General features: G+C 41.8%; 10 protein-coding genes across 21 annotated transcripts; 2 read left to right on the forward strand and 8 right to left on the reverse strand.

The window, feature by feature from the left end:
- Nucleotides 1–4,755: 4,755 nt before the first annotated feature.
- SSX2IP (SSX family member 2 interacting protein) lies at nt 4,756–24,551 on the reverse strand. 2 transcript variants are annotated; one of them, XM_053950987.1, is made up of 15 exons: nt 24,467–24,551; nt 24,080–24,203; nt 17,512–17,645; nt 16,628–16,794; nt 16,178–16,378; nt 14,417–14,527; nt 13,042–13,177; nt 11,391–11,466; nt 11,142–11,313; nt 10,221–10,371; nt 8,885–9,021; nt 8,303–8,470; nt 6,150–6,258; nt 5,158–5,278; nt 4,756–4,976 (listed from the first exon to the last, which is right to left on the reverse strand). In XM_053950987.1, the coding sequence occupies exons 3-15, from the start codon at nt 17,552–17,554 to the stop codon at nt 4,826–4,828; spliced, it is 1,743 nt and encodes a 580-aa protein (XP_053806962.1). In that variant the 5' UTR covers nt 17,555–17,645; nt 24,080–24,203; nt 24,467–24,551; the 3' UTR covers nt 4,756–4,825. The 2 variants fall into 2 exon arrangements, with proteins under 2 accessions (XP_053806962.1, XP_053806961.1); XM_053950986.1 differs by lacking the exon at nt 24,467–24,551 and adding an exon at nt 24,363–24,406.
- A 29,621-nt stretch (nt 24,552–54,172) lies between these two features.
- Nucleotides 54,173–70,702, reverse strand: LPAR3 (lysophosphatidic acid receptor 3). 3 transcript variants are annotated; one of them, XM_053950917.1, is made up of 4 exons: nt 70,640–70,702; nt 64,583–65,098; nt 61,323–62,080; nt 54,173–54,786 (listed from the first exon to the last, which is right to left on the reverse strand). In XM_053950917.1, the coding sequence occupies exons 3-4, from the start codon at nt 62,056–62,058 to the stop codon at nt 54,437–54,439; spliced, it is 1,086 nt and encodes a 361-aa protein (XP_053806892.1). In that variant the 5' UTR covers nt 62,059–62,080; nt 64,583–65,098; nt 70,640–70,702; the 3' UTR covers nt 54,173–54,436. The 3 variants fall into 3 exon arrangements, with proteins under 3 accessions (XP_053806892.1, XP_053806890.1, XP_053806893.1); XM_053950915.1 differs by lacking the exon at nt 70,640–70,702 and adding an exon at nt 70,278–70,565; XM_053950918.1 differs by lacking the exon at nt 64,583–65,098 and having other exon boundaries at nt 70,640–70,658.
- A 3,475-nt stretch (nt 70,703–74,177) lies between these two features.
- MCOLN2 (mucolipin TRP cation channel 2) lies at nt 74,178–94,870 on the reverse strand. 2 transcript variants are annotated; one of them, XM_053950320.1, is made up of 14 exons: nt 94,764–94,870; nt 91,277–91,436; nt 89,448–89,621; nt 85,819–85,963; nt 85,201–85,288; nt 84,974–85,070; nt 84,431–84,530; nt 82,800–82,915; nt 81,522–81,671; nt 80,130–80,231; nt 79,876–79,998; nt 77,177–77,383; nt 75,925–76,040; nt 74,178–74,666 (listed from the first exon to the last, which is right to left on the reverse strand). In XM_053950320.1, exons 1-14 carry the CDS (start codon nt 94,811–94,813, stop codon nt 74,630–74,632), a joined length of 1,665 nt encoding a protein of 554 aa, XP_053806295.1. In that variant the 5' UTR covers nt 94,814–94,870; the 3' UTR covers nt 74,178–74,629. The 2 variants fall into 2 exon arrangements, with proteins under 2 accessions (XP_053806295.1, XP_053806296.1); XM_053950321.1 differs by lacking the exon at nt 94,764–94,870 and adding an exon at nt 94,515–94,551.
- Nucleotides 94,871–98,109: 3,239 nt separating this feature from the next.
- Nucleotides 98,110–113,616, reverse strand: MCOLN3 (mucolipin TRP cation channel 3). 4 transcript variants are annotated; one of them, XM_053950444.1, is made up of 14 exons: nt 113,342–113,616; nt 110,304–110,533; nt 108,385–108,552; nt 107,699–107,852; nt 107,142–107,226; nt 106,965–107,061; nt 106,249–106,348; nt 104,299–104,411; nt 104,072–104,221; nt 102,008–102,109; nt 101,774–101,896; nt 101,050–101,256; nt 100,566–100,695; nt 98,110–99,383 (listed from the first exon to the last, which is right to left on the reverse strand). In XM_053950444.1, exons 2-14 carry the CDS (start codon nt 110,529–110,531, stop codon nt 99,364–99,366), a joined length of 1,677 nt encoding a protein of 558 aa, XP_053806419.1. In that variant the 5' UTR covers nt 110,532–110,533; nt 113,342–113,616; the 3' UTR covers nt 98,110–99,363. The 4 variants fall into 4 exon arrangements, with proteins under 4 accessions (XP_053806419.1, XP_053806420.1, XP_053806421.1 ...); XM_053950445.1 differs by lacking the exon at nt 113,342–113,616 and adding an exon at nt 112,393–112,490; XM_053950446.1 differs by lacking the exons at nt 104,299–104,411; nt 106,249–106,348.
- Nucleotides 113,617–113,825: 209 nt separating this feature from the next.
- DNAI3 (dynein axonemal intermediate chain 3) lies at nt 113,826–141,739 on the forward strand. Of its 5 annotated transcripts, none has more exons than XM_053950494.1 (23): nt 113,826–113,882; nt 119,490–119,571; nt 119,827–119,865; nt 123,252–123,433; nt 123,969–124,073; nt 124,902–125,039; nt 126,521–126,720; nt 126,975–127,091; nt 127,736–127,920; nt 128,829–128,953; nt 129,055–129,144; nt 129,590–129,706; nt 130,988–131,116; nt 133,050–133,123; nt 134,472–134,613; nt 135,372–135,459; nt 136,138–136,268; nt 137,636–137,699; nt 138,045–138,175; nt 138,834–139,038; nt 139,453–139,544; nt 140,795–140,928; nt 141,513–141,739. In XM_053950494.1, the coding sequence occupies exons 1-23, from the start codon at nt 113,826–113,828 to the stop codon at nt 141,517–141,519; spliced, it is 2,634 nt and encodes an 877-aa protein (XP_053806469.1). In that variant the 3' UTR covers nt 141,520–141,739. The 5 variants fall into 5 exon arrangements, with proteins under 5 accessions (XP_053806469.1, XP_053806471.1, XP_053806472.1 ...); XM_053950496.1 differs by having other exon boundaries at nt 139,456–139,544; XM_053950497.1 differs by having other exon boundaries at nt 138,852–139,038.
- Nucleotides 141,740–145,412: 3,673 nt separating this feature from the next.
- On the reverse strand, nt 145,413–173,395 carry SYDE2 (synapse defective Rho GTPase homolog 2). The gene is made up of 7 exons (XM_053950492.1): nt 173,287–173,395; nt 169,206–169,919; nt 159,498–160,594; nt 156,513–156,639; nt 151,110–151,291; nt 150,019–150,250; nt 145,413–147,878 (listed from the first exon to the last, which is right to left on the reverse strand). Exons 1-7 carry the CDS (start codon nt 173,393–173,395, stop codon nt 147,376–147,378), a joined length of 2,964 nt encoding a protein of 987 aa, XP_053806467.1. The 3' UTR covers nt 145,413–147,375.
- Nucleotides 173,396–191,832: 18,437 nt separating this feature from the next.
- Nucleotides 191,833–194,148, reverse strand: C9H1orf52 (chromosome 9 C1orf52 homolog). The gene is made up of 3 exons (XM_053951114.1): nt 193,864–194,148; nt 193,567–193,774; nt 191,833–192,395 (listed from the first exon to the last, which is right to left on the reverse strand). Exons 1-3 carry the CDS (start codon nt 194,119–194,121, stop codon nt 192,307–192,309), a joined length of 555 nt encoding a protein of 184 aa, XP_053807089.1. The 5' UTR covers nt 194,122–194,148; the 3' UTR covers nt 191,833–192,306.
- Nucleotides 194,149–195,451: 1,303 nt separating this feature from the next.
- Nucleotides 195,452–201,242, reverse strand: BCL10 (BCL10 immune signaling adaptor). The gene is made up of 3 exons (XM_053951061.1): nt 201,130–201,242; nt 198,791–199,079; nt 195,452–197,747 (listed from the first exon to the last, which is right to left on the reverse strand). Exons 1-3 carry the CDS (start codon nt 201,211–201,213, stop codon nt 197,380–197,382), a joined length of 741 nt encoding a protein of 246 aa, XP_053807036.1. The 5' UTR covers nt 201,214–201,242; the 3' UTR covers nt 195,452–197,379.
- A 3,808-nt stretch (nt 201,243–205,050) lies between these two features.
- DDAH1 (dimethylarginine dimethylaminohydrolase 1) lies at nt 205,051–262,503 on the reverse strand. Its single transcript, XM_053950873.1, has 6 exons — nt 262,164–262,503; nt 222,186–222,285; nt 221,046–221,119; nt 220,338–220,457; nt 209,828–209,971; nt 205,051–209,597 (listed from the first exon to the last, which is right to left on the reverse strand). The coding sequence occupies exons 1-6, from the start codon at nt 262,467–262,469 to the stop codon at nt 209,481–209,483; spliced, it is 861 nt and encodes a 286-aa protein (XP_053806848.1). The 5' UTR covers nt 262,470–262,503; the 3' UTR covers nt 205,051–209,480.
- A 266-nt stretch (nt 262,504–262,769) lies between these two features.
- LOC128792283 (uncharacterized) lies at nt 262,770–288,283 on the forward strand. Its single transcript, XM_053950554.1, has 4 exons — nt 262,770–263,009; nt 263,290–263,466; nt 285,047–285,141; nt 286,030–288,283. The coding sequence occupies exons 1-4, from the start codon at nt 262,909–262,911 to the stop codon at nt 286,266–286,268; spliced, it is 612 nt and encodes a 203-aa protein (XP_053806529.1). The 5' UTR covers nt 262,770–262,908; the 3' UTR covers nt 286,269–288,283.
- The last annotated feature ends 75 nt before the right edge of the window (nt 288,284–288,358 follow it).

Consider the following 288,358-nt stretch of genomic DNA (forward strand, 5'->3'; position numbering starts at 1 on the left):
TTACCCTAATAAGTTTTTACTAGATCACTTACAATAATTTTACAATAAACACATTACTTAATTTCCTAGGTTGTGTCACAGCTGGCTGCTGATATTTGGTCCTGCCATAGATTAGGCTGATTTTGCCCAGGTTATGTTGACCTGGCACCTGACCCAAGCTGTTATCTAGCTGATAGCGGCCCAATTAACAGAGTCAGTATCACACACTGACAGTGCTCTTCCTCTTCCCTTGGCACTGGTTCCAGCTGCCCCTGCAGACAGCAGACATGGACAGATATCCCCTTGCTATTATATTCCTATGTGCACCAAAGCACATTTAACAATCTAATGAAAACCTAATGAAATATATATGGTATATATATATATTTATTCAAATAAATCAGAGGATCAGCGTGTCCTTTCAGCTCTGGTCACAATGACCAGGAATATTTTTTGAATGAACAAAGATTTCATAAGCCATCAGTAAATATTTTATCTTTCAAGGTAAATGACAGCCAAATCTGAACAATTAAAAGCCACAGAGACTCCTCCCAGCAAAGCAGGGGGAATGGGAGTGCAGGTCAGCTAGAACTTTTGCATTTCCTAAGGGGTCAATCACAAAATGCAGCCAAATTACCCAAACAGATGCAGGCTTGCAGGCAGCTTCACCATGGGTTTCCAGAGAGAGTGAATTCACATTCACACAGGTTCTCTTCTAGAAACCTCAGGGCCCTGGAGGCAGGTGGAGCTGCACAAAACACACTTGGCCTGTTTGAGTATGGTGAGGGACTGGGGGATTGACCAGACTCATTCCTCCCACAAGTGACTCAGTCTTCCAAAGCCAGCTGGGTGGCATCTGAATCAACAATAAAAGACAAGAAAAATGCACAGGGGCTTCTGAGTTGGAGGATGTTTCTGAAGGAGCAGCTTTAAACCTACAGTTTATTGTGTTGCCTGAAGTCACACAAAAGCTATGAATCCCATTCAAATTCAACATCTATGACACACTGGCTAATCAGACACTTTTCCTACTCCCACAACTCCTATAGTTACAGGATTAACCACAGGAGTGTGCTTTGTGGCAAATGCTATTTTAACACGCACAAATGAACATTTGTTTTCTACTTCAGCAGTTTCTACAGTCTTCCATTAGCAAGTGTTCTTCCTAGGTTGTCAGTCCCATAGGTCTCGACTTTTTCAACCAGATTCCACAAGGACTGTAAATCCACCTCAGGCTGTGCAAACTATTTTGGGAACTGCCACCCAGCTCACTGCAGAAGACATTTGAGGGATGAAGGGTGGACACTTGCAAGAAATGTCTCATTTTTCATGATTATCTATCATCTATAGTGTTCAAGGGGACAAGCATGTTTTGTGCCTCAAGGGACAAGCTCTTTTGTACAGTTGTAATTAACTTTTTATTCATAAATATTTATTTAAAACAAACTTACCTGTTATGCATTCCAAATAGTTGTACATCTTGTACAACTCAAAACATGAATAAAGAAACAAAAACTGTCAGCATGAAAACTACAACAAAATATATACCATGGGAGCTTAGGTTTTCATTACAGTGCAGCTTTGTAGGGCATAGTGAACATTAGATATCAGATGTATTTTCTGAAAGCAATAAATAAATCATTGGATAATCTGAACACTTCTTCTGAGGTCAGCTTTTTTGATACAACTATGTCAACATTTCATATCTTCTCATCAACTTCTCTTGCAAATCAGAAAAAATCTAAAACCAAGATGTCTTATAAGACTTCACAGACAAAAGCTTAGAGATAACTGCAAACTTAAAAAAAAAAAAGCTGCACATGCACAATAGCTAAGCTAATTCAACATGCACAGTATTGCCATTATCCTGCATATCCTTCCATTTTCCTTTCAATACCTGATTGTATTGGTATTATCTAGATATATCAGTTACCTTGACCTGGCTGAAATGTATCTGGACACAAAACAAGTCCTAGAAAATAAGTTAGAATGTAGTCGGTTTTTTTTTTTTGTCCTGCTACAAGTGAAGTAGAGCATGCCTGCAGAATCTGGTGGAAGCAGTTCCTCAAAGTAGGAAGACAGCTGTTTTGTATGGAGAAAGTTCTCTTAAGAAAAATTTAGGCTTTTCTGCTATACAGTTTGTATTGCAGGAGCTATATATTATAAAGGCCTCAGCCACTGGGGGTGAAAGGGGGAAAAAATTAACAGCTTCAACATAATCCTGGAAAGTAAGTACTCATACCTAATCAGACTGATATTTATGGTAAAAGCACACTCATCACAGACTGAAAAAGCAGCAATGAATATTGCATTTAAAGATTTTTGTGAAACACCACAGTTTAATAGAACCACTCATCTTTTCAATACCATGCATGAGTAGCTAACAGTAGCTGTACTGTCATCACTTGCTGAGAGTCTCTACTTCTTGTTCCTTGAGAGGAGCACTCACTGTATTGTTTCAAATATACACCTATGTGAAGTGACACACCTGGATCACATTCCTGCAGGAAGTCTCCCCCTGTGCTCTTCAAGTCTCTGAGTAAGAAATATCCTGCAGCTGTTTCCAACAGCTCTAAGTACCACAGTATCACCCTCTGCAGAATTCATTAGCAGTAGTTTCAGATTTAAAATCTTCCTAGGCACTTTATATAGAGAAATCCAAAAACTCTAGCTATGTTTTACTTCTTTACACAGATGGGACTGAATCTGTACTCCAGACTTTCAGACCAAGTCTGAGGCCAGCTAGGGCTCAACTGCATACACCCCTCTAGTACAGTTAGTTCTTCCATGGAGACATTCACAGATATTTCTACTTCTGTAAGATGGGTTACAGAACTCTAAAGCAAAAAATTAGTACAAAATGTTTATTAATTGCTAATCACTCAATAGACAGAAACAAGAATTTAAATAGGTTAGTTATTTTGTTCAAGGCATTATTAGCCTAAAAGTTACTTTCATAAAGAAAACCAGGCTGAAGAAGGAGGGCCCAAGTAAAGCAAACACAATTAACAGTCCCAGTGGGGCATCCATGAGCACACAGTGGAACAGCAGCAGCCCCTGGTGGCATCTGGATCCTGCCTCAGCCATGGAGATCTGCAGTCACTACTGGCTTGAAAATAATCCTGCTTGCAGAGTTCTGTTCTCCCTTAATATAAGAACTCTTAATATATTAAACTTTCACTTAAGTTTTTTGAATGGGTATTTATTCTTCCACAAGTAAAATTCAGGCAAGAGCTGCCCAACAGCTGGGAAATCTGAAACCAACAGGAACTGTACCCTGCTAAACAGTAGGAGTGAACGACATGACTCTGAACACCCATTTATTGGGCAAGAACAGGAGAAAGAGAAATATGATGTTGTCTTTCCAACCTGATTACCCATGCAGCAAGAAGCCCACCAAGACATTAGTATTGGTATTATCATTATATCCACTTCTGCTCCCTTAGAGGTGCTACATGAAAACAACACAAGTATCACCCTCTGCAGTTTACATTGGCTACTACTGCATCTTCAGCTGGAACTCAATGGACTGAATTCACCAGCAGAAACTGCAGCTTTTTACCTCAGTTTCCTTGAGAACTGCAGTTTCTTCTCCTCTCTGTATCATCCTACTGCTATTTTTCCAGGTAATCCAATCTCTACGCTCCATCCAACTCTGAAGTAAATGGGCAGAGCAGCAATGCATTTTCAGTGAAGGATTCTAAACCGGATTCATTTCCCACCTCTGACCCCAAGAAAGGCAGTTTAAGCTCAGACATACAAAAGGCTCATTACTCAAGGATCAGAGCTAAACAAGTGACCACACATGCAGAGCTGCATATGATCACATATGCACAAAAACCCAACACGAGAAGATAGATTTGTACTGGGCAAGGAAAATCACATGCACTGAGTAAGGTGAAGGAGACCTTGAAACATCTTACCTCTAACTTGGCTATTTTTATTACACTGTAAACAAAAGAGACTTCCCCAAGGCTACACAAAAAATAAAAATCTGGAGTCAATTAAAACAAAAAAACTGAACAAAATACAAAATCAGCACCAGATTTGTATACATTGTATATAGCCCTATAACCATAGTAGCTTACAAGTTTACAGCACACAAATCATAGAACCAGGGTTTTTTAGAATAGAATTACACGTTTATTGTTCACATTTGAAATACTTTGGTTCCTGACTGAACCATTTAAAGTCCTAATGGATCTGTAAACTGAGTATCACTAGAAAACAATTTAAAATGCCATGTAAAATAATATTTATGTATGCATGTGTTTCATGTCATGGTTTCTCAGCATAACCACTTGTTCTATTTACAAATATATAAAGATTTTGCACTTTAAATCATTGAGATATCAAAGAGGTATTTTCAAATCACACAATAAATATAGAACCTGTTTTGTTAAAAATCTACAGTATACTGTACATTCAAGTCGAGGCAAAAAAGGATTTAATGCCAGTTACAATTGAGACATAAATGAATGTTTCCAATAATTAAACAATTTCTAAAAGTGCTATCTCTGCCTGTGATGAAAGGTAACATTAGGAACCAGTATTTCATTACAGTCAAAGTTTCAGACCATTGCTTTATTCGCAGAATTAGAGTTTCTGTTACTAGAAAAATATCAAAGCTTTTATATATTCTTAAATTTTCTTCAAGAGTTGCAAGAAAGAGGCAAAAAATGGTCTAAAAAATAAAAGCCATGTGCACACACATAGAAACACACCACAATTCAGATCACCACATAATCCTCCAGAAGAATGATCAAACTCACAGCATTCTGTTTCATTTAGAATGATGTTTATGAACAAGTCCCTAACCAAAATTCCAGCAGGCAGCCCTAGAAGTCTAAGGCAGCTGTTCCATGTGCAAGTTTCTACATAGAGTGCCAAGTCCAGAGTCTTCCCATGACTTTGTGCATTCTTCAGTTTCTTCCTTGTCATCACTTTCCACCCACAGATTTGGCATGTTATCTGCAGCAGGTTTTTCTGATGCAACACTGGAAGAGGAAACAGAAGTTACAATGCAAATAAATAACGCTTTGAATGGAAACAGAGTATTGTTTTTATGATAAAATGTTTAATATCCTTGGTTATATACCAACCATAAGCTTTAGATTATGCTGTGCTCTACATACAGTTCAGCACTTTACAAACCATCTACAACATAGTTTCACAAACCTGTTTTGTGCAATATACTGAGATATCTGGCAAGGTTCTGGTGAAACAGTAGGACTCAGCACAGAGGGAGGTCTTCTTTGCCGAGATACAGACCTCACTAAACGAATGTCTGGGTCAGAACCTAAGAGAGACACACATCAGTTAAACCACAGTCCACTGGAAAGAAACAAGCCTTTCAAGTGTTTGCATCCTCTGCTTTAAAAAAAAAAACCAAAAACAAACCAAACCAAACAAACCATAAAGACATTAAAGCAGAGCTGTAACAAAACTGTTATTGGTATATATGCGGGATAAATTTTTTAAAATATTTGTAATGCTATTGAATGAAGTTATGTTAAAATTAGGACTATACATTTGAAAATGCAGCATTTTCAAACACAGCTACCACTGCACGTAGTCATATGAAGTCACTCAGGTGTAGTTTCTCACTTTACAATTGATAAAGCTTTTTTACTCCTGAAGTAAAGACTTCTCCAGCATGTACAGACTAACACCAACATGAAAACCTGTAAATTTCTCAGAATACAGAAAACAAAACCAAAACGAAGTTAGATGTCTTACTGTTTAACCTAACCATCACTCAAGTCAATGGAAAGACATGGCAAACTTAGCAGGGCCAGGTTAATCCCTTCTCACATTTAGATTTCAAAGCTTTTATATGAAGTGGAAAACCAGAACGATTACATATGCTACAGTATTTATGAAAGCACCTGAAAGTTACCTGCCGTGCTGTCAGGTATTTGATATTCACCAGATTGTTTCAGAAATACAAATTCACTACATAAGTAATTATCAGGAAGGGAGTTACAATTCACGTTTTCAAAGGAAATTTTGAACCATCATTTGCCCTGATACGTAGAGGCATACAGATAGATGGTAAAATTTTTCTTGAGACCTTTTTGTTTTTTAATTGTTTTGTTCATACTTGTGACTTCTAGTTGAAAGGAGGAAAAAGAAACTCTGCAAGAACATAATTTGAACCAAATACTTGCTTCTTAAGAAGGCACTTGGAGTTGTCAGATTTTCAGACTTGCAATCAGCAGTCATACTTAAGAACTGGTGCTTCAGCCATGCTCCTCTATCTTCTTCAAATGCCTTTCTCTAAGAAAAGAAATGACAGTTTACATTTATGACCACAGGAAAAAGCCTAGCCCACAATAAACTGATGCTATTCTATTTCAGAAAGACAAAGTTGTAACAGGTCCATGTCACCAAGGAGAGCCAGCAGCTTAACAAAGCAAATACTGCCTGTGAGCAAGCTTTTGAGCCCAACAAGGATTGGCTGAGGAGGCACCTACAGCCAAGTCCCACAGTTTGTTCCACAGAGGTCTGAGCAATCCTTTCACTTTACTGCTCTACACTCCAGTGACACCATCTCCTGTGCTCCCCATTCTGAGCAGCACTACCTCTTGGATCAATTACTTCTTAAACCTTCTAAACAGGGAAAAATTACACTGAAAATAGCCCTGACTGCTTCTATCTAAAACTGGGGCAAGAGAAAAACCAGGTTGTTTCACTTTCCAGCCCCTCAGAGCACAGAAAAAGAAAATAATGCCCAACAGACAACCTCCAAGAGATCCAATGGCTCTGGAATCAAGCAACAAGCTATTTCATCTCCAAAAGCCATCAGAAACAGGATGCTCCTATTCTGTGTCAGTAGAAAAACAGAGGAAGCTGAACTCCAACGCAAACTTTCACAAACACCCACAAAGCTCACAGCATTGCTTCTCATTTCATACCTCAGCATTCTGACAAGCTGAAGCATGAGCAGTTATACTTATGCTGCAATGTAGTCCTAAACATTTCCAGACAAACAATTATTATGTATCCCACTCACGGCTTTTAAAGCTGAATTCCAAGGGCAACATGAAAGTAACTAACTCACTAAAATGCAAATAAAATTAAATTCATCATAGTTTGTATTTGTTACCATGTGAACTATTGCTATCCCAGTAGTTTAAGTAAAATCTAGAGTATTTTATATTCTAGGTCAGACAAGTTGGCCAGTTAGCTCCATATTCTGTCCCCAACAGTGGCCACAAGAGAGGCTATTTATGAGCATGGTCTCTTTCTGCAGTGCATTCCCTCACAGGTTCCCATTCCCAAAAGCTATTTTATTATAGATACTGAAAGCACTCCCTTGTGCCCCATTTTTATTATCTGTGAGTGTGTTGCCCATAAGCTCAGGCAATTGCTTTTTGAACTTCATAGTACACATTGCCTTTACTATCTTCTTCAAGAAAATCTAGAAGTCAACTACCTAACTATAAAAAAAAAAGCTACCTTCTTCAGTATGTTTTTGATTTAATTCCAAATTAAGAGTTCCCTCTAGTCCAAGTCTTGAGGGATTTGGTGAACAACAGTAGGGCTTTCATCTGCTCAAACTGAATCCACAGCATTATAAATTTTAATCACATCCCACTCCAACTTTCTGCTCTGCACATCAAAGCAAGCTGTTCTTCAAGCAATAAAGTCCATTTCTTTTTTCCTGTCATATCTGTACCATCCTAGTTTCACAGTCACATCATCATGATTTTTCCCTGCCAAACTTTTAAGCTCCTTCACATTTTTGACCCTAACTATGGGTTAGGCCAAAGGACATGTGCTAGAGCTCATTCACAGACACATCTACTCTGCCTGCCAGTATCTGTGCTTATTGGCCAGCTTACCTACAAAACCAGAACAGATAATGACCCTACTAAGGAAAGCACAGTAATTACTTGGTGTTTTTGCAAAAGTTAGTGGTTTTCAAAGTTTGGAAATCAGCTACCTCTGAGATTCAACTCTGAGGCCAAATTTGACTGAAATTTGCATAGGCCTTACTTTTGTAGGAAACCAAACTTTACAAGTATCCAAGGGATTTAGTTAATAAATTTTGGAAGTACTTAAGATATTTCAAAAGCTGAAACAAAAATGGTTTGGTTCCAGTTGCAGAAACTGTATTTTCCAATATACACAAAAACTTTGGCTTTTTCAATTGCCAAGAGAATGATCTTCCAGAACAACCAAAGATATGATTTATACAGTATGGTAATGATCTTTCTCTATAGACATCAGAAACAGATATTGCTGGATGGCTGCACTGCAGCATGTATAAAAGAAAGACTTGCTATTCATCTTCCCTAAGAGCTCCCTTTCCTAATACCTCAAGTCCTAATCTAATAGCCGCTTCTGTAAAACTTTTCCGTTCCTTCTCAAAGTTCTTTTTTTGTTCTCGAAATAGTCTCCATTCTTCCTGAAGACGCTCTCTTTCTTCCAACAAATAGCAGTCTTGTAGTAACAGAGTGGTGTCATCATCACATGTAAGCTGTTGCTATAGATATAAAGCAACAAAAGACAAAATGTTAATTTGGGAGTGACTTAAGAGGTAAGTTATTTCCACAGTTTCAGTTTTGTTAGAAAAATGGTTGAAGTTAAATATGGAAACAATGCAGTATTTATCACGTTGGTGGATAGCGGAGGCAGATTTCAGATAGCAATCAAAATGTCCCTGTTCAGACAGCCTCACCTTGTTTGGCCTCCAAAATTATTCCTACCAGGAGTAAAAAGTCCTTAAATTATTAACCAAGCCACTGGCACAGTTATCCTCAGACCACCCACTGAGTTGTTTTATTTTAAAAGCATGATCAAGGAATGGAGAAAAGCTCAGAGGCAAGAACAGTGGAACATTAAATAAAATACACTTGGATTCAGTTGAGAAAAAACAGGAAAAAATAAAGCCTACTACCTGTAAGAGCTGTTGCTGAGTTCTGATCATTTCTTTACATTGCTGAATTTCTAACTCTAGCTTTTCAGTTTCTAGCTCATGGTCTTCTCTTGAAATTACATCTTTTTCATTCAAAGTTCCTGAATGTCCACGTGACACTAAGAGAGGAAAAAAGCATCTTTAAAACAAGTTAAAAAAAAAACACCTCGTATCAGAGACTCCTTGGAAGAGCAAAAGGTTTTAGACTATTTCTTTCAGCCTGAAAGACAGACACACCGTGTACTCAAAAGCAGTTCTATCAGAGACAAGAGTTCCAAAACTGGTGCTACACTAATAATTGTCCATCAAATCTGGTTAAAAAAAAAGAAAAAGCAATGAAAACACAGCTGTTTCACATTCCCCAAGGTAATCCAACCATCTACATTGCAATAAGTGTTACAGAAAAATCTTGCTTATTTCAGCAGTCATTTAAAAGAAAACTCAAGACAACTAAAGATTTTTTTCTTTCACTGACATGCTGTTAGCCCATTCTTCTGAGCCCATTTCTGAAAGGCTTATGTGTTCATAAAAATATGGCAGTAACTATATTTATCACAGATATAAAAAGAAAGCCTTTTCCTTCAAGTCCTGTGAAGGAGAACTGGAGCTAACAAACATTGGATGCACGTTTTCATTCCAGTAAGGTAATGAATGACAGAAATTGTTGTCTTTTGTACAATTATACACTGGCTTATTTAACTCCATTAATAGCTAAATCACAATGATTGTAATAAGCCAAGTTTTGATCCCCTAAAGCCAGTATTTGAACATTAACAGAATCCTAAAGGGCTATACTATGGTCATTCCTATAAACTAAAAAACAACCTAGAAGATGACTCCAAAAAAAAAAAAGAGCAAAAAATTGTAACATTTTTCCTGATGCTTATTTTTCAGTTAGTTACACAAAATAAAGTATTACAAGCAGTCTCAAAATCCTTTCTAGGGTGTAAACATACTGTCAAAGGCCATCTGCTCTTTTATTTGCAACTGCATGCATGACCTTCTCAATCTCACTCGACAGCAAACATCCCTGTGGTAGTGGCTGCATTTACTTGCATGGGAAAATAATACTAGGAAAGAATTTTATATATTTTTAGCTGTCTTAATGCTGTTTAACAGCTGGAAATGAGGAGAGTCCAGCACCATACCATCAGCTGGTTTGTTTTAGAATGCCACAAGAAGTCTCAGAGGATGTGGCAAGACTAGGCTCTTTAGAGGAAATTATTTATTTTGCATCCAATTATTTCAAAGTGCCACATCTGCATTACTTTTTCTAAAATGTATTTTATAGGTACATATAATGCAGTTAGACACCAACCTTGGTTATCCAGCTTTTCAACGTGATTTTTCAACATTCGCCACTGTTTTCTAATGCTATTGGTAAGCTGCTCTCGCACAGTTTCACAAGATAATTCCCACATATTCTCTTTATTTAATTCCCCAATATCTTCCTCCTGGTCTGACAGCACCTGTAAAAGCAGAAATAAGAAGCTGCAAACCATTTCACCCATTTGTTTACATAAATATGTGCACAGATACAATTTACTGAAGAGAAGGAAAACCCTTACATAAAGATTTTTCCAACCAGGGAAATTTGACTCTCAGAGAGTTCAGCTCCCTGACAGCCTAATGCTGAGGAGGCAAGTGACCAGGCAGACCCCAGAACCCCTCCACAGAGACTTTGGGTCAGCTAGCAAGACTCAGTCACTCACATCTTCAACCTAGACAGGTTCAGACTGCCAAGTTCTGCTGTCTGACTTAGGCAGTAGCTGCCCCAGTATGGGGACAAGTCATCCAGTCAAAAAGAGTACTCACACCTTATAAAGGAGGTGACAGAGACCCTACATGGCTGTTCTACACAGCCATGGCAGTAAACTGTTCAATAAAAACATCCTGTGTAAAGAAATACTTGAAATCTGGAAACAAACAAAACCCCCCAGAGCATCCAAAATCCAGTATTTTGCATTGCAATATAGAACTACATACCAGTACCTACTGCATTTACATTCATTCAAAGAATATTTTTCAGCTCTTAATTTACTTACCGGAAAGAATACACTGTGTATTGCTCACAGAGAGCAGAATATTTATATTTATATTGGATGAATTTCACACAAAGCACATGATGTGCAATCCATTGCAACTCTCAGAAGAAGTTTATTTTCTTTTTAATAACTATCAAATTACTCCAGTACTATACCAAATCACTTTGGAAATTCAGTTTTAACTGAATACTTACCAGCCCATCTTCAGGTCTTTCTTTTGGTTTTTGTTTCTGTGGTGGAAGAAGTGAAATAATATCTTTCTTCATTTGCTGAAGAACCTTCTTTAGCTCAGTATTTTCCAGTAAAAGCTGTTTTTGGCGTTGTTCATAATCACTTAACAGAACTTTGTACATTTCTTCTTCATTTCTGGAAGAAATAATCTTATAGTAACAACATAACAGCCCTCATACATGCTTCAATTAATGTTGTTCTAAGACAACTACCTGGCTTCTGTCTTATCAGTCCTCCATGCACCTCTCTTCCCATCAGCTCTACCAACATAATTTAGAACTTCCATAGCTACAAATGAAAAGGATATTTCAAAGTGTGAAACAATATGCAAATAGATAAAGATTTAGATGACATTGCATTTACATGTAGTTATTATAAAAAGACCATATTACTCAAATATCCCCCTCAATCTTCAGACTCATATGAAACCACATGGCCCTACTTAAAGCAAAAATAAAATAGTCAAAGAAAAAAGGCTAAGTTTTTGTGTTTGGAAACTCAAAGACATATTCTTATCCTGTCTTATCTTTTTTATTATTTTCTTAATGACACCTTCATTTCTATTTCAACCTTTATATCAATGTATCAATTCTATGCTCATTCTGGCAATACTGCCAGTTTTATCTCCTGTTTAAGGTAAGGAATGTTTCATAAGGTATGCCTCAAAACTTCTCTGTCCACATTTGAATAAAAATAAAAATCAAAAAACCCCAACCACACCACCAACAAAAGCCCAAACCCAATATAAGACCACAGATTGGTGGTCCAAGCTAGTTAGCTATCAAGCAAACAGTAACTAGTTTTAAACACTTGCTATTTTCACTTCACTGATACTTGAACTAGTCATCAGAAGTCAAGAATGTTTAAGTTTTGCTGACCTCAGGGTGAAGTTTCTAGAGCTTACTGAAATGATATCTAAAGACTTTCTGCAGCCAAAATAGGTGATCCTCCTACTGTGTCCAACCTAGTTTGGCTTAAGCACAAGGACTTACAGAAAACTAAGTAAGCAGAGACCATCTTAAGAACAACAGGAATAGTTTTCTTCTGGTTTAGTGAACTAAATGAGCTTACTAAAATATACACTACAGCTGGCAAATAGTGGAGTTTGGGGGTGGCAGGTGGACAAGAGCAGGACTTCCTTTCCACTGGAGATATATAAATACTTTAAGGCCAGATAGATGAACCAAAAGGTACTTTTTTTTTTTAATACTAACAACAATACCCATTTTCAGCCATTTCTCACAGAAAACTATATTTACAGTAAATAGCACTGATGAATGTCTTGAACACAATTTTTGGGCAGTACAACATACAAGTACTCATGATAAAGACCTGGTTTCTCCTCATTTCACTTAGTACAGGATGGTACATCTGCCTTGTGTTACCTCCTCTCAAACCTCTCCTTACTTGTGATAACCACAAGCAGAGTGTAGGATCTCCAGATTAAAAGCTCATGCAGTGTGCCTTCCTGATGGCACCTGCTTGGAAGAATACAGTCTTTATGACTATTATCCAAAATCTTGTGATAGCAACAGTAGCAAGAAAATAAAGGAGAGATGGCTCTAGCATAGGCATTGATTCCTATGAAATCCCAGGAATAAGTTTTCCTTAGTAAGGAGAAAAAAAACAACCCCACCTCATTAGGTAAAGATCAGCATTTGGTTTATGCTTGGAACACAATGTAGAAAAGTCTTACACAGTCAGTTAACATGAAATATTGCATCTTTTCTTTAAGGTTCTAACATCCAAATAAAATCTGCAAATGGCTGCATTGCCTTTAATGATAAAATTGCTTAAAATTGGCTCTGGTTAACATACAGAATATGCTAATTGTGCTGTGGTAAAATTCAAAGAGTTACTTACCTAACTTTTTGTCTTTTTTATTCATTACTAACTGATGTAACCGCTCCTTTAATTTGTTATATTCTCTCTCTTTCCTCTTCATATCATGATTGTATTGTGTAGCTCTACTTGAAATTACGTTCTGTAACTTCTGAACCTAAAAGCAATGCCACAAAAGGCTGTTTCTCCAACTAAAGTATAAACATAAATTTCTTCAGAAAAATCAAAACACATGAGGCAAAACAAAACTTCTATTAAACTGTTCTGGTGAAAGGAAGTGACAAAAGGAATCAGAAGAGCTGTCCCACCCCATGGATGCTGATCTCAGGCTTATCTCAGGAGAGGTAGTTTCTTTTCAGCAGAAACCCATATCATAAACAGCAGGTTATAATACTGTAATTCCTCTGAAGTACAACTGAATTAATGTTCTGTTAAGTCACATAACCTTTAATGCCTTTATTGAACAGAGCAGAGAAAAATGTATCTTTACTTTCAGCAATTCATGTTCAGGATCTGGGTTTATGCCCATCCTAAAGCATGCTTGTTAGGCTTACACTAAAAATAAACTCCTCTTCCTTGGGGCATCAGGACATTGAAAGACAGACTATTCCATTTGGTCTAAAAACATTAAAACATCATAAAGCAAATTTTTGACATGCACTATCAACTCCTAGGGTTGTATTGTTTGGGTTTTTTTTTTAATTTTATGATTTAACCTTACAAACATACAGCACATTCAATATTTTAAGCTGGAACTCTAGGAAGTACACTATGAACAGTTAGTACTGTTATTCCCAACTGTATGAATATGTTTATGAACACAGAACAGTCACAGAAACTCAGAGGAGCCACATTCACAAAAACATAGGAGCCATGTGAAATACAATGCTAGGGAAGAAGCATAAAGGAAATAAACGCCAAACTGAGAAGTGTCATGGATGTCAAAGTGTTTTATGGTCTTAATTGTTTCAAGATATTTAAGTTTAATGAGATGGTAGTTTTGAGCTGGGTTCCTCCCCATCTCCCTTACTGGTCTCTAAAATATAATAAGAAAGCTCCAAAAGCCTCTATACAAAAATGTTTTAGTAAGTGACTGAATCCTGTTGCCCCTCCTACTTTTTTGATATATCTGAACATTCTAAGATAAAGGTGTACAGAAAAATCCCAGAAAACTGCACATCTGCATTTATGCAGTACTCTCCATTATTGTTGTAACTTGGACCTATTCCTTATAGAACCTATTTCTCCATATGCAACATGCCAGTCAACTTGAAAGACAACATTTACCAAACAAAAAACCACATTCAAAATGAGCAATTACAAGACTTTGTGCATAAAAAAAAAATATTCTTCAACATCTATATAATGACTTGTGTTAATGTACAAAACAACTCACTTCATCCTTTTCATTTTTAAGTAACTGGTGCAAATTTCTGTTCTTGCTTTGCAGTTGTCTGTCTCTTTCCTGAAGCCCAACTATTTCCCTTTTAGATAATTCCAACTGTTCCTAGAAAAAGTGTTGATAGTTCAGTATCAATAAGAATTAAAAACATATGATTTTAAAAAAACCCAACCAACCAAAACAAACAAGCCATGGTAACCAAACTGCCAAACCACCTCACATGAGATGTGGCTTGGTATTTAACAGATATTATCTTTTACAGTTAGGACTTTTTCATTAAGTCAGGATTCTGTAAGCATATCTGTACTGTGACAGTAAGGTGGATATTAAGCAACCTCTATGAATTTGGAACTACAGTTTTACTAGAGCATTTCTGTTGAATAATCAAGGGTACAATTAACACAGATATACAGACTGTGACCATAACAATGCAAATGGAACATTTCACATATAGAGAGAAAGTAAGACAGATGATCTCATTATAAGAGACAGTGCAAAAGTAGCATTTTAAAAAGTTTTGTCCATGAATGACTCTCAGACCCGAAACTGGCAGCTTAAATGACAAGCCAAATACAAACTTTTCCTTCATATGCGTACTGATATATGTAGATATATTTAAGCAACAAGAACTTCTAAGCACACCACAGTGAAATACAGGTGACACAATAGTGGAAGTCAAGAGGATTGCTGTATGGTAGCTGAAAGAATCTACACAAGGAACCTCACAAGCTGACAGCCAATTAGATGCCCTGGGATTCATGTAGTACTAAGAAGATTTCCCTCTCTCCCCTTACAGCTATTAATCTAGGGAAAGCAACTGGAATGTTCTAGAACCTAACATTTTCCAGTGTTTGTATAGAAATCAGTGCAGTTACAGATTACTTTTAATGTCATCAAAATCCTTCTACATGAAGGATCAATCTCAGCAAAAGGGCTACTATGATTTTGAAAATCTACTATAGTATTTTTCAAGGAGACAGTGCCAACCAGCCCAAGTGAAAAGCAAACCTAAAAAAGCACTGAATCATGCACTGAAATATTGTCTCTTTTTATATTTAATTTTCTTGACAAAACTAAGAGAAAGTCAAGTCTTTTCTAATATGACTGCACATACAAGAGCACCCAGGAACTTCCAATATATCAGCTACTGCACAGGGACTGGCCTTGAGCATGTGTTTATCCTGTGATAAAATGAAGCTTAGTAACTCGTGGTTTGACAACACTTTCTGAGCAATTCTTACAAAGAGACTTTGTAGTTGGATGTTCAAGGAATCCAACAACAAAAAAGCCCCATGGAAAAAGCTAATGATATGGAAAAAGACTAATAAAAGGCCCACACTAGAGAAGTTATCTGTGCTTGTACTTGTTACATTGGGAATTTTTCTTTTAGAGCTGGGCATACCCTTTTAAGCAATACTAAATGATACTAAACTGAATTACTAAATTTAAGCAATACTAAACTGAAGGGTTTAATATTTTCACCCAAAGTGTACATTAACACTCCCAATTCAAACCATCTTCCCCCTTCCTTGATTAAGGAGGCTAAAATTCTAAGTAATTAGAAGTTCTCTTATTAACTCTTATTTCATTAACTTTAAGGCATTTTCATTTGGGGAAAAAAAGACTTCCAAAATCCCCAAAATGCACATGAAAATACAACTGCAAATTAGTACTGCATAGAAAAAAAAAAAAAAGGAGTTGCTGTTAAGAATATAGAGAGCTGCATAATTCTAGTGGAATGATCTTGTTTTCTACCTTTAACTTAGCATAGCAGTTCTGCAAATGATCCATATCACTTCCCAGTTTCAGATGCTGTATTTCTATTTCTTCCTGAGCTCGAAGATTCTTGTGCTGCAGTACAAGCAATTCATTCATGCAATTTACCATAGATACTAAATTTAATTCTTTTCCTTTGGACTCCGCATAAATAGAGGGAAACCCCAATGTTGTTAATTCCTGGTAAAAGACAAGGGGAGAGGGGGGGAAATGAGATCAATAACTGGATCAATCTCCCACCATTCTCCAAAAGACAAAAACAGTATCAGGTGAAATCCTGCATGAAGAGGGAAAATGTGACTCTTACTTCCCCAACAACTTCAGCTTCTGGGCATTGAAGAAGAAGCCTTCTTAATCCAGTCAATCTTTTTTACAACAATTGATTGTGCGCAGGTGACAATCTCCAATAAATAGAAAGATCTGGCTTACCCTATCAATATAGGATATACTCTGTTCAATATTCTCTTCTGTGCAGAAGGCACTGAAAAAGCTGTGCATGCTTTTGGATGAAGGCAGTGACAAGTGTAGCACTTGTGAGCTCATGCTTGTAGGAGATCTTTTTCTTTCTGAGGTATATGGAGGTATATTTTTGCTATCTAGAAGTTAAACATTAAAAAGAAATCAGTTATTTTAACACATCACAAAATCAAACCCTTATGTACTCAACTTATTTAGAGAAATTTAGATTCTAGAACTCAGAATTTGATCTAGAAGGACATTAAACAATGCATAATATATATAAAACAGAAACTTCCACTGAAGATTTAGACTCAATAACACTTTAAAGTGTTGTACCTCTCAAATTTTACTCTTTCACCAAGAAAAAACTGACCACACTTCCTTTTTATTGACTTACTACAACACAGGTGCAAGAGATGTGCATTCAGTAAAGTTCTTATAGAATGTATAGTATTATTATACTTATTAAGTGTATGCTGTAATTTACTCTTCCACTAGGCAGAAACGGGCAAGAAAATATTTACTCCTTTAACAAATTTGTAACAAATTTATGAAGCAAAAGAATATAGAACAAGTAGAGAAATCATTGAAAACAAAAGATACATCAATAGGCATGATTGTAAAAATTAAAATGTGACTGCAAGTTCTTAACCTTTCCGTACATGTGCAAGTACAGTATTTTACATTAACATTTCTGTAAGGACTCAATCCAAGACAAAGCACTGTCTGTATTATTTACCAAGCTGTTTAACTACTCAAATATGTCACACACAAAACTCCAGTCTCTCTTCAGCTGCTATAACATCACTGGTAAAATCAGCAAATCAACTAAACTCAAAACATTCCCAGTTTACCTGATGACAGCACTGGCACAGTAATAGTCTTCCAATCTCCCATAGCAACAGAGACAGGCTGGGTACCTGAGCAACTGGTTCAGCAGCAAAGTGTTCAGTACAATTGCTGGCAACGTGTGTTACGTAGGCATCTCCTAAAATAGCAAGAGCATTTTAGATTAACAAAAGCAGCTAATACAGCTAGAAGGTTAAAGAAGGCACAGGAGAGTGACTACTGAACTTGAACCATGTGAAATTTGTCTACTTCTTTACACTAAATTTGGAACACAGTAAGCACAGTAAATAGTATACTGTAAAAACTATGCATCTATCTATATTTAGCCTTAACTGTCTTGTAAACCATAAACTAAAGCAAAAATGCCACGCACACATGAAAATTAAGACTCATAGATAACTAGTTGTTTTTGTTGATGTACATCAGGGAAAACAGAGCAAGCTAACTATTTTTTTTCTGCCATATATAACCAGGAAACAATTTTATTACTGTAAACTTATATGAAGTTTTAACATATGTCCATCCAAATGGGATTGTTACTTAAAGAGATGTATTACAAAGGCTCCAGAGAGGATATATTGGCAGAAGGTAAAGGAACTTTGAATAAATATTGAACCATTTAAATTAACTTACACACTTAGTAATATTGCCTTTCCCTAGCAAGTTACTTGCTTCCTTGCAGAAACTCCAAAACTGTTGAAGGAAACAAATAGGAGAAGCCTTACCCTGTTGGCACAGGCACTCAGTACAGCACTATCCCTCTGGAAACCAAAGGGAAGCCACCCACTCGAAAGAAAGAGCAAACTGATTGTCCCCTCACCCCACCTCCACCCCACAGTAAGAAGGCACATAATAGCATTAGTTATCTCTCACTGCTGGAAACTTTAAATCCAGCTCAGATGTTAAAGATTTGGACAGCACAATCCATCAGCTGTTAGGGGAACAATCATACTTCAGGGAAACAAACACTCCACCTGACAGAAAAGAAGGCCCCTTTGTTTCAACCAACACTTGGAACAAAGTCTAAAGCCTGTTTTAGATGGATTCAGTAGATTTTAGAGCACAGGGATGTTCTTCCCTAGCCCCTTGCTAATGTTCCAATAAACACACTTTGGCTAAGCAACTTCTAATTTTCTACCACCAAAACCTTGCATTTTTATCACAGTGGAAAAATATCATTTGGGTGAAGAAAGAAGGGAAGGGACAGAGGAGAATGTTTTGTTATCCCTAAGGTCTCTTGAGAACACAGAGACAGTAAAAATCCTTATCAAATGACAAAGCACAAAATACAGTATCCAAAGAAACACCAAGTTTTTGAGATCATACTGGTACACAGTCATGTTACAGAATGCTCAGCACTAAAAAAAAAAACCTCTAAATAATTATCCAGCTGAATGAACATTGTTTTCCCAGGTTCGTAAACATACATGGGAAAAAAGGTAAACAGTTATTTCTCACATGTGTTGTAATTTAGTAGCTCCTGAAAACTTTCAGATGAGAAAGTACACATAAGACAGCAAGAAAATAGTCAATGTAATGATCTAGTTGCTGTTCTTGTTAAAGAAATAGTTTGTTCTGCTTTCTCTCTACACTTGATTTATGCGTATTTTTCAAACTTTTTCCCCTGTAAAAGCAAGATGTTCACAAATTAACTAGATAATGGTGCCTTTAAAATGGAATTGAAAGTCAGCAAGTATTAAGAGGACACACTTCTTACATGCTACTTTATTTCTGCTGGATCCATCAGACATAAATGCACAAATAGAAGAGAAAAAGGCAGCAAATTAAGGTATAGGCATGTTTTCATTACTGACATCACAACTCTGCAATCTTATAACATTTTTCAAAAGATCATTAAGAACCTTAAGATACAAATTCCATCAAGGACTGTTGGAAAGTCCACAAAAATACTTATCTCATTTTAGATATGCTGCTACTTCCAAACAAACTGGCTTTTATTCTTTAAGAGACTTCACCCACACTCCCTGAACATAGAGTATTATCAACCCCCAGGTCTCTCTGCACTGACAGTACTATTCTGACACAGCATCTGTCACCCTAAACAGTGCCTGACTGGAAGCAGCTTTAATCCAGGTGTAGGAATGCAATGATTCTCTAAATGTGCACCCTGCAAGTCACACGCAGATTCATTCAGAGCAGATGCTTGAGCAAGACTATCCTGTACACAGGGATTTGTTACAGTTAATTCCCTACCAGGTTCAATGATTTGCTCAAAAACCTGTAAGCACCCACTGCTTTCTAGAGGTAATTGCCCCAAGTGGCAGTGTAACTTCCTCTCCCAAGCAAGAAATTCCTGGAGGCTAAGACATGGATGGCTTGTGCAAAAATGAGCCTCTGGGACCCAACTTCAAAAGTGGGAATACAAGAGCAGAGCCATCTCAGTGAAAAAAAGAGATCTTGTATCAAACAAAAAGACCCAAACATACACCCTACTAAAATCACAGAGAGTTTGATTATACCAAGGAAGTAGTAATCAAACCAAGGCATTTAAGTGCTAGTTGGAGCAAGGGAAGTACAAAACCCCCAAGGAACTTTAAAAAAAGCCCTGTCATGGTAGTAACATACCAGAACTTCTTAGAAAGCCACCTTGGGAGTTTTTCGACAAAAAAAAACCACAGAAATATTTCCAGAAACTTCTAGATGATTCACTAATATCTTTCTTTTCAAGAACATGACTAAAGTTCTAAAGTAGTATATTTCACAAGGTCAAAGAGCTGAAAGAAGCTGTTCATAAAATTACTGGCTTGTGTTTTGGGGGACAGGAGAGGAACTGGCAATAAATGTGCCAAGATTTAAGACAGAAATCTGATTAAGCAAGCCTGAGTTCAGGCCATATGAAAACTTGAAAATCATAAGCAACAAGAAATAGAATTATAAATTTAACACAAAACAGCACACTTAAAATCTCTAAATATCATGTTGAAAAGGAGCAGCTGTAACTGGGTTTGTAAAACACACTCAAACAACCAGCAGAGAATTGCCACAGTGCTGTGATCATATTGCACCATCTGGCCATCCCTAACCCAGACAGGGTGTGACACAAGTGGGAAATGCAGTATCTGCTAACCCAGAAAACTTCTAGCCCTGCCAAGGTAAGGAGGATATGGAAAGGCACCTCTGGAGAGGTGCAATGCCTCAGAAGAAAGTTTGAAGTGCCAGCATCAACCAGAAATTGTCTACCATTCCTTCTCTGTATATTTCAAATACTACAGCTTGTGACATGCATGTGTTTCAACTTGTAAAAATGCGGGGGTACTTAGCATTTACTTGAAGACCAATGTGATTCTTTTCTACTAAAATAATACCCAAAGGGAGCTATGGAGCTGCTTAAAGCTTTTACACTTATCTAGTAATCCACAGATGTCACACAGATGGCTTTGATCCGGATAGACAAAGAGACACAGAACTCTAGGTAAATTTAGGGTACACTCTAGACGTGACATCAAAGTTTTACAAATACATCCCTGATAATGTCATGACATATACTTCCTTTAATTCATATAACTGCCATAAAAGTCCCTGCATTTCCTCCCTAGAGTTTTGATATTTATTGTCTCTCTACACAATTCCTAATAACAGTTTACCATTAGCACTAATATTCTATCCAGAAATAATGGTACAGTAAAAAGAATACCTTCCTCTAAAAATTTATTACAGTTATAGTGATCTTTATTTAATATTGTAATTTTAATGATGGCTCTTGCAATTAAATCTGAGCCCAGATTTTCCCCCACACTTACAGAATTATGGCAATTTAATCATTAATCTATTAGCTTCAAAATGAGGGTGAAGAAATCCCTCAACTTACCCACATTCCATGGAAACTAAGTAATATCAAATTTCCAGGTGAATTTCCCAGTATTGTCAAAAGTAGCATGAACAACCAAATCAAACCACCCAGCCTTTGGGTATGAAGTCTCCATTCATTCTGAATGCATCATACTCAAAAATCCCAACTATACTTCTCCCCTCCATTTTACTTGGAAAAGCAAACAGGAAAACAAATTAAAATTACCAAGGGATTTAGGAAAAGAAATATTCAATCTTCTCAACACATATAATTACACAAGAATATACTCTTACATGTGATAAAATTCAGTGTTCAATGACTGTTCTGTCATGGTCTTTGCCTCAAACACTCAGGTTACAAGGAATATAATCTGATGTACTACCTCAAGATCAATTCTACATGCTATATACACAGATGACTGAAATGCTGTTACTTCAATCACTGAAAAAATTGAAACACAGGGAAACATTTAATCTGGCTCCCAAACTCCTACCCCATTTTGAACTAACACAATGGATTTCACGTTAGCATTTTCCTATCACTAAACAATAACTCTGTTGTTAATCTTCAAAACTGCATTTCTCCCTTTGCATTCACAAACCACTTACTATATGTAGCCAGAGCAGAACATTCTGTTACCAGATCTCCCTACATCACAGACAAGAGAACCTCAGAAACCATCTTCTGCGTGTCCTCCTCTTCTTCCTGAGGTCAGCTTTAGCCAAACTTTACAGCTGTGTCTGCAAGCAGACAGCTTTTTAAAAGAAAAGCAAACCACTATCTTATTAGTTCCTGAAGTTGGTGAGATATTTACTGGGCAGAGCCAGAACTAGTATTCCAGATACCAGAAATTAGGAAATTTACACGTTTCAGCAGCATGTAACCTGAAAGTTAAATCAGGCATAGAATGCAAGAAGATCACTACATTATTCCTCTAGAGATTACCAGGGAATTCAAGGAATAATTCTCTTGTAAATTCCAGGTTTCTGTTAATCAAAACATGTCACAAAAAAGACCTGACAACTCCAAACAAATAGGACTGGTGAAATATCAGCATACCTTCTGTGGAAGGAAGGAACACTAAGTTCTGCCACAGTGCTCTGGAAGAAGGAATCATCCAACACACTTGGGCAAGACAGCATAACTGGATTTTCAAAAAACTTTTGACAATGTTCCCTCCAAAAGCTCTTAAATTAAGATGCTAAGGAATTTATTAGTGACCAATTATAAAAGGAAAAGGGCAAAGTGTAGGAATAAGTTATAGATGGGTGAGCAAAGTGTATGAAAGTCACAGAGAAAAATTAGAGTCCCAAAGGGGTCTGTGCAGGCATCTCTCTATAACACATAATATACTCATGTACTATACCAAGAAGGTTGTCCTCATACCAAACAAATGGATAATAAAAATCAGCAGCTGAAATTCCTTGTCCATAAACACAAACTAACACAATGAAAAAGACAACTCTGCTGTGCACTTAAACCAACAGACTCTAGTTAGGCATTATCATGCAGGCAGAGACTCCAGTCCCTGTGATTAGTCCTCTGGAAATAACAGCTCCCAGGCAGTCAACAGAACCCCGGGGCAGAGGGCAGAAGAGACCACCATAATGCCTCCTGATGAACACTAAGCTTCTGCACCTTAAATATCTCACAGAGATACAACCTTCCCTGGAAAAAAAGACAGAATATACCTAAATATGGTGCAAGAAAGGTCAAGCAATGCTTTCATACAAGAAACTAATAAGCTGCGACTTATCAACTAGAAGAGGAAACAGCTGGCGAAACAAGACCAACATACAGAAAACAAATATTCTTTGCATGTTTTAACACAGCAGTTATAAAGAACGCAATGAAACATTCAGTGCAAAAGCTGGGAAATAAGGGCATTTTTTCTACATAAAACACAAACTGTGGACTTGCATCACCATCAGTTGCTGTGAATACTCAATACATAAACTGCCTCCAATTTTTTGAAAAACATCCATCAGCATCTATTATATTTTAAAAGACAGATGCAGCCTCTGCTCAGAAATCCTTCAACTCCAGACTGCAGCATCTTGGGAGGATACACAGATAAAAGCATTGCTTTTCAACCAAACTATACTTAACATCTTTTCCTTAGCATCTGCTGCCAGCTTCAGAACTGAGATATTGAGCCCCGTGAGCTTGGTGTTACCCTCTCCTGTGATCTTTCTGGTCCAAATTATAACTGATATTTGTATCACAGCTTTCCCCGCCCCACCCCCCTCCAAAAAAAAACAAAAAAAAAAAAAAAAAAAAAAAAAAAAAAAAAAAATCACAAAATCTAGAAGCAACATCTTTCCCCATAAACACCTATAATCTGAAATCCCCATTCATTGTATCAAATAATTTCTTTGGGTCTCCTTCCTAAGTTCGCTATTAAAATTTACCTAATACTTTCACATTATACTTCGAATACTTCTTATTTTAAGTCATTGCCCTGAAATTCCTATCATACCTTGGCAGCCTATGGAGCTCTGCTTAACTACTTCACTCACCACCGCAAGCAGCAGCGCATTCTACAAAATCTGGGGATGCAGGAACACTACAACTAGTCTCGCATTACGATTTGATCTTCAAATTTAAAGTAGCTTTGCTACAAATAAATAAAATTTTAAATAACGTTTTTAAAAAAAGCCCAAGTCACTTACGAAACCTGTACTCTTAGACCACGTGAGCCGCCAGCTCAGCCCGAGCAGTCACAAATTCCCTGACTCAGTAGAAAGCTTTACGGCTCTCACCTCCGAGCATCTGCCGCTTGGAGCCTCACAGAGATAGCAAACGCTGGGCCTCACAGCGCCGGGGGAGCGCCGGCAAAGCCAGCCCCGCGGCGGCTCGCCCTCGTCCCCGCCGATCAGCCGGAGCCTGAGAGAAGGGAACACATGTCAGGACCCACAGCCCGCCCGGGCCAGCGGCTCCTGTGCCCCCGCACGGGGCCCTCCCCCGGCCCGGGGCGAGGCCAGACCACGGGAGCGCCGCAACCCCCGGGCTCGGCAGCGGAGCCCAGCCGAGCAGCGCCGGTACCTCCGCCCCCGGCCGCCTCCCCTGCGCCCCGCCGGCGGCCGCCGTTACCCGCCGCGCCCAACGCCCCGCCCGTGACGAGGCGGAGGAGCCCGCGCACCCCCCACCTGCTGCGGCCGCAGGGAGAGGGAGAAGGAGAAGGAGGAGGGAAGCGATTCCCGAGCGAGCCCCACGGCCGGCACGGCCCCGGCCGGGCCCCGCGGGGTTAAACCCGCGCCGCGCCCCGCCCCGCCCCGCCGCCATTGGCCGCGCGGTTGCCGGGAGACCTTTAACGGCACCTGCCGGCCGGGCCGCGCCGCCGCCACCTGCCCGCGGCCCCGCTCCCCTGGCAGGTTGAAGCCGGCCCCCTTGTGCCATCGCTCTCTGCCTGTGTAAAAAGGCATTCTCTCCCTTTCAAAAGCTCTCTTCAGGGACGGGAAGGTGTGATGAGTGTGAAAAATGCATATTTTATGATTGGCTTTATGCAATAGTTACAATGGATATTATATGTGTAATGTTGGAGAGTTATGCTGTGTTAATTCTCTCAAGTAGTGTGTTGAATGTATTTTTAGGTTATAACACAATGTTAAAATAGAAACTATACTATGTAAGATACTTTTTAACTATCTCAAGAAAGAGATGAGATAATCAAGGAATTCTTCGCACAAGGATAACAATTACAGAAACCCCTAAATTTTCCAGAGGCGAGGAATTTATGGCTTTCCTTATCAACAGAAACGAACTTCTTCAAGCCTGACTGAGACTCAAAGGCACCTGGGAATTAACAGAAACTTTTTGACAAGTACCAGATGAAGTTCTTGTTTTAAATAAAATATATGCATAATCATGAAGTGTTTTGTATATGCAACAGGCTATTGCTTTTAAGATTATTCCTTTGTTCACAAGGCATGCTTGTCGTGGCTTAAGTGCCTGAGAGCCTCTGGACGTCCGTAACTCTTTGCTTTTTATTGTCTTGTAATTGTCCTAACTCTAAATTTTTATTACTCTAATTGTATTACTATTTTTATAACCATTTTATTATCATTAAACTTTAAAAATTTTAAAAACCAAGTGATTGGCGTTTTTCACAATGAGGTTTGCCCTGAGCCGTCTCCAGGCTCAACAATCCCAACTCAGCTGACGTGCAGAGCTGCTCCAGCTCTGAGCACCTTCGTGCTCTCCCAGGACAGCACCGTTCTTGTGCTGAGGACACCGGAGCTGGGTGCAGTGCTCCGGGCGGGCTCTCACGGGAGCGGAGAGGAAAAATCCCCTCTCTTGACCGGGTGCCCATGACTCTTTGGATACAGCCCAGGACAGGGCTGGCTTTCTAGAAAAGCTCATGTCCAGCATTTCGTCCACAAGAACCCCCAAGTCCTTCTCCACAGCTGTTCTCAATGGGTTCTTCTCCCAGCTCCATGTCACAAAAATGCCACCGTGTGAAAGACCTGACAGCCTTCTCTGTGGCTGGGAGTGATGCTGAAAGAACACCAAGATACCAGCCTGGCACATACTTTATTCCCCAGAGAACATCAATTAAACTTTCCAATGTCTCACCATTAAATATGTGACATCATGCCTTTCAAAACTTGAAGTTTTCATCCTAATGTATTTCCAGGTTAATAAAACATTTTTCAATATTATCAATCTTAACCTGTTGTGGTATTTTTTTAATTAGGATGAGGTCACCAGAATAGGCCCAATATTCTCTTTACATTTAGCTTTAAGGAAAGTGCTTTGTTGGAGGATTCAGAGCAAGTAATCACAAGCATTAAACAAAGTGATCTCAAGGAAAGGAGATTCATCAGAATATCCAGGACCATGAAAGGGAAATTTTGAGGCATGGGGTGTTCACAAACAATCACCAAAGACACTCAAAAGACCTCATATTCAAATAAGTAAGTGGAAATAATTAGCATCTATATATGTGTTCAGGAAATGTAATGAATATGTAGTAGGAATGTGATGAATATGCATTAGTTCCATGGATATAACCTGGCCTGTTAGGTTGCTCATCATGAATGCTGTGAGGAGAAATCTCCATGCATCAAGCACTGCTAATAAACTAATGCCAGCTTTCTAACCTAGTAAATTTTGTGACTAGAAAGATACCACCACAGAGAAATAGCAGTGATTGGGATATAAAATATTTATTTTTAATAGATTGTAATTATATACCCTGTCTTAAATTCAGTTGTCCACCCAAGTTGGCAAATTTCACTTATTTTCTGAGTATTTTCAGTATAAGAAGGTGGTAACATAGGACACAAGTAGTACATTAGCATTTTCACTGTTAGGGTCACCAAGTAGACAGAACAATGCTCTGTGTTCCATCCAAGGGATGGAACTGCAAAAGAAAATGGGCCTTGTAGGTTTTCCTGCCACAAACACAGCGGTGATAAACCTCCCTACATCTCTCACACACTGCTTCCCCTGCTTCCAGATTCTCTTTCATTCGGCATTTCTGGTTTTCAAAGGTTGGCTTAAGAATGTAAAAATGCTGAGTAAGGTCAAAATCAGCCTTTCAAAAGTCAAGAAAATTTAACTTCCAGGGGCAAAGTATACTCCTGCCATACATATTGGAAATAAAGCCATTTCTCTCAGTTATGAGCAGACCATAACAACCTCTCCAGGCAGGTGAAAAAGAATATGGAGCAAGTAAGCTGACTACTTCTTGCTGTGTCAGAAGGATGTTCCATCAGCTTGCAGAAATACTGATTATTGTTTTGGCTTTTGGTACCTTTGCAAAAGCACTTACATTTTTTTTTTAGTAACTGTTTTTTTAAAAATGTTATTTGGGTTGTAGGAAATCATTCCTTGCGGTGCAGAAGAAAACTTCCATTTTATCACTCAGGTTAATGCAAAGACTTTGGATCTTTATACTTGAGCTTTGCCACAGGTGCACTCCGAAGAGGAAGCAGACTTACACAGAATATGTTAGTGGTAATGGCAAGTGGGACAACAGACCTTGCTCACAGGAAGGATTAAGCTCCTGGAGCTTTAAAACATAATATAGGCATGGGTGGTGCTGAATTCCCTTTGTCCATTTGATCTTAGCAGCTGTTCCTGAAGTTGATGCTATTCAAAGGAGAACTCCCCAAGCACTCTGCTGTGCATCATGGATCAGGTTTGGTTTATGTTTTTTTAAAAGACTGCCCAGGAAAGGAAAAGTCTTTGTGGGATGCATTCAGGCAAAAGAATCAGAAAATTTTACCTTATGAAAAACTGTAATCCAACACAATCCTTCACTGATAATCATCAGTTTGGTATAACCTAGTCTTCGTAAACTGGAGTGAGAAGTAAAACCCAGCTTTCTAAAGTGATTCTTAACAGGGTGACATAAGGAGGATTTTGGTACAGAGAAAGGGTGGTATCTTTGGGAGCTTGGGGTCCTCAGGGATACAGTAAAGGATAACATCAGCTATTTCCTGTATTCTCTTGAGTAATTTCATAAATATCCTGTAGTGGATGTCAGGTCTTTGACAATAACCCAAATTGTAAGAGTAACTCCTTAAACAGTTTTTCCCTTCTTTATTTGGGCTTGCTTGAGTCTAATCAACTGAATTATCTGGAGTCTCCTTTTATTTTGTTTTATAGTTCAGTTTAAAAAAAACAAAATTGTGTTATTTCATAGCTGTTCCACTCTGTCATACAGACTGTTAGCCTAAAAATTGATTGTAGTTCAATTTCTTTTACAAACATACTTTATAGAATAAATTATCAAAGAAATCTTGAAGATGTATTTATAATTTCTTCTTTGTAATTATTTGCTAAAAATTGGGATTAAGAATTATAATGGGAAAAAAAATTAAAGAACCAGAGGAAACTGCTTTATGAAGTGAAATATACAAAATACCTCTCAAAATTTAAATTCAAGCTGGATTAAACCGTAACATGAACAGTAAGACAACAGGCTCCTACAATTCAGAAGGCGAGGGGCTGATCCACAGGTTGTTTGCATTTGAATTCAAACTCATCTTCTTAAGTACATTCAGAAACGCTGTTTGCTGGAGTGGTTTCTATAGCAGTGTCCTGCTTGATTACAAATCAGCAGGGCTGACGAAGCCTGGGCGAGCAGAAGCTCATTAAAATGTCTGATCTGGTTATGCAATAGGCTGGTGGCAGCCTGTGACTCCTTTATTGTCCCTTGGTGTAAGAACTGCCTCTCAACAAAGCCCAGCTCACAGGGCTTTCATGTCTCTTTGTGGAGATGTGTAAAAATAACCTCATAAGCCAGTCTGTGGGTTGTGCTATGCACTAGTAAGAGCTTTAAGGTCTGCTCTCAGTTCCAGCTCACACATTAGAAGCTCCAGTCGTGCAGTGATCTTAATGGATGTCTCTGGAGCCCATCGGTGGCTCCAAAGACGCTGAGACCTTACAGGACTTTCCATTCTTAAGCCCACCTGTGTGATCCATTCCCTCCTCTCCCCCAGTGTCCCACTGCATGAGATTCACTTGGCTCAGTATTTAAAAGACATTCAACTTCTGGCCAAAAGTTTCTTCTGCTCCTGCACTTGAACAGTGAAATTTCAGACTAATCCCTGTTAGGTTAAATAAAGCAGAGAGAAAGATGTCTATCTCTCCCTGGGAGTTTGACCAAGTACACCAACAGTCACAAAATATCCACAGATGACATGGTGTTCTTACCTGTCAGAGTAACAAGTCTTTGTGCCAAGCCAAAGCCATGGAAAGCAAACTAAGCTTCAGGAATCCAAGAGGGTGCAAAACAAAAAGGATGCTGACTCCACAGAAAAGAACCCACAGCCAAAACCGTTGAACAAGTCTGCCTCAGGGTGAGTGACAAGATGCCAACTAAAACACGGACTGCCACTATTTCACTGCTCCTCCCCAAAATTGTCTACATAGTTAATGCTTTTGCACAGGCCCTGGTTTTTATTGCATCCTCATCTGAGTCAGTGCAGCTCATTAATTCTATTTATTTTAATTTTTTGGTTGGGCGAGAGTTCCAGCAGCTTAGCAGGTGAATTGGCTCACAGGGTGTTCCAAATATGCTAGAGCAAGTACAAAACAATCTAGGATAGAAGAAAGAGAAAAGAAAGAACAGGGAGAGGAACAGGACTCCACAGTTTTACTGTCAATGAGGCATTAGATACTAATCCCTTTCAGGGACCCACAGCCACACGTTTCTTTTTGCAACCTTATTTCTGATTAAAGATGGGAGCAGATATTTCCCTCATTTAACTATCTCCACACATAATAAGGGTACCATAGGCACTCAGTTTTTTCTTCCATTTTGGGAGGCAGGTACCAGGTACCCAAAGACCTTTGGAGGAAGATAAAACATCAACTGGCTACAATGCCTGCAGCAGCTCAGGTTTCCTTCTGAAATTGTTCAGACAGTAGTTCAAGGGACCTCTTTCATGAAGGAAGGAGCAGGACAGACAATGCCATTTAGTTGAACTGTTTTGAAGAGTTTCAGTGATGCAGATATTTCATGACAAATTTTGATGTTAGTAGCTATAGCAACTCGTGCCATGAAACAGCTGTTCTCCTTCCCACCTTATCCCGTACTACACATACATCATCTTTGGAGAATATGTGCAATATTTTGCATGTCTGCTTCAATCTCCTTCTGAAAAAGCTTCACAAAAATTTGTTCAGCATCTCACACTTGTGAAATATCACTATGGGCAGGGCCAAATGTCACTGAATCTTGTGCATCTAACTGCTCTCCATCATTAGACCAGCTGCTGAAATAGTTGTGCAAATGCCATTACCAAGCACTAAGGCACTCAAAAGTGTTTGAAATTGTTTTAGTGTATTTGTAAAGGAGGAAGGGCCAAAGGTAGCACCAGGGAAATGAAGAGAATCTCCCACAGTTTGTGAAAAGCAGCAAAATAGCATTTCGGGGGAAAGCAATAAATGAAGTGTGTTAGTTTGGTGCCTGCAGAAACAGTGTGTGGTTCATCTGATCTCACACCAGACTCACACCAGGAGTGGTGTTAATTTTAAACATGTGGGAAATTAAGCACCAAAGTATTAAGTGTATTTTAGGGAAACCCACTCCATAACCAGAGGCTGCAATTTATTTTCTTAGTTCCAATTTCAGACCATTAGAACATTAAATTTCAATAAAAATATGCCCCTGACACACTCAGCTCAGTTTACCATTTGTTTTTCAGTCCTATGAAGCAGCACAGGCCTCAGAACTACCAGGACACTGCACGTAAATACAAATCTCTTTCCTTGAGAAAATTTACTGTAGCATAATTTACTGACTGTAAAAGAAGAATTTAAAGCTTTCACCCAGTGCTACTATCAACCATACAGTGAATTATTTAAGAAAATAACATTTCTTGAATAATATTTTGCTTTTCTCTCAGTCTGATGCCCACAAAGCAACACAAAGTGTTAGAAAAGCAGCATAAAGTAATCATTTCATTCATCTCTCTTTAGCTGATCTCTGATTAGCTTGCAGAGCCATTAAACTGCAGTTGTCCACACAGAACACAGCTGATACTCCAGTTTTTAAGCATTCTCAGCTGCAACTAGTTTTGAACAATGCCTCTCCCAAGAGAGGTGCTTCATATCACTCCACTGAAGTGTCTGAGCAAGGGTGAGTTAAAGACACTTAAATCAAAATCCTTTATTTTTCTTTCAGGATGAGCTCAGCAGAAATGTAGGAAACAACTGTGTATTTGATTCTCTATCACTCTTCCATCTGGCGAGAGCTGATGCTCAGGAGCCTATGTACAACTTAAACTTCACCTGCACTAGGGAAATAAAAGGAAATTTCAAGACAGATTACCAGCTGAAAAATTCTTTAACTATTTAGCAAAAGTGCAATATTCAAGTTAATGTCTTTAAGTATAATCAAACGCTTATGGTTTAAAATAAATTTGAGGCACAAGAGTATGGAAGTGAGCAGTGTCTCTCAGATGTCTTTGCCCAGACGTGCTGGCTCTGCTGAGAGCTGGCCTGCCTCTTGCACACTGTGCCTGCAGCAGAAACGCAAAGGCCAAACCAAAACTGAAGAACGTATTTTTAAATCTAAATGTTTAAAGATTATAAGAAAGTCCTGGTAATGTGAGTTGTTTTCTTCTTAGTTCTTGATCTGAAGCCTGCACAAAGAATCTTCTGATTCACCAGCACATACAGTCTAAACACGATAAATACAGCTGGTACACGAACTCTGTCTAGAACTGGAAAGACAATGATGAGTAACTTGTTCTTGCCAGTCTCTAAGGTAATATTTTAAGAAAAGTTTTCTGTTATTTGAAGGAATAAAGTGAACTGCTTAAAAAACCCAGATTGAGGCCAACAAATGGATGTTTAAAAATGTCCTTGAGTGAAATAATTTTTGCAAAATTGTTATCAGGAATTGCATTCCACTCCATAAGCTTAGGTTATTTCTTTGAATATCTGCAGAAACAACATCTAATCTTGTATGCTGTGGGAAAAGTAACAAGTCTCTTATGCACTTCTGCAGTCATTGTCCAGGCTGTGATGTGCTCTAGAACACTTAGATGATGATGATGATGATGATTATTATTATTATATCAGGTTCCTTTTGACTGAAATTTGGTGTTCTACATTATACAATTGGATTTATAAAAATTTAAGCAGAGTCCTTTTGAAATGAAACCAAATAAATCCTTTTAAACATCTGCATTGGAGCATAAAAGGAATCCACAATGAATAAAAAAGGCATTTTTTCAAATAAAACTGATCACAAAGCATGGTGGGGAAGGTTTGTTGACATATTGAAATCACTTGAACTGCTGAAAACTGCAAAAGAAAAAAATCATGGTGATTTGTTTTAGGTTCAATCATAAATTATGCTGTTATTTCTGGCTCCATATCCATATAGCTGGCAGTTATCTTTCCCTGGTGGCTCAAGTACACTTGCTGGATTTTGAAAGGCAGTTGAAAAAAGAGGTTAGGGATTCCTCAGTTAGAATAAAACTATTTTGATTTTAATTTCAAACATTCAGTATTTTGTGTATGGGTGTATGTGAAATTACCAATAGAAGGAATGTGTATGGGTTTCATGAGGAAAAAAAACCCTGTATTTCCTTCTTATATTATCTGTAGGAAGGGGAGGAAAGGGAAAAAAACTTCTTTTTAGTTGTACAGTGAGGTGCCAGCATATAACATAATTCCCTGATTTAGTGCAAAGTTTTAGAGCAGAGGATTTAAGACATTACTACCTGCAGCTGTTTTCTTCACCTCTTGCTGGAGGTGACTGCCTCTGGAATATCAAGTAGAGCAGTTAAGAGGAGAATGTCTATTCCTTCTTGACAGAGTTATCTCCTGGAAATGAGAAAAACCTACACATGGCTCCATGGCACAGCCAGTGAGGGATTAATGGTTGATGTGTGGAGAACTTGCATGGGAAAATGACTGAGGAAAACTGGCAGCTCACACTTTTAGTAGAGCAGGGCTCAGTGCCAGCTCCAAGTGGGAATTTAATCATGGCAAACACCAGCATGAGACAGTTCATGGATCCAGTGTTGTGGGATGCAAGTGTGGGGCAGTGCTACGCCCTGTGTTTAGCCCAAGGGTGAAAGGAAAGCCCTTGCAGGGGGGAAGGCTGCAGAGCATTCATGGCAGCACCTCAGCACTGCTCCTTGTCCTGAGAGCCACAGGGCTTCCCTGTGGCCTTCCAGAGGTCACAGATCTTGACAAGCTGCACACAGACCTAAGGATGATGAGAAATACAGCAATCCATGTCCCGTGATTCTGCAGACAGGCAGAACAGGTCTGGCTTCAAATACATATATATACAGTTTAAAATGTTAAAAAAAGCAAAGAGGTCTTAAAAGCAAGATAACCCAGACCCACTCATGTAGAGAAATTTTCACAATGTTGTAACGTTGTTGTCTTCTAACCTTAATGTCTCTGTGACATCCAACGCTGAGTTTATCACAGACAGGGGCTCTGAGCATCCCTGCAGCCTCTGCCAGCTGGGGACCACAGTACCATGGCCATCTCCCCCATTCAGGTCTCTGAATTTTTAGAGGCTAATGTTAGGTCATTCATTTCTACCTCTTCTCCTGAATAATGCCTAAATATTCTGCATGATAAGAGTGTGGATTTGGAATTGCTTCTCTTTAGTCAAAACATGGAGGTAGTCTGCCAGAGCCTTCAAAAGGGAGAGACTGGTGCTGTGATTCCTGCAGGGAAGGGGCTCTGAGCCCGGAGAAAAATCAAATTTCTAAACACATTAAAAGGCATTAATAATTTCAAATCTGATGGGTTCTTTTCTACAGAAAATTGCACGTACCAGTGCTATTTGAACTCTCCTCTTTGGGATAGTAAGCCAGTCAGAATATGACAACACTACACTTCATTTCAGTGGAACAATAGTGGCATCCAGTGGTCAATCAGCAAATCAAAAGCCCTGCTTCTCCAGGGTTTCACTGGGATGCTGTGATCTGTTCATACACCTCATAGTCTGAGTCTGTCCTTGCTTTCTTTTTTTTTTTTTTTTTTGAATGGTGGTAGATAGTACTTTTGCTTGAAAATGGAGCATATTTGCATTGCTGTAGAAAGAGTAGAATACATTTTCTAAAGTCCAATAGTGAAAATGTTAATTGTCCAAGGCTCTATTGCAGTTGGCAAGTAACTGTAGGGAGGGCAGAGTTGGCCTTGATGTGAACACATCTGCTCTAAAGGCCCTGTTCTTGTGACGAATGAGGTCAAACAAGCAGTAGTACATCATTGCAGCTGTCTTCTGTGTTTGGGTCCTGTGGCTGTCTGGAGGAAGATCTGTGTGCAGTTTTATAAATCACCAGAAGTAATACTTAGGTTGCTATAAATCCTTGGGAACTTATTTTGCCATGTCACTGAAGTCAGTTGCATCATATCTCCTTACTAGCCATTTCACTATTAGGAAAATGTGTTGTGTGGCTTTTTACCATGTCTTCCTAGACTGAAATAATGTTTTAGGATAATATGATTTGCCCTATTTGGTTTTAGAATCTCACCTTTAAACTATGGATGGAGAGCTTCCATTCACATCAGGCTGATCATCTTAATGCCCATTGCCTCTGTTCCTGCACCAAAAGAAAGGGGGTGTTCTCTCCACCAGAACTCCAAGTAGCCCATTTACATCCATCTTCTGTTTACTCCATTTAGATTTCAGCCAAAGCAATGAACCTAGCCCTGACTCAGTAATGACAAAATATTTGGCTGCAGTCTCAGTCCGGCAGGAAACAAAATGCTGTAAATAAGATCCTGTGATACCTAGGGGGAAAATGTAATAAAATTACTCTAACATCTTGCAACAAGCATAATATTTTTTCCTATCTGATATAATCCTGACAAAAGTTTAAAGATTCTAACAGGGAACTTGGTTTTGAATTATGTAACTTAATTGTCATAATATACTTGCACATCAGCCAAGGGGAAAACAAAATACTTAACAACCTGGATTCAGATCTCTGCAGTGTAGATATTGATATACCATCCATGATTACCACAAGTAATTGTGAGTGTTCTGAATGTATCTTTCCAAATTCCACCTTAAAAACTAAATACAGCTTTTACTTTCCTTGATAATAATAACATAAAATATGTTGAAGCTTTCCATCTGCCTGTGTTGAGAGCACTCATGTCTATCCTAAATATGTGAAATATAAGTTCTATAGTGTTTACCCATTTCAGGTTTATACTTTTTTTAAACGTCATTTGTGCTACTTGACAAATACAGAAATACAATTAATCATAATTAGGTGGTGTGACATCTGACAGAAAAACTGAGTTATCTTCTTTGAGAAGTTCAGAAAAGTTTACTATCCTATAATTTAATCATATGGCTCTCATGTGATAGGAGGGGCATTGTATGGAGGGGAGAGGGGGAGTCTTCAGTTGTGGTTAGTAGATGCTTGCTGCCCAACAAAAGCATGTCTTCTATCGCAAATGTTTTGTGCATTTTATTTAGGCTTATGAAATTCCCAGTTCTGATTTTGTTCAGGTTTTCCTATCCCCTTCTTTTTCCCCTCCCTGCTGTAAGGTCCCAGCTCAGTCCCCACTGAAGTGATTGTAGACTCCCACCGACTGCAGTGGGAATTGGATTAAATCTCTAAAACAACAATTACATGCCTAATTGCTTTTTACTGCTCACTTAAAAATGCATTCTTTGAAACACTACCAATATTTGTAAGGGCTGAAGGCTTAATGTGCCAAACTATTTAGGTTATTTGGAGACCTATTTTCTACCAGTGCCTGGGGATTTAAATAAATGCTATAAAAGAGTGTTATTTGCATTATGCATTTATAATAGAAGTGTTTATATTGCATCATTATTCTTCATATTGGTTTTCCTCTAAATGCCAAGACTTTGCTGCTTTGAAGTCAGTGGGAGATCTGCCCCTGACTTCATCCAAACTGAAACTGAGAGCTAATGTGAGGAAAAGAGGATGCAGTTTTCAGATCATGCTGAAAGACAGACAAATTTTGTGAACACACTTCCTAGAACTCTGTGCTGACTGTCTCTTCTGGCACCACAGGACACCCTTGCCCTGTGCATTCCTCAGTGGACAGGCATTTCGTGTCTCCTGAGCATCAAGAGGCCACATGTTAGTTTGGCAGTGGCTGTAAACAGTAATTGAAGTGACTGTGCTGATTGGAGAGTGGCTCAGAGAACTTCCTCTTCTGCAAGTGGCAGCCTGCACCAGCTCAGCTCTCCCTGTCACAATCCTAATTCTAAAATATGAACCCCATACAATAATGGGTGTGAGAAAGTTACGCAGAAATTAATTAACCACCAAAGATCTTATACTTGACATCTGAGCCTCTGAAAAAAATTAGTCACTGAAGGAAAACAGAGCAATCCTCTTTCTATAAAATCTACTTGAAAGAAACAATATAATTAAAACAACCCTGAATCTCACAAGCATGGCCTAGAGGAAGATTATAAAATCTGAATTTGGCTGCATGCCTAATGACTTTTACTGCAGAAGTGTTAGCTTCCTTCATCACCAGCCTCCCCTCTGAATGTGCAAACCCCATCTCAGCCACAGAGCTCTTCTGACTATAATTGACCAAATTCAGGCATCTTTCTAAACAAATAGAGCAGGAACTGCACAGGCCTGGAAATAATGCTGAGGAGCTCTGTGAGGCACCATAAGGAGGCAAGTCAGATTTGGGAAATGGATTGAAATGGTTACAAAATTTTCTCTTTAATTTGACAGAAGATTGGCAAAGGACATGTTGAAAGCAAATAGCCCGAAATGCCATGAATCTACCCACAAATCAGCTGATCAGTAAATAAAAATGAGCATGCCACAAATTAAGGTGGCAAGTACAAACATACTCTTAATTTCAGCAGTATTTCAATGTATGGTGATTGCAGACCAAGGGAGCGAGATTTTTCAAGGAATTAAAAGCGTATACCTCAATTTGCTACAATATATTGATATGCTCAAGACTCAGATTTAAAATAATTTCAACATCATATCTTGATATGCTACTGTAATAAAAAAATTATGCTAGTTTCTGGTGGACAATGCTGTTTCTCTAGAGCTAATATAAAAGTAAAAAATTACTCTTCTGCTAATTCAATAAAGTTAAATTACTTGAAAGCAACCTATTAAAATATCTCAAGATTAAGACAGGCATATAAGAATTTTGTTTTTGCAGGACTCTTGTTTTTTCTTTTTCTTGGTAAATTATTTTTTAGAAGGTTTTTCCACATCCATAGAGTGAGAAAATAGCTTCCAACTCTTACTTTCTTTGTTTGCAGCTCTGCATTTCACCCTGTGACTACAGGAACAATTTTTCCCTAAACACGTTAAATGTTTTTACAGTTTAAATTCTCATGGTCAAGTTTATCTGCATAGCACAATTTTCCTTGACAGTATTATTTGATTAGTAAGATGTTACTATGATGCTAGAGGCAAACATTTCCAGTACAATTAAGAACACTGTGAAACTAGGGCAAAGCTGAAGATTGCTGAACACAGCAAAGTGAAAGGACATTAATGTGGGACGTAACAATATTGAACTTTATCATATATTGGAATGGCAGTGGATCAAGCAAACACTTCTGGACTAATGGAAAATGGTTGTGCAACAGGACAGACATGATAAAAGAAAAGGTCAGTTGTGTCCATATGCCTGGTTAGTTAAAGCAAACAATCCTTCTCAATTCCATTTTCTTAGTGATGCTCTCCCTGTTGCTGGATCTGAAGAGCATCTGACTGTTGCAGCACTGGTCAGTCAGTGCAATGCAAAGGGAAAGGTTATACTTGACCAGATCATTTAAATATAAACATGAACGTAACACTTCTACAAAATAGAACCAACAAAGACCCATGTTCCACGAGCTGGGACATTACTAGCATTACTACTACTACCTAAGGTCCCCCCAGCAATTTTTCAATATAAGGAATGATGATTTTAGAGCACCTTACCCAGCTTTCAGTGAGCTCAGGTCCATTTCCATGGCAACATGAGATGCAGCTGTCAGAAAAGTTGTTTTACAGAAGGCTGTAATGTTTGGCTCCTGTGCAGCGCATGGCTGGTGACAATCCACACAGCTGTAGGAATTAGTCTCCACTGCAGGCTTTTAAGAAATAGAAAAAGAAATATCCTATTAATTGACTGGAGGTGTGTGTTATTGTACAATTTAGCTTTTTAAAGACTTAATAAAAGAAGTCTTTGTAGGAGTATTTATTGTCTAGAAAGTTCCAATACCTGCGCTTTAGTTATAGCCCAACCCTTTGCAGGAGAAACTTGATCTGATTCTCCTTTCTTTCCTTGGTTTGTCTCTTTGTTTGCTTAAAGTAAGCACTTTTTCTGTTTCTCTTCAGCTCTGACTTGTTCACAGCCTTTGGCAGGGGATGACAGCCCATGCAATACCATGCATACTGAGTGCAAGGGGTAGTTGTTTAGCGCGGTTTATAAGCTGGAATGTGGTGACTGACTGTAGATTGAATAGACTGTGAATGTGATGGGACAAATGGTCTCACGAAGAATTTGTGCAACTTAATAAAGTTTCTATGAGAAAAATATTCAAACCTCTGGAAGATTCCCAAGTGTTCAACTAATGGAAAAGCCAGTACAGCCTTTTGAAATGTACATGCTCTGCACACACTGTTTGCAGGGTGAACAGCAGCTGGATGTAGCTGTGGCCCTTGGAGCCATTCCAGATGCAGGGGAATGTCCTGCCCTTCCTGGAAGCCAAACAGCTGCCCTAGCTGACTGCCCTGCATATTAACACAAGAGGAAACCTGCCAAGCTCTAGCTTAACACACCAAGCTGTAAAATGTGGTGGCTCGGTGGAGCTGAGCATTCCCTTCAGCCACATCTCCCACCAAAACATTAATCCATGGCAGGGGCCAGGTGGTCACCCAGAGGCTGTGGCTGCAGCACTCTGAATGGTGGCCATGAGCCCTGCTGGCATTGCTCTTTGCCAAAACAGCACCCTCACACCTTCCCCAGCTGCTGTGGCAGAGCAGTGATTGATGGTGCCGAGCGTGCAACAAGCAATCCATGGATTAGGCAGCTTTATTCTCCTAACAGGATTTACTGCTTGCACAAGTTCCTGAAACACAGCACAGCCTGCTTCTACTCTGAGCATATTGAATTGTGAGGGACTAACTAGACACATATATGGGAGTGTGGCATGATACTGTGCAACATATGGCTGTTCTGGTCTGCAGTGCCCAAATTCTGTCTAGCATAAATAGGCTCATTTCCCACTGACATCAAGAGTTGCTGTCTTAGATTATTCCGTACTGAAAACTAAAAGTGGATCTTGATCATCTCCCACATTATCAAACAGAAACTAGTTGTCCAAAGCAAGGCAAAATTCTCATAACAGCTTTAGCATATGCCACCACTCTTTCTCTGACAAGTGATTTTCCTCTCATTGCACTGACTGTCCTCTGATTCGGCAGATTACTAGCAGGACAATGTGGAGAATGGGCCTCTTCCAAATGCACACAGCAAGAAATAACTCCGTTTTGGCTTGCAGCTTGGTTGAAATGGTGCCAGAGCTGCTCCACACCCTGACCAGCTCCATTCCAGGTGTGAGAGAAGAAAAGTGATGCATAAGGGAGGCTGAAACTTGACTCCTGATTCACTCCCAGGCCCCCTGCTCTCCAAGAGCAGCCACGGCAGGATGCAGCTCATGATAGACATCCACCATCTCCAGCAGACAGCTGCGTGTGTTGCCACTGACCCACAAGCACATTTTAGGGAATACAAGGCCATGATGACTCCCTTTATGTGATGAGCAGCAGATTTGTGTTCTGCTTCCAGATAAGAGACTGTCCTAGCTCGTCCTGCATGGGTGGTCTCCCCAGGATGTGAGAGCTGGGAGACACAACAGTGGTTGGGCCCCAGGATGCTCTGCCACTTGCCCAGCTGTAGCACAGTGCCTTGTAAGCTCTGCTTTGCCATCAGACTGCAGCACCACATGGAAACCCTTGCTTTCTCATGGCAAAAGGAAGTTTCTCCAGGAAGGGACGTACTCAGACATTCTTATTGTTTTTCCTGCAGCTTTTCTGGTGGAGTAAGAGAGAAGCCACATCAGCTGTCAGTGAGATGACCTTTGGACTGATATTTTTCAAGTGGTCTGCTGTGTTGAATCCCTAAGTGTACTAATGGACCTAATGAATGAAACCTCTTGGAGGAAGCAGAGAACATCACAGTGAGAGTGGCATTTAAAATTAAATCTAATCAAGTGTTTGGGAATATACTGCCAGGAAGAGTTCTGCCTCAGAGTTGGTGCTGGTTCTACTCACCCTCTACCTGTTTTAATCTCCAAGAGCAGTTGCATTTGCCTTGGTTGGCAAAACCAGACCCACCTCCCCCATGATTGTGGAGAGCAGCAAGAAGACAGCTCTACACCACCTGAGCCACAGGCTCATTCTTCTGCTGGGCAGGAGGGGTTTCCTGCCCTAATACCCTCTCCTTCCAGGATGTTCTGTGTAGATTCATTGCATTGCACCCCATCTCACCCACCTACAAGGTGCTGGCAAGGGAGGAGGATGCTCCAGGGTTCACCACTGCCAGTCCTGGTTCTGAGAATATAATCCTTAACAACTCTGTCTTTGCTTTTTCCACAGGATTTGCTACTGGCAGACATGAACCTCTGCTGATCTCCCATCTCAGCCTTCCACCAGCAGCCCTGAAGAGGAGAGGCTCATTAACTGTGTTATTTCTTTATGCCCAAAAAAATGCAAATAAACAGGCAAACCTCTTATTTCCTAATGTACCCTGATGTGCCTAATGTACCCTATGGTTATCAACCGGATGTCTGCAGCACGTTCAGCCCTGGAGAGGAGAGGGTCATGAAGTATGTTACTTCTTTATGCCAAAAAAAATGCAAGTAAACAGGCAAGCCTCTAATGTACCCTAATGTGCCTAATGTACCCTATGGTTATTAACCGGATGTCTGCTGCTTTTAGTATCTGTTTTAAGCTGTTTTCTACAATTGTTTGGTCTGAAATGGGAGTGTGTAGGGCACAGCTTGGTTCATGGTTCTAAGATGATTTTTAATTACTGAGTGGCCTAGCACTTGGATGCTCAGATCTATCTTTACTAATAAAACAGATTATTTCTGTATCTCTCCTGCTGTAACTACCTGGTATATAAAATCTTTTATTTTATTTTTATTTTCTTAAACTGGGCTAAGAAAGAAGCAGGACCAAGCTCCTGCAGATTTGTGCTTTGGCTAAAACACCAGCAGCTATCGAGATTCCGTGACCAACCTGCATTCTGGTGCTGGTCAAAGTAACTGAGTGGAAGGCCATGTGGGGTTTGTTATGCTGTGGTTGCCATAGAATTATTTAAAAGTTATTTCATTGCAGGACAGCAAACTTCAAAAAACAACAGTAACAACATGAGTCTTTCACATTTTTCTTCAGTTACCCTTGCTCCTGTTTGTAAGTGCAAATATTTATATATGAGCCAGGATAGTTTATCCCTCCTGCCGCCTTAACAGCAACATAACATTACTTAGCAGATCTTGAGTTCCACTCACATAGAGACCTCAGCCCATTTCAGGAAAGAGTTTAGCTGTTAACCCCTTCAGGAAGTCCAGGGACTGTAAGATTATTACCTGCAGATAATGCTGCTCAGGAGCAGCAGTAGAACCAGTAATGGGGACTGGGAGCTGTGGTTGTGAGGTCTTGTGCTGTGGCTGCCAGCCTGCCTTACTCCCACTCCATCCTGCAAAACTAGAAGGGTAAAAATTTTAAAACCCCAATTCAGCATCTGCAATAGCACAGGAAGATCCCAGAACACAGTATTGGATGAAACCTAAGGTTCTGTTTAAGATGCACCTAATCACACCTGAGGCTTCAACATGCACACTCATCTCTTTTTGAAGCACTCATTAGTGGTGCTTATCCTCTCTAATGAGAAAGGTCTAGTGTCCAGCTCGATTATTTCAGACTTTCCTCAGTGGCCATATTTTCTACAACTGCCAGGTTTGTTGCTGTCTGCTGGACACCTCTCAGTGTGTCCAGAACATTCAGCCCAGTGTCCTGGATGTGACCTGCCACTGTCAAGCTCCCATGCTGCTGGTGCAATCATCCCACCAACAGATCTCAGAATAAATCTTGGCTTTTTTCCCTACTTGTAACATCGCAGCACTAATGGCTTATATCCAGTTTGTGACCCAGTATGTTTTAATGATTTATTTTTGGGATAGCCCTTTCTATTTTTGCATCTGATTCTTTCTCTGGGTTTTTGTTTGTTTGTTCATTCATTTGGGTGTTTTCTTTCCTTTTTGCTTTATTTTCTTGGTAAACTGAAATGCAACTGCAGTCAACCTTCCCCAGGGAAAGCCAAGTGCAACAGCCAGCAGTACTTGGAAGCTGTGGCCATAATCTCATACAGGAGGTTCCTCTCTTGAGGAGCACTCAAGAGAAACTCATAGCTAGTTCAAGGCTTGTGTGCATCATAGAGCGCTTTAAATAAGGTTTATTATGAGTTTTGTGCCATGTCAAATGCAGTTTAATAGCCTGTTGCTTGATGCTTCCCCCACTTCTCCCACGTGTAGACAAAGCATGTGGCAGATAAACACCAACCTTCTCCAAGTCTGCTGCAACACACTCCTTTCACCCTTGACTTGAAGCTGCTGCTCCATTAGGCATCCTTTTCTCCCCCATGCTTAGCAATCTCAAGCCTTCTTCACCATCCCAGACTTCACCTCTTCCCCACGACTGACAGTGCTGTGCACCATCCCTTGTTACTGTGCAGAATTAGCTGGGGGAGCAGCTCTGCAGCCTTTGCAGCAAAGGCAAATTAAAATCAGATGCACAGACACTAAGGGAGTTCTTAAAGGATTGCTCAGTGAAATGGGGAAAAATAACTGGAAGACAAAAGAAAATAATTCATTTTTCTGGGTCAGCAATGCTGTGACTCTGAAAGGAGATGGTAGACATTTAGACTCCAATAAGGAAGGGACTAAAAGACCATCAGCAATCAGAGGAAAGGACCATTTAGCAAACATTGGTGGATTCATTTTCTCATGTTTTAGCTTAAGCCTCCTGCTCACTGCATTCAGGCTTTGAAGTGCCACATTAACTGTACCAAAGAATTGTACCTGCAGATTGATGGCAAAACTCACACAGACTCTTAGCTCAAAACATCCAGCAGCAGCTCCAAACGTTTTTACACTAGCAGTATCCTCGGGATTTCTCTGCAAGCCCTCTGCAGGAACCATCAGTAGCTACTGTTTCTTTTCCAAGGACGCATTCACTTGTAGGCATACACGGTACCTCTCAAGCACTGAGAGAATGTAAAATTAGGTAAGACAATCCTGATAAGATATAGTTTTATATAGGTTACAGTTTTCTAATTAGAAACCATCCCTTTTATTTTTACTTTCCCTTCAACAATATTATAAAAACCTCCCCTGCCCCCAGTCATTAGCTACTATGCTTTAACTAAATATATCCAGTGATTTTAAATACAGAACTAAGCTCAGTTTAGCCCATGAATCCCTCTGAAGCTCTGTCTCCGTGGCCTGGGCCATGACTCAAGGCAGCAGCAGAGCACGGGGCTGGATGCGCCTGTTTGGAGCCGGTGTTTGTCCTTCCTGCCCCTTTCATTTCCACCTCCTTGAGACAGGCGCGTGCGGTGGCTTACAGCCACCGTGTCACAGCTTGCATCGCTCTGCTGGCTGGGGGCAGAGCTGAGGGCAGCAGAAGAACCCTTGGCATTCACGCCGTGCCCAAGCCCGTCCTTAGCCCGCGGCAGGAGGGGCGCAGCCAGGCCCTGCAGCGGCCCCGCTCTGGGCGCAGGGCACAGCTGGAGGAGGAGAGGTGCCCGCTCGCCAGCCGGACGTCAGCGCCACGGTAGCCATGGCTGGGGGGACAGAGGCAGCCCGAACCTGCAGCTGCCTGTCCTCACCAAGAGCTTAATCATTTTTAAATTCGGAGAATGAATGCCATGACCTGCAATTATTCATCTTTTGTGTTGTTAGCTACAGCTCCGTGCGCTGTGCCAAATCACACGGTTCCAGACCGGTTTGGTGGTTGGAGCCTTATCAACAACCCCATCTTTACCCTCCTCTGCTGCCCTCTCCCCAAACCGCCCGTCACCCCCTGCCCAGTCCCTGCTGAGGGGCTTCCAAGTCTGGGCAGGATCGGCGCTCTGTGCAAAGTCCCCAGGGTGGGGAGGGAGCCCTTGGGGTGGCACATGGCCAGCAGGCACCACACAGCTGTGCCACCGAGGTGCTGGACTGTCCTGGCAGGCTCCAGGCAAAGGGGAGGAGGGGACCAGGAGTGCCATGTACCTCGCAGGGAACGTGCCGTGCCACCTCCCAGAGTGGCTCCTGCCGGCTGCCCCATGGCAGCACCAAGGGTGCACTGTCAGGGAAAAAAAACAGCCACACCAAAAGCACACCTTACCTGACACATTGCAGACTGCAGTTGTTATCACCAGGAAGAGCCTGGGCCCCAGCACAACTGCTCCCCATTTCTGGTTTTAGCCCTAAAACATGCATTTCTCCAATGTGCTTTTTAGACATCCACAGTTGTGAGCAGGGAGACGCCCAAGAAATGCTGGGAAAGCTGCCAGTGCTGCTGCTGTGTCTTTCAGCTCTCTGGGAATGTGCAGCTGCCATAGGGCACCACTCACCTCTGTGACTACTTCTTGGGGCAGACCAAACCCCAAGAGCAGCTGGTGGCCATTACATCATCACCCCTGTCCCTCCTGGGCTGTGACTGGAAGAGTTGTGCTCTCCTGCAATTTTCCAGGTTGGCTGAAGGACCAGCAGGTGCTGAGCCCATGGGGACAGGGATGCAAGAGCAGCCAGGACCAGGGACAGGGTGCCCAGGCCTCCTGCAGACATGCAGCTTGTCTCTGTGCAGCATCATGAAGCTGCAGTGTTGCAGAATTTTTTGGTTGCTTCCATGTGCCTGGTCAAGACTGTGAGGCTTCTGAAGGAAACTGCAGTCCATTAGGCAATGCTTATTAATGGGATACCTGTCCTCAAGGAGTCTTCAGATCCATTCAATTAGCATAAACAAGGTTAATTTGTTGCTCCAATTATCATTCATATTTAAATACACTATTCACTACAGAATTGTAATTTTACATTTCTAAGTGACACACAGGACTTGGTTCAGGGCATCTCCTGCTTCATGAGATATGCTTATAATTAGACTTTTGATTTGTCATGAAGTCATGAGGCTTACCCAGAAGATGAAACTTGGGTTTGGCCCAAGTGATCCTTTTTTATCCTATGTGAACTCCCAGAGTTGGGAAGCAACCAAACAGAACGCTATAGGCAGATATAACAGAGGGTTATATATTTGTACATGGGTTATAAACAATAACACAACATTGTTAAACATTGTTTAAACCAGGAATAAGCAAATAATTGTACCTAAAATAATAGATTAGTACAACATCCCTCCTATCAAAAGTAAAATTCCAGAGGTGCTCTAAGTAGTAACATTTCTAAAATCAGACCCAAAGAAAACTTTATTGTAATAAAACTTGGCTTATCTTCAGTGGTATCAGGTTTTACTACTTTTTGAAGATGCCTAAATAGACCTTTGACAGCTGCTACTGTTACGGTATTTGTGCTGCTGGGGCCATGGCATCTAACAGATGGAAAAGCAGATAAAGCAATAACAACATTCATGAGTAATGTTTCAGAAGTAGGAGTCATGGTCTTTAAATAAAACTGGGCAAAGCAGAGCTGAGTCAACTTCACTCCTAGATCAAAGAAAGCTGCAGTTGCTTCAACTTTGACAATGTCAAAAGTGTTCCTTAAAAACTAAAGGGCAAAAATTTAAACCTCATACCTGGAAAGATGCCTGAGTGCCCGTGGGCTCTCCAAGGACAGCAGTCACGAGGAACCTGCAAAGAGCTCACATGCAGGTGGGAGCCAGCTACTGCACATTGTCTGACCAGGACCACCAGGGCTCCTTCAGCAAGGCCACCCACAGGCTCGCCTCGATCCTTCCAAAATGGGGCAGGAACTGTAAGGAGCTCCCAGCTGCATTTGGTGGGCAAGCAGTCCCAGTCACTGTGGCAACTCCAGAAGCCCTAGGTCCTTATTCTCACAGTGACATCTCCCACCAGAACCCATGCAGAAGGGAGGTGCACAGAAATCAAGTGAGCAGAACACAGCAGTGCCACCCTCTCACTGAGAATGTTTCCAGTGTACTGTTCATGGAAACAACACATCAAAAGAGCGTTGCTTGTCTCCCAGACAAACATGGAGACCAAATAAAACACTAGCAAAACCCACTTTGCTGGGCTGGGTGAGGCACTGGTTGTGTCATCTCTGGCGTGTTGATACAAATACACGCTGGATCCAGCTTGCCTTTCGAAATAATAGCTCACTCAATCTTCATTGTGGGATTAAATGAATCAACAGCCCTTCAGGACAGCTCCTGATGGAGCCTGTTACTACCATTTGTACCGAATTAGTGGTTATCAGCCCACAGGAAATTATTGTAGCAAGTCAAAATATTCAGTCTGACTGCCTCAGGGGAGGATGAACTGCTCATACCAAATCCGAGTGTTATCTCATCCCTGGCACCTCTTCTAATCAACGCTTGGCTTGACTAGCCAAAAGGTTTTGTACTTCAACTCTGCAACTTGTACTGCTGTTGCAAAGGGTGAGAAGGGACAGAAGGCAAGACTAGAGGGGAGACAGAGAGAAGTGAATTGTCATCCACTAGGGATTCCTTTCTAGAAACCCTCACTGAGTCATTTGGGCTTAAATCCCTTGAGATACTGAGGTGTCACCTCCTAATACTCCTTTCATCTTCCTACCCTTGTGTCAGGGCACTGAACACCAGCACCTGGTCCTGCTGCCCCTGAGCATGACAGCTGAGCCTCTAAACTTCCACAGCTCCAGGAAGGCCCAATCCCATTCAGACAAAAACAGCCACAATCACAACTTACAACCACAGCTGGTACATGAACAGTGCAATGAAGAATCAGTAGCATCAGATTTCATTAATAAGAAGAGTTTCCATCTGCACTGGGAATCTCCTGTGACCATCTGCATCCCCTAAGGCCACCTCATGTCAATCCCTCCGTGATTTCTGGCTCATTTGAACCACTTCCACCAAAAGGTCCTCCTGCCTGGATCACCTCATGCTGGGAAGGAGCTGAATGCACATGACAGTTTCTATCCAGTTCAGAGAAACCAAACAGAAAACAGATTTCTTTGCTTCTGTTGCCCAGAAAACTCACAAGTTAAAAGTTTGTAACTTCCAACTCACATTTTAACTGCAAAAATCAGCCATAAGCTCAGGGTCTCCTTTTCTTTTGACAAAGTGTTTTTCTCAAAGTCTTTAACTAATGCATGCAAGCATAACTATTTTTGTTATTTTTGGTATTCTGACCTTGCAAAAACTCAAGACTAAAATCTCTGCTCAGCCATCTTTATTTCTTTTTGTGGCTCTCTGGTCTGTGAAATTGAAGGGTTGCTATAGGACCCAATACTGCTGGAATTTATCTGTTTAGAGAGAAGTGTGGTTTAATCTGTGCTTTGAAGAACAAAGCAGAACACACAAAAAATTACATGGACCATGCAAAGAGATTATAAAGGAGAAAACAGGACAAAACAATGTAGGTCAAATCTAGGACAAAATCCAATATTGTAAATTTGTGGGTATGGGCACAAATGTCCCCTCTTTAAAATCAGTAATTGTGTGTGAAAGGGGCTGGTGTGTTTGCCAGCCAGCCTCCTGCTATAGGGACAGTTTCCCATACAGCAGGGACTTTCCATCTAAACCACACCATTAAATGTCTTCACCTCACAGCTGCTGACACTCACAGGGCTCCTTTCACAGAAAAGGGACCACTGGCAGCAGTGGCACTGAGTTAAAGCACGGGGGTGACCACCTGCAAGTTCACCGCTCACCGGCTTTGATCCCTACAGGCACAAACCCTTACGTCTCTAATTAAATTAACTCTTTTATACCTGTGGGAAAATCCCAGCCCAGCATCACAGAGTGCACTGCACAAGCCAATACACTAACATTCATAACAACTGATGTGTTAACTGGGATTTGAATAGAGTCATTTAAGCATTAATAACATTTCCATCTCTGGAGATCAAGCCTTTTCACTTCTGTGCATTTTGACATCTTTTAGCAACTGAGCATATTGCTAACAGAAATCTAAGTAAAGCAAACACACCAAGCACTTCTTTGCATAAATACAAATGGAACCTGGGGACAAAATTACTGCTACAGAACTGTGAGTCTTTAGCATAAGCAAAAGAATCTTAACATTTAGGGACAACATAGTAGAGAAATATTCTTAACTATTTCACATATGAAATGCAAAAATGGATGAGACACAATGCTCCCAGGCCAGTATCCCACCACCTTCCACAGAAGCTTTAGGAGGAAAGCTAAAGAACCTGTCTGGATAAGAAGCACATCCTCAGGAGATCACATACCAAACCCCTAAGCAATTACTTGTGCTCAGAAACAAGAATTCCTTATTTTCATATATCTCAAAGCAAGTCAGGGAAACTAAAGGTCAGAGATGGTAAGAGTGCTGACTTACTCGTGGCCTACAGATATGCATAATGTTGGCTTTGGTGTGGTTTTTTTGCTTGCCATAGTCTTTTTAATGGGAGTTTTTGTTTATTTCTTTTGGGTTTTTTTAGAGAAGTTAGGCCATGTCTATGATTTTAATGAATTTAACATTTATTGTTAAGATATTGTTGAGAACACATTAATAAGTGATTTGTATTTTTCTCAGTCTGCATGTTGACATTCTTACAGGGCCATGTATCAGAATTTGAAGTGCACAAATGGGATTTTAGTAAAGGCTAATTCAGAAAAGAAAGCTGTCCCTAACATAGTTGTCTGTGGTAAGTACAGCAGAGGGTAGTTTAAATGTTGATTCACTTCAGCTCACACACGAGGAGAGGCATGGATGCACGTACAAGACAATTCACAGTAGTGTATCTGTGAGCTGAGCAGTAGCACTTCTAAGTGGGTTGGAAGAAAACAGATGCTTTTGCCTGCTGCAATGAAAAAACACTCTCAATACTATAAAAACGTGTACAAAAGAAGCCAGGGACCAAATGGCACTTGAAAGATAAGCAGGATGTTTTGAATAAAGGCTGAAAGCATATGAGTCTAAATTCCTTGTCTTCCAAAAGACCTTGTGGGTGGGGAGGAACTATCACGACCTAATTCCTCATTTCCAGATGGATTTTTTTTTCCCTGATAGAAGCATGCCTAGTCACTGCAAAGTATAGCATTTAAGGGGGACTGTGTTTTACAAAGATTTCTAGAAAAAAAAAAAAAATCTGTGTCACTCCACACATCAAGCAAAGGAAATAATGCAGCTGCTGGCTCATGACAAATAAAAAATCTTCTGTAGTTACTAGCAAAATGTGACATCCAGGGTTATTTTTCAGACCTACTACAGTTGACAATATGATCTCACAAAAATGGCAGCACCAGCATAATTAGGAGTGGGTGCAAGAGGGAAAGTGGGATCACTTTCAAGTGATTTAATTAGAATTATAGGCTGGGATAAATAACAGACTGTCCCTGTCTGCTTCTTTTTAACATTTCCATATATTTTCCTTTTTTTGGCTTTATTCTTGCAAGCAGCCATTTCTTTGGGCAGGACCAAAGGCTGATCCTGCCCTGCATCTGTTTGGATAGAGGCCGGTGGCCAGAACCATAGGAAAAATTCATAAGAAATATGACAAGCTCAGAAGGACCCTTCCTCTATCATCTTCCATTGACCAGTAGTTTAGAATCTTCATGCAGAGCTCACTAAAACTGTGAAAGAATCATATCAGAAGTATTCTTCCTATATTTCACTGCTACTTGGAAGAGAGTTTTAAGGGAAAAATAGATATAAATATGTATAAATAAAGATCTGATCAGAGAAAGGCACCATCATACAGCTGCAGTAATTATTGCAGTTCAAATATATGCACAAACTGTCATATGCACAAATACAGTCTGCAGGAATTACTGAAAAAAACCAAAAAAAAAGCTCACAAAAAACCTATACAGAGGGAAAAATAGTGCTTTAGAGCAGCCCCAAAGTAGTGGAAGGGTCGTACTCTAGAGGCACTCAAGCTTTAGCAGTCTGGCTGCTGTCCCAGAGGGACTCATCACCCACATCACCTAGGTCAAACTGACAGCACAGATATCAGGGAAACTTCTCTCCCACGCACACAGCTGTTAAACAATGATCAGTGTAGCTGCTTATCCAGAAAGATCCAAAAGCTCTATCTTGTAAAATAAAACCTCATTGTTCCCAGCTTTTAATAATAGTTCTCTGAAAAGCATCTCTAATGATCGTGACCACACAGGCTTTATGGGAGAGCAAATCACAGAGGACAGACCATACATCTTTGCCCTGGGAAAAGCCATGGAGCGTTTCTTCCTGGACCCTATGATCAACTGGAAAAACAACTTTGGTTTGGGAGCAGCTGGAGAGAGAAGAGGAGAATATCACAAAGGTTTAGCAACCATAATTGCTATGAAAATGTTTTCTTAGAAGTATCTGCTTGCTACTTGCTGCAATACAGCAGCTCTCAAAATGCAGAAAGACCTCCAGCACCACCAGGAACATGCAGAATCTCATACCTATCTGACTTAATGGTAGCTCTTCCCTTTCCTTCCTCTGCCTCCTATGAACTAATGTGCTGGGGTTTCTGTGAGTGTTCACCCTAAAGCCTTCCCCAGCAGAATGTACTTATAGAAATAGGAGCAGGCACATGCAAAGTCAACCAATACAGATATTTTGGGATATTAGTGAAAAGGGGAACAAGGGAACCCCGCAGAACTTGCCTTCACCAACTGCCCTTCATTCTTTTAATTATTTTTTTTTTCCTACTCAAGTATAAATAGTGCTTTAATGGTTTCCTTGAGACAAACTATTCTGACCAACGTTTATGGAGTTAATAAGGAATTCCCTGCTCCGTGAGTAGGGAGATGTTTAGTCAGTTTGATACTGGAAACATTACACAGCCTGTGCTGTAGCAGTTCCTAGGAAAGTTTGATGCAACATCAGTTTCCTTTTCCAGTCATGTCACATTGCAATTTATAGCAGTAGACCATGAGGTAGCAGCTCCAAGGAAAGCATTCTGCAGCAACAAAGGGCATGTCACTGCAAATAGTACCATTCTCCAAGCACCAGTTTGCAGGCTTTTGGTTTTTTGGTTTGTTTGTTTGTTTGTTTGTTTGTGGGTTTTTTGGTGGTTTTTTTTTTTTTTTTTTGGTTGGTTGGTGGTTTTTTTTTTTTTTGGGGTTTTTTTTTTTTTTTTTTTTTTTGGTTTTTTTTTTTTTTTAATTAGACAATAGAAAGGATAAGAGACCTCAAACCCTCCCACTTACTTGTAGGAGAATGATTGGTAACACCTCTCAGACCTTAACTCAGACCAGGAGTCCACTGGATGAGGTGCTGTAAAAATAAACTAAGTCCTTTACCTTCACAGAAGTCACCTTTTCCTGCTTACCAGGAAATACCATCCACAGGTAGTTATTTTGCATCCTAAATCCCAAGCTCTGCAGGAGAGACCTAATGTTTTTTTCCCTGCTGCAGATGCTCAAGATCTTCATCCAAGCTCTCTTCAGGGCCTGATTCAACCAAGCAATACATTGGCTAGTTTTGCTAGTAAATAGGAAAATTTTATTAAAACCCCCACCCTTGCCCTGGACCCACAGTAACATGAAAAAAAACATTTCCCCATCGTTGTTCAATCACCATTCAAACAGGAGGCAAAGCAAGACTTTCACTGTGAAGAACCATTTTATTTTCTATTAGGTTTGTATACAGAGCTTCAGCTTAGTTCAGACAAACTGTGCACTGCAGTAGCTGTAGGGACAGGGGTGCCTGCATGCCAGGCCTTTGCAAGGCCACCTGGGGTGGGTTTGCAGGGCAAGGTTTTTGTAGCAGCGTGGGGTGGGGGAAACAGGGGTGGCTCTTGTGAGAAGACACCAGAAACTTCCCTATGTCTGACAGAGCCAAAGCCAGCTGGCTCCAAGGCAGACCCACCCCTGTCCAAAATGGAGTCCAGCAGCAGCAGTGGCAGCAGATCTGGGATAACGTATTTAAGATGGATGAAAAAAACCTGTGCAGCTGCAGCTGAAGAGGAAAGTGAGAACTTGTGAGAGAAACAACTGTGCCAACACCGAGGTGGGCAGGAGGTGCCCCAGGTGCCAGAGCTGAGCTTCCCCTGCAGTCAGGGAGGCCCATGGTGGAGCAAAGATCTACCTGCAGCCTGTGGAGGATCCCATGCAGGAGAAGGGGAATGCCCAAAGGAGGCTGTGAGCACATGGAAAGCCCATGCTGGAGCAGGTTTGCTGGCTAGTAACTCCATGGGGGACCATGCTGTTGGAGAAATTTGAGGAGAACTCTCTCCTGTGAGAGGGACCCCATAAAGGAGAGGGGAAGAGTTTGAGGAAACCTCACCATAAGGAGGAAGGAGTGGCAATGACTGATGAACCAACCACATTCCCTGTCCCCCTGCACCACTGTGGAATGGAGATAGAGAAAATCAGGAGTAAAGCTAAGCCCAAGAAAAACAGAGGATGGGAGGAAAGCATTAAGATCTGGGTTTATTTCCCATTATCCTAACCTGATGTGATTGGTAATAACTTAATTTTTCTCCAAGTCAAGTCTGTAATTGGTGATCAATCTCTCCCTGTCCTTATCTTGACCCATGAGCCTTTTGTTTTATTTTCTCTCCCCTGTCCAGCTGAGGAGAGGAGTGATGGAGCAGCTTTGGTAGGCACCTGGTCTCCAGCCAGGCTCAACCCACCACACCACCACCTCTACAAAGCACCACTTTACACGCTTTTCAGAACACCAAAGCAGTGAAGTAGTATTTGCACAAAAAAATTGCATTATAATAGCAAAAAATGTGTAAACATTTTTAGCCTTGCTCAAATACAGCATCTACCTTGAATACTGGGCCACATCCCTACAAGATGGGATGGGATGAGCACGTTATGGGAGAGCTCTCTGAACAGGGCCTTCCTGTGTTTGCAAGGTACACTAAGGGCTGCTGTGAAGTCCCCCAGTGCATTCTGCAAATCCCCTGCTCAGCCTTTGAGCCAAGGGCTGGTTCTGTTTTGACCAACACAGTCCAGATATCCATATGCAAGAGGCACCAAAGGAAGAATTTGTGCAAACCACAGCTGAACTTTATCTTTCAGCTTCATAAAATATGTCCTTGGTGTTGGCTCTTCATGTTGTTCTCTGATAATTCCAAGTGGCCAAAACTTCCAAAACTTTTCCAAGTGACCTCTGGTTGTGGTAACCTGCCTCAATACTAGGGATCAGACTTTCTCTAGGAGACAACACAGGAAACTCCTCTTGAAGTTAAAATGGCAACAGGGAGTTCACTGCTGTTGAAACCAGACAGCATGAACCAGCTTTTTAGAGTACTGAGAAATCTACAATCCAGTTTTTAATTTGAAAGTTTAAACAGAAGAAGTTTACCATAGAGCTTTGTGTTGCTGGACCCTCTGTTAGAGTGTGGTCCATAAGTCAGAACTCCAGCTGTTTGGGTTGTGGCTGCCTCAGCACTAGATCTGATCAGTCACGATGCTGAAAGCCCTCCATGGCTCACTGCTTCGTGGCCCCTTCCTCAAGTACCTGTTCCAGTAAGATCTGTTTGCAAATCAGAGGTTAAATGTGGTCTAGACAAGACCTGACAATCAATGTATACAGTACTATGGCAGGGGCTTAAATTGATTTCAGGCTTTTTTTGCCTGTAAATTAATTTCTATTTTAAATAGCTTGATTGAGCATGGACATATGGGTATTTAAACTTTCCTTAAAAGTTCCCTTGTAAACCAGAGTTTTGGATCTCATTTCTCTCAGTGGCTCAGCAGGTAAAGAGCGAACACACCCATTTGATGTTATCTAGGGAAGTAAAAAATGAGCATAATGAACACAGCCTCGATGCTTTTCTGTTAATCCACCCTCAATGCCTGCCTACACAACAGCAGCAGAAAGTGCAGTCTTTGCCTGCAGTATTCACCCCACTATGGAAGAAATAATGGGTTTTGTGCTTTCTGTACTCTCAGATCCTGACAGTCCATGGTCAGACATACTCACACACACTGATGCCTGGTCTGGGTCTCCCATCACAGCCAGGTTTCTGGCATAGCTTTAATAAACTATCAAACTACCTATTTTGAAAGCAAGATGAGGAGAAGGAAGAGAAGAGGTAAGCATGAACTATTTCATGAAATTCACAAACCAAGAAAACAGGTCACAGTTCTGTCCAACCAAGCTTGCAATCCTCCTCAAGATGCACAGAAACTACTCAAAGTATAAATACTCAATGAATGCCAAACCTGCGCAGTCAGGCAGGTTTCTTCTCTCTGTAGGAGCTTAAGGAGGATCTCTTTACATTGCTTATATTTTGTTTCCATGCACAAGAATTCTCTGAGAGGTATTTATTCCATTCACATGAAAAAACAATTTCATGTACTTGAAAGACAAAAAGGATGGCAGTACAGAAAGTTTTCTTCAATACAAAGTGTTTTTCCATCAGGCAATTATTTATAAGAACTTTTGTTAACACTGGAGTTGAGGCTCTGGAACAAAGTGGATATATTGTTTACTAGCTTTGCCAGTCGATCTCCTCTTACAAAACCTCTCCCTTCCCCCTCTCCTTTTCCAGCCAAGTCAGTCCCTTGCATAGCTCAGGAGTTTCCTTTGTCACCAAGATCTCCTTTTCCACAAATTGTCCCTTGAATAATGCCATCTTCAATGTAGTGGCCCGAGATGTCCGTGCTCCTGCAGAGAACTGTTGAGGGGATCCGAGATGAGCGTCTCTCCTGGCTCTTATCCTCAGAGGAGCAGCAAATCATCCTTTTCATGGTAGCCCACATCTCATCATCTTTGTATGAATAAATTATTGGATTCATGACAGAGTTCAACAGGGCCAGGAGAAGAAACCACCTTTTAACATGCTGAATCCCACAGTCAGTACAGTTCAGTCCATCAAGCAATAAGACAACCAGGCCAGGGGTCCAGCAGACAACAAAGGCACCTAGAAATGTAGGAGACAATAAAAAGAAAACCAAATCTGACTTCAAACTTCTAGAGCTTTGGAGTGTTTAATGTCTTACAAGATTACTGAGTTTGTCAAAATTCTACACAAAAATGAGAAAAGCAGGAGAGGACGACATTCTAATGACAGTAGCAAGATTATATCTGCTACAGCTCCTCTGCCAAGCCCTGAGCAGGAGGCAGGGCAGCTCTCAGAAGACTGCAGGGAGCAAGAATCTGAGCTGCTGACAGCATCAACTCAAACACACATAGGAAAAGGTCATCACAACAGTGATTTATCCATGCTGATAAATAAACAAGAGTTCTGGAGCATTTAAAAGCAGAGAAGTGGCACTGGAACACATTTCCTCTGTTCATCTCTCTCAGGTACTGGAGGAGAAGATATCAGGTGGTTCACTTCCACCACTGCCATAGCATGATCTAAAGAGAGAAGCCACCCCACAGCTGACTCTGCAGTGCCAATTAATAAGGCAGGTGTCACATAATTTACACATGTCCTGGGGGGAAAACCCACAGCTAGTGTAGGATGTGCCACTCCCTACAACACACAAGCACTGTGGGCTCCCCAGTCACAGCTGAGCCCACCTCCTTCCACTGCTCCCTCCCAGGCTCTGCATGCTGAGACACAGTAATTCGGCTGCTGGAAAATAATTTAGTTACACAGGAAAAGAGAGGAGGAAACAAACAGATGAATTGGTGAAGGTGAAGTGAAGGATGTAGCAGTCAGGGCAAAGAAATGAAGGGGTGGGAAAAAAAAAAACAAAAGCAAAACAGAGAAGGTATGAGGAAGTAAGTGCATAGTGCTGGGGGAGGAGAGAACTCTGTGAGAGAGGCAAAAAAAAAACTAGAGGGAGAATGAGGTAGAAGAGATCTTAGACTGAACACAGCACAAAGAAAGCATTAAAACAGCTTGAAGGCAGTTCAATATTAGAGAAGGTTCATTTGCACCTTCCCTTGTTCCTGCACACCCACACTGTAAGTGAGGATGAGCAGGGGTAACACTGCTACCAAATGCAGCCCCAGCCACAAGCTGAGGGGGGCCTGGCCTGCCCCATCTTCCCCTTGATTCCCTGCTGCACTGCACCCCGTGATCCCTCGCCCAGAGCCCAGGGAAGGAGTAGCCATATGCATGATAATACTAACTTAGCACAAGCCACAATTGCTGTCTGACATACAGAAATAGAAAATTACAACTCTGCCCAGCAGTCACAGTTTGAACAATGTACCGAGGAAATTCCAACCACTTAGCTCAGCAGAGTTTCCCCATTTTGGAGCTTAGAAAAAAAACTAATTCAACAAATAATAGTATCTGCATGCCTAAAAGCTCTCTGGGGATGTGGCTATCTGTTCAACAATTTTGGCAGAACAAGCAAGTCCACCTCATCTTTTGAAAGCTGCTGATACTGCCATGTGCAAGCTGTGGAAGCCAGCAGTGGGAGGGAGGCTGGCTGCAGCAGGGGCCAGGCAGTGCCAGAGGCAGTGCCCAGCAGCACCCAGGCACCCACCAGCCAAGCTGCACACACGGGCTGGGGCCAGCAGCACTGACACTTCTCCCCATCGAGGACTGGACTGGACATTGCCCACATGACAGGCAGGCCATAATGGTATGTTAAGAAGATTTGTGTGATTTAGCAAGCACTAGGATTGCTGAAAAAGGTATCCAGGACAAGGTATTGTGGATCTTGCTGCAACCTTGTGCTCCTGGACTAGAGACAAAATTCAGCTGATTTACTCTGTTCTAGACAACAGAAAGGCAAGAGACCACTTTCTGCAGAAACTGAATTTTCTACTCTGCTGTACCAAGATTTTTGTGATACTAAGTACTAATTTCATGGTGTTAGTTTTGAGATACTGGTTAACATCAGTAACATTCCTCCATTGCCCACTGGCACTGGGAGCTGTGTGCTGCTACCACAGCACTTGTTTTCCCTGGTCAGTCTCTGTACTAGGCACTGGTTTGGCTCCTGCATGCTGAGCAAGCAGTTGTGAGCAGGGCACCAGCTCTCTCTTATCATCTACAATGGAGACAACACAGCACAGAATTGCTGTCCTGGGCTTCACCAGCAAATCCCAAATGTTTTAACAAGTGCTGTAACTCAACCACCCAGATAATGCTGTGCCTAGTTAAGTGTCTCAGCAAGTGTTTGGACACAGAGCTTTCACTTCCAAGGGTCACTGGCAAAGCTGCCAATCCACCAGCTCCATACAGAAACTGAGATGTGACAAACCTTCCCTAGAACAGACGCTGAAAGCATTTTGATCACTTCTACCATAAAGAGTGCAAGGTGCAACCATGCTTTTATGGAAGTCAGCAGGAGAGGAAAAAGACCCCAAAAGGCACAATTAACAAAAGACACAGAAATCTCTCCTTCAAACAGAACCCAAGACTGCAGGCAGGAGGAGTAAGTCCACGAACTCATAGGATGTATCCCTGTCTATCTACAGGAGCAAAACCCTAAAAGGTCACAGCTTCAAAAGTAAGGAAAGATAAAAGACACCTGCAGACATGTCTCCACACATTTCCCACAAACAAGAACGGGGCAATGCAGTGACAGTGTCCAAGTTACTGGATAATGCTTTCTTGGGGCTGCTTTGACTCCATCAAAAACACTTTTTGCTCTTAGTACCACAGAGATGAAAGTGAGGCACGTCTCAGACTCACAGCCTTGCTCAGATTTTGTTATTTTTACCACCAAGCTTTCAGAGGGAACCATGGTTAAGCATAAAAATATACCTTAGTCTCAGCCCTTCGGCAATTTTCTTGTTTGCAGAATATTTATCCCATAGGAGTTCCCCTCCCTGACGAAGTGCCACACTCCAAAAATATTTTAACTTCTGGGACTCATTAAAATGCACAAAAGTGACATGAAATACAGCCTGACTGCCACATAGATTAGAGCAACTCAGAGTCTCTTCATCAGATTATGGGAGCTCACATGTCACAATGCCTCAAGTTTAGTTTGAGGATTTTCCATTAGATTTAACCATGGTATTTCTTGTAGATTACATCATCTCTGTTTAAAAATTAATTCCTGTGGATCTGGAGGCACTACTGATGCTTCAACAGCATCATTTCATAAACTCCTGCACATCAGTGCTGCCCCTGAGCATGCCAACACTGAGAGGAAAAAAAAGCGCAGTAGGTTCCAGATGCCAATGCCACATGTGTGACCAAGTTAAAACAGCAAGTTACCAATTAAACTATAAATTCACTGAAACTGAAAATCATTCCCTCCAGAGCTGCTATTTCAGCAGGAATCTCACTGCCAGGTTCAGAGGAGCTACCACATACACAACCATCTGAAAAACATATACCCTCACACCTGCAGCCACTCTTCTTCAAAGCTACAGTCACAGGCTGAGCTGGGATTATGCCACAAGGTCAGCCCAAGAGGATTTTAGCCCCTTTTTCTTGGTTTCACATCTTCCAGTTTCAACTAGATGACACCCTGTGGTTCAGCATGCCAAAGGGAAAGCCTTACTCCAATACCATGATGGACTATTTTAGGGGTTATGGCAGGAATGTGCAGGTGACAGAGACTTGACTCCCAGCCTCTGGAAGGGACCCTCCAAGCCTAAGTGATGGTGCAAAAAGCCACCTGAAGCTGTGATCACCAGGAATCCATGAAATGACACTAAAATCTCAATTCCCTCAGCTGTGGGGCCATGGGAGGAGAACCCCCAGAGAGGACAGGGATGTTTTGTTGGAAGGGCAGCCAGCCACAGCCCAGCTTTCCCAAGGAGGGAGCAGGAGGAAGCTGGGAGGAGCAGCATGCCAGCAGTACCCAGCTACACATAGCCTACTTCCACACAGCAGCAGAGAAGGATTTTTCCTGAATCTCCCATGAAACCAATAGAGCACATGAACAAGAATGTTGGGAATTATTACACATTATCCAGCACAACATCTTGGAATGGGCTTTTAGTTAAGACAATTATCAGGTGTGTACTCCAAAGCATTTTTGGATGTTTCAGAAAAAAAACATTAAAAATAACTGCTTTGGGCAAAACCCACATGCTACATATAGCTCTAGGCTCTTGCATCAGTGGTTATAAGCAGAATTTTGGAAGAATCACTTCAGTCCCATGGTGACTCCTGGTAATTGAAAAGTCCAGAAAACAAGCTATTTGGATTTTAATGCATTTTGCGCACAGTGCTTGAATGACTTGGCCAGGGAAGTACATTTCAAACTATTTTAAAAAATAAGTTCTCATTCTTGGAAATAAATTGTTATAAAAAGCCCCTCAGAGTCAAAATTTGGAGAACTTATATGAAGGAACATGCCAAGATGCATTTCCTCTGACCTATGAGCTTGAAGTAGACTGTACACCTAGCAACACCAGCACAATTTAACTTCTTTGGAAGCAGGCTCTGTTTCAGTTTTGTTTCTGACTGACAAAGTAAATATACAAAATTACAATCTCTAAAGCAGCACTCAGACTAAGTTAAATTTGCCTGGCTAAGCACACAATAACATTAAATGTTCTGCCTGAATTATAGTTCAATTTCATGGCTGAAAAGAGGAAGCTAATGCTGAACTTCAAATCAACCCACAGTCCTAAGGCCCCACTCCCTAGGAAAAGAAATACCAAGTTCGAAATGAGATTTTAAGTGGAGTTTCTTTCCACACAGCAGCATGGTCACAGAGAGCACTGAAGGCTTGCCACAGGCTAAAGGACCATGAGGGATGAGCGAATGGCAGCCACCATCCCTGTGCCTCCAACTCCCACGCTGGCTTCAGGGGGCAGTCCTGCCTTCAACAGAAATGCTCAGAGAGCTGCTTTTTAAAAGTGCTCTGTTTTCTGTCTGTTTCCAGTGCAACAGTTAACCACAGTCTATGCATCCCTATGCATTAGGGCAGGATCAGAGTTGGAGCAATTCAGAGTTTTTGGAGCAATTCAGAGTTTTTCTGCAGGGATTTTCTCCTTCCAGGTGGATGGTTTAGGTTTCACTACACGGGAGCTTAGGTGGGGCAAAAGATCACATCTTGCTCCTGCAAGTCAAGGGCAGAGGGACAGGAACCACCAAATTTACTCTCAAAAAAGAACAGTTGCAGGATGATTTAGAAGGAAAGGCTCTGGCAGCAGGCAAGCCAATACCAGAAGACACAGAAGTATAAGTGAGAACCTTGTACATGCTTGAACTACCAGTCCGCTTTCCTTTACAGAGTCAGGCACTGTGAAGTTTAATGGATTTCAGCTTCTGAAGCTTCTTTAAGACATCATTTGGTAGACAAAGGTGTTATAGCACTATAATTTCAGAAAAAAAAACCCAATAAAATCAGACACCAGACTGTGCAAACAGCATCCAAAAACTGCAAGGGGAAGAAAGTGTCCTCAGCTTGAGCTTCCTACCCTGGCAAGTCCTATCTCCATGAAAAATTCACTTTTCTCCCGGAGCTCTCTAATACTGCCATGCTGCAGTATGACACAACTGTGTCCCAGGTACACATGGCCACCAGCTTTCCCAAAAGCTCCAGTTCTGCTACATTGGCTCATCCAACCTCAGAGCAGCTGTTAGAGCAGTAAAGCCATATTTGTGGGTTAGAGTCCACTACCACCTGAGCCCAGCTTCACAAATGTCTCCGTGTACATCCAGCTCCACCTGGAGCCCTGCTGACATGATATTTGGTTTCCAGGATACATCAGATTCAAGTAATTCTGGAGCAAATTGACTGCTACAGCTGGTATTTGTTCCAAGAATCAGTCACCTGGTCTGTTCATCTCCAATTTAATGTGCACTACATCACAATTCCCTGATAAAGTGATCTGAGCTGCTCAGGTATCAACAGTGTCTTTAGGGTAGAACCCAGGGCAAATCTCATGTTATGGTTTAGAGATATAAGGCTAGACTCTACCATGATTATCTAAAGTATTTTGCACCATGCAATATCCACAGAATGAAGGTGAATCCTTCCCCTGAAAAGCAAACCTCTATCAAAGTCGCAGACCCACCAGTCATTCTCTCCTTTCCCCAGGGAAGGTGCATTTCCAGGGGGAAGAAGTTTCTATGCCCAGGAAACAGCCAAGATGAAGATGTGCAAAGAAAATTATTGACATCCAACATTAGTGCTCATGGCCTTGTGCAAATATTAAAAAACATTATTTTGAAAATGTTCTACTAGGTAATTATAAACCTTCACAAGCCTTTCTCCAAAGTGATTTTGTATCTTCCTGCTAAAAAAAAAAAAAAACCTAGAAAAAAAAATAGCCAAAAACTTTTACCTTCACAATTTGTGTTTTGTAACAAGGTGCCTACACTTTTCTTCTATGTGTTGACCAGTCCTCTGTTTCATGTTTCTGCATAGTGCAACAGCTCTTTCAGTGTCTAAAGCACACAGAAGTCTAGATGCCTCCAGCACTTAAGGGTTCAGTGAGGTTTCTTTGTGTTAGGAGGGCTGAGCAATTTTTGTGTAGTTTGTTGTTGGTTTGTTTCAAATAAAAACTAAACCAAACCAACACAAACCAATTCACTGGCACTGCCAGCCTTGCCCACCATGGTTTGAAGCCTCTTACCTAAGACAGTCATGACAGTCTTCATAAGCTTCACAGGGGTTCTCCTCCGGCTGATGGACCCGCTAGTGTGTGAGGACAAGACATTGGTTTTCCTCTGGACGTACATGTAGATTCTTATGTAAACCACCACCATAATGAAGAAGACAACCAGGTTTAAGACACTCCAGAACACCAGGTAACTTCTGCTGTAAATGGGTGCCAGGGATGAGCAGACAGTAATGTCACAGAGGCAGTTCCAACCCAGGGTCGGAACAGCACCCATGAAAATAGCAATGGCCCAAATGGATATAATTAAGAAGGTGACTCTCTTCTTGGTGAGATTGCTGTGGATCTTCATGCGCATGATGGACATGTGGCGCTCCACAGCGATGACAAGGAGGTTCACCAGGGACGCCGTCAGGCTGGTATCCAGGAGACCCTGGCGCAGAAACCAGCGGTTAACTGTCAACGTCTTAGACACCGGGCCCGTGTTGAACATCAAGAAGACATAGGCGATTCCAGCAAAAAAGTCTGCAGCTGCTAAGTTGGCCAGAAGATAGTAAAAGGGAAAATGAAACCTCTTGTTCTTCACCACAGCTGCTATGACCAATGAATTTGAAATAAAAATGAAGAGGCAGAAAAAGGTGCCAAAGCATAGAACACCAATGAGCTGTGGTCCTGTCCACTCATCCGCCGTGTCCGTCTTTGTCCTGTTGTAGAAAAAGTCCATGCGCTTGTCATAGTAGCATTCGTTCATCCTGGATTAAAGCCCCTGCATCCTAGGCAGGGTGGAAGGGAAAAAGAAGGAAGATTAACAATCAGTTAATAGTCCTTGCTCCAATCACTATTCCTTCCTTTTTGGGGGACAAGGGGTTGTGACAGGGACACGGGAGGGTGTATACTTGGAGGCCTTAAGTAAAAATACAAACTGTACAGGGTTGACATAGAAGATATGCTGGAGGACCACAGTGCATGATGCTTGGCTGAATCAGGAATTTAAAAAGATTTTCCTACTTTAAAAATTCCAGCAAAGTTCTTTTGCATAAGTAGTCATATTGTACAAGCAACAAAGTGGAAGTTAAAAAATTACTTTCTGGAGGTCATGGAGAAAATCTGAACAACAGCCAAGCCATTCTTGCTGTGAAATCCCATGTCTGAGCCACAGCCCCATCATTATTTCCATTTCTCAGTGTAGCCAGTTGGGAAGCATAAATCATAACTCTTCCACTTTACTGACTAAGCAATAAAAGGCCCATTACAGAAAAAAAATTTTTTTGGTTTTTCAATTATATATTAATAAATGTAAAAAATGTGTGTATATAAGATACTACAGGCATATATATTCTGAGTGCATATCTGTTATTTACTAATAGAGGACTTAAGTAGATGTGCTGAAAAGGGAAAAGTATTTTCTAGATGTTTGACTATTCTAAGGCCAGGAATTATTTTACTGGGTTCTCAAGCACCACACAGCCCAGTTATCTTTAAAACCAAAATCCAGTTCCCTACCCAACCACAGGTTAAAGCAAGCCCCAGGAACAGCAATGCTGGGGTTTATTTCTCATACCCACTCAGCACTATTTTGGACACAGGGCTATTAAACCAGATGATGGAGAGGGAGTCCAAGTTCCAGATTACATCACACTTCTGCTACTCTGGGCGAGGTCAATGTCAGCTGCTTTGGCAATTTTACTGCCATTTTAATGAACCAAACTGAACCTGCACTAATTTACACAGGAGATCTGACAGCAATTACTCATGGCTGCTGGACCCCATGCAGGGTCTCACAGTACAGAAGGGAGAGTTTGTGTCTGATCATCACCAGCCCTCACACCCACTGTCAGTATCTGCAGAAAGGTTTTAACAGTTCATTAAGAGATATTGTATAGTTTTAGCAAAAACCAGGAACGTAGCCATGGCACAAAATCGAAATCACATTAGATATTATACAGCATGGCAAACAACAAAAAACCTAGAAGAAGTTGTAACAGACAGAAAGATTTTAAAAAGCATAGGCTTTCCATCTCTGCAGCTAAAATTGTTGACAGATAAACATCAGATTCACTTAGTCTACTATTACCCTGTGGTTATTTTACAGTTAAATCTCATCTCCCCAGGGACTGGGAAGCAAATTAAACAATCCCCAGCAGGCTGGTTAATGCACCACTGTTATATTAAAGGTTCATTCCAAGCTTTGAACTAAAAAGGTCCATCATTTGTCATTTATGTTATGCTACCTGTGTTATTTCATGCAATATTTACAGTAATTTTAAATCAAATTACACTATTCCATAATTATTATTTTCAAGAAATTTATCTTTTTTAATATTTCATTTTTCTGAACTAGCTCCTTAGCCTTTTTTCCTTGATTTTTTCTTAATTCTCACCTAGTAGTCAACATGAAAGCAGGGCACTTGACATTGTTGTCCATTTTATTACCCTCAAGAATCTAGCCAGCCACTTTTTTTACAAAAGTCTGTTTTACTTAAAGCATCAAATTTAAACACATAGTCAGAACTAAGAACAGCTACTTAAGGACAAGAAGTGGAAGGAAACAAGTAATCATCCCTTGCGCTGAAATATTACAGAGCATCCCTCCATCTAAAAATAAAAGAGCCTCAGCAATGCAGATCCACTGCAATGAGTCAACTGGAATTCAACGCCCACTGCTCCCTGACCACGGGAACAAGGGGGAGTTGGGCAGTCAGGACATTCCCCATTCTCACCTGGGAACTACTCAAAAATCAAATTCAGGCTGTAAGTGACCAGAAGTCCCTGAGGAGTGGCAGACAACAGCTACTCGAGTAGCCAAGTGCTGGGAGCCCTGCCAGCAGAGGAGCCTCTGCTCTAACACTTCAAGGCAGCAAAGGACTTACTGAGCTTGGCATTAAGCTTTTACAGAACAGCCCAAATGCCTGCAAATAGAAGCAGCATTTTGGGCAAGAATGGCAGGGAAAAAAAAAAAACAAAAGAAAACACCCAAAAATAAACCCCAAAACTGTGAAAATTACAGGGAAGGTTTTTTGAACATGTTGTATCTTACTGTGTAATCATCTCAACAGATGAAGCTCTTGCTTGCTGTGACAGGAAAGAAATCTACAGATGCTTTTTGCATCTCATCTGTTTAAAAGCTTAAAGAAATTCAAAACATCAACGATGAATTTATTCTAAATACTTCAGTTTAATGAGGTCCCATTCTTATTTGAAGTAGTAACCAAAGAAAAAAAACCATTCACACATCCATAATTCTCCACTGAAATAATTACACTACAAACACTTACTGTCGCACAGCAGAGCTCAAATGACAAATGATTTTGAAAGAGGTGTCTTGAGGTATTGAGGTAAGATGAGAAGGAGTAGAAAAGCATCCAGCTGAGGTTTAGAGTCACAGGGCAGACTCTGGAGATTTCCAAATGGAAGCTGCACCAAAGCAGAAGCTGAGCTGGAGCAAGTTTACATCCCAGTCCTTCGAAGTGGAGATGCAGCACTTGGCTGTCTGCACCAGCCTGTGTGCAAAAAGCACTTACAATACCAGGGGCCTTGCAAGGTTTTCTTCACACCTTTATCTGAAGTCCTCCCAGCAGAATGAGCCTGGTGTCAGGGGAGCTGTGCAGCTGTGACAAAGCTATGCAGCTGAATCCTCAGAGCTCCTGCCCCAGTCCGCAGCAGGCCCCAGATGCAGGATAGGATATCCCATAGTTCCTGGCATGTGACATGTCCTGGCAGGACTTTCTTCTCCAGGTCTTCTCTTCTGCAGCCAAATCAGAGAAGCTTATCTTGACCAGGGCAGGTTGAAACTTAAGAAGAAAAAAATAACCCTTAAATATAACCCTTTATTAAAAATAATCCTTAAATATTACATATTTCAGATCTGTTTATTAAGAATCTGAGTATTCAGACAAAATACTGTTCAAAGTTAGAAGAAAAACAGCTAAATTTGTCAGTCCAGACTTAAAAAGGCAAGTCATCCAGAGTCTGCAGCAGAGAGCTCCCCCATTGTGCTACTCACTTTAAGAAGAATTGCCTTATTTTGCTTTGAAATTGTCTCTCCCAAGCTTGACAGTTCTTGGGTTTTTTTATGAGAAAGGGCAGCAATCTCTCTTCACCTGTTCTACACCACTTGGTGTTCCTGTGCCATCGTGCAGCTCTCCAGCAGTTATCACATATTGCATATTCTACATGGGAGTTGAACTAACAGTTTGATCTTTTACTTGCAGGCAAATATATCAAAACTTGTCAAGTGCCAAAAACATACCCTTGTCTAAAAGGTTCTTTCCCTCATTTCAACTCATTTAATTACCTCATTTCAACCAATAGTAGCCACAAAGATCACAAACTGATGGACTATGAACTGCATTTCCCCTACCACTCTTGAGTAAACATTCAAGCTTTTTCTCTTTTTTTGAGTGGGAAAAATCCTCTGTTCCAAAAAATCTCAAAGAATTTGGGATTTTAGCTAAATTGTTTTCAAATGCAAAAGCATTTGAAAGCACTTCAAGAATTCTTCCCAATGCATCTTGAACTTTGTCTTAATGACAGACGTATATATTTTAATTGCTTATAAATTCCTCTATGACAGTGTAACTCCTACCAAGTCGGAATATGTTCTTCACTGTTCTTTAAATAAAAGTCAAGAATTTGCATAAGTATGTAGGAATATATTACACTAGCTAACTGAATAAAGAGTTAGTGAAATAAAACAACACCTAGATAATATTTTTGACAAAAGGTTTGGCTAGTTGTAAGCTAGCATGCTTTAATGGTTGTTATTCAATTGGAATCTTGTTTGCTTCAATAAATTCACTGAAAATCTGTGTATTTATAATGAAGCTTATTATCAGTTATTTAAGTCAAGGATTTTGCTGATTGAAACTGTGATTAAAATTAGCTTTAAATAATTTTGATTAAAAATTAAATCTCGCCTGTGAATCAGCTCTGAGTTACTCATTATTAATGCAAACATTTCAGAAGGAAAACACAGATAGTATTTTAATGATAAAGTCATTATAAAATTTACCCTGCAAGCCATAATGTGATTCAAGGCACACCCCCATGGTTTTCTGCCTCTTCCCTGTCCATTAAAAACCAAGTTGTTTCAGTACATTGGCTACAACTTTATTGAAGGGCTGGCGTCAGTTTGGAGGACTTTGATGTCTTCTGCCCTGTTTCTGTACAAATGCAAGAGGGAGGGAGCAGACAGGCCTGGGATGGCACAGAAAACTACAGTGAGAGGATTCAAGCCAGCTTTAGAGATGGACCAAAAGGCCCTGAGAGCAAAACTGAGCCTACAAGGAGGACAAGAGTGGTGAAGCCCTTTAGCAGGGCAGCAAGCCATCTTAGGGGAGAGGGAGGGGTGTGTGCCCAGGCAGAACACCAGCCTGGTTTACTGAGCTGGCACAGGAATTTCTGTGCAGAATTTCAAGGTAGTTCAACACCCAAAATGATCCACAGTGAACAGGAGAGATCACAGAGCCAGTACAGTCCGGGCAGGTCTGTGAGATGGCGCAGAGGAGCAAGCTGTGCCCAGGCTCAGCCTGCAAAGCAGGCAGGTTGCCAGCCCTGCCTGAACACTTTGCCTCCTGGCTCCCCTTCTCCATTAGCAAAAACCAGGTATTAAATACAGATCTCTAAGAGATTTTGAAACTTATTACAGAAGTTGCTCTGCAGAAAGCTGAGTTTATCACAATGACTGATCACAGGCACAGGGGGCATACTGTGAAATACTCTCTTCACATTCAGACTGTCACTGCAGAGAAATACCAGTAGCAATTGCCTAGTTGCACATATTTCCTTTGGCTTTTTAAATCTACCCTGCAAGCAGCAGACAGCTCTTGTAGAGCACCACAAAAGGAGTGTCTGGAGGTTTGCAGCCTGTGCAGCCCCTGCCAGGGCTCCCCACAGCACGACATTTGCCTGACTGCACCCTGTGCCACAGGCAGACACAGACACCCTCTGTCCCGTCCTCTTCTTCAGGATAAACCACCACTGCTGTTTTTGTTTTTCTCATTATTGAAAAGCTCTCTCTGACCTTATTTCCCAGAGGAAGGCACAGGCAGAAGGAAGCCAGGGTGCTGGGCAGCTAGAGTATACACAGCAGCAGTACCAGTTCAGAATGGGAATTGGTTCCTTGTTCCCCTCCACACCCTGCTACATGTATGACCACGGAGGAAAACACAACCAAATGATTGCACAGTAACCCAAGAAACCCATCCAGGTTACCTCAGTTTAGAAAGAAATACCAGTGCAGAAAAGGGTGTGTAACACAGCAGAAGCCAAAAATGTTAATATATAACTGTAAGGAAGAGTTTTGTGAGGTAAGTGCTCTGGTTCACTTTCAATTGTCTTTAATAGTTTATTGATATTATAACCAAAATCAATTTAGATAAACAAACTGAAAGGAAGCACACAAAGAACACAAAATTATGCATACAAGTATATCTAAACTAAAGCTTTTTTTTTTAATCTGGTACTACTAGAGGATATAATTGAAGCCAACATTCATTTAACAGGTTTTACAGAGACAAATTATCTCAGAAATGCAACTTTTTACATTTTGTTTATTACAGAAATTGTGCAGGCACTGCCTGTACTTGAAACAGCATGGTACATGGTACACTTCAAGGACCTGAGAATGTAATTTTTCAAAAACATTTTTAAATACAGCTTTACAAATTGAAAAAACAAAATATGACTAAAAATCATGAGGCCAAATGAATAAGTTTTTCAACAAGAGAACTTGCTTATTAGTAAGGGAATCTACTTGTGGTTTTGTTTGGCTCTATTTTTTTTCTCTTTAACTGTAGTATCTACAATTTCAGGTAACTTGTTGAACTCAAATCAATCACTCCCAAGCAGCATTATCCCACTACCTTGGTCTTCAATACCTTTTAGACTAAGGAGAGAAAAGTGCCACACCCATTTTCTCTCCAAGCCTGTTTCACCTACAGAATGTTAACTTCAAGAAAGTACAGTAGCACTCATACTTCCACCATGGTTCTGGATATTTCCAGTAATAGTCTATTTCTGTGGTGTCATCTTTTGGACTGGGAAGGGAGTGGAGCAAAAGGAATGAAGATGATTCTTTGGCAACTCTTAAGTATGTGTGTTGGAAACATTTAAGGTTTTTATTTATCATACATCCTGCATAAAAAACCAATGCCATATGGTACAAATAGAAAGCCTCAAGAAAAGTATTAAGCCTACCAAAAATGTAGAACCTCAAGACTAAATATTTAAAGTTGCAGAGAGAGGAAGTAGTACCACCAGACACGAACAACAGTGCTCTGTACACACAGTCTGATAAGAGGCTTAAAAATCACAGTCAGGGCACACAAGTGTCACCCTGTGCATGTAAGTGACAGTGCTGCTCCTCTGCAAACTGCTGCAGGCTGACACTGACAGTTGAACTGTGAAACAGAGATACAGGGGCACCTCTACCAAGGTATTACAAAGCTCAGGCTCCAGCTCCTGAAATCCCTTTTGTACAAAGCTGCTCTAGTGCACTAAATTGTCTGAAAGCTCTGATACATTGCAGAAATTTGTTAGGGACAGATAGCAAGTAACTCACTAGTTACCACAAGTTTAGACTTCAGACTTTGGTAATTTAAGACTTTCTGAAATTATAGTTTACTAGATCTATATATGGAGTTCAAACTAAAATCTTTGCTGCAAAGCCTTCATTTAGTCTCCTTTAAGTGTGGTTCTGGAAGGAGCTGGCAGGTCATCCTATAATGCGGAAACAGACACAGCATTTAAAGTATTTAAAAGTCATTCAAACAGCCTATACATTGTGAAACATGCCTACAAGAAAATACCTGTCCTGCTTCTAAAGTAAGTTTCCTATTTCTGCAGAACTTCCAGTTCTTCTCACTAATCACTACCAGCTCCATTTTAGCCAGCTTTCTTTTACAAACCTATAGAATGCAGATACAGACTATTTTAGCACAGTCCCAAACAAGTCAACTTCTACTGTTTATTTTCAGGACATACTAATGATGACCTAAATCACAGCACTTCTGATTAAAACAAGTCACCTGACTGCAACTGATCTGTTTAGCGATTCAGAGCCTGGGTTCACAGGCAAATGTGTCAGTGGAACTGTTAGAAATAGCACACTCCAAGACATATTTGCTCAAGACATAGAAGTTGGCCTAATGGCATAATAGTAGAACTCAGATATGTCAGTCTTTAATACCCAGGATAAATATATTCCCTACAGTGTCAAGTCATATATTTCAGAGATTTTATTTCATTATCTGATAGCATAAAGCCTATGCTGGAAGACATTCCTAAAAGGTCAGTGGAGCACAGGAGGATAAGGACACAACCAGTCTAACTTATCTGAAACTTTCACCCAGCATTCTGAAAAAAGCTAAATACATCTCTCAGCTTTGCATGGTGGTAAGAACTGCTGCTTCTTTACTGATTATGCAGATTTGGTTTCTGGGGTTGTTTGATTTGTTTGCTTTTAGTTTAATTTTCAGTACAGAGATAAGCCTAGTAAAATCAGATTTTTCATCATATAACTGGATTTGAGTTTTGCTTTCTACTGCACCTTTTAGAAGACCATAAGAACATGCAAGAAATCATACACAGCATAGCTTAAAGAACAAAGCTACCGCAATACAGCTTACCAGCCTGCAACAAGAAATGTCTTTTTCTAGACTCATACCACAGATAAGAGAGCAGACCTAAGTACATGGTCTCTGGAAACACAAGGGTACAAAACTGCTTCGTCTCCCTCTCCCCCCTGCCCCGACTTCGTTTCCTTAAGGGAAAGAACGTATCACGCAAAATAATGCAGCGTATTTTTCCGGTGCATTGCACAGATTAATATAACACCGTATTAAAAACCCACTTAACACAAGACCCTTTGCCGGCGCCCGCAGTCCGTACCAGCCGGCCGTGCCTCAGCAGGGCATGGTCCCCGCGCAGCCAGGGGTGTGCAAACGGAGTCTCAAAGGCATGGAAACTCACGTGTGTGTTCCTGAACGCGCGCGTCCGCGTCCGCACACACCGCGACGTCTCTCCGGGACAGAGCGGCAGCACCGGCGCTGCCCCGCCGGGCTCTGCCCGCGCTCCGAGCGCTGCCCCGCCGGGCTCTGCCCGCGCTCCGGGCGCTGCCCGCTCCGCTCACCGGCACGGCCCGGAGCGCGTCCGGGGCTCCGCTGCCACCGCAGAGTTTTACAGAACTCAAGTTTTGCCAGCCCGACTCCCGGAGCTCGTCCAGCCCGCAGTTCCTTCCCACCGCTGCCCCCTTCACCGAGCCGCCGCCCCGGGACGCTCCCGCCCCGCCGTCGGTGGCACGGGCTGAGCCTGCCCGCCCCGGCCCCACTCACCGGCAGCCCCGGCGCGGAGCGGAGCGGAGCAGCGCCAGCGCCGCCGCCAGAGCGGGCTCGCCCGCCCCGCTCCGCTCCGCGCCCCGTCACGCCCCGCCGGCCTTAACCCGTCCGGCCCCGCCCGCCCCGCACCTGCCCCCGGCCCGCGCCCAGCGAACGGGAGAGCTCGCCCAGGCCTTTGTTTCCTCCCCGGGGCCAAGGTTTGGCTCTCCTCCGGCACGGGCGGCTGTGGAGAACGCTAGCGAGACCCCCGAGCCGCACATGTCTAAAGGGCTGTGCGGCCCGAAAAGCCCGTCAGAAGGTCCATCATCACACATTAGGAAACAAATGCAAAACCCAGATAAAACTGCAATAACTTTTTGCGAATAGATCCGGACAGTACGGACAGGTAGAGCACTACACGTAGCTGTTCTTTGAAACACAGTGTAAGAAGCAAACAGGAACCATTTCACACCTAACAGTGTGATAGAGAAACTTGGCGGCTCATGCCACCTCCAAGGGGCAGGACTGAGCACACGCAGCTTTGCAATAAGACAAGTCAAATTCAAAAGTAGATGGTAGTACAAAACCAAATTTATCTGAAGCTTGTGATCAAAGGGATCTGACCCATTGCTACCTACCTCAATCACTTGCTGAGGCCAGGCATACGTCCACATAGTGCAGACCTAAGCACAGGTCTGCTCAGAGCTGAAGAACTGACTAAATCAAATCTCAGCAGAAGATCTCTGTCCCACTTCTCAGAAATCCTGGTAACAATTACAGCATGAAAGTGTTAAAGCCTAGGTACTGCCTTGCACGTGAAAATTATATATGAAATGTCAAACAAATGCCATTCAATTTTTTTTTCTGTTAAAAAAACCCAAAAAAAAACCAAAAAAAAAAAAAAAACCAAAAAAACCAAACAAACAAACAAAAAAAAAAAAAAAAAAAAAAAAGCTCTGAAGAGGCCAAAAATCTTATTGACCCTGTTCCCCTCACCTGAATGCTCACCTTGAAGATGGCTCAGGAAATTTTCTTCTCTTCCTTCCTGTCCATGTCTAATACAAGCTTCTCATTATCTCATCCATTTCTATCCTCCTTTTGTTAAGTCCTACAAGCAATTAGCAAAAGCTTCCTATTCCCAGAGAACGAGAAAGCAACACTGCTTTTTCAGAGCACTTTTCAGAAGTTTATGTTCCAGTTCTGCTTCCATTAGTGCGCATCACCTCCTTAGCAGCTGGAGTGGGACCTCCACTCAGCCAGCAACTGTGTTCAAATCTGTATTAATGTGCAGAATTCAGAGTCAACATATGCCAGATTTCCTGTTAAGTTCCACCTCTGTGGAACAGAGAGCCAGTAACAGCCTCCAGCAAGTGTGTCTTATCTTCTTTTTCAAGAGGAAAAAAACCCCAGAACACCAGATGGTGAAGATAAAAAGTGGTTTCTACAGCACATTAGTGACATGCTCTAATATGGTAGGGCTGAAGCAGCAGTCTACCTAGCAAGCATTTCATATGATTCAAACCATTAAAAAAAAAAAAAAAATCAATACTGGACAAGAAAGCCTTATAATTCCATTACAGAAATTAAGTCTTGAAATCAGTTAAGAATTATTAAGTATTCTCTGCATTTCTTTTGTTGTTAATGCTTTCCATCATTCCCCAAGAGGTTCTCTCACAAACAAGTATTTATCTGAGCAATGGTTTGGGCAGGTCACATTAAGAAAGAGTTGGAGCTTGAGTGAGGAGCCACGGCTCCTGCACCATGGCTCCATGTCAGGGGTATGGGAGACACCTCACCTGCTTTAGGGGAGAGAGGCACCAGGCCTCTGGAGGTGATGAGCCCGTTACATTGCCCACACATTACACCACTAATTACCCACACACATGCTTTACTAACTGCTTTTGCTAGGTTCCAATCTCTAACCCAAGATTTCTCTAAGTACTGGCAGAGGGCAGAGCAGTAAGGAAACCTGAGTTCATTTTCAGATTTGACAGAACTGTTTGATTCAGAAAGAGGCACTCCTGAAAGCTAACCAATAAAATAGCAGCAAATTCAGAAAACATCAGCATCTTGTACACAACCAAGTTGATTGCACATTTTAAGGGACGGGGGCCCTTGGCAATCAGTTAATGCTGAACCTTCTGCAGTCTGCAGAAGAGTTTTTTGGGTTATCCAGGGCCCCAGAGCACACACAGAAAGACTAACATTGCCCCAAACAAGTTCTGCAAATAAACACCAGGAGAAAAGTGGACTCTTCTGTCAGCAGTAGAAGACAGTAATGTTCTGTTCTAGATCACACAGTTACAGAAAAGACAATTGCAGAAAATCTTTGCTAAGAGCACAGTGTCTTGGTTAATGGTAGCAATTTCAGTTACAGACACAAGCTAGAGATTAGGCCACAGCAACACATTGCACAGACTGGGATGGGAAGAAAATTCACTGTCCCAAATACATTTCATCAATAGAAGCATTAAAATGTGCAGAACCTGGATGCATCAAAATCCTGACACCAAAAAAAAAATCTGTTCTAGACACTTAGCTGCAGCCAAAGCAAGGCAAAATGGCATTCACTGTCAACACCAACAACAAAAGTTTAATTGTTATGAAGGTAAATACTAGGCAGGAGAGTAAAATAAACAAAAAAAAAAAAAAAGGAAAAAACAGAAAACTGACACTTATCTCACTCATATCAGGGCAGCATTTTGAATTGCCTTTGCTATTTGAAACACTAACAAGCCAGAACCTGCAGAGAACACTATTAGTAGTTAAGAACACACAGCAGACAGAGTCCTAGCCAGCACACTGACATCATCTACTAAAGAGTGGCTTTTTAAGAGAGCAAATAGTGCAGAGACAAAAGTGGAACATCTAATATAATAGTACACTCACTCCAGGAACTGTCAGCACTCCTGGAAGTTTCTAGAAATACCTGATTAACATTTATGCACTACTATCCTGGAAGTGCTTTTAAGTTCCCCAAAGTCCTCTGTTCTCATTGAATAACGTTTATAAAGAGGCAAGAGGAAAGTACAATCTTTCTATTTGACCATCCCAAAGACAGAAAGTCACCTGAAAAAACCAACTGCAAGGCTCAGTTGCTACATATTTTCTTCCAATTAACATGTGCTTGAAATAAAAGTAAAATTCCATGGCACTGTTTTTGCCTGAATTTGTCCTCTGGATTATGACAATACAACAATACAATACTATACCCCCCAAAAAATAATCTTTCCAGGAACCTTCAGATAACACTTACCATGAAAGTTTTCAACCCCGTAAAGAAGTATTTAACTATAGCAAAAGGAGTAAGTTTAATCGGGACACAGTATAAAACAATTATGTGGGTAAAATCGAAAAGACAGCCAAAAAAGAAAAAAGGATAACAAAGTGCTTTTTAGTAAAGCTGTTAAAGAAAAGACTGTGCCCTATAAGTGTTTTGTGTTAAAATGATATACAAGAGGGAAAACAACAATTACTTTTCTGCAGCTTTTTAGTTTTACATAAATTTAATTCAAATAAATGTGCCAAGTAGAAATCACAGGCTGAATGCATCAAGTTACATGACAAACTCCTCCCTTCTTGACTTCTTTTTATTTAATACTTTTAAACACAGGAATATTTCTTAAAAATTATTTTCATGTAATTCTTTTTCTTATTAACAACAACAGTTGATTCAAGGCCATTTTCATTCCTCCTCAATGTCATTAGCAAACAGAGTTTCTACAGACAATGCACAAGGATCAGTCTTCTCTAACATAACAGAACTTGAGGCAAGAATACAGAATTCTTCACAGCTCTTCTCCAGACACAGCTTCTGGGTCTCCTGTTGGTCAGCCAGCTGCTGTCACATGAATAGCTTTTTTCCCCCCAAAACCTTAATTAGCTAAGACAAGTCTGTTTATGAGGCAGATCCAGATGGCAGGTTTCACTGCAATTTGGAGAATTATCCTTCTCCATACCACTATGTTTTCTTTGCATATATCAGTAGTGAATTTCAATGTGCAGTCATCAATTAATAAGTATCAAGTTGTCATCACTCTGTTGTCTGCAAAGAAAAAAAAATCACAATTCTCCAATCAGCAAGAAATGCAATAGGAAGCATCTACCCATATGAGCTCAGTTTTGATCCTCCTGTTCTCTGCTCTCATTTCCACATACAACTCCAACTCCTGCACTGGGCAATGATGCAAAACCTGCTACAGCAGCAAAATTTCTAGATTTTCACTCCAACCACCAGGCTTGTGCCCTCAGTACTGCACAGCATATTATGGTGTATATTTATTATGCTCAGGCACACAAATCTCTCATTCCACACAGTGACTTGCAGGTGAAACCTGAAGCTAGGGCTGTCTGGAATTCTTGTTAACAGTTGGTTTTCATGTGCCCCCAGCAGTCACTGGGATACCTGCCCCTGATCATCTCTCATGTTCCTTTTTTGGCTATAGGGTCCCCTTCTGCCAGGGTACACCAAAAGTATAAAAATGCATTTCACAAAAACATCAATATGTAAGTGGACAACTATCCTGCTGCTAAAAGGGGATTTGTCACACCAGTTGTGATTAAGTGTTCACATTTTGGTCCTTCTCCCATAGCCTGGCTTCTTTGCACAGTGCCCACAGCCATTCTGTGCACATGAATGGATTATCCTGGACTGTCCAGGAACAGTGACAAGGTCCCTCCTGTCTCTAACAGGGCTCCAGAGGTGTGTTATGTTGCCTCAGAAACAGAATTCAAAGAATAATCTTTCAGATCAGCAAGCACCAGATGAGACATTTGTCCTTAAAAAGGACCACTGCCACAATACCTACAAGAAGACATTTACCAATGTGTTCCCAATATTCTGGCATTATTCTGGTACCAATATTCTGATATTCAAACAGTTTGCCTCAGACACGGCATAGTTTTGGGATTAAGAACCAACCTCTGGCTGAATCACCCTCTCACTTTCTGCTACTACTCCAAGCTTAGTAGCAAAGCTTTTTAGAAACAGACAACTTGAAGCAAATGTTTGTTTTGCTCTAGAACCTTTGGTAGTTTCATGCTGTACATCGCAGTTCTCTCATCAGCTTCTGCATAGCAGTTTTCATAAGAGTATAACAGTTAAAACGTGTTTAAGCTCAGAACTGCTGCCTTTGCATCATCAGCTGACTAAAGATCTAACATGAAGTAAAAGAGGAACAACAACATCCAAATATTAACAGGCTGAATTCTGGATACTCCAGCATTCATGAAGCAACATTTTGCAGTGAGAAGCTAACTGTTGTACGTCTCAGGAAAACACTCATTAAAAACACCCTACTGACCTCCTGCAGCAGCAGATGAATGGAAAAGAAGTTCTGTCTTTTCTGTAGCCAGCACTGCTATTGTCTTTTAGAAATTCATGTAAATCTGTTGCTGGAAAACCACTTTGTTGGTATTTCTGAAAGAAAAAGCATTTCATTTGCAACACATGAGAAGTTATTGGGCATGAAACATTCTAAAATTTCCTCTAGAGTGTGACAGTTAAACCAGATTATTTGGTTCAGTAATTCAATATTGCTGTAGGAAGGAAAGAACCCATTTCCATCCTAGAAACACTACATAGCTTGCTTTGTTCCACCAACAATGTACGTCACAGAAAATTCACACTGTTCACAGATTCTCTTATGTTTTTTTGTTGCCCTCAAGGCTAAGCAAGTGATCTCAGGCCATAATGGTATTGATTCTCTCTTGTTCAGAGTGAGCTGCTGTGGTCACTGCAAGTGCCCTGGGCTCCTTTTCCCTAAAACCTCTAATTCTGGATTTGAAGGGTTCCGGTGTGTATATTCAATATTGCCATGCTGAAGAAATGCTATGGAAAAAAACAAGTTCAGCATACTGAAACAGCTCCCAATTGATCTGTGTAAAATGCTCTGAAGGCAGAGTCAGTAAAATACCATTTTGCAGATCAGACCATCCAGTAAAGTAAGAAGCACAGACAATTAAGTTATGTTTTGAGGTGCTTCAAAAGTGAAGCTCTTGCTTGGTCTGGAAGTTGCAGTTCATGTCAGACCAGCTTTATTTTGCTGGCCTGTATCTGACACCAAGACAAGAAAGAGATGAGACCTGAAGGGTGTGATCCACATTGCCTTCCCACTGGCCACTGAGGCTACCAGGAACACAAAGGGCAGAGAGCACTTGAGGTCCAGAACAGAAGGCAATTACTGAAAACTGAGGTTCACTTGCAGACAGTCCATACTGGAAATGGATGGCACAATTTTAACTTGAATGAGAAGTAGTGCACCTCTCAGAAGACATTTCCTTTTAACCACACATTTCTAAGCAGCACATTAAGGAGGCCTGGACACATAAATTATTTCAGAGTTATCTGCTTGAACCTTTCCAAACTCCTGCCAAAGACACATCTCTGAGATGTCAGCAAACCCAGCCACCCTTCCAGTTTTGCCACAGACTAAATGAAAATATTTTAATAATCTCATCACACATCAGAAGCAATAGTAGATGGTATGGTGTTGAGCAATTAACCAGAATGAATGCAAAACTGAATAGAAGTGTAACAGAAAACAAATGCTTTACCTTTATGGTGTCATAGGAGTCAGTAATGAGTGCAATAAAAAGGCTGAGGATCATGTATATAAACAGACTAATGAAGGAGTACAGATATAATCGGCTGAACATCCACACCAGGGAACTCTTCTGTTGGATTTGAGCAAATGTTGCAAACATATCATCACCATTGACCAAAGAAAAAAGACATTCAGCCACTGTGTTCAGATCTTCAAACTAGAAAATGAGTACAAATTATTAGCAGAATGTGAAGATCAATCAAGACTCAAAGATTGAGTTTTACTCAAAGCAGACAAAAAAGCCAACTCAGGCAATTAAATATTACCACACTTTCCTGTACATTCAGGCCAAAATATACATCAGTAATACAAACATGTAGAACTATCATCTTGACTAAGCACGATGTGTTGAGATCAGACATAAGAATATTTATTATCAAGAAATTAAACTTGTGATGTTCAACAGGCAGAATAGTCAATAACTGACCACCACAGAAAGCTACTGAATTATAAGCAATTGTAGACCTGCAGAAAAGTATCATTCCATTTCCCAAAGCACAGCTGAAAGTGATTTCACAGAATCTATGCAGTAAATTAGTGGTAGTATGCTGGAAGCACAATCCAAATTCTCTGGCTTCCCCACTCTGCAGCATTACTGCAGTATGGGTAACAAATCAATACTGTGTTAAGGGGCTCGAGTCAGCACATAGCCTTCAGAACTCAAATGGTCTAAACTGAATTAACAATCTGTCACTCAGAAAGCCCTCTATGAGCTGTAAGTACAAGCTATAGCTTTATTATGAAGCTACTGGAGCACACCCTGTACAAAAATCATGGTTTAATTTCAAGGATAGTCTCTTAAACACCAAACTCCATTTCCCCAAACTGGAATGCATCCTGAGGCTAAAACCTTTTTTATCTACTAGGTAAGCCCACTTCCCATTTTGCTCTGCCCTTCCAAATAACTGGATTTCTTAACTATAATTTATTGGACAATATGAATTAATAGCCACATTAAAACATTGTGCATTATCAATGAACTAACACAATTGTGGCCCCATAATGAAAACAAGATATTAAGAGGTATATGCCTGTAAGGAGAATATATTAGTGCACAGGAACAGCAGATCTGGTTTACGTCTATGGCTTATTTTATTATTATTTTTTGAATTGAATTTTAAAGCCATTGTGAAACTCAGCAGTACATTATCCAGGAAGAAAGGAGGCATGGCACAGGTAATTTTTGAGCAACTCAAGTTTTGATGCACTGACACAAAGACAGACCTTCTAAGGGACTGCTCACCTGGAAGCCCCTGCACTGACATAGCACAAAATTCAGGACACCCACTCCCTCTCTCTGACTATAGTAGAGGGTGTATTTCTGTATTTTTGAGCATAAGGAGCTCTCCCGTGTTTGTTCCCCTCTGGGAGGACTCCTCCCATCTCTTCCCAGCATGGCTCGGTGGCTGGAGAGCCCCGGGCAGCCAGCCCTGGGCTGGCCTGCCTTGCACAGTGCCACATTGCCTTCCTGTGGGACACTGGGGAACTGGCAGAAACAGGAATCCTCCACAGCTCCAGCTGCTTTCCTTGACATTGATACATGATATTTAGGCAAGAGGTAACATTTTCATAGATAAGCATGTTGTTGACTGTCCTTCCTTTGGCTCAGATAACGTACTTGTTGCAGGGAAGTTACAACAGTAATTATGCTGTGCCTTATAATGTTATAAACAACTGAGCCTCTAATGTGGCAAAAGATCTCACTGCATCCAGCATCCCCCAGAGAAATGGATTGTCATCAGCTGGGAACATGCAGACTGAATACCTGCATTGCTCAAAGGAGAGAATTACAGTGAGTTAGAGCAATGCAAGCTCTGGGGGCAGAGGAAGCTGAATCAAGCTCTGCAGCATGTCTCTGTTACAGACACACTGTGTGCACCCAGAGATGAGGAATGAGAACTCAGACATTTGTTAGTCATTAAAGGACATTTAGAATTTGCCATGACAGGAGTCTGCCTCTGTTCAAACTGTCACATAGAGCCAAGAGGAAAAGCAAACAAGCTTTAGGGTTGTTTTGGCTTGTGTTCTAGAATATACTGGAATGCATTATATATATATATTCTGCACCCAGGTTTCAGACAAGACATACCAGGCACACACTTTGATACTAACCTTAAGAAAACAAACAAACAAACCCACAACACACCCCCACACAGGAAGCAACAAACAAGACAGGCATTCATCCATCCCTTTATGAGTCACAATTTAGGAGCTGAAGTTACATGGCACGGAAAAGATGTGGAAAAACAAGGCCAGAGCCAAAGAAATTAAAAAAAAAATGTACAGGGAACTATTTAGTGCCTCTTTAACCCAGCTGAAGTGAGATTGCCAGAAGAGGGCAGAAGAGGCAGACCAATGCACGTGGCCTGGGCAAACAAACAGCACAAACACCTCAGCACAAACAGCCTGGTGCTGGAGATCACTGTGCTGACTTCGAGCACACAGTAAAAGCAAGAATAGTTGTTTTGTTAAAAGGAGCAGGTAGAAGGAGGTACAGATGGAATGAGAAACACTCCCATGTTCACATTACAGCTTTTAAACAGACATTTTCATTTAAGACACATTTCTGTTTGTTTGGTTAGGAGCTATACACACACACACAGATATTCCCATCATTACACCACAAAAGGAGGGATACTGCTGATGTACCTTCTCATGATAAGGTCCCAGGACAATCCAACCACAGAAAGTATAGCCAAGATAGATCATCCCAGCACAACAACAAAACCTTAGCACTTTCGGCAGCGATGCCTGCATAGTTAAGATGAGCACCTACAAGTCAAAGTGCAGCAGAGAAGAAGGGGGGAAAAGCAAAAAAATTAGAGAGAGATCTGGAAAAAAAGTGACATGCATATGTATATATAGCAATGCTTTAATTGTTAGACATTTGATTCTCTCCTTACATTGTAGGTTTGAAAATATCCCAGGTATCGGATGACTCCAACCCAGACAAACAAAGTTGATGTTCCAAGTAAAATGCTGCAGACATCATAACTTGTGAGGTTCTGAGGGATCCAAACAGAGCAGGTGGTCAAGTTACAAAGCAGTAGATATGTCAGCTTGACAGCTATTCAAGTTCCAGCAGCTCAAACAAACAAAGCAGGGCAGTCTAATACTGAAAGCCTGTTGCTACATCACAAAAATCAGATCAATGTGAACTGCAGTTATTTACTGGGATCATTCAAACACAACAGTGCTGCAAATGGAAGTACACCTATGCTGATATTCTGGAAATTTTTCATGAAGTGCAAAGTCTGGAAGAAAAAAAGCCCTTTGTTTGGCTGCAACACAGTTTCAAAATTAGATTGAATAATTCAAAATTTTTGTTTAAAAAGAAGATTACTAATTGCTATTAGGCAAAGAAGCTCTTGTTCACTATTTAAAAAACATGAGCTATCATTTACGTGAAAAGTGACCCTTGGGGCTACAGCCCTTTCTGTGCATTTACATCTCTGAACAGGTTCTCTGCCAGCAGTTCAGAACCTGAGCATTGTTTTTACTACAACAGAATCTACTTGCACTTTACTTTAGAAGGCTAGAACTGGTTACAGTAAGCACAAGAGAGCCATCTAGCTCAAGTTTTCCTACCCTCAATCCCCACTTCAACCTACAGCCAGTGATTCCCAAGTGCTTCTTCTGAAGGCCACTCTGGGATCTGCCCTTTGAGCCTCAGTACACATGAAGCAGGAGCAGCACACTACCTACTCTGTTTTTCCCAGAATACAAAGTTTTGTGAACACATGAACTGTTGACACACAGCTATTGAAGATAAAATAGAATAAAGAAAAAAAGAAAAACCAACCCCAAAAGCCTCCTGAAGAGCTGCCAGCTGGACAAAGCACATTGATTTCAGCAGGCCCCGGCAGGGAGGTCAGGGATGAGCAGGTCACACTGTCTGTACCTTTGCTTGCCAGGAAAGCAAGCTGTGACAGCCATGTCACACAAGCCATCAAGACCCCTGTTTCATTCAAGGGGATGACTTGTGGTATCCCAGTCCTGTACGTGCTACTTCTTACAGAAAGAACCACTCAAATTGTTGGGTCTTTCTGTTAGGAACTGTCTACCTACAGGTCCCAATACCAGGGATTAGGGGTCTTAGTATTCTGGAAATAAGATGTTTAAATAGCTTACATGGTCTTACTGAAAGTAGTTATTAGATAAACGAGGAAATGGACTAAAATAAGCAAACAGATGGCTATTGACTATTATACTCACTTCCCCTTGTCCCCAAATTAAAGCACATTACACATGGTTGTAGCAAGATTAGTATTTTAGCTGAAGTATGAAATTCTTACCTTGGCTTTTATTTCCATTTTTAGGATTGACCCAATGATTGTCATCACGTCACTGATAATTACCAGGACATACCACCCATTCAGGAACTCCAGGCGATCAGCGTAACAGACACGGCGCTTGTATTTCTCCAAGAAGAAATTCACAAACCTCTATTGACAAGCATTTAGATGTTTAGTTACAGGTCCCCTGGGATGAAAAACGTGGCAATGTCCAAGTTTCACACAACCCCTTCTCCTATAGTATTCACTGGAATAGTAGTTTAAAGCTAATTCTCAATAGCAACAGAAATAAATAGGAAAAAAAATTAAGATGGATTTAGGCCAGGGAAAATGAACTTTCCACAGAACACTTGGTTTCATAACCTAACTATAGCCTGTTATTCCCTTTACCATAGGTTCTATCCACCTATAACAGAGCAAGGCCACCCAACTAAAAGAAGTGAAAAAGAACTTAAATGCAACTACAGGGCAAGAGCTCTCATTTCCAATAGAGCAAACAATATCACCTCTATGCCCAGCACAGCCCATCTGCTTTCACTTGCTCTTTTTGCTCAGGAACAAATGTGAAGTGCCTATTCCTGAGAGCAGTTTGACAGTGCCTCTGTTGAATCATGTACTCTTGACTCTTGGTCTTGTTTCCAAGCTACAAAAAAGATATATTGAGCTAGATAAACAAGTATTTGTGTTTTCATAGCCTACCTACCCTGGACTCTTCTTCTAAGTCTCATGAGCCACATGCTTACAAAAAAAAAAAAAAAAAAAAACACAAAAAAAGAAAAAACCAACAACCCAGCCAGAATTAGTCTATGTGCTGTGCTTTACATTTTCTCTGGTTAGAGCTGGCTTTGAGGGATGTTCATTAAGGCATTAATTTATGACTAGACCTCTATGGAAATTCTACTCTGAAGCCAGGGAAGAAAGATTTGTGATTTGGAGGTGCAGGACACCTGCTTGCAGCACAAAAACTCAGAAGTAATTTTGTCTAAAATTCTGGGGGGGGCGGGGGGGGGCAGTGGCAGAAGTCTCCTTTTTTTGTCCATTGAAAGATACAACAAAATATTTCAAATTACAGCAGTACCCAAACAGAAATAAAATCCATTCACATTTAGCAATTGTCCACCTACATATCCTTTCTAGATTACAGTAAGAGGGACATCTTGCGACAGATTTCTCACTTTAACACTCCACGTTTCAAAAGGTACCCCTTCACGAGACCAGCAGCAAGGACAGCAGAGACCAAAGATCTTGAGCACTTAAGGTCGTGAGCACTGTGCTTACCTTTTGTAGTCTCCAGGCAAGAACAATGGACCGTGTGCAGAGGATGAGAGAAGCCAAACAACTTAATATGACAAATCCATCAAAAACTAGAATATACTGAGTGTTTTTCTGGAGAACTGTAAAGAGCCAAGGAAATAAAGTAAGGTCAGTCTTTCCACATCTCTTTTAATGCAAGTTATGTGACATTTTGTAACAATTCATGCTCAAATACTCTCACCCCATAAGCAGATGGGTTACAAGCTGTATTCTTCCTGCAAGCATATCTTGAACACAGCTCAGCAGAGAATGATATCAAGGCAGTCATGGAGACTGGGCCACAAGAATGAAAAATATGTTCAAGTTCTTCAAAATAAATTCAAAAATGTGTACATTAATACAGGTATCCTCCTTTTTACATGTCCATCTGTGCTTCCACAGTGTTACAACTACATGAGGCAAAAGAAATGCAGATTTGGTCTGTATCAACACCATTAAATGTAAAAAAAATTCCCATCTTAGTCTGCAATAAGAAACTTGTTGGACTTTCTTTTCATGTTTTCTTTTCATCCACAAATTTAAAAGCCATCATGTGAATGCAAATTAGGTGTCTTCCTTTGCTTCCTCACATTAATAGTCCCTATCTTTTCCATAGCATACATTTTTAACTAAATGAAAGAGGCCAACACTCATTTTTAATTGTTGCAATAGCCCTTCAGCTCACCTTTATTACTGAATTATGCATGCTCCCTCAGCTGGTAATTAGACACAAAATAAACTACTCAGGAACAGGTAGTTGAAAGACAACCACGAGAAATTACTGGACAGAGATGCAAGCCAAGGCACTCTGAGGTTATTAAGAATATTCGATAAATTACCACTTTAATATGAGTACAACACGGCATTATCAGAGAAAACCTGGCTTTGCTGAGGCAAAAGGCAGGCCACTCGACATATTTATTAATCAAGGCAAAGAAGCACACCATAGGCAAATATAGCACACCAAAAAATATTGTTCCATCACAGTCCTTTACAGCAAGTCAGCACATGGGAGAAGCAGTTGCATAGTCTGTTACAGCCACTGTTTCTTTAAGGGCCCTTTAGTGCACGTTCCTGAGCTGTCAGACCAAGCCTTAACACTAAAAATACATGGCAGATGCCAGCCTTTGTTCATACACATCATTTTATCTACCAGCAGTGGCAAAAAAAAAAAAAAGCCAACACAAAAAAAACAAATTTTCAGAAATAGTATCCTACAATCGGTTAGAAGAAAACAAAATTGAAAGCTGTAGGAGGCTTCAGTTGGAAATTTATCCAGTGTTAGTGGATTAAATTGAGTTATCTCAGAGCAGCACAGCAATTAAACATCTATGGAAGAAACATTCCTCCTCCTTGCTCATTTGAGGTGGAGCTCACTGCTAACACACACCAGTATGCAGAGATGATCACGTCATCTCACAACACCCTCACAAAAAGAATTATTTCCCAGCTCTTGATTAGCAAGAGGCAATGAATTGCATTAGGCAAGTTGCATTGTTTTACAGGCAGGGGGATGGACAGGCTGGAAATGCCTTGCTGGACAGACTGCTACAGACCAGGGAAAGCAAAGGGAGACCATAACTGCTGTTCTGCAGACACACATGCACCATACTTACCCGAGTTAAATATGTGCCAGTCTTTGCATTCCTGAATGTCAGTGTCACTATCAAGATAGACCTTGATTTTTCCACTGTGGGCTCTATTATTGAAAGTTATCTGAAAATACAGAGCTAGATCAGAAACAGGAGTAGCAAGATCGCATTCCAGAAAAAATAAATCCTGCTAAGTGCCTTGGACACAACATGTATTAATATTGTCGATCAGATAGGTTTTAAGAAAGTTGTCACCATAAATGATGGCGTAGATGACATGTATTGCCTTATGAGCAGTATTCCAAGAGGCCAAACTTCACACTTAGTCTTTAGATGAAGAACAACTCCTTATCCCTTTCTCAGGTTACAAAGTTACCAACTGGAATATGTTACAAAGCAACACTGTCCCACGGCAACACCACTTCAGCAGCCTTTGGGAAGGAAGGATAAGGGCCAGGACATGCCCAACTGTGCTTCTCCTGCAGGCCAGATACGAGGATCACACCTACACCTTAACCTAAGCTCTCATAGACAGGGCTGGAAGTGCCACAGCTCATTTTCACTTACAGTATTTTGAAATGCATAGCAGTCAGGTAATTCACGGGCATGGATTGTCTGAAGAGCAATGCCTTTCAGCTTGAAGGAGATTTCAACCTGTATAAGCCTGGATATTTGAAAAAGTGTACAAATATATTTAAATATCACAGAAATATACGCAAACTGCACAAATCAGAATCCACCATATTAATATGAAAGAACAAGTTGGAATAATTTTTAAAAACCCATCATTTTACCTGTAAAATTCAAGATTGAAAAAAGAAGAATTCAGCTTCAGTTCTGCCTTCTTACCAGTTAGTTCCTTTGGCTTTAGAAGGATACATTCTGGAAAGACAAGAGGAAAATATGTTATCATAAAAACTTCACATTGAAAGTACCATTAAACTGAGATGATCAGTGTGTATAGCAAGTCCTAATCAGGCAAAACATTAATTTTGAGCAAACCTATTCAGAGGCCCAGCTAGTGGGGTCAGAAGTAGGTGTGTGTACCAACTCATGAGCAGCTAGCAGCCAGGGCTCAGCTCTGAGAGGCACTAAGGGCACCCACCCATGGAAGGCACAGACTGACCAGCATCCAGAATTCCCTATTTGAACCTCCTGCACAGAGGAGATGTGTTTAAAAGAACAACAAAACACCACCTCACCATCAACTACAAAAATTTGTAGGTGGTTGAAGAGAACCTCTTATAACCACAGCTGTCTTTTCTAGACAGGTGCTAAAAACCAAGAGGGAAATAGGCAAGAAGCATGGTAATGTTCCTGTCATTGCCACACAAAAAGCTACTGGTTTTAAGCTTTAGAACTAGAATTCAAGTACTCCACAGCGAGACATTTTAAGTACAACAATACTGTACCTGTTTCAATAGAAACATCTATGTTCAGTGTATCATTGGAAGGAAGCATTGTGCCTCTCTTGTACTGTTGTTTACAGATTTTTAAGCCTGATTCTTCATGTTCATAACCAAGTGTCCCCAGAGATATGTTCTTTAAGTGCCTGTACTAGTTTAAAAACAGAAACAGAAGTTAGAGAAAACAATTTTTTTTTTTGCATTAGATAGGAAACTGAAACTTCAAAGTTATATATATCAATACAGGTTTTTAAATTAAAAAAAAAAAATCTTTACTTTTACATAAAAGTTTCCCAGTCAATTTATAGACAAGAGGGCTGCTGGCCACTAATTAGTAGTGATCAGCATCCTGGTGACACAGTGACCAGCCCTGTGCCTTCTGGGCTGCCTGCAGGTGATCACCCACGAGTCAGAGAGCTGTTCATTAGAAGCCTGGCACAGACTTCAGGGCAGCATTACTGCTAACCACACACCCCCAGGGATATCTTCACCTCATGAAAGTGGCAGTTTTCACACCACCTGAAACTCCATCGTTGTACACGTGATCCAAGTCACGGTTCTTATCAAAGCCACACCAAGATCAAGCCCAAAGCAGCTCCCCGTGTGACTACAGAAGAGGGAAGCCATGCATTCACTGTAAAACCAGCAACCAGGGAACACACAGAGCTCGAGCAGCCTCCAAAAGTAACTTAACCTGCCCACTTTACACAAGCACAGAAGCAGCTGAAAACATGCCTGTGAGAAGGCACTTTCCTTTGCCACTTACTCCAAAATACAGCACAAGTCACCTTCTTCATTTGCAAGATACACTTGAAAACAAGGACTAAAAGTGGGAGCAAATAAAGCTGTGCCAAACCAAGCATTGTCCAAACATTGTCCCTGAGCAACACTGAGAACTACATCCCAGCCCAGTCCCCTCCAGACTTGCTTTCCAGCCTTGGTGTCCACTGGAAGCAAGAAACACCCTCTGATCCCTGGAGTCACACCTTCCATTCCTGCACAAGTGAGGCAAGCCCCCAGGGCACAGCCCTTCTGGTGGCCCTTGCCTGCCCAACAGCAATCAGTGCACTAAGCATGAAGGACAGGAGATCAATGACTAACCATGAAGGCAGCTGCCTGCCAGCTCAGTTTCCCAAGAGCTGACACTGTCCAAGAGAAGCCAGACAGACCCACGGCCTTCTGGGGAAGAAGGCATGAACACATAGCAATTCCTTAGTTTTTGTCATTACTTGATCTAGCAAAAGAGCTCAGGGCAGCATACAGCAGTGGTCTGCTCTCAAGAAAGCGTTTAGCTTTCTTGGAGGCCTGAAGTAAATAAACATGGAAAATCAAGCAAGGTTTCCTAAATACTTAAAAATTTGTTCAACTGGCTTTGATAAAGATTAGTCTTTTTTCCTGTTTAGCCTGGATTTCTTTATTATGCATCATTCATTGTCATCCCATTTCCCCCTTCCTAGGGGCATTGTGGCCCCTAGCCCATTACAACCAGTAAGTTAACAACCACACACTGCATGTCCAGAACTGGAACTGCACCAGAAACTAACACACATCTATACAAAGCCCTGCCTTGCAGTGCCACTTTGAGTACACAGTTCTGCCAGCCCAGGAGTAAAGCATGGCCTCACCCTGCTCAGAGCAAGCCACATCTGACTAAGGCAGGTCAAGTGAGTGGAAACAGCACTTAGTCACAGCTCCTCATCCCACCGAGGACATCTCCAGATCACTGCATGCAGCAGCTGCTGCCCCAGCCACGTGTGCTCCCAGGCTCTGCCCTCCTGACAGCTCAGCACGAGGTGCTGGGCTACCCACGTGCCACTTGCAAACAGCACTATGAAACAACAAAAGCAAAATTCCTGTTTATAAATCTCCAAACAGCCTCAGAGCTGGCAGCAGAATATCCTGGTCGTGCAGCCTCTGCCACAGGGCAGAGCACAAGAGTAACAACCTCACACAGCTGCTTCATAATAGCAACTTCAGCTTGAACCCAGCAGAGAAGTGAGGGAAACCTGTGTACTCTTCCAAGTGTAAATGTATGCTTGGGCTTTTGTGTTGGTGGTCTGTTTGGGATTTTTTTTTTCCCAAAGTGCTAAAATATTCCCAGTGGCATATTACATAGAGGCTAAAATTTGGTTTTTACAACTCCAGCTTTGCTGTGCACAATTACTATTTTCTGTAATGTCATATCCTTCTGCTTCACCCACCCAACCATTTCAAAAACCCAAGAACACAACCAGAACACCAAATCCTGTGTCTTCTAATTGCCCATCTCAAAATTAAAAAAAAAAAAAAAAGCTTTGCTTTTAGCTTAAGAGTCATCTAGATTGGCTCTTCCCACAAGGCACTCTCTAAAGTCAGACAAAAAAAAAGGCAGTAGTAGTCAATGTTGACCTGAAAGCATGCTTTTTGAATTCTTACATGTGATATAAAAGTCTCAGGAATGCCACAAGACACTAAAGAACTCAGATTTCACAATTTAAATCTCCTTAAATGATATGAGTACATTTACACCACACAAACATTTTATGAAGAGACCTTTTTCTGACGCCTGGCTCATTCTTGAGGATATAAAGCTATTATTTCTCTACTGTCTTGTATCTGGAATTCACCTCAGCCTTAGTGCCTACAAAAGAAGGAAAGTGAAACAAAGCAAGCAAGGAAGGGAAAAAAAAAAAAAAAAAAAAAAAGAAAGCATGGTTTATTGCAGAAAGAGTGGTAATATGGAGAGTTCAAAGAAAGACTGAGAAAACTACTTCACCATTCATTTCAAATGCCAGGAATGAGAGTCTTAGGCCTTGTCCAGCACATTTGATCTGCTGGTGGCTCTGCTGTAGCTTACAGGAGAGGCCAGGAGAGGAGCAAGCCCCCAGGAGTGGGTGAGGAGTGACAGAGGTTTGGCCCTTCACAGCCCTGCAGCTCTCAGATGCTGCTGGGCACAGCTGCAGTGGCAACACTGCTTTAATCCAGGTGCCAGAGCTCATGTGCCAAGGCCAGTGGAAATGGAAGGTGGTTTGAAGCCACTTTTTATTCATCCAGGGTTAGTAATTTCTGGGTTTATCATCATCCCCAACACAAGAGACATTTCATATTCCAGAGTCTTCCATCTCATGACTTCCAAATGTATTACTGTTAAATACAAAAACATTTACAGAATTTTCATTCACTTTTCTCTGACAATTGTAAAGGGGTTCTTCTTTAAAATATCATCCCTAACCAGGGTGAATGCCTCTATGCTCCTAAGTACCATATTCCCCTTTTTGCGGCCTCAAGCCCTCACTACAAAGCTGCAATTCAGGAGAGCTGTTAAGGACATGCTTTTTAAAAGCAGCATAGGTATACTGAGGCTCAAGGCCTTCAAAGTAAGACCTAAACCAAGGTTCCAGTTCATGCAAGATGACCAATTTTCAAATTTTCTGGATTTTGGTATTAAGAACTACCTGAGCAAAATTCTGATTTGAATTCATCTCCAAGAGACAAAAACTTAGCTACAATACAAACTTGAAGACACTCCATTTACACTGATTAAGTGAAATACCAAAATGAAATCCAAGAATGGAAACAGAAAATCAGAAACTTAGCAGAAGTTTATAGCTGTAGCTTCAGCTTTAACACAATTATAAACACACACTCACACCTACCTGATTAATAACATAAAAAATGCTATCGTAAGCATCCTGTTGTGTATATATACTGCAGCTGTAGTCATCTTCATCAGTTCCAGAATAGCCTTTCAGGAACAGGTGTTTAAAAGCAACAGTGTTTTCCTCCTTGAATGAGACCACCAGCTGGTTACTCAAACCAAAAAAAACAAGCTGACAAGAGACAAAAAAGAAATGGATTTGAATTTTGAACAGTGTTCAAGCAGCAGCATTTTGGAAACAGCTTTAAATTACAATAAATACAAACCAGACAGATGCCTGTTGCTGTAACTTTGGCAGGAGCAGAGAACCCATTAACCAATGGCATAAGAGTCCCAAAGCCAAGGTTCTCACATGCAGGGGAAGTGAAAACAGAATCTAACTGCAGCAACTGAGCAGACAGCTACATCACTTGCAGCTTTTACATATCATGGACCAACAACTCCAACTGGGATTTGCAAAAACTTCCTTGGAGGATGCAAATGGCAGACAGGCTAACTTAACAGCACACCCTGCTACCTCTGAAGTGTTCTGCTTTGCTATGGACAAATTCCTGCACCTTTCCTACTTCTGGCATGGCACAGGATTAGAGCAATAAAAAGCCTCACCTGCCTGACCCAGGTGCTGCTTGAGGAAGCTATAACAAGCAGGAACAGCAAACAGCAGAGTTCCTACTGAAAACTTGTGTTCCCCTGCCATTTGGATGGTCCCATTTCCACCACCACCACCACCAAGGGAAACATAAACAGAGCCTAGAAACTGCTTGGTTTTCCACAAGAGCTTCTTTACAGGCACAGTAGCAGGAGGATATCCCCAAGCCACGGCCATGTGCCTGACATCTGAGCAAAACCAAGGGGTGACAAGAAAAGTCTCAAGCAGCAGTCCAGAAAATCTTGTGGCCTTTGAAGACCAAGCAGCAGAGCACCCCTTCTGCTCACAAAGGACAGTGGGAGACTGGGGCAGCAGACAGAAAAATTTCATGTGCAGTGATACCCCCAGAAATGGAAGTCAGTAGGCAGACAGGTGGCAGTACTGAACCCTTACAGAGACATGTGAAGTTGTGCTTTGTGTCATCATTCACATGCAAAGTCTATGGTCCTGTCTTTGAAGGAAGAGGAACAACCCAGCACGTATATTTAGCTGTTCTTGCAAACTGTCAGATGTCTGTCTTACACTTCAAAGGTTCAGAAAATGTAATTTCTACCTGTGTGTGTGTCCCATTTTGCTTCCCTCCACATGCAGTCACTGTTAGAGGACTGTAAAATAACCAAGTGCACTGTGACACCGGTGCAGTTTACAAACACCCTTTTCTTTGCCTCCACGTAGTATCTCAAACAGTACACGACTTTTCAAATGCATTATTTGATGACAGAAGAAAGAGGCACATCCAATTCCTGCAGCCCAGCCACCCCATCTTTATCAGACACCACTGCATCTTCACAGTGAACTTTAATTTTCTGATTAGATACCAGGAAATATCACTTTTGAAACAGTCCGGTGAAACTGTAATCTAAGAATGTACCAAAAGGCAGTACTGTGACAACAAACCTGAAGAGAGTGCTGAATTTAGTGGGAAGAGTAATTTGTTTTAAAGTATGTCAAAAATGGCAAAATGTCTGATCAAACACTGCTCTAAAAATCTCCAGGAGGCTTTTATAATTTATGTTATTCTTGCCCCCTTGAAACACCTTTGACAGTATTTTTCCTTTATGGACTGAAGTGGGAGGTTCCAGCCAGTAAGAAGTACCCAGGGATGGTAAAAGCCCAGCAGCACAGACCTGCTTCACTTGCACATCACTGCTACTGTAAGAGTAAAACCAGAGGATTACCTGTGTCGTAACCATAAGTATCTTCAAAATCTGCAGAGCCAATTTCCATGGTATCTGACGTCTTGCTCTGTATTTTTCACATGGGTTCATGAAGTAAAACTTCAAATCCTCTTTCAAAGCAGTCTCTTTTAGATCTAAATCTGACTGAGTCATCATATTTCTGCTTCAGAAAACATACTAATTAGAAAACAGCAGAATATGTTTGGCAGACAATTTCCTCATTGCAGTATCACCTCAGATCACCACATGACATAAATGGTCCAAAATAGTTTTGGGTTATCTTATGGAAATACAAAAATATTTTCCTGTGATCACATCATTAAAATCATTCAAACACATCTGATCATTAAAACACACCATTTAGACAAATAATTAATAGGCATTAAATAAGGGGGGGTCTGTAATAGAAAGAAATGTAGACTTGCTATTACTCTCTTAAAAATCCATTTGAAACAAAGAGGCACAACTGTTAACATATTTGTCTGAATAATCCAAATTCTAGCAGAAGAAAAAGGTGTCTTAAAGATTAAACCAGAGCAGGTTTTGCACACACTTCTGTTATGAATGTGCAGCTTCAAGGGCTAAATTCATAGGCATTTTTTATTTAAATACTTGGGCATGTAAAAAACAGAGGACAGTTGTGTTTTAAATCACCTTAAGGTTCTCCTCTTCAGCTGAATGGGACATTGAAAAAACTTTCCCCATCTCCCAGTCATTTTAACCCCAGACTATGTTCAGTGTATCATTGGAAGGAAGCACTGTCTCTCTCTTGTGCTGTTTTCCAATGTCATAAATTTTCAGAACTTTCCCACTTCACACACAGATCAGAACACACGTGTAATTTTTTTTTCTCTTTACATGTTAAGAGTATCATATCTGACACCAGATACCACTCATTTACCATGGAGAATGTTGTTCCCAATATTCTGAATTTTATAAAGGATAACATTTTGTCTGAGGCTCAAAACCAAAAGCATCGATTCCAAGTTTTCAGATACTTGAAATGCTTTTTCATTTTTACTTTTTGCGTCCTCACCTGTCTGAAGTGCACAGATATTTAAGCTCAAACTGTAGATTACAAAGCACATTTGATTTGCTAGAACCAGCTGTCCAACAAGAAGAGAAATTTCAGTTAAAGAAGGACAGTAAGCCAACACTGTGGTGTTTCCTCAGAAGAGGAAGTGAAAACAACAAAAATTCTATTTTAATATTAAAAGCTCAAAAGTAATCTTTCCCACACAGCCTTAAATCAATCTTTCATGAAGATGATGAGAGGCAGAATTTTGGTTTTTGAAGCAGGAAAAACGTGGGAAGTTTCCAAGAAAGAGAAACTGTGGGCAGCATCCCTATTTAAACTTATAATAAAAGCATACTGGACTAGCTTCAGTAACATCTAAGATACAAAAACTTTCAAAGATGCAAACACACCTGACAGAAGAGCTGTGATAATTACAGCTGTGAGCATTGATTAAGCAAACAGGTACATACCTGCCTCAGTCCTGCACTGGCACCCAAAGACACCACTGCCCCTGTACCAGCCTCTCTCCAACAGGCAGAGGATGTGTGTGGGTACAAGAAGCTAACCCAGAGTGAAAGTGAGAGGACGAGGTGGGAAAGAAAGAGGAACCAGAACAGGGTTAAGCCAAATCTGGTCACATTTTAAAGCATGAAGGTATGACATAAGAACCACTCCAAGACTTCAGCAAAATGCTTCCCCTAAGCTTCTAGTAAAAGCATATCAGAAGTGACAAATCTTTAAAAATAAAAAACCAACCAAACAAAACCAGGCCAAAACCCCCACAAATCAAACAGCAAACATTATAATAAACTTTTTTTTTTATATTCAAATACATACCATGAAAAACATAATGGTTTACTCCAAAGATGTGCATCAAGACCTTACAGCTATTCCAAAGACTTGATATTGATCAATAACAGCACTTTCCCCTTTACACAACTCTCATTTGTGACTAGAGATTATTTTCCTTGGTCTTTAGCCCCCTCTATTAATTAACTGTAGAAATTATGAGCAGGAAATTTGTCAAAGAAAGCAGCACATTTTTTTTGCTTAAGAGAGAGATCGAAGATTCGAGCCTGTATCGCTGTTGGACTGTGTCTTCCAATTAAAAAAACAGGAATTCTCTGGTGCAGTATTTAAGAAAGAATTCCTTTTTAAACAGGTGAAACGGGTAACAGAGCAACAGGTGAAATAGATCAACTGGTTTTGAATTAATTCATTTCTAGGACAGATTAAAAATTACATCCAAATAGACCACATCAAAACAGCAGAACTAGAAGTTTAAAAGCTCCAAGAGATTATCAGTGACTTACCATATTTAAAACAAACCATCTAATTCTACCACATGGTCATTAGCCAAATAATCTAAACCTAATTGAAACAAAGTACCCAGCTCAAGACAGAGCAATGAAGCAATTAAATTCCGCCACACTAGTGTAATTAACACCACTCAATGGGTTTCCATAGTGCGTTTTGGGAAGCACTGACACAATTAAATTTTTTGTTAATGAAGACTAACTGTATAATGCATGCTTAGGTGCACATCCATGTGTCATGTGTCTCATATATCATAACTGTTACTCACTCAGTTCTAACAGCTGCATTGCTGTAACCAACACTTCATTGCTGTAGCTGGTTAGGACAGTCTTGTTCAGCTGTTTTGTAGCAAGGCATTTTAGAGCTCAACATTCCACTCAAGAAAGAGGTTTCAACTGTAAGGACTACAATATAAAGCTACCTACTCATGAAATACACTTGTAGTAGTTAGCTCTTCATCCAGCAGAAAAAGCACCATTGAATCGAGTGGCTAAAGTGCGCTTAGTAAGTGAGCACAGTCACTTTCTTTAATGAGTAACTCACTAGTGCAGCGTCCATCAGAGCTCCGTATCAGCAACATTTATCTACTTGAGCTCTGTATCTTGGACAGGTATTAACGAGAGCCCTGGGGTCCTAAGGGGGCAAGAAGGAGAAAAAAACCGAAAAAAAGGCCATCATTGAGTTCCGATCTACACGTCAGCCTGGGCAACCGAGCTTCACCTTCCCGATCTCTACTAAGCTCAGCACCCTGCCAGAGGACGGCACCGCTTCACTGTCAGAACCGGAGGGGAAAGCCCTCCCGGCAGGGCTCACACCGTGGCCAGCCGCTCGGCTGCCGCGGGAGGAGCGGCCGCAGCCGGGCGCACTCGGAGCGCTCCGCTGCCGGCGGCGGGCGGCACCTACCTTGTGCGGCAGCCCGACACACCAGCGTGCCGCGGCACCTGCGCGACCCCTGCTCGCCGCGGCGGCGGCAGCGCCCTCCCGAGCGGCTCCCCCGTGCCCCCGGTGCTACCGCGGCCCCGGCCGGCGGGATGGCCCGGCCCGAGCCCCGCGCCCGCAGCCGCCGGCGAAGGAGCGCCCGGACCCCACCGCCCGCCGGGCGGGCTGACCCGAGGGCTCGGCACCGCGCCCACCGCGGCCCGCTTCCCTCACCCGCTGGCGGCGGCCCGCCCGCCGGGGAGGGACTTGAGGGGGATCTCCATGGGCCGCGGGGTTCGGCCGCCGCCCGGACGGGGCAGGACTCCGGCGGAGCAGCCCCGGCCCCGCAGCCTGCCCCGCCGCCTTTATGCGCCTGGCGGAGGAGGGCGCCCGCCGCCCACGTGCCCTGCAGCTCCCGCTGCCCCGAGCGGGCTCTGCCTGCGAGAGTAAGGCTCGCTGCTCCCAGGCACATGGCGTGACTCTTGGGGATGTCCCGGGCGGGCTGGTGTGGCTCTTGGGGATGTCGTGTGCAGGGCTGAGGGTTGGACTGAATCATCCTGGTGGGTCCCCTCCAACTCGGCATAATCTCTGATTCTGTCATAACAGTAGTTGCCTTACTGCCAACTAGTAGTTGTAGACATGGCAATAACATGCAGGGAAGACTGCAGGTGAGATTAGCTACTACAGAGTTGGTTTTCTTGCGGGTCAAGCGGTATTTAGTTCCTCAGAGGATGTGGTTTAATGCAGTTACTCCAAACTAGGGCATTCAACACAGAATGTAGACTCATAAGAGGCACCATTGCAGCAAGTGAGCTCTCCACCTGCCCACACAGTGGGCATGGGCAGCGCAGGATTCTTACATAATGCTCTCAGATGATGCTGTATTTGGCTGTGGTCACACTGTGAGGGAGAAGAAGGAACAAAAGCCCAGACAAACATCCATATGCAGTTTCTCAATATTAGCTAAAAGGGCGTTGTGTCAGCTTGTCCATGAAAGTTTTCTCAAGGCTTCCTCTGGCAGTAGTTACTGCTTGAGGCAGGAAGATGCTCCTCACAGGTGCAGCCAAAGGTTTTGTTTTTTACAGCAGTGTCTGTGTGTATTCCTACCTCTTGTTTCCCTTCCTGTCTCCCCATCTGCCAGATAAATTATGCCTTTACACATTTTAATACTGGATAGGTATGAGCACATCTGAATTTGATTTCTTACTCTTTTGTATCCACACTGTTTACATTCTCTTGAGAATGTGCTTCAATCCAACATGGAAACTGGTACTTAGAAACAAGTAAGCCCACCACCTCTTCCTCTCAGTGTAACTTCATTCTGTTAAAACATCTGGGCTCTGCTGAGAACAAGAAGTTCTCCCTAACTGTATATGCAAAACATTGGCATTGAAATAAGCCTTGGTAGGAAAACAGCTGCTGCCCAGTACAGCACTCTGTGACTTATTTTTATGAGGATGTACTGACTATTGGTATTTTCAGGTGACTTTCCAGAGCCCAGTGAGAATCAGAACAAAGAAAATCTCTTACCCCTCCACAGCATCTCGGTCAGGGCTGAAAGCTCTGTTTCCCTTAGGAGGGCATATTTAAGCATGAGTTTATCAGATGCTTTATCTACTTCCTTGTTCTCCTCAGCTGCATTTTACAGTTCTATCTGTGCCTGCTTGATTGTATCAGCATAAAGATACCAATGTCTCCAGGATGCAGCTTTGCATGTGCTACCAGCATTGCTAATGCTGAGATCAGTGATACTCTGAAGTCACAAGGGGTTTTTTAGAATAAGATCATTGTCACATATCTTGGCTCTGCAAGGCCATAACCAGCACATCATATGCTGATAAGATTTAAGAGCCTCACCACACACACAACAGCAGCAGCCACAGATCTGGCAGAGCTGTACTTCATCTCAAATGCAGCCAGCAGGCTAGAAAACACAGCATTGACTGGCTTCTTCTCAGGTAAGCAAAATAGGCAGATGAAGATCTTAAACACCAAGGATCACACAGGTCAGAAACCTGGACAAGCAAGCATTTAGACTGCCAGCAGTAGCACAAAGGTGAACAATGTGAGTTTGAGTGTCAGCTTTTTTCTTTAAAAAAACCCAGAATGCAAGTATGAGATATATAATACAAGCAGCATTTATTTTCCCAGTCAGAACTGGACATTTTGAGCAGTTGTAAGCCAGTAACCTTTCAGAGTACTGTTCTTCCCCAGTGTAACAGCCTGCATCCATAGCCAGAAATACATGATTGCTACCCTGTTAAATATATAAGCAGTCCCTTTTTTCCCCTCACCCCATCCTATCCTTGGCTTTAAACATCCTTCTCCTTCTTTTAGATAGCCCTCCCCTCTGGCTTCACAGTCTGCCCCTGCCCATTACTGTCTGAAGGCAACTTGTAATTCATCAACTCTTTCCTCCCCAAACCCACATAACTCCCAGCGATGCTAAATTAAAAGTTGTGGAATCCAGCAGAAGTAACATAGACCATGGTTTTCCAAATAATTTCTGCATCTCAATTCATTGACTTTTTAGCTGTAGCACAAGCACATGTCATCACTTAAAGACTCTACCAGGGATTTTACTGCTTCACTTCAGGCAATAGAAACCAATCTTCAGTGAAAGACTTAGCCACTCGTATTAGGAATAGAAAGACTCTATATACTTTATATATTTTCCTGCTTTGTGGTCACCTGTTGTAGATTTCCGTGCCTTATGCTCATACAGCAGGCTTCTATTAACAGGCTTTCACTCTGCTATTCTAAAACTCTGTAAGAATTTGATACTTTAGAGCTCTGTCAAATTTTGTTGAAACTTGCTGCCAATTTAATAAGTTAATGGTGACAAAGCACATATTCTACCCCATTTCTAAGTTAAATCAGACCATTTCTTGCCTTATAACTGTATTGACAAACAAAGTATTCTGTAGCTCTTTACAAAATATACCTGCATTTTAAGTGAATTATTAGCTTTCTCTTAACCCTGTATGAAAAAGCCATGTAAGTCGGCCTTCTGCATTTCACTGATCTTAAAGTGCTTGCTGCCCTTGCCAGAGTTCCTTACAAAAATTACTGTACACAATAGTGATGTGCACATTATATCTTGTGTGTTGTCAAAGATCCATAAAGAGTTAATTGTGTCAAGAGAAAACATGGTCACTTAATATTTGCTTTTTGAGGCAAGACTGCCTTGCGTCTTCTTGAAAAGTTTCAAAAGTCTTCAGTCTTAGGTGAGTGTTGAAAGAGAAGGACCTCAGTACACAAAGCTTTCAGATACTGTGAATAATCTGTTCTGCCTATGCCTTGTATTTGGTTTGCCTTTGCTGAATTTGAGGAGTGTTTTTAGTGTAAGGTTAAATACTTGAATATTTGTTTCTATGGCAAATTCTGAAATGCTGTTAAACATCTGTTGGAAACAGGTCCTCAGCAGGGTCCACAGGAACTAGCATGACTATGGGAAATCCAAGTTCACACACTCCACACTCTGTTTCATGCCAGAAATTGCATAGCATTATTAAAAAACAAAGCTCCTATATTAACCTGGCAACATATTTACTCTAAAGATGAATACTGACACACCCAATACTTACTGCAGCTGTGTTTATTGTAGCACATTTACAATGTGTAAGCATTCAGACAGAACATGCTTCGTGCCCTCTACAGCATTATACATTGTCACACACAGCTACAGCAATGTTGCTCACAAATGCAAGTTCTCTAAAATATGCTTCCCTTTAGCTTTCTATTCTGCTCCCAGAGTGAATAGACTATAGAAAATAAGGCATCCATTAAATAGTATCACAATCAACAAAGAATATAAACTAAGTTGTCAAAACTGAACTTTTATAAGAGCTAATGTGTCATCCAGCCACTGACAGTAGCAAGTTATTAGGTTGTTAGGAAACATCCAGTTTCTAAAGAGTAGAGAGAATAGACTCTCAGAGACATATCTCCTGTGTCTTTAACTCAGTTTAGACTTCAGGTTTACAGATTTATATGCCAGAGGAAGATTTCAAATTTTTTAAAAATAGGTATTTTGAAAGGGTTTTTTTCTGATTTTTTCCTTTAAAAATGTAAGATCCAAACACTGTTAAGCTGAAGACTGTAACTGACTCTGCCCAGTGCTTGATATATGAGAACATTTCTCCACTCAGCTCATCCCTGAAACTTCAGTTCAGCCTGGCATATCCCAGCTTCTCTGAGAATAGATTGCCACTTACATCCAGTGGTACTTGTGTTTAAAGAAATATTTATTTTATGCTTTCAGCTATATTTGAGTGGTTTGTGAATCAACTCAGTGTAATGACTCCAGAAACAAATTACACCAAATTTCATAGTATTTTTTTTTTTTACTGTGAGTGCAAATAAACAAAAAATGCTGAGGGCTCTAGTGAGCTTTCATTCCTTCAGTAGCAGGTCAGCCACTGCAGACAGATAATGCCTGCAGTACTAAGGGCTAGGTTGGTGTTCAAAGCTGAAGTTGTTCAGCACTAGTTCTACTTACAGTTGAAGGTTACTACATTTATATACTACTCTTATGATCTAGCCAAGTCTCTGAACACAAGAGACAGGTTCTTATGCCCTTTGCATTCTAGCACAATTTGCTAAGGAATCAAATAGAATAAAACTACTAAAAACCATCCCCAAACCCCCTGAACAAGCAGTGAATGTCTAAACAAAAGGACTGTAAGTTAGCATAAACTTCTGCCATAGGCTTACACTGGTTTTTGAGAAAAGCAAATTAAGTCTTCAGAGATAAGGTTTTCCACCAGCTCCACTGGCAAGTTCTTGCAATGTGTGCTGCTTTAAAGCCTCCATGACACACTCCCACAATCCATTAAATATACTCTCTACAACCTGTACAAGAGAGGAGGGGGAAGTTGTCAGGTACATGCATCAAAAGAATAGTTTCACTGTACAAGGAGCCTTAAAAATGCAACTGAACTTTTAATAATTTGACATCCATTGACAAGAAACTGCTATGAACCACCAGAAAACATTCTGAATGTGAGACTGCTCTCCCAGATGCCTGATCCCCACTGCACAGTCAGTAGGGAAATTATTACATCCCCACCCTGACCCATCTTATGCTGGCTTTCTTGTCTGGTTAAACGGAGAGGTGTGTGCAGAAAAGGAAATATTCATGTGTCCATGACCTTTATCCAGAGCAAGATGCCCTGCTCTGCTTCATCCCACACTTTTATCTCCACTAAGACACTCGGTCAGAACAGGGGCTGGCTCACAGCAGGCTCTGTCATCTCCCTGCTCCAAAATACATCCCCATCTCCTCCCTCTCATAAATATGTTCTATCAGGCATATAACAACACAGCCCATCAGAAAAGCCCAATACCAAAGAATTGCACATTTGATCCTTTTAATCAAGCAGCAAAATTTTTCAGCTCCCCCACCAAAAGGCTCTTCAGCAAGGAAGAATCAGACTGGCTGCCAGTCAGGTTAAATATAAACCACGTGTCCTGCAATCAGTATTCCTGAAGAAACACAACTTCAAATAACTGAAGCATTTTCCCTCCATAATGGAAGTTAGGCAATGTTTTCCAAGTGCTGTGGTAGTATCTTAAACTGCATGCTGTCTTAAAACCAAGCTGATTTTCTCCCCAAGATTCAGGCCTCTTATCTGCACAAGGTGTGATTAAAAAGTGGATAAGAGAACACTGAAGGAGTTAGTCTAAGTCCTGCCTGTTGCAGTGAGCACAGGAAATGTTAATGCTTACACATTACACATATGGGATTCCCAAGTTACTGCATATATCATCTTACTTTCTGTATAATTTTTCACATGTTAAATAATTATTAATCTTTGGAAGTTCCCTCACATCTTCTAAGAAAATTGTTGGCTGTAGACATTTTGCTGAAGTGCTCTGTTCATTAGAAATAGTTTGGGATTTTTGTGTGGGTTTCCCCCACACACACAGCTTCCCCAAAACTTAAGTACTTTTCATAAACATTGTACCAGGGACATTTTTTAGCATGTTGCTTTTGTATATACCTTAAGAGATAATTTTAATATAGATACATACCATTACAACAACAGAAGAGAGATGCAGAACTTTCTTCCTCTAACCTGTACCTCCCAGAGTTTGGTGAGTCTTTGCACTGTGATATAAATCTCTTAAGCTCTGTCTCTGGAAAGCCATCTTGCTGGTAGTGCTAAAAATTGATACTTAATTAAACCTTTAAAAATGCTAAAACCTGCAATAACCCAAATTCTCCCCAGACCACTTATGAGACACTGCTCAAGTCTGAAATTAGAAGATTCATAGGACCTAATGTGAAAATACTGCTTTTTAGTAGCTTCCATTGGAGCAGAAAAACAGACAGACTTTTTAAGAAAAATAAAGTAGAGAGGGATTAAAAACCCTCCTGTCATCAATTTGCACCATCAAAAGTAGTCATTATATTTATTCTTTAGATTGGTATGCACTGTAAGTTAAAATATTGAGGGAGATGACAGTTTTGATAGCACCAATCTTGCACTGTTATTCCAATTAAGTCTGTGCTTACCTTGACTGTTTCATATGTATCTGTAATGAGTGCAATGAAGAGACTCAGCACCATATAGATGAACAGGCTGATGAAGGAGTAGAGGTAGATCCTACTGAATAACCAAACCAAGTAACTTTTCTGCTGCATTTTTGCAAAGGTGGCAAACATGTCATCTCCATTGATCAATGAAAAAAGGCATTCAGAAACCATGTTGAGAGTGCGAAACTAGAGAGGAGGGAAGAACACATGTCACTGCTTTATTTGGACACAAAGACTGTACATAACATGAAGAACATACACTGAGATGGCTGGCTGCCTCAGATCTCTTCCTACACCCAGGGGATGACAAGGTGCAAGCAGTAAAATATCTGAGGAACAGTTTGTCACCTCCTATACACATGCACATTCAATTCAGATAAGCAAATTTCTCTTTTAAGAGGGATAAAAATAATGTCTCCAAAGTTTTAGCCTGATACCAGTGTCTGCAAAATGGAAATTATTTCTTAAAATATCAGCATGTGATTGGGAGTCATGGCAGCTTCCACTTCTGACTTGGAGCTTTCATAACTTGAGGAAAGTCTGATTGAGTCATGGAAGTCAGACTCCTCAAACAGAGCAGCATCATGATGAAGATGCACTATTTTTACATTAAGGGAAGCCTTGACATGAAGAACTAGAAAACAACAGTAGTAGTGTCTCATTCTGTTATTCAAGCTGTCTTTTTCCATGGTCAGAACATTACCTTTACGTGGTATGGTCCCAGTACAATCCAGCCACAGAAACAATAGCCCAGGTAGATCATAGCAGCACAACAGCAGAACCTCATTACATTGGGTAACGCTGCTCGCAGTGTTAGGATGAGAAGCTGCACAAAGCAATGCAAACAATTAGAATTCAACCAGACACTTCTTCCAGTCCTCTTATAGCAACAAACAGAATAAATACCACCAATATGAAGATCCCAGGAGATCCTTACATTATACTTCTGAAAGAAACCTAGGTAGCGAATGACTCCAAGCCACACAAGCATAGTAGATATTCCTAAGAGTATGCTGCAGACATCATAACTTGTCAGACTCTGAAAAAAAGCAAGAGAAGAAGCAGAAAAATAAGAAAGGAAAAATGAATTATTGTAACAACTGACAGATTCTAAATTGTGACTCTCATTATTACAAAGATTTGTTTAGACATATTTTTCCTTTGGCAAACTCTCCCAATTAGAAATTAGTTTGAGGCAATATACATTAGAGAGAGGTCCCACAAAGAGCAGGGGCACTTTGAAGTGGAACTAATTTCATTAGTTGCTCGTGCCTTTACACATGGCTGTTTGTAAAACAGATTCTAACAAGATGAGCTTTATTTGCAAGGCCAAGAGTGCAGCTGCACTGCAGAAGCAGAGACACCTCCTCTGTACCCAGCTCACCAAGATCTGCAGTGGCACTACAAACATTTTTATGCTGCTTCCAGACTTGCAGCAACTGCTTCTGGAACCCACATTGACAGATTGCTCAGAGCATCTTAGGAATCTCCGCACTGCATCCCAATGGACAGTGTAAACATGACACAGAACAAATAAAGTTCTTCCAGTAGTTAGGAAAAGCTCTTTGTAAAAATTAGCATGACTTATCAGCATTGCTCAGATAAATACTTAGGAGGATCTTGTTATGTAGTTGGGAACTATGGGCTATATAAAGCTATCAAGAAGCAGACTAATTTGCTTCTAATGAATTCTCTCTGGAACTTATATCTATTGGCACTTTGCTGTTTTTTCCACCTATAGATACTAGCCTGTTTTCATCCAAATTAGCATGTACTCTGTTCCTGAACTGCAGCTCTGCTCTGACATGGATCGTGACTGCTTATTTGAAAAGAAGTTTTCATTCATTTCTGTTTCTATTCTCCTAAGATTAAAACATAAATAATAGATATTGGCAATAGATATTGGCTGATCTTTACTATCTGCATAATTCATTGAGAGCTTGACAAGAAACAAATTTAGGCTACTTTAATGTGAACTTGTTATTCAACCACTTTCATACAGTAACATGGAATAGGATCTTGTTATTATGGTCCACAAGGTTTGCAAAATGGACTGAAATGTACCAGTAGAGAGGAGTTTTAGCAAAATACTCTTACTTATATAAATAGATGTATGTATAATATAAGATACAGGAATCCCAAATGCAAGGTCTTATTCCAATATTGTTCTCTTCTTTGCTTTTCCCAAAGCAGGATGGAGCTACCTCTTGTCTTAGCCAGCTTCCTCACAGCTTCTTTCTACTCTCAGTGAGTTTATAGGTCCTATGGTGAGACAGGGCAATTTGTACAGGGTGTTTGTGATAGGCAAGCTGTCAGCAGATGGATTTCAGACCCATCCTCTCATCACTAGTGTCCAAAGTTCACTATGTTGCAACGTCACACTTCAAAGTCTGCTACAGATTTTGTGAACAATATTATCTGAATATCAGAGTGCTTCAGGATAACATACTATAATAATTTTTCTTCCCTAGTTCTGTAAAACATAATGTTTTACATATTTTGAGTTTTGTCCATATCAATTTTATTTTGGAAAGTGAAAGCCCAGAACCTGCTGTGGCTGACTGTTATGTACATGCTGGAAAACAGAAGCAGGGAAAGCAGCAAAGTGATATTTAAGGAGAGAGACTCTGTTAAACACTTGTAAACAGAATTCCAAAAGTTAAATTCTAGATTTGAATAAATTCATCAAATGAGCAAATATAAGTGAGGAAGGCAGGAACTCAATAGTCAAACTTTCAGAGATGAACTACATTTTATTCCTCAGAGTCACAGGGAGCAAAGATAATTCAGCACTATGATATAGAGTGATATTTAGAGTTTTTAAATCTTGCTACTAGAAACAACATACATGAGTTGCAATTCTAGAGGAGAAGATAGAGTTTTAAAATGTCGTGCCACTCAGAAGCAAGTACAGCCAGCCTAAAGTCCTCTGAGAGATTTAAACCTAGGTTTAAATGGACAGAAACAGTTTTGCTTCCATCTGACAGTGTGAAAAGCCTACCTTAGCTTGTATCTCCATCTTTAGAGTTGATCCAACAATAGTTAGGACATCACTAACTATAATCAGGATGTACCATCCATTGACAAATTCCATTTGATCACTGAAAGATACTTCTTTCTTATAATAATATAGGAAAAAGCTTACAAATTCCTAGGGGAAAGGAGGAAAGAAAACAGTTAGTCAGTCCTACACAAGACAAGGCTTTCCAAAGAAGGAGCTATACCCACCCTTTGGAGCCAAATTCCTTTAATCACTGATCGTGTGCAAAGGATCAGTGAAGCCAGACAAGTCAATATGACAAAAGCATCGAAGATCATCATGTAATGAGTGTTCTTCTGTACTGCAAGAATAAAAATGTACATGTTTATAGTGCCTTTATTCTTGTTGATCATCAATGAAGTAAAAATCAACTTTTGATGTTGACTATATTTATACAACTGAATTAAGAAAAATTAGGGTATTTTTTTCCCACAAAATTTCATCTGACATATTTTATGAGAGACACAAGTGCATCTGCACTGCAGATGCCACTTCAGTAAATTTAGGAGGGTTGATACCACATCAAAAAATATACCAAAATGTGAGTGCTTCTTACAGCCCTGCAGGATTATAGGTGAGACTTAATAATTTTACAGGGACCGCAATGGCCTTTAGCATCATAGAGCTGTTCAGAAATATTTTTTTTTTAATCCTAGGGACATTATTATATGTATCTTCTCTTTCAGATCAGTATTTGATAATCAGTTTTTCTGTCCTAGGGCAGTGCAGATAATTTGTACTATTGCTCAGCTAGTCAAGATCAGCATTGAGTTAGATATGGGTTCTCTATCTCTTATGTTACTAAAATTCACATTCTTGATCATCTTATGTTAAACATTGTAGCAAATCTTTTTGTTTGCTTGTTTTTGTACCTACCATACAGCTGAAAATAGGCGAGACAATAGAAAGATTAGATTTTTAATGCTAAAAGGATGGTGGTTTGAGAAAAAAAAAAAATCAAACAAGGAAATGCTAAATTTGCAAGAACACGCACCAATTCTACAAAATGGGCTGCTGAAATTCTAGCTGACTTCACGAACTGCAGTGCTGAGAAAAAGCCCAGCCAGTACTTCCTCGTTACACGGCTGCCATTTAAGCTGGTAGCTGAAGAGCAGTACGCTGTACTCGTGCAGCCGCAGCCTTTACCTGCCCGCCTTTGCCGGGTTTCAGAAGGTGCGGGAGGGGCTCCGGGCGCCGGCTTCGTGTCCGAGGCGCCCTCGGGCAGCGGCGCGGGGCTCGGCCCCGGCAGCGCCGCCCGCTGGGCACTGCTGGCACGGCAGCCGCCAACCCGGGGCACCGGGGCCGAGCTCCGGGGCGCACTTCCTTCGGCCCCCAGTCATTTATTGCAGTCTGGATCTTTGCAAAAACACCATTTCTCCTTTTCCACTACCAGCCCTTCGTTCCCTAATACAGGCATAGCAACAGAGAAAGTGGCAAAGCAGAAAGAAGGACCCGGTTCATCCTACTGCATAGTGGAATCTAAAAGTCCTGGAAAGCCTCTGACTGTCAAAGAGATTATTTTTGCTAATGAAAAAAGATGATGTTTTGACCAGGACAAATATCTGCCAACAAAGGTGGCTCACTCTTGTGAGTGACTTTATAAAAAATTTAACTATCCTGTGCACTTCCATTATAGCCAAATATACAGCAAATGGCATTTAGGCAACAATAAGAAGTGTTTCTAGCCATTCCACTCCAGCAAGCTTTACCAACAATGCTTCCTTATCTTTCCTGGTGCTAAAACCTGAAATAAATCAGCTTCAACTTTCCACCACTATCATGTGTCCTGTTGCCTGGTGCTAGAACGTTTCACAACTCTGCCTTAAGAAATGAGCAGCATAAGTTCAGTAGTGAAAGAGAGAAGGATGTACAGTGAGGCATGGGAAAATTTTGGTTTGACATTGTCAATGGTGCAAGCCTTGAGAACTGCTACAGAAAGTAATGGTGTGGCTGGATTCCCAGGTTTTCAGATTAGAGGTTGAAGAACAACAATTTCTGAGAAAATCAGATTTAGAGCGCACATACTAGAGATTGTACGTTAATGGTGCCTCACCTTTTCATAAAGAAAAATGTTAACAAACATTGTGCTAGTGGACAAAATTTCAGCATGAAAAATTGAACACATTTATGTCACTTACTTGATCCAGAAACATGCCAGTCTTTACATTCCCTGATTGCTATATCATTGTCTAGACTTATTTTAATTCTTCCACTGTGTGCTTTATTATCAAACACAATCTGTATTAAAAACAACAACAAATGAAAAAAAGATGCATGTCTTTATAAAGTTAAACAATTACATATGTAGCCCACTGTATTGCTAAACCTGCATAATGATGCAGAATAATTATCCTAGGGGAGAAGTTACAAAACTTTTCTAAGCTTAAACTAATTCAAGTATCTTCAAATAAATGCTGTCAAAATGAAAGACAAATCTGCTGAACCATGGATTTGCCACAAATTGTTTGATCAACTAGTTACTAGGTGAAATTTCTTTGAAACTACATTCTCATTCCTCTGTGATCTGAAAACAACCTTTCCTAGAAGCATCTCTAAAGAAAAGAGATTTACTCTTCCATTATACTTCAGATGGATTAGAGCACAAGTGGCTGTAAGCCAAGCAAGTACTTCAGGACCACATCAGGAGCACTCAAAGCTCAACCTCCCACAGTGACAACTGCTGGTTATTCACAGGGTATACTACAGGCTACACTAAGCCATAACAGAGTAATGCAGGCAGCACTGGCCCAGTGGTACTCAACGCTCTTCAGAAAATGCCTGTGCTGACCGTGTGCAGTAAACCAGCAAATTTTCTGGTTTTGAACAGAAAGATACGTGGCAGGCTTCCACATACCCGCAGAGTGAAATCGTAACAGTCGGGGAGCTCGTGGTGACGAACGGTCTGGAGGTTGATTGCCTTCAGATTGAACATGAGCTGCACCGCCACCAGCCTGCAACAGAGCTTCAGGTCAGCCCTGCACAGGGAGAATGCACCAATACCCCAACACAGGAGGTACCCATTCCTCCTCACCTGGGGAAATCCAGAGTGAAATTCAAATTGTGCTTTCCCATTGTTGTGTTGTCTAGTGAAGTCGTTGGCTCAATGTACAAGCAGTCTGGAATGGATAAGGACTCACAACAATATCTCATGGGTTATCAGGTTCTTTAACCGTAATCTGCCTGTCCCACTCCCGAGGCTGTTTTGAGCTGTTGGCTACACCAGACAAGATAGCACACTTGAGTGAGGAGTCATCTGAGAAGCCAACTGACAAATACACTGGCTTTCTTGAACGCCAGCCAAGTTACTCATCATGAATTCACAGGGATCGCTCCTGAAAATTAGCCCCAAATATTTGTATTAGATGATCACCAGTGCTAAAGGCTCATCACTTCTTTGTGGCATTAGACATTGTTGGTGAGGGCTAGAGCTTAGTTACACAGAATTTTTCTTACCAGTTTTGGCTGGTAGCAAATTCAATACAGATTATGTGATAAGACTATACCATACTGTAAAGTTTTTTAAAGAATTTATCAAAAATGTAGGTCCCATCCTCTCAAAGAACTGATAAAATAGATTAGGTTCATCACCAGTCACAATCTCTGGGTCTATATCAAAGGTGTCGTTTCCAGGACAGATGATTCCTCGCTTGTAGAACTGCTGACAAACAGCCAGAGGTGTGTCTTCTGCCCCCCTCTTCTCATAAGCATGATTTCCAACAGAGATGTTGGGCAGCTGCAGGTACTAAAGTTCAAAACAAACAAACCAACTTAAATAGCAATAAAACTGATACTCTTTGAGAAAAAAAAAACAAACCAAACCAAGCCAAAACAACAAAACAAAGCAAGCCAGAAGTGTTTGGATTGTTAATACTGCATCTCTCTTATGTAAAACATCACCTAAAGAACTGTGAAACCTAAACCACACAACAGATGGGCCCTCAAATATCTTATGGTACTTGACAAAAACACTAAGTACAGGATTTGGATCTAAATACCTTTTCGGTTATTATATTTTTCTCTTTACAATCTGTACTAGAAAGCCTAATTTGTTACTTGCAAAGAATTCTGGCTCAGATCCAAGGAGTGCTTTTAGTGTAGAACCAGATCACTGACTAGCTTTAAGGATGTTACCACACTACAGTGCTCTAGCAATGACAGAAAACCTAAATGAGTTGATGTTTTTGTCTTAAGCAATTGACACAGAAGTTCAATTCAAAAAAAGGCACCCTGGCAAAGATCATATATATTGTACATATTGCAGCAACAATTCCTACCTGGTTTATTGCAAAGAATATCTGGTCATAGACATCTCTCTGTGTGTATACAGCATAGGTATCATCCATTCTGTCCATATATCCTTTCAAAAACAGATGTTTGAATGCAACAGTGTTCTCTTCTTTGAAGGCAACCACCATTTGATTGCTCAGTCCAAAAACCACCAGCTGAAAAAGACATTTATATTTCCTGTTCAAAGACGAAGTTGGCTTCTGGATTAAGATATGAACCCTGTTCTAAGAACAGTCTTTTGCCTCACTGGTAGACATGGCAATTACATGCAGGCTGCTCCATTCCAGCTAGTCAAATGAAAGTTTGACTTTAAGGAAACAGTGGGTTTCACAATGTGCCTTTAACATGTTTACAGCATCTTGGCCAAGGACTTGAATTTTTACAAAGAAAATGATACCATTTCAGGTTCGAGCTCCCTATATACTGTTACACATGCTTTGTTAGTTCGGCCTGGCGTCAATTGACTTGCCCTGGGGGAATATCATTGTTCCTCAGCCAAAAAGGCAGGACTAGACTTAACAAGACCCCACTTTGAAGTCCTTACTCCACTGCACAAAAGGGAAATTGAGGACAACAGGAAAAGAAACATCTCTCAATCAAGTTTCCGTGAAAAACGCCTTGAGAATAACTCACCAAAGCTGTGCTTGTAACAGGATAACACCTGAAGTTGGTAAAAAAAATATATTGCAACCGTTCATGAAAAGTGAGCATAAAACTCTGTTAGCTATTATCCAGACTGGAAAAGGTTTCTAGAAGTACATGATGAGTTGTTTCTGGGAGCTCACAATTCTCTTGACTATTGTTTCAAATATGGTGTCAGGTGTATTGTGAAGAAACTCATCAGAGATAAGTCTGAATCAGTAGTCTATAGATTTATGGCCATGGTACAAACTGGATATGCAGGTTTTGATAAGGGTAACTCAGTTACAGAGATACTGAAATGCTCTGTAGGCAAGCTGAGCAGGCTCAGCACACAGGAATACAGCAGCAAACCAACACTGCACAGACTAAATTACCTACAGGCAGATTTTCCTGAAAATACAAAATCAGCAGTAGTTTCTTTCTTACTTGGATTCTTCCATCATCAAATTTTACTTTTAGTTGCAAAATGGGAGAGATGACAATCAGAGAACGATGACACATTTTAAAATGAAACCATAAGGGACACAAACATGGTGCCAGATGCATAGCAGGAGAACTTTTACTGCAGTTTGTGCCATCATTCATGCAAATGGAAAGAAAACATGCTTTTCTATATATGTATTGCCATAGCACTGGCATGACCATAAAGGGAAATCACATGTGGGCAACACTAAAGGATCATCTGAGGCCTTAGAAAGGTTTTGTGAAAAGTTTCTTCTGCCTTAACCACAGAACTTTGAGACAAACAACTGTGTTTTGAGCAGTAGATAAATGTGTTATATAAATTCTGTGGTGCAAGGCTGGGTGAGAAGAAGAGCGAGGAAGAATTTCTGAGGTTTTTTTCAATGCAAGAGTTTGTATGCCCTATGCAAGTTATAAGGGAACAAAAAAAAGTAAAAAAGCCACCAATTTCAGTTGTTATCACTGTGATATCGAAACAGAAATTACTTCTCCTTCTCTCAAACACAACAGTGAAGTAAGTACTGGGGTAACAGATGTGTAGGGATGCCATCCTTTGGGGGGAAAATGGCAAATAAAAAAAAAAGTAAAGTAAAAGGTCAAGTTAAGCCCTTAAACATAGCTCTTTTCATCTGTACTGGAAGGTTATTTTTTTCAGTCCAGAGAACTTAGCTATATATATGCAAATAAGATAATTTTGCAATCTATCCTTTCCCTTTCTCTGCACCACACCATGAACAACAGCATGTCACCTGCATTCATTTGACTTCCCATAAACTGAATCCCTGCTTCCATAGGTACTCACCTGAACTGTAACCATTACTATTTTGAGTAACTGAATCCCAAGTTTCCAAGGCTTTCTGCCCCGGGCCCAAAATTTCTCACATGGGTTCATGAAGAAAAATTTTAGCTTCCTTCTAAGCTGGTCTTCCAAAAGCCCCTCCTGTGATACTGATGAGTGTCGTTTGTAGCTGCAAAGGTTTTCATTGTCATGTGCACTGCAGCTGCTCACAGCCACTTCAGGATTTTCCATTTCTGAAAAGAAAAGCAGTCCTTGTCAGTTGAAAAACCTGCAAGCATCAATATAGCAGCAGCAGATCCGTCTGCACTAACACCTGGACTCCAAAGGTGTTTATCTTCTGCGAAAGGCACTTACACTGAATTTCAGACCTTTCACTTATTATTGCACACGTTCTGCAGAACTCTAAGAAAAATATGGCCAAATTCTTAAATTTACAGCTAGGCTGCCAGGACACTTATTTAATAGTGGAATTTCTGTCTATTTGGACTTACAGGATCACTTCCTGAAAACTTCTTCCTCTCTCACTTGACAACAACAGCATATGTGCAAGACATCCTGACTCAAGAGGAGCACCAAGAGCCTCTCATGACCATTCACTCTTCTGGAAAAATTATCTACTGCTGTAGCTAGTATTTTCCTCCACACCTACAAGCCTATGTCCAGTCCCTGAAAGAAATGGACTTTTCAAGAGAGGCAGTGGTTTTCTTATACATTACTATTAGCATGGTTTACTCTTGGAAATGGAGCATGACAAATTGCAATTCAGATAAATTACCTGAGAGCATTAACTTGTCATTTGGCAGGATTATGTCTTTCTCTTTTGCCATAAAAGACCCAATGCAAACCACCAGCGATGATTAACCAAACAAAAAGACCAAGAGGTAATTGAATCCTGACTAGCCAGAGGCTCACATTTGAGCTCAGTACGAGGGGGAAAGATTAGATGAGAACCTAATAAACATGTTTTGTGACATTACTTTGCATAGTATTCAGCATGCTTACATTTTGATCTGTTATTAAATTCAACATTTTATAAATGCTTTATAAAGACTCCCAAACATTTTATAAATGTTTTATAAAATACTAAAGAACTAGCCAGGAATTTTTTTCAGATGACATTAAGAACAGAGAAGACAGCCTAGGCTGTGAATAAATTAGATAGTTTATTTTTGATTCCCATAAGAATAGTTTCGTATATGACTCAAACAAAAAATCATCATCAAGATTGATTTTTACAAATGTCCAGTCACATCCAGTCTCCTTCAGCAGCCCTCATTCCTCAGCCCTGCTGAAGGAGAATAACAGAAGAATAACAGTCTGTTTCAGACATGATTCAAGACCTTCAATTTCCCCAGTTGTCAGGGAAAGCAAGAAAAGTTTTGAGTCAGCAGTGTAACACTAAGAACAGGCCCATACAGAGGCCGAAAAAGTTCAGCTCCTGTTTTATCAAACTTCATTGTCCTGCAGGACAGAGTACAGACTGCTATGGTTTCCACTCATCTTCCTCACAGCTGATCCAGCATTTCTAAAATTAAGCCTTAATCTGCCACTGCAATAGTCAATATCAGTGCATAATCAATATCAGCGGATTAAAAACAAAAACAAAAATAGTCAATATGAGTGGATTAAAAAACAAAAACAACAACAGCACAGAAAAAAAAAAAAAAACAAACAAAAAACCAAACACCAACAAACCCACTTCTGGCCCGCACGGTGGGATCGAGGCGCCGTTCCCACAGGCGCAGCCCCGTGCCCCCGCACATCCCGGGCCGGGGTCTCGGCAGCCGGGGCGGTCACAGCCGGAGCGATCACTGCGGACCGGGCCCTTCCCTTCCCTTCCCTCAGCCGCCCTCCCCTTGCCAGCCGCTGCAGGAGGCTCCCAGCCCCGCGGGCTGCCGCAGCCTTGCGGATGGCACAGGGGCCGACGCGGGAGCCGCCCGCGTCCGCATCGCCACCCGCGGCCGGGCCGGAGCGCGGCAGCCGCTGCCCCTCCCGGGCTCGGCGCCCCTTCAGCGTGGCACCCCAAAGGCGAAGCCTGGGGCCCGGGGGCGCGCCCCCGCCCCTCTCCCCGCTGCTAAAGGCTCCCGCGTACCTGCCACCCGTGACGGCTCCTGCCGCTCCCCGGCCTCCGGGGGCTGCCGCTGCCGCGGGGGCGGCCGTGGGAGCGCCGTGCCCGCAGCCGCCCCCGCTCCGCGCCCTCCCGGCTCCGCTCGGCTGGGCAGGAGAGCCGCGGCCTCCGCCAGCCCGCCCCTGCCCCTGGGCTGGGCCGTGCCGTGCCGGGCTAGGCTCGGCTGCGCGGGGCCGTGCCGTGCCGGGCTAGGCTCGGCTGCGCGGGGCCGTGCCGTGCCGGGCTAGGCTCGGCTGTGCGGGGCTGTGCCGTGCCGTGCCGTGCTAGGCTCGGCTGTGCCGTGCCGTGCCGTGCCGTGCACACCGGCACACGCGGCCTCTGACACCTTGTGCCGCACATCTCCCTCCTGCCGCACGTGACGGGCGGCTCTCCACACTGTAATACACTCCCTATAGGACGGTAATGCCGGCTCCAGATTTATTGACCTAGGCTTCTCCACCAGGGGAAGTAATGTTGTTATAAATAGCTGTATCGCATCCGTCATAAAAAAAAAAACCAAATAAAAAAAGCCCCAAAAATCCCTTTCAGGTCACAGAACTGTAGGTGTGAAGGGTAGCTAGTGGTACAGTGAATATGCTGAAGTAATTCCACTTATACACAATTAAGCTATTAAAGTTATTAACTGAACTTCAAAGAGAACGGACTGCTGCCTCGGGTCTGCGCCAGTCCCGCTGCACCGCGGAAATGACCCCTTTGGCACTGCTGCCTGACAAGAGGATAAACCTCGGGTTATAACCGTGCACAGTCTTCAGCTGCCTAATTTGTGCTGCAAGTACCACTCGGAGCACTGGTATAAAAGGAGAAGGGAAAATAAGGCCAAGACCAAAACAAGGAGAAGAGCAGGCATTTTGAGAAAGGGAACTTCCTGGCTGTACAGATTGATAAGGAAGACAGAAGGGACCCTCCTGCTTACCATAAGAAGGAGTGGACGGACCTCAGAGTGGCACCAAGGACCAGCACCGGGTGCTCCGCACAGGGAGAAAGATATTCCGGGGCTCCTTGTGTTTTACATTGCAGCAAGGCAAACTAAATTATTTTTATGCATCCAAAATACAAAATATATAGATTACAAATCGTCATATTAACAAACCGCATCGAATCGCCTCAGTCCCAGCGGGAGACGGCCTCAGCACTGCCCGGCAAACACCGAGGCGATGCCTGGGCTGGGGTGCGCGGGTGACCTGGCTGCCGAGGGGACTGCCGCCGCCTGTCGCCTACACACCCCATCATGCCCCGCGCCGCAGAGCCCCGCCGCCGGCACGTCTCCCGCGCACGGCATGCTGGGACGAGTAGTTCTTGTCTGGCGCATCCCTGCACGCTGCCGCCGCGGGGGCGGGTTTGCAGAGCAGGGCGCTGATTGCCTGTCCGAACCGTCAATCACCGCTGGCCCCGTCGCCATGACAACCGCGCCGCCTAGGGCGCGCCGGGCCGGGGCCGGGGCCGGGGCCGCGCAGGTAGGGGACAAAGGGCACGGAGGGGACGCGGCAGCGCTGTGGGAGCGGTGAACGATGCCCCACCCCAGAGCCCGCGACTGCCCCGTGCCGCCTCCGCCGCCCCTTCCCGCGGCGCTGCCAGCGGGCCCGGGGCCGCGCTTCCTCGCTGCCCCTGAGGGGCCGTGCCGAAGGCCGGAGCGGAGCTGCGGCTGCAAGCACTGCCCAGCCCCGCCGCAGCGCCCCGGGCTGCTGCAGCCCCCGGCAATCCACACCAGCCCCGCTCTCCGCACGGATCTTGCTCCGCAGTTCAAAAACGAGACGGTTATTTTTCTTACCTCTGCTTAAAGAAGTCTAAAGAAGTCTAAAGAAGTTCTATTGCAAATTTTTACAATATAGCATTTCTGTTGCAAAAGTCGCGACAGTGCAACATATGTTACTGTTTGGTTCCTGGCAGGACCATGTTATGACAACTTCTATGTCATACTTAGTAACTTTTTAAGTACCAACCAAATTGCTACGATATTTTAATAATCTGGACCAGCGGTACTGGCTCATACCAGAAGTTCTGTCTGGGCAAGATAGTAAAGCCATATTTCCACTTTTCCACTCTTTGTACCTTTTTTTTTTTTTTTTTTTTTTTTTTTTTTGGTGGTTTAATGTATTATCATTACTTTTAGTAACCCTCAATTTTTCATCTGTCAGTTTGCCCTGTTACGTTCTCACACTGTGTGCTTCTGGCAGCTGTCCTGTCCACAGGCAGTATATTTTCAACTTAACATACTTGTGCAATGAAATTCTTCTGCAGTCCTGTTGTTTGTTCCCAGTTGTTTGTTCCACGTCCGTAAGCTCATGTGATGCCAGCTCGATCTCGTGTTAGGACCATGAATCAGCATCTCCTGGTCACTTTCTCTGTGTCCCTTGTGATTTCACTGACTTCTATCACATCATTTTCAGGCTAAAAATAATCCTAGTTTATTCCCAGTACAAAATATGTTCTATGTCTTCAATCATCCTTGTTATACCTTTTCCAATTTTAATCTATTTCTCTTTGAGTAAAAGAAAGGAGAGAATCAGAACCCAGTATTAGCCAACATTCTAATGAAGTTTTCCATTTTGTTCTCTTATGGCTTTCTTATTAATTCTTAACCTAATTTTACACATATTGTACTTACCATCCCAGATACTGTAACTACACCTACTAGTTTATATCAAATAAGAAAATCAACACCAGGTTCAAGTAAGCCTGATTTAATGAAAAGTTGTAAATATGAAACCAGGTACATTCAAATTTAACTATTTATATGCTGAAATTATTTGGCAGTTGCCAAAACTTCAGCTTTACTCCCTACAGCTTATACAGTGAAGTTGTGTCCAAATATGCACAAGGATTATTAATAATTTTTAATAATTTTGTATTATTTGCTCTTTGTGTAGAGTAAAATAGACTAAATTTAATTAAAGGCAACATTGCATGTGAAATTCTGGAGAGGCAAAGTAATTTTCAAGATGGTATTTTTAACATGTTCCTAAATGATTACCAACAGAAATGTGTGTTTTAGCTTGCTAGTGATACAACAAAAAAAGCAATTAGCACATAGTTTTGATCCTTTCCTTGTAGTGCTTTTGTAAAATAGACATGCATCTAATTCTTGTCATCCCAAATTATATTAAATTACAGTCCTAAAATAGTAATGCACACAAAATTGACTTTAACCATTCAATTAGGCAACTAATGAATCATTCTGAGTCCTAAAATCAGATGGCATCTTATGCAGAACTGATACCTAATTAGTTTTTGCCTTTTGCAGAACCTAGCAACTTCACAGATTTGTTTTTAGCTGTAAATGTTTCAGTACATTAAAAGATTAGGAGAACACTCTGATCTTATTTTTTCTCTTAAGCCTAATGTTCAAAATATTAGAGCCATCTGTAAACAAACTAGGCCATAAAATGTCAAACAAAGTTGTCAAATATTTACCCAGATTTTAGCAATTATGTAATGTAACACTGTGTTCCACTGGAAAACTGCTGAAAAACTAGACTGAACATAATTAATGAAACCTAAATATTGCTTACTTTCTAAAAATAAAATACATGGCAATATTTATGAAAATTGATTTTCAAAAGCTATAATTTTATATAGATTTTACACTCTTAAAATTTTCGAATTATATTAATTTAATGTTGTTTCCAACCTCTTCTCAATCATAGAATCATAATTTTTTATAAACATAATGGAAAGGCATAATACATTTGTGTGTGCCTTGACAAGTCCTTTTTAAATAAGCAGTTACTAAAAGAATAGTAACTAACCACAGATTAAAAAATTAATCATTTTGGTCACATTTTCAGATAGTCCACTAATATAGAATGATTTTTTCATGGCTTTCTTGATAGCATTTAGTATTTTGTATAAAAACTTAGGGGGAAAAAAGCAAACCCCCAAACTAAGAAGAAAAGACTGAAAATAGTAGCTTTTAATTTACATATTGGGACTTTTGTCCTATTATACTTTTTTTTGGAAGAGGTGAGGTACAAAAGGCTGCTCGTCAATATATATATTTGAAAATTTGGTGTGTGTGTGTTTCCTGAAGGGAGCACCTGGAGGTTACCATATTCCTATGTAAAAAAACAATTTTGCATCTAGGCTTTGTAAGTGGCTGTGGGCCCGGTCATGCGTCCAGAGAAGCTTCTGGAAGCTCTGCCTTCACTTTCTCTGCAGGCCTTCCCTGTTTCCTGACCACTGACAATCACATGGCCACAGGATGACGGAGGGGCAGGGCGATATGGATTTGGGGATATTGTGGTAAATTAAAAGCTACTATTTTCAGTCGTTACTTCTTAGTTTGGGGGTTTGCTTTTTTCCCCCTAAGTTTTTATACAAAATACTAAATGCTATCAAGAAAGCCATGAAAAAATCATTCTATATTAGTGGACTATCTGAAAATGTGACCAAAATGATTAATTTTTTAATCTGTGGTTAGTTACTATTCTTTTAGTAACTGCTTATTTTAAAAGGACTTGTCAAGGCACACAAAAATGAATCTACCTCTGTAACTCTTCCTTTCCATGGAGGAGGAGGAACTGATTACTGGGACACCATTTGAAAGAGTTTTAACTGTTTTTATAGGTAAAATATACTTGAAATCCTTTGAAAGGAAAGGAATGTTTTTATTTGCAAGTTATTTTACTAAACATAGGATGTGACTTATGTCAACCTTCTCAGTGTTTCCTCCATTCATGTGACTTAGAGATTAGGATAATCAGAGGAACTCACTCAAAATTTCCAATTTGTTGCAGTGCATAATTATGAAATTGTGAAGTAATATATTGTGACTGGAATATGTATGAGATGGTTCATATTGTCCTTCAACTAATTTCTGCAAGAGCTGCCCTCATCTCCTGTCCTGGAGGGCTGTCTCTCTTACACATGGGTATAAATGTTGGTTTCAAGTTAGAATAATCACAGAACCCATTTACAAAATACGTTACAATTTTTATATGTAAATTATACAAGAAGATAGATAAGAAACAGCTTTGCACAGCTTTCCTTTTTAAATAAGGAAAAATTAATTTCTTTTGACCATCTGAGTTGATGTGCACTCTCAGTGAGGTAGGCCTAAGTGTTTCAGAACTATAACCTAAACATATTGTATAGGTTCCTTTGAATGATTATACATGTATATGAATATATTAAAAATACATACATACATATATATATATATATATATATATATATATATATATATATATATGAAAATATATTGGCTTACACAGAACTATGTTAACAGTGTTTCCACTCCTGTATTAGACAAAAAGACTGTGAGAATGAAGGCAGAAAAAATTCCCAACTTTCTCCTTAGATTCATGATATATGATTTGGGGAGAGCAGGTTTAAAAACATCATGCCATGCACAGCAAAAGTTTCAGAATTCTGAAACATTATTTTCTTTGCATTTGTATCAGCATTGCTTTTTGGAAGAAGCAGAAGATTAAATTGGTACTATTCTTCAGACAGATTAATGGAGGGGACTGCATTTGCCATAACCAAGAGAGATTAAAAAAGAAATACACTAAGATGTCATGGATGCAGCCTGCCACCTGTGATCTGCAAGATCCAGTATGATACAGAAAAGAGTCTGAGGATTTATTGAGTATATTTTTTCTACTTTGATTGGAGTGGAAAAGAAAACTGCATAACTGCTATAAGAGTGTCAGACTGCTCACATTAAAGCCAACACCAAAATTTACCTTGAGTTCATGGGAGGCCAACATGTATCCCAAACCTCAGCTATTCCATCGGGCTATAATTCATGACCCATATCTTGCCATCAGTGGCCATCTCCATACTAAAATTTAGATCAGAAGCTAAGATTATATTGCTTGCTTCTGGAGTACTTGAGAACTGTGTTACAAAACAGTAAACCACTGTTTCTCAGTCTGGGTATGCCACTGAAATTGCAAATGTACAGGCCACAGCATGTTTGTTTTAGCATTCACTATTTTTAAGGCTGTTCATAAGGAAACCTTCAAGACATAACATTTATTTTATAAATAATTCACCTTTTTACCTTAAGCATCTTGACAGTAAATGTACTGTTCATGTGCACAGGCAGACAGGCTGCAGCTCCTATAAGAGATAATCAGAAATAGTTATGTCATGCCAGCATTCCTGAAGGTGCCATCTCTTTCTGTCCTATCTGCATCTACTTTCCTCTTGTTATTGGTAAAATTGTAATAGCACCCAAACACTGTAGCTGCTCTGTAGACATTTAAAAAATGGTTCCTCTCTCAGTCAGTTTACAGTGTTAAAAAGTGTGAACATGGAGGAGGGAGGATGAAAACAAAGTGAGAACTCCACTGTCCTTATCCCATCTGAACACCTCTGGCTCTTCAATATTAACATCAAACAATTTTATCACTGCTAAGAGAATTTGGGCCATCCTGATTTAGTTGTTCCATCGGCTGCTGTGTGAGCACCTCCCACATGATGGTGCTGTCCAGCCTGAGCAGCAGGCAGACAGAACTGCATTTTCTTCTTGCCATGGAACTGAGTCTTTCCTGCACTTCTGTTCTAATCCTTTCTCCAGATATTGACATGAATGAGAGCAAATGAAACAGGAGTAGCCTTCTGTACAATATCATCTCCTGCTGTGTGGTTGCTACATTTAATCAGGCATATATCTTCTTCCTGAGCTTGTCATCCACAGAGCTACACAGAAAAATAAACTGCAAATAGAAGTGCTTTGTGCAGCTGAGTAATGATTTACACTTACAAACACTGGGACAAACATTTATAACTGGTGAGTTTTCACCCATGCTCTTCCCACTTCATCTCAGGTCTTTAAGCTTTTAGTAAGGGAAACCTCTATCCTAATTTAACCTGCCACTATTTTGGACAATCAGTGTTTATTTTTAAACACTCTGGGCAAAAGAAATTTTTCCATCTATTACACATGATATGAAAATACAGCTTATGATTTAAAATTATGAAACATACCTTTATCTGCATATGAAAATATTACTATAATGATAAGCTACATAAAGTCATGGACCAAATTTTCACTCATATATGGTGCATTCTGTTATCTATTTAAAATTATTAATGATACTTATCTTTCTCTAGAGAAATCTGAAAAAATGTCCAAAAAAGTCAAATCCAGCAAGACCACCTTGAAAGGTTCAAAAACACCGGCGAAGAAACAAAAAGGTAAAACAAAGCTAAGGAATCGTGAAAAGGAAAAAGAAACACATCTTGGTATGTAAGCTACAGCAACAATGAAACGAGCAGCAACCTGGGCTCACATGAGATCTACCTTAATTATTTTGGCCCCATGCATTTAAAAAAAAAAAACATGAGATCAATTAGAATATGTTATTTTATATCAATAACTGAGAGAGGTAAAATGACTCATTATAATTCTGTAACCAACACTACTGATAGCATCATGTCATTTTATTTCAGGTAAAAAGGATGAAGTTGATCTTTCTATGGCCAGTATAGGTAAGTGCTATGATGACTGAGCTTTAAAGTAGTAATTATGGAATACTCAAAGCATTTTGAAGCTTCAGTGTTACTAATGCAGGAAATTAAAAGAAAATATTTTTTTATGAATGTGAAAAAATAGAAACTATTAAGAAATGCAGCTATCACAGTAATTACAGTGGCTCTCTGAGTAGCAGGCAGTGCAGCAGGAAACAGGTATGGGTTTTAGAAGAGGTTTTTTTCTTGGTTTGAGAGGAGTTGGGATAGGGGGAAATAAGCATCTAACAGAATTATAGGGTGCAAAATCTTTGCATTTAGAAATAGTTTAGCAATTGAAAGAAAAACATGAATTTTTTTTATAATTCATTAATCTTTGATCTTTGTCAAACCATTATTAAATTTCATGAGAAGATTATTTTAGGAAACCACTTGTGGTTCTTAATCATAGATACCAATAGACATCAATTAGCATATTTCTGTCTTTGTAGGGGAAAAAAATTAACCATTTAAAAGTCACAATTTGACTTATGTTCAAGTAAAGTTCAGTTTGTGCAATTATCCCTCAGACATAACTTAAATTAATATCAAAGTAAAATTTATCTATAGTTTACAGGAACAGTCCAAAGGGTTATCTTATTAATTGGCTTGTAACAATACAGCTTTTATTGTTAAAAGCTAAAACAGTGTGGCAAACAAGAAATACACAAACTAGGTAATTCTAGGTAAAAGAAACTGTAAATCACTTGCTTTCCTCCATAGTCCTATGAGCACGGGGTGAAAATTGTTCTCTGGTTAGCATCACCAAAATGGCTAACCTGCAGTTAATGAAAATGCATAAAAACTAATCCCTCCCATGATTAAAGTGGTACTTTAAAAAATGTGTTTTCAGTGTTCCAGGAGATGGTTAGTACGAGAGAATTGTACCTCCACCTACTGGCAAATGAGGTTAGAGCTCTAACAGCTAAAGTACTGCTAGGAACGTGTTGCTGAAAGCAGGAAAAAGCACTGGTGTAAGCAAACACTGCCTGTGCAAGATTTAAACACTGTGCACACACTCCTTAGGCCTGCAAGTTTTATTTACTTCTTCCTTAGAGTTTCTTGGTCTCTTGTGAAGTTCTCCTAGTGCTAAGAGCTGCTGTTACAAATGATACAGGTACAATTTATGAATAGAAAAACAATGTGAAGCCTATGATCAGATGTTACACACTTTTTACTGGAAAAGAGCATTCAATAAAAATGTTTATAATGTAACAACTCCAGTATCTGCTCCTTATATTATAGATTCTGTTAGAAATAATATTCTGTAATATAGAATTTTAATTCTTTAGACTGAAAGGTGTAATTTTGATTCAGATCATTACTTTGTTTTTAGCTTGGGCTTATAGCAATAGAGTGATGAAAAAAAATGCACTTAGAGTATCTGTCGTACTCTGTTTCCTCTTGTAGTGATGTTCATTGTATTCTTGCTTAACTTTAATGTATGTTTGTATTGTTTCATTTGGCAATGAAAACTACATCTCTTTAAAAGGATTGTTTTCAGCACTAGCATTTGTGCACGAGGCTGTATACATAATTCAGAATTTAAAAAACAGCACCATAAAAGCTTATTGTTACAAACAATAATGTCTAAAACAACCATTAATCCTGGCTTGGATTTTTGGGGTCTGGTGTTAGCAGCAGTGAGTATGGACCAGATGACTTGTAGGTCTTTTGCAATCAACATCCCTATGATTCTGTATATTTTGGAAGTATCCACACAGAAATCCTGTAAATCTCCAAGATATCAAAAAGGAAAATCATGCAATATTGATTACAGTTTGTGATGAAAGTGAACTAATGGCCTGTGCATGCTACAAACAGATTGTATGTGCTATGAAATAAGTAGTGGACACTGAGTAATCCATACTTGGAACAGTGTAGCATGCACCAGAAACATCAGGCATGCCATTAACTTTAGTGATGACTATGGCAGAGCAGATGCAGTGGAGTAGCAGCACTGAAAGATTTTAAAGGATAAATGTCAGATTCATCAAACATAATGTACTATGTGCTAGGATTATGCAGAGATTAAGGAGGATTTATCGTTTTGTTAGTCCTTGTTGGCTTAGATTAGAGAGGACTTCTTGAAACGTGCTGACACAGCTGGTCACAATCATCATTTGAGGTATGTCAACTTCTCTTCAAGGCATGCACAAAGAGGAAAAACCCCACAGGTGCTGGGAATTAAGATAAAATACTAAGTAATTTAAACTAAGACAAGAGACTGAAACAAAGATAGAAAGTATCAGCTATTATCACAACAGCCAGCACATTTCAATACAGAAAAACAGGACACAGTATACATGTCCCTAAGTCTTTTCATTTCCAGTTCACAAAAAAGATGAACATCTGCTAACCTTCTCAGGCAAAAATGTAGTGGCCTTCACAAGGAATGCTCCTACTAGGGCAGCTGAGACAGAGCATGAGTCTGCTAGCAGGGCAGTGTAGCAAAGGAGGAGTCTTAGGGGCAGGGTTCAATTAGCTGGGCCTAGAGTGATCTTAGCCCCTTACAGCAGTAATGCAAGCTGGAGACAGAATATGTAACATGAGAAAAAGCAGCATTACCCACACTGCCTGACTTACATACAGCTGGCACACACAATAAGAAGAACTGCATTTTATCCTCAGATTGAGTGTTTACAGAGCATAGCTGACAGGTCACCTAACTGCATCCAGACTCCCCCAAACCAATGAAGATGCCCATGCTAGCACAAGGATAAGAAATATCTTGTTCTGAGTTAATATGAATGAACCTAATAGACATCATGTGCGTAGAAAACAACAGCTGTATATTCTCCAGTAGAACTGAAAATAAATATCTGACTTTAATCTCAGTGAGCTTGCCTTAGTCTCATTTGATTAGTGAGAAATAGTGTCTCCTGCACTCTGAACTCAACGGGAGCAAGATGAAAGTCCAAAATCAGAAAAGCATCCTTACTTGGGAGAAGCCTCACCTAGATTAAACTTTGGCTTAATATGGTGTTGCCCTACAAGGAAGGACCACAGGGTATTTATTCAAAGGCTTTCTTAAGTCAGAACCATGTGGTTTTGCCCTTAATATATTAAAATATATATTATATTAAAACCAACCCATTAAAGATTTTTCACTAAAGTTGCTAATTACCTGTTCATCAAGAAGGAAAAAAGCCCCCCATACCAGGGAAATGATATTCATTATGTGCCAAATGTTGGGTAGAGTATTTTCAAAGATTAATAAAGTATATATAATTTGTATTGTGTTTCAATACCAAAACCAAAGCTGAGAGATTCAAAGGCATTATGCTAGAGACAGTAGTGTTATCAAAGTACACATGAATGTTTAAACAACACTCTGAAGTTATTGTGCAATTTTGCTTTTTTCAAAGGCCACCCAGAAATCTTTCCTTTGCTTTTGACTGTAAAGACACAAGAAATTTTTAATTGCCGACCTGATGAGGATGTCACAGAAGAAAATTATTTCAAGTGTATTAAAAAAGAGGATATAATTCAAGACCTGAAAACAAGAGCTAAATCTTCTGATTTCCACCCTCTCAAAAAAGTTATCCTAGTATGTAGCATATTTCATTCTCACTTTAAGACTTATGCTCTCAGTGTCCATTCTTTTGAAGAATGGGTCTGTTCTTGTTTGACCCTGTGTAAACACACTGATGTGGTAATATCTGAGTGCTAGAGGTCATGGACCATTGTTGACTCAAAGTTTCTCATGGCTTGCCATGCATTTTTTCTACTAACTTCTGATTGAAAATACACTAAAAGTAACATAAATACTATTGGTTTTGATTCTGTGAACTGACAGAGCTTCACATATTTGGCTTCCCCTAATTCATGGCCTATTTATTGAGAACCATTAAAACTGTTTATTTTTTGTTTAATTGTCTGTATGAAAGATTAGTTTTGTCCCAGTCTTATTTTTATTACAAAATAAACCCCATCTATTCCTTTCAATTGCCACACGAAATTCTCTAAGAATACAAAATTAACTTAAGATACTAAATTGGTGGTAGCTTTTCCAGTCATAACCTCATGTTTGTTTTGAATATTATTTGTTTTCATATTTCCACTAATTATTTTCATTAAAATAGGAATATCCAGGGGAAGAACTCTTGGTAGTTTTTGATCCAAACCTCCAGTATGGAGAGAACTTTTATATTGTTGCTTCTGAAGAAGCCAAGGAAAACTTTCTACAGGTAAAATGCAAGTATACCAGAGCATTGTTCTATCTATGAACATTTCAGAATCTAGTCTCAAACAAAGATGTCAGGAATGGTATTGTTAAGCACCCAGTATTTCTCTAATGGTTAAGCTGATCATGGAAAAATATGTGTATCACTGTAAAAAAAAAATTTATTCTGAGATGGGCTAAATTAATTTTTGCATTTTACTTCAGAGGGCCTGTATAACACCCACTGCTGCATTTTTATCATAAGCATTCATTTTCTCTGTAAATAATCAGTTTTCTCAGGCATAAAAGTAACAGAAAATAAATAATATAGTGTGTTTTCAAAGAACTATTATACTTATTTTTCATAATATCTATGAATATATTCTTCAAATCATGAAAATGTTCTTGAGTTCTAAATAGGCATAGATAAATAGAACTTGTACACTGCACTGTAGGAGAATGTTTATAGAAAGATTATATAATTTTTCAATATGAGTTTGCCATCCAGCATCAGGGAATCAGGAGAAACAAAAATTAAGAAAAGTAAAATGCAGTTCCAGGCCAGAGAGCCTAATGGAAAAAATCACTATAAATTCTTTTTATATGAAGATTTGCTTTCAGGACAACAGTCTCTCTTTGGTAGTTAAATATTAAATATTATTGGAAAATTGTAATGCACAAATGAACAGGACCTAAGCCAGCCCCGCTCAGGGGCACAGTATACACAGACTCACTGCACTGAGACAAAAGTAAAGAATGTGAGTGAAGACTGAAACCTGGGTTTCTAGTTAGTACTTACATTTCAGTAACAAATTTTTGAAAATGTACAATTTCTCACTGTTTGATATCACAGTCTTTAGCATCTGCAGAAGAAAGAGAAGAAACAGAAGAAGAAAACAGAGAGGAAACTCTGGAAGTCCACAAACCTTGGGTTTCCCTTGGCAGTGAAAAGGAAGTTGAAGAAGAATCTGTTAAAGAAAGGGATACAAAGGTCAGAATCAACACATATTAGTCAATGAAATAAATATAAACCCCCTGTGTTTATTTTAAGTTCCTTAAAAAAAAAAATGTCAGGAAATTGGAAGCTGTAATCCTAGTTTTTATTGAGGTCTTTCAATAAAACTAACAGAGAGAAATAGAGAAATAGCTAAACTTTTAACAAAAGCTGAAAGTGCTGCAGAAACTTTTATTTTGAACTCTGTTCTCTTTAAGTCTTGCAAATAAGGCATGTATCACTGGATTGGACATAACTACTTTTTAAGGTGTAAGGTTGAAAGTCCTGAAAGACCATATTTGGTCACTGGCACCTCTGCCACTTTTTGCTCAGTTTACCAAATGGCCAGATGACAATGGGAGTCATTGCTCTGTTTCCATGAAGCTCAGTGAACAGTTCTAGTATATGAATGGCATTTAAGTAGCATGCAACAATCTTTAAGCATCCTCAGGTATTACTAGCTGACTTTACAGAAGAACATATTTAATTAATTACATCTACAGATTATACATATATATATATAGAGAGAGAGAGAGAGAGAGAAAATTATATGTCCAAAAACTAGATCAACTCACAGCTGTCACTTAAGTGGTGATGTGTGGGGCATCTCCAAGTATTTAACTGTCCATGAGTGACATTTTTACTCAGTACCTAAGTCCCACTTCAGGAAAGACTGGCTAAGTTTTGATAGTTGTCAGCAACTGAACATCTTGCTTACACCTAAAAAGATGTCTGATTGTTCTAAAGCTATTTCACAGTATTCATTTTAACACGTTCACAGTCTAAGAATTCTGTATTCTCCATTCTGCATTGTTGCCAAGATCCACTCAAAAGCATTTTTAGCTTACTTTCCTTTCCAGTTTTGTGGGAGGTGCTGGCAAAAAGTACCTGGATATGAAGCCAAGACAAAGCAATACCTCTCTATTGTTCAAAATCAAGTGCCTACTTCTCTTTCTGGGCAGAAGTCAAGATGTGCCCCTTCATCCTTCCTAGTTTTCAGCATAAGGAAACTCCTTTGAACTTTTCTGCATCTTCTTCAGAGTACTTTTCTCACCCTAGGCACTGCAAAGGAAGTTGAAATACCTCTCCCAAAGTTGAGAATTCCACCAAGAGGGAAGAGCTGAAAATTAGGTCTTAGAAGCCTAATTCAGTATTACATAAGTCTTCCTGCAAATAAATCCTTTAATTAAATATGCAGTTTTGATACTGGATTAAATAGCAAACTATAATTATCTTGTCCCACTAGCAGTAATCCAAAAATGCTACAACTTCTAGTTTTACAAATACAAACCTGTATATTACATATGTAGTTTATTTATAAGAGCACTTCGGAATTTCAAACTGCAGAAATATGACCAAGCTCAACACAGAAATCATTAATGGAACTAATTCTACAATTAAATGAATGCAGCCATTTTAAAGAATGAACTTTCCAAAAGCTTTCTTTTCCGCTAGCCATGGAAATGTATCTTTTCCAGATTAAGTACAAGATCTCTCGAGTTCGCAGGAAGTTTGGTGCACCCATTACATTTACTGACAAGAATGCTTCAGATGAAAAAGACAGCTATGCTGAATGCACGGCCTATGAAGATGATACTTTTAGTATTAAAATGCTTGAAAGAGATGTGGGGGTGCAAATGGTTCCAAAACTAAGAGAAACTAGTACTCAGACAAAATGGTAAGTATGAGAAAACATTTATCAGCTTATTTATTAAGCTACGTACTGTTTCTTATCTCAACTAAAATTCTGGAGTTATTCAGTTACAAACTGATTAATAGAACAAAATCAGATGCTCTGTTTGCATAGTTTTTCTTAAATATTTTCTTAAAAGCATCTAGAAAAAACTATATATTTAAATTTTACACATTACATAGGTTTCTGTCTTTGAAATGTTTTCTATACTTACATTCAAATTTATTCCAATTGGTTAGGACCTATCCAAAAAATGCATCCACGCAGTATTATCCAAGGCAGTTGTCAAATGAAGCAATAGCAGAGAGTCTGTCATCTGAGACACTGAAAAAATTTCTTACAGCAGCATATTTAAGGTAAAATTATTGCAGCAGAACTACTTGAAATAATACAGAATACAAGCAAGTACTTGTCTGAATGGATCATTGGTCTAGTCAAATACCAATTTTATTTTTTGTTTCTATATACTTTTTTATTTTTTATTATTATATTAACAAACAATAACTTAATACTTGTTTATATGACAATAACCATGAAGTCTGTACTATATGGATATGAATGTTGCCTTAAATAGGTTTCAGAACTGCTAAAGTTGATAGTGATACATCTTTTCAAACAAACTGCAAAGCTGATCTTTCAAATACTGCCCACTCAGGCAGATGGTTGTGCAGGGAGCAAAGGTGCTGTTCTACCCATGATTATGCCCTTAGCCATGTCCTACTTAATGACATCTTTTGCACAAAGAATTGAACAATTGCTCTGAACTTGGTCCACAAAGAACCAGAGTTAAATTCTTGATACAGTAGCTATTTCTGTTCAAACAGAAGATTGTTTCCTTGCAGTGATACATCACTGAGTAATTGATACTTGATTTTTTAACTAATGTGATCATAATTTTGTGAAAAACAGAAGCTACCTCTTTACAGAAATATTTGTAATTCTACTATTGAGTAGTCACATCTGGATTATTGAAGTGTTAACTGTTCTTTTCACAAAACAGAGTGGAAATTGCACTGCAGCAAAATGAAATTATGAATGTTTTTTTTGATGACTGGAAGGCCCTAGCAGAAGACCAAGAAGAAGGCAAGCCAGATGTTTATCTTAAAGAATGCCAATCATTTACAGATGTGCAGTACCTCAAGAACAGAAGCATTAGCTGCGTTCGCTGGCATCCAACCATTTATGGTAATGCAGCTACAGTACTGATTTGAATTTGCAATTACAGGTCTTAAATGACATATAAAATATGCATCTTTCATAAAATCATCAGCTGTCAAATTTAAAAAGAAATCAAAACTGATTTAGTATCTCTGTTTGAATTGCCAATTTGAGGCAAAATGGAAAATTAGACAAATTCTTTGTAGAAGTCATATGGGCCATGCCAAGTCTTAACCAAAATGTATAAGTGGAGGTTATAGGTAAGAGAAATTTCCCCCATGAGGCTCATTCAAGTAGGGTTGTGGTGCCAGACTCTTCAGATGGCCCTGCATACTGTTGTGCTTGTGCCCATGCCTGGCTCTCAGAGCACGCCTAATACTGGTGAGGAATGTCACGGCCACAGCGGGACACGGCTCTGCCGAGCATCACAAGACACACAAAATGTCAGCTCCTGCTCCCTGCTGTGCATTATTGCTCTGCATGGCCAGACCTAAAGGCACAATTAAGTTCTATAAAAATGCCCCAGCTCCCAGCATACTACTAGCCAACACTGCAGTCTGGGTAAGAAAATTAATGGGGTTACAAAGATTTGTTTTCATGGTGGGTGGCCAGGACTACATGCCTGTCACATCATTTCAGGTGCAGTATTACACCATTGAGGAACATAAGCAAAAAAAAAAGAGGAGTTTTATCCTGATGCATAAGTTCTATGACTCATTTTAAAATAACCTAATGTTAAGTAACAAAAATAGTCTCCTTAAAGTGGGTCTGAAAAAAGTAGCATACATGGTTGGTTTATTTGGGGTTTCTTTCATACTTAGTGGGTTTTCTTCACTTTATTCAGAAGGTATAAATATAAGTCATTTAGGATAATTATCAATGTGTTGAAACTTGAATTGTCTCTTTTGAGAAAATTTATTTTATCTTTTGATTAGGGATTATAGCACTGTCAGCAAGAGAGCAGTCTTCATACGAAGAACAAGTTAACCTTTCTAATAAATCATTGCTACACCAGCCAGTTATACTTTTCTGGAGTTTGTTTGACCCTCTCTGCCTCCAGGTATTTAATTATGACTTTTAAATATGCCAAGTATTTAAATAACATGAGAACAAACAAATAGTGTGACTATTTCTCAACTATCTTGTTTTTCTTCTCTCTAGTTGGTGTTGAAGGCTCCTGAGGACATTTGCTGCTTTCAGTTCAGTCCAAGTGATCCAAATATCATTGCTGGTGGCTGTGTCGATGGACAGGTTTTTCGCTCTTGAAACATAAAATTGCATATTTCTGTATTTTCTTACAGTATAAAAATAAGGGTGAAGAGATGTATTCAACATCCAAAGTAACACACAGAGACAGACAGAAGACAGATGTCACAGAGTCTTGAAACTCTCTTATCCTGGACTGAAGCTATGTCTGGTTATTCCATAGCTGAGCCATTACTGTACAATACTTCTTTGTAGTACTGATAAATAGGTCAAGTTGTAAAGACTTGTTTTTAGAGACAAATGTAACCTTTCTTCTCATTGCATCAAGCTGCAGAGAAAATACTTTAAAGACTTCATAAATTCTAGTGCAGAAAGTGAATTTCTTCTGCTTCCCCAAACCTCCATGTTTTGAAAAAAAAAAGTATCAATGCACAGCGTATTAATATACATATACAAATATAATGTATAATATAGTAATTTATCATTGTAGGTTGTATTGTGGGATATTTCTAAACATGAAGAAAAGCTGGAAAGTACAAAGCCTGTTGCTGATGAAATCACTGACTTGTCCGAGGGTGAGCCAAGAGCAGCAGCAGTGGTGACTGAGGTAATTCCGAGGCTGACGGTTGGATATGGTGTACAGGGGTTCTCCAGCAGTGAGCACTGGCAGCACAGAACACCAGCTGAATCCTGGGCTGTATCCAAAGCAGTGTGGCCAGCAGGGCAAGGGAAGGATTCTGCCCCTACTCTGCCCTGGTGAGATCCCACCCAGAGCACTGCATCCAGCTCTGGTGCCCCCAACACAGGGACGTGGAACTGTTGGGGCAAGTCCAGGGAAGGCACACAGTTGATAAGAGCACTGGAGCACCTTCTCTACAAAGACAAGCTGAGAAAGTTGGGGCTGTTCAGCCTGGAGAAGAGAAGCTTGCACGAAGGCCTCATAGCAACCTTCCAGTATCTGAAGGGAAGCTAGAGGGAAGCCAGAGAAGGACTCTTGGTTTGCAACTGTAGTGACAGGACAATGAGTAATGGGTAAAAATTAAAGGAGAGGAAATTTAGGTTAGGTATTAAGAAGAAATTGTTTACTTTGTGAGGGTGGTGAGACACTGGCACAGGTTGCCCAGGGAGGCTGTGGTTGCCCCAACCCTAACAGTGTTCAAAGCCAGGTTGGATAAGGCCTTGAGCAACCTGGTCTAGTGGGACATCCTGTCCATGGCTGGGGCCTAGGACTGGATGATCTTAATGTCCACTCCCACCCCTTAACATTCTATGATTCTATGAAATCAAGGTAATAACTGTTAATATGGTAAAAGCTTCTACTCTAAGTATATTGCAGTGTATCTGTGTGTCTGTAGAGGAAAAACAGGTGAGGGTATCCTGACTCAAAAGAGAGGAGTAGATATCCTTTGCAATGAGACACTAGAAAGGATAAGAAACCTGATGAGTTCATGAAATCAAACCATTATCACAATTATCAGGTATAATTTCTACCTGATTATTATAGCTAAAAAAGTTTACTGCATTTTGTGCAACTTACGTTTCAGTGAGTCTGTTCTTTAATGGGCACCAATAGACCCTCCATTCTTAGCTTACAAAGTCTGTCAAATGCAGATATTGTTTGTTATTGAAAGCAATACTGAAAGTATTCTAGATGTTTATGAACAGAGAAGCAGAAGAAATCTTTTTAGAGCTTTATATCCAAAGGCCTGTTTTGATGCTTTGCTTTTTTTTCCCCTCAAATGGAAGGTATTAGACCCCTAAAAATTTCTATAAACTGATCTGAAATACATGAAAAAGTGCTTACAGAATACAAAGTAATCTTTATTCTTTGATAGATCTATTTTATTTTGAAAACACACTAAGGTATCTTTTCTTCAAACATTTCTAGCCATCACCTAAGCAAGTCCAGCAGAGCAGCACAGAGCCACCTCTAGTGAGACACTGTGCAGCCTCTTCCACACCATATTGTCATACAAAGCCAGCAACAGATGTACAATGGCTACCATGTAACTTGGAGGTGAGTTTAAAAATTCACATTCTTCTTTTTATTGCTTTTCTAATCTACTACCTCAGAAATCCTAATGTAAACTCAAGAGAAAATACTAAAGAGTTAATATTTGTATTCATTATTTTTCACAGCATCTAGTAAATACTAATAATCTGGTGCCTCTTGTCATGTTCATTGTGCTTTACAGCTGTGCTGTGCTCTTAGTCTGATATGAATCTGCTAATACTGGAAAAAAATTCCTTAACTTTACAGAAAAGTATAATGCAAAATTATAGTAAGCCTTCAATATTTTAAATTTATTGAATTTCTACTATGACCAATCTAGTCTGTCACTAAGAATTCCAAGAAATAACTTCAATTACCTAAATATCTGGATACCCAAGAATTGTAGTCACTTTAATTTTTCTAGATGCTGCCTGTCTACTCAAAACTTTTTCTATTATGGTTTTAAAGCTTCAAGGTACTTACAGTCTATAGGAACACTGGGTGCTGATTTACTATCAAAGTATTGCAAATGGTGCTAAATTAATTTGAAATGCAAATGTAATCAAATGCAAAATAATGACAGTGGAAAAGCAGGCCAAGAAGAAGAAAACTGAAATCTTTAAAAGGTTTATGGAAATTATATAGGAATAAATTTTTGAAGAAAAAGATTAGGACTTCACAGATACTACAGTCCTTAGTGGCTTTTCCAGAAAAGTGAGAAAAGGGGCACACACATATCATCAAATGTCAGCTGGTCCCACTGTTCATTATTATTTTATACAGTAATAGTCATGGATACTAACTGGTACCAGATGTAAAGCATGAAGAAAGGGGTTGGATAGCAGAACATTGTTGTGGTTTTTGTTGTTTGGGTGGGGTTTTTTTTAGTCAAGGTTTAGGCACAGAAGGCTGTTTTTGTGTTCATCTGGGATAACGGATACAGGAGACCCATGCTTAATAAATAACACTGACAAAGGAGTCACTTTGCCAGTATTTAGCAACATGTACTGGGACATAGTTTTTGTTATATAAACATGGATATGTGTCAGCCTTTGCACAACATATCAGGTTTTATGGCACAGTTCCTAAAATCAGCAGTTTTATAATTAAATATTAATGAAAAATTATTCAAAGTTATATCCAGAACCTAATTCAGCTTCGCCTGGCTGCATTGCTACCATTGTGATTCCAGGTAGACAAACTCATGAATGAAAATTAGAGTAGGCCTAATTTGGCTTTAAAAAAAATTAACTGAAATTTTGCCACATAAGTACAGTTTTTGCCAAAATATGTTTGTTTTTTATATACTGGAAGTTAGATTTGATTAGCCTATAATCCTTTGTTACCTCTGACACCTTTCCTTTATTTTTCTGAATAATTAAAATTAATTTGCTGTAAACCAATAACTACTTGCTAAATGATAAGTAGTATAAAACCTGCATGACCCCACATACACAAACTGAACTATTAATAATTAACATTTGAAGGCACCATTACAATCCCTTAGTGAGGTCTAGCCAAGTGATAATTTAAGATCGATGACCCATGGTGTAAACTTGGCAAAGACACATCACTCCCACTACACTGAACAGTTGGAGATAAATTTCTCAATTACTGGCTTTTTTGTTAAGCTGCATAAAAGAAGTTACAAACATGGCAAATTAAAGAGGGTCTGATTTGCAATGGTACCAGTAAGTATTTATCCTGCTAAGTTAATTTAGAATTTTAGGTGTGTAGCAGGCAAAGCTGGTATCAGTTCACTTGAAGCATATTTGTAAAATACCTTGACTTTATAACTGCAAATTAATGAGTCCTGATTTTCAAACCTTAGCCAAGCAGAAACAGTGACTTAATTTCTAGTAGCCTGTTTTATGTGTTGAAGTACTTACATATCAGAGTGTGATTTTTGTCTTTCATGATTTTCTTCCCTTGTAATAATTATTACTGTTATTTTCAGGAAAACCAAAAGGGTGGTACTTCTGAAAACAGAGATGAAAAAAACCTGCAGCTTGTAACCTGCTCCCCTGATTGGTATGTACAATACATACTCTACAAGACATCTTCCACTTTCCTTTGAAAAGCTTTATGAGGCATAATCCATTATTTAACTGGCACATTTCTGGGTTCCTATCAACATATCCTGAGTAGCTGAAATTCTGCATGCAGAAGACAAGCACTTTGCATTCTTACCCAGTTAAACCCTTTACAGTAAAGGCATTGAGAGTTTGTTAACTGAAACCCCTTGCATATATATATTTATATTATGTGTATGCCCCCTACAGAAGAGTGTTGATCACACATGCATTAGCCTGGAAAGCCACATCCCCACACTTATGCACAAAAAAGCTGTTAAAATATTCTAAGGCTTATTTCTACAGAAATACTGTAAACTATTTATAAATTTGGAGACTTAACTGGCAGAATTACTCTTTGTGAATCTCCTCTTTTGTGGACAGTTATATTATTATCCTGTATGAAAGACTAGCAAGGGGGCAGAATGCAAAAAGTGGAAATAAATGTTTACCTTTCATGATGTCAGAAGCAAGGCTTCAGGGCTACATGGCTGGGCTCAATCATATATTTGTTACTTATATCAAAGGGAGTGTCAGAGAGAGCAAAATTTTATAATGATGCTAACTTATTTTCCCTAATCAAATAACAGAGAAGAATTTGAAGAATTAAATGAGAAGTAAGATTGCAAATGCAGCTCTTAATAAGTTTGCAGTGTAATGCAAGTAATACATGTAGAAGAAATTATTGTAACTACTCATGCACCAGGGCTCCAAATTGAACAGGGAAGTCACTGTAATGTCATACTTGAAGAGCACAGGTCCCTGGGCAACTCCTGCTAGAAAAGGGAAAGAGATACCAGCAATGAGGAAAGTTTTATTGGCTATATCAAACCTGTGAGTGAATGTCCAGAGTAGAACAAAAGGAACAGTCAGAGGGCTGAAGATTCTAATGAGATGACAAATATGAGTGGGACCATTTGCCTTGATCATCAGCAAATTAATTGGTACACACAAGAATTGGGACTGATCTTCAATGTGAGTTACTAAATTACCTGCTACAGCCTTCAGGAATTTCATCCAGGCAGTGCCAGTAGGTTCACCCAATAACTGTCCATAAGCAAACTGTATGAATAGTATCTAGCTGCTTTGGTATAATAAACTGATGAAAGGATGAATTAAGAAATATATTTCATCATCTGCAAAAGAAGCAATTAATTATCTAGCCTTTGTCTGATTTTCTGAATCTCTACTGTTATTTAAGGCCTGAAGATAAAAGGTTTAAAAACCTCAAGCTTTAAAATGGAAAGAAAATTGCATGTATCTGCAAACCAAAGCACTGTAAAACATATTATACAATTATTTTGCAGCTCAATATTATTTTGGGATATTCCATCCATTGAACGTCGTGAACAATTTTTATCTGAGAAAATAAAGGAGGAGAAAAGATCTCACATGCCCCCTGATAATCCAGATACTGATGAGGATCTCTCCTGGAAACCTCTCATAAAGGTAGTGTCCACAAATACCAAACAGGGATTGAGCTAAACTGTAAATATGGCCAGAACTCCAAAGGAATGTATTCTGCTTCCCAACTCTATTTTTTTTCCAGCAAACTGTGACTTCCTTGTGATTTTCTTTCTGATATGAAATTAAATACTTTATGAAATTAAAAACATTCCTTTGAAACTTCAATAAAATGCATTTTGAAAAGCTAATTCATGAGAAACAGCATGACTGCTTCTAAAAAACTGCAGTAGGTGCAAAAGTAGTTGTGTAAATAGTGTAAGTTCCTGTCAACCTTTTCAGATGCTCTGCTATCTCAGTGGGTCCCAAATAGTGCAACATGGGCATGGTCAGCAGAACCATAATTGCCAGCAAACCAACATTCAGTCTCATGAAAACAGTCATAGCAGTTTGTGAAAAGAAGTGAGGATGAAAAGAATGTTAGGTAAGAAAAAGAAGTTATAATTTTAGGCATGCTGATCTGTGCTGCTCAGAATACCTGCAGCTGACACTGTTTTTGAACAAGCATGACCACTGGAGTTGGGTTGTTTGGGCTTTTTTGCTAGAAACAAAGCAAAATTCTTACAGGAAGAAAGTAACGCAAAGAGCATTTTTTCCATGCTTGTATGTGAGGCAGCAAATACTGTTTGTGGAGTATTACAAACACACTGCAAAGATCTGTTCCATTACAGCAGAAAGTAATTTAGACTTGTACCTCAAAGATCTGACAAAATGGTTTAGTAAATGCACTTCTTTCTGAACAGATAAATCTGCGTGAAAGGGATAACAACACAGAGTATGGTCCCACGAGAATCAGTTTAAGGAAACTGCAGTATCGTTACAAACCTCCAGGTAATATTTTTATTACACCTTACAGAGGAAAATGTTTTTAATAAGCTTGTATTTCAGTATATACATAATAAAAGCTGAGCAACAAAATGCTGTATAGCTAAACACATCTGGAAAAAAAGATTTCTTAAGTATAGTGGTATTCAGTGTGTGTCCTACATGTGCTGACTGCAAAGAGATGTACATGTCAAAATCCAAACTGAGCAATTCCATATACACAGTGACTCTACCCAGTTTCACTTAAAAGCCAATGCAAATCCCTCACCCAATCTCTTTATCCCTGAAACAATATGTCCTTTTCAGCCATTACAGAAAACTATTTTTAGAAACGTAATCCATTCCCTGGAGCAGAGATGTTAGCTCCTGGCTGTGGCAGCTATGGGGGATGTGTAAGGGCAGCTCCCACAGAGACACTGGTGCTGTGTAAAACTGGCACAGAACAGGATGGTGCTACCCTAAGCATTGTCTGGATATAGGAAGCACTGACTTCAGAATTGCAGCAATGGGGAGACTCCACCAGGAAACAGTAAACCTACAGAACTGCTGCTTTACTTAGCAGGCTTTCTTCATATCTCTTCTTAAAATTCCCCTTATCCACAAGCTACCTTTACAAGACCAAAGGATTTGCTTGGTCTAATAAATTCCAGCGTGTAACAAAAAGATGTCACTGTCGTTTCTCAGGGAAGGCGAGATCTCGGAGCGTGCTAAGGGCACCCATCAAAGAGAGCCCATATACAGAGATGAGTTCCTCTTCAAGCAAAAACCTGGAACTGCTAGAGCATATATCCACAGACTTTTTTGTTGGGAATGAAGTAAGTGAAAATAATGTATTACCAATGAAAATGTTAATCCAAGATATCTGAAAGACTGAACAGTTAAATAACAGAATTTTTACAAATGTATGGACTTGCATGTTTTCTTCAGGTATAACTAAAATGATGTCTCTGAACATGCCACCTTTTACTTCCACTTTAATACATTATTAATATTAATTAATTATATTATTAATACATTAATCATACTTTTAGCTACATGCTTAAAAATAATAAACCTCCAATATTCAGTAGACTATGAACCCTTACTTCAAGAGCAGAATTTGAAGACATTTCCAAAATATAGTTGAGCTTAACCACCTATTAGGAACCAAAGAGTATTTCCTTATTCCAGAACACATAAGATTAGTAATTTTTTTAGTGTCTTCCCACATGTCATGTGAAAACATTTATTCTACAGTTTGCCCCCCAGTTTAATTTCCCCTTTGGAAATTCCAACTATTCATAGCCTGCTACCTACCCTATGCTACTACAATTCATGGGTCTTTCCCAGTTCTGAGTTCATATGGAAATGAAAATCAGGCTCCTAGCTACCTTTTTGCTTCCAGTCAGCTTTTCCCCAAATACTGGAGCAAAGCATGAGCTACCAAAACCAAACACCTAATTCTGTAGGAAGAACTGCCTACATACATCATGGCAAGTAAAGCAGTTTTGGCAATACATAACTGAAAAATGGTGATGCAAAACTATACTGTGTTTTCAGTCATTGGCTGTAAATTCAGCTTTTAATTTACTCAGATCATATTTGATGATGGTGATGCCTTTTCCTGGTCTTAAAAATCGAGAGCCAGACAGGGTTAAGGAATAAGGGGTTTTGACCTCAGTATTTAATAAGGATCCTCACTGGTGTGCCCCGTGCTCAGGGTGGGATGCGAAGCAATGCACACACACGACAGATCTCATACACAATTTATAGACCTTCCAAATTGGCTTATCTCAAATGGGAGGCCTGGATGAATGGCATGATATTCCCCCATCTGAGGAATTCCCCCTGGATGGGCCAAATCTCCAGTTTACAGGATATGTTCTAGAGAGGACCTTGGTTTCCCAAGATAGTGTAGGATTTTCCAGCCTCCTACTACAAGGCCTTTAGGATATTTGCTCTCCTGGCCTAACAGAACACTAGGACTATGCTAAGTTATTAGACTTAAAGAATTACAAGTATGCATGCTAAGAATACTGAGGATACATCAAAGTTATATAAAAATTATATAAAAGAAACGGCAAAAAATCATCTTGGCATCAGTGGTTATAATTAAGAAAAGTCCCAGCTTAAAAGCAAGTCACTTTGAAGTAAGCCACCAAGCTCTAACATTAGCATTTGCTTGATTTTTTTGGCATTACAGGATGGAGAAGTTGTTTATTCTGACTGGAAAAAGAAAATTGATACTAATACAGCAAAACCAGTTAGTAAGTTCAAGTTTCTCAAGACCTGTTTAAGCCTTAATATATTGCTAACTTTAAAATATTTGTGTCTATACTTTGTCTTTTTAAGGTTCTTGCTCATAGCTTTAATAGTCTCTCTCACTGACAACACCTGGATTTAACAGTACAAGCACTTAGCTGGCATGAGAAAATAGCACAAAGATATTGGTACAAATCATGAAAGTAACTAGATTTGTGGCAAATCCAATTCCTGTACCTTGTGAGTAAAAAAAAGAGGCTGATATCTTCCAGGCCTGTTGTAGGTCCTGCACTCTTGTTTCTTGATCCCTAAGGCACCTGTAACAAGCAACTGCCTTTTTCCTCCATTAGGTCAGAAGCAATCCCAGAAATATGCTCTCCACACCGAAACTATCAACACTCTTCAGAAATCTCCATTTTTTAAAGACATCTTTCTAAGCATTGGAGGCCAGAGGCTTGCCATTTGGAAAGAAGGAGTTACAGTAAGTTACTTTAACACAGCTGTAACATTTGTGATAGGTATACAAGACAGGACTCTAACAGGCTCAGAGACTGCATTTTCAGAAACATGTAAGTCATGAAGCTTCATATCTTAGAAACAAAACAGATACAAAAGAAGTTTTCCATCATCTTCACATCAGAAAACTATTTTAGATAAACCTTAGTAAACTTGCCTTTTTCAGAAAAAGTGAAGTGACTTTCTTAAATTCCAACCTTTTAAAAAGCATAGCTTCCCAACTATTCATTTCTCCTGCTAGAGAAATGTCAGCTGAACAAATATGAAGAACTTGTATTTTAGGACAAGGTTTCTTCATCACATGAAAACAAAGAAACATGGGGGTTTTTTAAGTGTCTCATGCAGGAATCCAGGTGAGCGGCACCTGACAAAATCTACAGACCACAGATTCTAACAGCAGACAGACAGATTACCTGAAGAGACTGAAAGTGAGATACCAGGTTTTTTACTTCCCTACAATCCTTTTTATCTGCAGCAGATAGCAGGAATTTTGCCATTGATACAATTTTTGTAATGGGACAATTCAAATTGTGAGCATTTTCCAAAGACAGATGATCTAAAGTATTGAGTTGATAGTACTGTTTTATTGTCTGGTCTATCTTTTGCTTTCAAAAAAAATTAAGAATGGACCAATCCTTCAGTCAAGCTGCTCTGCAGGAAGATACACTGCAGGACAATGGTCCTTAACAAGACCAGGAGTTTTCTTCATTGGCAGAGACAATGGAAATATAGATATTTGGGACTTACTGAAGAAAACTCATGAGCCATCTCATTTCCAAAACATCTCCAAATCAATCATCACTTTCATCAGCCCCTCCAGTGCCTCAGGTATGTGGATGGTGATTGCACTTTATTGTGCTACCCTATTTGCAAAATAGCCCATGAATCCAATGCACACAAATCTTATTACAAATGATCTTATATAAAATCTTATAAGATCTTATATACTTCCACAGATTTAACAATATACATACAAAAATAGATTCATCAGTTCTAAGTGTACTACCATGCCATAAAAGCAACTGAAAAGATTTAATTTTTAAAAAGTCTGTTAAAAGAAAAACTTTAAAGGGATTGATAAAATAACAGAGCAAAAAGGTTGGGTTTTTTTTCTGCAGTGAACAACAAACTAAAAAGACAAGGAAAAAAAAAAAGAATCCTCTGTAGCTTGTCTTTGGGTGGAGGTTCACGTTGCTGTTGGAATTTGGATTGTTTATACTTTTTTTGTCAAATATCTTTCAGCAGAGCAGCATTTTCTGGCTGTTTCTGACAATCTTGGAGTTCTGCATATTTTGGAAATCTGTCAAACATTATGTCACCCTTCAAGTAATGAGGTTAGTAAGAATTTTTATTAAACCTCTTTGACACTATATCCTGAAAATTCCAACACAGAAACAAGTCTGCCTAGACAAAAATGCCTTCAAATAATGGCAATTAATTTGAGATCAGTCTAGCCATATTCTCCAAAGATCACCTGTAGCCAGGCTGGCTTTGTACAGAGCTTAGATGAGAGTCAACTAATGTAAATCTCAGTGAGAGGTGGCAGAATTCCACTGTTCCAACCTGGCTACATGAAAACACAACTAAGAGGTCAGCATTTTTTGCCACATCCATAAAATGACACCTTTCATGCAGTAAAACAAGTTTTAGAGTGCATAGTAATGTGTATATACTGAATTCCTTTTTCCTTACACCTTCTTGTCCACATTTGTGTTAATTTTTTTTCTTTTTAATTTGGTAATTCAATTTACATGTCTTCGTATCTGGTTCTAGTTCAGTGAAAGCATGTTTTGAAAATTGTTAGTAACTTTCCTACTCCTTCATGCTCTTGAAATAAGGACTATCTGTACCAAAAGGCCATGGGAGCAATGCAAGCAGTTTTAATTTCCTTTTTTTTCTACACAGTTTTCAGTTTTTCTTTTCCTCCACCTCCCAGCCAAAGATCAAGCTAGTGTGCCACAGTCTAGCAGTCTTGCCTGCTGCCTAGTCTGTTACTCCTACATCACAAAACTATCTTCCCATTCTCTTGCAGTTTCATATTTATGTAGGCACTTAAATAGTTTATAAACATCCCATAAAGGTTTGCCATGCACAGAGATGCTGTAGGTAGCAATAAAACATCATGTCAGCAGCTTCATTTTAGTAAAAATAACTTCTCCAAAGCAAGGCAGGAGCTGAGAGATCTGAGGAAACACATTGCTTCTGCACAGATTACCTGTGCTTTGGAAGAAAACTCTTTAGGGCACAGAATTATCAACCAAGGAACAGTCACTAATGTTTAGATTACATTCATTGTAACTGAAGTAGTCACTGAAAAATACTAGGCTGTTGAAGAGACTAATAAAAACTAAAACACAGAAACCCACATAAAATAAATGCATAATGTACTACCAAAGTATGGTAGTTTATGGTTTCTTTGTGCCTGAAGTTGGTTACATCTTTGGATTGTTTTGCTGCAAACTACTGGGATAAATCAAGATATTTCTTTTTCCAATTTAAATAAAATATTAACACATTCAGATCATCAGCAAGAGATCTGTGTCTCTGAGCATGTAATGACCCTTGTTTGTCACTGTGTTTACAGCATGCCAACGTACTTGATTACTTTGAAAGAGAAGTCAAATATCTGAAGTACTGTGAAGAGGAGTTTAAAGAGTATCAAAAGTTTCAAGCCAAAACAGAATTGAAATTGAGCTGGAGACAGAGAGACAGAAAACAGTATGTTATACCTGGAATTAAGAAAATTTCCTATGTTTCTTTTTATCTTTAAAATGCACCTGTATTGCTAGACAAGATTTTCCACAAAAAGTCAGGATGGACATAATCAGAATTGTTTAGCAGCTCTATATTTCATATCTATGGTTCTCAAGAATGGAAAAGTTGGTCCCAGTTCATGTGGTGCATTTCTTGGTCAAATTAACCTCCTGCAAGAGCATTAGAGCCTATGGACATTTAACAACTATAAATTTGCTTTTCATTTTACACCTGTTGCTTGTTCAAAGAGTCACAATTTGTCAACTTCCCTAGAAACATTGCTCCTTCAAGAAAGGGTGGATTCCAGCCTTCTATTCTTTACATACGAATTTTGCCTATCCATTCTTTGGTAAATGGTTTAATAATACTAAATAACTAAACTGTCATAATAACTGCCATTTCTTTGGTTGATTGATGTAGCCCATGGTGATGCCTATTTTTATTAATTTGTGATAGCACTGACACAATCCACTGCAAAGCAATGGGGTCACATACAGGTCTCCAAGCTTAACAGTGCATTATTGCCTGGTATGTTTTCTTTCCTTCAGCATATGACTACAGAAAACAAAAGAAGAGATGGAGGATCAAGGAAATGCACATTATACCGTGTTTCTAGAGCTGGAGAAGTAGATAGTAATGGATTTATTTTGCTTTCCTCACTGGATGCTTAGAGCCCATCATCACCTTTAGAACCAGCAAACTTCTTATTGAAAGACCTCTATTTCAGCAGAACATGTTTAGCTTTGGAAATAAAGAATCTTACAGTGAGAGATTATTGTTTCATTAACCTTATCTATTTCTTTGCTCACAGTGTGGTTAAAGAACAATTGATTTGGACCCAGGTTCCCTGCTATTTTTCCGTAATACAGGAAAATAATAAATCTCTTTAAATAATAGTTTTCAAAGCTCTGTCAGGACTCTGAACCACTTCTACTTGCTATCATCAATTTACAAACCTCGTTACTTAATCCTGGCAAGTGCTTACAAACAGAAAACCAAGTCCATTAAAATATATTGTTCTCTCAAATAAATCAGTATTATTTAGAACAAACAGCTTTTAGTAAGCTGACTGTAGCTGTGCATTTCCAGCAAAAGACAATTATTCCTCAGAGAGATCAAATGGTGTTATACAGAAGTTTTAATATTTACCAGTGTAAATAAGTAACAGCTCATGAATATTAATAGCCACTCTCCATCCAGAGAGGACTCTTTGGTAAGTGGTTCTGCTGCTACTGGGTTTCAATAGCCAGGTCAGACACCATGTAACTGAGCAGAGCCTGTCAGGCAGAAATTAAATCTATCAGAAGAGGACAGATTAAACTCTATACGGGTGAGTTCACTCTTTCCATGACTCACCAAACTGTTTGAGGGTCACAGACTCCTGTCAAACAAATGTCCATGTGGTCACAGTAGACACTAAAGCACAAAAGACAACTGACACACAGGGGATTTGCAGAAAGGATCTTCAGCTGACAAGCAATAGCCAGCCCCAGTGCTCTGCTTCATCAGAGTAAAGCACAACCAAGGAGAAAACAGGATCAGTGTGAGGCTCCTGCATCCCAAAATAAACACTGCAAATTGGGGTTAGGCAGTGTTAAAGACATGGCCCTTCAATTTTCTACAGCCAGGATCTCTCTATCATGTACTTTTAGCACTTTGATTGAACTTTGGTCAGATTTAAGAGAGGTTCGGAGCCACTAGATAGGACTTGGTTTGAAAAATGGTCTCCTGTTTGTTACTTTGAAGCTTCAATATTATAGCAATATTCCTTGTCCTTCACATTGAACTAGTTCTAAATTAAAACCAAGGAAAATTCAACAAGCATGTCCCTAGCACCTGCAGCACAGTGTTTGCAGTCAGAGTGCAAACAGGAAGAGAACACTGCTCCTCTGCTAAATCAATATTTAACTAACAGCCTGCTCTACACAGATATGTAAACATCTGACTAATACAACTGACTAATTAAAAAGCTCACCTATTATCAGGCTTGGACTTCATTAGTACACCACCTCAGAGCATCTTCCACAGATTTCTTTTGATTAACAGAGCTGCAAACTACGTATGAATCAGTCAATCAGATGGCCATGGCTTATCTGGAAAGCCCAGCCAACATCCTCCACTGCAGCTCTGTCACTACTCCCCAGAAGAGGCAGCAGCCTCAATGGGAGCCTTGTTCCCCACCATAGAGGCACTCTTAAGAGTTTTAAGAAAATATCCCAAAAGACAGAGGGATTTCAGATGGGTTTTCCTAACAGCAAGGCCAAAGAGGCAGCAGATCAGGATTCTGCTTATCAGCTGCCCTCCCTCTCTAGAGTAGTTTGGGGAGCTGCAGGAATGCCCCAATGGAAAGGGAGCAATCCTCCTGAGAGCCATTTTCCTCCTCATCTCTGTTCCCAAGAAACACAGGAGACATGAGATTATACATCCCATCAGGATCCTTAAATCTGTCTAATACAATTCTAGATGTTCAAATACCTGTAGGGTCAGCTTTGCATCATCTCATGTCAGGCTGTTCTGCTTTTGCCCTGAAGATGTTAAGACACATTACAGGTTTTCCTGCTTGGTTCTAAGGGACAAGGAGAAGGAAAACAGAAAATTCATTATGTAGGATGACATTTTAAAGCAAATGTATCATAGTTACATGACAGTGCAACATCATTCCCCCCCACACCCCAAATAATCACCTTTCAGATGCAGAATGTGCGACAACAGCTTCCTATATCAAAATACACATACACATACTGTCAAGAATCCCAGAGTCCCCATCCTATTCCTTGGGATGGGCAGGAAGGGGAAGGGGTTAAGATCTGACAGTGGAAATACCACGTGTGCCTCTGGTTTATCAGATTTATAGACTTATTCTGCAAAATCCCTGCGTATCTGTTGGGGATGTTGCCCTCTATTTTTAGAACATGCCTGAATAGTTGCAGATCCATTTCTTGTCCATACATACAGGTTACACATTTGGGAAAGACAGATCTAAAACCCTGAAGTTTCGGAGCATGTAGGTCCCCAGTGGCTTAAGCCAGCCTGAGGTCATCCACCCCACTATTCCACACTCCACACCATCCCCACCCACTCTTGCATGCTCCTCTAACGAGCACTTTGGGAAGCTAAAAGGGGGAGAAGCAAAAAGGTGGATCAGCCACACAGCACCAACAGTGTTTGGAATGTGGAAAATCCTATTTAAACAAACAGGAAAGGATTAAAACTCTACAAATGGCCCTAGTCCACTCCTAAATCCACCTAAGTGTATCATATCCCTAACAGTTGGCAGCAAAGAAAGCACAGACCTACCTTTGCATTTCTGCTTTTCCTTGGGGACTATAAACTACAATTCTTGGTGTTAGTTATGACCCAACCCTGCACATGGCCATCAGTGCTCGGGTAAAACCATTTGTATGTGATTTTGGTGCAAGCCTTGGAGCTGCCTCTGTAAAAGCACCCACACCCATTTTCTTTACCTGGAAGCAGAGGTCACAACTGAAGGAAGTCCAAGAACAATTTGCTCTCTGAACTCCACTGCAGGCTCTGCCCTCTGCTGTTAACCTCTTCCAGTCCCTGGTGAACAGGAGCTGCTCCTGATGCCAAAGGAGTCTCACCCAGCAGACAACAGCACAGGTCAGCAGAGCAAAGGAGGCTCCTGGCTGTGGCCAGAGGGTTTGGAGGAGCTCTGCCCTGCATCCACACACAGCCAGAGGCTGCTCTTTTGTGTAAAAAACTTCATTACTCTTTGGTAGAAGCAGGTTGTTTTAATCTCCCAATTTAGTGTTTCTAGGTTAAGATAATTCCCACAGTACCTTAACAATCTGTAACAATCACAGAAAGAATGCAGTTTTACCAGATTATATAACTAACTATATGAAATAGAAGAGTCTCTATAAGAATATATATATAAGGGATTACTTAACAAAAATACCACTTGGGAAATGTCTCATTAAAGGATTTCTAAGATACAAAATGTGTTTTACAAATTGTTATAAATAAATCACCAGGAAATGTTTGAGTAATAGAATATATTAATGTATTTTAATTACCTCATGATATTAACATAAGTACAATTTATGGCATCACTAATTTCCACTGTTGTAATATTGAAATATTAAAGTTGACAGAGCAGTGCACTGCTGCCCCAAGTTACAGAGCCCTCCTGAAGGAAAACCTTACATGCATTCAAGAGGTGATCACTTACATCATCTGGATTATTACAGGCAATGAAAGATTAATAAATAAATTTAAATGCAAACATCTTTCAAAAAGTGCTAATGGAGTAGTGGTTTGTTTTTAATTATCTAACTCAAACATTGGGTCAATCCAGAAATGACAAGAGAACAAAACATCTGAAAAGCTAAATATCTTTATATAATTAATTCATGTGTGCAGCCAGTGCAAATGGATGACATCAGCTTAGACAGGTTTAAAAAATCACGAGCTAGGCACAGACAGACTCTGTTCTTAATTCAAATTTTATTTAGAATTTAACTTTATAGTTTAAAAAGTATGCACATTCTGTAGGTATAAAAGTTTAAAAAAATACATCGATTTATTGATAAATGCTTCAGGTTAAATTTACATTTTCATTCATATCATTATATTGCAATAATTGTTTTGCATCTTTTAACACTTATAAAAATAAATTAGTGAGATTGAATAACCCATTGTAACCATGCTAAAATAATTCCTTAGAAAAGAGGGGTGAAGTTTGCCATAGCAATTCTTAATTCCTTGCTACTGTAAATAAATAACTTTTCAATTAAGCTGTATAAGGAAATACAGGTTAGCAGAAAAGCACTTACCCACAAGGTGAATGGAAAGCCGTGGTGGGATGTCAAAAATCGTACCAAAAAGATGTAGAATTAATTTCTACCCTGCCAGCTGACAGCAACTGACCTCTGAAAACACCAAAACCTTCTCAGCCCCACCTGCCCAAATCCCCCCTTCCCTGGAGGTGTGTATGTGACCTGTAGAAGACAAGGAATGACTCTGTATGTCCTTTTGGTTAGAAGGACTATCAAAACATCTGTATACAATTTGGTGACTATTTTTACCTGAATCAAGAATGTGTTTCCTTAACGTGAAATGTTTAATGGCTCACCACAAATGACTAGAGATAAAAGAGGCTCTGAGCAGATGGTGATGGCTGAATCTAATAAGGTCACAGTGAACTGCAATCCCACCCAAACTCCCCAGGAGTAACATCACTCCACCCATTCAACCTCATGTGACAACTCTGGTTTCCATTTTTGGGAGAGTAATTAAAAAAAAAAAAAAGAAGTAAAGTAACTGGCTTTGTGTTGAACTTGCATCTTGCATATCTTGCATCTGCAGAGCCACAACCCTTTAGAGAGGGTTCAAATGCATCTAATTACCAGCAGCAGCCAAGAGTACCACAAAAAGAATACATGAAACTCTGGAAAGAAAAAAACGTACCAACACATCATGAACAAAGCAAGAGGTTATAAAGGAAAAACAAAAAAATGTTTTTTGAAAAGTAAATACCTTCCAGACCTTCTTTATATGTGAAAAAGACCGCGGAGTAAGAAACAAACAAAGAAAAAAAACCCAAACAAAGGGTGGTGTGTGTGTGTGAGAGAGTTAATAGTCAACACCTGCAAACCGCTGCTCCTGCAATACACAAGGTCATTTACATTAATCATTCACCCTTCCTTCCCTCTGGCCATGTTTCTCTGCATAAATCAAATGCTGTGTTACCCAAAGGGTAACCTTGTCCTGGCATCACTGAACATGTCTTCCTGGAAATGGTAAACATTTCATAATTCTGAGACCTTTCCTTTTCAAAGATGGCTACAGACACATGCACATTTATACATAGATATATACAAACAAGGTTAGAAAAATATTTATTTTTGCTTGTTTAAATAATTACTGAAAAGTGTTAATACAGTAATATGTTAATATTTGTACAATTAAAACTTTATATATAAATATTATATAAAGCATTTTTCATAGCAGCCATTGCATATATAGTAAAACAAGTCTATCTGAAGTCCCTGCTGCAAAACTCAGGCCAAGCAGCATTCATCCTCTTCTGAGAGGAACACCTGTACTGGAGCCAAGAGTTCAGGAATGAGGAATTCTGCTGCCACTGACAGCAGAGATGTTGCTTTATCTTCTATCAGGCACTGCCCAGGCCATCTAAGTGCATAGTGTTTTCAGGGAGAAATGCCACGATGTGGAAGCACATCACAGTCTAAGCTTGTCTCCAACACAAATCAGGACAACGCCTTCTAACAGAAAGGCGCAAACATTACGGAATGGCTTCAAATGTGCTAACACGAGGTGGGCCGTGGCCTTACCACAAGGTGTTCAGGGGCACCATCACTCCTCACACAGCTAGGGAAGCCCAGCAAGGGGCATGGAGGCACAAGGAGATGTCATGCAGGACAGGATTTAACAGCTCATATTTAGTTTGTTTTTATTGAGTTCCCTTTCCAGGTTTCCTATGAGAGTATCAATACTTTCCTGCAGGTCCTTGAGGTGTGCTCTGTGATCCACTGCAGAGTCCATAGCTTGCACTGTCAGGTAGCTCCCAAAGGGGTGCTCTCCAGGGCCGGGCTGCGGGCGTCTCGCGGGGCCGTCCAACTCCTCGGCTTTGCTGCTGTCCTCCCCGCTCTCCGTGTCTTCCGAAGGGACGTCATCGTAGTCTGCCTCACCCAGGCAGTCTCTGGGGGTTAAGAAGTAGTTCTCCCCACAGCTGCTCCAGTCCCCAGCATAGCGGTTGCTCGAAGGGCTGTCTAGACCCGCTGGCCTTGGTCTGAGCACCCCTGACATCTCGGTACCGCTCAGATTCAGCACCTGAGGTCTCTGCCTCTTGGGCCTCAGGTAATGCAGGGAGGATGAGTGTTCAGGAAATGCATTCAGATGTGCTGGTTCTTTGGCAGGCAAGTGATGAACTAGAAGAGAGAAGTTAAACCAGTCAGAACTGAATCCATGCTGCAACAAAAAAGTCCATGGCAGATGCCCACTGTCATCCCTCGATGTCCCACTAAGAGCATGCAGGAATACATGCAATCTTACAGCCAACACATTGCATGCTTTTTGCCACTGTTTGATATAAAATAATTAGGAAAAACTACTGCAAAATATCAATTTTGAAGATTCATGCCGGATTCAAATTGCAGCAGAGAAGCCTTTCTAAAAGCAGAAACTCCCAGCACACCAATTAAATTCATTGTAGGAGTTAATCACCATCCAGCTCTGGGTCAAAGAAAAGCAAACAGCTCAGTTCACACACTTCATTCAGGCTAAGGAGTAACAGAAAGCAGGCACAGCAAAAGAGGTTAAAACACAACAAAAATACCAGCACTGAGAAAGGCTTAGAGAAGCTGACAACACAGCGAGCCGAGCTCGTGCTTCTCTTGTGCCCTAACGTTCTGTGCTATTGAAGAAGCTCCCTTGCAGAAACTTTTCTGTGCAGCCACAAGCAGACATAGGCTCACACGGGTTTGCTGGCACTGGTACCCGTGCTCACAGCACAAGTTACTAACAGGCTCCTCCACTGTGACCCACTGCCTAAGGCAAACAGCACAGCTCTGTTCACTGACCTGGGCCTATTAAGGATCTGAGCTGCAAAACTTCTGGTTTTATACACACCCCTGCTTCTTGTAATGAGCAGCAGAGACTTCCTATTCCCATTCCCCACTGAAAAGGCAGTGCACACAAATTCATGCAGTTCACCAGGGGTTCATGTGAGCCCCTCCTTGTTAGACTCCCCACATGCAAGCACAAAGATTCAGTCCTGAAATGTGCTCAATCCTTCTCCTTCTGCATCCACAGTAGAGATCTCTCCAGGGGATTTTACTTCATGTCTTGCACAGAAACATGCAATAACTCTCACTGCTTTCTCCCCCCTTTACTATAACAAAACCCCTTCTGTTTAGAATGTGCTCCATTAAGATGAAGGGCCATGGGTTAACAATAACTTGCCAGTGTTACACGGTCTAACCAAACAAGGCCTATTTGTTTTCAGTTGGAAATATACGGAAATCAAAGTATTGCACAACATGTTGGTTATCAAGCTGTCTCCAACTACAGAAGATTAAATATAAGGGACCAGACTGTGATCCTTCCATTCAGTCCAAGTGTGCTGTTTACACTGTGTGGTGTTCACCTAACTCAAGTCTCTGCATTTGTGTTTTACCTCCCTTTTAACACAAGGGAGGTAAAACACAAATGACTCCCTTTGAATCCTACACAGTTGTTGCAAGCCATGGGATAGGACTCAGCTTTTTCAGTGAAGGAAAACTCTACTACTTACACTATTCCTACTCTCTTAGAGCCATACATGCTCCAATGGGCAGAGCTGCAGTCCACAGCAGCCATGCCATAACCCATCCCCAGGATTTCAAGATTGGTTTCTGCACAGTATTTCCTGCCCAAACAGCTCTTGGTCTCCCTCTTCCTCCACCTACATGCCCCATTTCTCCTGCATAGACTCACTCATCTGACTGAAAGCTTCTTTTCATTTTTGGTGATCAGCAGCTTTGGAGCTGCCCATCTGCAGCTGACAAGCAAGCAGCACCATCTTCAGTCACCTCAAACCCATGATGGAGCAGCAACACTTTTTTTTATGCAAAGCTCTGCAAAAACAAGTAGAAGTTGCAGATCTCTTACTCTAAGGATGCCTTCAACTCTGCCAAATTACAAGGGTGGAAATAAATTAATCCCATCAGGTCAAAGCTGGATTGCAGGGAAAAGAAAATCCCCAACTTCTCTAATTCAGATGTGGAAACTTTAATGTCACTGGGTTTGTGTTTTCTACTGTGTTTACTTACGTAAAGTCTTCACTATTTCTTTCATTATACTGAAAATCTGCCATCTGGTAAGAAAGCAATTAAACCAACAAGCTTCCCATTTAGTGAAGTGCCTAAATAAAACTCTGATAATTTCTTTAGATTAATAGGTGATGCCATAGTAGCTCACATTTTAAGAATTCTGATGCTGCTCAATCATCCCGTGAATTAATTACAGTGTCACACAGTGCAAACACACAGCAATGGTTTGACTTTTTTTTCCTTGATCAGATGAAAGTACCTGGCCACAACTGAAGTAAGTAGTGAAGAACCTCTATGTGTTTTTTGAAGTCCAGGGCACTAGCAAGCTCTTCTGAATCTGTGAAGACTCTGTTGTTATGGTTGGTGGTCTCCTGCCTCTGGCTCAGCAACACAGGGCCAAAACACACAGCTAAATTCTGGCACGTCATCTTATTTACTTCATGGTAAGAAGCCACCAGTTTCAGGTGATCCAACAGCATCTTCAGAGTAGCCTAAAGAAACAAAATACTGCTCAGGAAACCAAACTCTAGACAACAGTGGTGCTGGTCACAGCTCTAGAGGGAAAAGATCAAGGCTGATAGCTCCGGTTTTACTGCCAACACCCATCAACAGAACATCCAAGTGCTGAATTAGAAAAGCTGCATCTGACTATGACAGAGCAGACCAATTAAGACAAACTTTCTGGTAAAACTCTGTTTCTTATCTGAACTCAGTTTCACATGGATGAGTTTTCTCACAGCACATCAGGAAGGGAGGAGAGGCTGCAGAAGCAGTACAGATGATCCAGGTACATTAGAAAATAAAGAAACCCTTGACATGATGTCAGCATCTGAACGAGCTTCCAGGTAATTCCAGAGACCGTGCAGGGCCCTCGCTCCCTCCCTCCCCCAGAAGGGGCTGTGGTTTGTGGTGCTACATAGGAATTTGGCAGGTAACAGTGCACAGCCCTCTTACACTGCACAGCACGGGAAGCAAAGGCTTTATTGCACATACTTAAGAAAGAGGAATGGATTTGCCCAGGTAATTACAACACACAGATCAGAGAGCTCCGCAGAAGTGGAGCAAGACAACACACAGGAATTATCATTTATTTGATCTTGTAAAAGTAGAGATCACAGCCTTTCATTCACTTTAAAGAAACAATATAAAATGAAAACTAGAGCAAATCTAGCAATGCAGACCCTCCAGTTCATTGCAGCATGGAATTATTTTCAAATATCTGGAGCATCACAAATCCAAGTGAACCACTTGATCTGATAAACAGTTCTGAGACATTTTAAATGCAGTGTGAAAATGTTCCTTTAGTTTCTGGAGCTTGTGATTTACTTGAACGTGCTAACAATTACTCACCTTCTCAACATCTGGCAGGCAGTCCAGAAGGGCTGCTGTGTGCTCAGAGTCACTTGGGTCATTCTCACAACCGTTTGCTGTCATTTTCAAGGGATTTTTCACCATTGCATCCAGCACTGCTTCGTAGAGCTGCTTGGTTATCAGGGGAGAGGGCAGCTCTCGCAGATAATCCTTTAGAACACCTAGTGAGACACAACAGCTGCCTTTAATAAGCAGCAGATGCACTTTGCAGCAATTTTTGGGAGCATTAAAGCACATCAACTGCACCCATTCCACGAGAAAATTCTGAGTCAGTGCCAAACCTGGCACTCAGGAGCGAGGGATGGGAGGACAACACCAGAAGGGCACAGCAAAGAGGGGCTGGAGCACAGGGCTGTTGCATGTGCAGGAGTGAGGACACTGGGCACCAGCTGAACAGCTCTCCAAGCTTCCCTCCTTCAGGGTGAGGGGAGGCAAGGAGAGGACTCAGAGCAGTCCACCTTCCATCCAAGGAAAGGAGCTCCTACAAACACCAAAGTCCAGCTTGATGATCCCTCCTCTTTATATGAGCCTACCAGTTAGTTTTTCTGTTCTGTTTATTTTCAGCTATAAAATGATGAGCAAACATCCCAGAGCCAGGGGCACGTACAGCAAAGCACATGGTGTCTTCTCACCCAGGCAAGCACAAAGCAAACATGTCCTCATGAGAGAGAGACAGCAGCCCCTGCAGCCCCAGCACAGCAGGCACTCCAGCTGTGACAGATGTGATTCACACCCACGGGAGGGACTGCCTGAAGTGCCCAGGCACCAAGCCCTCCCTGTTGCAGAGAAATACTGCAGCATTTCTGCAGCTGGGGATGTGCTGGGGCAGAGGCTGTTTCCAGGGGCTGCAACAACCAGGCAAGCACCTCATGAACACCTCTTCTTTCCAAAGAGGAATTGAGGTTTGCGTTCTTGTAAGCTGGCTTAGGAACCTGGCTGATACTTTGTTCTGAGAGGGGTTTCAGTGACTGGAAGAATGATAATTTAAAAGACCAAAATATTAACAGCAGTTTCTGGAAAGAACATAGCAGGATGCTATCCAGGAGCATCCAGGATACTAACAAAACCACAATCTGCCAACCAACAAAAAATTGAAGGAAACAAGCCTACTTCTCAGCAGTTTTCATTAAGAAAATTTGATTTCTGTGCCACAAATATCTACTAATTGTAGCTAGATCCCAACTGCATTTAAATACTTTGTTAGGAAAAAATGCTGGACTAAAAGAAACTATTCAAAAGCAGGTACTGCAGTTAACAAAGCAGCCTGTCCTTCAAACAGGTAAAGTTGGAAAGGCAGAATTTTTTAGCAGGCCCTCCTCACAACTTTGTAAAATCTCACATCACAGCAATTACCATCATACTGTGCTATTTACAAAGCAACAGTTTTCATCAACTCAAGTCTGTGTACTGGAGCTGTAAAATGAACTGTACAGTGTGGGCTTTGTTACAAGGTAGTTTCTAAAAAAGTGCAGGGAACAGAAGTTAACATTTTGCCCTTCACATGCAGAATGCTACAGAATTCTACCTGTATAAATATTTTCATTTTAAAAAGAATCCAGCCCTTGCAGCAGTGCAGCTACTGAAGCTGTGCTGCAGGAGCAGCACTACCTGAAGCAGCAGTGCCCTGATCCTGAGCTGCCAAATCACCTCCTGCTGCAGCACAGGCATGGGGCAGGCAGGCAAAACCATCTCTGCAGACACCACATGGCCTCCAGGAGCTCACTCTGTGCTTAAAATGGAAACATCCCCTCAGGATCACAAAATATGAGAACCACCACTTTTTCATGAAAAAAATATTTCCCCTGCTGTTTTGGTGGGATTTCTGTTTGCCTTAAAAAGAATATGTACTTTTGGTACTTTGCCACTGAAGTGGCTAGTTTTTGTTTAGTAACTGACTCATATTCCTCCCTTCCCACCAAATATTTTTTCTTCCCAGAATTTAGAGGCTCATGTTCCCTATGTGGATTAGCTGGTTAAAATACTTATGAAACAAACGTGGCAGATGCTGGTGCTGTACAACATGGTCTAGGATATTTTCCTTTTTTCATAAGCAAAACATTAGCAAGAGATGCTGACTTCTATCAAGATCTCTGTTTCAGCTGTGCTTTTTCTGGAGGCAGAGACTGAAATCAAAACCAGCTTACAGTAGGAAATGATATGTTCTAATCAAATTAGCTTATACTAAATATTCACAACTGTCTATTAATAATTATTTAGCAGGATTCCTGCAATAGCATCCACAATCACAGGACTACCACCTGCCAAAGGACTTTCTCCTGCTCAGCTCTGGAGAGCAGGATGGTTTGAGAGCCACGAATGCCCCTTGACCTTTCTAAATCCTTTTGCCATTCACTCAGCTAAATTAGCCCTCTAAGAGGCTGCTGTTATTTTTTTCCATGAATCTACGCTTCCTGCTGCTGCCAGCCCACTAGCACATTCCTCTTGACACAACCACACACAACAAATTTAGACAGAGAGCAGAAATTGCCATCCACTTCATTAATTCCTCATTTTTCTGACCCACTGAACTGTTAAGAGTATTGCAAGCTTTATGCAGAGATATGAATTCACGTGGATGCCAACAGACACGACGCAACACCACGGCTACAGGTCAGCTCCATGAACTGCCTACACGCCCCAGTTTGATCCATGAGCCCACTTCATTGTGTGCCAGCCTGTGCCAATCCCAAGAGTATTTCTCAGTCAAGATTTAATTATTAAATGTTCATTCTTTAGTCTTTGGAGAGCTGTGAAAAAAAATATTATTTATCCTTTTGGAAAGGAGTGCTACTCAAATTTCAAAAAGGACATAAGACAGCACTTCTCTTCAAATCAGCCAAGATTTATGCTGAGGATTCATATTCTGTGGAACACATGTTTTGGCTGATAGAAGTATGAATCATGTTCATCAGCCTCAGCATTAAGCAATCAGGGGAAACATTCCCTCTCAACCCAACTCCCTAAGCACATGCAGTAAGTTTTGTGGGCTCTTTTATTCCTAGCACTAGGCACAGTGGCTAACTCAGCTGTCCACAAAAACTGTAGTTTCCCCTGTCAATCCACAGCAGGCAGCTTCCAGTAATTGGAGTGGCTGCAATTGGTCAGTGGAAGCTACAGATGCCAACAGCCCTTCCCTCCCTGCTCCCCAGCCCCTGCAGTCAGTCCCTGCAGCACAATGCTGACACAGGCACTGCAGGCACTTGCACAGCTGCAGGGCTACCAGGGAAAAGAATCTGCTTTTCAACGTAATTCCTTAAAACTCTTTTTCCCTTGTAAGGAAAGCAGCATGTAAGTAAAGTCTTGCAGTAGAATGCAAACTAAAGGACACCCAATAGACTTTCTGTAAGGCAGAAAACAAAGATGTAGTCTTTTCACTCTTGCAATACAAACTCTGGATGCAAAGTAGTACCACCACCAAGGCACACCTGCATGGTCACCAAAAGATCACCACCAGCAGCAAGGCTTGCAGGAATGCATATGGAAAAGTGTACTTCAATTTTACAATTTCACCACCACAGCACAAACTCACGAGGGACAGGTCAGCCAGACTGTGTTGCTGCCCTTTCAGAGCTTTGCAGTAGCACTGAGCTCTCCTGCAGTTCACACTTGGGCTTCAGCCAGTTCTAGTTGGTTCTGAGTGCACAACATACTCAGAAGAATCAAAATGCTTAGGAAATGTTCCAGGATCTGTTGTATACAGGTAAGTATTAAATTCCTACACCATTTCCCCATGATACTCCTGAACAATTTCTACAAATACTGTTTTATTTTAATGATTACTTGTAGCATGGAAGTGCAATGCCATTTTCAGTATCTAAAATTAGAAAAAGTAACAACAAAGTTTTTCAGTACCCCAAAGTGTACATTAACCAAATTGCAGTTTGCCATTTATCTGTTTACAAGTCAGTATCACAGAGCTTTTGCTGCTGGCAGAAAGCAACAGAGGGGTTTTACCACCATTTGAGTTGATAACAAAAAAATTGAGAAAATAAAACTTCAATAATTTAATGGAACAATCTGATCTTAGAAGTTCTCACCACTTTTTCTCACGAATTTATTTGTAAAGAGAAGAAAATGACCCAGTTTAAAAGATCACTTATACTTTTTACCTTTCCGATACACCTTGTTTATAAAAGCTGTATAACAGAAGAGTGAAACCCTAGTGGGTTAATGGCTGGACTTGATGATCTTAAAGGTCTTTTCAACCTAAATAATTCTATGAGTCTATAAATACAAGTTTCTGATGCTGAGAATGCTGGTACTTGTGAACAATATTGAACCCCACAGCAAAATCAGCCAAGGCAAGTAAGGCAAACTGACTGGCTGCACACTCTGAACCAAGAGGTTTATGTAACTCAGTAAATGTCATCGGGTAGTATCTTCTGATAACAGGTTGTATCATTATAAAATGTAATGAATAAAATTAATTCCCAGTACATTGAAATGAAATAAACCTCCAAACAGGGTATAACTCTTCTATACAGCTGGATGTCAGATATTACAGAAAGGGTTTTGGCACAGAAAATTTATACCCCAACTACTGTTACATCTTCCATTCCTTGATATACAGGCAGTGAATGCTTCTGACCAATTTCTCAGAGCAACTGGCTTACTCAGTGATGCCTGAAATTAGGTCAACTTTAGCTTACATCAAGTATCAATAGTTACAAAACTGTTCCATTTTTTAGCAAACCAGAAAAACCTCAACAACTTACTTCAGTTCTGCAGTGCAACTTCTGCAAAGAGAGCCATGTAAGGAGCTGATGCAGACAGGCTTCCCAGGACCTGCTTACCTGTGCCTGGAGCTTGCTGAGTGACACCAAGTACAGGGCCACTCCAGGGAGTAGGAGAAAGCTTAGCAAGGTTTTTAAAAAAGTAGTGATCAAATCAAGACACTCTCCTGCACCTCTAACTAGCCTGCACAATCTAATGGGAAATCTGTTTCCATAACTCCTGCAATCTCCAACATAAACAGTTGATCCAAGGTAGCCCTGGTTCACATGCTGAGGATCCACCAGCACAGCAGAGGAGCCTGATCACAACCAAGCTTTTCCAGATCTGCTCCAATACAAACCAACGGCAGAGGTTTAACCAGCTCCAAGACCCCAGCTCCTTTTAGACTCCTACTTTCCTCTGTACCTGGTGGAGCAGTTACTGAAAACAGGTCCTTCCATGTCCTCCCCTCCCTAAAAATCACTGCTGCTTCATCATACTTACACATCCCCACAGTAACTGCACTCATTCCCACCCAGCTTTCAGCAGAAGTTAAAATCTTGTTAAAATTACAACAGAAAGAGAGTTTAAAGCACAATTCCCCCCTTTTAAAGGTACATGAGGAACGTGGCACAACTCTGTTGGAAAAAAATCAAATAAATGTATTACCTGTTATGACATTAATATCTGGGTACTGGCTCTCACAGAGAGTAACAGCCTTGCTGTCCCTCTCAAATGCCTCTCGAAGCTCTTTCTTCACCGCTGCCGAGCCACAGAGCCGGTACAGCCCCACCACCTGCAAGCACAAACAACAGCCCACATCAGCACTGCCTGCCCAGGGACCCGTGATTGCAGCGTGTGCTGTGCCATCCAGAGAGCCTGACAGCAGCAGCAGCAGGTTCTGCAGGGTGTGCTGTGCCATCCAGAGAGCCCAAGAGCAGCAGGTACTGCAGGGTGTGCTGTGCCATCCAGAGAGCCCAAGAGCAGCAGCAGGTACTGCAGGGTGTGCTGTGCCATCCAGAGAGCCCAAGAGCAGCAGCAGGTACTGCAGGGTGTGCTGTGCCATCCAGAGAGCCCAAGAGCAGCAGCTGTTTGGGAATGCAGCTCGGGACAGCCGAAGGTTGCAAACCATCACCCCACACAGGATCAGACACCTCCTGGGACACGGGGGCTGGGAGCAGGCAGTGAAGGATGCCCCTGTTTTCTCACCAGTCAACGTGCTGAGCAGTGTTTTATTGACATAACACAAGTTCTAAATTGGAACTGCTTAATGTTTTGCTTTTATGCAGAATCAGGAAAGAAATACAGATTAAAGAAGTATTTGCTTCTCACCCTACTTACTCGGATCATCATTATTTTTCCTGGCATAATTGTTTAATTATACAAAATAGAGTTCAAACTTCAGCAGAAAGAAGTGAAAAGTGTTTAGAGCTTTATGTAAGCAAAATTGCAGTACAAATAGAGTCATTAATCATTAGCAGAAGAAGTCATACAACTGACTCCATACTAAAAATGAGGAAAGTTACAAACCAATTAATAAACCAACACAAACCCAAAATAGGTGAAAGCATTTTCATACAGTATTACATTATATAGTAAAATAATAAAAATTTATTTTTATATCCTTAACCAGAGTTTCAAGAAAATTATGACTACTCCATTATTATACCTATAAATATGTTGTTCTAAAGTTGGCAAGATGCTGGCTTCCATGTGTTTCAAATTATATTGAAAGTTTTCTGCAAAACAGCTATTATTTAGCATACTTAAGGTGATAGGAGTGAAACCCACACCATTCTTGAACTAAATTGCCAGTTAAATCATGTGCTTTCATGTATTGAAATTTTCCATTATACCACTATTTTTCATTTTCATCAGCATCATTTTTGCAAAGTACTACTATGATCTTACAAAACTAATTCTTAGAAATATTATTTTTTTTTTAATTAGCATTTTCAGCAGGTATACTGAGCAGTGAAAGATTAATTCAAAACTACCACGGACTGAAGACAAAAAATTATCCAAAACAAAAGAACTCCATCTGTGCTGTCTTAAGACCATAAGAATAAAGGTATGCAAGCAAAAGTATTTTTCTGGTCGTATATTAATTCCTGCTTAAATAAACGGAAAGTTACCCAATGGAATTTATACTCCCCCCCTTCTCAAGACTGAATATGATCTAGTAGATGCCTAATTTCTTTTAAACTTTTAAGTTTTCCTAATGCCACACCTGAAATTCAGGTGGAGATTATGCACCATGACAGTATTTGCAGTCTATAGGAAAGTCAAAAACATCAGACAAGCACGTGGTTAAAAGAAGAAGTTAACAGTATATTTTGCAGTTTTGGTTCTCTCTTGCAAATACAAAAATAGATTTCATGCTCAAAAGCATCAGGTACATTCAGATAACCCAATTGCTTCTTAGCAGTCTTGCCTTGATTACCCAATATCATTTGCATGACTAGGTGCTAATAAGCCCATATTAAAGTGCTGAAACCATAGGACACATATACTAGAAAGAATAAAACTTCTCTTTTCCAGTGATTTGGATGTTAGGAGAAGTATCCACAAGAAAAATCAGACAGTTAATACCAGCTGTGACTTTTGGCACAAGAGCCACATAGAAGTTCCATTTCCCTCTGTAGTTCATGACCTGGGTTATAAACAGCAGAGCTAATCTCATCACACCTGCAAGCATATCCAACCTGTCAGCAATTTAAAATAGTAACACTGGTAGGTGTGACTACTTCTCAATTTCACCTGAGTGAGAACAGGTGCAAAAGACAAGGAGGGCTCACGTATGCTGTGGAACAGCAGGCAAGAGTCCTCCCACCAGTTTGAAATTAATTGCCAAGGGGAACATCTGAACTTAGGACTGTGCATAGCCCTTCTTAATAGACCTCTTGTCTAGCACCCATAACCAGTGATTTGTTTCCATACCTCATTTCTTATACATATTTTTTGTTCATTAGATTACATCAACCAATAATGGGAGGGGAAAAAAAAAGACACTGGGCACTTCTGCTTTGCAGCACTCCAAATTTTGAGAACAATCTGAAGAAAGACAAGGAGCGGTGGTGCGGGGAAAGAACTAATTCAGCCCCTCAAGGACTCATCCTAAGGCTGTGTACAAAGTGATGACAGAGATGGGTCTCAGTCACGCTGGCTTCAGATTGCACCAAAAGATGGGCTCACTGTGTCACTGCACAGAGTGTCTCAGCTTTGGGTTTGAGCAAGCAGTGAACCACACCATTTTCACATTTAGATGTGTGTCCATCCAGACTGACCCACGTCTCAGGGGGCAAACATTCTCAAGTTCTCAGCTGATCTCTGCTTTCTGATGGTGACTCTACACACTGGGAGCTGCAGGTTTGTTTCACTATCCCCACTCCTAAAGCTCTGCTGGGAGCAGCTCCTGTGAGCAAGTGTACTTCTCCTCTACAAAGGCCAAGCTGGAAGCAACGATTGCACACAGCCCTGTTATTCTCCCCACATTACAATAGCCAGCGTTCACCACACACAAGCAGCAAAGGAAAAAAACTTGACTTGTAAAGATGTTTTTAATTTCCCCCACTTCCACTCACTATTTACACTGCAACAACAGTTATCTCAACACAGAAATATTGACAAAAGAGATTAAAATATGCACAGTACCTGACAGCCTCTCTTTTCAATCTCCAGAATGCATTTCTGCAACAAAAGCGGCACCATCAAGCCTGCATTTTCCTTCTCTACAACTTTCCGAGCGTCCACCCCAAACATCACAGGCTCACGGTCTGTGTCAAGGCCATCGAGAGAGTTCTCCCACTGCTCCATGAGTGACAACTTGACATAAATAAGTCCCCTGGGCTCTAGTTTGACAGCCAGTTGATGTGTTTTGGTGACCCGAAAGAGAGTGGGAAGAGCCACAGTTCCATGACAACACACTCTGTTTTTCCGTGGGGTGGGTTCCCAGCTGAACACCACCAGCTTTAAGTGCTGAGCATTTTCGATTTCTATGTTGAATGTGTGGTCCATGTCAAGAAACGTTGTCCTACATGTGAGCAGGGCAGTCCTTGCTTTGTTTACTGAGTCAACCTGTATTGCACAAAAGACATCTTTTGAGTCTATTCGTGGTGGCTTTAAGTCTTCAGCACCATAAAAGTGAATGCTCATGAGTCCAGAGATGTACTGAGAGCACTTGGGTTGATCAGAAAAGTTGTAGTGTCTGAAGGCATCAATATCTATTTCAGGTTTACCACTGTTACTTGGAAGGCTCTCCTTTCCTTTCCCACACTTGGTTTCATCTCTGTGTTTACCTGATTTTGTTAAAAGCTCAGGAGAGTCACCATCACTGAGGTAACCACCTTTATTGAAGGATTTGGAACTCCTTGAGCTCTTCTTTTTGTAGGTGTGTTGTGAGGACACACTGCTGTCAAGATGGTAACGGCTTATCACATTCCTGCTGGCAGCTGTGGTTGAGTTTCCAGAAGAAGGCAAAGACACTGTATGGCTTGTATCCCGGCAGCTTTTCAGCAGGGAAGGAGGATTATCTGAACTACTATGGCTTGAACTTCCCTTCACACTCAGCTTTCTGCTCAGCTCTGGCAGCTTTTTCATTTTCATGGAAAGCTTCCTCACGGTCCTGGGAGACTTAATTCTATCAGGGAAAGGCCAGTTGATTGATCCGCTTTTTTTCAGGGGACTGGGACTTGGAGGAGAAACCTCTGTGGAGGGTATATCAGGCTTGCGTGCAACAGCAGCTCCAAACCCTTTAGAAGAAAAGAGAAGGAATAATCATTTTCAAACTGCAATTCTCAGCAATGAAAAAATAAATCTTGAACTCGGGGAAAGCATGTACGATTTTTCATAACCTGATAAGTACAATTCATTCAGACAACCATCACTCATTCAGTCAGATGTTCACAAGTGCTCAGAAAGCTGTGCTCTGCTGACTCGTTCAGCCAAACTTGGCAATTCATTGTCAAGACCAGATTTGTTCTGCTTTATGGAGATGAAAGGGCCAGAAACTACATATAAACAAATGAGCAATTGCACCCGCTGCATTCAGCTCGACCCATTTGTGCTGCACCACAAGCACACATGGCTGCACTCCTGGGGCACAAGTGCAAGGAAACCAGACTTACTGAAAAAATCCTGGAAATATGGCAAAGGCACCCTTGTCTACAGAGCAAGGGTACACAGCTACACAGCCAACACATCAGCATTGCCACTGCTCATGTCTAGAGGAAAGATTGTCTCTAGTAAAGAATATGGCTCTTTGTGTCCCTCTATCACCTCAAAGAGCCATAAATCACTCCTGTGTAGATGCAGGCAGTCTCACACCTTTTCTTTCATTTCTCTTAGCTTCTCCTTTCTACAGCATGATGTAAGATTTACTCCTTCCAAAAGCTGCATCCTGCACTGCCTCATTTCACTGCCTGCCAGTAACCTTCCATGTTTCCTGGCACAACCATCCCACAAGAGAGTTTAAAATTAGACAGCTCCCAAGTGACATCCTCACAGGAAATCACCCCCCTTTCAAGGTACCAAAAAGAAAAAAAAAACCAAAACAGCAAGCACTGATGCTAAAAAGAGCAAAAGAAAAAAACCAAACCAACAACACTTCCTCAATTCAGCAGTAAAGAACAGCTGATTAAGGAACACAATTAGACATAAGCCAGTACTGCACACAGACAGGAACCTGTGGCTCACCTCATGCTCTCATACTCAAGGAAATGCAAATACCAAGTTTTGCTCAAGTCATTCTCACTTTTACCAGCATGAGGCAGTAATAACTGTAAGAAAATCAATCAATTTACCTAAGAAACCATGCAGGAGGGAAGCTGAGGCCAGAACTATAGATATTAATAAAATTATATGATTACTTTCACTTAAGAGTCACTTTTCCTCCCCTTAAGAAACAAAGAGCGCCTCTTGCTAGCAACAGCCATCCCCATCACCATTTTCAAATGTCAGCAGCTCCCAAGAGGACTGGATAGCCTTGCCTGTGCAGGCTGGGGTTCTACAGAGCCCCTAAACACACCAACCCTGTGTGAAGCAATTAGCCCAGGCAGCTCACAGAAACTCAAACACCTTTATCCATCCATCATTCCCCTTTGCTAGCCATGGAAAAGGAGACTCTATACAGCATATATAAAAAAAGAAGTGTTGTTTTCCCAAGATGCTCAGTAAACCATACTTTAAAGGGGTTTCTACTTCGGATTTGCCAAGGACTTACTACTTTAATTCTAAACTAATCTCTTCCAGTCCACAGCAAATGATTCTCACAAGTGCTTTGTGCATTCAAATTAATTTTCACCATTGGACTGTAATGTACTTTTTATACTTCACCAAGCCTTAACAGCTAAATCAGGCAATCTGGTCTTTGACCAAAGTCATCTGCTGTGGTTTTGGTTCCCTTGCCCCCTTCCAAGAAAAACCCTAGTTCTAGTCTCAATAGAAGTTTGGATTAAGTAGCTTTTGAAGACAGTTGCTTAAAAGAGTATCTTTATAAAAGCAAGTTTCAGTGACGAAGAATAATGCATAGAATGTGTTTTCCAGAGAAATAGAAGAAAATTCATTTAATCCTGCATCTCATGGAAGCAGTTCCCTTGCAGGGGAAGGGCTATTTCTAGCACGCCTGCTGTGCTTTTTTGGCAAGCAGCTAGTTAGAAATGTGTTTGATAAAGGCAGACAAAGCCTTCCCTTGTACTGCAAATCACCGCACGGTCCCACTGGTGGGCTGGCGTGGAGCGCTCTATAGCAATCACTGCCACACTGCAGCCTCTAACATTAATCTCCCCTTTCTGTCAAAACGCTCTGGCACAGGCTTGGAAAAGCAGGCCAGCAAATTAAACTTCCCCCCCTAACTCATTAAAACCAAAGAGTCAATCTAACACTATGACTTTTATGTGCCCAACTTCTGCTGCGTTCAGCACCAAACAGTTAAAGTGAAGTATGTGGCTGGAGGAAACTTAACAGTCGAGTATTATGCAGGATGGTATTCCCATCAGCACTGAGCCACATGTTGTTCCACTAAAGCCAGCAATGTGCTGAGGTATGCACGCAATTTTAAAAGAGTCTACATGACAACTCTGAACAAGCTGCAGGAGGAGTCGTAGCACAATCCAGTAACACTTCACTTCCCAGCCTACCCATCTGACACACCTTTCTCACAAGGGTGACAACAAAACTGACTTGCACCTCTTTTCTCAAGCAAGTTACAAGATTGTGCTGCAAACAGCAGTTAGACATTAAAAATATCCTTACAGAAGGGTGATAGGAGAAGACAAAACATAAGAGGCACCTGTTGGACCAGAACAGCATGGGGATGGTCAGTTTTACATACGCAGCTGACCATTTGTCTGTGAATGTAACATTTCTCATTTAGAGTGAGAACAATCAATCCCGGGAAACAACCAGGGACATAGTAGAGTCTTCACCACTGCAGGTTTCCAAGCTGCAAGTGCACTGCTGGCAGGGGGTGGGGTGGGGGTAGGTGGTCTCATTTAGGCTCCTTGTTCCACTGAAGGGTGAGCCAGATGATCATCTGATGCCCTCTCCAGCCTGGGCTGCTCTATTATACTGGCTTTAATACAGTTACCTTCTGCCTTCTGACACTTCAGCAGTATGAATACAGGGAAAAAAAAAAAAAGCTTTTGGAGGACAATGCAATCCAAGTCAAAATGAACTGACACCCCAAGTAACTGTGTGTAACATCAGCTGTGGGTTCAGCTTGAGTATAAAGCCACCTTTACTTTGCTCAGCAGTGTGGCTGTGTGAAAGCATAAAGCCTTTCCATGGCCACAGAAACATGAAGAGCCCAGAGTGCTTCACAAGCCAGGCCCCTCTGCCAGCCCATCCACCCAGGTGTCCACAGGACAGTCACTAGTGCCCCCTCAGTCGAGCAGACCTAGCCCTACACAACACTGCCCCAAGGGAAGAGAGGGCTGAGACTCAAGCACTTACAACACAGCCCCTGCCAGACATATGCAGTGATTTAGCACAGTAAACATGTTTGTCTGACCCTGTTTAATGCTGTTTATATGTGCTTGGGCACATTTATCACTGTCACACACACTGCCAGCAACACATGCTGTTTTACAGGCACATTTGACTACCCTGTTATATATGTCACAACCCCCATTGCTTAACACAGGGTTTCTGAGTTATTTTAAAGTTACTCAAAAAACCTACAATTTATTTTTGGGCAACAAGTTGAGGTGAATAAGTCAGTCAGAAAGCTATCAGTTGCTTAGTACACCAAGCTATTGAAGTATCAAACAGCAACTCTCACACCTAATGGAAATGTTGAGTTAATGTATTAAAAGTGAAAAAGTAGCAAATCAAAACAGAAGAGCCCAAATATCTCAAAATTGTTCTTGTAGCAAACAACAAATGAAAGAAGGCTACTGTTTTTCTGTGGTAGAATCCACTAGAGATACTGATCTGGATCCTCAACTGACAAACTGCACATCAGCTCCACTAATGTCAAAGGCTGTTAAGTTTCTCAGGTGCAGGCACATTTCTAGACCTGTTCTGATATAAAACCTCAGAGCAGAACTGTAAATGTCATTGAGAGAACAACTCGTGATATATCGAATTGAAGCAACTTCAATTAAGACGTAAGGTAAGTATCACCTCTATCTACATCAGCAACCGGGCAAAAGAAAATTAAAAAACTAAAAAGCACTTTTAAAAATTGTGTAAAAAGCAATTATTTCTATGTAAAATCTTAATTACTTATCTAAATGAATGGAAGAATCTCTGCATTTAACATGTAAAGAAAAGTCTTTTTTACCTCTATATAAATTACTACTTTGACCAATGCAGTCGCTATCTCACATTCTGCTTCAGAGTCAAGGAATGGAGAAATTATTAAAATGGTAAAAAAAAAAAAAAATCTCAGAATTTTGTAAAGATAGTTTGTTTCCTTTGATTACTATTACACATACTGATACTGATAAAATTGTGATGAACTCAACAACCCAGGGATCACCTTTACAGGAGCAAAAGACAGAAAATACATTGCTTAAAATAGTGCACTAATTGAAATGGGAGGTAGTTACAGCACACCCCCCCAAGGCTCAGGCACGAGAGGTGAAGGGGCTGACCAGTACCTGCTTCTCATCCTGGTGGTGATCCTTGGAGCATCCACCATGGGCTATCTCATTGCAGAGAGGAGCAAGCATGTGTAACAGCACTTTACTGACAGATTTAAAGAGTTCAGCATCTCCAAACCAGCATGAGTTTGCTGCAGATATTTTAAACATTAATGAGCCTGCACATGAACCACAGCCGGCTCTGCTCAGACGCTGGAGCTGCACCAAGGCACTCGCGGAGCACCGCGGCGATGCAAAGCACTGTCTGCTCAGGCTACTCTCACAAACATTTCCTCTCTGTGTCTTCCACAGCATGAAAAGCAGCTCTGCCCCTGTTTTCCCCATCAGAGGATGTAAACAGTTACTCAGGACAAATCAGAAATTGAAAAAAGGCAATAACTATTTTGATGGAACTGCTCCCACTCCACAGTGCTACATCCTGCTGTTTCTCTCACCAGCAGGTCTTCATGGCATTGTCACCCCATGAATCCAAGACAAATGCATGAATAAGTCCTTTACCTCCAAAAACATGTGCACAAACTCCCCGAAAACCCACCTAAAAACTGGCTTCACCTCTGCAGGAAAAAGAAGCAGCAGAGGGACCTTTCTGCCAAATCCTGAACCGTTCTGGTATCTCACATATTCTGCAAGTATTTCACATCAATGCACTTCTGTCTTGTGAAACCAAAGTTCCTTACACTTGAAAAACAGGTAAACCACAAAGCATCTTCCATCTGGGAAAAAAAATTACATTTCAAAAATAATACTTGTAACATGTGGAAGGAAAGGTGTAGATAGCATTTGCTGCTCAGTATACTCTACGTATATTGCTGGAAGCTTGCCTGCAACATGTAAGCATGCAAAATATTTGCATACACTGGCCCCAAAATGTACTTTGGAAACCAGGATAATGGTCACAGCCTAAGTGGAGAAAGAGCCCTGTAGTTTTAATAGGAATTAAGCCAAGTTCCAGTTGGCACATATCAGGGTTAAGTGGGAATATGGGATCCATCTTCACTTGCCATAACACTGGAAAGAAATTGTTTACAGTGATTCTTACCAGGATTTTCCACCCAGACAGCTACCTCAAGTACATTTTTAGTAGCAAAAGCACAGTCCAGATCCTGGCAACCTTCAATGCACTGGTCCTACCAGGATGTCTCTCAGATACAGATACATGAGATGATTCCACTCATTAGGTAGGCACTAATACCAACAGTTATCCTCCCCAAAAGCAAAAATATTGCAAATTCTTCAGAAGGCACTATTCAGAGCTCCATGGTGTACATCTGTCTCAGGAGCCAACATTACAAAGGGATGCTTTTCTTCAACTATTTGCAGGTGATACACACATCTATAAAACACACAGTTAAGAGCTCAGTCCTAAAGAGTTATAAAGAAAATTTACTTCAACATTTTACAGTGAAAAGAATTTCTCATATTGCATTTATAACAAAAAAATTATATTTTTCAATCATAACCATTTTGTCTGTGCAAGGAGACACATAATTAAAAACAGCCTCCAGGGTTCTTTCCACTTAAATTCTTCTCCCACAGACCTAAGACCCTAATCTGGGCTGTTTCTACATTATTAACTTGGAACCAAGTTACCTTCTTACCCCTACCTTTTGAATAGGTATAAATAATATAAATAATAGGTTATAAAGAAAATACATGTATTTTTTCCCAAGCTCTGCTGTAAGGGTGCCTTATTTCTAATCAGTTTCTTTTTTAAAGCCAGCAAGGACAGAATTATCCACTAAGGAATTACCTGACAAATCCTATTAACATAAATGGCATTTACTGTAGAAAGCAACCCGATTAATACCAGGAGGTAGCAGTGTAAATTAAGACTATGGAACAAATTAGCACCTCTACAACTGTGATCCATTGTACTGGTAACAGTTACAGGAAATATCTATTTGGTGCTCTGTTTGGAAAGACCCACAATAACAGAATTCTTTCATTTATTCTTTTCATTAAAAAAATCTCCTGTCTAATAAAGACTCAAAAAAGTAAGCAAAAAGAAAAAAAAAAAAAAGGCATTACTATTTTCTCTCTACAAAGTTGGAAATCCAAGTAAGGCAAAAATGTCTAAAATTTTAAAGGTAAAATTGTTTCCATTGTCCAAAGAAGAAAACAGCAAATGACAAAATAAACAAATATATAGATTTTGTTGGATTTTGTACTGCCCCACTTTTTTCTGTCTGTGCTTCCCAAAATCTAACATTTAGGCTCCAATGCTAACCAATATTGACATGTTATATATGACATCAATAAGAAAGGTAAGCAAAAAGCTTAATTTCTTATTTGACAGGAGTTACTGCTTAATGCACCCAGCTCTCTACAAACAGAGACATCCATTTCATACCAGCTGTATAATTCAAACAAGGTCCTAACACAAATAAAGTGAAATTGGCCATGGTGCCTTTCATGTAGTAATTTTATATGGATGAGCTGTCATTTTAAATTTGACTGAAAATAATTGTAGATACTTTAACTGGATTAAAAAGAACTAAGCCACTTCTCCATAATAAAGCCAATTACTAAGCAGCAGGGATCCACTTCATCATCTATTAATCTATTCAATGTGATCACCACCCAACACATGTAGAAAGAGAGCTGCATTTGAAGTACATTAATTAACTAAATGCATAACAAACAATCAGGTGAAAATCATAATTTCTGTCCCACTTTCAGGAAACTCTTGAAATGGACAACTTTGCTTTCAGAAGTAAATGCATCTTCAGTATAAGAACAAGTTTGACATTTTTCTTCTTACAGAAAGGGGCTAACTTCTTTAAAAAAAGAAACAGTCACCCACGTATACAGAGATTAACTAACTAAATGGAGGTCAAGCAGTTTGCAGGACACATGTGGCCTTCCTAAATAACCACACTTAGTGACCTCTACAAAACATCTGGAGCCCCAACAACGACAAAAATCTACCAAAGAACATATTATCTCATCTGTCTTGCAAGCAAATAAAACTGTTCTAAGTATTTAAAACAGCTATAAAGTGAGCTATTTGTAATAAATGCCCAAAAACTTTAACACACTTTGCAACTACCAATATGCTTGTATCTACAGCATTTCCATGAAAAGAACAAAATGTGAGCCCCCAGAAGACCAAGAGTTTTTTCTTCTGCTGTTTACAGCAGTTGCTCTGGTGCCTTTGAAAACAAAGCCTATTCCCAGAAGTAGTATCTCTACACCAGGAATCCAGGCACAGCAGCTCCCAGCACACAGGGACAGGAGGCCAGAGACTGCCAGGATGGTGATGCTGGATGGGGACAACCCAAAAAGAAACCCCTCCAGAAGGCGATGCACACCTGGGCTCCCACACCAGTGTTTCAGGTACTTTCTGATGAACCAGGCAGAAGTACAAGCTCTTACATATCAGTGTGAAGTGTAACCTTTCTCCAAAGAAAGGAACCTGGAATTCCCTCTCTCCTGAACTTTATGCTGTTTCTAACTTTGAACAGGACACCTAGAGTTAAGGTCGAGATAATACGAGGCATGTAAGTAATTAAAAGTAATACCTTTTTGGAAAGGGTTGGGAGAGTTTTTTCTGCTTACTTTTGTTTGGTGTGGTTTTATATTTGTTTGGGGTTTTTTAACAGACTGGGAAAAATCCTTAATATGCTACTGAATTCACACACTAATGGAATTATGGAAACGAGACTATCAAACACTCAGCCAAAGATAACAAGGAACAAAGAGGCTGGCTTCTGAAAGTGAAAACCACTCTTCTCCAGTCTATTAGATTAGCCTGAGACAGTCAACAAGACAGTAATTACAGAAAGCGACGTGATGAATAGCATTTATATGGTCTACCAAAAAGTCTTTATTAAAAAGTCCCAGACAGCAAGTTAAAGAAACTTCTGCAGACATTAAGTAGCTTTGAGGCAGCAATCCAAGGCCAGGGCTAGACACCAGCTGACAAAGGAAACCCAGTGTGTCCTCACATTACCAGGCTTCAGCAAGCTCGTTTTGTAAAACCTTTGTCTTCAGTGAGGTGGGGGCCAGCAAGAACACAGGCTAACCACACCTGGACATGCCACGAACAAACTGACTGAGAAAAAACTGTGCACCTCTGCACTTAGCAGGCATCAGTCTCACAACCTGAGTCATTTTCAATGCACTTGACATGCATTTCCACCAAAAGTTTACTTGATAACATAAGAGATGGAAAAAGAGAAAAGAGACATAAGAAAGGTTTATTATTGCTCTAAAATACAAGAGAGGTCCAAACACTTATGTTCCTGAACACTCTTACCTGTGGAAGGACACTTGAAGGCAGGATTGTCCTCTGCTGTAGGCACACCGGGAGCTTGGCAGGCAAACTTCGGCAGGGGCTGCTGCGGGTGCTCCCCGGGCTGCGCGGCATCCGCCTGGCTCCCCTCACCGGGCTGTGCCGTCCAGCTGCTCCCCGTGCTCTCCACGGAGCGTGTGGCACCCTCCTGGGGACTCGCGGCCATCCCAGAGTCACCCCCGGGGTGGGCTTTGTACCAAACTGACGGGGAGCCCACAGCAACAAGGCTATTCACAGCAGAAGGGTGGACCCCGGGCAAGTCGGGCTCGTCATCTTCAGGGATGGGGTTGTACCATATTTCCCCTTCATCATCCGCGTCGCCGTCCTCGCCGCAGTCCGAGGCCGCGCTCCTCAGCGCGGCCGGGCTCGGCGGGGCGCAGCTCCGCGCCGGGCGCTCCCGCCCCGCGGCCGACGCGGAGGGAGCCCACGGCACTGCGGGCTCAGGCAGCGGGACGGGAGATCTGGGTACCGGGGTAACGGCCCCGTGCACTTCCTTACAGGCATTTTCTTCTTCCAGAGGAGGAGGGGGCCGCCGGTGGGTGCTCTGCTGCAGCCAGCTGCGTTTCTTGGAAACGGTGATGCTGTTCACCTGCGGCCTGTGCTCGGCCACCTCGCTGGCCTGGGGGCACTCGGGCTCCTTCCTGCTTCTCGAAGCTATGTAAACATTTTCTATGAAATCTGTTCCCAGAAAGGAAGGCAAAAAGAGAGGGAAAGACAAATTTTAGAATATCATTTTGCTTTTGACAGATGAACACGTTTGCTGTCGTATAACGCTTGCATCAGACCTCATCCAAAAGGACAAAAGATAAGGTGATATGACCACAAAATTAGATTTCAGTCTGTCAAAGCAGAATGTGCACACAGCTAATAAAGAGCCAGGCTTGTTTGGCTGTATTTTTAACACCACGTAATTTAGATCAATGGCAATGAGATAACTCTGCTGAAAGGTCATGCATACTTCCACAGAAATGGCTGCTTTTTTCTGCCAAGTTCAGGTGCAATCGGTTGGAAAAGTTACTACACAGTACTCCTCCAGTTTAGTTATGCCAATGAAGAAACAGTCCCAATGTACTGCTTAAATGGCTACAAAACCCCCAAATATATTCATTTCTAGATTTCTATATAAATAAAGGTGACGATATGTCTTGCACAAGAACCTCCAGAAAGGACTGTCCTAACCAGCTTTATCCTGCAATTAAGAGAGAAGCATCCCCTGACTTGAGGGGAATAAAACAAAACACATCATCATGAAAGAAAGGAAGGTAAAAGAAGAAATGTAGAGAAGTTTTTAAACAACAAAAATTTCATGCAAGAAGAAAACAAATTCCACTGACTGTTCCCAAAACTCGAGAGTTTCACTGAAGCAACAGACAAACATTAAATTGTCCATGGGAAGTGCCACTCACACTTGAGCCCCTGTCAGTACAGCCAAGCTCCACTCAGCAGCAGTGCCATGCTCCCCTGGCTGCAGCACATCGAGGAGCTGCAACCCCTGCACTAGGACTGGAAGAAAAGCTGCACATACATCCAAATTAAAATCAGGGAGCAGGTCAGGCAACCCTCATGCTGCTCTGCACAGCAAGGACAACCCACATTGGGCTCGCTCAGCCATTGAGGCTGAACGGGGATAACTGGGGTCACATCAAACAGACAACCTCTTTTCACATGAAGCCCTCTGCAACTGGAAATTCCAGATGGAAGTAGCTATTCGTTACTGCTTGAACATTATCCTTAGCAAAGAATTATTTTCACACCAATAATGGATTTAAAAATATGGACACCTCTCTGGAGGACTCAGGAGCAGCTCCATAAATCCAGCCAAGTTTGCTGTAGAAAGGGAGACATGAAAAAGACTCATTTGAACACCTTCCCTTTGACCCTCTTTTTAGGTTTGTACTTTAATGACAGAAGAGATCCTTGATAAGATCTGAAACACCACCATTTTATTTGATGAAAGATTCATCATTTGGTGATTTTTCAAAAGCATAGTTTGCTTGTTCAGCTAAACTCCAGTATTATCACTGTTTGTGATTTGAAGAATTAACTTGTTTCAAAGAATTAACAAAATTACTCATGCTCCTTTTGAAGCCTTTGCACACCTCCACTGAAGTGCTTTGCTATACTGGGGCCTAAATCAGTAGGCAACAGAATCTGAGGAAAATGTGAATGAAGATCTCTTGTCAAAATTTCAGTGATTTGGCAGCAATCATATTCCTTCCCTCACCCACAGCCTGGAAATGGAAGCCTGCCGTTGTATTGGTTCCTCCTTACACACTGTCACACTACAATTTCAAGTAAGAACTAACCAAAAGGAAACTAATCTGCAATGGGCATAGGGCTATGCCTATGCTTCCAAGAAGCCTATTTGGGTCAGGGACTTCTCGGGTAGGCATCCTCCTACCAGTGGCAGCTATCCCAAAGTCCTTGCTTCATTCCAAGGATGACATAAATAGATGGAGCATCCGAGAGCTGTATTTCCACAAACAAAAATATCTGCTACTTCCTGCTTTGCTGTAGAAACACGGGTCCTTCCGCACTGGTTAGGACAGCCTGCAATTCCCAAAACAATAGCTCCTAAGCAGTACAGTGTGCTAAGCACACACCCAGCGACACATCTGGTGTGAGCCTCAGGCTGCCCTTCAGTCCTAGCAGCAGAAAACCTCAACGTCCACCCAGGTATCTCCATAACGAGCCATCTGCAAAAGCTTAGTGCAGAACCATCAATAAGCACGAGCCTCCAGCCTCCTCCACCAAGGCTGTCCGAAGGGACACGCCACCTTCCACCTTCCGCAGGACTCGGGATGATCCCAGCTCTCATCAGCCACATGCTGCCAGAGGTCATCGATTGGAAATGCTCTCTGAAACTCATCCAAATTACACACTTCCACATACATCTCCCAACTGCAGTTTCTGCAATTGCTAGCAGTATTTGCAAGCACTGTTCCCCCTTTATTCGAACTTGGCCCTGATCCTGAAAGCCCTTATGCCTGTGTTTATTTTAGTAACAAACTGGTTCACATGCAAGTATCTGCACAACCAGTGGGTCAATATCACAGAGCTAGTTTCCAATGTTGTTAGCTGTTACAGGAGTGAGTAAATTTTAAATAAAGTTCTGAGAAACATACAGGTCAGGAACATACTTTTTGTTCTAGAGCAATGCTTCATTCAGAAGAATGTTGCCTACTATTAGCATTTTCACATATATATTTAATATAGTTAAGACCTTGTCTCCACACAAATACCAAACATGACAACAGTTCCTTTTTAAAAGGCTTCAATACGATGTTCAAGAAAAAAAAAAAAAAGGTCAGGTATTCCTTCACCTTTCACTCCACAGACAAAAAAATAAATCAGTATTTCAAGTTAAGCCATAATAGTAACAACACGTGTACGCTCAGAAATCAAAGCTTCAATGTTTCAACTCAACTGCAAAACTGACCTCCTGCCAACTCCGTGGGCACAGAAAATACTTCACCACGATACCATGCCTTGCTTTGCAGATTGCATGGAAGCAGGGAACAACTTTATCCAGCCTCTCCATATAAGGATCAAACAACTCTCAGTTCTTCTGGCTGATATTTAAACACGTTCTCTTTCACTAAGTTTCCTAACAAAAGTATAAGATACAACTACTATATATTCAAATGGGACAACGACAAAACTGAAAATTGATCTGTAAGATTTCGAGTGCATCTTTAAAAAGCGAACAAACCAGCCAACCCCAGCGGGCAAACAGCAGCCGAGGAGTGACAAACAGATGTTGTGGGAGACAAGACAACGAGCAGGGACGCGCACACAGCGCGGGTCTAAGCCGCAGAAGCTCTCGCTTTCACGAGGAACTCCGGCTCCCAGAAGAAGCGCAGGTACCGATGGCACGCTGCCGCTGAAGACTGATCCGAGACCCGAGCTCCCGCCCGGCCCCGGCGCGGCGCTCCGGGCAGCGGGCACGGAGCATCCCGGCGCCGCGGGAGCCCCCGCCCGGCGCTGGCCGGCAGGTGGAGGAGCGGCCGCGGGCCGCTCGCGGCCGAGCCAGGCGAACACTTACCCTGCGGGGCGCAGACCCCGCCGTGGCGATGTCCGGCGCCCGCCGCCGCGCCTCGCTGGGACCTTCTGCCCCGCAACTTGGAGAGCGTCCTGCGGAGCGGGTCGGCCATGCCTGGCGCTGCCTCCGCGCCGCGCTCAGCGGGCGCTGCCCCCCGGCCCGCGGGAGCGCGCGGCCCCCGAGCGCCGCGGCGGCCCCGCCGGCAGCCCCGGCCCCGACCGACCCATGGCGCCGCCGCCGCGCGCGCCCGGCCCCGGCTCCGCCGCGCACATACTTGGCATAGCTGAGCGGGGTGAGAGGGCGCCCGCGCCGCGCATGCGCCACCGCGCCGCCCCGCCTCGCCCGGGGTCGCCCCGGGGGAACCGGGCTGGGTGAGGGGCGGGCCGTGCCCGCCGGAGCGGCCCCGCAGTGCCGTTCGCCCGGAGCCGAGCCGGGGCCCGGGCGTGCCGTACCCGCGGAGCCGAGCCGGGGCCCGGGCTGTGTCCGCCGGAGGGGCCCGGGAATGCCGTACCCCCGGCCCCGGGCGCTGTGCGGGCACGGACTCCCCATCGGTACCCCTTTCCCCACGGCGGCCCCCCCATGTCATCATCTCCTTCGGCCGCCATGTGCCTAGCGTTTCTTGACAAAGACCAAAGGAATCGCAGCATATTTTAATCACTTTCACTTGATGTTGGCTCCCCCTGTCCCCAAAGAAACAAATCTGTGGGCTGAAAACAGCCCCTGGGCTCCGGCCGTGCGTGTGGCAGTTCTCCCTTGCCGGCAGGCTCTCCGCAGGTCCTGCGGGCCTGGCGTGCGGGGCTGGAGCTGGCCTCGCTCTTGGCAGCTGGTGCTATCCCAGCTCAAATGCCACGCCGGTAGAAGACAAACAGCATTAGGACAGGGCAGCTGAGGCTGCTCGAGTGGGCAAAATCCAGTTTTGGTGTACGTGCTGCGCAGCTGCATCCTGCACTGGTTCCATTAGCAAATGCATAGTCCGTCAAAACCGATCTTAGGAGGTGATACAGCATTGATTTTTTTACCATGATAAAGTACTGAGATGGATTCGTTAGTTAATTTGTACCTGAGTCTACATCTCCTACATTTAATTTCATTATAAACGACTTCAGGACTGTATTTTGCAGCTTTTTAAGTGGCATAGCTTACAAACAATCTGCAGTACACCTGCCTTGTGGTGGGTGAGAGCAGAGGACCCACTGCCGTCTCCTACCCGCTGGCTGTAGCTTGGCTGTCACCTCGCTGTGGAAGGCAGCCAGGAGGAGACAGGCATTCCATTCATTCTGCATGCCCAGCACAGCACTCAAATCCTGGACCAGAGGAAGTGCTCGTTTGGTTCTAGAGAAAGCAACATGCCACATATTCAGAGATTTCTTCTCTTACCAACGTTTGAGAAAAGTCCAACAATTTCTTCATCTGAAACTAAATCTTCCTGAAGAATAAAATTAGATTAAATTTTTGAATCTTTATATGTGAAACACCAACAGTAGTAACCCAGTAATACCTGTATTTCTACAAAGTAAAAACAACTCATTACAGAGTAGTTGTGATTTTTCTTCATCTAAAATAAATCTCACAATAGTTATCATATGTCACAGTGCAACAACTTGAAATGCTATTTTGCCATCCTGTCTTTTGAAACCATTTGCATTCCTTTAAATACACATATTGTGAAATATATGTGTATAGGTTTCAGAGCAAGATGTAAAACCATTCCAGAATGCCTTTGGTTGAGAAAAATCCCAGAAGTGATGGTGGTGGTGGTGGGATGATCCCAATACTCACTGCTGTGCAGATGAGAAACTGTGAGTCCCAATGTATCTGCCCCCACAGCCTCAGATCCTGCTCGTTCTGGCAGCTGCGTTGCAGCAGTCATGGGCTGGGTTTGGAACTGCATCTCAGGCAAATTAGTGTGCAAGAAATGCATCAACCCAAAACTGTCAATGCTTTTCTGACAGCACACTTGCTGTGTACAATCCATGTCTGTCTCCAGCATGCATCTGTCTCCAGCAAATTAATCCACAATTACATTTTCTTCATTACCCAAGGGCCCAGGTAAAGGAAAAGCCCAGCACCACTTCCCCTGAATTGATCTTACCTGGTTAGGTGCTTTTCTTTCCCAACAAAAATGTTTGATTTCTAGCTGGAATCAGTATGTAAAGCTAAGGCTTTTACTATACCTCCCAGAAGTGATTTGTAAGGATACAGTTGAAGAAGAAAAGTATAAACAAATTTGATGTTGTTGTTGTGCATATCACAATTAGTTGCCAAAACAGGTTGCCCAGAAAAGCTGTGGGAATTCTATCCTGGAGACACTGGAAACTTGTCTGGCCCTGGCCAAAGTCACCTGCATGGCTCCTGCTCTGGGTTGGGGCTGACCAGACAACCTCCAGAGGTTCCATCCAACCTAAATGACTCTCCTAACCATAAAGTTTTCTTCTACTGAAGCTGCCATGCTCTCTAGCTGAGACATAGCTTGGATAGAAGGAATGAAGTCCAGCCAAGCAGAACATCAGCGACAAAAACCCCATTAAAATTGTGCATGGGCACCACAGCCTGACTGCCCTGACCTTACTGATGCCATCAGGAGGTGAGATGTGCCACCAGCACGTGCATGCCTGAAGCAAAGGGCATGCATTTGAAGTCTGGGAGAGGAAACCTGCCCCACTGAAAAACACCAAAAAGATCCTGAACAGCTAGCAGCTGAATTCTGGGCTTTTTTCTGCAAGAAACATTGTTGTAACCATTTCAAACTGAGCAAACCAGTTTACATCTACCTTGACTCTTACCTTCAGACCTTCAGATTTTCTACCTGTTCTAGTGGGAAATCAGATTCCTTCTGTTCATGTGTAAATATGATTGTCTGAATTATTTTACTACGGAATAATAACTTGCTGCACTGAAAGTAACTATATAACATTTAGCAAGTTTGTCTAATTTAGGAGGCATTTTTGAAAATGTTTGTTATTTGGATATTTCAGCAATTAAAACAGTATTAGTAGAAAGTAAGTACTGGTCAGAGTAAGGACCAAATTCTGCAAAGAACTGGAGTACTGGCATTTGGTGTGCAGTACTTACTGCCTTCTCCAATGAGTATTAGCTATGGAAACAAAAGACAATTCAACACCATTGTGTTTTCCATGCTGCTTCACACAGTATTTCCTTCATGTTCTATATGGTTTTAAATGTTAGTTTAAGCACTTAGATTATTCCTCTATGCAATAGGCACACAGGAAATAGCTTGGTGAAAAGCTGCCAATAGTTGAGTCTATAAACACAGTTTGATCTGTATCTTAGAAAATTGTTTCCATTCCAAACTGTGGTTACAAAGCACTTTTTCTTGTTGGCAGCTGGATTTTTTTAAAATCCCTATGCATCCTGTATTTGCCCAACAGTGTTGGCATTGATTGTACAAAAAAAAAAAAAAAAAAAAACAACCTGGAGATAAAGTAACATTAAGGATCTGGCTGGAACTAACTTGAGCCAGTGGAGTAAGAGTCAAAGCTGAGCTTTTGTTTTCAGCTCAGCCTGTTTTGTTCAGGATCTGTAAAGCACACAGTGCTGAATGTGAGTCCTTTTACTTGGCCTTCTACAAAAAGTAAAAGCTACTTTAAGAGAATGGGATTAGAGCTTGCATAGACTTGAAGAAGCTTCTTGTCAGGAGACAAGCAAATATTTAGGACCAGTTAAACAGTGTAACTTTTAGCAAAGAGAAAACAGTATTCTTCTGATAGTACAAAGAGAAATGTTTTTAAAAGTTTTTTTCATTACCAGATTGAGATTTCGCCAATTACTTATTTTTTTCTAAGCTGATAATGTAGGAACTGTAAATAACTTAACAAAAAAGTCCAACTTAAGTTGGAAAGAAAATGCATTTATCAGAAGGATATCCCTGGTGAAGATGCTGGTGCATAGGTAGCAATGTTTGGGCACTGATATAGTTGAATAGTCAAATTATGCAGCTAAATATTTCCTCATGGAAGACTGAAAAATAACCTTTCCAGCTTTGGAACAGCATCAGAGATAAGCTCTGCCTCAGCAGATAGGTTGAAGAAGTTGTGCTTTCCTAAGTATACGGGCTTTCATTTCTGTAAACACTTGGGGACTGGTTTTGAACTGCTCTAGTCTGACTTCAGAAAATTCTATCCCTCACAGCTTATACTATCTCCTCAGATGTATCTGAAATAATAGTTTCTTATTAATTTTGGATGTACCTGTGGAAAGATGTACTTTATTTTCCTTCAGTGGGATTCATTTGTGTGAGTGAAGCTAAAAGTGTCTGGAAACATGAATGAGTCTCCTTTTCATTAAAGCTTAACAAATCAGTATCTTTCTTCTCTCAAGACCTGTTGCAGACAGAGGGATAAAGTGACAACAATATGACTAAAGTGGAGCTGATGACAGCTGGGAACTGGAAGCATTTGAATGCCCCAATAAAATCTATGAGCACTCTTTTTGTTGAAAGCGTCTGCCTTCCTGACATCAAAATGGACTGAAATAAGAGTCCCATGAAACTCTATCAGGCAGCTAATAGCTGTGTGTCTTATCTCCAGCCTGCCAAATGACTGATCTCTCTCAGACGTAGACACCACTACAGTCATCCAGACCTTTGTTACCCCCATACCCTATTTTGAACTGGCCAGCCAAGGCACCCCAGAGGCCCAGAATACAGCTGCTTATCTTAGGAAGACAAACAAATGGGAGAATAAAACATTTATATTCTAAACCTGAGGAGGTTGATAGACAACAGGCTGGACAAAGCTGAAGGTGTTCATTGCCAAAATGGGTCCACCATCTGGTCACTGGAAATATTTGCAGTTGGACTTGCCTTTTTGAAAAGCAGATTAGAGAGACTCCAAGAGCACTGAAGTGTTTGGCTCAAACCACTGCCTCCTTCTAGAGAGTATCCTTGCGAGACACCTTCCGTAACCAAAACTGCTTTGAGGCACTGTTGTCAAGATCTTACACCTGGTGTGCTTACACCTGCATTGCTGTTGCTTGGCCATGTCCAACAGAACGTGGGTGCCTTGTCACCAGGAGGTAACACACCTCTGAGAAGCCACTGCCACCATCAGTCCTTCTCTGACTCCAGTGGCATGGGCTACCTGGGCTCTGGCAATGTGACCTGCAGCATCAGGATGGTTACCCTGCCTTTATAAGAAGTGCTGAGCCCATTGCTTCCAGGGGCATGGTCTACCTGTCCTATTAAACTATAATTACAATTAAACAGGAAAGGATTTGAAGAGCCATATAAGGTAAACCTAGAGTCAGATGAGCAACGTGATGAAAATTCTTCTGTTCATAGTTATCAGCTAACTCAAGCAGCTGGAATGTTCACAGCTCTGCCTTCTGTGCTTTGCTTAAGCAGAAATAAGTTCATGCTCTTTTTAGCATCTTACATGTATTTTTTAAAGTTAGTATTTGACTTTTTAGAAAATGCAAGTTAACATCTCTATGACTTTTTCAAAATATGTCATTGAACTTCAGGGCTGTCATTACCACCTCTGCCTGCAGTCTTACAACATGCCAGTGCTATGGTAGGATGTCAGTCTCACTGAAGATATGCTAAAAATACCAAAGTATTTTGGGTATAAAGAAGCCAAAGCATGACCCATACGGTAAAAATAGTCTGTATCATGAGAATCACCACAATTACCTTCTCCTAACATGGAGACAAAAACAGCAGATTGGTGGCACTCAACCTTGCTTGAAGTGAAAGCAAATGCCAGCAAGTAGTGTAATATATTTGGTCAAAAGAAAAACAGCTTCAAACTTTTGCTCAAAACGTCAGGAGGTTCTCTAAGAAGGAAATGAAATCACTAACTAAACATTTCTCTGTCTATTTTGTTCTATGTGTCTTTAGGCCAGGATCATATTCATGGTCCTGCCATTTCTGCCCCATGAGGACAGAGAAGAGGCAGAGCTGTCATCCATGTCCCCCTGTGGTCCATCATTCTACTTGGCCTTGTGCCTTCACAAAGTCTCCACCACCATTCAGGCTCTCTCAGAATTTGGTTGTTAATGCAAATTTAGATTAAATGTAACATTTGTCACTCTCATCTCCCACCTAGCTGGAACTACAAGGTTTTCAAGCTGTGTCTTTTAGCAGCCCCTGTTAATATTGAACAGGAGCTTGTAACACCTGCAGATTCTTAAGCACAGCTGCCTCTGCCAGGGCACCCAGAACAGCCCAGGGGATGTTGCAAGGTACATCTGTCATAAATCACATTACACACAGGGCCTTAAAGCATGCAGCATATGCAAAATTTATTTATTAAAAAGCCTGCAAAACGTACAACCCTGTACAAATTGAATGACTTCCAATTATCTACTATCAGCCAATAAAATGCCAGACTGGGGGAACACAGTTAATGAGCCTCTTCTTAGGAACCTTCAGAAAGTAGATTCCCCTTTCTTCCACTTCTACCTTTAGAAATTGTGATTTTTCAAATCATCAACTTCCAAACTCTGAGTTTCACATAGTATAAGAGACAAAGTTTCACAAAGTATAAGAGACTTCTGAATATGGTATCAGGAAAAGCAATATATAGAAAAAAAAAAAGTGGAAACATCCTTAAATTGTAAGACTGATCCTTTTAAGAACTGTATATGGTGTGCTGTGCTCAAAGTACTTAAGATAATCACAAGGATGCCATAAAGATTTGTTGTCATAATCTTAAATTTTAAGTAACAGATTGGCAAAGTCTGGCAATGACTTTCACAAGCTGAAAGGACCTAGACTATTTTTCTCTTTTATATAATCTAAATAATTTTATTACTCAACAAACTTTACAAGTGTGCCTAAAGATAATTTTGTTATAGTTATCCTCTATGGTACAAAGCCAAAATAAATGGGGGGGGTGGGGGGGGGGAAAGCCAGAGAAACACAGCATATCACCTCAGGCTGCTGAGAGATCTGTGGAATTTCATACATGAAATATTCTCTTCATTCTCTATATTGTATGTGTGTCAAATGGAGCAATCAGAGACATTAATGGTGAGGAACCATGGAGGGTTTTTTTGCATGTCCTGAAGTGCACCTATCAAGTAAAACTGTGTTTCATCAGAGAAAAAGGTTTTCCTGCTTTGGACAGCCAGTATAGGATACATGTTTTGACCTGATGAGCTTTTTTGACTTGTAAAGAGCAGTGCAGCAAGGAGATTAATACTTGAGCCAGCTGGCTGCATTGGGGAAAGTCCCTTATTTGCAAACTTGCCAGAGTTGCTGCCTACCATCTCCTGACAGCTTGCTCCCAGCACTCACTCACTGCTGTGATAACAAGGAATGCTAAAAGCACAGCAGCACCTGGGAAGCTGCTATGGTCAAGCTTCTTTTAATTATTGATGTCCATCATAACATTCAGTCACTCCTGGAAGACAAAAAAGAATCCATGAAAATGGAGGTGAAAAATAGATTTAGAATCTCATTTGTGCTCCCTTAATCACACATGTCCTGCATTTGCTCATACTCAAATCAATCTGGGTTCAAATATCTGGAGTTATATGGTCCTGTTATCATCCCAACGACCTCACCTCATCCTGTGGTCGTGTAGTTAGGAAGCATTTCCAAGTATTTAACCCAAATGTTAGTCAGCTGTTCTGTCTCATCATGTCTCGTGATGTACTGGTGTAATTTCCTGCTGGTGCTTTGTGGCTGCTCAGACCATGGCACATGGTCCTGGGTGGCACCTTTCCCTGCCCAGCCTAGCAAACCACACCGCTGGGGGCACAGGGGACACCGCACTGGCATGGGGACCACTAGCCAGTCCTGCATGGGTTCCTCTGAGCTTCCAGGGATATTACCTGGACAATAATATATATATATTCAAAATGCAATTCACTCTTTTAAATAATTGAAAATCAATTGACTTTTCACTTTGAAATATTGTCTCCATGGGAGTGGAAAGTCAGTGTGTCTCAGCTGATCAAGTATTCGGAAAAGGCTACATAAGGCTTCTTCCCTTTCTCTAGTGGGCACTCACAGTAAGGACACTCTTCAGATGAGACCTGTTAGAGAAGTGTGAGCTATTGAAAATATTCAAAATATTTACATTCTTTAGTGGATGGAAGCACTACTTTATCCTAATCTCTTCTCTAATTACTTGAGTTTCCAGCTATGCCACAGCATAATCTGTGTAACATTCACAACAGAGACCCACAGCATTCTAATACAACAAATTTCACATGGATATCACAATACTGGGGATTCTGAAAGACCATGTATATCTAATAGATTACATCAACTTTTCAATGTATATTTATCCTTATTTAACCCCTCAACTTTGCTTCTTAGTGTTAAAATTTGTTTCTTAAATGCCATATTCGTTTCCAGAATAACAAGACTCACTGTATATAAAAAACAATAAATTAAAGTTTACATTGAGCTCTGAGTTCTAAAATGACAGATTTTAAAATATATTTTTGAATGGGTTTAATTTCATATGTTTCCAATCACCAGTTTCTGCTCTGAAACATCACATGCAAGGTCATTTTCAGTGTTCTTCCACTTTGTTTGGCAAATTCCTCTGTTGTCTATTTATGAAAGAAACAGATTTAAACCGGATATACTGAGTGTAAAACCAGAATTTGCATGGGAGGGACAAGGGCAGAGGAAAGTCTGAAACTAAAATTACTCCAAGTAGCTTATTCAAACTGTGTTTCCAAGGTGACAAAAACCCCTTTATTGTAAGGTTGCTCATTTATGTTGTACAGTTGCCAGGATTTTGATCTAATATTTAGTGCTGAACAACTAAAATTATCCCACTTCTTCCCAAAATAAAACCCAACCAAACACAACAAAACATTTTAACTGTGTAGTGGCTTCTGTCTTCACGACCAGCAACAAAAGAAAATCAGGTCAAATTGTAAAGCTGCAAATTTTAGCATCCCTTTGGAAGATGAATCCCCAGATTGCACATTCTAATCATGCATCCAGTTCATCAGGTGTCACTGGCTAAATTATGCATGGAGATCCCATTACCAGTTGACCTTTCTGAGCTGGCACCTTGCACGTGCATGTGACAGGCAGGACCCCACCTGGGCAGCTACTGGTGCAGCAAAGCAGGCTAAGAAAGGAAAACCCTGAGGAAACATACCCTGAACGTGCTTCTTCAGATCTTCATTAAAAAAACAACCCTAGGCAAACACCAGAGACAACTCCTGCACAGCTCTATGAACAATCCCAAAACTGACAGATCAGTTCAGCAACACTACTGAGGCAGTGAAGTGGATATTTTGTTAACTACTGTATCAAGTCTCAGAGCTTTAACACCTCAATATCATCAACACCTTGTCTCAGGATTCAAAGCTCTCTTTTGCACAGCACATTGTCCTTCTTTATGGACAAAAAACTGGAATGTTCCTTTTTCTTCCCCAGTCCTGCCCCTTCCTCCTATCAACATCTTTCTCTCATTGAAAACACTCCAAAATTTGACTTCAGAGGCATCTTCCCCATCTACTTTGCCTGTTTCTGAAACACAAGAAATCAATTAATGCTCTAAGCTAGCATATTTTTCCTTTTTAAAGAATATAGGGGCTCAGTGAAGACCCTTAGATATTTACCTGCTTTACCTGAAAAACCCCAGAGAATGATGCCCCCCTAGTTTTACCTCCTGTCTTTCCCTCTCTTACTCTGACATAGCTGAGGTTTGGGACACTGGGACAAGTGCCATGACACAGCTCCATAGAAGATTCATTTCCTAAAGTGGACCTTTACCATCTCTAGACCTCACATCCACTGAAGTCCTCACACTTCTGTTCCTTGGGCCTTTGGAAGGGCTTTGCCTGTAACTCTCCCAGGGCCCTGAGCTTTGCCCCTCACAGGAGCAGAATCCTTTGTAGGTAAGAAAATGGGTTTATCAGTCTTTTGTCTGTCAGTTACTTAAAACAGTCTTAGCAGTCAGCAACCTCTGAAAGCAGACAGGTTTACTGATCTTTCCAATGGAAACCTATTCCTTCAGGATTCAATGTGCACAAGGAGGCAACATGCAAGGCTGGTTCTGCTGACTTCCCCCACCTCCTCTGCCCACCCAGTGAAAACCAGCTTGTGACTCCTGAAGGAATCCTGGTCTCCAGTGCTGTTTCTGGTTCCACTCACCATTTGAGAAGGACAGCAGCTGTTAGGAAGGACTGCTTCCCGAGGAGGCATTTCCTTTGCTGCTGACAGGCATGAGCTCCGTTACTCCTCATGCTCAGGCTGCTGTTGCCTTAGAGACCAGAACAAACTGAAGAAGAATCTGAACTTCCCAGGCATCAGGGTTTCCTACAGAACTGATTGATGTTTATCTTTCACCACTAAGATGGCCTCATGTTGTAGCCACTGGAGAGTACTGCAAGGTGAGACAGCCAGTACCAGTGAGCCTGCATTGCCTGTGCAGAGGCAAGAGGGGCAGGAACTGCAGGGGTGATGCTGGAGTGCTGCTTGTGTGCTGTGGGAAATGAGAGGGACACACAGGGAGCAGGACACCAGGGCCCAGCTGCTCCATGGGCCTGCCTATCCTCCCAGGTGACATGTAGGACAGCAGCTCCCCCTGCTTCGCTAGTCTGGGGCACTTCCCAGAAGCCTGAAGTCAAACTACTTGTCATTCACTGGGCCAAGTCTTGCCAGAATTTAGTGTGCAATGTTTAGGAAGCCCAGTATGACATGCTCCTAAAATATCAAAGAAACAGTGAATTATCTATTTTAATATGTCTGATTCAGCAAACACCGTGGAGCCAAGTGTCTACCTCAAAGCACACTGCACATGGTGTTTCTGTCTGAAAAGCATATGCATCTCCCCTGCTTGTCCATAGGAGATTACAGGGAGGGAAGTTCCCAAGGCTTTAGCCCAGTCAGCAGGGGCAAGCCCTACCTTATTAATGCAGCTATGACACTGCAAATCTGTGCATCTCAGCCCCTGCTGCACTGCCTTGTGCTCTCTCTGGCAGGTTTGTATACAAAATGTATATTTTTAAAGTACATTCACAAGCGTTAACCTGTAGCAGAATTTTTCTTGCCTGTCAGCAAACATCTGGAAATGATCAATCTCTCTTTCCACCTTGCCCAAATATCTTCAGGGAGAAATTAATCTTTTAAGACATCTATATTAAAATGAAAAAATGCATTTGTAAGCTTGCAAAATTCAGTTAAGTTTTCCTGAGAAGAAAGCATAGAAGTGTAAAGGAATCCATTCTTTCTAGGAGTAAAAAAAGCACAAATCCCTTTCCTTACTCTGCTGCAAGGTGCACAACAAGGCATCAGCCCCCATCAAGAAACAGAGGCTCACTACTATTGGCACTGTAAATTCACATGTACAATAGCTCATAGATAGCAGACTTTCCATTGCCTGTGGTGGGCTTGTAACATAGCTGAATTTCATCCACACGTGTAGATTCTTGCAGGAATGAATGAGCACCTCTAAGGAGAAACACTACCATTTGAGGAACCCACAAGCAATGATCAGTGCTGCAATTTACTCTCCTCCACCACTCTTTGTAACATAAGAACCAGTGAATCAATTAATATGAAAGAGACAATCCAAGGTGAGGAAAGAGCTGACTTTAGAGGGCGGTATTGGCGTGCTACCAAGAGCAGAAGCATTGAAGAGAGCTGTTTTCCCCAGCAGGGTGTATTCTGGGGGCAGAGGCGTGTTCTGGAGGGGCTGGGGTGCTGAGCGAGCAGGGCCCTCGCACGGGCAGGGTGTGCCTGCCCAAGTATTTCGGTTTGGAGCAGGAGGCAGCTTTTGAAGTGACTCTCCCTATCAGCCTGGCACACTCCACTTCGGTTTCCAGGGTGCACCAGCTGGATTCCTTTCAGATGAAACTCAAATCAGAGGATGCACTCTGGGAGTGCATTGAATGCACTTGGGCTGCTGCTGGGCGTTGCTCCTGTGGGAGCAAAACCGAGCCAGCCCACAGCACGGACTAGGTCACATACAGGCACCCTCCTGTGGTGCTGAATGACTTACCAAGGCAAATGGAGCAGATTAAAGAGCATCCTTCAGCATGAGATCAGAAATAGAGCTGGTCGCATAGAGCTTCCCCAAAACCCTGTAGTATTAACCAGGAGAGTCAGTAAAGCTTATTCTTATAAAAACAGAAGAGCTACTAATTTAGCAAGCAAAAGCCATATGCAATATAATTAAAAAAAACAAACAAATGTTTAAGATGGAACTGATCACCTGAAATTATTACTTCCCAAGTGCCAGGGGAGCAAATTTCCCAGCTGCTAGTATTTCGGGTTCCTAATGCTCAAGTGTGTATGCACAATCTGGGATATAAACACAGTTCTGATAAAAATCTGGGAGAGTTTCATGGGAATTAGTGCTGTTATTAAATGTGACAGTTTTTCAGGTTAACTACAGCAGAATGCTATTAAAACCTAAGGGATTTTTTCAGCATGAGAAGAAAAAGAAAAAATCAGGGTCTACAATATATTCCCAGTATAAACCGACTGATTAATTTAAGCCCCTTCACATTATTTATTAAACTCTGAATTTCAGAGCAGTCCATGAAGACAGCTGCGTCACCCCCAGCATTATCATCCTGCTGCAGCCAAAGCAGGCATCAAGTGAAATTTCCTACCATATGGCATATCCAGCCCTGGAAGCATTTGCCCTATAAGAAAATCACATTAGGTATTTTCAGTGAACAAGACCATTATCTTTCAGCTCCATATGTTGTGAAAAAATAAATTAGGTCCTTCAATTAAAACCCTAAACACATACAGTGGGTTGATTCCCTCTCTAGGATCCCCATTGCTTCTCTAGAGTATAATGGTATTTTCATTCCCTTTGAATAAGCTTGAGAAAAAAAGGTTGGTTTTAAAAGCAAATTTAACTTCTGAGTGAACTGCAGGGCCTTAGTGTTAAATGCTGTCCAGAAATACCCCAGTTCAGCAGCAACACATCCTTAGCATAAGTCTGTTCCAAGGAAACTTGGCTACAGTGCATTCTAAAAGGTTCTGTGATCAGACAAATTGGCCTGCTATGATTCTGTCATGTGGTCTAGAATTAGTTAAAATTCTTTTAATTGCATTAAATGTTTTATATTCCCTTGGCTATGCCACAACCAAAGAACCAAGGCAAATCCCGAGGTAAATCACATTTTATAACCCTGACTATGTCATCCTGAGCCACTCACACCTGTGCTTACACAGGAGTCCTTCCTCTGTGTGAACATAAAACTACAGACCATGGAGTTGCTAGAGGGGGTTATATGCTTCCCTAAAAAGAAGAAAGTTAAACTCTCTTGTTTAACTGCATGTTTTTGCTGGTTTCTACTGATTCACTAAAGCACCAAGCAGCCAGCACAGGCAGAAGGGCTGCTGGGGCCCTTCTGAGCAGTCACTGTCACTGCATCACTGTCTCCCCTTCCAGCACTGCTTTAAAGCCAAGAGGTCTGACAGGAATGGTGTGAGCCTGGCTGGCCTGGGGCAGCCAATGGGCTGGGTCACCTTGAGAAGGCACATTCCAGCCTTATTTTTGTAACCTTCCATGAAAGAAGGTTAGAAGCCCATGCTATTATAAGAAAAATGCAACTTTTCAAAGCAAATTCTTCCTCACTTTCTTATTTTACAGAAAGAAGAGTTTTTTTTGAGTATTCTTAAATTTAAACCAACTATACCTTTTTCAAGCACAAGATCAAAACTCCCTTTTTTGGGCTTTTCTCTTCTAAGTTAGAAACTTTGAAACTCAGTAGTTTGTCTGAAATAGATATTTAGCATGACATTTAACTATTCATTATTTTCACATTGATTTTCACTGCTTTGTTGAGACAAACACATTTAACTAAAATTGTGTGCCAAATAATTTTTTTCATCATGATCCATCAATATAAGAATTATTTATTTTAAAGAGAAAAGATTATGGTAATGTCCCCATAGAGCCTTCAAAAATCATGTGAAATTTACAGTTTAAAACACCTTTGTCTTGAGCAAGATATCAAGCAAGTAAACAAAATAGACATGTTCTGTTTCAAGAGACACTTAAGCAAGCATTAGAAAGAAAATTAGAAGGGAATTGGGTTCTGTAGAGTGGAGCTGAGCTGCAGATGATTCAACAGGCTCTGTGCCAACAGCAACAAAAGCGCTCTCTGCTGGAGCAGCACAGCTGGAAAACCTGCAAACAGCCTTTCTAGAGATACATTAAAAAGAATAAGTTTTCAAGGGGAAGCAGTATTTCATTACTATTGCCAAAGATCATGGTGACACAGCTGCCAGAGATACAGGTTCTTTACATGGATCTCAGAGCCATGCATAAATATTCCTGTGAGAACATACATTTCTAGATCAGAAGCCTAACAGAGAAACTTTTTTGTGTGTGTAAAATAAACTCCTTCTTTAGGTCTTCATTAAGTAGTAGTGATCTTTTCTGCAACAGACGTGAAATTAGTCTCTCACATTACCTGGCCTGGTTCCTCAAAACATCCCTCAACCAGCCTGTGTCAGAGAGATTACTTTTTTAACAAAACTGGACCATGTTCTGCTTCCAACAGAGACTTACCAGTGACTTTTGCTGTGGGCCTGCTGCTGGCAGGGTTGTTTGTTTGGTGGTTTGGTTTGAGGAGAGTGTTAATCCTCCCCTGAGAAGTGCTGTGGTTTAGCATCAACACCCCATGACACTTTCCTGGGGTTACCCTGTATTAATCCTGTATTTGTTTTTGTATTAGTCCATCTGCAGCAAGAAACATCTGGTGGGAGAAGTTTTGGGAAGGGATGGAAAGTCAGGGTTTGCTCCAGAGAACAAGTTTACTTTGTTAGAAGACAAGAAAATACAGAGTTTTTGTGCTGCTGCTCACAGCTACAGCAAAGCAAATATATCTTTGTCTTCTGAAGCTACCAAGACTAAAGCATTCTAAAGATGAAGACCACTTCATCTTCTAAATGAAGAGCCCTGATAAAATTATTTGATAAGGACTAAAAATGCTTATCTCCATTCATTGAATTCATTGCATTCTTACATCAATCAAGCTCTACAGGCACAGGCTTCCCTGAAAATTCCTGCTTTTTTCAGAAGTGCCCTGAAGAAAACAGTTCAAAGGGACCAGCAGCACAAACCCATTCCAATCTCTGCTGTGACTCTGCCTTCCAGCCCCAAACCAATCTTGGCACATTTCTAACAGTGACACAAATTCTGTGGACTCCTCTGAAGATGATGTTCCTTTTGGTCTGATACTCTCAGCATAAAGAACTAGCTCACTGCAATCTTTATGCCTCCATTATTCCTGCTATTTCTTGGTTCCTAATTATATGACTTTTAGAAAGCAGCCCAGTGCTACCAACATGTTTGTCCCAAAACAGCACTACTCCCTGAGATTCCCATGTTTCACAGGAAGCCTCCTATGCAATGAAAACGCAGTATTTGTTTTCAGCAGTTTTCTGTATTCTGCCAACATTTTGTTGTACAGAAATCCTGCTTCTGCTTCAGTCTTGACATTCTGAGACAGCCACAGCCTGCCCAGCTAATCACTGCCTCTTGTTACATCATTTGTTGAACTTCACCTCAGTTAGGGCAGCCAGAGAATGCCTCTGGCAGTAGTGGAATCAGATTTCTTACCAAGGTGCCTCCATTTGCTCAAGGGTTTTCTAATCAAATCTCATGCTAGTGTTTTTGAGAATTCTTTTCCTCTGTAACATTTGCCCTCCTGTGAATTACACAGGGGTTGGCATCTCCTCCCAACCATGCCTGGACAGCCAATTCCCACTCAGCTGCTGCAAGAACAACTGGCCTGTCAGCAAGCTCATCTCTGTAGGGCACCATGCTTGTGCCTAGGCCAGAGGGTCCTGGGGTTTATCCAGCTATTGGGAAAACAACCTTTCAGATTTTTCCAGTCTAACAAGGAATTGTGGCTGTCCTTAAACAACATTTCTCAAAATGGAAATGCTGCACAGCTGTAGCCATTGCCAGGGTCTCTTTCAACTGGTACAAGCACTTATCCTACAAGAACACACAGTTCAGCTCTAATCATCTTCCATGCTTTTAAGACAGTCCCACACTGTTCTCACAACCAATCCACACCCAAAGCAAAAGCACAAACATCTGTGACCAGTGGCCAAAGGGGCTTGGATAAAATGAGCAAGCTAACACATAAACAGGAACAAGAACCTTTCAAGCCTGAAAAACAAATCCTAATTGTATTGTGCTGGTGACTGAAAGCATTGCATCTTTTTGTCCTGATTCTCTAAGATTAACAAGCTGGCAAAGGAGCTTCCTGTCACTGGGCTGAGCCAGCACTACGCAGCTTCTCTTTCTCTCCAGTGTTAAAAACACCTCTTCCTGTGCTGACTCCAGGTTCACAATAAATTGCTCTTTATTTCTCTGGACTTACTTTCATATTGGCTGCACTAAAGCTTATCACAAACTATTTGTAAATGAATCAGCACTTCAAGAGCAGTAGTCTGCATCTAGAACAGGAACAGCACAGTAAGAGAGGGATGCTTTGCCACAACCTCCCTGTCAGCTCTTCTGGGAAGGAGCACTGTCTGCCATTACCCTCAACAGCTGTACTTTTATACTGATGTGAATTGTTCTTTTCCAGATCATCCTGCGTCTCCAGGAAAGCCAAGTACTGCAGCTGCTATTGTGCCAGCATCTGAAGCAATGCAATATGCTCACTGCAAATTAATTACATTCCAGACATTATTTTTCTGATTTTGACAAATTTTAAAGAGAATTTCCTCAATCAAATCTGTATGCAATTTTACTGCCTTTTTTCCCAATACATATAATGACTGTAATCAAATTTGATTCATCATAAAAACAGTAGAATGACGAGTTAAAAGAGCACTGATTTTCAGAGGCAATCTTCCCCATTTGTCAGCAAGTGCGTATGTTCAGTCTTCCCTTGAAAGAGAATCCAGGATATACTGTTCTATAGTCAGAGATTTTCTGAACATCTGAGCTATCAGTTTAAGTTTAGTTGGTGTTTACTCACATTTCACAGTGTCTGATGTGTTGACAAATTTTCATTATTAGCTGCCTAAACCTGAAGAAAACCTCTGTTTCTTGAAGTCTTTTGAATTGCTTCATAAGCCACCAGCATTGTACCACTTCTCTCATCATCTCTTTCTGAAGATGAACTGAAGCATCTCTACTAAAAAAGCTTCTAGCTACAGAACCAATCTACCCAGATAATTCAGCTTCACACAGGCTCACAACCTTGTTTCAGATGTCTTCAGAAAAGGACAAAGAGTTTTTTGTGCCAGTTGTCCTGAACAGGGAAGCTGCCATGGTCTCTGCTTACCATGAAGATTCCCTCGACCTGCAAAAAATTCAATTGTTCTTCTCCCAGGCTAGACATGCTGGTTTTCTCCTTGGAAAGTGAGTATCAGATGCTGTTAACTTCAAGAAAACTGGATACTACGTATATCATAAGGTCTGAAAACAAAAGGAGAAATTGACACCGTAACTTCCTGAGCTGCCCTGTGGAATAGCAGAGCAAAAAATAAACAGACAAAAGCCTCCTTGGTCACAGCAGTCATGGGAATGCATTCCATTTCTAGAGACATTAACTTTCAACTGTAACACTCTTCAAGGAACGCTGCACTAGCAAACACAACTACTGTAAGACTCAAAAATGCAGAGGGAGTATTTTGAGAAACCCTACAGAGAGCTGGCACTCCATAAGCTTTGCCATGACAGTACCCTCATCCTGCAGCTTGCTAGGACAGTGTCTGGTATCTGGGTTTGCACTAGGAAAGGTGGGCACAGGGAACCCTCAGCTGTGTCAAATATCACAGATTTGGCCCCACAGCCTGTGAAACTGGCAAGGACCAGGTGCAGTCTGCAGGTAGACAAGGGTCCAGAGAAAGCATTATCACACTGCCAAGGCCACAATTGTGTAACTTCCTAACAGCGTCATATATTCACTGAAAATTAATTCAATTTTCTGTATATTGAGGTTAAAAAAATCTCCTAAAATCACTTAAAAAGATTAACATCATATTAGCACATATGTATGCAAAGTAAAAGTAAAGCTAGTCCAAGACAGAAGGAAAATAGAAACCACGAATTTTTACATTAAACATTTAATTACATAAACCCCTATTAGCAGGCACTGATCTCACTGCAGAATTTCTAAGGCACAGAATCTTTATGGAAAATATACAGCAACCTTTTCTCCAATCCAGTACAAGCTGGTACCTTGTCATATACAGACCCAAAACCCCATTCAGCAGCATACCACAAATGCAACATAAACTGGCTAGCACTTTAAGAAGACTACCAACTGTTTGTACTGAAATAAATACCATTTGGCAGCAAAGACTCTATCACAGCTTTGTCATAATTTTTGTCCACATAAATATCTTGATTCTATTTTCTGTTTCAGGAAGAACACATGACATGCTTCAATTCTCCCTCCATCAGTTAGTCTCATGTTTCACTGATGAAGATCCCATAACATCAAAATAATTATGAAAATCAAATTTAGGTCCATTTTTTTCAGTTTGTAGATATGTGTTTATTTAAACAAAAAAGCCCTGAGGAATCTGTTAAGTCACACATCAGTGAATGGCATATAATACAGAATTCATTGCTCCTATTCACCAAGCATGCAATGCAATATTTATACCACAGATGTTTTCAAATGTAGTTTTATTCCAGTGACTATTTGCAGTCTATACATATATTTAAAAACAACATTATGTGAACATATCACAGACCAATACCTAAAAAAATCTTTAGGATATACTCCTTTATAAAAGGTTTTGACACAATGGAAAAGTCAGTCCAGAAAAACGCATGTTACTGGGTTTCTTGATAAACAAAATACTGTGAAGCCCTGTAACCTGCATGAGCACAAGTATCCATGGCAATGGATCTTTCATCTAAACCCTTGTTTCAAATAAACAGGTTTAAATTTTATTCAGTAAACAAGTTCTACCACAACACTGTCCATTTAATTTTGTGCTTTCCAAAAGGCAAGCATACTACAGAAATAAAATTCCCTACCCAAGAGAGAAATGCAGTAAACAAGTTTTTGTTTCCCATTCCAGCAGAGGAATCCAAGTTTCTTGAAATTCTCATTATGTCTAAATCCAGAACACCCTGCTTATACCTTCTTCTTCTTCTTCTTTGCCTGTTCTCCAGACTCTACTTTACGTTTCTTAGCAGAAGCTGGTTCATCGTCTTTTTCATCATCTTTAAATAAAAGAAAGAGTTAATCAAAGTCAGCAAAGCCATTTTTTTGTCTTAAACACCAGCCTGTCTTAGAACAACTGACTTAACCACATCTGAGATGGCTGGAAAAAAGAAACTGTAGCATTAACTGACAACACCCTCATTTTTGGAATGTAGACAATATGTGGACAAAACAGGAGTGGTTACTTCTTATCACTACCACAAACAGGTAATTAAAAAGAGGCTTTATGCTACTGTTCAGTACCTGTTCTAAAAAAATTATTATTTGACTAGCTAGTAGAAAAAGATAGAAAATGTCATTTTTGAAGCAGAAAATAATGTCAAGATCAATTAACCTTTTATCTTCTTCCTTTGGATGAAAGCTGACTAAGAGAAATGCATGGATGGGGGGGTAACATAGAGAACACATGGGAAAATACATAAAAACTGCTACTGGGAAAGAACACCCAGAACCAAAATAGAGGCAGGACAGCAAAAAAAATCCTTCTTTTGGAAAAGCTTTGTTGACAACTTTACCAATGAATTAAAACATTATTGTGTGTTCTGAAAGCCCAGAGTTTCTTCTTCTGGTTCTGTTCTCTTGGTTATTGCTGGCTATTCTCTTTCTCCAACAATTAAAAAGAAAACAAAAATTCCTCCCACCTATCAAATATTTCTTTACTTTCTAAATTACCACTACAGTTGTACCATCACAGACAGTGAAGAGTATAGTAAGAATTTTCTTCAGTAACCTGTCCCATAGACATCCTGTTTGATTCCTCTTTTGGACCCAAGTTTTGCAAACGTTATAAAAATAATCTGACCTACATCTACAACTAAGGTCAACACAGCAGCACCTGAAGCTCTCGCACCACCTTTCTGTTTTAGCAGCACCATGACTGAACCTGTTGGTTTCACAGAACTACAGTGCCACAGACTCTAATGCTTCCCTACTAATGACAGTGGGGGAGAGGAGCAGAGACTGCTCGAGGCTCTGTGTTGATTCCAGGAACGCCAAACCACCGGCCCTGCAATCCACCCAGCCCTGCAGGCAGAGCGCTCTGCCCCTGGGCAGCAGTGGATGCGGGAGCAGCCAGCAGAGCTTCCTCCGGCCCAGGGCCCGCCCAGCCGCGCTCTGGAAGCACACGCAGCCTCCCGTGCCGGGCACAGCCGCCTCACGCCGGGGCCTCACCCGACTCCAGGGGCTCCTGCTCCTCGTCCGGCAGGAACTTGGCTTTGCCGGCCTGGCGGGGCGCGTCGTCGCCATTGTCCTCGTAGATGTTGGACCACTTTATGGCCATGTCGAGGGCGGGGGCCGGCGGCGGCGGCTTCTCGGGCGGGCTGTAGGTCTCCGGCGGGGGCACGGCGTTGCTCCTCCACACCTTGAATTCCCTGGGGGGCTGCGGGAGAGAGCAGAGCGCCCGTCACAGCGGCCCGGGGGCCCTTGGCGGCCCCGGCGCCGCCTCGGTTCACCCCGCGCCCCACGCACCTCCTCGGGCGCCCGCAGGACGCGGCTCTCCCAGTCGATCTCCTTGTTGAGAGGATTGTAGAGGAAGGCGGGCGGCTGCGACACCCGACGGAAGAGCTCGTCGGGCGGCGGCAGCCGCGGCCGCCCCGGGGTAGCCCCCGAGGCCGCGCCGGCTCCCGCCGGGCGCTCGTCGGGCCGCGGCTCTTCGGGCTCCGAGTCGGAGCTGGAGCTGCCGTAGGCCGCGAAATAGCCCAGCGGGTCCTCCCCCTCCGCCGCCATGGCGGGGCCGCGCCTCGCACCGCCCGCGGAAACCGCGCCCGCGCCGAGCGTTCCGGCCCCGCGGCTGCCGCCGGCCCGGGGCCCCGCGCGGGGCAGGCGGGGGAGGCGGCGCCGCCGGGGCCTGCGGGGCCTGCGGGCTCACGCGTGACCGGGGTGCTTCCCTTCGAGTGACCAGACACCGAAAATCAGACGCGAAACCGAGCCAAGCTTCATTTCTCCCTTTTCACACCTGCAGGCCTAAGTGGAGGGAAAACACGTTTTCCTTAATGTCTGATCACCGGCCATCCTAGGGCAGACACAGCGCTGATCATCACCTCTCTAGGAGGTATCTTTACCAAAGGAGATTTTTCAAATTTGTTGGACCAAGTTTGTATTGGACCTCCCTTGTGATTGACTCATGCATACATTAGTGCATCAGCTAAAACACTGGTGCTGTTCAAACGGGATGAAGCCGAGTCAGGGCAGGTTGAGGCTCGGTATCAGGAAAAGTTTTTTCACCCAGAGGGTGGCGGGCACTGGATCAGCTCCGCAGGCCGTCACAGCACCAGCCCGACAGCGTTCAAGAAGGGCTTGGACAACACTGAGGCACAGGGTGTGACTCAGGGCTGGGAATTGGAATCGGGTGTCTTCATGAGTTCCTTCCAACTCAGCATATTTTATGATTCTATGTTCAGATTACTTATACTACCAGAAGCAGAATAAGATCTGAGGAAGGGGTTTTGGTTATACTGTGATCACTTCCTTTACTGTAAAGATACTAAACCATATCCAGCTGATCTCTCATCATCAATACCATGTCATTATTTTGAAGTAAGCCCCATACACAAAGTACAATGAAAACAACCACTGAAGTGAGACACCACAGTGCCTACAGCATTTGCAAATCCTTTTCTGAGTCATGCTTCTCAGCTCTCAAAGTTTTTGTTTCCCCCCTGCTATTAATAAAAATCTTAATTTAAGAATGAAATCAAGATAAGCGTGGCTGGAAGCAACTTTTCTCACATCCGTAGGAAGTTGAGCAATAGAGTAATTTGAAAAAAAGCAAGAATCGGGTTAGTAATAGTAGTCAAGAACTGCAGAAACTACTTAAGTAGCAGAGCTGTTGATTTCACATGCATGTTTTCCTTACAGACTGCTCTTGAGTGCAGTCCTACCGGCACAGGCATTTCTCATTAAGTCAGTCTTTCCACCAAAGCCAAACTGCTCTAAAAAGACAAGGAGAACAAAAGCCTCCCACGCACACAAAACAAAAACCACACATCAAGGTAATGGCATGAACTGCTCTTGCAACCTGTACATCTTAAAAATGAGAGAGGCAGACAGAAAAACAGGCAATTATACAAAAGAATTTATTCCAAAAGTTGTGATAAAAATACCTTTTAAAAATGCACATTATAGACATTTGGAAAGACAATACATTCACTCAAGGTCTCAGGTTCGTAGGCTCCACTGGGAGTGGTCCCTGCAGGCTGCACAGGCAGGATGGGGAGCAGCAAGGCAGCCTCCACCCTGAGCTGGTGCATTTTCTCTGTTAAGGCCAACCCTGCTCACTCTCTTCTCTTTACAAGAACCCAGGAAGGGACTCAAGCCTAAGCACAGCTCTTTAAGTGGTTACAGTGGGCATTTAGACAAATCACGTTCTAGAACGTCCCAAGTACGTGCAACTACTATTGAAGTTAATGGAAGAGAGGGAGTTCATCCTATCCTTAATTTCATGTTAAAGAACAAAGTTTGGCTTGCATATTTAGGCACTTAATTTCCAGAGTGCCATCTAATCAAAGCAGTTCCACTGAAAAGCATTTTCACTTTCTGGACTGTATATGATCATAGATGTAGACAAGAAAAACAAGGGTTTTTATAACACATCTTTCTCACGTGTAAGATGTTCATATACTCAGGATGGAGTGTAGTTGAACGTTGCATTTTATTTTAATCTACTTCCAAAACCAGAATAATAGTGAAAAACAATTTATAGAGACTATACTGAGGTCCTGCAGGTGGCCTGTCTCCACAAAAGGAGAACAGTTTAGTAACATTACCTGGGTGTGCACTGGAGTGGCATTACACGGCTATACACAGTATGAGAGCCAAAATAATTTAGGGCCTTAAATACAAACCTACCCTTCAATATACTGAAAACATCCCATCACTTTAAAGTGTGAATACAGCTGTACATGTCAAATTAAGAATCCACCAGGTCATTTTGAAATTATTATAGGCACCTGCACAAAAGGTAGGCTACAATTCGAGTATAAGAGGAATACAGTATGTTACATGGTGGCAAGAAATGAGAACCTTCCCATGCTGAAACAGTTTAAAATGCATTTGACTCTAAACAATTTGAAATGTAAACCTGTCTGTCTGCTTTGAAGAGGAGGCATTTGAAGTGCCATATTTCCAAGAGTCCTTCAGGTACACTTTTGTGTCACACAACTTTTCCTGCGGTTCCCTAGTGGGACAAAGCATACAAGCTTTGTTCCTTAATAGCATCCTACAATAATGTTTTCTTACAGCCCTCACAATGCCATTAGAGCAGTTTACATTCCTTTTCCAGTACTAAAGAGAATTTAAAGTGCATCTCAAATCAGCAATCTTTAACTAATATACAAGGAGAATACACTGAAGCCTGCAGAAGTATATTTGCAATACTGATGCCTTTTGATGTACCAGTAGGACAAAGTTCACACAAGGAAAAAATTCCTTGCTAATAAGCACAAATTTGGCCAGATTAGTGAGATTTTTTGCAAATGGAGCAGCACACATACACATGGAGAGCAGAATTTATCCTAGTGAGAAACATTTAACTTGGTAAATGAGTTTAAGCTTTTTGTAAGCTTAAGTTTTGAGTTCAGATTTTATTCCATACTCAGTACTTTTCCTAACCATCTTTCCCAGTTCACTCATCACAGAAACATTAAGAAAAGCTGATTTGTTAGTTTCTGCTGAAAAAAAAAACCCATTCCTTCTATAATTCCAGCTAAAGTATCTGCAACTAAATGTGAAATCTTACACACATTGGTTTAAAAAACAAACATTTGTTGGTATAACACCACAATATTTTGAAAAAAGCTCCCTAAAGAACAAAACAAACAAAAAAAGTCAAGCAGCTCCAGCATCACACAATTACAAAATTAAAACAGAAATTGCATAGATTATTTCCTCTAATTTTTCTAACAGTTTGAAAACATTTTTTAGCCTTTATGAGATATCCCATACAGTTTCAGTACCATTTGGATGAACAGCTAAAAGTCACTGCGTTCACTGTGGATGAACAGAACGTGATCTTAAAGGCAAAAAGCAATTGTCACTTGAACTAGTGCATGGCTCTTGCTGGTCTGACTGGAGCTCTGGGGGCAGTGGGGGTGCACCAGGGTCTCCAGGCCCTGGGAGGGTGGCTGAGAAAACACTGCACTGAGAATTTCCCATCTCTGCAATTGGTAAATTCATTGAATAAAGAGAGACAGCAGACACAAATGCAGCGGTGCTATAATCTTCTTCTGGGTGATGTATCTGGGTAGATTCTTTGTCTTTTGTTTTATCCAGAATATTTGATTCATCAGAAAATGATCTAGAAAGATTATTTGTTCCTCCATACAGTGAGGTCATACAGGTGCTGCAGCTTAAACCTACAACAAAAAAAAAACAGATACTGGATTTAATTACAGTATGGGGACATCTTAAACTGTGCTCTGATTTATATCAGTAAGACTGTCAAAAATCAGTTGTCTATATTTTTGTCACCCTTCATCTCACCTGTGAAATCCAGAATTCCTGACAGATTATAAAGCCAACATGCAGGTTATCGAGGCTGATGTGAATGGTTTCTCTGTACTCAGTACCAGATAGTACTTGACAAAGATGCACCGTAACTTAAAGTTCATTTTAGAAAGTCACTTTAGCCCTTTGGCCCAACTTTTTTTAGATTTTTCTCACTGTGTTCTTCAAACTTTTAAGAGCTTCACCTGATGGTTCTGCTCCAAAGTGGACAGCATTTCAAGGCTATTTTACCTGAAGCAAGAGCAAACCTCAGGCCCTTCATCTCTACGGTTAAAATGTACTTCTTCCTTCTTTATTTGCCTTTTGACAGGCGTGGAAAGGGAAGTAACACTTTTGGTGTAGAAAACCTATACTTTCTTTCTCTGCCTTAAAATATGAGTACACACAGTCACTTCAAGGTCTGGGTGTCAACAAAACCTCTAAGCCTGTATGGAAGAACACACACATGTATTTACAGTGTCTAATTTTAAGCTGTGGCATTGAAGGCATACAGAGGAACTGCCCTCAAGCTGCATTTGCTAGTATATCTTCTGCTGAGGCACAAAGTTTAACTAAACCAGAGCATCCTGCCACTGCAGCAAATAGCTTAAAGAGAAATGAAAGATGGAAGATAACCACCCATTTTTGAAAAGCAAAACTGGAATGTGAAGACAGCTTTATCCATCATAACAGCACAACAGGGGTTTTTTGCTGCTTGTTATTTATGATGGATGTGTTCAGATAGTAAAAAGGTAAAGCCAGGATACATGCACTAGGATCTTAAACACAAACTGGAGATATTTCCAAACATGTTGTTCCAAATACCAGAGGAAGACTTTTGTTTTGGATTTTAATTTTGCAGACCCTCAAAATAAAACCTATGTCTTACACAACATTATTAAAAAGTTGTTACCTTTAAGAGCTTCAAGCTTTTCATTTTTGACTTTCAACACTACATCAGTTATCTTCTGTAACAGGAAGTTTTGTGTTCTTTCTCGTCTGATAGATTCAATCAAAGTATCTAGTCCCTTTGGATTTTCTGCTAAGTAGTCCAGTAACTTCCCAGTTTTTTTCCTACTGGAAGATCGAGCAGAAATTTCTTCTGTGTCCTCCCTAGTGAGTATTTTCTTAGAACGTAGGTAATCAAAGTGTCTCTCAGCTATGATTTTATCACACAGGTAAGGACGCATCCTTTCTAAAGCCTGAAAAACAAAACAAACTAGCATTAGCCAACAGTTCAAATTACTTAGAAGCCTCTAGTTGGAACCTATCTGGACGTTGATAAAGATTAGCAAAAGAATTTTTAAGGCTGCCTCTGTGTTACTTACTTGAGATTTTTTCTCAGTGTAAATTTTTTTTTAAAAACTGTTATCTAATTATTGCTTTGCTTAACTCTTTGACTGAACTCAGGAGTTCCAATGCTTGTTAAGAAATATGGTGACTGCTTATAGAAAATGTAGTTACATAAGGTCTGAGGTTAGCACATTTCAAAACAGTCACGTAAAAATGAAATTATACCAAACAGCACCTACTCACTTTGTCTACAAATACACCCATTTTCACTGATCATCTGATTGCCACATTTCCATACTGTTGTATCCTTGAGGCACAACTCCAAAATACTGCAGTTATTGATGTTTTCTGTACGTTGAGCAAAAGCAGCCTCAAAGCAACAGCATGAGTATACTCCCAGTTCAAAAGGTTTGTAAATAGTCCTATTTATTTACACTATTGACAAGTTCAACAAATTGCTGACATCCAAAATACATGCACTTTCATCCATAAATGTACGTACTCTCAACAACATTAGTGGCTGCTTTTTGTCTTTTGCAACCCTACTCCACTGCACGAGTGATTTTATATGGCTCACCCTCGTCCTTCTCAGCTCTTAAGTGCAAGGCTCAAAACTTTGTAACTCTTCCTCAAGACAAGCTTGCCCAGGCCAAGATGTCCTTGCCAGTTTCAGCTTCCTGAGGTGTGCTGTCCCCTGTCACACACAGTGCTTCTGCTAACATAGCACCCTGGCTTGCAGAGATCCCACCAAAGTTACCTGGACAGCCCTAAGAGAGCCAAGTTGGTTGTGAAGCCACAACATTTGAAATCTGAGTGCAGAAGCTCTGAAGTCAGATTTATGGGACTGCATTTTGATGAAAAAATGAATGTTATTTGCTTCTACCTAAGGTTTCCATCCTTCCTCCTCCAAATACTACGGAACTGTAAGAACCTGTAAGAACCTGTAAGATCAAGGGCTGAAGTGACAATCATGCACTTCTGTGAGATGCAGCCGTGGGTTCAGCCACTGACCCAGACTAACATACTTGTCATGTTATACCTCTAGTGTCTGACTCAAGTAGTTTTTATCCTTTTTTGGTGTAACTCCCCAGTGCCACCTATTGCAGTATTAGCCTGTGGAAACAAGCACTAGCTTGAAAAACACGTCTCACAGAACTGTGACAAAGCATTTAAAGGAAATCACTTAAGCATGAAGTTAGAAAGAAACAAAAACCAAACTGCAACATGGAGCCTTCACTATACTTTAAGAGAACATAAGAAAACCCAAATGAATCAAACATAAGACACTAAACTACAAACAGAACCATGGTTAGGCAATAAATAAGTGATACACTGTTATTTTACTTTTTTTTTTTTAATTAAGCAATCACTTGTTGAGGTTGATTAGTACATTGCTTCCCAGTCTCACGTTGAGATAAATTATTCCAGAATGAATCAGGATGAAGTCTTCCCTCAGATTCCAGACAACAGTGACTAAGTATTAGGGGAAACCCAGGAAACTATAGAACAATAAGCCTCAATAAAAAAAAATCTAAGAATACTTAAAGAAGATATCCACGCTTTCTAAGAAAGAATTTTACTGGCACCAGGAGCAGCAGCCACATTTTCAGCCAAGCTTCGGGCACCATGTTACTCCTCCCGCCCGCTGCCTCCCGCGCGTCCCCGCGGCGCCGGCAGCGGGAGAAGCGAACGCGGCAGCAGCTGTGCCCGCGCAGGGCGGGCGGCAGCACGGAGCACAGCGGGGACGGGGCGAGCCCGGGACACGCGCCCGCGACGGGCAGAGCCGTGCTCCAACTTCCCCGCCGCCTTCCCGGACGCGCCGCCGGGCCGGTCCCGGCCCTCCCGCCGCGTCCCCCCGCCCGCTCCCACAGCGCTTCCGCTCCCCCGCCCGCGCGCGGGCCCCACTCGCCGCTCCGCGCCCGGCCCCGGCACGCAGCCCCCGGCTCGTCCGCCACTTACATCCTTCTTCACCTCCGCCATCTCGTCCTCCGTCAGCGGCCGCCCCGCGCCCCCCGAGCTCGACCACGACCCCGGGCCCTCCATGGCGGAACCCTCGGCGGCGCTGGGGAAACCCGCGCGGGGCGGTGCTTCCTCCCGGGCTCCGCCCCCGCCCGCCTCCGCCAATGGGAGCTCAGGGCCGGCGCTCCGCCACGCCCCCAGGCGGGACAAGCTGCGGTCCCGCCCCAGCTCGGCCCCGCCCCGCTCCCGTCCCGCCAATGGGCGCTCAGGGTCTGAGCTACGCTCCTCCTCCAGCCCGCCCGCCAATGGGCGCTCAGGAGCGGCGCTCCGCCCCGGCCCCGCCCGTTGGCGCGTGCGCGCCGGCAGCGGCGGGAGCGCGCGCGGGGCGCTGCCGCTCCCTCAGGCCGCAGGGGCGGGCGAGGCTCCCTGGGCGCGGGAGCGCTGCGCCGCCGGCTCGGGCTGCAGCTGCCCCTGCCCCTCTCCGGGCCTTCGGGACGTGTGGCAGCCCCTCCGCTAAAGGGTCTTGAGCGTGCGGAGCGGTGTCGGGGCCCGCGGCTCGTGCGGGTGCTGGCGGCTTTCGGTGCCGGGCGGTGCCGGGCGGTGCCGGATGCCCGCGGGTTTCGGGGACTGGCGGTGTTCAAAAGCCCCTCCGCTGCACAGGGTCGTGCTCCAAGGCAGCACCAGAGGGAGCCGCTGCCCCGCCGGGACACGGCGCCGCCTCCGCAGGGAAAGGCCGCGCTGGAACGTCCGCAGTCAGTGTTCTTGCAGCTGACGCAGCTGGAACTCGGGCTATTTATGCACTCCTAAAAGTTTCCATTCAGCAGATAAACGTGAACATAAGTAGAAGCGATCAACACTGCGGTCTGCTGTCAGTAAGGAAAACCTGCCAGTTTTATGGTAGTTTTATAGTTTTGTAAAGTCTTTGATTGATGTGCTTTGTTAATGCACTTACAGTACTTGAAATATTGTGACAATACCTATTTTGCAGTGCGAGCAGTCCCAGCTTTAGAATAAACATGAAGATCCTGCCCAGAACACTTGAAAAATAAAGGACTAAGCACCTGGTGACAGGGCAGATTCTGCAGAGCTGGGTGTTAAAATCAGGGCCATCCCCTGGTTGCCAGCTCCGTTCCCTGCCGCTGCGGTGAAGGTCACCTCTGGCCAGGGAAAGCTCTCAGGCCCAGCCTCGCCACGCAGCCCTGGTTGCTGCTCATCTGGGGGCACACCTGCTCACAGCCCATGGCCTCCCGTGTGGTATTCCCACCCCCAGAAGCCTTTCTTTGATGTAGTGCATTTGACTTTCTCAAAGCTGTGCATCTCTGCAAAGTAACCTGTCTCCCGTTTTCCTGCTCAGAGAGTTGCAGGGCTGACCATTTTTTACAAGTTCAAATGCCTACGTTGATTCTCCTAATCTGTGCTATGCACCCAAAATACATGGAAAGCTTTCAGCTTCTCTGATGCTTCCGAGAGCACTGATTGTGGCACTTCTGAGACAGAGCCAGGCATTTCCCAGCCCCTTGTTTATTAAATCACATGCCTTTCAGCTCTTCCTCTTCAAGGTGAATTACATTGTGGACTTTGCTGGCTCCATGCAACACTGCTGATAAAAACATCTATCATGCATTCTGGATTTAGAGTATTTGTTAATAACCTTGCTCAGCAAGAGGTGCAGTTCAAAGCCATGTGATGTCTGGAGCGTTAGGCTGCTGATTCCTGAGCCGTGGAGGAGACAAACTGGAATGATTTAACTTCAGCAGTCAGGAAGAGAGCATGTGTTTAGCAAATACCAGAACAGAATATATTTTAGCAGACTTAATGCCAAAACACCCTACCAGGATTTAATGGTCCAGGCAGCAGGAAGAAGGCTACTCTCTGCACGAAACTCATTTCAGGAGAGTAACAGGCACTCGATATTCAGAAGTGAGCCTCAGTGTAGAGTGAGTCAGGGATCATTTCTTTCAAGGCATCTGGAAGGATTTTGGACATTGCATTGTTGTATGAGTGTGTACATATGTAATGTCCATCCAGTAAAAATTTCTAGACTAAATTTCCAAAATAAATTTTGAAAACTGTTTACAACCCAGAGGTTTCTACAGAACTCCCTGTGAAGGTGAAGAAAATGTTGTAACCCTGTCACAGTTCCTAAGAGGTCGGTCAGCTTTTCAGAGCTGTGACTGGCTCCAGGTTTTCTTCCCCTTCTGCCCTCATTGATCAAGGCCTCTCCAGGCAGCATGTCCTTACTGCTGAGCAGGGGCTTCTCCCTGCAAGTTTCGTGTGCTTCCATCCCATTCTCTTCCTGATCCTTGCTCAAGGGTCTGGTCTGGGTTCTCAGGACAAGCCCCTTCTGGAGCTGGCAGGACAGTCCAGCCCCTGTGAGAGTCTACAGCTCGATTCCTTAGGGAGGAGGAGGAGGGGGAAGAAAGCTGCCAGACAGAGAGAAGGGAAGGAGTTTGGTTTAGTTACAGATCGAGGGCCCTTCCCAAACTCAACAGATACCTGCAGCAACCAATGGCATGTTTCAGCTACTGAATCACAGCAATAAACCTACAGGTGATTAATTTTTGGGGGTGAGGTTGTTGAGAGCATCAGAATGTCTGGGCTTTATGATGCAGGAGACAGCGACTGATGTTTTTTAAGCAGCATGTAATTAGAGTGGGGACTGGCTCTGTACACTCAAATGTAGAAGTCTCTACTTGATGAAATAATATCCTACAGCTAAGTTTTGCAAAGAACAGCCCTTGTTAAATTACTATGATTTTGCTTTTTTCAGGTTTGACATTCTATGACAAAATTCTTTATGTGGCAAGTGGTTGTGGCTTGTCTATATTTTCTGATTTTTAATCATTGCCATTAAGAAACAAATTCAAGTAAATTGGTACCAACTCTCTCCTGTAGACATGGGTACACATGTAAATGAAGTAGTTTAAAATATTAATTGCATCACACTATATGTATTCACATTAGGCACAGCACTGATTTAAATATATTAGTATAAAAATAATACTTTTAACCAATGTTGTAAAATCAGTATAAAGGCTGTATTTAGATCCTTTGTCCCTACTTCTCTGGCAAGGAGAATGATAGATTATGGTTTGTTTGAAGTCTTATTATACTAGCAAAATTCAGTTTGAAAGTAATGTAATTATTTTGCTACAGTTTATGAATGAATTCCTACTCTGTTAAATTATCTTGGGTTTCTTAAAAAGCTGAAAGAACAATACTGAGACCTTGAACAACTGACTCCTGGACTGCCAGGAGATGGCACTGATGGCTCACGAGCCCTTGCACACAGGCCCATGGAGCCCAGAGAAACTGCAGGCTCTCCCCAGCTCCTGGATCCCAGTATTGTAACCTCCTGGCATTAGAGCCCGAGGGTGCAAGCAGAGAGCAGCCCCACGAGCAGTTTGTGGCACACAACAGCAAGTGTTTACATATAAGACATGCAATTATCTGTCAAGTTACCTCAAAGCAATGTCTGGAGTGCAGTCACCTCTCCTGAGATTGTGGGGGAGAAAAGACACAAGGGCTGTGTGAATAATTTAACCATAATGGGAATGCCACTAAAGCTTCGTAGTTTCACCTTTTGTAAGTTACAGTAAACGCAGGCACTACAGAGAAACATACTGTACTGTGCTAATATCTGTTTTGTTACCTTGGACAGCAATAAAATTAATCATGACCACTCACAGGCAGTATCTCCTCTCTACACGTTACTCTTAAATGTAGAGTCTAAAATTATTATTTGTTTTTAAAGAGTCAACATTTCCCCTAACAGAATTAAGGGTTTTAGTGCTAGTGTCTATGATTGGCTTTACTTCTAGGTATGTAATAAGCTTGGAAATAAAAAAGACAGCATGAAACAGTATTAAATTAAATACATATACTTTCAGTTCCAAAAGAAGAAGAATGAACTACACAGGGTATGGTACAACTGACACTTTATTCCTTCGTGATGGAGATACATAGTATTGAAACTCCAAGAGTCACAAAAAAAAATTAAATCAAAGTGCAAAGCTCTGTTAGAACTGATTATGGAATGTATTGATGTTTTTGGCACAAAAAGTGGGGAATTATATACTGCAACAAGATTAAGTTTAATGAATGTAATGCTTCTGTGCTCAGTAGTCACATTTGTGCACTGCAGAACGATACAATGTAAAACAGTGACTAACACGATTCACATACAACTCCATACAAATTACATCACACATCCAGTTTAAACTTCTCTGAAAATGCATGAGGTCCACTGATACTTTGTTCACAATCACTTATAACAAATACCATTGTTTAAGCAGGCTTATCTTTTCAGCTTCCTTATTGATAAAAGCAAAAATAGACAATATTAAATAGCAAATTATTTTCCTCAAATGGTTCCATGTGGATGTTGATGTTTTCTATTAATTTGGCTCTGACTTCATTGATAAAACATATATGAAGCTGAACAAAATCAAAAGCTTTTTTTTTCCTTATTTTCCAATTTGCTGTGAACAAACAGCATTCTGTATACTGGCTTTTTGTTATCAAAACTGGACATAGTGGTGCCTATGAGCTCTATTCCTATCACATGGAAATCACCAAAAAAATCAAGAGCATAGCTTCACACAGTGGCATCTATTTAAAACTGAGTATTAGCATGGTAAACACAAAAATACAAAAATGGAAGAATTCAAGTTTATCTCATAAGGTACAGTATGCATTCACATTTTCATTACAGAGAGAGACACTGTATTCACATTCTGTTGAAGAAAGAAACCCACATATCACAGATCTGCCTAAACTCTTAGCAAAGATAACATCCATGGAATATCTATAATGCACATTCTGTCTCTTTCATTTCTACTGAGCTAACTGATTGCTGAAAGGAAAAATCCTTTGATGAGTAATTCAAGCCCCATTGCTGAGCTATTATCACAAGAACTTTTATACAGGTCTGCTCTGTCATACAGCCTGACAGTTGTTATCAAGAGTTTTATGTGGGCAACTATCAGTGTTCAGTGTCTCATCTCCTTTTTTGGTTTGGGATTTTATTTTATTATTTATATTAATCAAGAATGATGATTTCTATCAGGCATCTGAGAAATGTTCTGGTGACAAAATGTACAGGACATGCATTAGATGCACATGTGTCACTGCAGAAATGTCCTCACAACTGAATTCTTTGTTTGGGCAACAGAAAAATAAACAGAAAACAGCAAGAACAAGAAGCATTTGGCATGATTTTACTTTTTAGTACCATACCGTAAATACATAAACTGAAGTGTTCATAATATTTTTCTTTCTAATGCCAAAATAAAAATTAACAGGAGAAGCTGTGAGGTGAGGGTGATCCCACTAACCAGCTTAGGTAACTTTTGGCATCAGACTAAGATGTAATTTAGAGCATCTATGTTAAGAGGCTGTGATTCCTACTGAGACCAAGAGAGAGAAAGCAGGTGTGGTTTTAGGGCACCTCAGTTTTGGGCCTGAAGTTAGATAGTTTGAATACAACAACTGAAGGAATTCAGATCCCTCAGCTACTTCCTTGCTTTCTGTATACCAAAATGCAGCCCTGAAGCCAAGGAAATCTAAATGGCAAGAGATGAAAAACCAACCTCTCTGTCTACACATCTGTTTCTCAGCTCTGAAATCCCAACTTCTCCCTCCCCTAGGGAACCAGGGGAATTCATTGTCACACATTCTACGGCTTTCGAGGACACAGGGTAACAGCAGTGTCACCAGAAATGGTTCTTTTTTTCCTGGAGAAATCTTAAAAAGAGGAGTCACCCTTGTTATTCTCTGGATCTACAGCTCCTGCTGACTGTCATCCTTCCAGCTCCAAAGAAATTGCTCAGACCCAAAGCAGACCCCTCAGTTTTTCCTCTCTCCTGGCACCTACTCAAGGAGGGAGTGAGTTTAGGATAGTCCATCATGGTTTGGGATACTGTGAACAGTGAAGAAGGAGAAGTGAAGAAAAAGACTCAAGTAAGAACTGAGGCAACAGAAGGCAAAATCACTTGGGATTAAAAGAGAAAAGTGCTCATCATACCTTGATGAGCAAACTAGAAATGAGGGTCTGAGGAAGGAGACAGGTGAGAGGTGAGACAGGGTGGAGGAAGAAAAAAACCAACACCAACACTACAGAAATACTTAACAATAAATAAAATTGAAATCCTACAGCCTAACTCTCCCAGTGTAGCTGGAAGCTGTCTCCCTAGCAAGAGGAGGGAAGAGGGACTGAAGGACATGGATGGGGGCCAGGCCACAGGAGGTACATGGGCAAGTCAGGATGGGGGGACTGTTTCAGCTCCCACGGCTGCACAGGTTTTTCACAGAGTACAGCTTGCCTTTAGGAGCTCACAGCTCCATACTGCAGGGCCACTTTTTGGCACAAAATCTCTGTTTAATGTCAGGTTATTTTGAAATGTGTGATACTTTATCAAATACTTAAAAAGCACCAAGGGAAGGCAGAAAAACATTCCCCATTGCAACATTTACATCCTGAGAGCCTAATCACCTGGCTCAGGTTTAAATGATGGCGCGTGGGAATGGAAGAGACAAAGAGGGAACATTAGGGACAGGAGAGTCATAAATAGGAAAAAAAAAAACACTTGCTGTTTGGCTGGCTGAAGAACTTCCTTTGGGCCTCATTCTTTTCACATACAATATATTTGCTCGTCACTGCTCTCTTCTCCATGATACCTCGTGTCATCACAACACGAAGCATCAGGTGTACTCTGGTAGCTGCCAGCAGGTTTTCCTCTCATCACCACTGAGATGCAGAGTGGGATGTGCAAGAAAGAACCTACGAGTATGAGTACTTGTGTTTTCTCCCTTATGACTGCCCAAAACAGCATGCGGGTTTCCAAAGGATATCCCAGTGGGCACTTGGTTAATTCTGGGTGCTTTCCTGCAGACCACATTGCCCAAGTGCCCTCACTCACTTCCTACTGTGCCTCAGCAACACGCCACAAGTGGTTCAGGAAAGGTGGAGGAGATGTCTTGGAAGCTGATAACATGTTCAGACTATTTGTCAGTCTCTGGAGAGTTCTCACTACTGCCTCTGTTTGGGAATTGCTCCCATCCTTAGTTTACAAATGATTTAACAAGAAGCATGTGAATACAATGGTGTGTGCTTCATTTTGCAGTGGTGAAAAAAAAAAGCTATGACTCAGTGGGTAAACATGTTGAGGAATTCACTACAAAAATTATATTTGCCTTAACCGAATACCACAGAGAATATTCATGCCACTAAAAAAAATATAAGATGGTTATTGTTCCAAGGAAAACTGTCCCAAGGGCAGATAAAGAAAAAATTACAATCTTCCAGGAAAAAATAGCTTCCCTTATTCATGGGCATAATCCAGGAATAGCTGTCCTTCAACTCCTTCTATCACCCTTTTCTTTTGAATTTTGCTAGTAAGTGGCCTCCAAATGAAGAGAAAACAGAAAGGAGAAACAAATTTTAAGATGCGAAGAAAGAGATTTAACTCCCCCATACTTTAGATTTCTTTTGCATATCTGCATTTAATTTTTGTGGTCCAGAGGCTTCCTAGGATCTGGCCTTTTAAAAAACTCCTCTCCCATTCTCACCACATTGAAAGTCATGCTCTTAGCAGGACAGCGGAACCTGAATTTGCAGGAGACAACTTGTGTGGCTGCACTACTCTCTTCTTCTGTCATTCATTTCCCAGGCAGTCATCGCCCTTGAACGCTCCCATCAGAGGAAGCTTTTCCAAAGCTGGTACCTGGTGTCTGAAATGGATTCCAGCCACAACTCTGCCCAGCAGCAGCAGCAGCAGCAGCAGCAGCACTGTGATGTGGCCAGGACAGTGAGCATGACCCACTGCCCACTGTTCTGGCTAGTGTATGGAAAGCTTCCCTGCCACACCAGGTACTTGGTTCATGAGCCCACTGAGTTTTCTTCAGTCCCCCTAATACTTTGCACCACTGAAAGTAGAAGACTGAGGAAGGGAAAACACATGTAGAGCAAAGAAGCAAGAGAAAAGAAGACAGAAGGGAACAGTGTGAAGACAACAGAGGTGCTTGAAATATTGAGAATTAGCCAGGTTTCATGAAATTTTCACACAGATATGTTAAATCACTAAAGCTAAGGGTTAGCCATTATAATTGTCTTCTGCTAGCCCATGGGACTAACTTACTTTAGAGTTATGTGCTCCCAACAAACCCTACATCCACCTTAAATACCATCTGCAAGGATATAATAGAAATTCACAAAGCAAAAAATCTGTAAACAAGGGTTAGTAGCACAGTGGTACAGTAGATTGTCAATAAAAACAATAAAAGTGTGGATACAGATTCGTCTACCTTGTGTGTAACATTATTGCCAGTTACAAGGGAGGGAGTCTGTAAACTCATAATTCTGAAGCTTTGTTAATAAACACAGAGCAACAGGTGAGTGACCCATCAACTTTCTCCAGTTCTGTGTTGGCTATTGGGATCAGCATGTGGTCCTTCAGCTTTTCAAATACCTGTTCAGGAAAGAAAATGCAAGGGAAAAATCATTACACTTTACACCTCTGTTTTCCCTTTTTTCTAAGTATTTACAGAACAGACATGGATTTGCCAGCAGGTGCCAAGCCATCCATCACTGTTAATCAACATGAACATTCCGAGTGCACGTGGCTGCCTGGCTGTGGCAGTCACTCACTGCAGCAAGGGAGCTGCCAGGGCCTCGCTGGCACCCCGGGGTGGCTCTCACCTTGGCACTCTCCGGGTACTCCTCGGGGGCTCGGTGCAGCAGGACGTGCCCTTTGCTGGGAATGTTTAAGTAGATGCAGTTTGCTGCGGCATCGTCAGGCACTGTCAGCTTGTCGTAGCGGTGGTCACTCATCTGTTGCATGGTCTGCCAGGAGACAAGGTGCAGCTATTTAGATCAACCACATTAAAGAAATGGGAGAACAGAATCTTCAGAAATAGCTAATTGTGATTGCCAAGGCAGTCAAGGGCCATTTTGCTATGCAGCAAGTACAGATATTTCCTTTTATCTCTGCCTTTACGGAAGAATCTACTAAACCTAACTGAAAGGAGCAATAGAAAACCTTTGTGCAATGGTTCTTGCAAGCAGCAGGATTAAGCAGGGCATTGGTAAGCATCCTCTGTGGGGTCTTTTCCTTGAGGATTGCACACTGAGTATGCAAAACTGCTCCTGACACTGACTGAGACTATAGGTGCTCACCACCTATTAAAAAAAAGCAGCATTGTTCAGTATTTATGTAATGAGCATGAATTAAACCGAACAGGACAGGAACGGTTCCCAGTTTGGATACCTGCCCAATCTTAATTCTTTTCAAGGAGCTCCGTTCTGCTTTGCAGGCAGTTACTCTTTCACTAAGCACCTGTGCTGGGGAGCAAGCAGGCACGTCTGTGCTAATCCTTGTTCCCAAGGGGACAGCACAATACCCGCCTTGCAACAGGAGAGCTCCTGGGCTTCAGAGGTTTGGGTTATAAATATAAGGCTCATACACAAATGTAGACCCTGGCTGGCTGGAATTTCAGAGACAGAGACTCTCAGGACATGACAAGCATGCAATCCCATGCTTTGGATCAGATCCATTTTAGTAAGGATGGGAAAAGCCTGACTCCAAATTGTAGCATTCCAGCTTTACATTGGCTTCAGCCTCACAGAGACCAAGAACAGCACAGAACTGAACAAGGCTCAAAGTCCAAAACTTTGGTCCTACTGAAAGCCTAAGCAAATTGCAAGCGTTTCCATTTCTGTCTCTGTCCACCTGTGTTCCCACATACATTGCACATACATGCAAAGATGCAAACAAAAAGAAAAGGCTTTTTTTTTCAGCTTAAAATAAACTAATATTATCTTTAGAAAAACCTGGTCTTTTGTTAACAACATTTTTCAATTAAATTCCCTTCTCAGAGATTTACATCACACAGCAGAAAGTAGACCTCAATTTTAGGCACAGTTAAGTTTGTCATTAAGTTGCTTCCAAGGTCATTCATCTGCACTACTTCTCATTCATTAAAGAAATGTAGCTGATTTATGACAGGGTCTACACAACATAACAAAGAACTCATGCTTGCCCACACCTATGGTAAGTAATTCCTTTATAGGTCTACATTTTTCATGTTCTAGCCTGAGTCATCCACATCCCGTAGAGAACATGAAACTCACAACAAAGAATGCCATGCATTCTTGAGGAAGTGTTATCAGATTGTCATTTCTTGTTCCTTCTCATGTTATGAAACTCTCCCAAGTTCCCAAGGACACATCTACCTCCATAAAAGGTTAATGTGTTTTTCTGGGCAAGAATCCTTGCACCTTTACTTCATTAGATGTAATTTTGTATTTTCATATGTTTAGCACAGTTGCTATAATTTTTTATAATTTTGTTTATAAAATTTTGTATAATTATACTTTTTTATAATTTTGTTTCTGTTGTGTTGCCAAGATGAGTTTTATGCTGCTTTCCTTGATGTTGCAGATGTCTTGCACCTAGTGTGGCTCGTCTACCTGGTAACCAGAGTGAGCAGACATGTCCTCTACCTGCAGCTTCCCCGTTCCTTCCTATACAATGTTTTTAAGTCTTTACTAAGGAAACATTTATTAAATCTGCACTAAAATACACATATCAGTAAAAGAAAAGCCACTATGTCTGGATTTCACTAAGCTCCCAAACAGTTGCTCTTTCTCCACTCCTTGTTGGAAACAGAATTCTGATATTGCAGGTTTTCTGTAGGAACATCAGAAATATATTGTGAATCACTGTGAAATGCTTCCATATGAAATTATGAAAGAATTCTTAAGCAGGAGAGTAAAGACAAATCCCCCATTTATTTGCTTCTGCAAAATGCTGAAGTGGGAACCACACCAGCAAGCAGAAAAAAAGGACAAGTGGCAGGGCCCTAAGTGCCTCAAGGACCAGCTTTGGGGAGCCCGGGAGATGATGCAAAGGACACATTAAAAGGATTGTTTTCAATATTAAAAAGCACACAAACGGTGGCTGAATTAGTTCAGAAACACATGAGAAAACCTGAGTGAGAAAGTGAGACAAAGCAGCACAGACGTTTGAGGACACAGCTGTGATAGTGGGACTGGGATCTCAGCTAGCCAGAACAACACCACAAGAAAGCTTTTATTACTAACTGGAGGTTTGACAACACAAGATTACTCTTTTCCTCAGCTCTTAAGATAAAAAAGAAATCATATTTGCAAGCTTTCATCGCTGTTGTAACTACGCCTGACCCTTGCAGTAAAATTTCAAAAACCACTTACTTGAGAGAGTGCCCAGGCAATAACACCCCAAACCTGCCCCACAGGGAGGCTCTGGATGCAGCAGAAATGCACCAATACGACACAATCAGGGCACTTTACAGACTCATGTGGTTTTCTGTATTTCTATTATGTGAAGTCATTAAGTACAAGTGCCTGGCCAGATTGACTCCAGGGCAGAGAAAAGTAGATAAAAGCAAGGTCCTTTGATTGTATTTTCTCTCAGATACATCCCAAAATATGATGCATTTATAGAGGGCTGGCTTTCTGTCCACAAACATTGTACAATCAGCTATGTTAAGAGCCAGGCACTTCCCGCGTGCCTAGTTTTTCTGGGAATTTTCTTCAGCCTAAAGAGGGTAATTTTCACTGCACATTCTCTCAGCCCTTAGTCATGCTTTCCTTATGTTGAAGTCATCCACATAGCCTAAAATGCCTTCTCTATAGTTTTTTTCACAGTGTGTCCTCAGACAACTGAGGTAATGGATAAGTTAAATAATCCTAACTATGAAGCAGCATTATACATGAAGGAAAAAAGTGTATGCGTTTTGGGTCCATTATCTCTGACGGAACTAAGATGACTGCATGCACTTTTAAAAGAGGCCAAGCCTAGCTACAACTGTTCCCCTCTCCATGAGGAAGGCCCCAGTCTGAGCCCTGCTGCCTGCTCATTCTGGGATTTACTCACATCCAGATTGCTGCAGGACAGAGAGCGACTAAACCCACCTGCAACGCACATTTTTATCTCCAACTCCCCGCAAGCAAAACCAAACATACATTGAATGTTCCTCTTGCTAACAGGGCATTGAGCACCACACTTAAAAATGTCTGTGTGATGCTGACAGAGAAGCCCAGATTTCCAGGGTTTGATGTTTGTATTGATCAGCCACTGTTTTCCTGACTGCCAACATTTAAAAGAAGAATCAAATCTAAGCTCAAGTGGAATGTATGCAACCCTACACCCACAGGATCATTCCCTCACCAGCTTTCAACTATCCTTTCTTAAATCCTTCAAGTCAAAGTATTCTTAAGAGAAAACTAGTCACATCAAAGTATTTCAGGTAATTCTTCTATCCCACCTCTTTTCTTTCTTTCCAAGCACATTAAACTTTAGCCCATTTGACACTGATGCTTAAGCAACCTTTGACCTGGGATCCAAGAGAATGAAAGGTGTGAGAAAAGATTAAACTACGTTAAGGTTTCACCTACAATGACAAAAATGAAGTATTTTTGTGGTGCAGGGCAACTAAAACTGCAATAACAGCAACAGGCAGTCACGTGGCCCCAGGCTGGATGGGAGTTTGGATGGTCAACATGTTTCTTTTCTCCTTGGAGGAAGGACCACTTGTCTGGGAACAATGTCGGGCTATGCCTTTAGGCAGCAAAGGCAAAAGATAAGGACAGGCACCTGGCCAGTCTACTGCCATCTGGAGGGACAGCTGAGAAAGGTAAATTAGTGCTTGCTACCTGGAAAATACTGCTGATTGCCAAATCTGCCTTTTAAAAATTCTTGCAGCACCCAGAAGAGCTTCTTTTTTTAGTGCTGCATGGTAGGCTGTCTCCAGTCTCAGGTGAGAAGTGATGGTACCCACTTTTGCATCCCAAGATAGGGAGTGGAGGTGACCAAGATTTGGTGCATGGTTCCCAGGAACCTCAACTCATCAGCTGTCATACAGAGTGACACCAGCTCAGCACTGTCCCAGGCCCAGGAGTCTGCCCAGTTTGCTTTTCAACATGTAGCAAGGTAGCTACAGAATTCAGAGAGGTACTGTGCAAGGAAACATTTATTTTCCTTTCTTTTTTTTTTTATTTGCCCCTTTAGAGTTTACATATTTTTAGAGCTCCCCAGATTCTTGCACTGGAAGACACAGTGAACAAGTGCTCCCCAGTCACCTTTTCCACATCATTCCTGACTTTTTAGGCATCTATGATCCTATCTTAGTTGTCTTTTTTCCAAGTTATAGTCATAGCTAGCTTAGTTTGTCTCCTTAGGCAAGCTGTCCAGGCATCTGTCAGTCCTTATGGAACTTTTCTGAATCCTTCCAGTTATACTTCACCTTTTTTTGAAATGGAGGGCCTATGCATACAACGTGCACACAAAAGACCACATGCAGATGCACCACAGCTTTATCAGTGGCAAAATGATGTTCTCCTTTTGGTTTTCAGCTGAGCTACAAACTTCAACAAGCTCAGGATCTCGTTTCTGCAGTAATGATCAGTCAGAGCACATTATTTCATATGTGATGCTCTGAATAACATCTCAGTGACATTCAGAACTGTCATTCTCTCTTGTCCCGGCTGCACATCACTTTACACTGAAACCAAAATTCATTCACTGATTTATTGCCCTGACTGTCCTTTGAGTTCCGTCCTCATTTCTTCATATTTAGAGAAACAATTGGCACTGGAGAGAGAAAGCAGCAGCCTTTGGGTTCAACGCAAGAAAGTGCAGGACAGAGTGGAGCCGATGAGCTGTGCCCCAATGCTGTGTGCCTCCTACAGGGACTCAGCAGCTTCTCAGAGTTTCCTTCAAACAAAGCAGTGACCATGAAACACTTGGCTAGGCTGGCCAGAGGGGACAGAAGGGCAGAGCTGGAAAAGCCAGCGACCTTGCTGGAATGTCAAGATGTATCAGGAGTGTCCCCTCTGACATGCAGACAGGCAGAAGAGACAACAGTGTAGTAGTCTCAGTAAGGAAGGGGCCATCACAGCCACTGTAAGCAGCATAAATCAAAGGAGAATGATCTAAGCCTTCTTGTCAGGCACTGAGAAGTCTGACAGAGATACAGGACAGGACAGCACAGACCTACAGATGCAAGCTACACTGAAGATCTCTTTGAAGCCAGCAGTGCCCTGGTCTGCCATGGTCCGTACTCCAGATTTCTTAGTCCATCCACAGCCAAAGTCTTGCTTTAATTTCTGCCTAACACCCACGGTCTCAGCAGCTGGGCTTTGGGCTTTGCCTCCCTGCTGCACCCTCTCAGTCATGTTTTCCAGAAGGAAGAGCTCTTTTAAGCAACCTCTCCCACCCTGCTCCTGCTTTTCCTGGCACAGGACGCCTTTTGCATCACCACAGATGCGATGGGCACAGAGTGTCATTCGTGTGCACACCTGCACTGCTCTGCCCCTCTGAGCCACCATCCCTCGTGGCCACACTCTCACCTGCCTGCCAGCTCTGCCAAGGACCACTGCAAAGGGAAACCATGACCTGAGAAGAGAAAAGGAAGCAGATTACGTGGGCTGTTGTTTTCAGTTGAGAAGGCAGGAGCACGAACATCCTGTTGTTTGGAACAGGAACTCAGGGAGAGAATAGTCAAAGGGAAAAAAAGAAGCAAAGGAATAGAAACATGAGTCCCCATTTACGCAAAGCAAATGACATCTTCTCAGGCAGCCTCTGACCCAACTCCTGTGGCTGACAGCCTTACTTTTGAGGAAAAACACGTATTGAAAGGGACACTTTCCTCATCCTTTAAAAACAAACAAACAAAAGTGATTAATACAATAATCTCTAGTATATAAAGTATATACTTTTGAGTCTTTATCTCCCAAAGATTCTTCTGCACATATGCAAACTGAACAGCACTAACACTCAGATAAGTGCAGTGGCTATTACATAATCTAAAATTAATTCTAAGTAAAACACAATGAGCTGACTTTTTAAGGTAGGAGGTCACCTGGCACTCAGTGAAGACCTACATCCTCTGAGATGGTACGTACCCGTAAGTCATAGAGTAATGAAGAATCAGAAGGAGACAAAGGAAAGTAAATAGAATTTTATAAGTTGATTAATTAATTGATTGATTATAAATGGATTAATTTTCCTATGTACAAGGCTGAGAGAAGCAAAGTCTCATTTTTTAATGTTTAGCTTTAAGGGGAAACTTTTTTGTATTTCTTCTCAACACTTCTTTGTATTTCACTAACCTTTCTTTGCTCCCACATTAAAAAGAAAGTCAGCATTCATCTGCACTTTCTGCTAATTCCCTACCTGATGTCATCTTCTTTGGGTTATTAATATTAGTAATGATTTCCACAGCAACCCATTGTGATAGCATAAATAGAGGATTATGACTTCATGTGGGGAATAAGCAGAGGCACAAATGATGAATTCTTAAGGAAGAAGAGATAATGTTTTCATGCAAACTTGTGCATTACTAGAAAAGACAGTTGCTATACAGACAATAGGAAAAGCAGATTCAGCTGAGCCTTTTCCTGCTGCATGGCAGTACAGGCTGTTTTCCAAGAACTCCAGAGAGATGAAGTTCTCCCTTAGGTGTCTGGAGGCACTTCTGTGGCAGAGCTGGGAACCCCTCTGCTTTATCCAGGCACTATAATCCTCCTGTAATGCAGGGAAAGAGTATTCAGTTCTTCAAAAGCTGGCACATTGCAGAGACTTCAGTTACACAAGATGGAGTAAGAACAAAAGGCATTTAATCAAAGGAATGGGGGCAACTGCCAATGCAAGAACAACTCCTTGTGCTCAAGTCTTTAAAAGCTCTGCTCTTAGCTTGGATACAGACCAAGGGTATAGTTACCCAAAAGAGACTCCTTTCTATATCATCCTTAAGATATGGTTTTGATAAGCCTCCCTTGACCATTGTCAAAACAGCTGCATTAGCAATAGTGTCCTCCAGGGAATAATTTAGGGGAGGAATGAGCAGCTCCACTCCCAACAGAAGATATTGAATGAGAGAGTCAAGAACAAGGCACGACAATCATGTCCAAGCTTTTATTGAAAGCAGAAGGAAAAAATAAAGGTATATTGCTAAAGTTGTGGCATTACACTATTGCAGACTTTCCAACAGAGTCGTGACCATAAAGAAATCCCATTGAATAATGAGGCTGGACTCCAAGATACCAAGGACCAGTACCAGATGTGACCACTGCTCTGGGACCTGCTGGGACAAGTCTGTGAGGGGACACGAGAGGTTACACTATCAGCTGCATCACCTGCTCTGCCTTGCATCCTGACTGGCAATGCCACTCAGTCCTGACATCTGCCACTGCCACACTGCCTCTGTAATTAGCATACACTCCTCTCAAATGACCAACTGAAATCCCAGATGTTCCACATACCACTCTGTTATTCCAGATCTCAGAGGAAATATGCCAGACTCAGCTGACTGCAGGGCTGAGCTCAGGCCATATGGTGGAATGAGTGCCCTCCCTTCCAAGACCCATCAGCAACCCCCAGCACCCTGCATTACCCCACATCAGTGGATTCACACCAAGGCTTTCTCTACCAGTCCTGTGGGGAGACCCCAGGGCTGGTCTTTTGGTCAATGCCTGGTATCAGAGCCTACCCAAAGGACAGACTCATTTCTCAACAGTGAGAGAACAACTTCATTAGTAGGAACTTGTTACAGATACAACCCACACTGCTTGCAAGGGAATAGTTGATCTTGTCAAAACTGGGAACAAATGTGCAACCCTCAGATGCTTTGGGATTACTACAGAGTTATGCAAAGGGTGACAGAGATGGTCTGATCAAGGACTGTGTCCACAATCTTCTGCTGCTGTCCAAGTCTTGACTCATCACAAAGTGAAGGGAAATTGTGCTCTGTATCAACCAATACAAACAGTCACAAATGTGGCTTTTCTGGATTTAGTATAGAGCTAGAGAATACAGAAAGGAGTGTGCAACAGATGCTGTGTCACAGTTCCCATCATCACCTTGCCTAGCTTTTGCCTTTGCTGCTGGAACCTGAACTGCATTATGTCCTGGGCCAGTTCCTGCTCTTCTGCTGTCCCAGCAGGACCCCAGGGCTCTGTCCCTTGTTGGGGAAAAAGCAGTGCAGAGTGCTCACCTGCAGCACTGCCACATCAACTCCCTACACTGGGACTGGCACTGGTGCAGCCCAAATCTGTCCTCAGTCACGTTCACAGTAAAGGTCAGCAACTCTGGCAGTGCATGATCAGAGCCCAAAGGTGACATGTTTACAGGAAATCCTGGCCTCACCGAGGGACCTGAAAAGTAATCCCAGGCTTCAGCGTCTCAACAGCCGTGGCTGATGTTCAAATGTGGAATTACATGTATGGAATTATAAACAGGTTTAACTACAAGAAGGAATTAAATGCATGCTGAAAACAGCAGAGGGAAGTTAAAGTTTCAGATGTGATAGTCACTAGAGGCCCCAGTACTTTCTGCACTTAATCTGTCTCTTTCTTTCACCAAGTTTCCTCAAGTGCCACTTTTTAGCTGCAGTCCAAATAAATACACCACACTTGCCAAAACCTGAAGAGGATTTAATGGTTAAAATGTCGCTTCTGATTTATTATCTGCTTCTAGCATGTGGTCTATTATCCTAAACTCTGTGGATTAATTTCCCAGCTCACTTGCAGAGCTTTACATTACACATACTGCACTGAACTCACGATCAATTGCACTTGGCCATATGTGAGCACCAGATGCAATTTCTTTTTCTATTTTTAAAGTATTGTAAAGATACATAAGTTGCACCAGTATGAACAATCAAGAAAAATCTCTATTTCAAACAAGAGTGCAAGCAGCTAAATCCTGTTTTAAATGTAAAACGTTAGCGTAGCACGATGTAGCAGTTCACTAGTAGCAGTTGCCTAATGTGACACGTGAAAACAACTCAATTACCAGAGATGGTTAAAGACAGCTCAATCATCTTGCGTGTATGATTGCATTTCCAGTCACAAAAAATGGCAACATGAAGGAGGAGTTTAAAATAACAAGCTGTTACAATAAAAGAGTGGCATGCTGGGCTGTGCCAGGCAACAGACTCAGCAGGAGCTCAGGGGGCTGTACTGTCACAGACTCTGCTGGGTAACAGAACAGCTGACAGCACTGCTACAGCTCAGCTGATCTGCTGAAATCCAAGGAGCAGCTTTTAATTCCAAGTGTCAGTTCCTCCAAGATCCTCTTGCACTTGCATTTCCACAAGACTGCGAGAAGCTGATTGCCAACTGAACTTTTTTTTGCTTTGGTGGCAAGAAAACAAAGACATTGTCAAAAAGCAAGAATTCAAATGTTAGGGGAAGCTGGTGATCAGCAGCACTGCAAATGCCATCATTTCCAAGACAGACAATTTACCCATTTGTTTGCTAAGAATTTCTCATAAGAGATTTAGACTCCTGGACAAACAGCTAGATCCAACTCACTGGAACATGTTCTGGGTAACTCCACATGTTGCTGTGCCATGGCTGCCTGATGTAACCTGTCAGCTCTCTAGGAGCATGAGAAGAGTACATGCCATGGGACAAAACCCTGCTCCAGCCCACACTCCCTAACCTCAGCTGGCAGGGTGTGAGCAAACATTATCCCCAGACACATGCAAATGTGCTGCTAAATGTCCAGTGCAGAGAAACACACTGAAAACTGACAGTTGATTTATTTTTAAAAATATATCCACCAACAATCAGAGACTGCTAGATTATCTTGTTAATTATTATGTTCTTTTAAAAATGTATCTGCTTATTACTTTACCTTGATTAATGCTGGTGTTTACTTGATGGTTAGTTACCAGCAATATTTGATCAAGTTAGACAAAAAATGGTTTTGGTTACAATAGCTAAACTGATGCACTGCAACATGATTAGCCAAGCTGTGCAGAAGGGTTTAATCAAACTGATGAGTTCTCAGATTAGCCCTGGCTCAAACTCAAATTGCAGCACTGAACAACCAGTATTGTAGTTGAATTTTGCTCATGTTTATAAACACTCCATACAAGTGTAGGGCCTCTTCCTCCTTCTTCATGACAGAACTTTTACTTCCCCTCCGTGAATTCTAAAAGTTATCCTTAAGATAACTGAAGTTAAATCAACATCACCATTCTCTTGCCTGATATCGACATTCTTTATGGTTTGCACATACAGGAGGCCCTAACATGAAGTTGTTGTTTCCTCTTTCACTGATCTATATGTATTTTAAAATTCCAGCATCCTTAAGCAGATATTTTAAAAAGATCAGAAAGAGACAGATATCATGTTTAGAATGTTTTCTTAGGTGCTTTACCTTGAGGGCTTTCTGTGCAGCTTCACTTGATCCAATAGCAATCAAGTTTGGTCCAGCCATGCTGCAAAAGCTCTTCAGATGCAAAGAATCATGAACAGGGACTGTGGAGACAGCATAATCCTGTATGGGAGTAAAGAAGGTGCTATTAATATTTTTAAAGTGTCCTAGTTCCATAATTATATGGAGACATTCCATAATTAATTTTACTCTCTGCAAATTATCAACCCCAGGGCACAGTGTCAACAGTTTAAGTATGGCACTCTCCTCTAGACCGGCTTGTCTTGTCTGGAGACTGGCATAAAATCCAGAACATGTTTTAAATAGTGCTATTGTTGCAGCCATAAAGACATACATTAAAATGCTTAATTAAACAGTAGGTACATAAAACCTCTCCAGGAACCAGCAATAACAACACAGGGCTGATACATGAGAACATGAAGAACGTGAGTGTTTATGTGCTCTCAAAAAATAACAGCCTCCCACTATCCAACTGATTTTTATGCAGCAATCTCACATTTCAGATCCAACTTCAGCATCTATCACTTTACAGGATGCTCAAACCTTTCAGCAACTTGTACCTTTGGGGTTTTTTTAATTAGGTCTTAAATAAAGTACATGAGTATGACAACCATCTTGGCCAGTACAATTGTTCAATTAGTTCAGTGAATGACAGCTTCTAGTTCCTGTGGCTTGAAGGAATCTACAAACCTTAAATGTGTCAGCCAGAATTTCTGCACCACGTTGATTTGTCCGCCTGGAAAGACCTACGAAAAATTCTCTGCCTGGAATGAAAAAGCAGACTAGCATTAGAGACATTCTGAAGCAATCTTTCAAGGATTTTCATGTTCTATGTTTCTTTTCTCAAGCTGAGTATTTAAACTGAAAATTCAGCATAGAAGAATGCAACCTGCAATTGTGAGCTGATAATCTAAAGCAATTAATCTTTTGCCAGAAGACATATTTAACCAGAAGCATAAATAGCTTCCTCTTCTAAATCTTTCCAGTGGTCATTGGGTCAGGAAAGACAACAGCTGGGCAGGATTAGTACACCACTGATTGACCATTTCCCTCTCCCTTTGAGATTTCCTCTAGTCTCAAGACAGATCTGCAGTCATCAGCATCCTCCAGCACCAGAGAAAATCGGTGCTGGATCTGCAGTGCCTTAGGAAGGCCTCCCTTCCTGGTCTGCCTCTGTAGGAGACCCTTCTTTCCCTGTGGTGCTCTAAGGCAGGCAGCCAGTCTCTGTGATGCTGATCAAAACAAACAGGCTTATTCAGCACAGGCAGGGAGTGCAGCCAATGTGAGAAAATGCCTAATGGGTTTAATGACATAAAAAACACAGGCAGTATCTTCATCCTTGAAGTCAATCATACATGTTAGGCTCATGACATCTGACAGGCAACTCCACCACATCCCTGATAAACTAAAAATGCAACTTTGCATTTAATTCATTGAACTACTGACAATTGTCTGCATCAGGCTTTTACAAGTCCTGAAAACAAGTCTGGTGAATGTTAGCTGCTCGTAATGAGAAATATGAAACAGCCCCAGACAGCTGACTACTGAAAGCATTTTTCTTATTGGCACTTTACAAGCTAAAATAAAATCTGTATGCACAGTGCTGTTCTTTGTAGTGTGTGTTCTGCTACTCCATTTATTCAGGTATTAGGCAGGACATTGAGGGCTGCACTGAGTACTCATCTCTCAGCAACCTTCGTGACATTTAGCAAACAACAGATTCAGCAAACCACAGGAATGACATTTCATTATGCTGGTATCAGACAACGTGCAGTCTTTAGGGCAGTCAGAACATGTAAATAGCAAATTCACTACCTGTAATTACTATACCTGTAAATAAGACGTCTCCACCGTCCAAGGTTGCGTTTTCATCCACCATCTCAATGATATTAAGGTTGAGACTTTCTAATACTCTCTTCATGGCTTCAACCTGTTTAAAAGGAAGTTATTAAGGACATATTGTACTGTTGAAAATTTATTTTAAAACCTGCCAGAAATACATATAATTCTTAAGAATTAAATCCCTTTAACACCCCTTTAGCAAGATGGATGGCAGGGTCCTTTGTAGCCCTGCCCATCACAGCTCCCCACCTGCCTTCAGAGGCCTCTGTGGTCTGGGGGGATGGGTTGGCAAGTGGCAGAGATCAGGCTCTTGTCTTTGCAGAGCAGCCATGCAGCATTCAGGAGGGACAGACAAGGGGTTCAAAGCACAAGTTAGGTCCAGTCCCTCTGCACAGTAATATCCTTTGCAAACCTTGTCCCTCGGATTTGGGCCAGACAAAGCACCAGCAGAGGAGTGAAGTTCTTTCCTTCCACTCTGCTCAGACACAAGAGGTGGTTCTGCCAGCCATGGAGGTGGCAGCTCTACTGCAAGCCCCTCTTCAGCCCGCAGGAAAAAGCAAATCCCCTAGTCAGTAAGTGTTCAAGTTCCTTATGGCTTTGCAATTTTACTAGGCACTAATTCTCCTTGCATCTTTGAGCTACCCTGCTTCAGGATTACAAGACATTTCATCCCTATACATTGTGCAGCTTACTGCTTGCTGTGGAGAGCCACAGGCTGGAAGTCAGAGCCTGTTTCCTGCTGAAAGAAGCTTGTATTAGGAGCAGGGAACGCACCTTCAGTAGGTTCCTTCTTTCCCAGTAAGGGCTGCTGAGGATGCCTAAAGCAGAATCCGTTTCTATAGAGGCACTTGCCATCCAGAACAGGGGCTATGTTCAAACAACATCACTGTGGTGCCTTGTAAGCCAAAAGAAGGACCTACGCACAACCAACCACTCACCAAAAGCATAAAGCTAAAACCTGCAGAATGCCAATAAAAATAAGAGCTCATCCACAGAAACCTGTGAACTTGATCCCACACAGCAGCATCTTCATGTTCAATGAAACTTCCTCACCATGGTTAACTAGAGGTGCTCAGAAAGCATTAATAAACACAGAAAGGGCAGTGAGCTCCTTTTATATTTTTGCATGTCCCACAGGTCACTCATCTATTTAAAGTGCTAAATGAAGCATTTCTAGAAAAAAACCACATGAAGCTAAAACAAGTGACACCATACTAGTCTTACAGCACTATACAACAAGAGAGGCAATTCTACCAGCCCTACTCCTAGCTCTCTCAAACTACACCTACCATAGCAGAGGAAAGACACGTGATGGTGACAGGCCCTTCACGCTCACTGTGGCAGCCTCAACGCAAGAGCAGCACACAGTTTGGCTGACACACCTTCCAAAGAGCAGTGGTGGCTTTAGGGAATAAGGAAAGAGACAGACATGATCCACCTAAGCTACTTTTTCCTGCTCATTTTCCATGACTCAGCAATGTGGCATTTGTGAGTGATCCCATTATCCCTGAGCCCAGGCTCAAAAGGCAAGGGCAAGTCCCCATGGGCTGTCAGGACAGGTGATGTTAGTCTGTGTGGGATACACTGGGGGCAGCACTTTATCCAAGCCTGATCTGTTCTCTGAAGGTTTCTCTTCTTTTCTAGCATCTTCTCACTCTCCAGGCACTCGAGAGAAAAAACCCTGGACAAACACACTGTTAAAGTAGGTGCCTCAGTTTAAACTTGTGAAGGACAGAGGCAGATCTTTGTGCCACCTGCAGAACTCTGATGGGTTATACTGCAACTCAGAACTGTATCCAGGGGGTTTCCGATAGCAAGGGATTCATCCTTCCCACACAAAGGACCATCTAAGGCCTTGGCATGCAGCCTGGAATGAGCCTACAGCATGCCTTTTACAATTAACACTTCTGTTTTGCTCTTCTGTCTTTCACCTGATGCTAAAATAACTTCAGGCAGAAACCTGGCACTCAAGAGTCTCCAGGCTTAGTAGAAAGGCTTCATCTTTCTTAGTCTTGTTTTACACCTCCAGCATTCTTTTAAATTATAATGTTTATAATGTGGATCAGACCCATGTGGTGTTTTAGAAATAAAAAGGGAACAGCTGAGGTAATATTGGAAAACTGCTGTTGTACAAACAGGACAACATTTCATAACATCCGTGTGCTGATAGCAGAATGATTTCTTTTGTCTGTGAAGCCCAGTGGGTTTTACTGTGCAGGTGCTACGTGCATAAGAGTCAACAGACCCCAAAGAAGAAAACAATTGTTTAATATGGAGTAATGGGGATGCAGCATGATAAAAGCAGCGTTCCAATCCAAGAACACACAGATTCACTCTTTTGTGCTGACATGAGGCAGACAGGCAAACTCACAACTGGGACACCAGTCATAGACAGAATAAATAAATAAAAACATCAGATGGGAGTATTTAAGGCAGAAGGCCAAATGACAAGAAAAAACAGGTTCATCCAGCCTGTTGCATGGTCACCTATCTCCAAGTAATCTACAACCTCCAGCAGCTTCCAAAGCCAAAACAGCAAGAAGAGAAAGCCCTTGCAGCAGATGTGCTGCCAAGCAGGTGCTCCCAACAGAAGCTGTCTGGGCTTGCAGAGGAAATCAAGCCAGTGGCTGCCCCTGCCATGCACCCACTCCTGCCCTCCTCCCTGACCATGTCTCCAGAAGTAGAAGCATCAGCAGAGCTGTGGATGTTACTGTGGCAGAGGACCACCACACCCACTTTCCATGGGGAGACACAAAGGCTTCTCCAGACCACAGAACAACATCTGAGAGATGAAAGAGGTGTAAAACCTGGGCAGCCTGCAGACACTACATGAAGGTGCCTCATGTAGTGAAGGCTCAAGCCTCAAGGCTTCCTGAAGACCTAATGGGACCAGGAATGTGCAACAATTGTGATGAGAGTTGCGCCCAGGGATGGGCAGCAGTTGCTGTGATGAGAGACAGCAGTCACCAATGTGGGTGTGAGCTCTCTAGCAGGTGGGAAACCTGCTTTTACCTGAGCACTGCAAACCATGCTTGGTGCTGAGAAGAGAGACCACTGCAGTGAGCAAGGGCAGCACGGAGCTCCCCAGGGAGGGGCAGGCAGGGAGGCAGCAGCACTTCACATCCCTGGCCCAGAAGGCCAACTAATAACCCTTGCACTAGAGTACCAATTAACTAAAGTGCCTAGCTAATGAGGCTAGTGGAATGTAAATGCTGACTTTGGATTTGTGATTTGAGTCATATGGATGTTTTAATCACCAGCTGCTGATTACCATTTAACTACCAGGCTACATCAGGAATGTCTTGAATTGTTTCTTTATTTAATTTACAGGGGTTGATGCAGCTGTAGAACAGACATTAAGGAAGGTTACCAGAACTAAAAGTTGTCCAAAGTCACAGAAAACTAGTTTAATTTGCTTCATGTTGTCCAAGGCTTTAAAGATATTTGTAACATCCTCACATTGTTTTCCTCCAACAGCTGGGTTCATTTTAGCTTATAAAACCAAATTTAAACAAATAAAATGACTGCCATATAAATAGCTGGATCACTTTTTCATGATGGGTGTTCATGGATTCAAGCTACAGAACACTGTTTTGTAAGGACTTCAAGCCACCAGTAGAAATTCTTAAGAGTTTTAATTGGGAAGTGCTGTTCACATGCCTGCTGACGCATGCAGGCTAGGAATATCTTTCAATATCCCTTGCTTGTGTAAAATAGAAGTCTCAAGTTACTCTTTTTTTTTCCTACAGGCAGCACTAGAAAGTTCAATCAGTTGAAGCAGAGATGAAAAAAAAGCACAAGCTAAGATGAAGAAGACTGAACAGAAAACTTGACATTATTAAAAAGACAACATAAAAAAAACCCATAAAGAAGCCCACTTGTAAATAAAGGGTTCTAGAAAAACAAACTAGGACTGAATAGCCCACCTGCTGAATTTCCTATAGAGGAGACAGCACAGATTTGCATGATCCCCACCATACCATCTCTAAAGCCATCCTGCAGCAGTCCATGGAATGTCTTTGACACAGCACCACCTTGGAAACAGCATATGCAGCATTCAGAGTTGGGTTAGCATGGGGTAAAGTCCACACAAGTAGCTCGAATCTTTATCTCATCACTGCAAAAGGGGAATATAAAGCTTGGGTCCATCCTTAAATCTTCCCACATCATGAAGAATTGTGCTACTTTCTAACAGAGCTCCTACAGAGTGGGAACAAGATACAATCTCGAGCTAAGGATGGACAAGTGATTGTAATCCTCAAGTAAGATGTTTAAAAAAATGAATGTAGGAAAGGGGGTTGATTTTACAAAACCCTCTATTCTGCTTCCACTTTACCCTCTCCAAATAACTGATGGCCATTTTCTGAAGTGTGGTGTCTTAAAACATATTGGTGACATTTTCATTCATTATGAATGAAAGACTAATTCACAGAGCTAGCTTTGATGTATAAACAAATAACCACCTCTTGCTTTTTTTTTTCCGGGAAAGAACTAAAAAACAGTGAATAGAAAAGTCCTCTGTGAAACCGCAGTTACCCAGGAGACACCAGTAAAATACACAAAATATTTGGACACTACCTGATTATAAGCATTGTCACTATGAAGAAGACTTACACTGCTTGCTCTTTTAGAAGCAGCCAAGAGGAAAAGTCACCTTCCCTCACTTTATCTCCTTTATTTGAAAACTAAAATCCCAGGTAGTCAGAAATGTTGCACACAAAGAGAGCACTCATCTGTATCCTTTCAGATTTCTGTATCTTATTATCTCAGGTCAGCTTAAGGTTTGTAACGTGACACTGGGTTTCATTGTACATGTATCCATTAGTACATGGGTTGAGTGTTAAAGCTTGTATGCTTTGTGCAGTAATATTTTTCTAATAAGCACATTCCTGGTGTGAGACGGGATGTGTCTAATCCATAGCAAAGCTGATTGAGAGACAATGGGCTCCAGCCAGCTCAGCTCTGTTTCAAGGAAGGAGGACAATAACTGTGTTTGACATTTATAAAAATCTAATTTCCTTGTGCTTTAAAAATGGAGCTCGTTACCCATCAGACTGGTGCCTTCCACCAATTACTGTAACTGATGTGCAGGGATTTTTTCCTTCTCTATATTAGTACTTGATGCACTGTAAACAAAGGCTGCTTCCTGAATTATTTACTGGTCTCCTGTCCACTAACCATATTATGGGATTTATGTTATTGACAGAAGAAGGAAATTATCTTTTCAAAAGACAGTGGAAACAGGGAAATAATTTTGCAAGCCACCATCTCACACCTGCCAAGAGCAGGGCAGCTTTTCCCCTGGGTGGTGGGGCCATGGGTAAGGCGCCACTCAGGCTCCCAAAATGCCCCATGGGCAGGGGCACAGCTGGGGCTTGGCAGAAGCTGTAGATGGTATCAAATCAGGCATCTTCTAATGACTGCAATGACTGATCTGCCTTTGTGTCCAAGCTCTTGGTGAAAGGGAGAAGGTGCCTCCAGCCCTGTCTTAAAGAAAAGGATGCAGAGAGATTCCGAGGGCAGAAGACCATCCCACGACCCAGAGGTGCAATGAGGTTTCTAAGCTAGCAGAGCTCAGCTCCCTGTGCTCACAGCTCAGCTCTCCAGAGACCAACCACAGCTCTAACAAAAAGGGCTCTCAGACCAAGACACACTACTGCACTGTCTCCTGAAAGTTTACATCCACCACCAATTTCTCCAGCTTGTTAAATCACAAATACTGCATTTCAGACTTTACTTCATTGTGTTTAAAACAGGCATTCATGGCTGGGCAAAGCAAATGTCAGACCTAATATATGCAAAAGTTAGACTATAATAATCTCAAAGGTGATTATTTCTGGAGCCATTAGCTCTGAGTTCACAAAGTGCCACTGTCAATATATAATACATTTTTCAGCAAGGTTCTGAGTAAAGGCTATAAACAGAGATGGACAAATCTGGAGCCAGGAAAGGGTAGACTTCAGTTTTGCAAAACCAGATACCGACGCTGGTCACAATCCACGTTCTTGCCTGCCTGAATCTGCTCTGTTTGGACATTAGGGAAGTCTGTCTCCTTTTGATGATAAGCACTGCCTTTCTGGACCTGCACAGGCTTCAAAGAAAATAAAGTAGTGCTGTAATAGTTTTGAGGAGTTTTGAGAATAAAAAACCACTCCTGGTTGGTTTTTTTGCTTTAAGTAGGTCAGATGCACACACTTGTGCACATCTCAGAAATTTGTGGGATGTGGGTTGTGGCAGAGTTTCCAACTCATGCTCCCAGTGTTGATACCAGAAAGGGCCCTGGCTCTTGAAAGCTCATCAGGAGAAGAGCACAAGAACAAGACACTCCAGAACTGCTATTCAATGAAGGTCATGCAGTAAGAGTGTGCTAAGAGCAAGACAAAAAAGGTTAGCTCTGTCCTACAAACAGCCACCAGCACACCCTGGTAAGGACATTCTGTACCTGCCATTCCCACTTCCACCAGCAGACATATCTGCTTTGGCAATTAACCTTGCTTTTCACCCACATAGGGCCTTTGGGTCCATCCCACTGCCTATTTTGAGAAGGGGAGAAAAGGTAAAGACCAGCAGTGGCCTGGTCCAAAAGTGGACCAGCAGCTGCTCAGCAGTACACCCCAGATGACACGGGTGGATATGCTGCTCCCAAGACACCCACACAAATCACATCTGGTCTGCTCAGTTCTGAGTAATCTGAGCATGACCTCACTCAACTGGGCTGAACATCACATACCCAGAAGAAGTTATTTTGGCATTTCAGCTGATGATAGCATGCCCCTCTGCCAACATGGAGGTCCAAGGCCAGGGCCTTACCCAGGTGGCAGGGTGGTTACACAGCATCAATCGGCCTCTCCTGGCTCAGTGGCTGTGCCAAAATACCAACCAGCACAGCTTGTCCTCAAGCCTCAACCATTTTTCCTCAAACAAGGCCACAGGAGGGACAAGAAGGAATACCAAGGGACTTCTGAACTATATTCTCAAGGAGAAGACAACTTGTTAGTTTCTCTTGATACACAGATCCCACACTAATGCTTCTAGATTGCAGCTCTAAGACAGTTTCATGCTTGTCCAAACCTTGCACCAAAAGCAGGTGCAGTTTCTGGCACAGTTTTGGGGGTTTATGAACCATGGAGTTCAGAAAGTGCCACAGAGATAATGATCCCATGTGTTATTGCCCACGCACTGCTAATTATGGATCCAAACCCACTTACTGCCCTACTCCTGAAACAGTCTCAAGGGATGTGCTGATGTACCTGGTGTAGAGTGGCCATTGCCCTGAGAGTGACCTGAGACTGGGGTGAGCACAATACCATACCAGGGATTAACAGGAAAGGGGAAACATGGAAAAAGCTGGACCAGGGCAGCACAGAGAGGGACTGGCCTGTGTAGGAAAACCAGAATAAGGGGTGGCCTCTAGGGTTTCTTGCCCTAGAAAAGCTTCTTGATCCAGCAAGAGGGGAGCTCCAATCTGACTGATCTCAGGAATTCAAGCAGCAACCTCCTCTTCCAGGTACATACAGTTAAAACCACAATTAATCTGGTTATCCTTTGAACATGTTGTGTTTTAATATCTAAGCAGAACTGAGGTGCATAAGAACAACTTTACACAGCCCACCAGGAGTAAAACATGCCTGGCTTTCTCCTTCCTCTCTCTCACCATTTAGCCTTTAAAATGCAAGAACACTATTTCCCATAAAGCAGGAGCCAGCAACCAGCTCACTTGCTACAAAAAGTTGGGCTGAAATTTCAACCCACAGCAAGTGGAAATAATTTCAGTCAGGTTTCAAAAATTCACTGGGAAGAAAAAAAGGATGTTAAAAAGATGGAGATTTAAAGTCACTAGAAGAATAGACTCTCTAAGATCCACTACGCATAAAATCAGGTTAGTGGAAAAGTTTAAGGAGCATGAATGCATTACTACAGAAAAACAGAGATTTTGCTGGATAAAGATGATGACATGAAATTTAAGTCGTACACAGGCATGCTGAGAAAATAATGTTCTAAATACTTTCTGCTTACAATCACAAAATGATCAATTGTTAAATGTTGGACAGAGAAATATATTCCATTCTGTCTGGACATGCACAGCAGGCCAAGAATGCACCTGGATAAGCCAAGCATTCATTATCTCCCAGACACTCAATATCCCATAATACCCTCAGCGGCTGCCAGCTCCTTGTCCATCGTTGACCAAACGCCATGTGCCCCATTTTACAGCTGAAAAGTATTTAAAATTCATGAAGCCTGTTGAAAGCTCAACTGTCACATTCTGCTCATTCCACAGGGTATGGGAAAACCGTGCAGAAGGGACATTTCAACCAGGGCTATTATGGCTCTTGAATAACCAATATTCCATTAAATTGCTAATAAACCCACTTGAAGATAAGTTGATCACAATCGAACCATACAGTAGCATTCCTTTCCTTTAACACCAAGTTGTCAGGTTTCACTCTGTACTGTACTACTGTTTCTGTGCCATTTGTTCGTGCCTTGACACAGAGCATTCAAGACACTCACTTTGTCCCCAGTAATCTAAATGCCCTATTCTAAAGAGGCTGAAAGATCTTTGGCAAGGATACTCTGCTTATTTTAAGGTAGGGAAGTCTTTTCAAAGGAAAAATGAAAAATAATTAAATACCCTTAACAGGGAAACGTGGGGCTTTGCAGCTTCTTGAACAAGGTGCCCACAATTTAACACAGTGCTAAATGGTATGAGCACTTCCCAGCTTCACTAGTGCTCAGCCAAGCTCAGTCTGGTATGAATTTTCATTTGAGTTTGCAGTTCAGCAATTCATTTCATCCTTCCTTCATTAAATCTTAGTTTTATCAATCAAATATAGAAAACTTCTGGAAAAAACTTCAAGAATATTTGTTTTGCATTAAAATGGGTTTTGTTAGATTCCTCACAGTTAGTTGTCAGGCTGCTGGCAGGTCTGCTATTGTCTGCTGATCTGCTGTGTGTACATGTCCTTGTGCCAAGAAGGCTCCAAGTTTTGTAATTTTTAACACTGAAAAGTGTATCAGTGTTGTTCTCAGAGAGTATTTAAAAGTTTTAATTTTATCTTGACTAATCCAGCTCTGCTGAAAAGAAGCACTCACTCAGCTCCATCCCAGAAGGGAAGCATCATCACCACCCAGCTCTGACTCTTCCCATCATCTCTCTGAGGTATGTGGGAACCAACCTGCAGATTTCAGTTGCACAAATGGCCAAGAATCATCATCACAAACATTTGATCCTATTTAGTCTCTCTGGTAGGAAGCTCCAGACAAGACCCAGTGGTTGTCACTGTATCTCCACTGCCACACACCAAGCAAGGATGGGCAGGGAGGAGAAGCAATTGCTCCAGAGGGCACCTGCCAATCCTGGCTCCCTCTGGAGCCAAGTCAGCTCAAGGAGCAATGGCCATCATCAGAGGCAACAAAGAATTTTTTTCTTTACATTGAATTCACTCAATAAGCAGCCTTTCATGGAGGAGCATCCGGTTGCTCCCATGTTATTTTATAACAAGGCCCCCACGGGCAGAGGTTATACTAACCCAGCATTTTTCCCCCCTAATAGTAGGTTTCATTCATGCTTTCAGAGAAGTTGACCTGCCTGTCATACTTTAGCTATGCTAACACATGCTGCAAGAGTGGCCTGAGGTGTCTAGACATATATAACAATAATAATGGCAGAAAATTTAAATTGTGACCATTTTCCTTCTCTCAGCTAGTTCTAGTAAGGTTTCCACTGGCAGGTAAGAAAAGTGTCACACCAGCATGCCTATGGAAGTTTGCTGGTAGTCATGAAATGGAGTTAAATCCTTGAAGACACACCAATGGTTTTAAACAGTCAATAATATATCTCAATAGACAAAAAGCAAACAGAGAACCATCTAATGATCAAATCTGCCATCACAGGGCTAGGTGGGAATTTCAACCTGAAAATAACCTTTACCAGTCTAATACTTCAGTGAGAAGTTTTACTAAATTCTTAAAGAAAACTATGCAGTAATATGCGTATTGTTCCTTGAACTCATAGTGCCAATGGAAAAGAAAGAGCCAGTTTCCCAAGTCCTGCTTTGGCACCAACTTCTTATTTGAGGCTTACAGTCATAAGAAGGGAACAAGGATAAAACAGCAAGCAGTAAAACATGAAGAGCACATGCAAGGTACAGCAGTTGGTGCAGTCTCTTTTAAGAGATGAAAACTTTAATCAGTGCATTGCCCTGCATTTCCTTGCAGGCTCACCATGAGTTCAGCCCAGCCTACAGCACCGGGCTGAGAAAAGCCTCTGTCCCCCAGAAGCTTCCTATGCACTCTGCAAATGCAGAGAGGCATCTCTTGGGCTGTTTCGCCAGGACATCCCTCACCCTCCTGTGCCTCTCAAGACAGAAGGTCTGCAGTACATGCCTTCTCCTCACCTTTGCATTTTTAAGCCATAAAACTACAGACAATAATGCATTTAAACATATCAACAACTGTATACAGACTGCCTTCACTGCAATGTACATGTTAATTGCATAAACACACCACTTACAAAACTGAGCTCCTGCTTTTAGCCAGACTGCTCAAACCCTGCCTCCCCTTCTTCCCCCACTCATGTCTCAGGGGAACTGCAACACTGTTGCTCAAAAAATTACAAGAGCAGAAAGTTATAGAACAGGGAGTTCATGGTGATTAAACCTCCTACGTGACTACATTCAGTCCTTCTGCCCAAGAGAGGACAACAACCTAGGAGATGCTGAACCACAGCCTCAGCCCTGAGGAGGGAGCACGGGAGCCTTCCCAAAGCCTCTCCAACACCCTTCCACTAAGAGGGCTGTGAAAGGCATGTGTCTGCCCTGACAATCTCTTTGGATGTAAGTGATACAGCAGAAGCAGTTCTGAAAAACTGTGGATTTCTTATTTATGACAAACATCTAAATCCTTGGAAAAGAGAAACAGCTACCTGCTCTTGACACAGTGTCTTTCACCCAGCCAAAAAGGGGCACACATACAAACTCTGATCTACACAGCCCTGAGCTGTGCAACAAACACTAATGCAGTACAAGCCAAAGGGATTCCTTCAAGGCCTCCATGCATTTAAATACCTTTAAGTCTACATGAGTTTCAATGTACTGACATTTAAACAATTTGCTCAAACAATTTCTGCAATATAGGCACATGGGTAGAGAATCTGAAACATTTTTTTAAAGATGCAGCACACATCCTTTTAATACTTAGTGATGGATATGTACTGGTCAAGTTTAAATCCAAAACCTAGATTAGAATACTACACCTTTTTGCTTTTCCAAAAAGAAATTGCTTAGGTGCTCATTCTAAATTCAAGTCAGTGTCATTTCTACTCTCAGAGGACACTTTGATTACCTGCATTAATGATGCTTGCAATTCCACATAGATTTGTCAGAGAACATTTAGTTGCAGATGGGAATTGGGAGGGCCAAACCTCAACACAGGACCTGAGCTCTAGGCAAGCAGAAGAGGATGAATTCCCCCCGACTCAAGACAACCCTTTACATTTTACAGAATAAATGCAGAAGCATTTGCAAATGCAAATGCAAACTGCAATTTGCAAATGCAAGCAAATGCCTGCATGTCTGTAAGGAAAGCACCTTCACTAACAGGTGCAGAGTGGTTCATTGTTTTGCTCCTTTCCCTGCCAAACAAGCTGCTGCACACTTTTACAGATCCTGAGATCACATTCTTTCAATAGAGCTAAATATTGCACTCAGCTACATAGTACAGAGAAATCGGGGGTTGAAACAGTTAAAGTTACACTTTAATAAACTACATTTCTGTGCCATATTTGCAACTCAGTCTGCACCTTGCTGCTGTAGAAACATCTTCCAGTGTTCATGCATAAAATACAAGTGGATTTAAACAAAAGGAAGCTTGTAATCAGAGAGACAGAGGAAAATAAAACCTGAAGAAAAGTAATTAAAGCTCTTGTAGTAGAAAGACACTTTAGATGAGAGACTCCTAACCCAATCATGCTCCTTCAAAAAGGTGTGCATTTGCCAACTGAGTCCTCTCTACTTCACTCACTCACCAATCCCACTCTTGGGGCCCTGTGGACACAGCTTCAGTATCTGCCTACTTCATTTTGTAAAGTTATTTTGGGAGGGAAGTATCTCTCTGCAGGCTTTTAAGTGCATCTTAGAAATGATGGTTTCATTTAGGGTATTCTTTAATAAGCGCTACCCTGAGGAGGAAGTAAATACAGTAAGAACTCTTCCCAGCACACTGCACTGGGCTAATTGCTTTTGATGACCTACATTTCCTAATTTTGCCTCCTCTACTGAGGTAGAACATGCCCATGTTTCGCTGCACCCAAGTCAGCACCCTTTGCTGAGCAGCAGCAATAATCCCAAGGGATTACACAGTGCAGCACCTGAACTCTGCCCTCCTGCCTGCTGCCAGCTCTGCTTTGGGGACATGGTGATGCCACGATCCTCTTCACGGGTCCCCTGTCTGGAGTGATCCTGCTATCCAGGATAGCAAGCAGCAGTGCCATGACTGACAGACACAGCACAACACCAGCCCGTTTCCAGACTCACGTGGGAACAGGGAGCACATCTGCTGGAACAACAGCCAAGAGTTGATGATACATTAGACTCCAGTATTACTTTATAGTCAGTCTAATGGCTTTTCCTTTCTCCACGCAGTTCTACACAACTTCACCACCATACAGAAATAAAGAGAAACACTGGAATTTATATATTTGTAACCAAATGGAAACTATTACCTAAGCAGATGCTATCAACACCATCAGAGGCCTGGAAGAAACCTGACAGCTTGTAACTGTAGCATTCTCAGGCAAGGGCAATGCCAGAGCCTGCAAGCTACCTGCTGCAAACAGAAGGTGAGCTTGGGGCTGGAGTCACAGTCACTCATGAAAAAATGAAAACCACTGAATGCACTCCTGCCATGAGGAGCACCTGGCAGCTGTTTCTGGTTTTGACTCCTGGGGACTCCTGGGGAAGCCATCACTGCTGTATAAGGCGGCTGAGCCTCCTTGAGGACTATTGTCCCAGCCAGGCAAGCCCCAGACCCCCAGCAAAGGGACTCACTTGTGTACCTGCCCTGTCACCCAGCCTAGGAGGAGGGAAACAATGCCTGCACCATGTTGCAAGCACAGGGGACATTAATGTGAGCACCTGGTCCATGGACAGCTGCCTTTGTGGCATTGAGAACTCAGTCCATCTCCTGCAAGCATCCTGGAGAAGAACAAAAGTTTTTTAAAAATAGATTTAAAACTTGCTATTTATGGAGCCCCAAGTAAGGAAGACAGGTCAGGAGTTCCTCATTCACTCCTCACACTCACTGAGTTACACTTCAGAGACCAGAGACAAGCATGTGCTGTACAGCAAGTTTTTTAGTATCTTCAGTAAAAAGGGTCTTCTGCTGACCAGTGTGACTCCACACTGTGCACTTTTACAGATCTGGGGGTCAAGCAATGAGGTGGAAACCTGGGAAAATAATGACTGCTATATTCTTTACAGATGTCAGTACTACCTATTGTCTCTATCTACTGCTGAATGCTTTTCATGTCCTGCAAGTCATAAGAGCTCATGGCAAATATAGAAATCTTGTTTTCCTACCCATTTTGGCTGGCAAAAGTAAGTTATAACTGCAGTTATGCAACAGTGAAGAGAAGCTAAAGAAAAAAATACAGTCCGCGAGGTCAGAGCAAAAAGAACATGGTATTTTGTCTGGCCTGCTTCACATTCAGCTTCCACTTCAGCAGGTAACAGGCTGAAAAAAAGGGCAAAGGTAGGAAGCAAGCCTCCAACACGTAAGATTTCTCAATACTCCCGTGGCTTTCATGGAAGACATTCAGCTGATCTCTCAGAAACCACTTGTTACAATGACCAGAAGGATGATGCTCCTGAAAAACCTAACCCATGGTTAGAGGGCAATATGTTACAAAGGCATGATAATTTGTTCAGAATACAGATGATACTCTGCACCCTTTCTGTTTCAGACCAAGTGATGAAGTGAAAAACACACTGAACAAGTAACAGATTTAATAGACAAAATTGATGTTCCTAGTAAGTAAAAGCAGTTACATAACACAGACTTAATAACACGGACACTTAATAATTTTCAAAAGCCTTACTTTCACAAAGCTGAAATAGTTGAGCTAAATCACGGAGTTGCTAATCTGCATGCTAAAAATATGTGATGCCTAGGAGCAGTTTTAAGAACATGTCATTAAATGACCAGAATACCCACTCTCTCATGTGAAAAATAATGCTGTACTAGACAAAGGATCGGAGATAAAGTCTAAGTTAATTGGTATAGAGATGAAATTAAATCAGATATAAACCCCAAAACAATTATGGCAAGTTTTAGTGCAATGTATAGAAAGTAAAAGGACCTAACATAAACCTCTGGATATGAGAATCAATATGCATGACAACCTTTTTTTCCGCTCCTTTATTTCCCTATCTTAGGAACAGGAAGAGCAACATTATTACTACCTGGAAATTATTATTCACCTAGAAAAGGTGAAACTTTCAAAAGTTTCACACCAAAAAGGAAAATATTTCTGCTCTGCATAGGTGAAAATACATTTAAATATTCAGAGATTATTACAAAAGAGTAATTTTCATCCCATCCCTTCCATAACACAGGAAGACATTACACAGCAGTTATTAACAAGCAGTTTTAAAACAGCAACTCGGGATGATTTCTACCTATGTAAGAGCTCTGTAGCTTTCATCATCCTTACAGCCTAATGGGGATGCTAGAAAAATCTGCAAAATGACTGACAAGGGAGTAATAAGGAATAGAAGGAAATAAAATAATTACTACCAATCATCATGTGTTTATAACAAGTCAATCTCATCTAGTTTAAAACAGCTTTGGATGAAACGCTGACCACCACCAGCAGTGACAGCACTGATGTACCAGGTTAAACTGGATACCAGTGACACTGCTGCTGGTATGCCAGCAGAATGTTTTCACACATCTCAGGACCTGATGACAATGAAAATCACTGCTGAATAGGTGGTTTCAAACAGAAGCCCCTCAGTGCAAGGTCACCCAAGTTTCACAGAAGTAGCCTGAGGGCACACAATCATCACTGGCCAGCCACCAAGGAAGTGTTAAACCATGAGCAAACCAGGTCACAGGCAGGGACAGCACAGGAGGTACAAGTGACCAACCCACACTGCCATATGGCCACTGCGAAGGCTGCCTGGCTGGCCGAGGGCCTCGGGCCACAGCCAGGGCTGGGCCATCTGCTCAGTTTTGTGAGCCAAGCCACCACACAGGATCGTTGTCTGCATGTGGGTTTCAACCGCTGCCCTACCACTACAGAGACCTCTTTGGACAGACAAGCGGGGCCACGCTGTAGGGACAGATCCACCATCCCAAGGTGGGCACTGCCACAGCTGCTCTCCAGCACTGCACCCAGCCCACGGAGAACATCCAACACTCAAGCAGCTTGGACAGGAGCCACCAGAAAGAATGCATCATTTCCAAAATCCCTATCAAACAGCATTCACAGAGCTCAATCTGTTTCAAAGATGAGCAAAGAGAGGATTATAAAGGCCTTCAGTCATGTCTGTAAAGACCTACACAAGGAAGCAAAATTCACTAACAAGCTCTGAGCACCTAGAAGCACTGTATAAGCAAACCATTAGCCATGGTGGATGCAGGAATAGTGTTTTCATTTCTAAAAGGAAGATAATTTATCATTTAGATAACTAAGCAATGATTGTATTTAACTCTTTCCCTTCTTTAGAGCCCAAGCAGAGGGCCACCCATGGGCAGCAAGCAGCCCAACCCCAATATCACAGCACAGATCTGGGAAGTGATATGTGCAATGCTGAACCTGGGAGCACATTGCTAGTCTGAGTACCAGAAAAGACTGGCAGACACCACAACTTCATGACTTTTTCTTCTTATTCAGTCAAGGGGTAGAAGATACAGAACCTGATGAGAAACTGAGGTACTTTTTTGCACATGGCTAATGCCAGCGAAAATTATGTAATTTTAGGAACAGATTATTCTCAAAATTTTGACTAAAGAACTTTTTTCATTTACTTTTGGTTTTTTTTTTTCTTTTTTTTAATTGCTACCACACATCCTCACACAGGCAGGAGTATGTTCACAGAAGCAGACAACGTGCTCTGTTTACTGCCTACAAATTGATCCCTTTCCTCCTTGCAGGTAGTAAAAGGTCTCCTGGAAAAGCTTGTGGCTATTTAGGACAGACTGTTAAGGTGGTTAAAGATACCAGACAGTACCACTTACTCACCACTTCTGCAGGTGTCCTTAGCAAACAGGAATATTAAAGTACACTCGTGAATGAAAGCACAAGGCATCTGCAATACCTATTGCAACACATCCAAGTGATGGGATAACTGGGGAGGAGCAGTGTGAGTGGTAGAGCTCACTTGGGAGGGGCGGGGGACAAGGCAGCTTGGGAAACACTGACGTATTGTCTTTCCATTACTAAAAAATACACTTTGTGAAAAAGCATTAGATCATTTTAAGAGGTTTATATAAGGACACTGAAAAACAAGTTCTTTTGCAAATTCTAATTTTTTAATGTCTCCCTCCCCTTTCTATTTCCACTATGCATCAGGTTGTGAAAATCCAACATGCAATAAGTCTAGTGTTCCCAGACAGAGAGATCAACCTCAACACAAGTTAAATCTTCCAGCTGTTCCCAGCTCCTTCTCTCCATCAGACAGGCTCATAGCAGTGTCTTAATTACTTGTTTAGGAAGGATGTGACATGCTCCAATTTAATACATTTAGCCCTTCTTAGAGCAAATGTAGAATTAAGCCTCAGTATGCACTTGACAGATCTCTTAGCAACTAGAGTGCAATCAGCCAACAATGGATGATTCACAGTTTTAGCAAGAGTGTGCAGAACTGCCTGCCAAAAGTCTGAATAAACTCACATTGCTAGACACTATGGTAAAATGTACCCTGATCTCTTTTAAACTATTATATCATAGAGGAAAGTTGAACTGCATGCATTCCAGCAACTTGCCCAAGTCTGGAAATACAATTGAACTGCAACATCTCGATTTTAAGAGAATTGAGACTTTTTAGTGGATATTTTCACTTAATTAGGATAATTGTACCTTTCAAGAAGAACTGTTCAAATCCATCAGTTTGTGTAAATAAGGGATGACTTCTGTTTCCATTGCTCTGAAATAGGAAGAGTCTGGAGGAAGCTAGTGGGGGTAGTCTGTCCAGAGTCACACTGATTAAAAAATGGGCTTAATCTCACACCTACTGCTGCAGGGGTCACTGGTATGTGAAATATTTAGAGATCTCTGTGCAATCCATGAATCAGAGGTGAATAGCAGGAAGGACCTCGACAGAGTGCAAATATCTATCCTGACTCATTGCTATCCTCTCTTTATCACCCTCCAAAGTCCAGTTGAGAATCAGGCTGCTACAGCAGAGACAAGATTGTTTGTACTTCTACAGCCAAATTTCTGCCTTCTTTGACCAGTTTTCACTCCAAGGTTCAAATTTTCCTCTAGAAGAATTTCCTCTCTGGTCTCCATGTGGCTATCTTCCTACACAAAACTAGACTCAAGCAAATCCTTTACGAAATACTATTGAAAAAATAAACAAAACCGGAAAAGCTCTGCTGGGATTAGGCCCACACAGAGAGGGCACAGAGTGACACAGAGTAAGTCACTGACTCTTTCCTTTCAGCTACAAGCACGAATCATGGGCAGAGCTTTTCCTATGGCACACCAGACACCAGAGTGAAACCCCCTGTGAGTAACAGTGCCTGGTCCCAGGAGATGGGGACAGCCCTCCCCTAGCATCCCAGTCTCATCTTAATGCCATTACAGCAAAGGGTCCTTAGGATCTCTGTCACAAACTTCAGCACTGGTGATCTGAAAAGCTTTCCAGTCTGTTTTATGGCGATTTACTCATTGCATCTGCTCATATCTCATATTTTGGACCCTATTTTTCATCATCCCTTCCTTGAGACATCGATACTGACAGCAGAAGAGAGCTGACACTGTTATCTTCCTACTTTAACTGCCTCAAGCTGCCACTCTCTTGGCACCCACCAAACAAAACCCCATTTCAAAATACAGACTTAGCCACTTTTCTCTGCCAGTTTTTTCAGTAGGCCTTGTTCTGTGGTTCTCTCTTGAGGCAGGGGACAACCTGGTGCCATTCAGTGGGAGCCCCACCAATATCTCCATCCCAGGCACCACACGAGTGCTGTGACCCCACGTCGCTCCCGGGAAAGCAAGCCATGGTCCTCACAGACCAGGCACAGACCCAAGACAGCGAAACGCTGCCGGGTGCTAAACCTGTTCACCACTTGGGCAATGTGCCCTGGCAGCCCAGTGTTGCCCCAGCCACCAGCAGACTGGGGATCTGTCCTGGAGAAGGCAGAAGCCTTGTTCCGGCAGCCTCGAGCAGCCCTTTTCCAGGTACAGCAGATATGCTTGGCTAAGTAAGTAGCTTTCTTTGGCACAGTAGAATGTGTCACCCAAGTTGGTTGGCAGAATTCACCTCTAAAAAGAGGACTGTGGTTAGGGAAAAGAATTTGAACACATTGAGCTCCATGCCGTCTTTAATACTAGGATATTCACAGGTTTCTGCTCATATAGGCTGATAATTCTTTAAAGCAAAATGAAGGCAGCAGGGGAGGTACTGTAAGCTTTGGGAAGACATATCAAATGCAAAAATACCATAGCTGAGAGTTTCTGTAGATGCAAAAAACAAAAATTAGGCAGGTAAGGAGAGAAGCAAAGTAGAAGGTGCTTATCCATTAATTGCCTTTGTAAAGAGAAGTTTCCTATTGACAATACTCACTAGACAAAACAGCTTAGGAGATTTTCTCATCCATTTCCATAAGGATTAGATCAAAGGGCTAAAAGAATGTGAGCAAGAGGGCCAGGGGGAGCTGGGGCACAGGTGCCTTGGTCAGGGAGTCACAGGTGGCATTTTGACTTCAGTGGAGCAGCAATGCGTGGTCTGTGCCATGGACTACCAGCACCATCACTTCCTGTCAGCTAGAAAAAGTGCTGTTATAGCTAGAAACAAAATACACCGGGGACTGATTTTGCCTCTGCTACGAGCAGACTATCATTCTTTGCCTGGATGGAGGCAGATGGGATATCATTTCTTCAATGCCTGAGTTGCTCTGCTGTAGCTCTTTTGGGAGCTTTGCTGTGTGAGGGTATTTGTGCTTTGGGGAACTTGGTGTTACTCAATGGCTGACGTAAATCCTGCGTTGTACGAGGCAGCAGAGCAGAATTCCCTCACTCCCTGTTTTACCCTATAAGGGCATTCCATGATGGCGCTGTAAACCTGCACCTTCGCACAGATTTTCTGCAGCTGCTGCAGCACAGCAAAGCCAAGCCCAAGTTTGGATTCTTGTGTGTTGTGATAATCAGCTGGGGTTCGGAAAATCCTTCAAAAAAAACCTAATGTTCTGGCAACTTAACAAGGCTTCTGAAAAAAACAGCAGTTTAACATCTGGAACAAAAATACTCTGAGGAAGTCCAAGACCAACACAGCACAGAACATTTTCCCCCCATAACTGTTACTGTACAGCACTTTCTTGTCCCCAGCTCAGTGAAACTGGAATGTTTGCATCAAGATGCTGAAACATTTTATTGGAAGTAATGCTGGAAGGTAGAAAGATAAAGAGCTATTCATACACTTGAACATTTTTTCAATTTTCTGAGTTTTGCTTATTTTTATTCCTGAGCCATGAATTTCCTCAGTCTTTTAATGCATCTTAATCTTCATCAATATTTAACTCTGCAGCAGAAATACTGCATACTTTGTTTTTCCATTTAACTTGAGAGTAGAGGGGTAGAAAAGCATCTATGGAAAGAAGAAAAACAGCCAGTTCTAACGGAAACGACTTTTCCTTTTTCCACAAGATGTCCTGGAATAGAGTCAAGGAGAAGGATGAAAGAGAAAGGTGGGCAGAAAGAACACCATACTATTTCTGAGAATTAGCTACAGTCATCATTTAGCACACTCCTATTCCTACCTTTGAGTCCCAGGTTTAAGACCTGCCTATGATCAAGAGCAAAAATATTTCTCAAAGACAGGCTTAATTCTCAGCAGACATTAGCATGTATGAGCAGTTCCTTGCAGGAAAGAACCTCTGCAGTGTCATGAAATGAAAAGAGCCCCACATATATATAATGACATATGCTATATATACATATGTACTTCTACACATACATCTATACCTATGAGATCCTTTCAGATGGGGGTGGGAATGATAAGTGAACTTTCACAAGCCATGAGATGTCACATAATTTTCAATATTACCTGGAACAGCAAGCTCCCATTGCATACAACAGACAGTCTATAAGAAACTGCCCAAGACAGAGCACAACTGATATAACCCTATGCCAGCAGAAATGCACATGTCATTGTCACTGTACTATGCCAGAGCTTTCAACATAAAAACACTATTTCTGTGTTTCCTTTACCTCTAGCTGAAATCTCTATATTCAGATCATGCTCTGAAAAGTTTCAGATATGTAATTTTCCAACTGCCCACTCTTCCATGGAGTGGTACCTGGAGCAGCACTTGTGCCTGGGACACCGGTAGTTTCCATTCATCTGGTTAAAAATAAAATTAAGAAAAAATGTATGACAGATTAAGCTTTCCAACACAGGACTTTCAGTGTTGGTTATGAAATGCAACATGATCCTTCCCTGAAAAAAACAGTGGTGCTGGTCTTTGGACAAGCTCTTGCTCTACCCTCTAATCCAAATTACTGGGGGCGTGTGCTACACCAAATCAGACCCCAAATACTGTTACAGCATTAAAAGTAACATGGAGCTCCCTGCACACTGTCACCTACCAGAATCCAAGAGATCCTAAGGCCCCTGAAGAAACTGTGAACACCCTCAGCTCAGCCAGAGAAACTGGCTGTGGAAGGCTCAGATTACAGAACCAAAATACAACCGTGTCTCTCCATTCCCAATTGCAGCTGAACTCCAGTGTCACATCAACAAACACTTGGCACATAAAACAACAGCTTTCAAGTGCTCTTACAGAAATTAATGATTCCTCTGAGCTCATTATTTTGGGAGGATAGATAGAAAATGGTACATCCCTGCCCTGCTGACTCAGTCAAGGGAAGCTACAGGTGCTCAGCTCTGCTTAAGGAGAGCTGGAGGGGAAAGCCTGGCCACCAACTAGTGGCTTCTGCAGGCAGAGAACCAAAGCACCTTCAAAGGTGCTAAGGAACCAAGTGAGAGCCATAAAGCTCATGTTAGAGAAGAACCTGTGCCCACTATTTTGTTGCTCTGAATGTGGAAGGCTATTCAATTAAACAAAAAACTTCAACAGACAGAAAGAATTGGGATCAGAAGAAGTAAGTGTTGGTTTTTAGTGGGCTCCTTACTGAATGGCAGCTCCCACCAGCAATGGTAGACTTTCTGATGGTTTGTTTGTTAATATAAGATTTTCCCTCTTGATCAGAGCAAGCAAGATGAACAGGCACTTCAGAAAGAGTACAAACAAGCTTTTTAATTGCAGCCTTTTACAAGCTCATGAGATTTATAGCAAAATGTTCTTATCCAAGTTACTTGTTCCTCTTTTCAAATATAATTAAGACCCGTGCAATCTTCTTTTTCAAGCAAAGAAAAATCCCTAACCCATGCCCCTCTGCTGCCAAACAAGACATAACTGTTCATTGCTGTCTTGGGGCAGCAGATGGATCTACAACTTAGGATGTATGGATGCTCCAGTGGCGCCACTGCCCCATCCAGGGGAACTGTATGAAGCATTTCCCAGTGCAGAGCCCACCACCACTAAGGATCCCATCACAAAATGTTTTCAGTGTTTTTGGAAGTGTTTGTTGCTGAACAGCTAGTAGACAAACCATTCTTTTCCCCATTCACAAATACAGTTGCGATACAGGGAAAAAACTAAGCCAAGGAGTTTGATGTACAACCACTGCTCCTGTTGCAAACTTAGAGCATCATTTTACAGATTTCCATGGTCCATCTTCTGGGTTGCAAACCATACAGGTTTTGCAAAAGGCTGCTGGAGTCCATTCTCTCCAATTTGTATACAATTAACCTTCTTAGAAAGCAGCAGACAGTGAGGGGTCTACCCTTTATGCACAGGCAGGGAAAGTACATCCCATGGATCACACCTAACCCTCTCTCCAGGGCCCCAGACACACACACAGTGACACTTCACTATCCCTCCCATTCTGCCCCAGCTTCAAACCTGCATATGGCTGCATTTTAATCCCACAACTTCTCACCCTATCTTAGCTACAGTTAATCCCTCCTTTTTTGGCAGCTGGCAGCCCAGAGGACAATTCTGTGTTTCACTGTTACACTACACAGAATGTAATGAATCTTTAATTAAATGGGCTTGATGAGGAAAGTCATTCAAATTAGGCTTCATCAGCAAGACAAAACCCCAGCTGTCTTTCTTGAAGGATATAATGAAGCACAGTTTCAGCTACCTGGAATCCAATTTTAGCACTGCAGATCAACAGTTCATAAATCCAGCATTTGTTAGGTAAGCAGGGAATGGCTGACAGTGTTTAAGCTCTTGGACACTTTTTTATCACTTTAAGCCATGCAGCTTTTATGGCAATTCCTTCATAAACCAGGAGGTTCTAACAATCTAACAGGCTTAATGCGACCACAGGCAAGAGTGCAACTGTTTTCACAGGGGTTGTCACTTGATCATCCAGCAAATTACAGAAAAATGGTGCAAGCACCCTGGAAAAGGCACCTCTGGGAAGCTTATTGTAGCTGCACGGAAACGGAATAAATAAAGCACGCATCATCAGCACATCCTCAATGTGCTTCTCATCCCTTTAGCATGAAAGCAACACTGGGAGCTTCTCTTGTTTAATTTGCACAAAAGGATCCATGTGCTCGGTGCTGAATGACTCTTCACATTGACTTCAGTGGAAATAAGCTACCCTGGATTTCAGAAGAAAAAAAGCACTAACAGAAAGTTAATGAGGTACAAACCAGGTTATGAATGGACCTAAGAAAAAATTCTCCTAAAGCTATTTCCTGCCCTGCTGTGATCGGATACATGCCTTTTAAGGGCTCACCTTACCCACCCTCCTGCCTTTTCTTAAGCAATGCTTTATTCTAGCCCAAGACTTTCTTCACTTTTCCAATCAGTTTCCATTATGTCTTTTTTCTTTAAAGTCTCCCACTGTTACAGCTCCACCAGGAGCAGTAATGTTGAAATCGGCAGCACACACTGGCTACAGTCTTTTCAATAGTCTTGAAATGGAGCCAAGGTGGAATAATTCTGCTGGTCAGGGGGTTTAAACTCTGGGACTCTTACTGCAGTGCCTGCATCCCTGCTCCTGCCAAGGCAGCTCTGCACACAACAACATGGAAAGTTTTAGAGCAGAGTCTAGCCTAGGGTAAGAAAAAATTCCTGACCTGCAAGTTTTAAGGAGGAAGTTATGAGCCAGAGGGTTGGATTTGGCCCCCTTCAAGCCAGAGGGAGACCCAAAGGCAGAGCACAGAGGCAGACCAGTTCTGGCAGAGAAGCACTCAACCCATACAAGAGTTTTCCCTATTTCCTCCTCCACTGGAAGAAGGAGGGTGATGCAAGTTTGCTTCATGTATTCACTTCTTGTTTTTATGTTGAAAACCACCACCATGCTGCACACACATACTGTGCTATCACTTCCAATGAACCATTTTACCTGCCTTCAAATATTTCTCTCAACCACATTCCCACCTCACCAACTCACACTCACAACCAGCAAGGCTCAGAGCTGGCTGGCAATCTGATGAGACAGACTCTCACAAGAATTTCCTGCTTCTGGTTCAGCCAGACATACTGCAACAACAGACACTCTCGCAGTATTCTGGCACCTCTACTCCTTGTTCAGGCCAAGACCCAGGAATGCAAGTGAAAAAAAACATTTTTTAATTTTTAGGATTTTAAAATAGCTCTTCCCTATGCTGCCGTGGGTGTCTGGTTGGCTTCCATGCTCAAAGACTGCTTCCACTGAGATTAACTGAATTTGGAAACTACAGTGCTGAAGGTATGACCAAAAAATTTGCTTCCCAGAAAACAGCTTGGGACACCACCACAGTAGGGCGGGAGAGCAGTTTGCTCCAGAGAAGCAAATACTATGGAAAGAACAAATGACTGACCCTCCAAGTACACTGAATTAGGTTTTCCACGAGCCCTGGGATACTTCCAGTAAGCATTTCAATAAAGATGACCTAGCTGGGGAAAACTGCATAGGAGCCTCAGGCAAGACCTACAGATCTGTCATGCATGTTCCGCAAAGTGCTGCTCATGATGAACTAAGGCAGCCAGAGTTTCCATATTTTCTGGGCTCTTCTATTGAATTACCATGCAAGCCTGCACTACAGCTGGACAAGGCCATTCCTCAGTGTGACTAATGTCTCACACAAAATATTTCAGACACTTGTAGGCTGCTACAGTTCACACCTGTACTTCAGAGAACATTTTTCAACGTATCACTGCTGGACCAATATAATTCCCACTGACAGATCAGCTTGGGAAAAAAACCTTGCTGAACATTCAGAATTCGGGTCACATACAGATGCACTCAAACAAATACCTTCTTCTCATCCCAGGTCTCGCCTTGTAGGAGATAGAGTCTGGATGTATGCCCATGCCACTGGCATGAAGTAAAGACTACAATGGAAAGTGTGGAAGGTCCTGGCACCTTTCAAGAGGGGTGATCCTCAGACATTCTTCTAGTTTTTCACTGAAAATGCAGCTTCCTACAGACTGTGCTGATACAAGCAACAGTCAAGATACTTTCAAACACCTTTCCAACCTCCAGCATGTGATTGCATGCTCTTCTGCCTCATGCTTAGCTTTCTTACAGTAACAAAAACAGGGAAAGTGGGGACAAGAGCACTTTTTTTGAAAAGTGAAAATACCACTCCTAGCATATAGAAAACTCATATCTTTTTTGGATGAGTTTAGAAACAGAGCCCCAAACTTCCCAATATGAAATTTTATAGCTGGTTTGGGCTATAAATCCTGCACAGGGCTCAGGAGTAAAGAGCCTGACTTTCAGAGGTGCTGAGCCTGTACTTACCACTCAGGGCTCTGGCCATGGGACACGTACCACCACGGTGTGAGCTGTTATTCAGGCATATTAAAACACTTTAAATCCATTGTGTTGATGATCTCATCAACAGGAGTTATCACTTATGCTGTGTCTGTTACTGCCTTGCACCAGACAGGGTATGCAAGACAAGGAAAGCTGATTTTGACAGCAGTCACCTCCTCATCTCCTCTGGGAGTACCTTCCCCAAAAGCTAAATGAGTGTATCCATTTTCTATCAGGTATAAAGGGGCAAACCTACAGAAAATCTTATTACTAGAGCAGTCAACACATATAGGAGACATGTCAGATGCTTGATGTATCAACAATGACGTGACAGCTTTCCCAGCCCTGGAGAGAATGCAAAAAGCAAGGGGCAAAGATTATGTGTTCTTTAAAGATCTACACTCCCAAGTGGATTTAGCTTGTTCTTAAAACTAATTGCAGGATATATTTCACATTGCTACATGCTCTATTTAAGATTACTATGGATGTGAGTTCAATTGTGCTGTTAACCACAAGCTTTCACAGGCACCACACTGCAGCCCAAAATTGCCTAGTCAATACTTAAGGGTAAGAAACACTTTAAAGCTACAGCCACATCTCAAACACTGCACTACCCCAGACTTTCCAGCAGTGAAAAACATGACCATCAGACCAGCTTAGAGAGATGATAAGTAAGCAGACACAAGGGAGGAAGGAGTTTAAGTGCTTTAAACTAGTAAGACTGATTACAAGCTCTACATTAATTACGGGCACCTTACAGGATTGAGCCCCATCTACTTAAACACTTGCGTCATAAGCACAAGCTTTACAGTTAAAAGAAGAAGTCCCTTCTCTTGAAACCTAACATAACATATAGAATACACACCAATTGCCTGGTTTTAGTCTTTCCCTCCTTCTGGTCTGAAAGCATTTGCTAAATCTACATCCAGCTGCCCCATACTCCTTCCTACTCCAGATCAGGCAATCAGTGCTTGCACTTCTCTGATGGACACCTCTCCAGGATGATTTCCATACCCTGTGCCTCCTACTAGAACCACAGCTGCAGCTCATTACAAGTGTTATGATATTTAACATGACTGTCCATGTGTATTTTGTAGGACTAATAAAATCAAAATGGGTTTTCAGTATTTTTCATACAACTCCTGAGAAGTCCAGTTGGTGACCAGCATAGCACTTTGTGGCATATGTAGGTTAGTGGTGAACCTGCTTTCAAGAATGCAAAACAATACACTATTTTTAGACACAGTTTCAGGGTTTACATAAATCTGAATACACGCTGTAAATCTGACCTTACACACTGTATTATTAGCAGCCCTTGGTTTACATTCCATTCAGAAAAACACAAACCCATCTCCTAATTTTAGGACTACTGCTGTATGTTAGAGGACTGGCAGACCTTTAGAAGTCTCCCATTAGGCTTCTGGTTTGTGTGCAACAGTCTTGTATAGAGGGTAAGGAAACTAAGCAAAGTGGAAACTAGGTTAAATTCAGAGAAGCCTGGTGCAGAATTATAAGCAGTGTCTTTAGTCCTTAAGATGAAGCATGGACAGAGCACGTTTTCACTGCACAAAAGCTTTTGGCGGTTTCTGGTGGCTGCTGACATCTGTGCCAAAGTTCCCCTAAGGATGGAGAAATGAGAAGGATAAAGTCATGCTCAGGAAATATCAAAGTCAGGCCATGAAACACTAAGCCCCAGGAGAGACAGGACATGCTTGCAGCTAGCAGAGGGGACGGTCATGGGAGTATTTTCCCATCAGTGCCACAAACACCGCTGCCTTAGTTCAGAGCTTGGATAACAGTCAACTTTCTTTGTTTCACCTTCCCTGCATTTACTTTTGCTACTCCCCAGTCAACCTGAATGGGCAGTACACAGAGCCACAGCAATGTGGGCTGCAGGGGAGCCACAGCTCCAGCTACTGGGTCAGGCAAAACCATTGGGTGGGTTACTGAAGCCAAGTGACAGGTACCAAAGCAGAGATGCAACACAAGAGTCCATCTTCTCTGCCCTGTAACACCTCCAGGACCAAGGCTGTCATGACCTCAGTTTGATTAGGGCATCACTGATGTCACTGGTCTATACCAGGCTTCAGCACAATGGGCTGATGTCTGTGAAGACACTGGAAACACAGAAAAATGCTCACCATCCAACCCTGGCCACGCCAGCTCTAGTCCTGCTCCTGCAAAATCTCTGCAGTCAGCCCTGCACAATGCACAGCTGGTTTGATGCTCTCCTGTCAGAAATGGCTTACAGGCTGCTCATGGCATTATCTCAGATACAAGATGGATGCCACTCCTGGCAGCCTGCCATTCATCAAACCCACCTAGAAACAGCTCTGTTACTGCCATTTGCAGGCATAAAAAGACCAGCAGGTCTAGTCTAAAATATTTTGTGATTGGGTTATCTGTGAAGTCAGAGCATAAGGTCAGAAGAGAGTGGCACCTTTTCCAAATGGCTCCTTGCACTCAGAAAATAAATACTTATTTCCTATTACCAATGCTGGTGTTTTCAGGCTCATTTAATCTATAACATGCTATTCAGGAAAAACCTGTTGATCATTTCCACAGCACAAATTGGCAGATTATCAGCTCACATCAGCTGTCCCACAACAAAATAGACCCTGAAGTGCACAGGAGACTGTTCTCCCCTGGTAGCTTTCTGCAAAGGCTCTTCTAGGACACTCTCTTCCATAACATTAAGCCTTTAAGCCTGACTCTCAATATATTAAACCTCTATTTGCCAAACATTCACTGCTAGGCCTTTCTAAGAATCATTTTGCAAAGCTTGGATGGCAGTATGTTTTCACAGCTGATGTGGAAAAGCTAGAAACAACATTTCCCAATGAGAAATCTCTGCTTTACAAAGTGTGCACTGTTTCTTTTACTTAATCTGACTTGCTAAGGGAGGGAGGGGGCTGCAGAATTCTTTTATACTGCTGACATAAAATATCTCTGACTGTCTTTATGGTGGAATCATTGCATTTCCTAGTATCTTTTCTAGGATGGATATCCTGAGGCAGGGAAGAAAAAATAAATCAACATCTGACCACAAACCACCCATTGCCAGTGCTAGTGATGGCCCATCTTATGCCACTGGACACCCTGATTAAGCCTGAACACAAGTTTTCCCTTGCCAGGTGGGAGGAAAACACCAGCAAGATCTGTGCAAGGTCAAGACAGGGCATCTGCCTCCCAAACAGGCAGTGCTTGGAGCAACTCATGACCTTCAGGATCACAGCAAGCGACTCATTATGAGTCTGCTAAACAGCTATCAGTATTACAGCTTATTCATAATACATGAACAGCTTAAGTGGGTCACAGAGACCTGTATATCCCAGCAGCCTGCCTCCAACAGCGGCCAGTACTGGCAGCTTAAGGAAAGAATGACGCGGAACAAGTACAGAGTGCTGCTGTCTCCAGTATATTTTCCCCAGCTTATTGTAAGAGGCAATGCACATATTTCCAAAGCCAGCTATTGCATCTGGATCAAAGAGTTAAAACAGCTATTGATGGACCTCTCTTTCATAGTTGACAACCAGCTGTACTTTTGCCCCCCCCCACGCCCCAACATCCTGGCAATGACTCTGACAGTTCAGTTGTGTGCTGCATGACAAAGTACTTCCTTCTGCTGGAATCTGCTGCCCGGGTATTTCTCTGGATGTCATTTTCATAGTGTCAGTCCCAGTTCATTTACTCTGTACCATTTGAGATATTGTAGAACACTCCTATTTCTCCCCTCCCCTACTCAAAATAACTTTGAGCTGAAGGCATTTATCTAATTAGTGTCGCTTCATCCAGGAACAGTCCTACACTACAACAAGGTCTTCTCATCCATCCACACACCTTTTCTGCTTATTCTACATTTCCAAAATGGGTAACCAGAACCTCACACAGCATTCAGGCCCAGATGAATAATCAGTTTGAGCCAAGTCAAGAAAATGGCCTTTCAGCAATACTGGAGGTATACAGTGCTCATCTAGAAGGAACTGTCCTAAGCCAGAGCTCTCTGACCAAGGCAGGCTGGTTGGTTTATTGTGTGACAATAAGATCACATTCCAGAATAAGATAAAGTTTAACAGAAACATTTGCTTTAAGGGGTCATAAAAATAAGAGATTTCTGTACAGCAGTGCATAAGCTCCATTTTGTATGGATTAGATTTTCACAGTTGGACTTGCCAGCATTAGCGAACATGTGACATCCTGTATGACACAAAAGTGTTGACAAGGGCTCTCCCCCATGCAGTCAGGTCACTCCCCACCCCTTTCTCTGACAGTGTGCCTCTCCTACACTGACTTCTGCCTTGACTTCTCCTGCATTGGTGGTGGTGGGGCTACCTTTCAGTTTCCTTCCTTGCAACCAGTTCACATCAAAGGGATCGAGAATTATTAGACAAATATCAGTAAGGCCAACACCAGAGTAGTGTCTGCCTGATTTCTTTTGGAAACCTACACTAAAACCAGCTTACTCTGCACACATTTCAAGCTGCTGCAGCCAGAAGGAATGTGGAAAAGGGTTATGAGAACCCTGCACTGCCTTCTTCTGTAACACCCTCTACTCCAAGAAATCACCATAGTTAGAAGTTTCTGAATACATGTGGCTACAGGAGTCACCCAAAACCACCTTGCAAAAAACCTGGCAAACCTTGCAGAAGACCCCAATGAGACCTTTCTACTGGAAAATACATGCATTCCATTAATATCATCCTCCATCACTATCTGTTGTTTCTATCAGTTCATTTTTGCTTCTCAAGAGCACTGCTCACTCCAGCTCTTGCTAGCACAGGCACAAGTATTTCCATTAGAGTCTTTTAGCTGGTTCAAAGGCATGAACAAGTGTACTAAACTTCAGTGAATACCAGTGACTAGCAATAGCCATGCCACCTTTCCTCTGTAAAATGTTGGAAGAACGTGAGATTCATCACTTGCACTATTTTAAGCACAGTGATCACAGGTACGCTCAGTACTTGGGTAGGTGAAATGCTCCAAAGTTTACTGTTTGCAAAATTAACTTCTAGAGGGCTGCTAAATGTCTCTACTTCTACACAGAGGCATGGTCTACAGTTTACCACTAAACATTTAAATTATTCTTTAAAACCTAGCTTGTATTTCTGAGAGCAGGCCAAAAACTAGCTCTATCACTAAAACACTTGTCTTTCTAGCCTGGGTTTGCATGGAGATGACCATCTCCATGGCTGCTGGCCTGCAGCTCAAAGGACATCAACCACACTGAAATGCAGAGACATTTGCACAAGCAGGATTCTTATCCTGCAACATCACCCTTTCTGAGATACAGGATTCAGCTTCCTGACAGCTCTGACATTAAAAGCCTCAGAAAAAGCAAAGAGAAATGCAAAATCAATCACGATACTGTCAACAGTGTCCAATTATGTAGCAGTTTTGTTTTGGTTTGCTTCAGTGGCCAGCTGGGTCTAAGCTGAGATAGATGATTTCATCTTGCCAGAGAACTTCAGTTGGCAGCCGGGGACAGGCGTGGATAGCCAGATCCTTTACTGTTAACATACATAATGAACCCTCCAGAAACAAATTATCACAATCGTTTTTTAAAGATGATGCCAAATACTGAATCTCTATTGACATGAAAATGAGTTCTGCAAGTCTTGAACAAGCTGATTTTTATCTGCTTGTGTGGTTTTAATATTGACTCTGAGACAGAAAAGCAGCACCTTAGAGTGGTATAGGTGATCACTGGCCTTGGATGAATGCAAGACCTGACTCAGGCACATCTCAGCCATAAAACATTTCACTTTTTTCTTTTTCTGGAAGATGAACTCCTAATACTGCTATAAAAGGGGCAGCAATAAAAGATATTGTCACCTGATGCTCTGGGTACATCATTTATCTTCACCCTACAACTGTGACTACCAGAACTGACATCAAACATGAAGCTCTCTTACACCATAAACTTGATTAGGGATATGCTTCTACAATAAATTAAAAAAAAAAGCAGAATTATTTTTCAAAGGGATGAATGATCAATAATTACTGACAGTAGGAACATATTTTCTGTATTCACAACTTGTTTGGCACACCTGCCATTAACAGTGACTTCTACACAGATGTGTGTGTGTAACTTATGATTAATGAAGACTGTTTTATATATATAACTTTCGTTTCAGGTCAGCACTTAATGACCAGATCTACATTTTTGATCCAGCACTATTTAGTAGGAAATTTTTGACAAAGACAAGAAATCCTCTGAAAACTGTTGAACACAAGCACAGACACTGCTTTCCCAGACTGAGCTGCTAAGTATTCAGCATGAATACTTATATTCACTAAATATTCAGCATGAAATACTGAACTTGCTATACAGTCACTTCCCACAGCATCCTCAGCAGAGTCATGCTGAGCCTGCAGCAGAGGCAGAGCACCTGCTCCAGAATCACTTCGAAATAACCAGAAACAGTGATAGCAATTAAAGTCTGCATGTGTTTATTTTAATGAAAAATATCTGTGCTAAGATCAGCCAGGCTTGCTGAAGAGTTGCATGCTCCAGTCACCTCACCAAGAGGGATGATGGGAGACAAGAAGTTTAAGTGCACAACCAATCAGGCAGACTACACTGGGGATGTTATGAACCCACCTTTGAATCTTAAAACAAAAATTCCAGAAGTGACTGTGGTAAACTAGTTTTTGCAATGCTTTTAAGTAAGGCAGTTACAAAAAAAAAAACCAAAAACAAAACAAAACAAACAAACAAACAAACCCCACCAAAATACACAAACAAAAAACTATAAAACATCCAACTATTTAGGTTCAATTTGAAAGTCCAAGCAGAAGGTCCTTGTTGGGGGGCACAGGGTAGCTTCAAGCCATATGTATAAGTCAGAGCAGCAGCAAAGGATCTTTTTACTTGGTGGAAATGCTCATGGTTATTTGGAACCTTTAACCACTTAGTATTTGCACTGAACCATAAGCTCACCAAGGGCTATTTATCACAGCTAAAGGAACAGTGATTAACAAAGTACAGAAGCTGACATAAGGCTTGCACAATAATAGAGTGTCCAGAAGAGATTAAAATACTGGCATTTAATTTGGGTTCTGACTTTTTTTAATCTTCTAGTCAGCAACTGGGATATTTCTGAGAATCTTGACATCAGAATTCAATAACAAGGTCTAAATATGGCTTCTACTAGAAAAGCACGAAACCCAAGTTGTTCCTAGAATGTTCTTAAAGATTGTTTTACAGTTCTATAGATAGAAACCAATTATAATGAATACAGTCCACTTATATTGATCTGACTAGAAGCTACTTCCTAAGATTTTCATTAAATAGGGGATCACAGAAGCAAAACTGAAAATTAAAAAATACCATTCATGGCACACCAGTTCACTCAAAGTGTTAGCCTTATTAATGTAGGGTCAGAGCTACATCAGCAATGAACTTTAAGACCAAAGAACCACCTATCCAAACCAAAAGGCATCACTTAAACTGTGAAGCAGATGGCTTTTGAAATAGTCTGCTTTAGGAGGCTAAAAGACCCATTCTTATGTATACTGATAATTACATTGGCTCTTGGTAAAGGTCTACCTGATGTTGCCTAAATGAGTGGGCTTTTTTTAACTTCTCACTACTGTTTAACAAACTTTCCTCCTCTACTGCATGCTTTTCATTTAGTTTATATACTAATACAGAATACACTGAAAATTAAAGCTATTGATATGATAAAAGGAAACACTGAAGCAGATTCTGATATGAGTTACTTCACTGCCTTCTGTAACCCATGATGGCATCACCCATCATCCTGGAGAAAGTCTGCAAGTGACACTAACTTTGTAGAAGATCATTACATTTGGTTTTGCCAATTATAGGCCCAAAGAACTACCAAATCCCACATTAAAACTCAGGTATGCATCTTATCCAACGTTTGGCTGGTACTTCTTAAACTGTCTTCAGAATGACAGAAAAAATGCTGACAGTATCTTGCATGTTTTCACTCTAATTGTAGAGTTAGACAGAGAACATGATGAAAAAGATAGGCTAAAGGAGTATGCATATATGGCTCAGTATAGAATGGGAAAGGTATTAAAAAACCCACTCTAACAAGAAGGTAGAAAGGTATGTAGTGCCATCTCCAATTTTTGTCAGCATTCATGTGAAGTGCTTGCCCATGTTTACTTACCTGCTGTTTTAAGTACTAAGCAGTTACTCTGGTAACCTCTTGCTTTCTATCATAAGTTTTCTAGGTGGAACACCAAGGTGGTCTGGTGATCAAGGGTAAAGCACAATAAGGATGTGCAAAGGGGTCAGTGAAAACATAAATGACTGCCATAACTTGTGTGACAGTTTAAAGAACCATGAATTATTTAAAATAGTAATAAAACATTTAATCTCTTGCTTCTCTAGTGACCAGCCAGTGCTAATCCTCCGTGAAAAGGAGATAGATTCCTGACAGTGCCAGCTCAACCAGGGAGCAATGGTACCCACCCAGCAGCAAGCCACAGCCTCACTAAGCTCTGCACACACATGACTGACAGAGCTCAGTGTGAGCATCCTGAGCTGGGCTGCAGGGAGAGCCCTGCTCTTCCCCCAGTGCTGGCCAGCAGTACTGAGCATCCCTGTGGGAGGGGTGCCCAGGTACAGGAGCTCCTCTGCTTGGTTCATCCAGCTTGGAGGTGTCACTGAGGTTTAGCCAACTTGTGCTCAGCATCAAAACTGACACCATAGAGAAAAGAAAAAGACAGGCCACTGACATGAGAGAGGAGATTCCCTTCTGAAGGGAACAGAAGGCCCCCCATGCAGACCAGATCCCCTTTTTAGAGAAGCCTGGTTAAAGATGGAAGAGAAAGCTTCCTCCCCTGATACAGCCCACAGATTATTATCCATTACTGATTTTTCATTGTGCAGCAATGAAGTCCCAACAAGAAGTCTGAGGGCAACCAACAGACCTCAGAGCCTTGGGACAATTGGTTAAAGGATTGGGAGCACAAGCAACATTCCCTTCTAGCTTTGTAACTGCAGGAGTGATGAGTGAAGAAATGAGAGAGACAGCAGATCAATACCTGGCTCTGAGCCTGGTGTCACCAGCAGAATTTTTGGGTTTTGATAATGGGTAGGTTTACACAACAGTAGGCCTGCTGGAGACACTTGTCTCTCTCCTTGCAGAGGAGTTAGCAGGGCTCATTGAGCCCTAGAGTTTTAACTAGAGTTTTAAACTAGATTTGAAGAGAAAAATAGATAAAAACCAGGCTAACTAGAGATAAGCCTGAGGCAGCACACCAGTGATTGAGGGATGGTGTGCTAGTGAGGCTGCTGAGACATTTGCTGTCTCAGTGGAAGCAGGGGATGCAGATCCATGTGGCAGCAAAGGGTTACTGATGTGTTAGGTCCCTCTGGATATGGTGACTGTGAACAGAGAAGGACTGGTGAGTGATCCGGTGGCTGAAAGCCACCTTAGGAACAGCAATCATGAAATAATTTTTGATTATTGGAGAAATTGGCCTGTTTAAGGACTGGTTGACAGAATCCCTTGGGAGGCATTAGTGAACTGCCTGGGGCTAGGAAGGCTCTCCAGAGGGATCGGGACAGGCTGGATCAATGAGCCAAGGACACTTCTGTGAGGTTCACCAATACCAAGTGCCGGATCCTGCATTTGGGTCACAAGAACCCCATGCAGCACAACAGCCTTGGGACAGAGAGTCTGGAAAGCTGCCCAGTGGAGAAGGACCTGGGGACGCTGGTTGACAGCAGCTGAACATAAACGTGAACCAGCTGTGCCCAGGTGGCCAAGAAGGCCAAAGGCCTCTCCTGGCCTGTATCCTGTGTAGGAAAGACATAGAGGGGCTGGAGTGAGCCCAGAGAAAGTCAGTGGAGCTGGGGAAAGGTCTGGAGCACAGGTTCTGTGAGGAGCAGCTGGGGGGGCTCAGCCTGAAGGAAAGGAGGCTCAGAGGGAACCTCATCACTTTACAAGTACCTGAAAGGGGGGTTGTGAGGTGGGAATTAGTCTCACCTCCCAGATCAGAAGCAACAGGACAAGGGGGAAGGCTCTCAACTTGCACCAGGGGAGGTTTAGATTGGATGCTAGCGAAAATTTCTTCACTGAAAAGGTTGTCAAGCTTTGAGCTGCCCAGGGAAATAGTGGAATAACCATCCCAGGAGGATTTGAAGGATACATAAATGGGACACTTAGGGACATGGTTTAGTGGTGGACTCAGCAGTGCTGGCTTAATAGTTGGACTCTACAATCTTAAAGGTCTTCTCAAACCTAAAGGATTGTACAGGCTTACGTGTGAATGCTGTAAAACAAAACCCCCATAACATAATTAAGTTCAGGACCCAGCAGAGCCTTAAATCTTTCTCCTGAACCCAGCTTTTCTATTACTTTGAAACAGACATCATTAACCTGCAGGGCCATCTATACCGACAGAGAGAGAGTGGAAAAAGTGTCTTGCATTTAGCAGCAGCTATGCTGTATTACCTCAGTGTATACAATACATAAATAACTTAGTAAACTCTTTTTGCCTTCTGGTTTTTTCAGAAACCTCTACCTCCTGGTCTGAGAACTATCCCTGCAAGCAGTAAGCTGAAGCTGGGGCAAAAGGCCAGTGTAGGCTGCAAGCTATGGCTCATACACAGCTACTCAGCCATGCAGAGGCTCTACAGGGTGGGAGGGGGTGGCAGCTGAGGTGCTCAGCACTGAGGAGCAGGTTACCTGGCCCAGCACAGGATGGGCTGCTGACAAAATCCTGCTACACAGCAAGTCGATTTGGGAAGAGATACCAAGAGATGTTGAAAAAGCAATTAGGCGGTTTCTCCAATTCTTGTTGAGAGGAAGGGATCTGACAAACACAGACCTTCACTGCTCATTCTGTCCCTCACTGCTGAAGGACCAGCTATCCTACACCACATGAATGCAGTCACAAGTGTCCCCAGTGTGTCTTGGGGGTGTAGGGAATAACAAAAGTCTTGGGTAGAAGTTTCCTCTTAACCAAGGAAGGAAATACAGTGAGCTCTTCTGCAGCAGCTCCTGTAGTTTTCCCAGCACCAACTAATTCTCCATTCCCTATTTGGCGGCTGAGAAGAGGCCAGGTCACTGGTGGGTGCATTTTGCTGAGCTTTTGGGTTTCCACCTGTCTGCATAAGCAGAGAAATGGTGGAAATGCTGTTTTGTGCTATCCCAAGCACATTAAGACAACTTAGGCAGCAAGAGCAATGTGCTGATGAGGGCTCTTCACAGCAACTAACCCTGCTGTATGCAGAAAGTGACGTTGAGAGTTTATACTAGAGGAATAAACAATTGAGAGCATACTGCTGGAACAAAAGGTGCTGGAACTGGCAATCTGATCAGTGATCACAACATTTCCACTGGACTTACTCAACTTAAGCATCAAGTGCACTAGTGACTGCACACAGCTAAGCAAAACACCAGTTTAGACATATTAGCAATCTACCTTTGGCTTACTTCAAAAGCCTTTACCTTTCTGCCAAATCAAAAATCCACAGAAACTATGAACTTTAAAGTAAGTTCAGAAGCTTATAACATAGAATCATAATGCCTTGAAATAAGTCTGACTTGCAAACAAATCATTAAATGCATGACTAATTTTTCTACTTTACTAAAAAAATACTGGGCTCTTTCCCAGCACTGCCTGAACATGATCAAATTTAATTAAATTCTTTTTTTTTCTCCTTACAATAACTTGGAGCAAGAACAGACATAACCCTAGATTTTATTTTGTTTTGTTCCAGACAGACAATCAGTAAAGAATCCAGTGTTGCTGGGGGGATAAGCAATATCTATAAAGCCTGAAAGCTCAATCAATGCTATTACAAACTACTGCAGAAATTTGTCTACTGCACAGTGTTACCATAACTGGTGACAAGCCTTCTTAATAAGGAGTGTAGTCAGTAAAGCTGTATCCTTCTTGAATACTGCAATACAGGTTTTCAGTAGCATGAAACAGAGGAGATCAAGACAGTTCTGCTCAGTTCATGCATCTGGCAGACAGTTTATCAGAAGGCTGAACACACCTGAAACAGCACTGCTCCAGCTGTGTATGCAGCCAGGCTGTTGTGTTTGGGATGCACCTCAGCAATCCCCTGTGCTCTTCAATTTTCAGTGGTCTGATCAAGCTTCAGAGTTCAACCTACCACATGCCTCTTTGGCAGGCTTCCTGGACACAAACCCTCTCTCTATTAATTACTTGCAGAAATGGTGCTCTACCACCCTGTTTCCCTCATCCTTTCCTTCCTCCTCTGCCCCTGCCTGCTCTGGACAAAAATACATCTAACAGTTAAGAGACCAGTAAGACAAGTCCAGCTGAGCCCTGCCTTATAGGGAGGCTCAGGTCAGGAGTGCATGATCAGGAGTTAGGCATTACTGGGTTAAGCCAAGCATATGCCAACTGTACTGCTAAAATATTCATGGGTTTGCACTTATGTTACATAAAAAGAATAAGAGATTGCAGTTTGAGAAACCAGTGCTTACGTAGACTGCATCCACCCTCTTTCCCTGTCACCAGTACAAGTGACAGTGCACTACAACAGTCATGGTTCACTTTCGTAACAGCCAACTGATGTAGGACCCTTCCTTTCCTGGGGAAGCACTTTGCACTTGTCTCTCTTCAACCATCAGGTCTCCATGGGTCAGCCCCTTTCTTCAGCCTGGTAAGGATCCTCTGCACAGCTGAGACCTCAGTGGTATCACTCCTCACCCTTGCCCCAGTTTGGGGCCACTCACAGCTCAATAAAGATGCCTCAATCTCATCTAGGTCACTGATAAAGGCAGATTTGACAGGACAGATGGTAGGACAGACCCTGCAGCAACATCACTTGCCACTAGACTCCAGCAACTATCTCAATGGGGAATTCAGAGACTGAACATAAACCTCAGAAAATTATCTTGGGAGGCTGCTAACAGACACTCACTGGGATTAGCAAGAGGGTCAGGAGCAGATGCTGGGCTCCTGCAGCACAGGGTGCCCACATGCCTCGGTGCCTGGACTTCCTGAGCACCTGTGGTTGGTACCTCCAGAACCAAAGCTGGAGGCAATAAGAGCAGAGAGGCTTTGGGTACACTAGGAAATAGCCTCTCATGCAGCTCTTTCTGGGGGCTCTATGAAAGTGACATTATCATAGATGTTTGCCAAGATGTCCAAGGCACACACCAAGCCCTCCGCCACAGCATACAGAGCTCTGTGTAGGCATGTGTGCATTCCTGCTTTCTAAAGCCTTTGCCATTTCACTGTTTGCAATATGACATCCTGGTCACTACCTACTCAACACAGACACCCTAGCTAAACAAAACTGACAGTAACCATGCTGGGAAGGGGAGGATGCCTTGGACAGGAGAGGGATCAGGAATAGGCAGGTAGCATACTGTAGAAATGAGCACCTTGTCTCCTTTTCCACAAGACACTGCAGTAATGATGTTACCAGGAGAAAGAATTGTTGTAAAAAACAGTTAAATGTTCAGACAAGCACTACACTGCAATGCCATGCATTGTTATAACTTTAAAAGGATACTTGTTCAATTTTTTTCATTTTTACTTCATAGAAAACTCAAGGGAAGGATTGCTCTGTCATTCAAGAACATTAATAATATTCAAATTATGCCTGAATGCTCTGTCTCCCTCTTGTTCGTGACTGTGCCTGGACAAGCCACTCATGGAAATACGTAAATTCCTCCTCCTCGAGGGGAGATGGTACAAATGGCAGCAGGACTTACAGAGCTACATATCAGCATGTCATGGGAAGGACCAGTGAAAACTCACTTTGATTCTGGCTAAGAAACAGCTGCTTCTGACAGTAGCATGTGGTAAACACTTTACTCTGGTGTTGTCACCTTAAAGAGCATTCAGGGGTGTTACAAAGAGTAAACACACATGGTTATGCACAAGAAGTGCATGTCTACCAGTTGAATGCAGTATCTCAGATGTTACACCGTTGGGGAGAATTTAAGAAAACTTTGCAATTGATAAGAGAAAGGCACTATGTAAAAACACCAAAACCAAAAGGAGTTATTGCTGTACTAGAGCTAGTGGCCTGTCCCACTGGCACAACAGCACAGGCCTGTGGATATCACAATGCACTATGGTACCAAACATGGGAACTGAAAGAGACATGAGAAGGATTATATTAAAAGATGCTTACAGAAAGGCAGGCTGTCACTGCTCATTGAGAAGATAACTGGGTGGCACTTCAATGCACTGCCTGATGAAACTAGTTTATGAATGGGCTAAAGACATTAAGAAAGTACTAAGAAGATCTAAAGTAAGGCTGCTGTGGGTGTGCACCCACCACACCTCTCTCCAGTGAGATGGCCTGTGTCCCCCGTACATGCAGGGGGCTTGCAACGGTTGCACAAGGAAGGCGACATCAGGTTCAAGGGCATTAAGGCTGACACCAAGTACAGCAAAGCACACACCAGCTCTTGTGCACAGGCCAGTACATACAATTATTACAGGCACCAGTGATGCACTGCCTGGGGCTGAGCTCCGGTTCAACGTGTACTGAATAAGGGGTTTGTGGACTGAGCAAGGCTGCACCGTGGACACAAACCCGCACAACCTTGCCAGCGACCCATCCCGCCGGACGGACTGGGCACGTTGACACGAAGCGAAAGCCCGCACGCCCCAGAATGGATGAGTCATAGTTTACACTGTTCTATCCACTTGTCTCCAGGAGCAGAGCATCGCTCTCCAGTAAGCCCAGCACAGCGGAGCTCCGCCGCACAGCGAGCTCGGCTGCCGGCGGCCGGTACCGGGCTGAGCCGCTGCGGGGCCGCTCCCGCCGAGCAGGGCTGCAGCTCCGAGCGCGGTCCCCTCTCCGCCGCTCCCGCCGGGGGCTGGGGAGGGCCCGGGGACACGCCCGACGGCGCGGCCGTCCCGAGCTCACCTGCGCAGGCACCGCTCCCGGCCCGGCCCGGCCCGCTCCGCAGCTCACCGCAGCTCACCTCCTTCCGGCGGCTGGGCGCGCCCGGGCGGGTCAGCAGCGCCGTCTCCTCGCAGACCACGGCCACATCCTCCACGAAGACACAGTCGGGGAGGCTCTCGTCGGCCGGCAATTCCAACACCTGCAGCCCCAGCTTGCCCCGGAGCACACCCACATACAGCTGATGCTCCCTCTCCGCGCGGGCGAAATCCACCTCGGGGCCCGGCACGCTGCGCAGCGCCTGCCGGCACAGCGACTCGGGCAGCGCCCGCACCACGGCGTGCGTGCAGCGCCCGAAAGCGGCGAGGCCGCCGCCCAGCCCGGCCATGCTGCGCGGCGGGAAGGCGGAGAGGGACGCGGGAGACGCGCGGCGGGGACGGCGGAGAGGGACGAGAGGGACGCGCGGCGGGGACGGCGGAGAGGGGCGAGGGACGCGCGGCCGCCGCCCGCGCTGGCAGAGCAGAAAGCGCCGCCCGCGGCCCGGCCGCGCCCCATTGGCTCCCCACCAGGCACATTTCCATGGGGCCGCCGCCGCCGCGTCCCCATTGGCTGGCGGCGGCGGCCGGGCCGCGCCATTGGCCGCCCCCCGCGCGGCGCCGCTTACCTGTACGGGCGGGCCCGGCCGGCCCCGCGTGTGGCCTGAGGGGCGGCGGGGCGGCGCCGCCCCGTTCCGCTAGTTCTGTGCAAAGGCGCTGCTGTGCTGACAGCCTTGTAAACCCCGCGGCCAGGCACATCTATTCCAGCTGGGGTGGGCAGGGGGAAGGCTGATGACCCTCGGGCTCGAGAGTGCCTTGGCTTGGCCACCTGCGAGCCATTTGCCGCTGCCTTCTCCTTCCCTGGTGGCACAGCTGAAGACCAGGCGGTTCATGTGAGTGACCTAAGGAAGAATATCCCATGGCAAGGGCAGTTCCAAATACAAATCCTAAGGAAATAAGCCCAGCCAGCTCTCCTGTCACGGCTTTGTACAGGGCACTCACCGGCAGAGCGTGTCCACCTGCTCCCACTCCTTTATGCTATTCAGGTTTCCACCTCTGCGGAGTAGGAGGGACACCGGTGTAGTGCTCCACCTCTGCCTCAGGGACTGAAACAATTAGGATTTCATACACTTTTCCCTAAACAAACGCTTCCCTCGGTTTCATTTTCTCCAGTTTTACCCTGATTGGAGGTTGTCCTGGAAGAGGGCCAGCCCTTGCCAGAGCACATCTCTCTCTCCCTTGCACGGGGCCAATGAGTCTTTGTGCCACACCTCGCACCGTGGGCCGCATCCACAGCACCACTCCTCAGCTGCCCTGCTCCTGCTCCCAAGCCACCCAGGCATCTCCAAGGTTTGTCCTCACCGGGGCAGACAGGAAAATAGAAGGATTATGAATTTTCCTTACAGCTCTGCTTTTGCTGGCAAGGCTTTTGCAAGTGTCCCTCTGGTCGTGGTGGGGACCCCACACAGCTCTGTGCTCCCCCTTAGGAGCTCAGACAAAACCCGGGCAGCTGCATTGGCCATGCTGTCACAGATATCTGCAGATGTTCAGCATTTGAAATATGGTTAATGAACAGCACGAAGGAAATACCAAGGTGTCTTTCTAAAATGGCAGCTCACTAGATTTTCATCTGCATTTTCCACATGTTCTCCAAATTTTCTGTAAAGGCTGTTTTTACTTAATGTGCATAGGCACAGTTATTTGAATAACTGTCATTCACTGAATAATGTGCAAATATTACTGTGCTTAAACAAATGGACAGGTAATTGAGTTGCTATCATGTAGGACATTTCAAATTCTTGAAAAACCTCTGCAAGTAATATCATACTGTATCTGGTATAGCATGTAAACCTTCCACCATTGTTAAAGCCTGTTTGGACTTATTACATATTTGGGATATAGATAGCCATTGGAAGAGTTTGGTTTTCTTTTAGTTAGCATCACATTTGGCCAGTAGAAAATGTGCTACTATCCAGTAATTTTAAAACTTGCCAGGGTTTACAGCAGCCAATGGATTGGGAGGTTATAGTCAATTCAGATGATTTTGATATCTTCAATCACTTTATGAATTTGTAAGTGATGACAATTTTTAGATCTTACTGAAATTACAGGATATGAGGTGGTGCTACACTGTGATCTCATACACACGACATGCTCCCTAGGACAATGAAGCTTGCCCCAGAGGCACAGTCACCAGTCCAGCTCAGGTGGCCACAGCTGCTCCCTGGGAGCTGGTCAGGTATCACTTCTGACAGCTCCTCAATACCTTTATGGGAGACCAGGCTGGAGAATCTCTTTGTGAGACACAGTGCTATGAGACAGTGTGTGCTAGGCACACAATTGTGTGTTGGAAATATACATCATAGCTGTTTAAACAAGGTTTCTGAACTAATGACTACAGTAAAAAAGTTGTCTATATTCCCATAAATGTATAAAACTGTGCAGTTTAAATACAAATTAAGATCTGTTTTCTGATTGTGATTATTGTTCTATTATTTATGGTGAATAGAAAGGCATCATTAACAATCTAGGAACAGATGCACCCAGAGAAATATTGTGCATACTTATAATAAGATAATCAAAATATCAGTTTACTCACAAACTAACATTACAAAATGGGATGTGTTCATATAGTCTAATGTGGGAATGTTGTTAAAATTCATCATATGCAGTAATGCAAAATAGGTCAGCTACAGGCACTAACATAGTATTTAAATATTCTCTACCTTGTTGAATATCCAGTATTTTCCTGTAACTGTGTCCTGCTGGAGAGACTAGTATAAAAGAACAAAGCTGCCCCCAGCAAAGAAAAAAGCTGTGTCACACTATGGAAGTAATGCAGAGCAATGAAAACTATGCTCCTGATAGAATACAGCCTGCAGACCGCTTAAGCAGTATCACAGAAAGCAGTATTTGGAAAAGAGAAAATGCTTCATACAGAGGAGGATGCAAATCCAGGTGCTTTGTGACTGCACTGCACAAAGTCATCTGCTGGCAGTGACAGGGAGAAGAAAATTGCTTTGCAAAATGTACTTGAGGATGCATTTGTGAACAGTGTATTCACAGAGAAAGGAATAGATACTGAAACAAGAGACATGGTTTAAAAGTTATGACAGAAAAGTGTTGATACCCAGAGTAAAATTTTATTCATTTGACCAAAAAAAAAAAAAAAAAGTAGCATATCAATAAGATTTTATTTTTTTTTTTCACGGCCACAACTTGAGAACAGTCTGCAACTAGGTAAAAAAAATTATCACAAAGATGAAGGGAGTAATTTCCACAAGGCAGAAGGCAAGCAACAAGCTTAAATTGTACCAAGGAAAAGTACAGAAAACTTTCTAACAGTAAAGAGCAGAGAAAAAGATTGCCTGGTAAAGATGTGCAGCCTCTATACCAGATGTTTTTTTAGAAGAAGAAACATCTGCCAGGAGCAGAAAGCCAGAGATGGGGAAAAAGGATGGATAAGGAGAGGTCCCTTCCAGTCCTGTGATCCAATTATTATTTTTACTTTGGATACTATTGTTTTAGTGAAAACAGCTATGTAATGATGAGTCTAACGTGCCCAGTAGCAAATACATAACCTTTACCTGGGTCACTGAAGGTCAGAGATGGCTGCTGCTGTTGAACAGTTTGTGTGACCATGACAAAAGAGAATTTGGATCACTGCTGAATACAAATGCATACCACATAGGCAATTGCTCAGGCATGATAGGCAGCTGCAAAGCTGGAAAACATTTCCCATTGCTTGGAAATGCTGGAACATCACCACTGTCCCTAAAACCTTAATGGACATCTCTCACACTATTAATGAAATGCTACTTAAAACTCCAGAGAGTGAAAAGCCAGGCCAAGACAGCAACTGAACCATTCAGTCACCAGCACATCCCACTGTAACAAAGGGAGTCTGCACCAGAAAGATGGAGAGGCACTGAATTTCTCTTTGGAAAGGAAGACAAGTTTAAGTGATTTCTTCAGCTTGATAGAAAACTGTGCAACTACTGCACAGCCAAACTCCATTATTAACACTGATCTGCTAGAAAAGCTTCCATTATGATCACTGGATCATTCTCTTAGAAGAAGTACATGACCAGGTCTTATTCACAGCCATAGAAGAGAAAAATGTTACTTTAATCATGCCTTAGATACACAAACAGCAACTCAAAGGGGTTTTCACCCAGGTAGTTGTCAGAAGTTTTCTCTTTCTGCTCCTCTACTGTAAAAAAACACGGTCACTCAGTGAGTCAGTATTTCTATTAAATAATTAAGTGTCTGGGCTCCTCATTTAGAGAAGCTGAAGACATTGGGCAGGCAATAAGGCACTTCACCCCACTGCATGGACAAGCTCCCAAGTGCTTTTGCATTTTCCAAATCCTGAACAGATTTGTTTGCTATCTATTCTTTACATAACAGATACCTCTGGAAGAAGAGAATGTTTATGCCATCCAGAACTTCTTCTGGATGGCATCAATCAAGAGTGCATCTGCCAGCCTGTAGAGAAAACCTTTTGGGGAGCAGCATTTTCCCTTGCCTGAGTTGAACCCATGCTATCTCAGTGTCTTACCAGGGTCAGATAAATTCTATATATAGCTGGTTCAGGGGAAACACAATATTTGTTTTGTCTGCTATGGGATAATGATCTGGGTGTTTCCTCAGCTGGCATTTTACATCCTGCAGAGAAGGAGGAATTCCCATGAACTGACAGCTACACAGTGTTGGGAGACAAAGCTGTCAGAGGGTGATTCTTTGCAAGTCAGCTTTGGCATCATTGTTGCTGTGACACGGCCCCAAGCAGCCTGGACAACATGCAGAGGCACAGGGCATTCCTCACATTTGTAGTCTTCCCACGTGCTGTGTTACAATAGATTGCAGTTATTGTGTACAACCAGAATCAACTTCTGGATTTTCTTGGCTGAGCAAACAGATCACTGAGGCAAGAACTGCAGGATTCTGACTGTTTACCTTCTGTGCTCCTATCTCCTCACTTTCACCATGCCTTACCCTTCTTTCTATGCAGGAGAAAAGTCACTTCTTGAATTAAAAAAAAAAAAAAAAAAAGCATAGGTGAGGTACCACAGGTATGAGATGAAAAAATGAGATTAGTAGTTTGTGGAAATTTATACTGAATTACATAAGTTAACATATCTCTTACAGAAAATGATAGAAATGCACCATTTGTGTCCCTGATGGACAGACTTCCCAGAAATATGCCAGAAATGCTACTCCAGCTAAGAGAAGGAGGAGACAGAGCTAGCAAAAGTGTCTTGCATGTTGTGACTTGCATGTTGTGTCTTATGTTGTGACTGCAACATAACAATATTTCTGCTATCAACAGCATTTTAAATGAAGTTTGCTATTTTATAAGCTTGGCAAGAAAGCATCAGCTCTAGCATTAGAAGGGGAAATGGTTCTTGCCATTCATACTCATGCAGCTACTGTTCAATGGGTCTCATGAATCCAAAGCCAGCAGCTGTGAAGTGCTGTAGGTGCCCAGTGTGGGGCTTCCTGAGGGAAGGGTGGGATAAAGCCTTTGCTAAATCACAGCTGCTAAACTGGACTGCACTAATACAAGAGGAAAAATGCATATGCTGGGTTCTTGCCTTCCCTTCATATCTACCATCAAAACTATGTCTTGACTGCCTAAAAAAGTGAATGCTTAAAAATGCTGATGGATGCAAGTTAATATTTTTGAAAGGATCCAAGCCCTTTGGAATGTAACTTGAGTTACTTTTTAATGTTTACCCTAAGACTCCACTTCCCTGTTGCAGAGCAGTTGACCAGCTGGCAGCACCCTGCAGGTGTGGCAGGCTGTCCTTCCCTCACATTGCCTGAAAAGCCCTTGCAAGCTCAGCAGGAAGAGGCAGTGACATTTGGCTGTAGCATTTTTTGCTTTTCATGGTTTGCATTTCTCATTCCTTCTAGCAGCCAGCTGCCTGAGAATTAATTCACAGCCTTTCTTTTCAGTTAGGCATCTTTTGCCTTGATTTATAAAAGCTTTGTACATTTTTGTGTTGACTTGGTCAATAACTTGCAAATGCAACTATGAAGCTTTAAATTTATATGAAACTTGTTAAAGTGGAATTACCTTTTATAGCCTCATGAAACAGAACGTATGTGTGCATATATATAGAGATACACATTCCTATATCTGTGTGTATGCACACGAGCCAACAACTTTCTGATTTTCTTTGTGTTCCTTCAAAGGGCAAGGAGTTCTTTTACCAGCTTCCTCAGCACTGAGATTAGTGCTAGAGGCTAACAAGCAGATAAATACATCAGAAATTAAGCTAAGAAAGTTAAAGATTTTCAATAGGCTTTTCTACCAAGTTTATTAATATGCTGTCCTACGTGTCAGAGTTAAGAGGATGAAGGATACATGGAGCAACTATAGTGTTGTTGTATCCAGGTGGCAATAACTCTTGCTATAATTCACAGCAGAACAGGATTGAAATGATCTTGTCTTCAAAGGGGAATGTTTAGCAGCTGTTTGCCCCACCAGGGGGGCCCAATGGGTAGGTGCTTCCAATGGAGGCAGATCGTATACAGCGAGTGACATCGGTTGGAAGGCTTGAAGAGGCAATGGGTGATCAGTGTGTTTCATTTGAACTGCTGTTCCTCATCACTTAACCAAGAGGTTTCCAGATACCTCAAACTCACCAGCTGAAATAGAATGGAGAAATGGTGCAGTTGAGGTGCAGTTCAGAAAGGGGCAAAACTACTCCCAACAATGTCACTGGCAAGTAGTGCCACCACACATGACAGAGATCAGAGGCAGCACAGAGGATGCTGCCTGCAGCAGATAAATCTGTAGGGCACTACCTTCAGTAGATAAACCCTTCATGCACCTAATGTTTCATTCTCAGGGGTTGCTGAGCTGAAACGTCTATGGACTTTAAGGTCTGTTTTCCAAATGCCAGTAAGAAGACCAGAGCTTATCTCTGTGTATTTGGTATTAGAATCATGTATCCTTGTAGTGCAAAAGCTTTGCCATGGTGTCCAATTTGAACCTTTCAAGGCATAGCTTCTGCCTGATTTACCCTCAATGTCTATCGAGAAGAATTTGTCTTCATTGTGTTTTAACTGTCTTTCAAGTACCCATAGGTTGCTTCTAGTTCCTTTTTTAGCCTTCTCATTTCTCAGCCAAAGAAGCCTAGCTCTCCAAAGCTCTTTCCATACCATGTTTCAGACCCCTAATTACCATGGTAGTCTTCTGCAGGGCAATCTCCAGTTTCTCAATCTCTTTTCATGGGGCAGCTCCAGATCAGAGACAGTACCAGATATGACCTCACCAGTATCAAGTAGATGGGGATAACAATCTCTCTCTGTTTACTGGCCATGATCATCCTGGTGCAGCCCAATATACTATTTGCATATTTGCACATTTTGAACCTGGAGTCCTCAGTAATACTCAGATCTTTTTCTGCAGAGCTCCTGGTCAGTTCCTATGGTGTACGGATCTACCCATTTGCAAACCTTTGCGGTTCTCCTTGTTGACCTTCATGAAGTTGCTGTTAGCAACTCAGTTTTCACAGGGTGCATCTGAATTCTCCCACCAATCAGTATGACTCAAAATAAAGATTTCCACCTTGAGCATATTCAAACCACAATGAGAAAAAGGTAGATTAAACTGATTTACTGCTGATTTACTGATTTATAGCAACCTTCTATACATAATACTATGTATACCCTCCTATCCTTTCACTTGTTTAGGAAGAATTCTAGCCAAAATCAACTCCTTCCTCTTAGTTCCATGGAAATACACCTGTATTCAGCTCCAGGGACCCATGTCTAGTTACACCAATAAAATATCTCAATCACCTTTTCTGACCAGTTTCTTGTCTTGAAACTAATGGCGACGAGTCTCTTTTTCCCCCTGAAATCCTGAGAACTTGTGACGACCTGTAAATTACTGTTTGCTATGAGCTGCAGGTGTTCTGCACCAGTGCTTAAGCTTCTGTCTGATATGTTAATATTTAGATTTCTCTGTCTTTCTACATTTGATAGCAACTTAATATTTTGTGGAAATCCAACTGCTTTAATTTTAGGTAGACATGCAAACACTGCTAACCACATTATTGGAAATAAATGAGTGTTGTCTTAATAAATGGCTAGGAGAAGTCGGTTCACACAGTGAATATGTCTGCCAGTAACTTTGCTGACCATGTAAATTCAGGTCTGTTTGAAATGTACTTGTGAAATCAAATGCAGAGGACCAGTTATGCCTTTTACAATCTAACTGCAAAAACAAAATCAGCAGTGAAAGCAGAGACCTCTCACTGATTTCTCTGAAAGCAGTAACAGAAAATTTCATGCATTTTGGCAGTTCAACTCCTTACTGCTATAAATACATATAGACTAGTGCCTCAAAATGTTCATATTCTTATTCCTTTGAGAATCAAGGAAGAAAAACCATATGTTAACAAGTACAGCAAGTGGGGATGGAAGAAATTTTATTGTGCATCTATATAAAATATAATTATTTAATGATTATGATCATAGTTTTAGAGTATGGATAGATAGATCTAAAGTATAATTATCTGCTCACTTCAACAGATGCATTAACAGCAGGAATGGAACTATATACTTATTCTTTTCAGTTGCAAATAATATAAACCAGCTTTTTAATAGCACAGGGGAAAGCATTCTTACATTTATTTTTCACAGGAGAAAGACTATTTTTAAAGATAATTAATGGTATCAGGTGATTCCACTTCTGAGTAGTCTTCTTGCATGACCTGAAAGTCAAAGGCTTGGGGAAGCACCTTGTAAAAAGCAACATCTGAAGTGTCCTAAGTAGGACATACCACACCATGACTCATTTCTCAAATTCTCTCCAGAAACAGTGAAGATGATAAGACAGTGTCATGTGGGAAGCATTTTTATAACCAATGGTAGAACTGCTGTGTATAAAATGAGACTATAACCCAACCCTGATAAGCAAAGGGGATATATCAATAATTGTTGTATTTTAACAGCTGTTTGAGGTACCAGATGACTTCTGCTGTGTATGTTGTCACCTTCTGATTAGAAAGGGAGAAATACACACACACACAAAAGTAACATCGTGATTCTAAAATATTCTAATATGCAAGACATAATTCAAGATCAACCAACTGAAAATACATCATTTTCCTATTTTAAATTTGGCACAAATGAATCTAAAACTCACCAATTTAATCTCTATTCTTTTGTTCACATATAAGGCTTTCTTTCCACTACAGGCTACTTTAATGGGATTAGTTACCAAAGCCAACTCTTTCCAATAGGGCCTATTTGAATTTGATTATTTTTTCCCTATGCATCAAGTTAAATCTTTTCCAAAGAGAGAAAAAAAAGTATCAAGAAATGGCTAATCAATAACCATATTAATCCATGTTAGACATTTCATAGATTCATAGAAAGGGACCTTAAAAATCCTCCAGTTCCAACTCCCCTGCCATGGGTAGGGACACCTGCTCAAAGCCCCATCCAACTTTGAGCACTGACAAGGATGGGGCATCTACAACTTCTCTGCATGACCTGTTCCAGGGCCTCGCCATCCTTCAGAAAAGAATTTCTTCCAGACATCTAATCTAAATCTCTCTTAGAGAGTTTTAGGTTTTTAGATTTAAATTATTCCTTCTTGCCTCCTATCTTGCCTATGTAAAAAGTTGCTCTCTTTTTTGTAAGCCCCCTTTAAGTACTGGAAGGCCATAGTGAGGTCTCCCTGGGCCTTCTCTTCTGCTGGCTGAACAAGCTTAGTTCTCTCAGCCTGTCTTCATAGGAAAGGTGCTCTCTCCTGGTAAATCAGAAAAGGCTGTGCACACATCTATCCTGCATGGGCACACCAATCTCCATTACATGCACAAAGATTGAGTAGCTGTATAAAAATGTTGGTGCCTAAGAATGCTATTTGCATATTGTAAACTGCAGCAAGTGTGGGCTTTTTGATTACTTTGCAAAAATAATTTTACCTCCTCTCTCCTCAACAGTTTTTTCCAAAATACTCCATTTATTTTTTTCCTAGTGGCATTACTACATAATAGCTTTCTCTTTGTTTCTTTCTTTCAAGATCATGACCTGCACCAGCAACATCCCCTTGGAACAAGCAAACTGTCAAGGACAGGAAAAAAATGTGGCATCTAGCCCATGAAATTTGGAAGCCTCCCCCAAAAATGATCATGTTGACTATGGACATCTGTGTCTTCAAAGAGAAATGCAAAATCCACTTCTTTGATCTAATCCTCTGCTCAGTAACACCACATTTATAAACAAACATGCATCATATAAAATCAACATTAACTTTCTCCTGTTGAGCAGGGAGAGAAGGCTCCCTCTGTGCCCATTTTATTTTTGGGACACAACTGGCCATTACAGCAAAGAGATGCTTTATATAAGGACCTAGATAGGTGGGGATTTTCAAAACTAACAGCACATTGAGTACTGCCAGTGTGGTAAGTGAGACAGTTTTTGCCATTAATGCCTGCAATTCTAACCACATATTCAGCTGAAATCCCACCTGAAATCTGCTGATGAAAGCAGCTTTAGCTTGATCACAGCAGTGACAGGGAATGAAGATACACATCAGGCTGATGAGCACTAAAAAGTAAATTGTTTGTCCAAATGGAAATCAATAGCTTTCTTCACACTCTTCATTATTTGGCAAGATCAGGAGCTTTGGATGGCAATTAAAGCTTACCCAGCTGCCAAGTGTCCTAATTATGCACACAAGAAATCCCACATTTCGCCTTTTACCTGAAACATCCCTTGTGCCACATTCATTAAGCTCATTACAGTCAGACCTGCTGTTGCTAGCACTGATGTATATTTCAACACAAAACTCCCAAATAAATCCTTGCTTGCACCCAGCCCCAGCAGTGAGGAATCTTCCTGAAGCATTGCAGATGCTCTGTGGTGGTCACCAGCCTCTGTGCCACACAGAGATTTTCACAAGGCCCTTCTGGGAAGTGTTTTCCCTCATCCACCACATTTCCAGTGTTTTTTACCTCCCATTGAATTTTTCAGCCCACCCTCCCTTGTTCAGGGCACTTCTCATTCATCACTGCCCTCCTGACTACTCATGCATCGGCCATTTGTTTCTTCTGCTCCCACTGAGCTTCCCCACGTCCTTTCCAGCCATCCCCTGAGCACACAGGATCTGCATTGCTGCCCACGTGTGGGCTGTGTCCGAGGTGCAGTGCTGACAAACTGCACGGAGTGGGCGTGCGGGGCTGCCAGCAGGACACTCACCTGCACGGGCAGGTAACGCCCAGCAGGTACGGCACGAGCTGCTGCAGCACACAGAGCCTGCCAAAGGCAGGGGAGACTGGCTGCACTTTGATGGACGTGTCTGATTCTCTTGGAAATGAAGCCAAATCTTTTATATGTTTTATAATTACAGTGTTCATCCATCTTTTGTGAACTGAGGCAGGTCTGGGTTGTGAGGAAAGAACAGATTTTACTTCCCTCATAAAGAACAATATAACAGAAATTTCTCATAGAATTTCATAATTACTTTCATTTTACTGGCATGGTTTTGGAGCTGTATAAATAAAAGTAACTAATGGAGAGCTGAGTTTGAGCAGTGCAAACAGCTTCCAGGAATTCCTCCTAATCGTCCTTGACCAAAATATGCATTTTTTCCAGAAGTTTTCAAAATGTCTGCTCTGAATCTTATGCTATTAGTGAAGCTGTGCAAAATATGATAATGAAAAGACCCATTAAATCTTTGGCCTCTTATTTTATCATGATGATTAACATTTTATTATTAATTATATTGGGAAAACCCATTTAGTACCCATGGATTCAAGAGCAAGAGGTCTAAAAAACTCCAAAAAACCAAAGGTAATATAGCATTCTAGTCAGCCCAACAGCTCTAGACCACATTGCCCAAAACATTCTGTTGCATAAATCACTTTGTTTATGCACAAAATGGTTAGATTATATTAAATAAGACTAGCTGAACAGGGTTCAACAATATTCACCAAGTAACAGCTAAGCTATGGGAAACATCAAGGGAGAAAAGAAAGGGCCAGAGGGAACCCATCAGTCCCTGTGAGCCACCCATAACCTTTTAATTTACGTCTAAGGAAGAGAAGGTTAAGAGAGTATTGTGAACATTATAAAGTATTTGCTCATGTTACACTTTTTTTGGGCCATTTTAGCATCATTTTGGTTGCCATTTATTCTCAGCCTCTGGTGCACTGCTCTGGAAGGGCAGAGAGGCCTTAAAGGCAAGCATAAAAGAATTTGTGCTGCCAGAGAAGCACAGGGGCACCTCAGAGCTAATGAAAATGTCTCCACTATCAGAGAAAGGTAAAATATTGAACGGCCGATACTATTGTTCATGCAAAAAGGAGTTAAAAATTTCACTTCATCTCAATGTGTTATAGTTCACCAATAAATGCCGTACTAATTAGCTTTTAATACAAATAATTCACATGCACATAAACCATTGCAAATAAAGCCTGAGGGGAATCCTCCTTGAAGGAGAAAAAGACCAGCTGTCCTGCACCAGTTAGGCACCAAAGGGATGCCCTGCTTTTTCATAAAAGCTCCAGTCAATTCTAGGTGTGGGATCATCTATCACAATAGGCAATGTGCCATCTCTCACACTGGTGAAGTGCTGTGTAATTTGCAGTGCTGTGAACATGGTTTGTAGTTATATTTGATAGGGCCACAGGACATAAATTACATCGCTTTTACATTTAGCTGCTACTGCAAATTCTTAACTGACATTAGCTTCTAGGGGTTTTCCAGCAGTAATGAGGAAGAAGATGGGGGAAAAATACATGTTCTGAACTTCTTAGGAGACTTTATTTTTAAAAAGAGAGGTTTAGGAAAAAGCATTAATAATGTCTATATAGGAATGTTTTATTATTACTATTTTTGTTTTGTTGCCAGTTCAGCTGGACAACATCCCAATAGGACTATTGTGGCAAAAGAAAAATTTTAATTTTTTTTTTCTTTTTTTAAGGTCTAAGTCTGGCAGTATCTGTTGAGATATGTCACAGCAAGACCAGTTTTCTTCTCCTATTTGCAATGATTTATAAGCACTGCTGTCAGGCAATATTTGAGTCTGGAAACCAGCTCCATGAAAAACGATAGCTTATAACCTTTTATGAACATTTGGGTGCAATATTGATCATACTTGCTGACTATTGTGACAGATACTCTCCAGGACACAAAGCAAGAAGGCCCTTCCTGCAGAGACCTTCACAATGGAATTTGAGGAGAGAGAACCCAATCACAGTGCAAGAGTACATACTCTGAGATTCCCTGGGGTTTACTGTCATTAAGGAACCGAAGGCTGTAATGTCGGCACGCCAATGCCATCCCCAAACCCTGATCCCAGGGAAATGCTGAATGATTGAAGATTAGCAACTACTTAATCCATTTTGGCCTGGAAAGAATTTAAGAAGAATGAGAAGCTTGAATTAAAACTTGAGTAAGCCTGAAGCTATCTTGACATGTTTGTGAAATAAATTCCCTCCCGACACTTTTCTATTATTTCAGTTCTTGGATCATCATTCTTTGCATGCTGGGACCAACAATGCCTTTTATTGTAGCCTGCCCAATTTTCCTCTTGCACACAAAGGGAAAGCTCCCTTGGTGCATGCCAGAGGCAAATACTGCTTTCTCAAAAAGTTACATGGGAGAAGTATGCTTTGGCTTTTGTTTGCGTACTGTAAGATTCAGCCACACTGAGAACAGTCTGAGTCATTCATAAATATGGCCTTTGGACTTTAAAGGTCAGCTGTGCTTTTCATAATGAAAACCTGTTAACATAGAATCATCCTGGCAAACACAAACAGCAGATTTAAGTGAGGTATCACAAAGGACCCACCGGGATGAACACCCCACCCATAAACTGTTGCTCTGCAATCTACAACAAGCAGTAACAAAACAAGAAAGTTTTCAAGTGAAGGTGATCTTGGAAAGGTCTAGGAAAACCTACCTATATTTTTCACATACCATAGGGAAGAAGAAGTTTACAGAAATGCCTGACACAGCAAAATTTGAGAATATGTAGATCTGTATACAGGTGGCCAGCTTAGGAAAGAAGCATGCAAAGGACCAGCTCATGGATGAGAAGACTTGCAGAGAAATGACAAGGGCTGGTTGCAAATAAGAGAATAACATTTGCGGCCTAGAAAAGAAGCACAAGCTATTTTCCAAACATAATGAAAAACTCAAACTCTTTCAGGGGCTTAAGGGTATTTAAATGCAAATGAACTTCCTTCACTCAACCCAGAATCAAGACCTGCTTAGAAATTGTTGCATTACTTTCTGTGGAGTAATGATAATATCTGAGCATCCAGCATAGTTTGGGAAAGTGCTGTGAGCATGGTAGCTGGGTGTGCATGGGATTATCTCCTGTTAAATAGCACAGATGTCTGCTCTAAATGTCGGAGCACCTTCCCAGCTGGGTACTGTTTACATCTGTTCAGTGGAGACCAACTCCCTTACACATGAGCCTGAGTGCCAGTACTCGCTGGAAACCTGCTATTTTTATGGAAATGAGTTAGAAATATGTAGAAAGAGTAGCATGGAGTTACTTTTATACAAGAGCCATAATATACTTTAAAATTTAAATGAGTTGATGAAAGACTGTGGGCTGACAGACACCAAAGTCCTCCAAGCTCATGCAAGCAGTACTGGGAAGCAGCTGTGCCTTGTAGTGCACTCTGCCTCACCTGCCTCCTAAGCCTCTTCCCTTCCAGTCAAGCTCTCTGATTCGGGTAACTTCCACTTCTTCTTACCCTTTTTGTCCTTCCAAAAGGTGTCTAGGCTCCAATATTTCTCTACAACTCAACTGAGAAATCTGAGCTGACCTGGTTGTTACTGCAGCATGGCACCCCTTCTGTCACCCTTGCTCTGGGCCACCCCGCTGGCTTTTAATGTTTCTTTTCAAACTGCCCAACTCTGGGATCCCTCAAAGCCACAGCTCCTCATGATTCATCCAACCTTCATCAGGTTTGGGCTTCTCAGAGTAAGCCTGAGGTCAGTGGCAGCTGCCCTAGGTCCTTGTGACCTCAGTATAAATACCTTTACCACCTTCAGATCTACTTCTTGCTTCTCCTTTGAAAAATCCAGCCCTGGCCTCATCAGGCTCAAATACCATCTCTGATATACACACACTCCTGGTGCTCCTTTCAGGCTGACCTAGACTGATGTTCTCTTCTCTTTCTTCTGTACCACCTATCCATAAGGAAATGTTTTGCTAATTCTGCTGAGTTTATCACATCTTGTCTTTTAAATCCCTTCTCAAACTCCTTCTCACCAGCCTGCTCACAATGCAAACACAGTAATGCCCAATTATTTGCTTCAGCTTTATGCCACATTGCAATATGATTAACTCTTTCCCTGGGTGCTTGCCTGGTGGGGTGCCAAAGGAGCAAGTTGGGGGAACAGGACAGATTCCTGAACAGAGGGGAAGGCTGAGAAGGAACCAAGTACTTCTCCCAGCTACCCATATCAGTTAGTGTCACTATGGTCCCCACTCCCAGGTTCTTTATCCCCTCTTCCGTCAGCTCTTGGTCATGCTTAAATTTGCAGTATTAGGTTCTCTGGCCAGGAAACTTGTGCCGTCTCAAAAAAGATCATTTCTTGAAAACACCTAGCAAATTTCTGGGCACTGCCAATTTACCAAAGGGAAGGCTGCTTCTATTTCTAAATAATATGAAAATTAATTGATTTGGAAACACTTGTTTATAGTGTTTGATAAATGTTTACTCGTGCTGATCAGGAGTGACGCTATTCCTATGCCCAATTTATTTGTGTGTGATTAGAGTTACGTATCATTTCAGCTGACTGCCTCTTAGACCAATTTAAAAAGCCAGTGCTGGAAGCCTTCAAGTGAACATGTGAAGATGGAAAATGAAACAAGAAATTAGCCACATTTTAGAATATTTAGGCTACTGGATTTCTATTGCAGATATCTAAATGCTGAAATCCCTCAAATTGTATTGTTTCCCTGCTCTACACCCAAAAAGACATCAGAGATATTGTCATAGTTTCTACATTTGAACTTGTTAAGGTTTGATCCTGTAACCTGTGCAGATTATGAAAATGTCTATCCCTAGTGAAATATGTATTTAATTTGTATTTGCAGTAATTTTTTTTCAAACTAGACCCGGGCTTATTTTATACAGAGGCCTTACGGATGACATTTTCTTAAGCTTCAAATTGTACTCCAATGAGTAAGATCTTATTTTAACTTGCTTATAAGGATTTTTCTTGGCAAGTGGCTGCAATGTGCTATTTTATTTGTAGTTAATGTCCTGAAAAATCAAGGCATCACAGACATGTTTTCCCTCTGCTATTAGAGCAGTAGGGAAGAGATGTGCCAGTGATGCCTGAGTGAATTTATGAGACAAGCTGTCATGAAGATAGAAAACAAGGGAAGAAGTGGCTGTGGATGGATGAGTGAGCCCATGTGGGAAGAGTGCCTGGAATCCTCACAGGACACACCATGGGGTAGCTGGGACCTGTATACTGAGAGACATTTATTGCCTCAGTAATGAAGAGGAAGATGAGTATCCCAACCAGGCAGCAAATGGGCTGAAAAGGAATAGCAACAACTGGATACAAATATAATTTATAAAAGCATGCTCTAAAGCTAAGCAGAGGGATACTGATGTCATTTAGAGTCCCAGCCTAGGCAAGTGATTCAGACTAGAAACTCCCCTGAAAGCATAGGTCTCTCTCTGTATTTTAATACACAAAAGCAAAATTCTGATTTAGGCAATCACCTGAGTGTATGTGCTTGTATCTTCAAGCACTATTTTAAATTCACAAAGCAAGGGTGATAGCCCAAAGATATGTCATTTCCCACAGAGAAAACTGAGCTTAGGAAGAACAGATCACCTTTCTGCCTTGAGCCTACACATGCTGGTGCTGACTCAAGGGAGACCTTCCTAGGAAAAACTGACAAGGAGGATGAGAATAAAATAACAGGCAGGAGAAAAACTGTGGAGATAGGGTGGATACGTTCTGGTTGCCATTAGGAGAAGCAACCAGGAGAGGTTAGGGATATTAACAATCATGTCAAGTGTTAATACCTCTGCAAGAATCTGATCTGAAACACAGAGCTCAGCATTGCAGTAACGCATTTTCTGTGTCTGGATCTAAGGAGCAAAGAAATCCATTTCTGCAACAGAGCTTGGACTTTAGCTGGGACAGTTCTCCCATCCTTCCTGCCCAGTACCCAGGCAGCCACCTCAGAGCTCACCACACACAGGTACTTGGAACTTGTTTTTAAAAGTCAGATGTCAAAAGAACACCTTTTTCCTCTCAAAATGGAGAACATCTTGTACTAGAATCAAATAATTGAAAAGTTGCTGAAACAAGAGAGTAACAGTTAATCCTGCCCAAAGGGTAGATCTAAATTCTCCCTGGAAAGGCTACTGCATTTGGGATTATATATAGTGGTTAACCAAATATTCAAGGGACATTAGTAATTACCATAACATCCCACCACTTACTCTGTCAAATGTGCAATTTATGCAACAAACCCATAACTTCAAAAGGAATTTGTTTACTTTAAAAATAGTTGGAAATACATTTCCAACCCACAGTTTTTCCCCCAATGCCTTCCTGTCCCCACCTCAAAAATGCGTGAAAGGCTTCTAGGTGTTTTGTGCAAACACCTTTCCCAGGGAATTTTCCCTCAGTGCCATTCACTTCTAATGTGTGCTGTGCCAGGGCACACAGCTCCTTTCTTTCCCTGCTGTCCTGGCAGAGGTGTCTGCTGGCTGCCAGTAGGAGATGCTGCTCCTGCTGCTGGCCCCCAGGTCCAGAGCCCTCCTGCTGCCCCATGCATCCACTATGGGGAAAGCCAATTGGCTTTCAAGCTCAATGGAGCAGGGGAAGGGGGTCACAAAGAAGGTTGCTGAACAGAATCAAACTTTATGCTGCCATTTCTAAAAATCTAAGATTTATGAAAAATATACATCTGGAAGGAGAAATACATCAGGGAGTTGTAGATGGGTGTCAGGAGCCAACAGCTCCCACCATTCTGCAAAACCAGCACCAGCAGTCCAAGCACCAGAGGTGTACTGGGATTCAGGAAAGGGATGCTTCTCTTAACTGCTTTACTCTGGACTGCAAACAAGATGCAGCCCTGGCTGGACAGCCCCTACCCACAGGGAGCAGCTCCTCTCCATGGAAAACAGCCAGCTCTTCCACCAGGAACCTGCAGCTGTCAATGGCAAACCAACCAGCCCTTATCGATCAACTCAGGACCCTAAAAATAAGAGCAGCTAGTGCCAACCCTGTGCTCTTGGATCTCATAGCCCTGATGCTGAGCTGACCCACCACTCCTGGAGCACTTTGCCAGCCAGGCACTGGCCTGCCCAGACTTTCTGTAACCCATAGCTCTGCCATTTCTGTGAGGTGCCACACTGCTAACTGAATGTTTGCTCTTTAACTCTGATACACATTCAATAACTTGCTTCTTACCTACACTCTGAGAACAGCAGATGATCTTAGGGACAAGGAATCAGGATTGGTCCCTAATAATGCCATGCTTTTGTAGAAGCACTTCAGTTTATGATGGCATTTATTTAAGACTGTGGAATATTTATAGACAAACGGAACAGAGCAGTGGAATAAAAATACACTTTATAACTTAGGTTTATGCTGTTAACTGACAGTACTGGTAACCAAGAAAGAAGTAGTGTTGGGTTATATAATTTTGCTCAATCAGTCCAGCTTGACATGTTAGGCTGAACTTAACTGGTCCCCTGAGCTTGTGCCCACTGCCTTCACCAGGGCCTAGGACAAGGTTCCCAGTCTGCCCCTTCCCTCAGCACAGGCACAGAGCTGGCTGCTCCTTGCAGCATGGCATGATGGCCAGAGAGAGCCTCGGCTGCATGGGAGGCAGGCAGTTCCACGCCCAGGCACAGCCTGTGTCCATCTGTCCCCTTGCCCTCTCCCTGCACAGCATCACCTGCAGAGCTCTCCTGACCACCCTTCTCCTGCCCTGCTTTCTGCTCAGTTCTGCCTCTGCCCTTGATGGCTCTGCAGCTGAGCCTTTGTTGGCAGAGGCTCATTGCTAAAATAACTCCATAAGGCTTAAAGAAAAGATCTTGCAAAGATATGGGAACTGAAAGCCCCACTTTGTTCATATTTGTCTTCCCTTGGCAGTATGCATGCCACAGGGCTATCATCTTGCTTCCAGGCTGAAATAGAAATGCAGTAATGCATATTTGGGAAGTTCTGTCATTGCAGTAATCATTTAATAGTGACAAATAAGACAGAGAATAAAACAAACAGATGGAAAATGGTCACCCCCATCCATTAACACCTGCTCTGGGATGCAGTCTGTAATGATCTATATACACGTTAGAGACAAAATTACTTTACCACCTGTTGGAGAGTATCTGTTCAGATCTGGGAATCAACAGTCTAAAAAGTACCTTGTAGTTTTGAAAATAACAGATTATCTCATTCATAAAAAAAGCTCTTGAACTGGGAAACAAAACAAGAGTAAAAATTTTCCTTAAAGAAAAGCAGTATGAGGCCCAGCATTATTTCCTCCCAAGACAATTCACCATCATAAACTTCCAGGACTTTTTCAAATGTGTGTTATTGAACCTGATTTTGTTCAAAAGAGGCATTCTTCTGACTACAAACAAGGTGGAGCCTTTCATACATTTAGTTGTCAAGTCTTAGGGCATTTAAGCAGAAGTCAAGAATTTTAAAGCTTTTTAAGGCTTCTGAAGCCCATATTGAATTTGGGAAACCTACATACTCATTACTTCTGGAAGGCAAGGCTGACCTGATGGTATGGATAAGTAAGATTTTAGGAGCATAATAATACTGGCAGGCATCCCAGTCTGAGTATAGTTTACATTGAAAAAAAGCCTTAGCAAGAAGACCTTATATCTGTTCCCTCAGAAAAATTAGCTGTGTTTATTAGGTTTTTCCAGAGAAGCAGAGAAATGAAGCAAAGAAAACATGCCTCTATTCAACAGCACCCTCTCAGCAAAAGCTTCCAGTCTCCATCCTTCTGCTGGAATATATTTTCATTCCTGCGTTTTGACAGTATCTCGAAATGCAGATGGACAGAGAGCTCTTATGTAAAATTGGTGTGGCTTTGTGCTGTGAAGTCACTGTCTGGTAAAATTTCAGCTGTTTCTGTACATGAGGGTTTAAGACTGGGATTTCTGGTCTTTATTTGTAAGAAGGACAGATTTAGGTTTCCACAAATTGAGTAGAAATAATTTTCTTTCACCAGTCTACCCTCCCTTCTGGTGTTTATGGAAGAAGCAGAATAGGTCCTGAACACACACTGATTCATTCCCTTGTCTTTTTGAGTGCATATAAACACATTAAAACAGCTCACTAGCTTTCCCCTGAACAAAAAAGCCCAGGTAGATGGCATCATGTGACAATTAATTTACTACGGCAGCAATACTTGTGCACAGACAGAACAGACCTAATTGCAGCTCTGGACTTTGAACTGAATCCTTGATGTCCAACAAGGTGTTTGAAAAAACTTAATAATGGGAAGAAAAGAAAAGCAGATGTAAACATGGGAAGAAAATTGAAAGCAAATGGGTTGAATTTTGGTGGTGATTATATAAAACAAGTGTGAGCACAGAGAATATATATATAAAAGCCTTACTGCATACATCAATATCAATTATAAACCATCATTCCAAAAATAACTTTCCCAGCAAAAAAACATCCACAGGAGGAACAGAAGACTGTTATATAAAGGGATTCAGGGTCAAAAAGGAAGGTCTAAGAACAGAGATCTATTCACAAACTCTGAATTACTTCACCTCTTTGATGGAAAAATACAGGCCAAGCATAAGGCTTTCTCGCTTCATGTGGTTAAAACTATAAATACATTCTCTGCTGACCTGCAGGTACTCACTGATGCCAGGCAGACTAAAAGGGAATTCTTGCCAGCCTTTCACTCCTTTTTTTTTGATAACAGGTACATGTTCACAGTCCTTAGCCACAGCATGGTTCAAAAATTACTTTGGGACTTTTACCAGTAATAGTGGCTATTTTTACAGTCCTCTTGCCTAGATCTGTGGGATTTTCCCCATTAGATAATTGCTATTTTAAGAGTAACTTGTCGGCCAACATGAGAAAGATGAGATCCAAAATTTGCACTGTTTGTGTCACCATCTTGAGTCAGTATTTGGTAATGCTGTAAAACAAATCAGTTTAGGCATCTGAGGCACAGAAACAACCTTTGACCAAACCAGGCACTGTGAGTAGACCTGGCCCCAACAGAAAACCATTCAGTGTGTTTCAGATGCTGCCTACTGCTTTTTGGCAGAGAAAACTAATTAACCCTGTATCAAGATGCAGCCAGTATTGCTTCTAACCCCTGCATCAGCCACAGGGTCATGGAGAGCCTGGCAGTGTCCCACTGGATTTACCTTTCCTTGCAAAGGGCATCCCTACAGGCACATGTCCTGCTGCAGCTGGCCAGCGTCGAACTTAGAGCAACACAGATTATGAAAGACTTCAGCTGTATGGGAAAGAAGTTGCTATTTTTCTTCCTGCACAGAAAGGAATGGATTTAGCATGTGCCAGACTTGCCTCTTTTTTTTCCCCCTTGACAACTTGCAGCCCATTGTTTATCAAATGGCACCCTGACTCTTCTGTGTCACATTTGCTTTGACTAAAATACTTCACTTTAACTCATACAATGTGCATGATGGCAAACAAAAATTTTTAAAAAGGCAGGACTTCTCTGGAAACAAAGTTTATCATTTCCCACACAGATTAGATGCTAATTTTCTTAATGAAATAAAATATTTGCATATAACTCTGCTGCTCTCTATTCCAGATGAACCCAGAGTTTCATGCTGGCTCTTTTCAGTGTGACACCTGATTACACACATGGTGTAACCTCAGGTACCTGAGGTGTTACCTCACCTTCTTGCCTTCTGACCTTTTTTGTTTCCTCTAACTGTTCCAAAAAACACCTGTGTCATTCTCTGCACCAGGGAGTTTTGGGGCAGGCCAAAACAGATGATCTGTGTCTCTGGCCCACACTGAGGTGATCCTGTGCCATCACCAAGCAGAGAACCTGCCAGCAGCTCAGTGGTCACAAGAAGATTTTGGCTGGACCCCAGTGCACTCCAGGATGACAACTGCTCCAATTTGTTAATAGCTTGAAAAATTTAGAGCAGTCTTAGCATTGCTCCAAATCCTCTGAGGCTGCTTAACCTCCCTGCTGCACTGTTGTGGCTATCAGAATCCACCTCCTCAGTCCTCTCCAGTGAAACCATTTTAATTTTTGCCTTCAAACAGGCAAACTAAATAAGAAATTCCACATGCAGTTCATGAGGACAGCTGGAGTCACCTGCAAGAGCCTGCCAAAGACAGACAGCTCCACAATGCCCTGCTGATACCACTGCCTTCTGTTCATCCTCCTCATCCAACCTCCACTCATCCTCATTTGCAATAATAAAAAAAATTACAAATCTCACTCCTTAAAGTCCCTGCCTGTGAACTATCAGACTATCCTGAGGGGTTCCAGGTGGCTGCAGCCCTTCCAGGCTGATAGCTTTGCTGTAAAGGACTAATGCATCAAAGGGTTCAAATATTTACGATCCTGAAACAAGACCAGGAGATCTGAAAATAGTACTTGTACTGTAACACTCATTTAGCATTTTAAAATGGTACCATCTTCTCCTAAAGACAATATTCATGTTTGGGGTTTTTTCTTTTTTAAACAGACAAACAATATTGTTCTGAACTTACTTAAAATTTTCTTTGGAGTTTTTTGTTCATGCAGCCACATGATCTATACTTACTTAAAGAAGGTCTACAGTGCTTTTGCTTTGGGTTTTTTTAGAGTAAGCTATACTTGTAAATAAGGCCTCTGATGACTAAAATGGCATGGGATCAACGTGTGAAGCTTTTTCAGGCTGTTATTAGAACATCTAAGAAAACCTGGTTCATTTTTTCCTCTGCACAGGCAAGTTTCCTCTGCCTCTGTGTACAGCAACAGAAGAGAGAAAAACACTGGGAAGATGTTGGAAAATATGATAGTAAAACTGCAAACACTGACAGGTGGGCTCAGAAGAGGTAAATCTCTCCATCATTTTGTTTTTAATGGACCAGATTTGATAGTGAAGCACTGCCTTCCCCTCCTGTTTAGGAAGAAGCCTATTTATAGAGAAAGATGGAAAGGTCACAGGGCTGGAGCATCAGAGGATGGCATTAGCATTTAATTCAAATTCCTTAGCTCTGCAGAGCCACTCCAGTTGCCTTTGCCCTCGTGCCTCTCAAACCCTCCCAGGGACCCCTCCTGCAAGCAGGGGTGAGCTGGCTCAGCCCAGGTTGTGCATGGGTTCATCCCCAGGAGCAGCTCACACGCCCTGTCCAGATGTGCCATTTCTGGGCTGCAGCTTGGCCACGAGCTGCTGGCTGCCTGCTTCAGCTGGGCACAGCGCTCAGTCCAGCAGCCAGGTGGCCAGCAGGCGAGGACAGCTCGGGCACGGCAAAGAGGGCACTGATGGCACCTCCCCAGCCATAACCTACCTTTTGGTGGTGCTGTGTTTGTGATGGCTGGCAGCTCCCTGTGCCCAAGGCAGGGCTGTACCCACAGCCTTGCTGTGCACCCACGCTGCTGGCAGCTGTGTGGGACCATGGGCAAAATGAGTAGCACAGTTTCTTGTTAGGAACATTTGAAAGCAGTTTTAGAGAAATGTATCACATTTGGAAAACTCCATGTCACAGAGTTGTTGTGTTTCTGGATGGGGGAGACAGGAGGTGGAAGTGCAGCTTTACACAAGTAGGAGGAAAAAGCTTGGCAGTGCTTTCAGCTCCACAAAATCTGAGTCTCTGTTAGTATGGACAGAGCAGTGATTGCCCAAGCATTCAGGTAATTTTTCCCAAGCAATACTCCTGAAGGGCTATTTTTTCCTTTTTTTTTTTTTTTTTTTTTTTGCTGCACAGCATCTCCCAGGTCCTGTGCTACCACCTCCCATCACTCTCCTGAGGACAGCAGGACTGAGTGGCAGGAAATGTCAGGAGCCCAACAGGAGCCCAACCCCAAGAGGCAGCACACCACGCACAGCACCTCTGACCCTCTTCCCTGCCGAGCTCTCGAGCTCTGCTGGCTCTGTTCCCAGTGTGGATGCTCACCCTCCCACGGTGACATTGACATCCCCACAGATTCTCTGCATCACAAATGAACTGCAAAGGTGCCAGCAAGGGAAGAGGAAAGGACACCTTTGAACTCCTGACCTGGTCTCTCTTCTCTGGCAGCCAAAATCTGGGCAGAGCCTTCCTTCAAACTGCAGCAGCAAAAGCTCACCCAGGGGTGCTGGAAGGCACTGGGGGTGGGTCCAGCCACGTTTCCATGCCCAGGTGGTGCAGCCAAGCTAACCAGCTGGAGTGTGGAGGAGCAAGGACTGCTCTGCAGTTTTAAAAGGGGAAATTATTTTTCTGCCAGACCATCCCAAGCTTCCAGCACTTGCCACACCATCTGACCATGGGCTACATTTAAAACATGCTTTCCGGCTCTTTCTTACCCTGGAAAGGATATGAATAACAAGCTGGTACAACCTTCTTATAATGCCACATTTTTCTGGTTAGTAAAGTCTCTGGCAAAAACATGAAGAAGAGGATGGCTTGCTATGTGCCAGCACACCAGATGCAGGATGGATGCCTGTATGATGACAGACAGCTGGACATCACCTTCTCTAGCAGCACCCTGGCCTGGGAAACGCCCTGACCCTGGGGAGGTGGAAAGGTAGGGTGACTCAGAGAAGACAAGTGCCCATTTTCCAATAGCCTTTCCACCAAACCAAACACTTGGAAGCACTGGTGGAGCCATGAGCAAGTTGTGGGCAGTAGAACTAATGAGACTTCATTTCCTATGGATCCGTGTCTTGCGGCTGGACTTTCCAGTGTCTGAAGACCATATGAGCACCAAGGAGTCACTCTCTGTGGTCAGGGTGTTCACAGCCTCTCCCTCTGCATTCCCACCTTGGATTCCTCCTCCAGCCTCTAACTGGAGCTGGGCTCAGGCCATCAGCTCTCCAAGGGCATTGGCAACACCCTCTTCCCCCAGCTCCTCACCTTCCCTTCCTGGGCTCTGCCTCTGGCTTAATCTCTCGGAAACAAATACTTTCACTGCGTGGTCGGCTGAAATAGATCCAGGTCGACTCAAAAATAGAGGGCAAACTAGCAGGCAGAAGTGACTAACAAAAATGCCTATAGTAGGAAAGCCAGCATAACAACCTTACATAAACATTAAATATAAAGCAGGAACAGCCCACATCCTTGAGACTAGAAGCCACAAATGAAAACTTTCTCAGGGCCAGGAGATGCTGGGCATGTACCGCACACCCCTGAGCTCTCAGGGCAGTGAGGGAGAGGGAGGAAGCTCCCAGTTACCTCCCTGGATATCAGCACTGTCAGCTTCCCAAGCTTCCCCTGCATGCCCAGAAAACTCAGCAGTGCAGTCCCTGCTGTGGGCATGAGGATCAGCGAGCATCCCAACCACTGCACAGTCCTGCCACAGGTCACCCAGCACAGCAGCACAGGGCAGAGTGGGAAAAGGCTGGTAAACCCATCTGTTTGGTACACAGCTGGGCAGGCACACACTGCATTTCCCACATTAAAAGTGGATCTGTTTTGCATATGGTTCTTAACCTCAGTGAAACTAATTATGTAGTGCCAGCAAGGAAACACTGAGCTTTGCTGACCTGCACATGGTTCAGTGCCACGGACTGCCTGTTGCTGCACTAAACACTGCCTCACATTAATCTTTTGCAAGGGCACAGAGACTAATGTTTCACCGTGAAGATACACAACAAAATAAACAGAACAGATCAGATGCAGAAATGAAAGGTTACCCAGCTCGATTTACAATGTTGGAGGTGTCATATGCCCCAAGCTATATAGTATTTAAAATAGACAGAAAATGAGGTCAGGCACGTTCTAGTGACCATGGGGCTTGCTGTCAAAGGCAGGGGCAGGAGCACGGTGCAGCCACAGCACAGCATCACGGTGCCTGCTGGAGGGGACCAGCGACTCCCCTGCCCCGGGGCTGCAGTAGGAGGGAGGAGTGATGCAGGCACAGCTCCCTGCATGCACACTGGGCAGGAGCCAGCAGCAAACGTGGCTGGGCTGAAGGAAGGGCCCTTGTCGCCATGGAGAATCAAAACCCACCCCACCCCCCCGCCCCCAGCAGCTCTGGCACCTCTGGAGCGTTATCCATAAGGCAGAGCCAGACTGATCACAGTGGTGCACCCGAGAGAGACACTAGGCATGAACA

This window comes from Vidua chalybeata, chromosome 9, assembly GCF_026979565.1.
Source record: "Vidua chalybeata isolate OUT-0048 chromosome 9, bVidCha1 merged haplotype, whole genome shotgun sequence".
Classification (NCBI taxonomy): domain Eukaryota; kingdom Metazoa; phylum Chordata; class Aves; order Passeriformes; family Viduidae; genus Vidua; species Vidua chalybeata.

What these genes read in the sequence shown, in the direction of transcription:
- SSX2IP (XM_053950987.1), bottom strand. Translation starts at nt 17,554, where the DNA reads ATGGGAGATTGGAAGACTATTACTGTGCCAGTGCTGTCATCAG. An exon ending in ACTGCTATGCTAAGTTAAAG is followed by an intron (nt 14,528 to 16,177) that starts GTAGAAAACAAG and finishes CACTTTTTCTAG; the next exon opens with GAACAGTTGGAATTATCTAA. An exon ending in ACTGATAAGACAGAAGCCAG is followed by an intron (nt 11,314 to 11,390) that starts GTAGTTGTCTTA and finishes TATTTCTTCCAG; the next exon opens with AAATGAAGAAGAAATGTACA.
- LPAR3 (XM_053950917.1), bottom strand. Translation starts at nt 62,058, where the DNA reads ATGAACGAATGCTACTATGACAAGCGCATGGACTTTTTCTACAACAGG. An exon ending in GACTGTCATGACTGTCTTAG is followed by an intron (nt 54,787 to 61,322) that starts GTAAGAGGCTTC and finishes CTACATTTCTAG; the next exon opens with GTGCCTTTGTTGTCTGCTGG.
- MCOLN2 (XM_053950320.1), bottom strand. Translation starts at nt 94,813, where the DNA reads ATGGAGATCCCCCTCAAGTCCCTCCCCGGCGGGCGGGCCGCCGCCAGC. An exon ending in TTGCCTGGAGACTACAAAAG is followed by an intron (nt 81,672 to 82,799) that starts GTAAGCACAGTG and finishes GCTTGTCAATAG; the next exon opens with AGGTTTGTGAATTTCTTCTT. An exon ending in ACTCCTATGACACCATAAAG is followed by an intron (nt 76,041 to 77,176) that starts GTAAAGCATTTG and finishes TTTTTCTTTCAG; the next exon opens with AAATACCAACAAAGTGGTTT.
- MCOLN3 (XM_053950444.1), bottom strand. Translation starts at nt 110,531, where the DNA reads ATGGAAAATCCTGAAGTGGCTGTGAGCAGCTGCAGTGCACATGACAAT. An exon ending in CTGGCATGTTTCTGGATCAA is followed by an intron (nt 104,412 to 106,248) that starts GTAAGTGACATA and finishes TTATTCTTGCAG; the next exon opens with TACAGAAGAACACTCATTAC. An exon ending in AGATGGAGATACAAGCTAAG is followed by an intron (nt 102,110 to 104,071) that starts GTAGGCTTTTCA and finishes GCTTTTTTTCAG; the next exon opens with AGTCTGACAAGTTATGATGT.
- DNAI3 (XM_053950493.1), top strand. Translation starts at nt 113,826, where the DNA reads ATGACAACCGCGCCGCCTAGGGCGCGCCGGGCCGGGGCCGGGGCCGGG. An exon ending in CTCTCAAAAAAGTTATCCTA is followed by an intron (nt 123,434 to 123,968) that starts GTATGTAGCATA and finishes TCATTAAAATAG; the next exon opens with GAATATCCAGGGGAAGAACT. An exon ending in CAGCCCCTCCAGTGCCTCAG is followed by an intron (nt 139,039 to 139,452) that starts GTATGTGGATGG and finishes AATATCTTTCAG; the next exon opens with CAGAGCAGCATTTTCTGGCT.
- SYDE2 (XM_053950492.1), bottom strand. Translation starts at nt 173,395, where the DNA reads ATGGCCGACCCGCTCCGCAGGACGCTCTCCAAGTTGCGGGGCAGAAGG. An exon ending in TTGAAAAGAGAGGCTGTCAG is followed by an intron (nt 156,640 to 159,497) that starts GTACTGTGCATA and finishes TTGTGCTTGCAG; the next exon opens with GTGGTGGGGCTGTACCGGCT. An exon ending in AGATATTAATGTCATAACAG is followed by an intron (nt 151,292 to 156,512) that starts GTAATACATTTA and finishes GTGTCTCACTAG; the next exon opens with GTGTTCTAAAGGATTATCTG.
- C9H1orf52 (XM_053951114.1), bottom strand. Translation starts at nt 194,121, where the DNA reads ATGGCGGCGGAGGGGGAGGACCCGCTGGGCTATTTCGCGGCCTACGGC. An exon ending in TCCTGCGGGCGCCCGAGGAG is followed by an intron (nt 193,775 to 193,863) that starts GTGCGTGGGGCG and finishes TCTCTCCCGCAG; the next exon opens with CCCCCCAGGGAATTCAAGGT. An exon ending in GCAGGAGCCCCTGGAGTCGG is followed by an intron (nt 192,396 to 193,566) that starts GTGAGGCCCCGG and finishes TTTTATTTAAAG; the next exon opens with ATGATGAAAAAGACGATGAA.
- BCL10 (XM_053951061.1), bottom strand. Translation starts at nt 201,213, where the DNA reads ATGGAGGGCCCGGGGTCGTGGTCGAGCTCGGGGGGCGCGGGGCGGCCG. An exon ending in TGGCGGAGGTGAAGAAGGAT is followed by an intron (nt 199,080 to 201,129) that starts GTAAGTGGCGGA and finishes TTTGTTTTTCAG; the next exon opens with GCTTTAGAAAGGATGCGTCC. An exon ending in AAAGCTTGAAGCTCTTAAAG is followed by an intron (nt 197,748 to 198,790) that starts GTAACAACTTTT and finishes TTTTTGTTGTAG; the next exon opens with GTTTAAGCTGCAGCACCTGT.
- DDAH1 (XM_053950873.1), bottom strand. Translation starts at nt 262,469, where the DNA reads ATGGCCGGGCTGGGCGGCGGCCTCGCCGCTTTCGGGCGCTGCACGCAC. An exon ending in TGGAGACGTCTTATTTACAG is followed by an intron (nt 221,120 to 222,185) that starts GTATAGTAATTA and finishes TTTTCATTCCAG; the next exon opens with GCAGAGAATTTTTCGTAGGT. An exon ending in AGTACCCGGAGAGTGCCAAG is followed by an intron (nt 209,598 to 209,827) that starts GTGAGAGCCACC and finishes TTTCCTGAACAG; the next exon opens with GTATTTGAAAAGCTGAAGGA.
- LOC128792283 (XM_053950554.1), top strand. Translation starts at nt 262,909, where the DNA reads ATGACCCTCGGGCTCGAGAGTGCCTTGGCTTGGCCACCTGCGAGCCAT. An exon ending in CTGAAGACCAGGCGGTTCAT is followed by an intron (nt 263,010 to 263,289) that starts GTGAGTGACCTA and finishes CATTTTCTCCAG; the next exon opens with TTTTACCCTGATTGGAGGTT. An exon ending in GCCACCCAGGCATCTCCAAG is followed by an intron (nt 263,467 to 285,046) that starts GTTTGTCCTCAC and finishes TCCTCTGCACAG; the next exon opens with GCAAGTTTCCTCTGCCTCTG.